This window comes from Drosophila takahashii, chromosome 3L (assembly GCF_030179915.1).
Source record: "Drosophila takahashii strain IR98-3 E-12201 chromosome 3L, DtakHiC1v2, whole genome shotgun sequence".
Lineage (NCBI taxonomy): Eukaryota > Metazoa > Arthropoda > Insecta > Diptera > Drosophilidae > Drosophila > Drosophila takahashii.
Window position 1 is genome coordinate 15,888,466 of NC_091680.1, and position 252,109 is coordinate 16,140,574.

At 38.6% G+C, this 252,109-nt stretch overlaps 35 protein-coding genes and 2 long non-coding RNA genes across 75 annotated transcripts; 20 read left to right on the forward strand and 17 right to left on the reverse strand.

Moving 5' to 3' along the window:
* Window positions 1-19,985: 19,985 nt before the first annotated feature.
* Window positions 19,986-21,200, forward strand: Lamtor1 (Late endosomal/lysosomal adaptor, MAPK and MTOR activator 1). The gene is made up of 5 exons (XM_017146665.3): window positions 19,986-20,145; window positions 20,208-20,371; window positions 20,634-20,767; window positions 20,829-20,899; window positions 20,963-21,200. The coding sequence occupies exons 1-5, from the start codon at window positions 20,065-20,067 to the stop codon at window positions 21,053-21,055; spliced, it is 543 nt and encodes a 180-aa protein (XP_017002154.2). The 5' UTR covers window positions 19,986-20,064; the 3' UTR covers window positions 21,056-21,200.
* Window positions 21,143-24,358, forward strand: LOC108060795 (dynein regulatory complex protein 11). Of its 2 annotated transcripts, XM_017146664.3 has the most exons (8): window positions 21,145-21,965; window positions 22,083-22,407; window positions 22,457-22,746; window positions 22,798-22,954; window positions 23,013-23,276; window positions 23,336-23,493; window positions 23,555-24,138; window positions 24,196-24,358. In XM_017146664.3, the coding sequence occupies exons 1-8, from the start codon at window positions 21,230-21,232 to the stop codon at window positions 24,298-24,300; spliced, it is 2,619 nt and encodes an 872-aa protein (XP_017002153.2). In that variant the 5' UTR covers window positions 21,145-21,229; the 3' UTR covers window positions 24,301-24,358. The 2 variants fall into 2 exon arrangements, with proteins under 2 accessions (XP_070071349.1, XP_017002153.2); XM_070215248.1 differs by lacking the exons at window positions 23,336-23,493; window positions 23,555-24,138; window positions 24,196-24,358 and having other exon boundaries at window positions 21,143-21,965; window positions 22,823-22,954; window positions 23,013-23,152.
* A 6-nt stretch (window positions 24,359-24,364) lies between these two features.
* Window positions 24,365-43,281, reverse strand: kug (FAT atypical cadherin kugelei). 3 transcript variants are annotated; one of them, XM_070215247.1, is made up of 21 exons: window positions 43,069-43,281; window positions 36,789-40,241; window positions 36,624-36,730; window positions 36,355-36,562; window positions 36,234-36,295; window positions 36,016-36,171; window positions 35,554-35,926; window positions 34,483-35,491; window positions 34,228-34,413; window positions 33,993-34,167; window positions 33,664-33,926; window positions 32,870-33,599; window positions 32,630-32,807; window positions 32,125-32,565; window positions 31,649-32,049; window positions 31,286-31,594; window positions 25,913-31,208; window positions 25,577-25,858; window positions 25,332-25,514; window positions 24,683-24,814; window positions 24,365-24,621 (listed from the first exon to the last, which is right to left on the reverse strand). In XM_070215247.1, exons 2-21 carry the CDS (start codon window positions 40,213-40,215, stop codon window positions 24,482-24,484), a joined length of 14,058 nt encoding a protein of 4,685 aa, XP_070071348.1. In that variant the 5' UTR covers window positions 40,216-40,241; window positions 43,069-43,281; the 3' UTR covers window positions 24,365-24,481. The 3 variants fall into 3 exon arrangements, with proteins under 3 accessions (XP_070071348.1, XP_070071346.1, XP_070071347.1); XM_070215245.1 differs by having other exon boundaries at window positions 25,332-25,520; XM_070215246.1 differs by lacking the exon at window positions 43,069-43,281 and adding an exon at window positions 42,499-42,518 and having other exon boundaries at window positions 25,332-25,520.
* A 2,059-nt stretch (window positions 43,282-45,340) lies between these two features.
* Window positions 45,341-47,033, reverse strand: LOC108060784 (uncharacterized). The gene is made up of 4 exons (XM_017146644.3): window positions 46,898-47,033; window positions 46,620-46,835; window positions 46,263-46,557; window positions 45,341-46,206 (listed from the first exon to the last, which is right to left on the reverse strand). The coding sequence occupies exons 2-4, from the start codon at window positions 46,791-46,793 to the stop codon at window positions 45,491-45,493; spliced, it is 1,185 nt and encodes a 394-aa protein (XP_017002133.2). The 5' UTR covers window positions 46,794-46,835; window positions 46,898-47,033; the 3' UTR covers window positions 45,341-45,490.
* A 145-nt stretch (window positions 47,034-47,178) lies between these two features.
* LOC138912919 (fibrinogen-like protein 1) lies at window positions 47,179-48,712 on the reverse strand. Its single transcript, XM_070214811.1, has 3 exons — window positions 48,549-48,712; window positions 47,524-48,488; window positions 47,179-47,453 (listed from the first exon to the last, which is right to left on the reverse strand). The coding sequence occupies exons 1-3, from the start codon at window positions 48,624-48,626 to the stop codon at window positions 47,321-47,323; spliced, it is 1,176 nt and encodes a 391-aa protein (XP_070070912.1). The 5' UTR covers window positions 48,627-48,712; the 3' UTR covers window positions 47,179-47,320.
* Window positions 48,713-48,981: 269 nt separating this feature from the next.
* On the reverse strand, window positions 48,982-50,549 carry LOC108060808 (fibrinogen-like protein 1). Its single transcript, XM_017146695.3, has 3 exons — window positions 50,388-50,549; window positions 49,252-50,333; window positions 48,982-49,158 (listed from the first exon to the last, which is right to left on the reverse strand). Exons 1-3 carry the CDS (start codon window positions 50,457-50,459, stop codon window positions 49,026-49,028), a joined length of 1,287 nt encoding a protein of 428 aa, XP_017002184.2. The 5' UTR covers window positions 50,460-50,549; the 3' UTR covers window positions 48,982-49,025.
* A 404-nt stretch (window positions 50,550-50,953) lies between these two features.
* Tom20 (translocase of outer membrane 20) lies at window positions 50,954-52,744 on the reverse strand. Its single transcript, XM_017146698.3, has 3 exons — window positions 52,545-52,744; window positions 52,408-52,483; window positions 50,954-51,488 (listed from the first exon to the last, which is right to left on the reverse strand). The coding sequence occupies exons 1-3, from the start codon at window positions 52,672-52,674 to the stop codon at window positions 51,179-51,181; spliced, it is 516 nt and encodes a 171-aa protein (XP_017002187.1). The 5' UTR covers window positions 52,675-52,744; the 3' UTR covers window positions 50,954-51,178.
* An 876-nt stretch (window positions 52,745-53,620) lies between these two features.
* Window positions 53,621-55,963, forward strand: Gabat (4-aminobutyrate aminotransferase). Of its 2 annotated transcripts, none has more exons than XM_017146697.3 (6): window positions 53,621-53,852; window positions 53,900-54,012; window positions 54,073-54,197; window positions 54,380-54,551; window positions 54,619-54,781; window positions 54,883-55,963. In XM_017146697.3, exons 2-6 carry the CDS (start codon window positions 53,976-53,978, stop codon window positions 55,844-55,846), a joined length of 1,461 nt encoding a protein of 486 aa, XP_017002186.2. In that variant the 5' UTR covers window positions 53,621-53,852; window positions 53,900-53,975; the 3' UTR covers window positions 55,847-55,963. The 2 variants fall into 2 exon arrangements, with proteins under 2 accessions (XP_017002186.2, XP_070070911.1); XM_070214810.1 differs by having other exon boundaries at window positions 53,914-54,012.
* A 1,640-nt stretch (window positions 55,964-57,603) lies between these two features.
* On the reverse strand, window positions 57,604-68,162 carry Nca (neurocalcin homolog). Its single transcript, XM_017146699.3, has 6 exons — window positions 68,079-68,162; window positions 66,709-66,766; window positions 58,528-58,627; window positions 58,335-58,453; window positions 58,024-58,212; window positions 57,604-57,930 (listed from the first exon to the last, which is right to left on the reverse strand). Exons 3-6 carry the CDS (start codon window positions 58,595-58,597, stop codon window positions 57,736-57,738), a joined length of 573 nt encoding a protein of 190 aa, XP_017002188.1. The 5' UTR covers window positions 58,598-58,627; window positions 66,709-66,766; window positions 68,079-68,162; the 3' UTR covers window positions 57,604-57,735.
* LOC108060812 (neuronal calcium sensor 2) lies at window positions 59,348-68,157 on the reverse strand. Of its 2 annotated transcripts, none has more exons than XM_017146701.3 (4): window positions 68,079-68,157; window positions 66,709-66,766; window positions 59,856-59,984; window positions 59,348-59,727 (listed from the first exon to the last, which is right to left on the reverse strand). In XM_017146701.3, the coding sequence occupies exons 3-4, from the start codon at window positions 59,913-59,915 to the stop codon at window positions 59,551-59,553; spliced, it is 237 nt and encodes a 78-aa protein (XP_017002190.1). In that variant the 5' UTR covers window positions 59,916-59,984; window positions 66,709-66,766; window positions 68,079-68,157; the 3' UTR covers window positions 59,348-59,550. The 2 variants fall into 2 exon arrangements, with proteins under 2 accessions (XP_017002190.1, XP_017002189.1); XM_017146700.3 differs by lacking the exons at window positions 66,709-66,766; window positions 68,079-68,157 and adding exons at window positions 60,521-60,664; window positions 60,734-61,166.
* On the forward strand, window positions 62,173-65,770 carry LOC138912909 (uncharacterized). The gene is made up of 2 exons (XR_011418469.1): window positions 62,173-64,803; window positions 64,862-65,770. It is a non-coding gene; the product is annotated as an uncharacterized lncRNA (long non-coding RNA).
* Window positions 68,163-69,305: 1,143 nt separating the features above from the next.
* On the forward strand, window positions 69,306-70,972 carry fln (flightin). The gene is made up of 4 exons (XM_017146649.3): window positions 69,306-69,371; window positions 69,886-70,164; window positions 70,228-70,383; window positions 70,444-70,972. Exons 2-4 carry the CDS (start codon window positions 69,890-69,892, stop codon window positions 70,574-70,576), a joined length of 564 nt encoding a protein of 187 aa, XP_017002138.1. The 5' UTR covers window positions 69,306-69,371; window positions 69,886-69,889; the 3' UTR covers window positions 70,577-70,972.
* A 582-nt stretch (window positions 70,973-71,554) lies between these two features.
* Csas (CMP-sialic acid synthase) lies at window positions 71,555-72,587 on the forward strand. The gene is made up of 5 exons (XM_017146654.3): window positions 71,555-71,662; window positions 71,715-71,905; window positions 71,959-72,163; window positions 72,220-72,387; window positions 72,445-72,587. Exons 1-5 carry the CDS (start codon window positions 71,589-71,591, stop codon window positions 72,551-72,553), a joined length of 747 nt encoding a protein of 248 aa, XP_017002143.2. The 5' UTR covers window positions 71,555-71,588; the 3' UTR covers window positions 72,554-72,587.
* A 915-nt stretch (window positions 72,588-73,502) lies between these two features.
* Window positions 73,503-75,437, reverse strand: schuy (schumacher-levy). The gene is made up of 2 exons (XM_044396012.2): window positions 74,819-75,437; window positions 73,503-74,732 (listed from the first exon to the last, which is right to left on the reverse strand). The coding sequence occupies exons 1-2, from the start codon at window positions 75,351-75,353 to the stop codon at window positions 73,549-73,551; spliced, it is 1,719 nt and encodes a 572-aa protein (XP_044251947.2). The 5' UTR covers window positions 75,354-75,437; the 3' UTR covers window positions 73,503-73,548.
* Window positions 75,438-75,658: 221 nt separating this feature from the next.
* Window positions 75,659-77,533, forward strand: hale (hale-bopp). Its single transcript, XM_017146650.3, has 2 exons — window positions 75,659-76,026; window positions 76,438-77,533. Exons 1-2 carry the CDS (start codon window positions 75,791-75,793, stop codon window positions 77,465-77,467), a joined length of 1,266 nt encoding a protein of 421 aa, XP_017002139.2. The 5' UTR covers window positions 75,659-75,790; the 3' UTR covers window positions 77,468-77,533.
* Window positions 77,534-78,233: 700 nt separating this feature from the next.
* LOC108060782 (interaptin) lies at window positions 78,234-82,465 on the reverse strand. Its single transcript, XM_017146642.3, has 6 exons — window positions 82,386-82,465; window positions 81,153-81,375; window positions 80,859-81,083; window positions 80,646-80,798; window positions 80,450-80,584; window positions 78,234-80,387 (listed from the first exon to the last, which is right to left on the reverse strand). The coding sequence occupies exons 2-6, from the start codon at window positions 81,233-81,235 to the stop codon at window positions 78,374-78,376; spliced, it is 2,610 nt and encodes an 869-aa protein (XP_017002131.2). The 5' UTR covers window positions 81,236-81,375; window positions 82,386-82,465; the 3' UTR covers window positions 78,234-78,373.
* A 1,107-nt stretch (window positions 82,466-83,572) lies between these two features.
* LOC108060785 (uncharacterized protein C16orf52 homolog A) lies at window positions 83,573-84,656 on the forward strand. Its single transcript, XM_017146645.3, has 2 exons — window positions 83,573-83,742; window positions 83,805-84,656. Exons 1-2 carry the CDS (start codon window positions 83,637-83,639, stop codon window positions 84,203-84,205), a joined length of 507 nt encoding a protein of 168 aa, XP_017002134.1. The 5' UTR covers window positions 83,573-83,636; the 3' UTR covers window positions 84,206-84,656.
* Window positions 84,657-85,923: 1,267 nt separating this feature from the next.
* On the reverse strand, window positions 85,924-130,427 carry Ac76E (adenylate cyclase type 2 Ac76E). Of its 2 annotated transcripts, XM_017146679.3 has the most exons (21): window positions 130,158-130,427; window positions 119,893-120,249; window positions 104,215-104,348; window positions 103,529-103,726; window positions 103,332-103,454; window positions 102,260-102,454; window positions 101,566-101,793; window positions 101,252-101,379; window positions 98,931-99,089; window positions 96,393-97,165; window positions 95,761-95,859; window positions 92,883-93,001; window positions 92,268-92,494; window positions 91,991-92,198; window positions 91,280-91,596; window positions 91,053-91,215; window positions 90,771-90,983; window positions 90,459-90,563; window positions 90,312-90,326; window positions 89,614-89,856; window positions 85,924-87,900 (listed from the first exon to the last, which is right to left on the reverse strand). In XM_017146679.3, exons 2-21 carry the CDS (start codon window positions 120,074-120,076, stop codon window positions 87,769-87,771), a joined length of 3,963 nt encoding a protein of 1,320 aa, XP_017002168.2. In that variant the 5' UTR covers window positions 120,077-120,249; window positions 130,158-130,427; the 3' UTR covers window positions 85,924-87,768. The 2 variants fall into 2 exon arrangements, with proteins under 2 accessions (XP_017002168.2, XP_070071800.1); XM_070215699.1 differs by lacking the exon at window positions 90,312-90,326.
* Window positions 93,485-94,605, forward strand: LOC138913147 (uncharacterized). Its single transcript, XR_011418771.1, has 3 exons — window positions 93,485-93,573; window positions 93,799-93,874; window positions 94,316-94,605. It is a non-coding gene; the product is annotated as an uncharacterized lncRNA (long non-coding RNA).
* LOC108060806 (uncharacterized) lies at window positions 112,468-113,603 on the forward strand. 2 transcript variants are annotated; one of them, XM_017146691.3, is made up of 4 exons: window positions 112,468-112,669; window positions 112,729-112,823; window positions 112,888-113,032; window positions 113,089-113,603. In XM_017146691.3, the coding sequence occupies exons 1-4, from the start codon at window positions 112,525-112,527 to the stop codon at window positions 113,178-113,180; spliced, it is 477 nt and encodes a 158-aa protein (XP_017002180.2). In that variant the 5' UTR covers window positions 112,468-112,524; the 3' UTR covers window positions 113,181-113,603. The 2 variants fall into 2 exon arrangements, with proteins under 2 accessions (XP_017002180.2, XP_017002178.2); XM_017146689.3 differs by having other exon boundaries at window positions 112,876-113,032; window positions 113,089-113,596.
* On the forward strand, window positions 113,823-115,498 carry LOC108060807 (potassium channel subfamily K member 10). 5 transcript variants are annotated; one of them, XM_070215704.1, is made up of 7 exons: window positions 113,823-113,961; window positions 114,054-114,089; window positions 114,153-114,238; window positions 114,291-114,453; window positions 114,519-114,597; window positions 114,904-114,989; window positions 115,054-115,194. In XM_070215704.1, exons 1-6 carry the CDS (start codon window positions 113,841-113,843, stop codon window positions 114,917-114,919), a joined length of 501 nt encoding a protein of 166 aa, XP_070071805.1. In that variant the 5' UTR covers window positions 113,823-113,840; the 3' UTR covers window positions 114,920-114,989; window positions 115,054-115,194. The 5 variants fall into 5 exon arrangements, with proteins under 5 accessions (XP_070071805.1, XP_017002182.3, XP_070071806.1 ...); XM_017146693.3 differs by having other exon boundaries at window positions 115,049-115,187; XM_070215705.1 differs by having other exon boundaries at window positions 113,835-113,978; window positions 115,049-115,187.
* LOC108060805 (uncharacterized) lies at window positions 115,590-119,257 on the forward strand. 16 transcript variants are annotated; one of them, XR_011418761.1, is made up of 7 exons: window positions 115,665-116,086; window positions 116,143-116,313; window positions 116,392-116,996; window positions 117,053-117,223; window positions 117,288-117,760; window positions 117,822-117,971; window positions 118,027-118,364. XR_011418761.1 is itself a non-coding variant. In XM_044395768.2 (7 exons), exons 5-7 carry the CDS (start codon window positions 118,435-118,437, stop codon window positions 119,067-119,069), a joined length of 510 nt encoding a protein of 169 aa, XP_044251703.1. In that variant the 5' UTR covers window positions 116,836-116,996; window positions 117,053-117,223; window positions 117,288-117,760; window positions 117,822-117,971; window positions 118,027-118,434; the 3' UTR covers window positions 119,070-119,257. The 16 variants fall into 16 exon arrangements, 6 of the variants coding, with proteins under 6 accessions (XP_044251704.2, XP_044251703.1, XP_070071802.1 ...); XR_011418762.1 differs by lacking the exon at window positions 116,143-116,313 and adding an exon at window positions 118,574-118,713 and having other exon boundaries at window positions 116,072-116,086; window positions 116,728-116,996; window positions 118,027-118,510; XR_011418767.1 differs by lacking the exons at window positions 115,665-116,086; window positions 116,143-116,313 and adding an exon at window positions 118,574-118,713 and having other exon boundaries at window positions 116,836-116,996; window positions 117,288-117,644; window positions 117,698-117,760; window positions 117,810-117,971; window positions 118,027-118,510.
* A 6,420-nt stretch (window positions 130,428-136,847) lies between the features above and the next one.
* Window positions 136,848-141,069, reverse strand: RhoGDI (rho GDP-dissociation inhibitor). Its single transcript, XM_017146714.3, has 5 exons — window positions 140,901-141,069; window positions 138,791-138,993; window positions 138,618-138,727; window positions 138,442-138,556; window positions 136,848-137,808 (listed from the first exon to the last, which is right to left on the reverse strand). The coding sequence occupies exons 2-5, from the start codon at window positions 138,972-138,974 to the stop codon at window positions 137,612-137,614; spliced, it is 606 nt and encodes a 201-aa protein (XP_017002203.1). The 5' UTR covers window positions 138,975-138,993; window positions 140,901-141,069; the 3' UTR covers window positions 136,848-137,611.
* LOC123003400 (uncharacterized) lies at window positions 137,815-138,398 on the reverse strand. The gene has a single exon (XM_044395816.2). It carries the CDS (start codon window positions 138,056-138,058, stop codon window positions 137,954-137,956), a length of 105 nt encoding a protein of 34 aa, XP_044251751.1. The 5' UTR covers window positions 138,059-138,398; the 3' UTR covers window positions 137,815-137,953.
* Window positions 141,070-141,446: 377 nt separating the features above from the next.
* LOC108060813 (angiopoietin-related protein 7) lies at window positions 141,447-143,145 on the forward strand. Its single transcript, XM_017146702.3, has 3 exons — window positions 141,447-141,607; window positions 141,669-142,723; window positions 142,792-143,145. The coding sequence occupies exons 1-3, from the start codon at window positions 141,530-141,532 to the stop codon at window positions 142,922-142,924; spliced, it is 1,266 nt and encodes a 421-aa protein (XP_017002191.3). The 5' UTR covers window positions 141,447-141,529; the 3' UTR covers window positions 142,925-143,145.
* Window positions 143,146-143,202: 57 nt separating this feature from the next.
* On the forward strand, window positions 143,203-144,741 carry LOC123002334 (metaxin-2). Of its 2 annotated transcripts, XR_011418526.1 has the most exons (3): window positions 143,203-143,377; window positions 143,451-144,230; window positions 144,652-144,741. XR_011418526.1 is itself a non-coding variant. In XM_044395863.2 (2 exons), exons 1-2 carry the CDS (start codon window positions 143,294-143,296, stop codon window positions 144,174-144,176), a joined length of 810 nt encoding a protein of 269 aa, XP_044251798.1. In that variant the 5' UTR covers window positions 143,204-143,293; the 3' UTR covers window positions 144,177-144,741. The 2 variants fall into 2 exon arrangements, 1 of the variants encoding a protein (XP_044251798.1); XM_044395863.2 differs by having other exon boundaries at window positions 143,204-143,377; window positions 143,451-144,741.
* Window positions 144,742-149,182: 4,441 nt separating this feature from the next.
* On the reverse strand, window positions 149,183-151,334 carry LOC108060786 (alpha-ketoglutarate-dependent dioxygenase alkB homolog 7, mitochondrial). Of its 3 annotated transcripts, none has more exons than XM_017146646.3 (4): window positions 151,178-151,333; window positions 150,911-151,104; window positions 150,681-150,848; window positions 149,183-149,676 (listed from the first exon to the last, which is right to left on the reverse strand). In XM_017146646.3, the coding sequence occupies exons 1-4, from the start codon at window positions 151,236-151,238 to the stop codon at window positions 149,332-149,334; spliced, it is 768 nt and encodes a 255-aa protein (XP_017002135.2). In that variant the 5' UTR covers window positions 151,239-151,333; the 3' UTR covers window positions 149,183-149,331. The 3 variants fall into 3 exon arrangements, with proteins under 3 accessions (XP_017002135.2, XP_070070954.1, XP_070070955.1); XM_070214854.1 differs by having other exon boundaries at window positions 149,536-149,676; window positions 150,907-151,104; window positions 151,178-151,334; XM_070214853.1 differs by lacking the exon at window positions 151,178-151,333 and having other exon boundaries at window positions 150,907-151,038.
* Window positions 151,335-154,029: 2,695 nt separating this feature from the next.
* On the forward strand, window positions 154,030-155,823 carry LOC138913146 (uncharacterized). Its single transcript, XM_070215700.1, has 3 exons — window positions 154,030-154,336; window positions 154,400-154,435; window positions 154,854-155,823. Exons 1-3 carry the CDS (start codon window positions 154,112-154,114, stop codon window positions 155,460-155,462), a joined length of 870 nt encoding a protein of 289 aa, XP_070071801.1. The 5' UTR covers window positions 154,030-154,111; the 3' UTR covers window positions 155,463-155,823.
* A 580-nt stretch (window positions 155,824-156,403) lies between these two features.
* Window positions 156,404-157,834, reverse strand: LOC108060816 (uncharacterized). 8 transcript variants are annotated; one of them, XM_017146709.3, is made up of 3 exons: window positions 157,739-157,824; window positions 156,944-157,030; window positions 156,404-156,887 (listed from the first exon to the last, which is right to left on the reverse strand). In XM_017146709.3, the coding sequence occupies exon 3, from the start codon at window positions 156,881-156,883 to the stop codon at window positions 156,404-156,406; it is 480 nt and encodes a 159-aa protein (XP_017002198.3). In that variant the 5' UTR covers window positions 156,884-156,887; window positions 156,944-157,030; window positions 157,739-157,824. The 8 variants fall into 8 exon arrangements, with proteins under 8 accessions (XP_017002198.3, XP_070071809.1, XP_070071810.1 ...); XM_070215708.1 differs by having other exon boundaries at window positions 156,944-157,172; window positions 157,739-157,802; XM_070215709.1 differs by having other exon boundaries at window positions 157,770-157,787.
* An 806-nt stretch (window positions 157,835-158,640) lies between these two features.
* On the forward strand, window positions 158,641-159,090 carry LOC108060793 (uncharacterized). The gene has a single exon (XM_017146657.3). The coding sequence runs from the start codon at window positions 158,754-158,756 to the stop codon at window positions 158,949-158,951; it is 198 nt and encodes a 65-aa protein (XP_017002146.2). The 5' UTR covers window positions 158,641-158,753; the 3' UTR covers window positions 158,952-159,090.
* A 1,395-nt stretch (window positions 159,091-160,485) lies between these two features.
* On the forward strand, window positions 160,486-161,893 carry LOC108060790 (uncharacterized). The gene is made up of 2 exons (XM_017146653.3): window positions 160,486-160,673; window positions 160,728-161,893. The coding sequence occupies exon 2, from the start codon at window positions 160,734-160,736 to the stop codon at window positions 161,727-161,729; it is 996 nt and encodes a 331-aa protein (XP_017002142.2). The 5' UTR covers window positions 160,486-160,673; window positions 160,728-160,733; the 3' UTR covers window positions 161,730-161,893.
* A 7,262-nt stretch (window positions 161,894-169,155) lies between these two features.
* On the forward strand, window positions 169,156-170,944 carry LOC108060789 (kelch repeat and BTB domain-containing protein 3-like). Of its 2 annotated transcripts, none has more exons than XM_070215639.1 (4): window positions 169,156-169,244; window positions 169,597-169,642; window positions 169,698-170,133; window positions 170,250-170,944. In XM_070215639.1, the coding sequence occupies exons 2-4, from the start codon at window positions 169,632-169,634 to the stop codon at window positions 170,790-170,792; spliced, it is 990 nt and encodes a 329-aa protein (XP_070071740.1). In that variant the 5' UTR covers window positions 169,156-169,244; window positions 169,597-169,631; the 3' UTR covers window positions 170,793-170,944. The 2 variants fall into 2 exon arrangements, with proteins under 2 accessions (XP_070071740.1, XP_017002140.2); XM_017146651.3 differs by having other exon boundaries at window positions 169,180-169,244; window positions 169,600-169,642.
* Window positions 170,945-175,105: 4,161 nt separating this feature from the next.
* On the reverse strand, window positions 175,106-188,527 carry LOC108060797 (uncharacterized). The gene is made up of 3 exons (XM_070214818.1): window positions 187,384-188,527; window positions 177,997-178,628; window positions 175,106-176,055 (listed from the first exon to the last, which is right to left on the reverse strand). Exons 1-3 carry the CDS (start codon window positions 188,269-188,271, stop codon window positions 175,158-175,160), a joined length of 2,418 nt encoding a protein of 805 aa, XP_070070919.1. The 5' UTR covers window positions 188,272-188,527; the 3' UTR covers window positions 175,106-175,157.
* Window positions 188,528-194,820: 6,293 nt separating this feature from the next.
* LOC108060803 (mpv17-like protein 2) lies at window positions 194,821-195,694 on the reverse strand. The gene has a single exon (XM_017146678.3). It carries the CDS (start codon window positions 195,566-195,568, stop codon window positions 194,981-194,983), a length of 588 nt encoding a protein of 195 aa, XP_017002167.3. The 5' UTR covers window positions 195,569-195,694; the 3' UTR covers window positions 194,821-194,980.
* An 8,856-nt stretch (window positions 195,695-204,550) lies between these two features.
* On the forward strand, window positions 204,551-206,720 carry Sprn (Spermitin). 2 transcript variants are annotated; one of them, XM_070215295.1, is made up of 3 exons: window positions 204,551-204,664; window positions 204,730-205,721; window positions 205,779-206,720. In XM_070215295.1, the coding sequence occupies exons 2-3, from the start codon at window positions 204,746-204,748 to the stop codon at window positions 206,573-206,575; spliced, it is 1,773 nt and encodes a 590-aa protein (XP_070071396.1). In that variant the 5' UTR covers window positions 204,551-204,664; window positions 204,730-204,745; the 3' UTR covers window positions 206,576-206,720. The 2 variants fall into 2 exon arrangements, with proteins under 2 accessions (XP_070071396.1, XP_070071397.1); XM_070215296.1 differs by lacking the exon at window positions 204,551-204,664 and having other exon boundaries at window positions 204,673-205,721; window positions 205,779-206,234; window positions 206,286-206,719.
* A 230-nt stretch (window positions 206,721-206,950) lies between these two features.
* On the forward strand, window positions 206,951-209,253 carry CCDC151 (Coiled-coil domain containing protein 151). Its single transcript, XM_017146673.3, has 6 exons — window positions 206,951-207,033; window positions 207,092-207,534; window positions 207,724-208,418; window positions 208,488-208,740; window positions 208,800-209,055; window positions 209,126-209,253. Exons 1-6 carry the CDS (start codon window positions 206,964-206,966, stop codon window positions 209,251-209,253), a joined length of 1,845 nt encoding a protein of 614 aa, XP_017002162.3. The 5' UTR covers window positions 206,951-206,963.
* A 4,408-nt stretch (window positions 209,254-213,661) lies between these two features.
* On the reverse strand, window positions 213,662-214,764 carry LOC108060802 (peritrophin-44). Its single transcript, XM_070215625.1, has one exon. It carries the CDS (start codon window positions 214,643-214,645, stop codon window positions 213,662-213,664), a length of 984 nt encoding a protein of 327 aa, XP_070071726.1. The 5' UTR covers window positions 214,646-214,764.
* Between the last annotated feature and the right edge of the window lie 37,345 nt (window positions 214,765-252,109).

Sequence of the window (252,109 nt, forward strand, 5' to 3'; positions counted from 1 at the left end):
AAAACGAAACAAGATTCCTTGAATATACAACAAAAATCGATATTTAAAAAATTATTCATACTTAGAAAATGTTTGGGGATTTTTTTAAGGGAGAAACAAATAGTAGAAAACATAGTCAAAAACATAAAAATATACAGCTGCGGTCAAAATAGTAGTAGTAGTAGTCTAATAGTACAATTATAACAATACAATACAATATTTCCAATGTGGCTATTTTCAAGGATACTCCCAACGAGGGTCCTGACTGGATGTTAATTCAGCGCCGATTCGACGGAAGTGTCGATTTCGGAGAACAGCCGCGTCACGAACTTCCTTTCGGCGACCTCAATGAAGAGTTCTTTCTGGGCATGTTCATACTCCATAGTGGTAAGTAGAAACTTATAACTTGTTTTCTTAATTTCACTTTGGAAATCATCAGCAAATTTCAAAATTAATTGTTTGTTATATTGTTGTTACTAAATTAAATCGCTATATTTATTTATTTATTTTCAGCGATTTAAATGGACCGTATAATAAGTCGAAAACTGAAGTGATTGAGGGTCTGGGACTTTTCTGGGGTAATTGGTACAATGGCAAAATACGATTAGAAACCAGAGGAGTGCACATAATAAATATTGTAACGCTATTTGCTGCTCTAAAAATTGTATGACATGTTTTTGTTGCGGATACTCCCATTTCCCCAAGGATCCTGGGAGTCAGATCCTGCCTGCCTGGTCGGCGATATCGCATGCGACATGCGTCAATATTAAATTAAAGCGATAACAAATTGTAATTACGCAGCATGTGGCGCAGCGCGGAGCTCTTGCCCCATTCTCGACCCGGATCCGTGGAGTCTGGGGGCTAATGGAGTTCCGCCAGGCGACCGCAGTGCGGCACATAAATATCCAAATTGACATAAATTAGTGGAGATTGAAAAAATTGCTGTGGAGCGCGGTGTGGGGATGTGCCATCGGCCAAGTGGCCATTGCCATTGCCTTTGTCTTTGTCCCGGTTATAAATGTCGACTACTTCGTGGCCCTGGCCCATTGGAGTCGTGTAAAGCTGTCGGCCAGCATTAAATACTCGTATCCTGGCGCTTACACACGTCCTGTCCTTTGTCCTGTGGCATAAATAAGAAGTCAAATAAGGTCAGCCGATAAATTTCAATTTGATTGCCCCGAGGCACGTCATTCGGCTGCAGAGCACAACCAGTTGCTTCTGAATCGTGGAATAGATTGGAAAAGGAGTTGGCAAACCTGAGCAGAAAAACGTGAACTTAGGGATGAGAGATCAGGTAAGATTAAGATGGACTGATTGGAGCACTTTTAAACTCTTCTTATAAAAAACTAAGATTATACCAATAAACCTACATATTTAGTTACCATTTATTTCCATTGATCGTTATAGAAATCCATGAATTAATCATACTTTGTCAGCACTCAGTTTGGGATTTTATTTCAGAGCCTGGCTAACTATATCGCCATCGCTCTACTAAAAATAAGTAACTTTTGTATCTTATATTTATATTTTGCCGACTTAAGCTGTTTGGTTCTTGAATTCTCGATTCTCAGCTCCTGACATGTGCTGTGGATTTATGGCTTAACGTTGAAATGGGGCGTGTGCTCATGAGTTTTGTAAGCTATGCAAATGAGTCTAGGGCCAGGAGCTGGGATCTGGGAAAGGAGAACGGGGAACTGGGTTCCTGACCGGGTCCTGACAAGTCGCTTAAGGCGTATTTAAATTGCAAACAAATATTTGCCCTCTAAGTGCTGTTTTTCGGCCGGGAGAAAGTGGCTTTGGCTTGGCCGTCAAAATGCTGATAACATTTTAACAAGCTCAAAATGTTTTGCCAATGTGAAATGAAATATTTTCCAGCCAAAAGAACTTAAATTAAAAACGTCTTTGTTCAACGCGCACAAAGTTCCAGGGTCCCGTGTGCCCACCCCCAAAAATAAAAGAACTGAAACATCAACAACAAATCGAATTTCATTTCCGTCCTGCCATTGCCAAGGTGTTTCCAATTATTTATGGCACTGAGTAAAGATTTTCAATGTCCTGGGAAAGGAAAAGGGCGGAAAAGTGTATGCCACATTAGGAAAAAAATATATATATATTAAGAAATATACGAAAATAGGGGTTCTAAAAATAGAATTATTATAACATCAATCATTTAACTTAAGTATATTGAAAATGGAACTATAAGAGTTTTAAAATAACTTTTTAATTAATTAACAATTACTTCTATCTAGTTTATAGTATAATTATTAAACATAAAAATAATGAAAATGGAACAATATATAATTATAATTACTTCTACCACTAATTTTAAATTTTTAAACCAAATCGATGAATGAGATTACAAAACCGATTCGTTGGTTCGTTTGTTTGTCCACATTCGGACATTCAGTGCAAAAACACACTTTCCTCGCTTTCCCTCTAACACTCCACCGCACGAGGAAATGACCAAATAATTTTTCCACTCTGTACACCAACACCGGCTGTTGATTAAGCACCTGTGCGTGTGTGTCTGTGTGCTTTGCATTTCGAATGATTGATTGCAATTTGATGCTAGATACTGCAAATTGCTTTTCAGCCGTGGAAAAGGGAGAAATGCAGAGCGAAACATGGCGGCAATCCAATCCCTATTCAAACAAATTTCAAAATCAAAATCAGGGCGCGGAATAGGCTTCCAAAAGGATAAGTATTTAACAATATGGTTGGCTGATGGTGATTGGGGTTTATTTTCCAATTGGCGACTGTAAATATTTATGCGTTTGAATTGTTAGTATTCGCAATAGTAGCTTAATTATTTTTTATAAATTAGTAAACCTAGGATGGAAACCGAATCTCTATCACAACAAAATAAATATGGGCCAAAAATATATATGGGCCATTAGCCCACGCATCCTGTCACTTTATTTAGAAAACAGGGTTCACACAGGACAAAGTCATTAGCCGCGAAAGAGAATTCCAATAAAAGGGTTGAGAAGACAAAGACATCACCTGACTAAAGTAATTTGTCAGCGAGATGCCAAAGAAAACAAGAGAGTAACTTCCTAATGAATAACACAGCAAGAGGGGAGTGAAGGATAATACAAAGGAAATATAACCCTTTTTATCCCAACCCTTTTATACAGACCGCTTTTCCTAAGCCCGAGGCTCTTTTTCTGACCAACAACTTTGTAGCCTCACCAATGCCCTGAATTAAAAATGCTTTAATTCCGAATCTGCTCCGCCCCATTTGTAAAAAAGTCGCATAAAATAAATTGCGTCCTTGGTTGCCAATAAAAACCCCGAAAAAAACAAAGTGTCATTAGCATGCCATGAAGCATTTTCTCTGTGAAAATTAAAATAAAAAACGGAGCTAAGAAAATAACGAAGCATGAAGAAGTAACTAATTGAATAGTTTTGATTACTTAAAAAAGTTAAATAAAGTGATGAATAAGTAACTTCAAAGTAAGAATTTAGTTTTATTACCGTAGACAACTTTTTTTTTTGGGCAGTTAAAAATGCATAAAATGGTTAGAAAAAACCGATATAAAGCATTTTAGGAAAGTGGAGCAGAATAGTAAAGCAAAAAGTAGACCCAAACAAACCGACACAAAGGGGAAAAACAAAAAGCTGATGCAGCAGAATAATAAGCCAAATGCTGGACAGGACATTACCGACAGGATGCTGAAAGTTTTGCATAGGACATCACAAAAACATGGCAAATTTATTGAGAGCAAGACCATTTTTTCTCCTCTCTTAAAGCATAGAACTCCAGCGCATTGGGAAAAAATTACACCAACAAAATACAGCAGTTGAACAATAAAATTTGCTTTTAAAATCAGCTCAATGACTCAGTCCCTGCGACTTAGCTCTTGTTCCCAAGGACCAGGAGGCAAAAACAACAGGATTTTGTAATTTTTTTAAGTCAGATACATAATAAGATACTTGGCCGCATCGAACATTTCTCAAGCCTAACTAGCCGTTGAAGTACCCACAAAAAAGGATATAATAATGAAAAACACTTGAATTATTTTGCACAACTTAGTCAACTTGACTTTGACATCAGTGTTTCTTTCCAAAATTTAAGAAATATTTTACGTAAAAATATAATAGAAAGTGTTTTAATAATTGTATATTATATTTCCTTTTAAACGACAAAAAAGGCTTACAGCGACCACTCAAAGTGGTTTAAATATTAATATTAATATCTCACTCAAAACAAATGCAATAAATTAATGTAGGCCTCTGAAAAAAACGTCATAGGAAAAGATAAAACGAATCTGCAAAAAAGGGAAGCATTTAATTAATTTAATGGGCAAACAATTAAGTGGGCAGTTATTAATGCGTATCAAACTGTGAGTTTCCAATGAAAACAGTAAATAATAAATATGTCAGTGAGTTTTTTAATAACTACATAAATTTACCATGCAAACGAAATTATTAGCTCGCGGCGTTTTCTCTTTAAATTTACTTTAAATTTTAGGTAAACGACAAATCAGGAAATCCCCAACTGGCTTAAAGTCCTCGGGCTAATCAGCTCGCAGAGTGTGAAAGAGCCGTGGCCGAACTCTTTTCGCATAAATCACGGCCGGGAATCTCCGCCGGAGGGGATAGCCGTCACCGGATACCCGCCACAAGAAATGTCAAATTAATTTAGCAGGCCTCTAACTTTGGCTCCGCCACTCGAGCCCGTCGCATTTGCCTTTTTCAATCAAGGTAGACGCTGTGGAATCATTTTGCATTTCTTGTCACGTTTTATGAATTTGCTGCGACACACAAACGCCGTGCCATCCTCAGAGAAAGTGGCTGAGGCCGAGCAAACACACCGATTACACTCAGGAAAAAACTTGGGAAATTCTTAAAAAAATATTATGTAAATTTGCGTTTAAAGATATTTAATATTTAAATCAATACATAAATATTTTCTGTAAATATTTCAAGATATTTGACACTATTTAGAAGTTATATCATTAAAATGAAAATATTTATTCCGAAAATCCTCTTCAAAGGCTTAGAAGTACCCATGGAAATACACCAACTTTAAGCTGATAATAAGGATTTCACACCCTTTTATGCTGTGTGTACACAATATCCAGCTGAATGGTGAAAATGTCGTCGGCATTCGGCATAGATAACGCGCTGGCGGGCTTAAATGGCTTTCGCAGGGGGTCTGTGTCAAGACGCCAAGGATCCAAGACTCCAAGCCAGCAATGCAAAGGGTCCTCGTCCTTGTGCTCACTTGGCTCCGGTGGCGGATGCGTAACGACAAACACGCATAAATTACTCAATTAGTAGGCGGGATGCGAAGCGATGCGAGGCGGCCTAACAAGACAGCCGGAAGTGGTGAGCCGTACGCCCCACTTGACTGCTCCTTCCACGACTCGCCTTCGCATTGAGTAATCAAATGTCGGGATATTAAACACGCGTTCCTCGTCCTGGCACAGCCATCCATAAATCAGGGCGGTCGGGCTCCCCGGCTGCAAAAGCCACGGATTTCTAATTACGGCGGCCGGACCAGATCAGATTGGAATCTCGAGAAGCGACCAGTAGAATTATCTTAAGTATGAGTGGTTAATTGGAATGGTCGTGCAGAATGTATTTGATGTTGAGTGTATTCAAGAACTTTAGGGAATCAAGTATATGGTATTTAAAGATTTTAAAATGTAAAGGAATTTTAAGAATCAAGTATTTAGTATTTAAGGAATCTTAAATACAACTTTTTTTAAAAATTAAATAAATTATGTAGTTTAAGTATTTTTTAATACAATATTATTTCCGGTGTCATTCTGCCTTTTAACAGCTTTTATTTGCATCAATTACTAATGCTTTCGTTTGCCGTCGAAAATAAATGTGTTTTCAATCGGTTTTATATTTGACATTTATTTATGATACATTTATATTTTATGCATTTAAATGTTTAGTTTGTTTTTGGAAAATATTCTGGGTATTTAGGATTTTTCTTTAGATTCCAAATGTCCGTTTAAATCGCGACTGAGGTTTCAGGATTTAATGGGAGGCATCATTTCTATTTTTGCTTGTCCCCTCTTGGCTTTCACTTCGGAGTTCGTGCTCTTGTTGATAATTAGCAACATAATTTGTTTGCTTGTGGCCTTTGACACATCCCACATCCCACTGGCCGTGTTGACGTGTCCGAATTGCGATAATGTGGCTATTTGCTTTGTTGGCATTGTCCTTAGCCAGTCCATCCTGTCCGTCTGTCCTGTCGTTTCAGCAAGCAATTAGAAAGTGCGCACAGTTATTATTAGAAACGTCGTAGCAATTTGCCCGGGGAAAGTGACCAAAGGCCCGGCCCACACACCTGATGATAGCTATCAGCTTACGAGGACTTATTAACTTGATGAAAGCGAGCAATACCTGCTGGACAAACACGTCGAGGTGTCCGAGAAGATGGGATTGGGATACTAAAAGGGCCCATCGCTCGCATCAATTATTCAGGCTCAAGTAAAACATTAATTAAAGCTAAGCATACAATTACTATGTTTGTGGTATGATGAATTCGGGACTTTCTTTGATGAAGAATTTTAATTGGAAGTGAAATATATATGGAAATTAGTCAATTAAATATTTTAAGAGATCTTTAATCCTTTAAGTTTTAAAAACGAGTTGAAATCATAATTTATATTCTAAATATATATTCACAAAATTGCCTCCGCATGAACATCGAATCACTTGGAGCAGAAAGAACTCCCATAACTTTGTCATATGTTCATCCAGAGAATAAGTAATTAATTGCACTTCTATACGGTGCGTGCGTTGGGCGTGGCTTCCTCCTTCGAAATCAAGGTCACTTCGGATGCCATTAATCAAAGTGTAAAAAAAAACAAAGTGGCAACAGGCAAATGGCCAGAATCCACGCCCCAAAGCAAACCCAACTAGGGTCCGCATCCAAATCCATCCAGATCCAGCCCTATCCCATCCCATCCCATTCCGCCGGGAAATGTCGGAGGTGCCCACAGCAAAGAGATTGGAGTGAAAGGCCCGCCTCAAGTCACGTCACTCGCAAGACGGGGACGCGAAGTGTACGAGGTGTACAACAGTGCGTATGATTGATGTTGTTCAATGCGCTTCTGACAGCACCATTATCTGAGGTGTGTGCGTTAGTGTATCCGTGTGTGTTTGGTTTTGGGCCTGTGTGTGTATGCAACTCGCACGTGACAAACAACATCAACAGCAGAAGCAAGCACCTTTAGTAGCGATGGGACTCTTGGCTATTTTTTAGACCTCTCTAACTATTGTCTTTCAAAATTATTTGATATCTAAATTGTTTCAGAACTTCGAAATAACTACAAGTTTGGACAAAATACTAACTATTAACACCTTAACCATTTTTTCCATTTTTTATAATCATAAAAATGTATATTTCTAGGTTTGAATGCCAATAGGTATAGAATTTTAAATGAGTCTAATGAGGTACGACATTCCATATTTCGACTCTACATTTTTTAAGGAAAATTTAATTTAAGAATATGGCAAAATTAGGTATTTTTTTTTAAAAGCCAATAACATAAGCAAAACTATTCTTTTCACTTTCGGGTGGAATTACAAAAATAGCTACAACATTTCAATTTAAAACACCATGTTTGGCTTTTTGATCACCTTTTGCTGTCACCACTGACTAGCAACACAAGGAGTCGCTGAGGGTCCTCAGTCTGGCAATGAAAACAAAGACGAGCCTGCAGGAGAGGAAACCGAAGGAACTTCTGCTCCAGACCCCTTCCACCTTCATCCTGGCGGCCATCTGGGTCCTTGTTTCAATTCCCCCTGACTTTGACAGGCGTCCGACAAAAGTTGAGCAGCGACCCAAACAGGAAAAAAGGAGAGCCAAAGGAAAAAGGTATAAAGGAAAGAAAACACCAGGACTGCAGGTCGCCATGCACCTCGGCTGCCAAGTTGGCTTAATTAAGCTGCCAAGCTGTTGCCAAAAGCCACGTCGAAAGTGTAATGCCCTTTAAAGGCTTTGGAATTTCGAATTTAATTTTTTTTGGCGTATTTAAATATAGAAAACATAATGTCTACACTGAATATCCTAAACTATTCTGTTGCGATAAGCAATACGTTTCAGCATTCAGTATTTTATTCATATATTTATTTTTCATTTGTTTATTTATTTGTAAGAATTTTTAATATTAAGAATTAACATTCAATTAAATTTTAAAGCTGTGTATTATATTTATTTTATTTGAATAATTACATAATTTTTGTTAAAGAAATAAAAGATAAACTTAATATTATTGATCATACCCCAACAGTCCACAATTTATTTATTTTAATTATTGTATAACAAGTTTTGAATAAATAAGTGGTAAACTGTATATAAAAGTAGTAATTTCAATGGTCAGTAATTTATCACTTACCCACTGTTATTTATTTAAAAGATTTCCGTATGCAACATCCAAATGGCGTAAAAATATCTCTCGGTCCTGGCGCCTTTTTGCAGAATGAAATGATCAAGAATTAATAATGTGTGGCACTGTGGGAAATTAATTACGTTTTCCCCATTATTATGCAACCATTGGGCTGACATAAGATGCCACCAGATTGGAACTCCGTTGGATGTGGAATGTTGAATCTGGATTCGGTCAGTTTATACACAGCCCCGACAATCCCATTTTAATCAGCCAAAGTTCGCGATAATTGCCGCCAGCGAGCACGTGCCGGCAGCCCGCAAATATAATTGCACCTATCGATGGCAAGGACCCATCGTCCAGGACGAACTGAAGGGTCCTCCACATGGTAATGCAATGCAAATTAAACGACTCGCTTTGTTCGTGCTGCCCTTTGCCCTTTGCCCCGCCTGAATTTCCACAATGGCCCCATCGTTTTCCACTTCATTACAAAAAGCATTCGATGGCAACAATTATTATGTATGGCGAAATAATAGTCCGTCGGACTATTGTGTTTGCCCTGGGTCTCTTTTAAGCTGATGCGCGTGCATATCCGTAAAAACAATTAAGGCAAACAAATTTGAATAAAAACTGGACCAAGGCAATGCCAATGGCTACGAAAGCGGGTCACAATTTGGTTAAATATTTTTATTTTGTCAAGTAAAAAATAGCAGTTATTCTTGCCATTTGCATTGAATATATAAAATGGCAATCTGACGTCCTTTAACCGAATGGAAATATTCATATTGGCCAATGAATCTGTTTTTTATATGGGACTATATTACTCTGAATTGATTTGCAAATACTCGGGCACTGATCAAACAGATTTTATTTTATCAACATGTGTATACAAAGGAATCTAATTTGTTGAATATTTTTAGAGTTATTTCAAAAATCAAATAAGATAGCTAAAATTAACATCATCAAAAATGTTAAACCTTTTAATTATTTTCTCCTGCTGACTTTAACTTTCTTCTCCGAGAACTTCCGACTCAGCTGCACTAAGATGACTTTCATTTCATGAAATAATTCCGTTTGCAGCTGCAGCTATGAATTATTGAATTAAAGCTATATTAGCCGCAAAGGCAGTGAACACAGAGGAAAGTCTGTGGCGAGAGAAGTGCAAAATAAATTGAGACGTGGCAGTCTCCTCTTTGAGCCGAGAGCTGATCAAAGCAACAAGTTGCAGGGCCCCCGGCAGCTTGCCACTTGAGCAGAGCGATTTCCCTGGAAAAGCCGAGGAAAAGGAAAAATAAATCCGCGTGGGCGGCCAGCATAAAATTCCAACTTGGTCCAGTTTGTGGCCCTCGGCAAGAGAGCTGATCAAACAAAATCCTTTGCGATTGTCCGGCCAAAGCCAAGGCAGAACAATTAGAAGCCGTATTCTTTTTACCGAGAACTGGAGATAAATAAAATATTAGGCGGTCGGAGGAGCTTATGCCGTCTGCCCTTTAAAATAAACCATATTCATATCTTGTGGCCAAAAAAGAACATGCAACAGGTTCGCCAGATAAGGAAAAATCTCAAAAATACCCAAGGATGTGTGTTCCCAAAAATAGAGTCAAAACTAACGCATGCGCTTTTAAACTCACTCAGCATCTGGAGACAAACTCCGTTGATGAGTGAGCTCAACATTTTGCTGCAATGTTGGCAGAGATACTGGTTTCCGCCCCATTAAAGAACCAAAATGGAGCCCAAAAATTGACCAAAGGATGAGAGTCCCTTGGCATGTTTCGTTTGATTTTGATTTCTTTTATATTTCCGCAAGAAATTAAATTAAATGTGGCTTGTAATATGATTGCAATAGAGTCGAACAATCGGATGCGACTGGCAAACTGCAGGAAGTGGGCAATAAAAGGACACCAGGCAATGGTTGCTCCTCTCCGCTTTTAGCTGCCCTCGGCGTCCAGGAAGCGGAAGCATTAGCCCAGGTCCTTCCTCCGCCGGATGGCAATGGACTCCTCCGACTACGATTCCTCCGACTTAACTTCCAATATATTCGCCATTGTCAAGACAACCAGGAGAGCTGCGAAACGATAGTTGGCGACACGACCAAGTGAAGATGACTACTTGTACGACTGCCTTCGCGCTTTCCATTGTAAGTGCTTTTCTTAACTGCTCATTCAATATAAAAGCTTTGATTATACACGTAGAAGAAGAATTAAACTAAATGCGCTTAAAAATTAAATACAAATAACTCAATATATTTTTGGAAGGATATTAAGATACTAAATTAAATGAAAATCTATTTAACTTTTTTTAAAAATTATTCAAAATATAAATAAGCAATTAATATTACATTTTTTTATCATTTTACATAAAAAGGAATTTAGAATATTAGGGATATTTAAATTAGATAAAATACTTTGCTTCGAGCTCCATTTAGGCAATTTATATGCCAAGATTTTAATGTTTGATTTATATTTAATTTCCACTTCTTTATAATTTTTAACGCTAGCTGCAACCATATATTTATTTGTTTCTTTTTTCATTTAGTAATTTTTTTGCTTTTCTTTAATTTAAACTTTGGTAATACTATACATTAGCGGGCTCACCCCCGAAATTCGCGAAAAAATTATCCTCGATGGACCGCGATTTCTTAAGAATTTACGTGCAAAAAGAATTTGGCGGTCGGCCATGGTTCTCTTGTAATTGAATTTCAAAGTTCCCGGGTTTGCTATAAAAAACAAGTATGCTTTTCTAACGTTTGCTATAAAAATCATATATGTATATATGTACCCTTTTCCTTTTTTGTCAAAATAAGACTAATTTAAAATTCCAAACATCTGAGTAATTGGTATTATAGGGAACTAGTCCTCACAACCGCGTAAAAAGGTCCTCGATGGACAGCGAGTTCTTAAGAACTCTCATAACCATGGATGACAACATGTGTATTTTTATTATGATAATCAGAAGAAATCGCGGTACAAGGAGGATTATATATTTTAACCTTTCTTTTAGTCTTTTCCACCCAAAACTAAACTTAAAGATTGAATTTGTATTTTCTGAGCGACACACCAACCCTAATTCAGCTAAAACTACTAGCTTGATATTGACCAAAAAAAACTGCGCCGCTGGCAAAAAAATTTAAGAAAAAATCGCGCAGTCTTTTTTTAAATTTCTTTTTTAAACGCACTTCTTTCAAATACTTCCTATTCGGGAATACTTCAGCAGAGAGATATCTAGGCCATAAAGGGTTATTAAAGAAAAAACCTGGAACTTTACCTCAATGGTGGTGCGGAAAAGTGTTCATTAAAACTTTTAATTTAAAAAAATTCTAAATTTTTTTTATAGGAACTCATTTAAACAATTAAATAATTTTATAGGAACTAATTTAAACAATATATTAATTTTATAGGAACTCATTAAAACTTAATTACTTTGATTGAAAATATGAGAAAAGCACCCTTGTTTTTTATAGCAAACCCGGAAACTTTAAAATTCAATTACAAGAGAACCATGGCCGACCGCCAAATTCTTTTTGCACGTAAATTCTTAAGAAATCGCGGTCCATCGAGGATAATTTTTTCGCGAATTTCGGGGGTGAGCCCGCTAATGTATAGTATTACCTAAACTTTTTCTTCAGTATACATTTCCTTGGTGCTTTTGCTTTTTCTTAGCCGTGTTGTTGTGTTGTTGCTGCCACTGGAAATGTGCATTGTTTGGTGATGTTTGCTTTCAATCCACCCCCTCAACCCCTCTTTCACCCCCTTACCCCCCGCAGGGTTATCGCTCGAGTGTCAAGCGATGTCGCGTCGACATTTGAAGCTCAAGCACCCGCAAGGCGAACAATAAAAGGTGAACCCATGTGCGCCGAGTGCCCGCTTCCTCAGAGATGCACTGCCAAGTCATTAATTAATGTTCGAATTTGTCGAGCTAGTCGTCGGTAACAGCAGCTTTTATTTCATTTGGATTCGAGATTAAATAGAAGAAATAGAATATTTCACCGAAATCAATGAGGAATTCCAATTTGAAAATACTTAGCACAGAGTGCTGAGCACAGCAATCATTCTAGAAACCTTTTTCGATTACAAATCAAGGAAATTTTCATTAAATAACTGTTCTTGGTTTCATATTACAGTAATTGCTAGCAATATAACATTTAAAAGTATGATTTTTTATACTTAATAAATATTTAAAAAAATTAAATATTTTTCTGTTCTTTTTACCGCGCGTGAGTTGTACTCTTGTCCGTCTCTATTGCAGCCCCAAGACCATATTTTCCAGGTGTGTAACCTCCGCCTCCCTAATTCAGAGTTGAAGAGGATGCCGACTTTACCACCCCAAAATGCTTCCTTCCCCCGGCAGTTAATTGCAAGACAAATTACTTCTGTACAAGTGGATGGAGCTTTCATATTTTTATAATTGCTTATTGCCATGTGAGGCGGCAAAGGGAATTTTCAGAATTATTTCTGTAAGTCTAAATTGTAAAGGCATATACACATGTCGGACTTCGCCTGTGGTTAAAGTTTGCCCCAAAGCCCAAAGGATTTAATCCCACAACAAATGCATTGCACAAGCTGATTTCCAGGTAAACTTGATATTCAGAGTAATTTTGCAAATTCGATTCCACAGAAATCAAAGGATTTGGGCGAAAGAGAAAACCAGAGAAATTGGGAATCCGAATAGGGGCCTAAACTCTGTTTACTCATCTTAGGTAAATGTGCATTGTGCACAGATTGGGTTGCACTTAATTAAGGCTTCATTCTTGGAATTCAAATTATCTGCCAATTATACTGCAAAAGGGATGTAAAGGTATCATTCCTGGAATTGGAATTTTCTCTAATTATTCCACAACAAGGCACATTCTCAATATTCCTTTAATAATAACTTATTATTAAAATATAAATGACTTAACTCATAAGAATGATTTAAAGTACTCGCACCTTATACTGTTTAAACCCATTGAACTGCATCCTCAGCTGCAATTCAATTTCTTGTTAAAGCAAATAAAACGATGGCGTCACATAAACGCTCATAAAATTATTATAAAACATATTCAGCACACAACAGAAAAGATTCAGAAGCCAACGGTCCATAAAAATAAATTCGCATAAAATGAGATCGCAAGGGCACGCAGCCATATGAAGCATCAATATACAGAAAGCAATAAAGTGAAATGGCCAGTGGCGGGGTGAAGGGTGGAGAAAGGGGGTCTGGAGGAGTCGACTCGAGGGGCGGATGGCGGAGGGCGCGTGGCTGAGTGCTGCAATAATGCTGCACTTGCCAGAAGTTAAGGGCACCATCAACGATTTCCGTATAAAAACGAAAAGACATCACAGAAATCACTTGCAAGTTTTATTAACCGATTATGATGCATTTGTTAAGAGTATCACAAAAATGTTTTAAAACTAAAACTATTAGACTTATTAAGGTACTTTTAATATATTTTAACAAGTTTTATTATACTTAAGAAACTTGGTACTTAAAATAAATATAAAAAAGTTAATTATACTTGAAAACAAAATCTGAGCTACTGAAATAAATAATTTCAAATATCATAATATGATCAAAAAATAATAAAAAATAATAATATCAAAAAATGAATTATATTTAAAAAAAATGATAACTGTTAAACTGAGTTGTATAAAATCTGAGAAATAAATCTTCTGCAAAATATAATTTAAAATATCAAGATTTTTTTTACAATCATCCTCAAAATAAATGGCATGACCTGCAAAATATTGTGTATTTGTTATATTGTTTGCTGGAAAGTTGAGACCTGCTGCTGGGTCAGTAAATAGTACATCAAGCATATAAGCGGGACTCCGCTTGATTTGAGCTCGCTTTATGAACACTGGGGCTGTCAGCCAGTCAGTCAGTGAGTCGGTGCATGTGCATCCGCCAGGTGGGAAGTCAGGTGGGTGGTGGGTACTGCACCTGGTTCGCACGAAATTCCGGTTGCACCAAACGGAAATTGCATTTACACGGTTGCCTACCAACGCCATGCCCATGTTTCTGGTCAGGACGCGGGGCTTCCATTGATTTCGGGGCGAACTTCGATTACAATACAACACCGCCCATTGCCCATCAGCCATCGCCCCTCGACCACCCACAGTCTTCAAATATAGATGAGCACTCTGCAAACAGAGCGGGGTTCAAAAAGGTGGCTTGTGGTTGCTCCAACAGAACTTTGGTCAGCCCGCCCCCAGGCGCTGATAGCCCTAATCACCTGGTCAGGAAGACGTGATATGAAAGCCAAACCGCTGAGGGGATATGATGGCGAAACCATTGCACAGATTTCACTGGAAGACAACCACGTTAGGGGAATTAAACGCCAATTTATCTACTTTTACTGAAAAGATTTTATTATACATAACAAATAAAAGTTGTATTTAAAAATTAAATTTCCCCTAATTAAAAGAATTCCCATCTCCGAATTTACTTTGTATTTATTTACCCACTCAAAAGCCTTTATTGATCCGATTTGTGTTGCAAATTCTGCACTTTAATGTTTACCCTTTGGAAAATAAACCACACATACCCTAACCTTGATTTGGCCACGGGGCTCAAAACTCAAATCGGAAAGTAAAGCAAACACAGGCTAAATCAGAAAATCCGGACACATTATCGTGGCCAAACTATAAAAGCTTGTAAGTGCCAGAATATCTATTTTCAAACTGAAAACAAACAAAGCGCCCAGGCAAAGACAGTCCCGAACTCAGATGCCCCTGAAGATTAATCGGCGGGAATTCAAGTGTATCGAGGGAGGTGAATTCAAATAATTTGCGGCCAACTGAACAAACAGACCAGACAAACCGCCGGCTAAGATAATGCAAGTGGGGCGAGGCAGTCCAGAAACTTTCTCCGAAAAAGTTTTACTCAAAAATTCCCCAAATAGTCGAGGTCAGGAAAACAGAAGGGGGGAGGGGGGCAATAAAACAAATCATAGCATACATCAAAGCGCAAACGAAGCGTGTGATGACACCGAGGGATCTCGGGATCGGATCAGATAGGATGGGGGTGGGAAAACAGAGGACGGAAAAACAGGACGACCGACAACAGCTGTCGGCTTGTTTGATGGCCAAAGTTTGGCAACAAGTTCAATTACTTTTCACCTGCCCCACAAAAAACAAACAGCTCGCAATTTGACTAAAACCTGACACGTGGTTTTTCCTGTGAATCCTTCGGCAGTTGTGGGCAAAGTTCTTTGTTACTTGGCTGCACACTTTTTAAGCGATTTGATCTGGTCCTTGTGCTTGGAACAAACAGTTTGGCTATCAAGTTTTACCTTAGGATTAGACTTGCGGTTTCTTTCCATTGATGTGAGAAAGTGTAATTTTATATTGAAAATTTTAAACATTTTTTAAATATACATAATACAATTTTAATTTGATACTAAATTGTCATAACAAAGTTTCTAAACATTGTTATAAAAATAATTATCCATCTTGTTGGTTTAAAAGTAATTTAAGTAAAAAAAATCATTTTAATTATTTAAATTAAATAAAAAGCGTAATAATTAATATAAAACATATGCATAATAAAATTTTAAAATATTTGAATCCAGTTAGAAAATATTAAACACAATGTTATTCATCTTTCTTTTAAATATTTTTTATAATTAAAAAAAAGAATTACATATTCAAATCAAAGTTTAATATTTTTAAATGTAGTTTTTTTATTGTTCAATTTATTATTTTCATATTCAAAATTTTCAAAACCAAATCTGTACTAGTTTGTTTATCAATGAATTAAAAATTTGATCGCTAAAAAATTATTGATGATTTATTTTGTGGCTTAAATGTTTCCATAGGAGTCTACTAATAATGGCTGGTTAGGGTACCATTCCTTTATTTGCATCGTATCTTCATTTGAATTAATTAAGCTTTTCTCTGCTCATTTTTTCCTCAACGAGTAATCCGATGCTGTAATTTCCCCGCTAGCTGTGTGTAAACAGAATTTAGCATATTTATTAATGGTCCGACAGGTGGAAAGCTGCAACCTCGACTCCGTTTTCCACCTCCCTGTGAAAGGAATCGATTTGCGAGCGAAATCGGGAATAGCTGCCACAGCGAAAATAATCCACCGGTGTCAATTGAAAATTAAGCCCAGCTAAGTGAAATGTCGAACAGAAATAGAGCAAATTGCTCGGCGAAACGTTTTTGGTAAATTAAGGCCAGCAATCCAACAGCGATAACAAAATCGAAAGCACTCGTAGCCACCGTCGAGGAAATTGAATTGCATTCCGAATGCATTTGTCGCACTCGCAGATGCCGTAGTTCACCTGCAGCTTAGACCCGATGTAACAGAAAGTTTATGGATTTTCCGGGGATTTATGACGGCTTAAATGGGAAGGGGGTGAAACATACGCGGATATATTTTTACCAACTGGTTGGGATCGATTTTTTTCATTTCCCCTAGAAAGGTTAGTAGAAGTTGGAATGGAAAACTTTCACAGTTCAATATTAGAGTTTAAGCATTTTGTAGAATTTCATTGAACAGGAATAAAGCTTTTAGTTGTTTTCCATAATTCAACTAAAAATAAATTAATTGCACAAATAAAACAAAAAATATTAATACAATTTTAAGGGCTCATTATTTGGTACAGACGATTTTCCTATTTAATTTAATGACGCGTACTTAATGACTTCAAGAACTCGTTTACTCCTTTTTTCTGGGCCATTCTTAGTTGATCGTTTACCTTAAATATAGCTGCATAATGAGGTTCGACTTTATCGCCTCTGTAGACGTTTATGACCAGATGCAAAAGGCTCGCCGTTGGGTCGAAGAGCTAAAGCCAAGTCAACACAAACAAAATAGAGCAAAAAAAATGTTACTGGAGTTGTAGGATGCAAAACTTACACAGAGAGAAATGGATACTTGGTATTAAAACAGCAATAAATCATGTGGAATGGGTGCTATACTTTTGGGTTTTTTTTTCTTTTTAAACTAAATTGATCAAAGATAATTTTTAAATTTTTTTATACATAAATAAAAGTTACCTCTTTATATCTTCAAAAGAGACCAACTTTTTCTGTGCATTATGCAGGCGCAGGCCAAGTGAAAAGGCAAAGTGTTGTGCATAAAAATGTTGTTCTTCCTGCTGTAAGTTTGCGGCTCCCTGTTTATCCGGAGAAGTGAAGAGTGGAGGGGCAAGATGGAGGACGATGTGGCATCCGGATGCTGTCCGCTTTGCATATTAAAAACGCTGCTGGCGCACTTTTGCGGCTGGACTGCGGGGCTCCGCCGGGGTGGTTGCTGCTCCGATAATCCCCCAGTTATTCTATGTAAATTGGGTTTTCTTTGTCGATGCAACAATGAGCCAGAGGATCCTGAACCTGGTCGGAGGGCGTGGCCCTATGGGCGTTGGGGCGTTGGGGCTGCAGGTCTGAGGCGTAGATAAAACACCAGCTGAACAGCTGAATCCAATCAGCCAGGACTTGAGCCAGCCCGCAGGCAATCAAGTGGCAAACTGCTTCGGCGGGGGTTCATTAAATCGTTAATGTGGCTGAGGTTTTTCGCCTAGAGTTCCGCCGAGGAAGCCCCTTCAGACCAATTGAGCTGGCAGAAATTGAACTGTGCAAAGCCATAAAATTAAATAAATATATGAGTTAGTGTGAAAGGAAGTGGAATTGCAAATGCTCTCTAAAAAACCCAAATAATTAAAGTAAGTATCTACTAGTCAAACTTATTTAAAAGCCATTTACTCATTCAGTTTAAGAGCTATTAAATAATGAGGGGTTTTTAAGATTAGTTTATTCCAATATACTCAAAGCATATCTCAAAAATTACCACGAAAATCATCGATTTGCAGATAACAAACCACCGACATATGCACGTCTTTAGATGTACTGATCGATATCCTTTGGGGGCCCTGTGCATGCGGAGGATAATTGAATTTGAAGTGAAGCTGCTCCTTGTGGCAGTTATGAAATTTCTGGCCCGGCTTCCGCTGCCTGGGAACGGAAACAAAAGCGAGGCAAAACGAAGTTACAAGTTACAAGCGAGTGTGAGAGTGCGTCTGCCGTAATGGATGGATATGGTGTGCTGGAGGTCTGGAGGTGGAGCATAGGATCGCTGGAAGCGATGATGGGGAACCACTGGGGCAGACACCAGTGCTGCCAGCAGCAAACTTCAAACACAGAACTTTTTCTCCTTAAAATAAAACAAATTCGTATTTATTTCTAAAATGTCAACTAAATCCTTCTACTTACATGATTAGAGCTTATCTAATAAAAAAAAATATATTAAATAAAGTTCTATTAGATATTGATTTGACCTGTTTTTTGCGTAAATGTGAGGATTTTTGCTAACTCGAGGTCATAGTTGGTTATATAAATAACTCAAAAATTTAGCATTTCAACACACTCTGGGAAGTGAACCTCGGACTTTAATTTAATTATATCCTAAAAAAAATAAAATTGTTTTAAAATGCTAATACTTATGATGGAATTTGTTAAAATAAGAACAAAGTTTTATAGACAGAATTTAAATCTACTTATTTTCCTTTTTCTTCAAAAAATCAGAGATAATTTACTTTAAAATCCTGAACTTTCCCTTTAGAAAGGACAAAATGACAGCACTGGCACACATGTTCCCATGTCTTGCAACCTCGGCAATGAATTTGCGTTTCCGCCTCGCTACTTTCGCCATCATGGTTAACCGCATCGTTGATTTAAGGGCGTTTCTTGCGAGGGGGCCGCCGTATTCCGCATCCTTCGTCCTTTTGACGCGAGCGACACAATTAAAAATGTGCAGCCCAATTCATTTGATTGGCACGAAGGAAGAGTCGAGATAAGCATCTTCCGTTGGCTGCAACTGTGACATCTTCATCAATCAATAATGTATATATTTTTATGTGCTTGTGCTCCGGGGAATATGGCCAAGACGAAATTAATAATGCCATTAAATGGCAGAGGAAGTATTGTGAGTAAAAACCCGAAAACAAATGAATTTTAAAATGTCCCCTTCATTTTTTATTGCTGCTATAAGAAATGAAGCAACTTACACAAAAAAAATCAAGTGTGTTTTACAACAATTGAATAAAATGAAAAATACATCATTAATAACCATTTTTAACAAAAATGTTTAAAATTAGTCTGTATATTCATAAAATTAATAAATTAATATCCGATTAGAAGTAGACATTCTAATGAAATTATACACTTGTCTGATTTATTAGCTACAGTTTTTAATGTTAAGGGTTAAGGCCGTTATGATTGACTATTTGATTTTTTATAAGTCTACATCAAGTATTTCCAACTATGTGGCAGCTCCGGTCTACAACACTTTAGCCAAATCTGGCAGTACCGATAGTATCGAATAAACATTGCTCTTTGATTTGTTTTATGGCACATTAGGGGCTTTCCAAAAGATTTAAATGTTTTTTTAAATATGTTATTTGTTTATTTGGACAAGCTTGGTTGTTTTAAGAGATTTTTTTAACAGTTTTAAGCCACAGTTTTTGCACTGAGTTATCTTTATAAGCTCGGAGAATTTTTAATAGTCAGTTGTTAGATGATAAAAAACCTTAATTTTTGCCCACTTTGTTTTTTGCTTTATACTACTTTAATATTTAAGATTTTTCACCCTTAACATGTTTAAAATTAAACGCAATTTTGAATTTGGCCGGGAAGTTTTAATATTTTTAGGGCTGGTGGAGAGCATTTTGCGTGAACGCCGTATTCCCATCTGGCCACACTGAAGCACTTGCATAAAATAAAAATAAAGAACAATTGCATTTAGAATGGATTATGTGCACTCTGTTTGGAGCTACTTCGCCTCGATCTGCAACTGCTGGCAATGCACCGAGGACACGGGTGCCCAGGTAAGCCATGGATCCACTTTTTCCCGGGAACTAACCACTAGTACTGCGCGTTTTATCTGCAGCCCAACGAGCCGAACGAGAGGACACACCTTTTGGTGGACCCCGTGAACCATAGTCCTGCCCTTCGGAGGAGCAATTCCGATGGCCTCAGCAACGACTACGCCCACTCCCTTCCCAAGAAGGACGACCAGAATGCCCTCTCCAGATTGGTCCAGAATACTGCGATGTACGTAGCCCTTTTCCTTTGATCAGATTACATGCGTTGTAGCACTAGCATATGGGTTTCGATAGGGGTTCTATTATCTTCATTGTAATGCTCTATTTATACTAGGAACTAGGTCGGATTACTTTATTACCGAAGTATAGAGCTATCAATAGTTCTATTCACAGAAATTAAGGCACTTTAAATACGTGTATAGACCATCTATAGGGTTCCGTCTTGATAACAAAGCCAATACTTATTTGATCTTCATTCTTTTGTTCTTCAGAAACATGATAAACGTCGGGGCCATGGACTGCCATAGTTTGGAGCACCAGGAGTACGCCGACAGAATCAGATTGTATTCGCAGCGCTTGCATCAGCAGTGGAACAACGTTCAGCACCCCAGTATCTCTCTAAAAGGTTTGTCTTAATATTATTTAATTGTAATTATATTGACAAACATTATGTTCTCAAACTTCAGGTCTTCTAAAAGATGTTCCAAGCCATCAGTTCTATCTGTCTAAGCCCATTTCGCCTGAGGACACTGCTCAAGTAAGTGCAAGCATATCACAATCGATTGTATAGCTTAAGTTATTTACAAATTTACCCTTTCAGATGAAGCTCTTTACTGAGAAGGCACACATCAGTGTTTCGCACATACAAATCGACCACAAAGAGGCAGTGGTTGTGCCCTTCCGGATTCCCTGATTGTCTTATCATAAGTGAAATAAAGTGATAAATTTATATAAAATCAAAATCTATATTGGTACTAAGTAACCCTTGAATAATCAGGTAATCGACTTATTTTTATTAAGTGTACAGAAACAGAAATAAATACAATCTATATTCTTAACACGGCCAGAATTATTTTATTTAGCAAAAATGTCTTTCGACTTAAATCATAAATTTTGGGTGTCCACTCGGAAGGAAATAGGACAACTTATCAAGAAACAAAGCCGCTTAAAGAAGATAGATCCTCCGCAGGAAAAGGCCGTGTCCTTTAAAATCTTCGCAGAACTGTACGTTTTATATGTGGAGCTGGTCGCTAAGTTGAGCTTTATTTACCACAATACTTTCCAAGTGCAAAAGCGGGAATTGGTTCGCGTTTTGGTGGAGAGTGCGACTCAGCAGCTGATGCAACTCAAGGAGGAGCTCAAGGAGTTGGAAATGAGCGAATACATTTATATAGACAAAGCTTTGATCGCCAGGAAGCTAACGCCACGAGATTTGGTTATATGGCGATCGCCACAGTTTCTGTACCGCCGCCCTTTGGATATTCAAAATATTCTAACCGACAACCGATTGTACATGGACGATGAGGAAAAGGAGGAGAAGGCGGCAAAGGACTGGGTTCCTATCAGTGAGGCCGTGAAGCTGATCCAAGCTCATGAGAGGGCGCGTAGGGCTCGGGTGTATAAGTCCAGCATAAAGTACGACAAGAAGAAATTCCTCAAGGTGTATCAGAGAAGGAAAATCAATTATAAATTCACCTTTAAGCCAGATCAGCCAATGAGTATACCCGTCAAGAGAACCATCTTTTCGGCTGATTTCTTGAAAGCCGACGAATCTTGTGAAAACTTACTGAAAAAGGATGATGTCGCGGAAACAGCAGTGGATGGTAAATAGTTCACTTATCTAAATAACTAATTGTATAAAAATATAGCGAAAAGTATTTATGGATTTAAAAATTCCATTTTTTTAATTTAGAAGCTTTTACCTTTAAATCCTCTTTTAGATGAAGAAGCCCTTAATAAAATAAGGAATGATGCTGCTTGTAAAATCCAAAGCTTGTGGCGGGGTTACAGGACAAGGAAAATCTTTAAGATTAGAAAGAGGTTCAAGGAAGAATTGTATGGTATGAAGAAAATAAGAAAACTGAAGAGACCCAACCAGAATAAAAACGCAATAATGGAAATGTACAAAAACGAGATGCTGAAAAGAAAGCTGGACGACGATTTCATTAACTTGATCAATGATGAACGCACAAGGCTTCTGCAAGTCCGAAGTCCGTGGATGATGGAAGATATATCCGATCATATTCGAGCGTGGTTCAAAGAATTGTAAGGTAACTTAATTCGAAGACGTACGACTAACATTAATTTTTTACAGTTACGAAAAGACTGGAAATTTTCATCCATATCCTGATCCTGTTAAAAAGGGAACAGTATTAGTTGTCATTGATGAGACAATGACTCCAATGGAATTTCAGCAAACCCTGGGTAAAAAACCATTGACGAAAGCCGAGAAAAAGAAAATTCGAGACAAAGAGAAGAAAGATAAAAGGAAGAAGAGGGAAAAGGAGAAATTATTAAAAATGAAGGAAGCGAAACGCAGAAAGAAACTAAGAGATGCTGGAATCATTGATATTGGCTATGAGTTAACCGCAAGCAAGGCCATAGGTAGGTTATTTGATTAAATAAATAAATGAATAAAAATCATAAAACTTTAAGAAAATATCGAGGAAACTATGAAAAGGTATGCTAAGGACTGGAGGAATGTCGATGAATATCTTAACAAAAATCATGACCCAATCAAAGATTGGGTTACAGAGGCAGAGCTGGCAAAGATACACCAGGAAGTGAGGGGATTGGTCGACGAATACATGAGGTATATAATAATATGTAACTTATTATATTGACCAATAAACAAATGGTTTATATTTTAGGGTCGAATATGAATTGCTTCGGGAGGCCTTGGCCAAGGATAACAATGAAAAGTACAAGGCCCTCAAAGTAAAGTATCCGAAAAAGAAGAAGAATAAGAAGAAGAGAAAGCCAAAGGATATGACAGGAGATAGAACCCTCGAGTCCTTGTACCACGAGTTAAAAGATGGCGGAATAATCGAAGAAGTAGCTCACAAAGACTTTGATGAATTTATTGCGGACTTTAACTTTGTGGCAGACGACACTCGAAATGAAGACGACTTGATGTATGTATTTATTAATTACAAAACGGAATTTAAAAGTAATTGTGTTTACTCTTACTCAGTACATTGGGTCCAGCAAAAGGTGACATTAAAATGGTTATCCAAGAGTCGATGCTAGGAATGGGAGAATTCGATATTCCGAAACCCAAGTCTCTTTTATTAATTGGTCCCCTGAATAGCGGAAAAAAATTACTGTGCCAAATCATTGCATCTGAATTAGGTAAATTAATGCTGCATTTCTAAGTGTATTTGATCAGTTTAAAAGAAAATTTATAATCCAGATGCAGTTTTTATGAATCTGAGTCCCGAGAAGACATACAAGTATGCCGATGACCTAAAGTACTTCATACATGTTATTTTAAAAGTGGCAAAGGCGTTTCAGCCTACCATTATGTATATCGAGGAAGCTCATCGATTATTTTGGAAAAAAATTCCGCCTGAGGCAGTTGAGATAAAACCCAGACTTCTTGGTACCTCCATAGCCATTAAAATTTTAAAGCCCCTGAAGAAAAATGACAAAATTGTAGTTGTCGGCACGAGCAACATGCCCTGGGCTGCCAAGGGGGGTATCAAAAGAGCGTTTCAAAAAGTCCTGCTAATACCAAAGTGCGATTATGGCACTAGCTTCCTACTTTGGCTGGAACTGATGACCGAAAACGCTCCCGATGACATGAAGGAGTACGCCTATTCGGCACTGGCAAGGGTCTTACAAGCCTATAACTCCGGGGACATCGACGCCAATGTAAAGCAGACTTTAAATATCGACCGAAAAATGCGTCTCATGAATGAGGCATTGGATCCCAACGAGTTTTTAGAATATTTCCTTAGCAAGAATGAGCCTCCTATTTTCCCGCCAGAGGAGAAGGTATTTAAGTATACATATAAGACATGTTTTAACAATATTAATATGCTCTTTTCTCAGCTTATGGAAAAGTTTAACAAATGGTTCGGCAACTCTAACAAACTGCAAAAAATGAGAAAAGTGTTTGATGCTCAAAAGTTGGCAAAAGACAAAAAAAAGAAATAGGTAGACACTTACCTTGAAAAAAAATTATCGTATTAAATTTTGAGAAAGTACCTAAACACTGGACTATATTTATGTATTTTTTATTGAAAATATATAACCAAAGTTTTTCCTATGGAAAATAGTATCTAACGAAATCAAATAATTTGTGTAAAATGTAGTTCTTATATATTTAGCATGTCATTTAATTGTTTGTTTGTTGTTGTTGTGGTAAAAACTCCTCCAACTCAGAATCTTCAATTTCACACAGTCGAACCGAAATATTGCTGTTGGAGCCAATTTCTCCGACAGCGCATGGAAATAGGTATGCCTCCTCTGAATTTTCTGCCAAAAAAATGTTGATTTACGTATTTGTAAAATGCGAAAATCTATTTCCTGTGCTTACCACTTATCGTCCTTCTGGTTTTCATTTCCTTCCTTGAAATCGGCCCCTCGGTCATGGAGCTTTCTCCGTCCGTCTCACTTGGAAAATGCATCGTGGGTAAATACGAATCAGGATGTCTTAAATATACTTTGCCTGTGGATTAAATCAAATGAGTTTCGTTAATCATTTTCTTATTAAATAAAGTTTTAAATTAATTATATTTATTATATTGTAAACTATAAACGAAGGAGCATTTTTAAAATAGTCCTATAGAAATATATTGTTTAATAAAAAAAGCGCTGGTTAATGTTTAAGTAATGAAGAACTCAAAATGTATCTTATCTTCAGAACATGTAAAAATTCGTCACTGAATCAAAAACTTACACGAATGACTAACTTTCGACGGTAAAGGCACTGATTGCGTGAAATAAAATAGTTAAATAGATTAGTATACATAGATATTAATATAGTGTTAGAAAGTTTAAAGCTGTTAAATAGATGTATGAAATAAATTATTAAATTAAAAAGAATTTTGTAACACCCAATAAGTAAAATCTGATCACTTTAAATTGAGAGTAATTACATAAACAAAAACAATTGTTTGGTAACATTTTTAAAGACAGAAATGGGCTTAAAAAATATACATATCCCTTAGAATAAATTTCTTTACCTGTATTTGATTTATAGTCTTCATTCTCGATATTATTAAAAGAACTCAGTCTTGAAAGTGGCTGATTACTTGATCTCGGCAACATAAACGGCTCCAAACAGCTCTCCGCCTCCGAATCCAAATACTCCGATCCGATATCCTCATTGAGTGCAGCTATATCCCTTGTGGGATCAACATCTCCGTCTTCTCCTATTGATTGTAGTTTAAATTATATTGAAATAAAATTCACAATGAGACACACTTACGGTGGACGAAGAACGCCTTCTTCGACTTGGACTCGTTGCTATCGTTGCTATGCAAGCTCGATGAGTCGGCTATTTCTGCTCCAGGAACTTCGGTTATATCTGGCAAGGGATTATGGCTTTTGCGAACCCAGTCGGAACAGTCCCAATGATATTGACCGTTGGCAAGAGCTGAATAATCAACAAAGTTCGCACTGGAAGAGTGGCACACATTTGGCATTTCAACTTGGATTAGCTTCCCGGTTGAAAAGCGACTCACAGACGGTCCGAAATCACGTTTAAGTTCTGAAAGGCAAATTTTTAATTTTTTTTCAACAATTAAATAAATAAACCCTATACCATTGTTCAGTTTGTTCTCGCTGAATGTTCTTAAATGCATTTGCTCGCACCACTCTTGTTTGTAGGCATTATCGGCATCGGCGGCATGGCAGGAGTTGATGTTCACGTGCTGTTTATTTCGATTCACCTTCTGGTACTCGAATGGCACATTCTCCAGTTCATCGCCAGCCGAACCGTAGCTCCGTAAAATGTCCAAATTATTTACGAAATTCCGATTGCTCAGGAACAGGTTATCATTTGGGGCGGCAGTGTAGCTAATGGGTCGCTGGTTCACCTCCAAGTTGCTCAACTTTACGTTCGGCTTGCAGTAATTGTCCTTGTCGACCAGCGAGTTCAGGTTCGCCTCCTTGTACGACGGCTTGTTCTTGTCCTTTTCCAGTCGGTTCCTTCGCTTCGAGGAGGTATTCCTTCGAATTACCACGCAGCACAGAACGCAACTGATGATCACCAGCACCACGGCTACGCCCGATATGATTCCGCTTATGTGCTCTAGGGAAAAGTTCTTCAGCTTTGTGGAAATCGAATTCGAGTACAGGGGATCTCCGCAGCTGGCTCCCGTGAGATACGAGGGACAGATGCACCTGAAGCTGCCGGGTTCGTTGATGCAGGTCGCTCCATTGCCGCACGGCTGGTTCTCGCACTCGTCCACATCGATCTCGCAAGTGGGTCCTGTGTAGCCGCGGCACATGCAGTGCGATATTCCGTCGCCCTCCTCGCAAATGCCTCCGTTCTTGCACGGATTCGGAGTGCAGAACTTGCCGTACTCACACCTCCGACCGGACAAGTGGATGGGGCACGTGCAGCTGTAGTTGTTGGGCCCGTGATAGTCGCACCTTCCGCCGAACAGGCAGGGTCCCGACGAGCAGGGATCCAGATCGATTTCGCAGTGTTTGCCCGAGTATCGCGGCTGGCAGGCGCATTCAAAGACATCCGAGTCGAGTTCCTTGCAGATTCCACTATTGGCACACGGCTGCGAACCGCAGATACCCAGACGCACCAGCACATTCGACGGATCGCACTTGAACTCGACGTTCGTGAACCTTTTCAGGGCCGCAATGGTACTGCCGCCGGAAATGTACAATGGCAGCGACTCCTTGGCTATTTTTATGTTGGCCATGCAGCCAATGAACCCGCGCTGAATGTCCTCGTAGCCGATTATCGACGGATGGGGACGCACTTCGGCGCCCACAAAGATGTCATTCGACTGGATGTTCAATATCCCATTGACACCGGGCGCACTGCCATGCGAAACGTGTTTGTTGTCCACCATCACCTTGGCACTGTTGAGGGATCGCTCCAGGCTGATGAGATGCCACTCGCCGTCGGAGATGTTGATGCTCGACACACTGATGACGCCCTCGCCCGAACCCAAATCGAATCTATACTGAACAGCTCCGTTTATGATCTCCAGGATATTGTAGTCCACCTTGCCACTGGCATACAGCAGGGTGCCAGTTTGCTGCACTGTTCTTATCTGCAGGGAGTAGGAAAATTCGTTTTCCAGCGTAAACTTGGCCTTGATTTTGTTGATCTTATAGTGGGCATAGCTCTTTCCGCCGAATGAAACTGCAGTAAATAACCCCATATCACAGGATTCATTGGTGCACTTCGAGGACTTCCGTTCGCAGTAGGTTCCCGAAAATCCCTTGGGGCAGACACATTGGTAGCCCAAAACCGATCCGGATGGCATGCAGATCCTCTGCGGGGAACACGGTTCCGTGGAGCAGGCATTCACCGTCTCATTGCAGTTCTTTCCATCGAAGCCTGGCCTGCAGACACACCTGTTCACCTGGTTAAACGAAGGAGCCGCAAAGCTTATCACATCCGTGAACGTGGTGGTCACGTTGTTCTTCAGGATCCTTAAAACCTGTTTGCATTCCCCGTGAACACAGGCATTTTCGTTGCTCTGACAGGCTGACGGCAGTACATCCTCCACAACCAAGTTGGTTTCGTTTTCGATCTCGTTCTTTTTGTCAATCAGCGTTTGTCGAATTTCGTCACTGGTGAAGAACTCATCGGAATCGGGTATTATTTGTTGCTTTCGCACTGCAAAGACTACGTTTAAATTAGACTCCAATGATCTTGCATGTCGAGTGGCTACTGAATGCTTTGGTTCCTCCGCTTGAAGGGTGATTAGAATTACATCCTTTTGGCGACATCGCATGATATTGCGAATGGAGCGCATGAAGGTCTTCCTGTGACTGAGCAGAAATTCAGAGGCCGTAATCCTGCTAAACTGAATAACAACCGATTCTTTGAGCATGTCATTGGTTACCAGCTCAACATTGATCTTGACAATCGAGAAGACGTGGAATTTTCCATCCGAAACCGAGACATTAAGCTTATATAGACCAATGTCAAGGTTGGATATCGCGTAGATCTTGCCAGTTTTGTTGGAAACGTTGAACAGCTTCGAGCTCTGATACATGTCTTCGGGTCCAGACACCAAACCGAAGGTCAGTTCATCGTACTTGTCCTGATCGGAGGCATGAACCTTTCCAATAAATGCTCCCGAGAAATCGTCCTCGAATGAATTGATTGTAACCTCCAGGGGAGTGACAATTGGCGGGTATTGACTTTCCTCAATTATTTTCACAATAACCCAGGCATCGGAGTATAATGGCGGTGTGCCATTGTCGAACACTCGAACCTGAATCACGAACTCATCCTGAAGGTTGTGATTAAATCGCGCGGCAGTGCTCAGAGAACCATCCTGCTCCAGCCGGAAGAGTCCGCCCTCGTTTCCAGACCTAATATCGAATGTATATGGCGTGGTGTTGGGCGATTCGTCTGCGTCTGATATTTTAAAGGTCAGGAATACATAGCCCAGAGGTCGGTTTTCCTGTAGAACAATGCTATAATTGGCGCTGGAAAAGATGGGCGCATTGTCGTTTGTGTCCAATATATTTATATTTATTGGAACACTGTTGCAACGCTGGGGAACTCCCTGATCGCAGGCTTGAATTTCCAGGTTATAGTGCGAAATAGTCTCACGATCCAAGGGCCTCGATACGCAGATCGTTCCGTTTTTCTGATCTATTGAGAACTGGCCTATGTTGTCACCCCTTTCAATGTTGTAAGTTACCAGCCCATTTATATCAGAGTCCTCATCTGTGGCCTTGACATCGAGAATCCTGGAGCCCACGAAAATATCCTCATTAACATTTATGCGGTACAAGTTTTGCAAAAACTTGGGGCTGTTGTCATTAATGTCCAAAATAGATACGTTCACATAGGCGTTGTTGCTGAGTGGCGGAGTGCCTCCGTCGATGGCTTGAATAGTCAGGAAGTAAAACTTGGACATTTCATAATCCAAGGTGGCATTCAACACCAAGTCGCCAGTCATGGAATCCATTTTGAATTTTCCCTGTTCGTTGCCACTCATTATGAAGTAGTGAATATCCGCATTTACGCCAATATCAATCGAAGCGGCATAGACCTTACAGACTTCGGTGCCGTAAGTGGCGTTTTCTAGAATTTTGCAGGAATATTGTCGCATACTAAATTCCGGCGGATTGTCATTGATGTCCAATATGTTTACTGCCACTGTGGCAATGGAATGCAATTTTGGAGCCCCGTAATCCTCCGCTTTGACCGTTAGGTTAAATAGCGAAATGGTTTCACGGTCGAGATTTTTCTCCAGTCTTATAATACCAGTCGACTTAGAGATTTTAAAATAGTCATGGTTTTCGCCCATTAAGGAGTACTTGATTTGCCTGTTGACCCCAAAATCTTTATCCATTGCATGTACTTTCGTGATCAAAGTATTTAATTGGGCATCCTCGGGTACGCTCACTCTGTATTGAGCCATTGAGAATACGGGAATATTGTCATTTATGTCGTTGACTGTGATGATGATTTCGGAGAAGCATTCTTGGGTAAAGTCCTTGCCATCCTGAACATGTGCCACCAACTTGTACTTTGGAGTGGTTTCCCGATCCAGTGCGTTCGCCACCTTCAAGATCCCACTCTCCTTTCCAATTGCAAAGTCGTCGGCACCTTTGCCAGATAGATAGAAGCGAAGTTTGCTTTGTAAATCGAAATCCACAGCCCTGACTTCGACTAGTGTGGTTCCAATAGAGATCGATTCGTTAGTAGAGATATGATAGCGGGGTTTTAGGCAGTAAGGCGTATTGTCGTTTATGTCTTTTACGTCTATTTCAACGTTGGCTTTGGCAGTGAATTTTCCATCGGTTGCAATTATGCTTAGGTTGTAGAACATGATTTGTTCGCGATCCAATGGCTTGGCGATAAACAGCTCTCCGCTTTTACCGACCTGGAACTGGGCTTGTTTGTCTCCCGAGACGATGAAGAAGTCCATTTCCTGTTTTTCGATGTCCGGATCAATTAGCAGTAAGTTGATTAAAACAGTACCAGGCAGTGCATTCTCGAACACGGAAATTCTTTCGATAGGTAACTTAAATGCTGGTGCGTTATCATTATAGTCTACAATTTTAATAGTTACAGGTACTTTTGCATCATGTTTTGGGTGGCCATTGTCGGCAGCAATTACTTTGAAATTATATTCAGATTGAACTTCTCTATCCAACGAGGTTAGCAAGGTGATCCAGCCGGAGTAAATGTCAATGTCAAAGATGTTTTGGATGTTTTCGGTATCACTCTCTAGATAGTATCGAATATCTCCATTTGGCCCTGTGTCAGCGTCGGTGGCTGAAACCTTTACCAACGAGATGACCTTTTCGCTGTTCTCCGCAACACTGGCACTGTAGAAGGTATTGTCGAACTTGGGATAGTTATCGTTTTCGTCCCTCACTTCAATTACAACATCAGCATAGGCGAAAAGAACCGGTACCGTAGAAGTTTCCGCCACAACAATCAGATTGTGCGACTCCTGCTGCTCCCTGTCCAACGTTTGCTGAAGGATCAGTTCGCCACTGTCGGATATCATGAAATGGTCCTGATCTGCTGCTATTGAGAACTTGAACGTAAAGTTTCCAATCATGTGCAGCTTTGTAAGCACGGTTCCCGGTGATGTTGACTCAATGATCTTGAGTAGTATTGAAGGTTTTTCAAAAACGGGAATGCTTGCATCTGTTTCAATGATTTTGATCGAAACTGGAACTTCCGAATGGAATTTAGGTTCGCCGCGATCAGAAGCACGTACAAAAAATTGATAGGAGCCCACGCCATAGGTTCCGGCATCTTGTTTGAGTACAATATCTCCAGTGATCTCGTTAATATCAATCACATCCTTTGATGCCTTCTCGTTAGACTTTTCAACAATTTGATAGTACACGGATCCGTTCTCATTAATATCGTCATCCTTGGCTTTGACCTACAAAACGTAAAGTTTATATTTGTTATTTTTAGTCTAAAGTTTTTAAGTGATAAACCTTAAATTTAAGCCCTTACCGTTAAAATAGTTATGTTCGCTTCTGTTGTTGAGCTTACAACAATCTTGTATTCTTTCAACAGGAAGTAAGGAACATTATCGTTCACGTCAACTACCAAAACTTTAAGGGATGCGAATCCGAATTTACCGCCACCATCGGACACCTTCAACAGCACCACGTACTCATCCTTTTTTTCGCGGTCAAAGGTTACTTTAGAGGTTATAACACCCGTCGATCGGTCGACGAGAAAGTACTTTTTCATTTCCTCGGAAACTATTTCATAATAAAGACTCGAGTATGTGCCAAAATCTCCATCCGTTGCTTTTACCTAGAATTACAAAGTCCTTTTAGCCAAGGCCTTTAGTTTTATACTTAAACATACCGTAATTATATTATGACCATGCAGCAAATTTTCTGGAATTTTAGCTTCATAGTTACTTTTATCGAACTGTGGACTGTAAACGTTTTCTGGGAGTAAGGATATTTTCAAACGGGCATATGCAGTATGCACTCCATCAGAAACAGAAATATTCAAAACTGTGCTACTTTTATCAGTGAAATTTAACATGTTTTGAAGGGATATCACTCCTGTTAGTTTATCAATGTTATAGGTTTGCAATTCATTTCCGTAAACAATTTTATACTCCAGCAAATCTGTATCAGAAATATCCTTATCGTAGGCCTTTGGTAGAGCAACGAACTGTCCACGAACAGCAGCGACTGACAATTTTGTGAAGTAGGAAGGCTCAACAAAGCATGGAGGGTTATCATTCAAGTCTTTAACTGAATAATAAAATTTAAGTACAGAGATAAATAAATTATTTGATTAGTGAAAGAAAAATCTTAAAAAAATATTACCTGTTATAAATACATTCGATCGGGAACTCAAAGATGGCGATCCATGGTCCTTTACATTAACAACAATATGATGGTATTTAATCTGCTCATAGTCTAAAGGGGTTTTTAAATACAGATTTCCATCTGTGACATCTATGTAAAAGAGTTCCGAATTGTTTTGCCCGTTTATGGACTCAATGTAATAGGACAGTTTGGCATTCGCCCCAGAGTCTTTATCAGTTGCATTAATCTTTAAAATTTGTGTGCCAAAAGAAGAATTTTCCGGAATGGTTATGTTGTAGATATCACTTTCAATCTCTGGATAGCAGTCATTGACATCGATAATGGAAACGGACAGAACGACTTCTGCATAAACTCCAGATAAACTATCTGTTGCTCGAATGGAAACATCATGGGAACTCATTTGCTCGTAGTCCAGTTCATTTACAACAAAAATTGATCCTGTAAAATGAATATTGTAAATTATTTTTATTCCATTGGGATAAACAAATAAAAATGAAAGCACCTGTGTTGTAATCAATTTCAAACGATTGACTGTCTGAAGATATTGTGTAAATTAAACTCCTGCCCAAGGGACTTTCGGCTTCAATGGATACCGAAAGAGCCGAGTACATTTCCACGTCTTCTTTGACGCTTACAGTGTAAAACTGTTTTTCGAAAACGGGCATCGAACGATCAATCACCTGAAAATAAGACATGCAACTTGTTATTAAACAGCTATTAATTAATTGCTATGAAAACCCACCTTAACTTGAAGAGGAGCCTCGGAAGAACAAGGAGTTATGGCGCCATCATAGGCAGCAACTGTTAGCTCATAGTGTCGGTTATGTCCTTCCACATGCTGCTTTATGGATAACTCTCCAGTTTTGCGGTCCAATTTAAACAACTCACCATTTCCCTTTTTTAGCTCGTACCGAACTTCACCATTTTCTCCACTATCCAAGTCAACGGCCTTTACTTGCATTATAATCGTTCCCCTGGGATCGTCAATTGAGACCGTCGCATAATAGGGCATATTGACAAACAAAGGGCAGTTATCGTTCACATCCAAGACAGATATATATACAGACGTAACTGCCCTGCGCACATTCGAATTCATTCCGTCGAATAATACTGACTTTGCTTCCACAAACAATCTGTACAAATCCTGTACCTCGCGATCGAAAATGACTCCTGTGGTTTTTAGGGCTCCCGAACTGATACCAATATCGAACAATTTGGTTGGATTTAAGATGCGATACTCAACATTTTCGTTCAGCGAGTTTCCAACCACATTTACCAGTCCAACGGTAGCAACCTTTGTGTTATTTTCAATTGCAGAAAATCTGTACGATTCCCGTTGGAATGCAAAATTTGAGTCGGTGGCTGACAGAACCTTAATCTTTACTATCAAAATTGCAGAGAATATTCCGTCGGAGGCACGGATGTGCAAGGTGTAGTCTTGGTCATTTTCATTATTTAATATTTCGAAATTCCTGTAAAAATATAACATGATTTATAATGGATTGTTTTGCAGGGTAATATAGAGGCTAACTTTACCTTGTTGTTATAATGCCGGAGTATTTATCAATTTGGAAACACTCGTTCGTGTTTCCATCCACAATGTCAAACCTTAGAGTATCGTTATCAGCATCCTTGGCATTAATTTGTGCAACAAACACGTTCTCAAAAGTGGGAAGGAACAATGTTACATTGAGTTCTCGTTCGTTAAATACTGGAGGACAATCGTTAACATTAATCACACGAATTGTCACGTGTGCTGTTGTAGTGGAATGTAGTTTGGGTTTTCCCATATCACTAACCTAGAGCCATAAAATAAATAATTAAATAACAAAATATTCAATTTCTTATATGTAATTCCTATTTACCGTAACGTCGAAAGTATAGCCAGCGTTTGTTTCATAGTCCAAGTGTCGTAACAGTTCAATAGCTCCAGTTGTCGAATCTATTTTAAAAACATTCTTAGCCAGATCATCGTTTATGTGGTATTCAACCATTCCGTTGACCCCAACATCAGCATCCTTTACTTGTAAAGTTAAATGACTAAAGCACAAAGTGACATAATATTATTAACATTATTTAAGTGCAAATACAGATACATACTCTTTGGATGAATCGTGTACTTCCAGTACGTACGATCCAATTGCAGCTGATTCAGATAATGCTCCAACATATTCATTTTGAACGAAATACGGAATATTATCGTTAGCATCTAGGATATGTATAATTATATTCTGGCAGGATGACTCGGCTGCCATATTGGTTCCTTTAACCGTAAGATTGAATACCCTAGAGAGAGGAATACAAATATTTTTTAGTACTTACATTTTACTAAATATTGTAACTTGTATAGCTCACTTGATTATTTCGTAATCGATATTTCCATTTATAACAATAACTCCAGTGGAGGGGTTTATGCGAAAGCTTTCGTTTAAGTTTCCGGAAATAATATTGAAGAATATAGATGACGAAGAACGCGCGGTGACTTGAGTGACAAACGTTCCAATGCCCAGGTTTTCGAATATTTCGATGGCAATGTTGTTCGTTGAGAACTTTGGTGGATCGTTTTCCGACATGGTAACAATGATGTGTACCGGAATCTGCGAGGACAGCGGAGGGTTGCCCAGGTCAACTGCCTTCACTTGAAGCATGTACTCTTGGATCTTGTTGATATTCAAGCTGCCAGCCAAAGTGATAATACCAAAAGTCGGGTCGATCTCAAACACACTACCCACGTTGCCCGTGATGATCGAGTACTGAATCTCGGCATTATGACCACTGTCTCGATCTATGGCCCGCACTTCGGCCAACTTAGAGCCAATAGCTGCGCTTTCGGGTACCTTACTTTGAATAATTTTCGCTGTAAATTCCGGATGATGGTCATTGTGGTCGTGCACATTTACAATGATCTTGGCATAGTTCCTTTTTCCAGGCGCTCCTTGATCCTTAACAAAAACTATTAGTATATGCTGCGCCGTCTTTTCGAAATCCAATCTCTGGGTTACAATAACATTTCCACTAATAGAATCGATTCGAAACAAAGCCAGGGACGACGGATCCTGAGTAGCGTGTAGATGATAGAATAGCTTCTTGTCCTCATCTCTGTCAGTGGCATGAAGTTGCATTATAACGGATTCCTCTTCAATATTCTCGGATATATTGACATGATAGACATCTTTGGGGAATTGCGGAGGGTTATCATTAATATCGATCACTTGAACCAAGAGATTGGTAAACGAGGTAAATGTGCCATCAGTTACGCTTATGGTCAGATTATGCGACTTTTTAATTTCGTAGTCCAAGTACTTTGAAAGCAAAATGTTTCCATTATCCTGGCCAATATAAAAGGTGTTTTCTTCATTGCCATCTAGAGAAATAAGTAGAATATGTTAAAAAATATGCAAAAATTTTCTTTTTTTATCAACTTACTGGAAATATTGTACCACAGCTGGTCGTTGTCATCATCGACGGCCAAAATTTGAGTGACCAAAAATCCTGGCTTGTCGTTCTCCGTCAGATCAACGACATTATCCGATGTCTTTTTCACTATCAACGGTGCACTGTGCGAATTGGGGTTAACAGGAACTACAACTATATTAACTCTAGCAGTTTGACTTTTCTTAGGAATCCCGTTGTCCTCAGCCTTGATGTGAATTTCAAATTCATTATCGGATTCCAACGGTTTTGCTATAAGTATGTGGCCCCTTTGACTATCAATGCGAAATTTGTTTTTACCCTTTCCGGACTTGATTGAATAGGTAATTCGACCATTTTCCCCACTGTCGCTGTCGATTGCATGAACCTGTAGGGTAATAAAAATAAAAAATAGTAGTTTATTTGAAAAAATATTATTTGTATTTGTAGTTTATGTATTTGAAAAATTTAACTTACCTGAAAAATAGATTGATTGACTGTGGCTGAAGACGGAACTTGCACTTTGTAAACCCGTTGGTCAAACTCTGGGCTATTATCGTTAATATCTAGGACCGACACGACAATTCGTGAAGTAGACGATAGCACTGGCGATCCATTATCTGATATAGCCACCTGAAAAAATCAGCTCGAGTTAATAAATAATATTTATTATTATTTATTTCATATTCCATTACCTCCAAAATATGTTCTGCTTGATTTTCTCTATCCAGTTTGCGTTCAGTGGTTGTGATTACTCCTTAGAATGCATAAATTATATTTAAAAGAAATGAAACTTTGAATTTATAAATGTAATACCTGTTTTTGAATCAATTTCAAAGTAGCCGACCAGATTTCCGGAAACGATATTATACGTAATAGACTGTGTGGGATCTATATCCGGATCTACTGCATTCAGGGTAATGATCTCAACGTTTTCAGCACTTGCTTCCGTAACATTAACATAGTACACCGGCTTGTCCGTCAGGGGAATGTTATCATTTTCGTTTTCGACTTCGATGTAAACCTAATAATTGAATGCATTTATTAATAATTTTTAAAAGGGGTTAGAATAAATATCTACTTACTTCCACACAGTTGCTGAGCGGAACTATGGCACAATCTTGAGCGCACAGGGTGAGCCAGTAAAAGTTTTTCGTCTCGGCGTCGAGTTGCGACAAGGAAGTTATTGAACCTGCGATACACATTGACATTAATCCATTCAAAGCTGGTCGGCCAAAGCCAATACAAACCTTGGTCGTTGACCGAAAAAATTCCAAGCCCATCGCCACCTGTGATGGAGTACGTGATTTTTGAGTTCAGGTCAACCGTGTCCATATCCCGGGCAGTGACATTCATAACAAACGTCCCCTTGGGCTTGTTCTCCCTTATTTTCCCCTCGTACACAAAGTCTTCGAACTCGGGAGCAAATCGGTTCTCGTTGACATCAATGATCATTATTACAATGGGCATATCCGATGTTAGCGAGGGATCTCCGCCATCGATGGCGCTGACAATAAGGTTATGCACTTGCTTGTTCTCGTAGTCCAGATAACCTTGCGTGCGTATTGCGCCAGTGTGCTTGTCGATCTTGAACAGCTCCTCATCCTGGGTCTCCTCCTTGAGGGAGAAAAGGATCTCTGCATTGGGGCCAATATCTTCGTCCACCGCTTCGATAACGGCCAAAACTGTTCCACGTGGCAGATCTTCGCGCACTTTAAATATGTACTCCTGAACTCCGAAAACCGGGGCATTGTCGTTGACATCGTCGACGAGTACGTAGACCAGAGCCTCCGAGGATAGCACAGGATTACCGCCATCCTTTGCCGATATGTGAAGAGCATAGTTATCCTGTTTCTCGCGATCCAGCGGTTTGTTTAGCCGAATGCAGCCCGTAGTCTCGTTAACCGTAAAGTCACTGCACTCAACCGATAAGGCGTAGGTAACCTGAGCATTGATTCCCGAATCCGCATCCGTGGCATGAACGCAGTGCACCACAGTTCCTATCCGGGCACTTTCGGTCAGTCGGAATGTGGCCAATGTCTTCTGGATAACAGGTCGATTGTCGTTCACATCGAGGATTGTTATGGGCAGCATTTTCGAAGTCGATTTGGTTGGGTTACCCAGATCGTAGACCGTAATATTCAAGACATACTCGCTTTGGCGTTCCCTATCCAAATACCCAATTATCTGCAGTTCGCCGCGGTCGGGATCAATTCGAAAAACCGAATCGTAGTCGCCGTCGGAAATGGCGAACACCAACTTTCCATTGTAGCCCAAATCCCTATCCTTGGCCTCTATCCACGCAACTGTTTCGCCCAATTGGACGCTCTCATTGATGAACAGCTCCTGTGGGAAGTTCAGGAACTCGGGTCTATGCACATTCTGGCCATATCGACTGGGCGTCAGGGATAAATCACTAAAAACGGATGGCGACACACTCTTTACGTTGTTCTTTTCGGCCAACGCCAATGTTTCCGCCAACCTCCTGGCGACTCCGGTTTCGCGGCACTCAAAAGATCCATAACCGTGCAGAATACCGGCATCTCCACCCAAGTCCTCGGGCATTAGATGTACATTGATGATCAAATCGTCCGAGAAATGGGTACCATCCGTGGCAGAAACCTTGAGAATTCGAGTTGTTAGAGAGGCCTTCTTCAGATCACAGGAAATAGACAGGGAACCGGATGTGGGGTCCAGGTTAAAGCAACCGTCCTCGTTGCCATCGCTCAACCGATACGAAATAATGTCGCCAGCATCGAAATCAATGGCTGAGGTAACGAAAACTTCAGTGCCCATCGGTGCGGATTTGGTCACCTTACCATAGCAGTTAACCCGTTCAAATTGCGGTCTGTTATCGTTAATATCCTTGACATCGATGGACAGTTTAATCTCTGTCTGCCTTCGGTACGGCAGTCCCCAATCCGAGGCACGTATTATGAGCTCATAGTTCCGCTTCATTGTCTCGTAGTCAATCAGAGATGTGGTCTTAACTATGCCGCTGAAGTGATCGATTTCGAAGGGTACCGTATTCAGATTGGCAATACTATACGATATGTAAGAATTCTCACCGGAATCCCTGTCTTTGGCTGTAAGTTTCACCACGAACGAGCCGGCCAAGTTGTTTTCGTTGATACTTATCATTTTGTTTACATTCTCGAAAATGGGATCATTGTCATTCATATCCTGCACGCTTATTTTCACCTTGGCCGAAGATTGTTTTCGGGATCCTACGTTTGCCTGATCAATGGCGGAAACTGTGAGGGTGTAACTAGATTTCTTTTCAGCATCGAGCTGCTTGGCTGTGTACAACATTCCGGAATCGGGATTAATGCGGAACTCGTCGCCCTCGTTGCCACCGACTATTTCCAAGTAGACCAGTGCATTTTTACCCAAATCTGGATCGCTCACTTTCAGCCTTATCACCGGCATGTTAATGGGAGCGGTCTCTGGAATGGAGACTTCGTAAATCTCCTGCGTGAATATGGGTACATTTTTGCTCTCCGGCTTTATTTGTATCGGAACGGATTTATAGGCGAATCTGCGGGGAGTTCCTAGGTCCTCTGCTCGTAGTGTTAAGTTGTAAATGAAATGTTGTTGATTTAGGTGAGCGAACTGATTCAATTCAATATAGTACTCGTCTTTGGTCTCTGCCGCCTTCAGAAGAAACGTGCCATCTGGATTGCCGTCGACTATTTCCAACCGTCCGATGTTACCATTGATACCAGTGTCCTTGTCGTTCACCCGCACAATTCCGTAGATCAAAGGATTTGAAGTTGGCGTCACGCTCGAAAAGGTTCTTGTGAAAATCTCCGGAGCGTAAAAGTTAACCTGTTTCACCGAAATGCTGACCTTGGCCTTGCTCGCCTGGTGGTTCTGGTGGTTCACCCAGGATCCCCGATCGTAGGCCAATACCGTGAGCTCAAAGTGCGAGTTCTCCGCATATTGAAGCTGCTGCAGCAGGGTTATTTCACCTGTGGTTGGGTGGATGGCAAAGTACTCGCTGTCCATCAGAAGACTGTAGTATATTTCCCCATTGATGCCAAGATCAGCATCGTCTGCTGTCACCTTTAGAATACTTTGATATTTTGGAGTGTCCTCCGGAATAACTACGGTGTACTGGGTCGGGTAAAATAGCGGACTCAAGTCGTTGCGATCCAGTACTTTAATGTGAATATTCGCCTCCGTTTCATAGCTTGATATATTTCTGTCGTGCAAATGTACATGTGCTTTTACTCTTATTACGTATTCCTCAGTTTTCTCTCTGTTTAGCACAACGTTATTCGTTCGAGTTCGAATGGCTAAGAAGGCAAAGTCTCCGACCAGTTTCTCCTCAGCTTTAAAGAGCTTCTCCTTATCGCCACTTATTATCCTATACTTAACTTCTGAGTTCAAGCCAACTCTCATGCCGGCCAGTCTTTCATGCAATACTCCCTTAGCGTAAGTCTTCCCCAGACTGTTTTCTGGTATGGTAACATTATATACATTATGGCTAAACCGATATAGATTCTCCAATTGGTTCTCTAGTCTATATTCGAGGGACGCTGTGTGCTTTTCATCGGGCTTGCTTTGTACAGTTGGGATTAGACATAGACTACACAGTAGTGAAATCCATTGGAATATGTTGAAAGCTTTTCTTTTTACAGGAGTTACATATTTTTTAATCTTCATAGTAAACATATACTGCACTTATTTCACATAATATCCTGCAAGGTAAACAAAAAATAATTAAAAATATGTTAATCAAAGGAATACTAATAAGAAATTACCAAATAATATTGTTTTATGATACGATTCAATCTAATAAAAGTTACGCATCAGTGTTGTTAATAGTTAGACTAGGTCCACTTAAAGGAATACTAAAGCCAATCCCATCAATTTTGTAATAACAGACGGATACTTATAAATTAAATCGTCTGGTTATGCTGGTCAAGACTACATAAAATTAATTCCGCAAGATTATTGTTATAAATGATATGAAATTTTGCGATTAATAAATAATTCTTACTCTGATGCCTGCTCTACCTATGTAAATGATTGGTGAAATTGCAATCTCTAATGCTCCGTAATTTTTTCAATCCATCAACAACAGTCGTCTTTAATATAAATAGTCTGTCTTTTTAATTTCCCAAAGCCTGAAGACCTCCGTTTTTTTATAAGCTGACTATAGTTTGCATGACCCCGATTCATTTCCGCCCGAAATTATAATACTGTCTTTCAAGTTACACAAAACAATTTGTTTAATTAATTAATAATCTACAATTGTGATTTTGTTAAATTGAATTTAGTTTCTAATTTTGCTTATCGTGAAATTATTTCTTAGAGTTCATATTTAACTATTTAAATTCGATTCAGAATTTTAAAATAATTTATGTTTTATGTTAAGGGTTGTGAGTGCAATTTTTAACCCTAGTCCGCCTATTAAAGAGGAGTATCGAGTTTATTTTTGATAGTCGAAATAATTGGATATTAGCAACGGCTTAAAGATGTTTAAAAATAATACACAAATTCACAGTCTCACATATATCACATTTAAAAAGTGATTTCATTCAGCTAATTACTCTTTTTCTGTCACTTTTATTTACTTATTATTTTTATTACACTGTACCGGGATGTTTCTTTTAATATTCACAAGTTTCATATGTGGCAAACATAAATATTTTAAAACACGACATTTTTAAAATGCTATCGAGGTAAAACCCATTTTCATAGAGAAGTAAAAACAAATATTTTATTGAACTTTCAATTGGTAAAAAACGAACCGATTAAAAAAATAATTTGTAAACCTATTTTGAAAACCGTTGAAAATATTTTCTATCAGATATTTTCTTCTTTTCTTTTCCATCTACAAAACGGTTGCTTTTCAGAATATGTGTACCTCAACAGTTATTAAAAAAACAAATATTAAATTACCAACATTTACATTTATACCTAAACAGAAATAATATATGCCTAGTTTCGCAAGTCTGAATATTTTATTTACATTTATTATATTATTAATATATTTATTTTTAAAACTATAAAAAGCGTTTAGTCGCCAAAATGTTGAAAATCTAAGGTACGCTTTTGTAAATCGATTTGGCCTAGATTCTACATTTGGGGGCACGACCACCTTATCAATACTCTGCTCATTTTAGTAATTTTTATGAATATTGTGTGTAACACATACATATACATACATGTATATTTGTTCAATTTAGCATTCAACCTCTAATATTAATTACAGCATTTAAAAAATTTAAGTTTGACTTGTTTGATGCGCATTTATAATAATTGGTATTGCTATTTGAGGATAAATAGAAACTAGTGGATGTTAAAAGAGAATGAAAATGTCCACATAGAACTATTTTAAAAGGCTGAGAATTATGACTTGAAGAAATTTTTTTTTTATTATGTTGAGCACTAACAAAATCCAAGTCAAATCAATTAAGAGTAGTAAAGAGTGACTAAAATTTAAAATAAATAATAACTAAAAGGGATGTATGAAGTTGTAAAATCTTGTTATATTTAAATTTTTAGTCCCATTCTATTTTGCAAAATCAGCTCAGATTATACTACCCCGAACTTTAACTATACATAATGAAAATATTTATAAAAGTAACTAGATTTATTAGTATGTAAGACCTGCCTTATCAACTGTAACCTAAAGTATCATAATGGATAATTTTTTATGAAAGACTTTTTAAGAATAAATGCTCATAAGAAACGGGAACTTCTCCATAACTTGAAATTCAACAGTTTAAGCTCATAACAAAGCCTTTAACTTGACACCTTGGGCAGATAAGGAAAACTAACAAACCAAAAGTGTGAAAAGTAGGGCTTCGCTTTCCTTATATAAAATCTATAAAAGAAGTTGTTAGAATATTTTCCGTAACTCTCTTTTTCTTATTGTTGATTAAAACCGGGAATGGCAATTTTAAATTATTTTCATTGCAAAGATTCATTAAAAACAATTATTGTCACCATAATCACTTGATTGAAGAACCACTTGTTGGAAGAAGAAATTTCGAAACGATTCATGAAAATGTGAAGGTTGCGAAATTGGTGCGGCGCGTAGGTAATTATGAGTAATACGACCAAGTACATACGAAAAAGAAGTCGAAAACGGGTTAGCCAGCACAGGAAATGTGAATCAGTAGGTGATTTTTACTAAGAAGAAAACTCTCACAATATTCAAAAAACCCTTTTTAACTTGTCTGGTTTCTCACTCTGAAAATCAGTCCACAAAGTCACAATTACGACCACAAACTCCAGTTTTTTCATATGGGAGTGCAGCATTTACATAGATATGTAATGCCTTCGTACATACATATGTACAACGGTGTACACAGATAACATGTGTCTCTTTTTCCGTGGGCCTAATTTTCCGATAAGGTAAATAAACACACACACTCGCAATCGCCGTGATAAACTCCGTGTAGGCAGCACTTTGGCTTTCGGTTGAATAAAATACAGAAATGCACAATCCACAGTTGAATCTTTTCAAAAATGTTTGGCCAACATACAAACAAACGTAGGTGTGTGTGTGTATACCTTTATAATTTAAAGTCGAGACCACTGCGCAAACAACTTTGCTGGAACGACTAATACTCGACGATTTCGTTGGTTGTTCGTTAATTCGGGGGATCACTCTCATCGGGCTGACTTTTCATTCATCACCGAATTCTGGAGCACTAAACGCGGATTCACATTAATTAAATTTCCAGCTGCATGTATGCACCATTAACTACGATCGTCGATAACACTCCGCCCGCTATTCTCTCCCCAAAAATGCCAACATCGATTAGATCGGTTCGAGAGATCGAGTAACAATCGACTTATCGGCCGGGCAGATTATCGAATAGTAACCGCCAGAGTTCAAATGAAATCTATCAGATCGTTTGGTGTAAATTCAAAATATCACCTAGTTACTATCTTAGCCCTAACAATTGTGTCCTATTATCCAAAACCGAAAATATCTAAAAGAAACCACTTTCTTGTTTCAAAAGAGGAGGTCCATAAGCTAACCACTAAATAGTCAGCATAATTTCTTTCAAATTATACAAACAACATCAAATCTCTTTAAAACTGGAGAAACTAAATTTAACCCCTCCTTTTAAATTATTTGACTGTAAACAGTTGGTCGCATTTTATTTATTCCTTCCTATTGTTTTGATGAAAACGACCCCGATGAAAGTTACAGAAAGTAAAGTAATTTGGGTTAAATAAATAAATAAATAAAGGTTCTAAGATATAGTTTTCCTGCGCCATTTTCTTTCTTCAAACCGTTTTCGGATAAAGAAAAACTTAAAGCAATTAAGGAAAAATCAATATGGCTTGCTATTATTCTTCGTCATTATATTTATAATTCCTATTAACTTTTGTAAACATAAATATTTTCTTAATATGGAACTTGTAAAAAACTGTGTTGGTGCGTAGGGCAACTACTTTAAAATAATTCGAAATTAAAAATATTTTAAATATGAAACCAAAATACAGAAACTGGTTCCTAGAAATATCAAAATCTTTGTTGAGAAAACAGTGACCTCTGGCGAGAAATACATTTTGGGATACATTTAGTTATATCTTCATAGCTCATAACAATAAATAAAGTAAATTCCCAAGAAATTCTGAAACCCATCGCAGGACACCAAACTTGGAACCCTGCGTTCCCCATAATCCGCATTGCAATGGTTTCGCAATTTAAGAAATGTAACCCGTTTGGGGGAGTTTCCTTTTTGAAGGTGTATCTTGTAGCTTATTCCACTGATGTTTGTTGTTATATTCCGTTTCTGATTCACCACATGGGGTTATGCAACCTTTAATCACTTTTACACTTATTCATAAAACAATATGATTATGGTAAGCCGTCGAACGTATTTGTGATAAACAATACGTACGTACATATTTTTGCATTTTTCGGATAAAAATCACTAGCACTGTAAATGCGTATTGGCGTGGAAACACTTATTGAATCGCATATCGTCGTTTATGCTCGCAGTCACATTAAAAGCACAGCGCGACTTCTGATTGAAACATACTTTTCCTTCATTCAATTGCAAGCCACCGACGCACAGTATGCCGCGATTTAAACCAATATAAACCGCAGTCAATGAGAACAGAAATTCAACTGATTCGAATTTTCGTCATCGCCGTTCTCTTGGTCCTTTCATGTTGTGTTATATCCTGTTGCAACCTCGAACTGGAACCCCGAGCACAAACACAAACCATTCAACCCCGTCGAGGTATGAAACACCCCCCATTTCCCCTCAATATTACAGACACACCCTCATGTTATTTGATCCGTTTTACATATCTCGTAAATATACCGATTTTTTGCAGATAATGTCCCTGGCTAACAAAATTCCCAATGCAAGGGGTAATGTTGTGTAAAATATGTTACATTTTACTATTTTCCCAACTTCACAAGAAGTCCCATTATTGCGCCTTCATAATGTTATCCTTTATTATGGTTAAATACATTATTCAAATTTTACTTTCTAGTGTTTTGTGTGTTACTTTTAATATTTGCCAACAATTTATATGGTGTCTCCAAAGTAAATATATTTTTTTTCCGACCCGTATCAGTTAAATGTTTGTTAGCTAAATAGATTTTTATCAAAGACCGTAAAAAGTCCTTGGGAGATTTTTATATTAGGTTTCGTAGAGTCATGGGTGGCGCCATCCGGTGGGATTTTCCTACAAAAAATCCTCGACTTTCCACCGCTGGAAAATATTGGGAATTTATTTATTGTTACGATACGGATTTTGGTTGGAAAAGATTTCTGTGCCACCCGTGAATAAACAAATGTAAAAGGACCAATACTATCTTTATTAAATTGTTGTATTTTTCAGATTTTCTGACCTCGTCTTATGATAACGAATCTATGTCTTATTTTATGCCACTTAGGTATCATAAGTGTCGGTTTTGTACATAAGGTCAGAAAGTTCAAAAAGATTATAAATATGCAGGACCTTAACTTTGTTCCGAGTCGTCTAAGGGAAAGTTTTTCATGGCCCTATTCCTGGCTTCATATTTATTCTTATATATTTTATTCTTGATTTTAGAGAAAGAACTACGGATGTCCGTTTGAAATTCTATTTGCGAATAGTTGTCCCTTTTCACGGCTTGGTACAGGGCGTGTATCAAGTTGTTGTATTTCCTCAGGCCCTTTTTGTTTTGTTTTCCAGAAAAATTCATTTCGAAAAGTATTTTTTCATCGATTATTCTTTGTAGGTTCATTGCAACTCCGCCAGGGACTAGCAATCCCTTGAAAATGGGAATATAGAAATTCAAATTGTTTTGAACTTTCTCTTCCAAGCTTTCCAATTCTTCGAAGGATTCAACAGGCAAATGTGGATTGGCCGGCCAGCTGTCATTGTTATCAAGCAATTTAGAGACTCCCGCTAAAATCTTGGGATTCGTGTCTTTCACAATTTTCTCAACTCTCCGAATAGCGTCGCTCAGTCGCCTGATTTCGTCAGCCACACCTTTGGAAGTTTCGGGTAAATCGATGAATGGATCCATTTCGGGAATTTTCTGTGGCCGAATATTTTGGTCAATGAGTTCATCATGGAATTTGTTCAGCTGGATGGGCATTTCATTTTCAAAGTCTTCACTGCCCATCTCGGACTTGGAATCCATTTGCAAGCCGGGGCTCGGTAGTTCTACATTTTCAATGACGGGACCATCTGCAATGAAGGGCAATGATCAGTTTCTATTGCACGAAATATGGAATACTTCTTACCATTTCTCGAGAGACGGCTGACTTTTTGGGGGCGAAGTGAGCGACGCTCCCCATCGCCGAACGAACCTTTTCGCTTGCCGGGTGTACGTTCTATCGGGTTATCCTCCTGGTTACTATCCTGCTGGAGCCCCTTGATCTGCAGCGATTCGGCGGCTTTGAGGAGATCGGCCAGCTGGCTCTGGGGAATGTGCACCTCCCCGCGGTACATGTAGATCATCAGGGCGCGCAGCTCCTGGTACTTGATGTCCTTCAACATAAAGATGGGGTGCTTGTCGTACTGTTCCTGCAGCAGGGCCTGTGTGGCATGGTTTTTATCAAAAGCAATTCTCTTCGATCCGGAGGGTGGGTTGCACTCACCGCAAAGTAGGGACTAAAGGCCGACAGCACCAGTTTGTGGGCCTTGTGATACTTTCCCTCGGCGGCGACTGTGCAATCGGCCAACGATTCGTTCTCCAGCAGATTTTCAAACACCCCGGCCAATGTCGACTGGTGGTGGCTCCAACTCAGGCAGAGCTGATGCTGATGATCCATTTTGAGGTATTCTCTTGGGAGGTTCCGCCAAAACTTTGAAAACTGCTCCAAATACATGGGGATTCAGTTGTACAGTTTGCAAATACAAGATGGGAAATGATTACCTTTTCCTGTGGTGTTGTGAATTTGGCGAAAAATGCGAATAGTTTTATAAAAACTCTTTAGCAAGTACTGTAATTCGAAACCAAAAAAAAATTGCTCTTTTCCTCAGTGTGACCAGAAAAATATTGCAGAATATTACCAAACTCAACCGAGGCGCCAATTCTGAAAATTAACATTTAGGGTATTCCCGTGGTAGATATTGATGAACCAAAATATAAATTAAATATTGCGTTCTTTTATTATTATTCAAAGTTTGAATTTTAAACACAAAACAGAAACGTAGTCCAAGGGAAAACATTTTTTTACCTAATTATTTATAACGTTGTTTTAAATATATGTGAAGTTCACATTGTGAACCTGTACAAAGAAATCTTTTAATAACTTGAAAAATAAAGTTTGCATTCGAATTTCCTTGGTAGTTTTTTTTACGGCTTTGGCCTGATTAGCATTTTACACGATTTGAGAGAATGTTGTTGGCCCATATTCCAGAGGCCCCAAAAAATTAAGTCGCAGTTCGTACCAATATTTTTAAATTTGTAGTATGTTCCGTTTAAATTGCTGAAAGTAAATTTAAAAGTAATGATATGTTTAATAAGACAAAGACAAGACTCTAAAATAGTACTCTTACCATATATAATTGTCCCACCATTTATCACGGAAAGAACAATTAACACAGTCCGCTAAAGCATTCCCAGCATTTCCTGAATATTCGCCAACGGACTTCAACTTATAGTTTTCCGTTGCGCTTCCGACAACAAAGTGATCATATCTTGCAAAAGCTTTAGCGCCGTCAAAATCGACAAGTTCAATATACAATTCATATCTACGACTTGTTGTTACCCTATGCAATCTATGAAGGCCTATCCAGAATTCCGTGCCAAGATCACCAAATCCAACTTCATAACAAACTCGATATCGGTCAAAAGAGACACTTCCATCGACACGACGCTGAATGACCATCCAATCAGAACCGGCTGAAGGAATACTCTCAAAAGCAGCTGCGAACGTTTTTCCATTATCAACATTTACAAATTTAATTAAAGGGACTTTTGTGCAGTTGAGGTATACAGGTTCATTTGCTTCATCTGATGTAATTTTCTGCTCTTCCTTCTCCTTCAGATTGTCTGCATATTTCATGACCTTCTCATTCAATTCAAAAATTTTAGCGTCCTTTTCTTGTACTGTACATTCAAGCTTAGCAATTTTGGTATTCAATTCTTCAATCTCTTTCTTATGCTGATCCTTAAAGTCTATAGGGACTGATGTTTTTTCATCTTCAACTTTTATAGAATGACCCTTGCTCAATTCGAGTGCATTTTTCAATTCCAAAACTTGGGCTTGCAATTGCTTTGCGCTTAAGTCTTTGCTTTGATTAACTAAATCAATCGACATGTGCAAGGACTTTATTAACTCGTCCTTAAAAATTGACTTTTCCTTTTCACTTGCTAAATGAATTTCCGCAATGGTCAACTTGGCAACCAGATCATTTATCTTTGTGTTATTCTTTCTAATGGTCTTCCTTAGTCCTTGTACGATCCTTTTTTGTTCGCTTGCCACACAGCTGAAATCTTCAACATCCGAATCGCTGCTGGGCTGGAAAAAAGATCGTATTGTTTATACTCACTGCATAAAGATGACTATAATGAAACTTACCGAATTGTTTTCAGTGGTTGAGCCTTCCACAGATCCTCGAGGGTTCTGCGAGAGATTATTTAAGTTGTCGGGTTTCATGGCGACCAATTTACAAATGCGCAATTATCAGATAACTTTTAAGTGCGCCAAGTGCATTATTATTCATTAACGAGTGTGGCCAGCTTTCAGCCGCCTAATATATTTTTAAAGCCATTCACAAATAACACTGGCCTACAAAATAATTAGGTTTGACGTATTTTTTTTTTATATTTTATAGTTGAAAATTTTAATTTTAATTTAGCAATAGAAACCTATTTAGTAATCATTCAAAGGTGACAAAAATAAATTCTTTGAAGTAAAGAACGCATTTTATAAGCATTAATAGTTATTAATATTATAAGCCTCTATTGTCAATAAAAGTAGTACTACCTAGTCAAGGCTATTATACAAAACATTTCATTCTGCTTATGACTTTATTTTCCTTTATTTTTTTTGTTCTTACGGTTTTGGTCTGATTAGCATTTTACACGATTTCAGAGAATATCTTTTCCCCATATTCCAAAGGCCCCACCAAATTCCATCCCAGCTATCCAAAAGAACTTTAGATCCGCAGTATTTTCCATTCAAATTACTGAAAAATAAAGAAATATTAATATTATATTTTATATTAATATTTTTCGAGTTTATGACACTTTTGAGAGACCCTCTAATAAATTATACATACCAGTTTCTATGGCCCCACCATTTGTAATTGGGATTATAACCAAATACATTTTCCTGAGTATATGCTTCGTTTATATGACTCCTCAAGGCATCTCCAGCATTTCCCGAATATTCACCAAGATTAACCAATTTGTAATTCTCCCTGGGGCCTCCGACAACAAAGTGGTCATATCTTGCAAAAGCAGTTACATCATCAAAGTCAACAAGGTGAATATATAATTCAAGTCTACGATTTGTTGTCATCCTATGAATTTTTTCGAGGCCAAGCCAGAATTCTCCATCTAAATCTCCGCAACCTTTTTCTATTTTGTTACCTATTTCTGAATCGAAACTTCCATCGATACGGCGTTGGATGACCATCCAACCTGTGCCGGCTGAAGGAATATCCTCAAAAACTGCTCCAAAGGGTTCGAAATCGGGAAGAGTTACTAATTTCATGGAAGGAATTTTTGACGAGTTGAGAAATACATGTGGGGATTCACTTGTGTCCTCAGTATTCGAGGAAAACTGGGCCAATTGTTTTTCCATTTTCATTAGCTTATCATCCTTCTCCAGAACCTTATTTTCCAATTTCATAATTTTAAGTTTCGATTCGTCAATTTTAAATTCCAGCCTGGCGATTTGCTCTTCTTTCTCTCTTAGGTTGCTTTCATATTTCTGAGTCGTGTCAACTGCATTGTTCTTCTTTTTCAATTTAGCAATTTCTGCATTTAACTCGTCAATTTTCTTTCTGTGTTGTTCATTTGAGTCCTCTGAACCAGAGGTTTCCCCAATAAAACAATTACTCCGGCTCAAATGTAGAGCACTTTGAAGATCGTCGATTTGAGTTTGCATTTTCTGTATGCTGAACTCTTTTGTTTGGTTAACTAAATCGATCGTCGTTTGTAAGGTCTTAATAAAATTGTCCTTATCCTTTATGCTGTTTTCAAGTAAATTGACCTTTTCCTTTTGGGCTTTAAAATTGATTTCAACTTCTGCCAACTTGCGCTCCAGATCAGAGATTTTTTGATTATGTTTTTCTCTAGTTTTCCGAAGTCCCTGGGCGCTTGTCCCAACAAATTCCATTTCGGAATCACTGCTGTGCTGAAATATAAACTCTTTTTACAATTGAATCGAATTAAGCACGATTGAGCTCACCGAATTGTTCTCAGTGCTGGAGTTTTGGGAAGATCGCTCTTTTGACAAGTTGTTCATGTTATCCGGTTTCATAGTTCCTCAATTTCTTAGCATTGGGAGCCCCCAAATAATATTAGTATTGCTCAAATTTAATATAACGTAATTGGTGAACAGCGATTGATTAACAATACAAAAACCATAAATATTAGCAATGAAAATACATATAAATCTTTATCTTCTGATGTGACCAGTTCTACACTATATCTTTAAGTATTTTTCTGACTGATATGGTACAACTAATAATAAGGGTATTCCATAAAACTTCATTTAGAAAATGTTGATTGGAAAAAACTTTTTGAAAATCATTCCTAAAAAAAAGTTTTCAAACCTCTCCTCATGATAGAGGTAAAAAATAAAATCGTATGTATTAGAAGATTATGAAATATTATCTAAGGACGTAAATGGTAGATGGTTCCGATTCCCAAGATGTAAAACACTTTAATATTTCCAACATTTTCATAATCTTTTATTGTTCTTATACTTTCACATACATTAACATGCCCGTTATATGAAAATGCTTGATAAAATATAGCTTCGTAGAGTTGATCTTTAATATTCGTTTAACGTCACTACCACACAAAACAAAAATCAGAGCACAATCGTTAAGTGTTAACAGTTTACGCATATTTATTTTTATGTATTGGGAACATCCAGAGAAATCAATATATAAAAAAAATATGATGTTTATATGTGAAGCCCTTAATTTCTACTGTTGAAATTTATATTTCAATTTCTGTAGCCATCTCCAAATATTATTCAAGGTCATCGATACTTGCGTTTCCAGATGAACACTCGATAATTTTGGCGCCGTCAAGCTGTTGCCCCGAACTTTGTCCCAGAGTGATTCCCCCTTCGTTGCCCTCGGCCGCCCGGTTCCCGAACTCCTGCATTTTGACGATCAGCATCGCGAATACTTGGGCTGGAAGGGAGGACTGCAGCACCTGCAGCAGACGAGCCGGCTGGCCACACACCACGATGGCATTCGCCAAGTGCTCCACGCCAGTCTCGAAGTCTCCGCGGGCGATCAGGGTCTCGCCCAGCTGGATTTCTTGTAGGAAATATCTGAAAAGATTGAGCATATTCATCAGAGGGAGTCGACATTCATGGACATGATAAGATGATGAAACTTATATGTTTTCAAGTCATTTAAATTTGTAATAATATTTGACGTATTATTAATCTTTGATTAGATATTAAGCTACTACTAATATATAAAATATTGACAAGAAAAAAAAGATAACTCAACTAAGGTTAGTTCCCTTGAAAGGAAGTCACAGATATCGTAGGAACATAAGAACCAAAACGGATTTGGTTGGAAAACATAAAACAAAAATAGTAAATAATACCATTTTAAGCTAACTAAGTATCTACTCATTATAAACAATAAGTAATCATTTGAAGAAGACTCTAATTTTGAAGAAATACTATTTACATACACTGGAATTATTCATTTACATTTCTTTTTATAATTTTCTGTTTGTTTAATATTTATGAATGAGTTATGAGTCATAAAAGAAAAACCTTGGACAAAGAAAACTGTGTGTTTACTTGTTGGAGATATGTGATACCCATTTGTTTTTGCAGATGGACAAAAAGGTTTGTAGTTTCAAGATTAGTTATAATTTAAAAATCAGACTTTTTCGTTAGAACTGACAATATTTAAAATTCAAGACTGTTTACCTAAAACCTCGCGTTTTCTTAGTCCTAAACTATTGGCACCTATGTCTATTAATGTTGATAAAATTCCCTTCTACTGAAATGGTTTTTTCTCCTAACGAAATGATTTTTCTTAATGATGACTATTAGTTTAGTTAGCCCAACCAAATGTATGTATGTACACATGGATGTACAATGCACATACATATACAAACATCCATTTCGTTGGGAAAACATGGACTTGCGTGTATGAATGGAGCTGTAGTGAATCGGCACAATCACACGTGCCGCATTATATAATGCGTATCCCATCGGAGTATCCTACCTTTCAATGGCTTCATGGTCGTTCAGGTTTGGAATTCCTGGCTTGGCAGTGCCGCTTTTCCTGTTGCGACGGCGACCTAAAACGTGATGAAACGTTCACTTTCTTTCATAATTAACTCGGGCCCCAACAATTCTTACGCTCGCGGACTTTCTTCTTGTACTCGGGATCATTGCGGCGCTTCTTGTCGAAGTAGATGCAGTATCCAATGAACAGAGTGCCAGCCACTCCCGCTGCAATGCCGATTGCAGTTTTGTTCATTTCAAGCATGTTATTACGAAAATTCTCAGCTTCAACAGGGTTTTATTTTACATTCCGCATGTGCCATTTACATAAAACAAAATCAATATCGGAATTCTGAACGTTCCATGCTCTGCGATAGTTATTGGGAAAATTGAAACATTGGAATTGGAACACAATTTTATTCTTTATTAAAATAACTTAAATATTTTTTAACTTTTAAAATACATTTTTTAAAGAGGCGTTCGTTTATTAAAGAACGTAATTATTGTTGTGAAATATTTATTTTTTCTGAAACAGATAGCAAAATTTGTTCTAAAAAAAATTAAATACCAACCGGCAAATCTCATGGTCCGTCAATCTATAAAAATTTAAATAATCCGATAAAAAAAGGCCAAAATGTAAAATTAATTCATTTTGCTTTTAAATAAATAATGCGTACTGGTGATATTAAAATGTTACAGAGTTGCCATGACTTTTAATAAAAAAGATGACAACTCTCGTTTTCAACGATTCAACAAAATTTACAACAGCCTTGAGGCTGTTGAATTACTGAAGTTTCTGAAACTTGATTTTGTATGGAACAGCTGATGAACAGCTGACCAAAATTCAACAATTCAGCAATTCGACGGTTTAGGGAATCCCCTGATTGTAAAGAAATTTAATTTGGTATTTTGTATTTAGATTATTACAACAATTTTAAAACTAAATGTTTAATAACCTTTTCCTCAACCAATGTGAGTTTAAAGTTTACTTAAAGGTTTTATAAAAATGCATAATTTTGTTGTAAGACCACACATTGTGGTTCTTTAATTCATTAAATTACTTACACATTTTAAATATATTTCATCATATCTTGGTAAATGTTTTTTATACTGCCACTCGAACCGTTACTTTTTTGTACTTTTAAAATTACCATTAATTTGACTTTGAATGTTGGAAAAGTAGACTTGCTGTTATCAATTGAAAGTAATACAATATTCAAAACTATCTACACCGTTTTAAGGCCATATTGTTTAATCCTTTGCTTTCAGTTTAAAAATTTTAATATGCGTAGTTTTGTGCATTACTTTCACCCAAGAATATGTAATTGACGCAGAACCATGATGAATTCCAAAAGCTAAATTGATAAGTTCCAAACTGAGAGTGTGTGGTTGTGCCCGAGCGCATGGATATGTGTATATACCCGCATACATAAGAGCCTATATGTTTGTATTCTGTAAATATACATTTCTCTTTAATAAATTAGTATTAGTGGCTCGTTGCTAGGTTTCCTATTGAACAATTCCTTCACTTAACCCCGGAGCACTCGATCGACAGTACCAGTAACCATGCGGAGCTTGTGGCTAAATACGTTGACCAAGCAGAGTAAGCAAAAAGAAAATTAAAACTTTTACTTCAACTGATAGGGTATCGGTATCGTCTTAGGTCTATATCGGCTGAGTACCAAGAGGTACTCCACCAAAAATGAGCCCAAGGAGCCCTTGGTAAAAACTAAATCGATACCTGGCCCCAAATCACTTGAGCTTAAAAAGCAGCTGGATTCTGTCCAGGTGAGTTTTATTTTTCGTTATCAAGAGCACAGGCATTAATGACTTTACAAGCACATAAATATTTTTTTAAACTGATTTCAACATCAGGCCATACGCCCACTTAAAGATAATTTTTTAGACAACCCAAAGTGTCTTATTCTTCTATACGAAATTTTTTATTAAAACGAATTGCGCTTTTATAGGCCACCGGATCCATCCAATTTTTTGCTGATTACGAAAATTCAATTGGAAATTATATCTCCGACGTTGATGGAAATGTTTTACTAGACGTCTACACTCAAATTTCCTCAGTTCCCTTGGGTTACAATCATCCAAGACTTTTCAATGTCTTTAAGAATGAGCAAAACGTGAAAAGTAAGTAGTAATCCATATCTGCTAGAGTTCTGTGAGTACATAATATAATTTTATCTTAACTTTTTAGCTTTGATTAATAGACCAGCACTTGGTGTCTTCCCTGGCAAAGAATGGCCGGAAAAACTAAATTCAGTTCTGTTGAACATTGCACCCAAAGGACTTAACAAAATCACAACGATGATGTGTGGTTCGTGTTCAAATGAAAATGCTTATAAGAGCATCTTTATCTGGTAAGATTGAAAAATAAATTCAAATATTTCCTATTTCAATTTGTAGACTATTTATAACATTTAATAACGGAAATTGTATTTTTGTTTTACTTTCTCTGTAGGTACCAAAGCAAACTTCGCGGTAATACACCCCTTACCGAGCAGGAGAAATGCTCTTGCATGGTTAACACTCCGCCAGGAGCTCCAAAACTCAGTATTCTGTCATTCAAGGGAGCTTTCCACGGCCGTACTTTGGGCGCCCTTGCTACGACACATTCGAAATATATTCACAAGCTCGATGTTCCCTCCTTCGATTGGCCCATTGCCTCGTTTCCCGATTACAAATATCCTTTGGACGAAAATGTAGCGCACAACAAGAAGGAGGACGAGAAGTGCCTTAGCGAAGTGCAGGATCTTATTCAGCAATACGCCAGCAAGAATCCCGTCGCCGGAATTGTGGTGGAGCCCATCCAGAGCGAGGGAGGCGACAACGAAGCCTCGCCCGAATTCTTCAGGAGTCTGCAGGCCATTTGCAAGAAGAACGGCATCGCGCTCTTGATCGATGAAGTCCAAACCGGCGGAGGCAGCACCGGAAAATTCTGGGCCCATGAGCACTTCGACTTGGAGAGTCCACCAGATGTTGTGACCTTCAGCAAGAAGCTGCAGTTGGGTGGCTACTTCCACAACGAAGACTTCATTCCAAAGGAACCGTACAGAATCTTCAACACCTGGATGGGTGATCCGGGAAAAATCCTTCTCTTGGAGGAAGTTGTCAAAGTGATCCAGGAAGAGAAGCTCTTGGCCAATGTCGCTGTGGCCGGAAAGGTTCTGAAGGATGGATTGCTCTGCCTGGAGAAGGAATTTCCGCATATCTTAAACTCCACTCGCGGTCGTGGAACATTTTTGGCCGTCAATTGCACCAACACCAAAGTGCGAGATCAAATAATTGGGGCGTTGAAGTTGCAAGGCATTCAAACCGGAGGCTGCGGGGAAATTTCCATTAGATTCCGCCCAGCTTTGATATTTAAGGACTATCATGCTAACATCGTCCTAGACCGCTTCCGCAAAGTGCTTCAAGCTATTTAAGAAAATGATAACGAAAACCAAGAATGATAGTGCTCTGAAAATTGCTAGTGCATGCAATATATCTATGTTACCAAAATAAATAATAAAATGAATTTATTTTATCCCTCTGTTAATAAAGGTGGTTTTTAATTGACTGGGTTGGATCACAAAAATATATAATTCTATAGCAATATGTAAAAACATTGATATGATATGTGGCGCCACTATTTGATTAATAATAAATAAAACAAAGTCTCCCTGCAATAAACATCAGATAAAATACAGTTATTAGTTTATTCAAAAGGCAGATCAGCAAAAGCAGATAGTGTAATCTTATCTCGGTGAGCTCCCCAAATCGCCTAAAGCCGAGCCTCCCCACAATAAATGTGAGATAAAGCCACTAAAATAGATTTATTAGCTTATTAAAAGGCCAGTTCCCCAATTGCCGATAGGGTAATCTAATCTAGGAGAGTTTTCCTTTTAACAAACCGAAAATGCGACATCTAGAAAGAAAGTTGTTCACTACTGAGTCAAAATCTGCCAAGTGGGCCACCCCTGTTCCGAAGGTCCGATTTTCATCGAACTTTTTTACTTTTCCGGTTCACAACGAAAATATAAGAACTTCATTTGAACGGTTTTGCGAAATTTTGAGTTTTACCGGAGTTATAGGGGTCAAAACATGGCATTTTTGACACTTTTTCGAAAAAGTTGCACTCAGTCATTAATTCATAACTTCGGAACGGTAAGAGATATCTTTATGATGTTTTCACTAATCGCTCAAGAATTATTATAGCTTTCCATAAAAAAATGTAAAAAAAAATTAAAATTTAGTTTTCTTAAAAATAAATCAACATTTTTTTTTAGTTTTTATTTTTTTCAGTGTTCTTCACCAGCTATAGAGTTTAAAACCATTTGAAAATGAAGTTTGATTCATTACGAAAAAGATCCAAAAAAAAAAAAGAGTGGCCCGGCCAAAGGTTTTTCGCAATATCGATTTGAAGAAGGGCGCACAGCGGTTTTCCATACAAAAACGGCTTGCTCATGAAAATTGGCTGGTCAACACATGCCGTTGCGCGCGTAGCGTCAGCCGACTGCAGCTGTCAATGAGGCACTTCTTGTCGTTTTGTATGGGAATCCGCTGTGCGCCCTTCTTGAAATCGATATTGCGAAAAACCTTTGGCCGGGCCACTCTTTTTTTTTTTTGGATCTTTTTCGTAATGAATCAAACTTCATTTTCAAATGGTTTTAAACTCTATAGCTGGTGAAGAACACTGAAAAAAATAAAAACTAAAAAAAAATGTTGATTTATTTTTAAGAAAACTAAATTTTAATTTTTTTTTACATTTTTTTATGGAAAGCTATAATAATTCTTGAGCGATTAGTGAAAACATCATAAAGATATCTCTTACCGTTCCGAAGTTATGAATTAATGAGTGAGTGCAACTTTTTCGAAAAAGTGTCAAAAATGCCATGTTTTGACCTCTATAACTCCGGTAAAACTCAAAATTTCGCAAAACCGTTCAAATGAAGTTCTTATATTTTCGTTGTGAACCGGAAAAGTAAAAAAGTTCGATGAAAATCGGACCTTCGGAACAGGGGTGGCCCACTTGGCAGATTTTGACTCTACTTTTTTTGGTTTTTTCGTATTACTTACCTTTTTACATTTCACAAATGATTTTACATAAAAGCTTCCTTTATGATCATTTTATTATGAAAAATTTAAAACCTCAACATGGGTGTTTTGGAACGGTCATAATAGATATTATTTAATATTATAATTTAATATTATAAGAATTGTTTATTATTAGAAAGAAATATACATAATGGCCATACTGAAACAAAACAATTTAATTCGCAATTACTCTATACACGTTTAAATGATTATTGCTTGCTTTTCAATAGTAATTAAGTTAATGAGACTGTGGATCACACTGTAATAATCGTACTATTGATGGATCACTTTTGGCTCCTTCTATGAACTCTTCCAAGCTTAACTTTCCATCTTTGTTTCGATCCATTTGCCGAAAGATCTTATCGGTTCGTTTTTCCGGAGTACTTTCGTCCTCTGGCATTTTCATCACCGATCCGACCATTTTATATATTGCCTAAATAAAGGAAAATAAACGTTTGCCAACATTATTAATTTTAATGACTGTAAGCAAAACCATTCATTATTAACTTGATTTTTATGGACTTACTGTAACAATTTCTAGCATTTCCTGCCGCGATATGTATCCGTTTCCATCTAGATCATACATTGAGAATGCCCATTTAAGTTTTTGCTCGAGTTTACCTCGAGATGTGACACTTAGTGCACATAAAAACTCTCTAAAGTCTATAGTGCCATCGCCGTTTGCGTCAAATGTTCGAAAAACGTGTTCTGCAAACTGAAAGAGGCATGGATAACAAAATATTAATGCAAGTAGGTAATAAAACTATCAGTAAGAAAATACAAATTTATTGATGTTAATAACAACTTTCAAAACAAGGACATCACATCTAGTTTTACCTTGCTGGCATCACCATATGGGAAGAAGTTCCCATAAATCTTCTTAAACTCCTCTACTGATAAATGCCCACTAGGGCAATCCTTAAGAAAGCCTTTATACCATTCTTGGATCTCAGCATCTACACAAAAAAACATATTTTGTAATAATTTGAATAATGCTTTACCTTTAAGATAATTTTAAATATCTACTTACCTGTGAACTCTGTGTTTTGTTTGAGATCCTCCAAAACTTCAGGTTTTAGTTTACTATTTTGCTTTCCCATTGTTGCAGAACAATTTCATTATACAGTTATCTTAAAATGCAATATAATATTTATCATTAACAACTGTATATTGGACAAACAAGGAATAGTTTCATCGGGTACCGAAGTTTAAATACCCTTGCAGACCGATTGATTACGGATAACCCAATTAAGCAGTTTGCCAATAGAGATTATTTTTCGAAATTACTGTAGTGTAAACCTTTATAAATAAGATATTTCGGAAGTCTATTGAAATGTTTATCCTAGACCCATGTAATAAATGTAAAGACCAAAAACACATTTTTAAGAACAAGTTTTAGTGGCAAATATACATAAATGCTTCTATTTAATTAAATAATTAACTATAACAGCAGTTGAAAAATATCGAAAATAACTTAATAAAGTTTCAATTACGTTATATCAAAATAAAGCGTGTCCTAAATCAAAAAAGTTTAAGCATTGAAATAAAGTTATCTATATCTAACAGATTAAAATAAGGCGCTGATAGCAAAATTACCTGAAATTACGTAAAAATATTGAAGTGGGCATTAAAGAAAAACGCACATTCATATTTATTTTAAATCTTTCTTACAATCCACTACTTAATATAGGAAAAGTGTTCCAAAAGGTTGTCATGTTTTCTCGTTGTTTCGAATGGTTAGAAGAGTATCCCATCGTTGGTGTGCCGCTATATATATACCCAGCTTTTGACCAAGCTGAGAGATATAACTACTAGAATGTCTGATTTATGTGAAATAAAAAAAATACAAATTATAAACGATACCATGACGTTGACATGATTTTTAATCTGATGATTCATTTTTTATGTATTAATTTGAATGATACACTGAAAATAGTATAATGATTTCATAGTTTTATAGTAGTTTAATTTTAGTATAAGAAATATAAATTAAATATTTATACATTTCATTACTGATTTCATCAAATACACACATATTGTAGGATATAATTGTTTATGGTGCCAACATTTTTGACAGCTCCTCATCTTGCAAGCATCCTTTCAAGAACTCATCTTGGGTTAATTGACCATCGTTATTTTCGTCCATTTTAGCAAAAATATTTTTTGCTCTTTCTTCTGCTGAATCAGCTGGACGATTAGATGAGCACGCTCCTAGCATGTCATAAATTGCCTGAGAATAAAAATATTACATTAATAGCAAAATCTTAGAAAAGCGTTCCAATAAATAGTAGTACTAAAATAGTTGGTGTATATTTTTTCTGTTACTAAAAATTCTTATAAGGTAAATTAGTTTAGTACCTGAACAATTTTGGTCATTTCTTGTATGTCTATAACACCGTTGCCGTCGACGTCGTACATTCGAAAAGCCCACTTTAACTTTTCTTCCGGTGTTCCGCTTGAAGTTACATCTATTGCGAGTAAAAATTCCTAAAAAACAAAATAATTTTTTTAAGAATTAAAACCAAAATACTACACTATAAACTAGTAAATGGCGCTTTGAAGAAATCGTTGACAAAATAAAGATGCATCAATTATTTTGGTTGATTTAATATTTAAAGTACCATGCGCGAGAGGGGCCCACAAAGTGACATAGCTATACAATAATAACACAATATGCATTCTCATCACATATACAATATACATACGATCATCCCGATTCACAAATGAGGGACATCCAAATATGTACAATCGATTTAAAAAATGCATTAAAACCACTCAAGTCAATAATCAAGTGAATGGACTCGTTCAGATCAAAGAAAAAAATAACCAATATTCTTAAATCCTGTTCAGAAATTTGTATAATATTTACCTCTGATAGGAAATATATTGTCCATAAATAAGTGATAATTGTCAACTTTTAAAACCAAACATTTGCTGTATTGAAACCAACATAATATCAAAGGAAAACTTCCATAGTAATTTCTGTACCGACAGCAACGAAAGAGTAATTGAGGCAAAATTACCTTAAAGTCAATATATCCATTTTTGTCCATATCGAATGTACGAAAAACATGGTCGCAAAACTCTTCCGCATTTCCGGATGGAAAAAACATTTTATACATATCGACAAATTTTGCTGGCGTCAATCGGCCGTTGGGGCAATCTTGCTATATTAAATAAGACGAATGTACATAATTTGAGACTTTTTTCTTTGGTGGGGTAATTGTTGTACTCACCTTAAATCCTTTGTACCACTCTTTAATTGTGGCTTCGTCATATCTCGTATGCGTTTTTAAAAACTCCATGTCTTCTTTGGTTAAGCGGTCTTTACTACTTAAGCACCCCATGTTTTCACTGCTTATAACTTTTTAGGAGCTAATTTGTTTCTATTTAGTTTTTTCTTTGTTTAAATTGCTTTGCCTGGTCTGTACATTTGACTTAATGTTTATTTCTGGACAGAAAAACTCCAAATCAATAATTGTGCTTGTATAGCATTACGTTAACGATATGTATGAATTGTGGCACGAACAAGTGATGATTGAACGAGCGACTCATTTATAAATTTTTCTTGATAATAATAAGCAAAAATGTACTTGACTATTAACTTGTATATTTCAAACCTGATGTGTACCGAAGGACTAATCAAATGGTTGAGGCGCATGCGCGGAAATTGTCTCTATACATCGATTTAGCGTCGCTTGTGAACGGTTGTGTTTACCTGTGCTCTGAGTTTTTGATTTATTTTTGTGATTTTTTTACGCAAGTGTTTTGTGTTTAGCATCTAACAAAGTTTGCCTAACAATCGCGTTAGTGTTTTAAATAGATCTCCCTGTTTAACGGGTATGTGGTTTTAGTTATTTTAACAATTTCCATTAGATTTGTTTAATATCTTGGCTTTGTTGGTGTTATTTTGCGCTCTCTAAATTTGCTCTTGTATTCTCTCTCTTTTTCTCTCTCTCTATTCCGCTCTATTTTAACTGTAATTTCGCTCTCTCGGAACCTGCCAAATATCTTGTAGACTCTTGGGTGCTTTTCTCATAGTCTCTCTCTCTCGCTTTACATTGTAACTGTTCGTTCGTTTTGTTGTTGGTGCCGCACAAGCCACGCTCAGTCGATTGAACACTTTTTCTCTCGCGCTCTCTTGCTCTCGACTTAATTCGCGATCTCGCGCTCTTATACTTTTGTGTTTTTTGCGGTTTTGGAATTTGATCCCAGTGCCAAATTTACTCGAGGTATATTTTCCACATTTTATTTTCTATTTCTTTGAATAATCTTTTTTTCCTATAAAATGGCCCTTATCTGTATGAAGAAAAGTTGTGCTCTTCCGATGTCAACCAAAGATTCTTTTATTATCTGCTGGCTCTGCGATTCGGTCATGCACGTCAAATGTGCAGGATTTACTGGCAGAGTTAAAGACTTCATTGAAATGCGTACCGGTCTCATGTGGGCATGTGAGTCCTGCAAGGAAATGACAGTCGAAATGAGCAGCTTTATGAGGCAGACTCGAGACGGACTATTAAACCTTTCACGAGTTTTCACACAGCTCAATGACGGGTTCAACTCAGTTTGCGACCAATTTAATAATAAGAAATTATTATTAACTGAGTCGCCTAAACGGAAAAAAGCCAGCTCAGGGGCGGTTAATAAGACCGTGAAACATAACAAAACTTTGAACTCGGTAGCTGCAGCAGTTCCGGTCGGTACAGGGGTAAGCGAGCCACCTGTGCCTATGGTAACAGCCAGTTCCGGAGGTGACCCTGTTTCTGGATGCCAACCTGAGCTACAGAAGTCGGTGCTGACCGTAGGTACAGTAGGAACCGCTTCTGGGTCCCAGCCGAGTGAGGTTCAGACTGCTGCTGGGGGGCGTAAGAAACTTTCAGTTGTTCCACATAGGAAGCAATTGTTTGTTTCTAGATTTACCCCGGATACCAAATCTGAGGATGTTATGGAATTCATACGTGAAAAATTCCCATCCGAGGACATTGAAGTTGAACAATTTCGATTTTCGTACGCCCGTAGGATATCTTCTTTTAAAATATTTGCTCCGCCTGATGTGTTTAATGTACTACTTTCTGAAAGCTTTTGGCTTAATGATGATTTGGTAATAAAAGAATTTGTTCCCAATAAACCGAGAACAAATAACAGGCCTCCCACTGTGCCTAATAATCGGCTTTCCACTGTGCCTAATAATAGGCCTTCCACTGTGCCAAAAAACTAACAGGTTTATTTTTGGCTTATCAAAATGTTAGAGGACTAAATATGAAGCTACCAAAGCTTTATGCTGACTCCTCTGCATTTACTGAAGATATTTTGGCTTTTACGGAGACTTGGCTGAAACCAGAGATATCTGACTCTGAAGTTTTGTCAATGAACTTTAACACCTACAGGACCGATCGCTCCCCGCGTAGGGGGGGTGGTGTTCTGATTGCCGTTACCTCTAGTTTAACATCGGAGAGGCTTAACATTCATATCCCTAACGATATTGAATTTGTTAGTGTCAAAGTTTCCATTCAATCCTTATCTATTTTTGTAACCTGCTCTTATATTCCTCCTGGCTCTGATTTAATAATTTATGAGTACCATCTGTCTGCTATAAAATCTGTTCTATCCTTTCTTTCCAACAGAGACCTTTTGATTGTTTTGGGTGACTTTAATCTCCCTAATATCTCTTGGTCTCTTCTCACTGACTCACTTGTCGCTACTCCTTTATCCGCCCATGATTTTGTGGATGGCCTTTTAGAATTATCGTTACAGCAAGTAAGCTTTATACGAAATTCATTAAATAGACAATTAGATCTAGTCTTTGTTTTAGATCCGCATGAAGTCACTGTAGCTAGAATTGACGCACTTGTTGTACCTGAAGACCAATATCATCCAACTTTGGAATTGACAATTGGCCTCCCCTGTACTGATACCCTTTCTCCTTTAGTTCCTCAAACTAAAAGGAGATGCTTTCGTAAATGTGACTATAATAAACTAAACTACATGATTTCTCAATATAATTGGACTGATTTGTACAATTGCATGGATATTGACAGTGCAACTGAACTTTTCTATAGAGTTTTAAACACTTTCTTTGACGAATGCGTACCTGACAGTCTTCCTCCGAAGCTAAACAGGCCTCCTTGGTTTAACAATGAGCTTCAAAGACTTAAAAATCTTAAATCCAACACTTATAAAAAGTATAAAAAAACGGGAAAGCCATCTGATTTTGCGAAATATGTTGTGGCTCGTTCAGATTTTAATGTTCTCAACAGTCATTGCTATTCCATGTATTTAAATCGATGTAAATTCGAGTTTTCAAATGATCCGAAGCAGTTTTATAACTTCGTTAATGCCAAGCGTAAGTCTTCGGCATTGCCTTCATCGGTACGTTTAAACTCAAAAGAGGCATCGTCGGATTCTGAAATTGCGGATTTATTTGCCGAGTTTTTCCAAACTACTTATAGTTCGGCTGCTTGGTCAAACCCTACCTACCCTAACCACTTAAATAGGGCTAATTGTATTTTTACCCCTGTAATTACCGAAAGTTCTCTTTTAAAGGATTTAGCAACAACAACGCCAACGTATTCTCCCGGTCCTGATGGACTCCCTGGGAGTGTGCTTAAGTTTTGTGCTTCAACCATTTGTAAACCGATTCTTAAACTTTTTCATTTGTCTATTTCATCATCAGTTTTTCCAACTATCTGGAAGGACTCTTTCATTATTCCACTCCACAAAAAGGGTGCGAAGGCGGATGCTCAGAATTATAGAGGCATTTCTAAATTGTCGGCAATTCCTAAAGCATTTGAATGTATTATTACTTCTCATTTGCAGCATTTATGTTCCTCGCTAATATCACCGTGTCAGCATGGTTTTGTTAAGCGAAGATCGACCACCACCAACCTTCTTGAACTATCATCTATTGTAATAAATGGATATAAGAATAACATGCAGACTGACGTTATATACACCGATTTTAGTAAGGCCTTTGACTCTGTTAACCACTCTCTCCTTTTATTCAAATTAGATCAGCTTGGGTTCCCATGTAATCTATTAACTTGGATTTCAAGTTACTTGAATGGTAGGACTCAGAGGGTTATATTTAAGAGCGCTGTTTCTAAAATGATCAACGTGACATCTGGAGTTCCTCAAGGTAGTCATTTAGGCCCTTTGCTGTTTACTTTGTTTATTAACGATCTTCCCTCTATCGTAGCTCATTCTCGTGTACTAATGTACGCTGACGATGTTAAGCTTTGTTTATCATATAAAGATGTAGGGTCCGGTTTCAACTTACAGTCAGATATTGATTGTTTTCAGGGATGGTGTGAGTACAACCTTTTAAATCTGAACTGCCTTAAATGCAACGTTATGACTTTTTACAGGGGCACTCCTACGTTTGTTAGTTATTCTCTTCAAAATACACCACTCGACCGTATATATTCAATTAACGATTTAGGTGTTCTTCTCGACCCAAAACTTAAATTTGATTGCCACATAATGGCCACTGTCAATAAAGCTATGAGTGTTTTCGGGTTTATAAAGCGTTGGTCAAAGGAATTTGATGACCCTTATACAACCAGATTATTATTTACCTCCCTTGTCCGTCCTATTTTGGAATATTGTTCTTCAGTTTGGAGCCCACAATATCAAGTGCACATCGACCGTATTGAGTCGGTGCAAAAAAAATTCCTTCTTTTTGCCCTTCGTAGTTTGAACTGGGATCAAAACGTAAGGCTACCTTCCTACCAGAGTAGATTACTATTGCTTAATTTACCTACACTTGAAAACCGTAGAATAATGCTTGGTACTATTTTTATGCAAAATCTTATAAGAGGTGATATTGATTCCGTAGAACTGGTAAACCGTTTAACTTTTAATGTTCCCGTTAGACTAACACGAAATTATTACCCTCTTAATTTGCCTCGATGTACATCAAATTTTACTCTGCATGAGCCTTTTCGTGTTCTATGTAAAAATTATAACAATCTTTATCATTTAATTTGCACTTCAACATCTATCCCCGTATTGAAAACTAAAATTTTATCTCATTTGCTTCAATCTTAGTTGTAGTATTTGTAGTATTTGGTTTCATGTCTTTTCCTCGCGAACTCGCATTTTTGCCCTAATTGATAAAGGGTCCCGCGCGTAACAAGCACGTGCTTGGTATCGTTGGGCCACTTGTTTGTACTGCTCGTAGTGCATCAACGTCCATCATTAAACATGACGATTATTGGTTAACCATATTTTCTGTACACGGTAGGACTTTTTTAAAAAAGGAAGCAGGGTTGCCACGTTCACCTACAACAATTATCAATTATTTCACTTTGTTTTCTACAATGACGTTATTATTAATTTAAAATGGCTAAATGCTAAAAAGTAAAATATTTTGAATAGAAAAATAAATTAATAGACTTTTAAAAGTTCCCCTAGTAAGGTTATTCCGCAGCGCGAAAGCTTTATATTTTAATGGCAAAATATGCTTATTGCTGTCCGCTTTTTAAGTTATTTATAAAATCAAACCAGAATTTAGAAATTTTTAATTTTTAAATCACTTTTTTATGTTATTGAGTATTATTTATAAAAATGTACAAAAAGCGATGCAGAGCTGCAAATTAAAAAGTTGTGTCAGTCAATTCCCACGTAGAACGGTTACCTCACCCTCAAAATAAACCGTTACACGAACTGCGATCCCCTCAGAAAAAGCAAAATGCCATTCTGGAGAAAGCAAAGATCAAAGATCTAATAGTGCAAACGATGAACCACGAAACAATTAAATTTCATTTAGAGCGACCGCAGTTTTAATACACTTTGTTCCATTTTTATTTAAACTTTATATTTTATACCGAAATAACAAAAAGATTGAGATACAGAAACACCGTATGACTCCATTTACATACGTTTTTTTGTGAATAAATGTTTTAATCAAAGAATAATGGGTTCTTTTGATCAATATTAAAATCATCTGCAAGGGTATTTGCATTTATTGTTTTTAATACATATTTTATTGGTGTTTTTTAAAAAATCCGAATGGGTATTTAACATGATCAGTTAGGATGATTGATTATTTTAAAGGTTTACACACACATTTGGAGAATAATTAGTACAAATCATATTTACTTAATTGGCTGCTTAAGTATTGGGTTAGTCATGCATTTTAGGCTATATTAAGCTAGGCACAAATATTATTGGTAGGATTTAATATTTGCTTATTATAAGACCGTTTACTTACATGAGATTATTTTCCGTCGACCAAGTCAAGACATTATTTACCTCTCGAGGCTAATACGCTGAAAGTAAAAAATGCACAGCTTATTAGTAAAAAGTGTTATAAAAAAACAAGTTTATAATGGTTGAAAAATAGTTTTCAACGCAAATAAATTAAATGGGGAAATTAATTGAAAGTTTGAATCGAAAAGTACCAAAATTGTAAATATAATTTTTAAAAATATTTCGAAATTGGTTTTTAATTTAGGTATTTACTACTACTTTTTGAAACCTAATTTAAGAAACGTTAGAAGGCGAAACCAGCAGAGTAATATCGATTTTGAACCCGTGATATATGGGAGCATTTTTATATACGACTTCTAATTTCGAAAATACTCCACTTAGAACTTTGCAAAAAGCTGAATGCTTGCCAAACTAAAACGAAATTAAATCTACCAATTCGGTAAGGTCAGGGTCAATGCAAAAGTAATAGGCTGATTTAAGATATTTTATTTCCTTATTGGACTTATTGAATATATTCCACTTTCGAGTGCGTATTTCAAAAGTGCGATTGAGAACAAGGCTAATATAGCATTTGGGTCACTTGCTGAGGCCTGTTTTTTCCATTGCTAGTTACTACTCTTTAAGGCGGAAAGTGCGAATGCGAAGCCAATGCAATTTTAAATCTCCCTTCATGATGAATACGCCGAACGAAATGGAATTTTTGGCACACGCATACGCCTGCGTGTCACGTGGGGAAAACACGGCCCGCGCCTATAATTTTTTTGCCTTCCCAGAGTTTGGTGTTATGGCCTTTTTTTTTGCATATAATATTCACACACTCAATCGGGTTAAGTTTCAGATAAAAGGAAAAAAAAAACTTGGCACTTCCGAACGAACTAGGCCGAACCGAATATTCCCCATAGTTAGTTCAAGCAGGGGTCTCCACTTTCCGATGGTTTGGGTGGTCCAAGCGACCACACGTTTTAACTCCCAACGGGGATTGGATTCTCGTTCTCGATACAACGCCGTCTTACATAAATTGACACTATTTTCGCTCGGGCATTTAAATGCATTAATATAACCGGCTCGAAATGGTGGGGCCTTTCAATTTAAATAAAGTAGTTTGTTGTTTGTCCATATGTATGTATCGAATTTGTTTGTCACATGCCACATGCCCTCAAAATATCCAGAATAAACGCCATCAACGCACACATATTTTTTATTTTCCATATAAATTCGTCCTAAATTGTTATTTTTGATATTTATATGTATGTATGTACTTCAGTGCACATATATACATATGTACACATACAGTATATGCACGCAAAATGTGTGTATAGCCCAGATCTCTCGGGTTTCGGGTGCCTCCATGGGCGTAGCAGCGTTTATTACCTGAACAAAACTGACACATTGATTGTGGGCACATTTCTGCCTCCCGCTAAATTAAACAGTACCACTTTTTGCAATAAACTTATTCGACCAAAACACAATCAATACAACAAATTTAGGGGTGGCCAGTGTGTCACTTTGGAAATATACTCTTAATACCATTTTAATCATTGGAAATGGTCACGCTGAAAACATCGATACTAATATCGATTCTTTTGATCTTGGGAAAATATCCATCGATGGTTTCACTCCGGTTTTGGCGCACTTTTTAAAAGTTATAAAGTTATTCCGGCCTGTTCCAGTTTTCACCCGGAAGTGAATTTGATTTCATGCTAGCGGATTTAAGTCCGCCTGTCAAATGCTTGGCGGAAAGTTACCATGTGAATTTATCGGAAGTTAACAGAGTAACATCGAGGGATATTTAAATCCTTGCAATTCTTTCGGAAGTGAGTCCTGGAACTGGTCTAAGAAATTCGATTCCGTGTGAATCTTTCGGAAGTGAAAACTAGAACAGGGCCGATTAACTTTACCACAATCAAAAAATACTTCTTGTATTGATGCCAGGATTTTTTTTAAGAGTTTAATAAAATAATAGAAACAATATTCGAATAAGTTATCAGGGAATTTTGAAAGTATAGAGCTTAAAAATATTAATTTAATGAGTAAAAAAATATAATAAGAGTCTATTTATAGAAACAAATATTTTGAATAAGAGTAAAAGATCCTTTAAATTTGTAAATAAAACAAAAACGTTTTTTTAGAAATCAAAAACTAAAAACAATGTTTTTTCTAAAATTGTATCATTCGTTTTTATTGTTTTTAGAAATATAAATATGACAAGACCACAAGAATATCCAATAAGTCAAAATTAACGGAAGTATAAAAAAAATTGTCACTAATTAATACCAACTATTTAAGTACAAGTTTACTATACTAAGAGCCCATTTGTTCGCATCCTTAATAAAATCTATTAAAATATATACAAAATATGTAATGGAATGCCACTTGAAATTGAAACCTGGGGCAAACGCTTTATCTATCCAAAAATAGACATGATCTTTCCGTTTTACATTTTCACTATAATTGTAGGACTCAGCTGATTGTTGCGGTATATACATAGGTGTTAATAGTGATTTGGCCAATTAAATTTAGTATGTGTGTATGTATGTCAACCTTTGTATATAGATTCTGCTTTTCGATATATTTAGATTAAGTTTTCTAAGTGCATTTGTTTCGAGCAGCAGTTCGATCATTTAGTCTTTTTTCTTTTATATCAGTATAAACACTATAGTAAAGGTATTATCGCTAAATTTTCTAGTGAATCCTGTGCTAGGTGATAGAAAATCAATGCGATACCCTTGCCCAAAACATATCAAGACGTCTTTGCTATTTAGTTAATCACAAGGATTAAAATATGTCTTGATGCTTTCAAAAAAAGTCCTTTAATATCTGTGATTTTAATTATTTAATATTACTTTCCTTCAAAGATCAAGTAATTTAATTCGATCAAAATAAAAATAGAATTTAAAATTATTCTGTTTAACGAATGATGTAACTGTTGGACTTAGATGCATTGAACCATTTAAATCGTCCTGAATTCGAAACATTTAACGAAAGGCAAACTATTTGGGTGTCCTAAATAAGAAATTGAATTTAATTGGGAAAACATTTTATTTTTAAACGAAGATGCAGTTGAGATTGTGCAATATTATGCAACTGTAAAAAGGTCACCGTGTAATGAAAATACAAAGAAAAATAAGTCTTGGTTCAATAGAATTTATTGACTTATAAACCCCATCGGTAATTCCAGTAATATGGCAGACGAAGAAGATCCATGGGGTTTCGACGACGGCGGCGAGGAGGAGAAGGCGGCTTCATCATCGAACCAGGCATCCAATGCGGGAACTCCGGCCCCACCCTCGAAGGCACCGAGTGTGGCATCCGATCATAAGGCTGATAGCGTGGTGGCTGGCACTCCGGCCGGCGAGGAGGCAGCTCCGGAGGAAATCGAAGAAATCAAAGCGCCTCCACCTCCGCCAGAAGATGATGGCTACAGGAAACCGGTGCAGTTGTACCGACACTGGGTCAGGTTGGTATTTCCCCAGTAATTAACCCATTAATCTTCCAATCTTATGCAATCGCGTACTTGCAGGCCAAAGTTTCTCCAATACAAATATATGTACAACTACAGAACCAATTATTATGATGATGTAATTGACTATATTGACAAAAAACAAACTGGAGTGGCACGGGAAATACCAAGACCTCAAACGTGGGCGGAACGTGTCCTGCGCACACGAAATATCAGGTATTAAATATTATCAAATAACGAAAAATAAAATATATTTTATTTATTCCTTATCTCTAGTGGCAGTGACATTGATTCCTATGCACCTGCTAAGAGGGACAAACAATTAATTCAAACACTGGCTGCCTCGATAAGAACTTATAATTACCACACCAAGGCATATATCAACCAGAGATATGCGAGTGTCCTTTAGTAAGCACACTTTACTGTAATAATAGAACCGTTATAAAAGATGAATACTCGTAGCTATAAAAAAAGTAATATCATTTTTAAAAGATCTATACACGTAGTCAGTCAGTAAGCGTTTGTATATCTGCGCACCTCCGAGTCCCGAATCGACCTTATATAATGACGATCGGGAAACACTTTTCAAGAAACGAAGAATCTATTTTGTATATTTTCTTACACGCGTAATTTCTGTTAATATATTTTTATATATATTAATATATATTAACACAACTTACCTCTCAATACATGGTATTTTTAAGGTTATTTACTTGAGTTTTAGCAAAGTAAATAAATTAAAAAACTTATTTATATTGTAAAGCCTAAAATAAAAAACTGTGCAATAAATAAAAATAAACAATCACTGTCGTTTTATTAGTATTAAAAAAAATATATATAATTTTTTTAATGGGGAATCTAATTAACCTTGAAACAATTTTGCTTCACTTAATATCATTACATCACCGATTTTCTTAAGAAATAGTAATAGTAATAGTAAAATCAATTTAAGATATCAAGATTTCTGTATTTTCTGCAGACAAAGATTAAGTAACATCCGCATGGGTGAACCGTCAAGTCAGTACTACTCTCCATGGCCGAGTAATAGAAGTTCGTAATAGTCCAAAGTCCACATATATAAGGTACAAATACAGAGTTTATTTATGCTCACCCTAATAACACACAATAAAGTAAATTAAGCTATTGTGTGCGTTTGAATTACATAGTAGAAAATTCAGAGTGGACAAGTAAAAAGCTTTTAAAAAAGGTTTTAAATTTCAAATTAAAAACTTTAAATACATAAAATCAAAAGCTAAAACATTTAGTTAATAAAAAGTAAACTCTTCAAATATTTTTTCGTTCTTATATTATTCTTTACTTTACAATTTAAACGCAGTGGCTCACCCTAACGATTACTTCCCTATGGGCAACATGTTTTCCTTTTCATTTTTATTCAAACCTGATCTACAAAGCGCAACGCAATGATAAAACTGAAATCCGTGATTTTTCTTATTTTTCTTGTTTTTGTTTTTGAAACCGACTGTACAGAGTTATGGTAAGTTAAATATGTACCCCATGATATATAAGTAATACTTAATTTTTTCCAGTTTGAAAAATGACATTCATGCATTAATTTTAGCCAGAGGAGGAAGCAAAGGCATTCATCTGAAAAACCTAGCTGAAGTTGGAGGATTGTCACTTTTGGCCCGCACAATTATAACGATTAAAAATTCATCATGCTTTAAACACATTTGGGTTTCCACAGACGACAAAAGAATTGCCATCGAAGCGCAAAAGTGTGAGTTTTGAATAGGTTACTTGGAATCAGTCTTCTTAAATTTTAATTTTCAGATGGTGCTATTGTTCATCGTCGACCTGAGAAATTCGCTAGAGACGATACTCCTTCCATTCATGCGATTACGGAATTTTTAGAAGTGCATAAGAATATTGAAGACTTTGCCCTGTTTCAGTGCACATCCGTGTTTCTAAAAACGAAATACATTCAAGAAGCTGTTAAAAAATTTGAGACTCATGACTGCGTATTTGCAGCTAAGAGGTAAATTTTATGTTTTTAATAACACCATCTTAAACCTAATAAATACTTGGTTTTAGATCACATTATCTCCGATGGAAAGAGGTGGATGATGAACTTATTCCAGCGGAATTTGATTTAAATGCCAGACCAAGACGTCAGGATTGGAAGGGAGATATAGTGGAAACGGGAATGTTTTATTTCTCAAGAAGGCAGCTGGTGAAGAGCGGATTGTTACAAAACAATAGGTAATAACTGTTTTGAAAAATATGTATTCAAAACTATTTATAATAATTCCTTTTCAGGTGCTCAATTGTAGAGATCGATGTCAAAGACGGTTTGGAAATAGACTCAAATCATGATCTTACATTGGCGAAATATATTTTAAGCAGTGAAACGAAAACGGATTTATAAATATACAAATTATTTTTATACCCTTGCAGAGGGTATTATGATTTCAGTCAGAAGTTTGCAACGCAGTGAAGGAGACGTTTCCGACCCCATAAAGTATATAGATTCTTGATCAGCATCACAAGACGAGTCGATCTAGCCATGTCCGTCTGTCCGTCTGTCTGTTTCTACGCAAACTAGTCTCTCAGTTTTTGAGCTATCGGGACAAAACTTTCGCAAAAGTCTTCTTTCAATCGCAGGTAGTATATATGTCGGAGCCGACCGGATCGGACAACTATATCTTATAGCTCCCATAGGAACAATCGGAAAAAAAAACTTAAAAAAATTCTAGCTTCGGTGTTTTTTGAAATATTACCTTCTACTTTTGGGGATGTTATTTTTTAAATATTTCTGAATTTCGAATTAATTATTTAAAAAATCGGACTACTATATCATATAGCTGCCATAGGAACGATCGGAAAATTAATGGAAAAGTAATAGGAAATAAATTCTAGCTTCTTTGGTTTTTATTGTATTATCTTCTACTCTAGGATATGACTCTTTTTAAATATTTCTGAATTTCAATTTTAATTTAATCAAAATCGGACGACTATATCATATAGCTGCCATAGGAACGATCGGAAAATTAATGGAAAAGTAATAGGAAATAAATTCTAGCTTCTTTGGTTTTTATTGTATTATCTTCTACTCTAGGATATGACTCTTTTTAAATATTTCCGAATTTCAATTTTAATTTGATCAAAATCGGACGACTATATCATATAGCTGCCATAGGAACGATCGGAAAATTAATGAGAAATATTAGAAAATTGAACATTTTTGCGATTTGTTAATTAATAGGAATGATCTGCAAGGGTATATAAGCTTCGGCTGGCCGAAGCTAGCTTCCTTTCTTGTTGTTTTTATCTTTAATATATTAAAATTTAAAGTCCCTTGGAAGATGTTTTGTATATTTGTTTATCGCTTAATTTATTATTATTTGTTTAAAAATATATAGTTTAATTAGTTCCAATATTTGATTTAATATTTTTTGCGGGCCAGGCTATCACCGAGGTATAGCGACTGATTCGCTTGGTCAAAAGTCGTGGCATTATAGCGGTTCTTATGGGTCTCAGCACCAAGCAAGTCTTTCCAAATCGAGCCACATACAATGAGGTGCAATTGGAATTGGTCATTGAAGTTGCAGCACCTCCAATCGATCGAGGTGCCTCATTGCTCGATTTATTTTTGTTTTCTTGATCAACTTGGTACTTAAACATCTCCTTTGTCTGTGTTTTTGGAATCTCACTTGGCTTCTTGCTAAATATATGCTTAACTCCATCACAATTGATCGGTTTTTCAGTGGCTTTCAATACCTTTACTCCTTTGGATGGCGGATTAGGTGGCTGATTTGGTTTTAGGGGGCAGCAAACACAAGGAGGTTGTTGCTGCTGCTGCTGCGATTGGTACATCTGTTCGTGGTTCAGGAACCCTGGACAATGGCAACAGGGATGATGGGGATATGGATGCATCCTGAAGGGGGAGCAATGGTTGCAGCCAAAACCCCCAGCAATCGGAATATTTGGTTGCTGCTGCTGCAGTGCGCAGTTCGAAGTTACCATTATGGGATGTATCGTGTGCTGACTGCATTGCCCGCCAAATCTCATCGAAGGATCCGATAAAGGACAACAGGATCCGCTATTTGGAAAGCTATCCGGTGGTTTCAACATGCAGCAGTTGCTGCCATAAACCGCATTTGGAAACTGACAGCAACCATTGGCCATCATCGGCATTTGACAGACTTGCGTTGCCCTTGGCGGACAGCAATTGCTGCAGCTGCAGCAGGAGCAACACGACATGTTGCTCGGCGCAGCACTCAGGAATTGCTGGCAAGGATACATCACAGGACTGTTGGACGTGGCTCTCGTCTGATTCAGAGGTAAGAAACTGATGGTCACATACGGAGAATTATTGCCGAGGGGCTGCTGATGTTGCTGCTGTGGCTGAAATTGCTGCTGTGTCGGGTAATGTTGCTGCTGTTTCTGCTGATATTGCTGCTGTTTCTGACCACGCAAACTGTTGTCAGCTTTTTTTCTTGTTTCAGAAACCAATTGCGTTTGCTTAGCGTTTAAGGCAGACAGTTTTTGTCGAACTTGAGCTGCCGTTCGCATGGATAACTTCCGAAGAGGTGGTACTGCATTATCTACGGATAATGTGAATGATAATTAGAAGTCCCTTACGAGGAAACATAATAAAATAAACTTAAAATAAATATTATAAATATTTTACCTTTAAGCTCGGTATTTGTGGATGCCATACTCTTATTGGGACAACTTTCTCCTGTCTCAGCTTCAACTTGGGTACTTTTCTGGTCTTGGTCTAACTTGGGTTGCTCCAGATCTTGTTTAATACGATCTCTGGCCAAAGCATCTTCGAGAACCACGAATGAAGGCCTATTTGCCAGATCTTTATTGCAGATCTTTACGAAACGGGGCAAAACTTCGGTTTTCGTCGTTTCTTCTGGCACTTCGACATTAGTGTTGATCTTCTCGGGAGTTTTAGATGGACTATCAACGGTTTCATTGGAATCCTCTTTAAGAACGGCTATGCTGAAGCGCTGCTTCTTAGACACCGAAGGCTCGTTCGTCGATGTGGAGTCATCACTGCCTATTCCATTTTGTTCAACTTTGGAGTCTGGATTGTGGGAACTAATTTCGATTAGTCCATCACTTCCCACGGTTATCACAAAACAGCACTTGGATGCGGGTTCCTCAGTAGGTTTGGTCTTTTGCCCCGAGGATTCACTGTTGTTTTGGGATTCCATTTTCGACAAATTTTGGTGTTCTATCCGGGAGGGTAAAAAGCTGGGGTGAACTTTTTCTACATGCTGTTTATGTTTTTAATGTCATTAAATTTAATTGTCAAAATAAAAAGAACTTCCAAACGAATATGTAATGCTAACTTGATTATTACATGCATCTAGCAATAATTTCTGGTTATAAGATTAGTTTGGATGATTAAATACACTGTTTATTAATTTTTATAGCATACCATAAAGAGCATTAAATCTTTTATTCCGATATTTCTAATAGATCAAACACTTACTATAAAATCCGGGATTAAACCCAGTCATCAGTATTGTTCAATCATACGTTTTTAAAAAGTTCTACACTTTTTGTGGCTTAGCATGTACAAAATTGTAATATTCTGGAGTTAGCCACTTTAAGTGGTGAGCACTGTAGCCAAATTGGAGAGTTCAAGATGTTTTGCACGGAGAGCTGTGAACATGGATGCAATGCAACGTCCTCGGGAAAGGTGATACCCAGTGGAAATGCAAATGGAAATGCCTTGCCGTCGCAAACGAATCCCCAGCAGCAGTTCAACATGTGCTATGCTCCACTGTCGATGCAGTCTAACAACGAGGTGGCTTTCAAGTCGGAGGTGGAGCCACCGCGGGTGGGAATGTGCTTAGTCACCGAATGTCCCGAGGGTCTAAGGTAGGCTGAAAACTTGAGTAAAATTAGTAAAGATATTTCTGCAATTATTTTAGAATTTTAATAGAAGTTAACATATTACATTTATTAAATGACAGTAAGAAAGTAAGAACTCCTAAATTAAAGAAAACTACATTTAAATAATTTATATTTACAAATTCAAAATAGACCAGTATGGCGATAGGATAGAATAATATAAGTATTCCAATATTTAATTATACTGCCGAGTTTTCATAACTCAGTAAATCAAATTCGTTTTAGTTGTATTGTAGTGTAACAGAGAGGCATTTAAATACTATTTAAGCTGGTAAAATAAATTGTAAATCGAAGTTTTCATGACTCGGAAATATTTCTAATTGGTACAATAGTATTTTTACTATACATCTTTATTTTCATATTTCTATAACTTTTCAGCATCGACTGCAACGTACCCCTGCCCAACTCCTTCAATTTGGATGAGTACAAGAATCAGATGATCTGCTCCAGCTGTTCGCAGTTCAATGGGGGCTACTTGGACAGTTTCTGCCCGCCACAAACAGGGACAACTAGTCCCATTCCCATTACCAATCCGAATCAGAATCAAAATACCAACTCTAATCCCGTCCAGTCGCCTGCTTGCAGCTTTCAGTGCCAGCAGTGTTGTCCCATTGGAGGAGCATGCTGTGGATACGATTCGCTATCTACTCCAAAAGCTCCAGTGCCAAAACCATCGGTGACTCATCGACAGGAAGGACCTCCGGTGATGACTCCACATTGCCATTCAGGACCCTCTTTGTGGCCGCCCATCTTTTGCTTGACTACACCCAATTCAGATCACACGCCCGTTTACTTTTGCAGCCTGATTCCAGTGCCCCAATCCTGGAACTTGTTACCAGTGGCGGTATCGCAGCCCTTGCCGCCGCAGCAGCTGATGACGAGTCCTGCACAGGACTCGCAGCTGCCGGCGCAGCAATTGTTGCGATACGACCTGCCCTTCAACCGCCTGCTGTCCGAATTGCGAAGGGAACGGGAACTCCAGATTCCAACCCAACCCCTGGCCTTCCAGCTCTATGCGCCCGCTGTTAAGTTTCTGGATCAGCCAGGAGCCAGGAGTCCGGCGAAGAAAGATTCTCCTGATCCTCTGGTACCAGCTCCTTGTGACCCAGAACCGCCATCGGGAGCACCATCTCCCCAATCACCGCCTGTAGGATCTCCCTCCTCTGTGGGTTTGCCCCGAGCCCGTTCAGCCAGTCCGAAGCGCAGTCGATCCTGCCTCCGGAACAAGGATTTGTGGCCCAGTGGTGGCGCCACCCCCAGCCACGCCCCCTATCCCTCGGCCGCCCAACACGGAGCTGGCAACGTGTGCATGAAGTGCGGAAACTGCTGGCACTGTCCGCGCTGCAGTTGCTCCAACTGCTTCTGGCATCCCGGCTTGGTGCGAACTCCTCCCAGGGACAGTAGATAGAAAGAAATATTATTTAAGTCTGTTTATTAACCTTGAGGAAAATAAAATGGGTATTTACTTTGGATAGCAGTGATACCTTTTTTAATAATTGTATTATAGTAGGTACAAACTAACATCCGTTAATTGTTATTTTACTTAGCTACAAAGCCATAATATTTAATACAATAGGTTGCAATATTCAGTTTAAAAATATTTAAAGGCAAGGTATCTCTTTAACCATTTATAAATTTAGTAAAAAAGAATTTAGTATTTAAAAAAACTCGAGTCCCGATAAAGTTCTCAATAGTAAACATAGGTCGATTAAATCACTAATAGATATTTAAAATAACTATAAAAATTGTATTTGTATTTTGAAAATACGTATTAATGAAAAATAAACTTTTTAAATGTAATATAAAATTAAGAAACTCAAGATTTTTTATACATTAAATCATATTAAATAGATTAAATCACTAAAGCTGTTTAACAAAACTATAAAAATTATATTTGTATTTTTAAAATACTCATTAATGGAAAAATAAACTATTTAAATTGAATATAAAATTAAGAAACTCAAGATTTTGTATACACTTACAGATAGTTCCTCGATTGGATGATCTAGTAATCCCAGTTTGCATAATAACTACGTAGAATATTATTATTATTTTTATCTGCCAGTAAAGCCAATCGAAGCTGATAGACTTTAACCTCTCTAAAAAGTGAATGAAAGTACGTTTAAAACAAGTTTAACTTTTTATTTGGTCTTAACTTATTTACAGTATTATATAATTATTTTAAAGTCATAAAAAAAGTAAGGACATAAATGAGCCATATTATTTGTTTTTTTTTTCTAACAATTAAGCTTGTACACTCTTAAAAAATTCCTACTTAAATCACAAGTAAGCACGTTTCGGCAATTAAACGTAATTATCTCTCAGCACGCATATTCATAAAGCTGGCGACATAATTCGTCATGACAGAGGTTATTCCAAAGTGTTCGTTTCTGGGCTGATGGGCTTGCGACTGCGACTGGGCAGCAGGTGGATGGGGATGTTGACTCATCTGCGGGTTCCTCTGGAGCTGCATGATCTCGGCAGCCGGTGGCAGAGTCATCGCTCTCAATTGGGCCAAGGGATAGGGATCGGCGTTTACCCGACGATGTCTGACTTTTCTGGAATTTGGACTGACTTCAGTGGAGGTCCTATTGGATTGGCAATATGCAGAAGGCGGTGGCAGGTGCAGTCTTCTCTGCAACTCGGTTGCATTGTAATTCTGATCCTGCTGATCGTGATAGGCTTGAATTCGCTGTTGAAAGACCATCGATTCCTGATGATAGGCTGGCATAGTTGGGTAAACATAGGCTGGTGGATCGTAGAGGAACGAAGGCTGCATATATGGCTCCTGATTGGGATGATGATGCGGCTCCTGGCTGTGCGGATGATGATGCATAAAGTGCTGCTGTTGCTGCTGCTGCTGTTGGGATTGCTGTTGCACCAGCAATTGTTGCTGCTGCTGCTGCCAGGACCAGGCCAAAGCCTGCTGGTCGGCAATCCTCAGCTCCAGAGTCCTAAGATCCGATCTCAGTTGGCGCTGCAGTTGCTCTCTGTCCGCCTTCAGTTTCTCCTCCAGCTTCTTCAGCTGCTCCATTTTGGCCAGAAACAGGCGCTTCTCCTCGGCATGCTGACGCTCGCAGGTGTGTCGTTCGTCCAGGAGCTTCTTCAGGGATCTGCCCAGCTGATGCAGTTGGTCCTCCTCCCGGCACTTGATCCTCTGGTACATGACCCTCATCTGCTGCAGCTTGTCCTCCGCCTCGTGCCGATGTTGCTGGTAAATAACCTCCTGTTGCTGTTGGCTCGACGACGATGGATGATGCAGTTGCTGCTGCATATATTGCTGCTGCAGGTGCAACTGTTGCTTGTGGAATGTTTGATTCGTTTGTGGATTCCACTGAAGACTCTGCTCTTGAGAAGGCTCAATAAACTGTTGTTGCCGGAGATTTTGATTTACCCGATCCACGGCGTTGTTATTGGACTGAATGGATTGACACAATTCCTGGCTGCACAAATTGGGCTGCACAATGTGATGCATTAGCTGCTGACGCAGTACGGAACTAGTTGATTGACTGGGATCTTCGGGGGTAAAGTTATGGGCAGGCACATCTTCTTCAACTGGCTCTTCTGTTGGAGTTTCATTGGTTAACTGGTTCTGGGGTTCAGGATAATTAATTATGACTGATGGCTCCTCTTGATGGTTCTCCACTTCTGGGGGCTGTTCAATCTCAGGATCAGGAAGTGCCAGCTCCTCCACTTCCTCATTATTCGCCTCACAAAAGCCCACTTGAATTTCTGGCTTCGTAAGCTCCATCTTAAAGTCCAGAACCTCTTGATCGGGACTGTGCCAGCACAAGTAGGGATAGTGTCGACGCTTGCTCGTTTTTATCACACTTTCCCGCTGGCTCTGCAGAATTCTTCGGTTCTCCTCCTCCAACGGATCGTTCGGGTCGACTTCCTTCTTCACCAAATCGAACAATATAATGCTGATTTCCTCGTCGTCGGGCAGTTGATTCTTCACCTCTTCACTTTCTGCCCCCAAATCGGGCATATTTAGGGGCAGCTCCTTGGGATTTTGGCATTCCTCGGATGGATCATCCATGAACTCTTCCACTTTGATGTCCGCCTGGCAGTCGTTGGTTTCGGATTCATTATGGGGTTGATTCAATGTCGGTTGGTAGTCCTCCCGAACCTTTTTCATTTGTTTGGCCACGTAGCGAGGTCGACCGGAACCCACGGGAAATTTCAACATTCGCAGGTGATATTCCCGGTTCTTGGCGTATCTACTCAGGCTCCTTGTGCGCTGCTGAAGTTCACTGCGCGCCAGTTCTTTGGGTATGAAGAGCAGCTCGTTGGAATACACACTTGCTCTCCGCTTTTTTGTCTCGGCTCTAGAAATAAATTATTTTTAAATAAACTTAAAATTGTAACCAACTTTTAAATTTATTCTTACATGGACAACGAGTGCCTTTCTTCTAGAACAAGGGGTCTTGTGGTATCTTCTTTCGCTGGACTAATTATTTCTGTTTGAATTTCTAGTGGCTCCTCGGGATTATCTTCTTTATCTATTTTATTTTCCTGCAGATCTCTAAAAATAAGTATTTTTAAAAATGATCTCCATATTATATCCGTATTTCCGTTAATCTTACATGAATAGCGAAAGCCCTTCCTCGCTTGTTGGACTACTTATTTCTGTTTGATTTTCCTGCGGTTCCTCTCGATTATCATCACTTTTTGAACTATCTATGTTTGTTTTAGTGTTCTGAATATCCTTGGCCTCTGTGATGTCTGGATCATCGTCTCTAAAAATGAAGAACTGTAAAGTTATTTCTAAATTATATCTATATTTCAGTTAATCTTACATTGAAAGCAAGAGCCTTTCCTCGCTCTTCGGATTATTTGAATCCTCTTGATTATCTTCCCTCGTAGGACTGCTGATATCTGTTTGATTTTCCGTCAGATCCTTGGGCTCTGCAATGTCTGTACTAACCGCTTTTTGGTTGATATCTTCTTGCTTCTCTATACTCTCAGGTTTGCAGTCAACTTCCCCTTCATGAGCTTGACTTATAGGCAAATTATCTTGAGTTCTTCAGATACAAGAAAGCAGATTAGTGAAAATACAGAGGTTATTATTTAATTTTTATTTTCAACCTTACCCGTCAATAGCCGCCTGGTGCTCACTCATAGGTTCAGGTTCAGACTCAGACAGAAACTCGGATTCTGATTCGGACACGACCATGTCGTGCCAAGAACTGCCAGTGGGCAGCTATCCGTTTCCTTATTATAAATGAAACTTGTATACAAAGGCCTAGTTATTGTTCGACTGTGGTATCGAATGGCTGGTTTAGGCTTTTAGATTTCGTGGGCAAAAGTGGAGAACTGTAAATAGAAAATTGGTAGAAAAATGCTGGGTAAATAAAGATTTTCCTTTCCTTGAAAGTAGAGTAAAAAAACAAGAAAGGAAGCTAGCTTCGGCCAGCCGAAGCTTATATACCCTTGCAGATCATTCCTATTAATTAACAAATCGCAAAAATGTTCAATTTTCTAATATTTCTCATTAATTTTCCGATCGTTCCTATGGCAGCTATATGATATAGTCGTCCGATTTTGATCCAATTAAAATTGAAATTCGGAAATATTTAAAAAGAGTCATATCCTAGAGTAGAAGATAATACAATAAAAACCTAAGAAGCTAGAATTTATTTCCTATTACTTTTCCATTAATTTTCCGATCGTTCCTATGGCAGCTATATGATATAGTAGTCCGATTTTTTAAATAATTAATTCGAAATTCATAAATATTTAAAAAATAACATCCCCAAAAGTAGAAGGTAATATTTCAAAAAACACCGAAGCTAGAATTTTTTAAAGTTTTTTTTTTCCGATCCTTCCTATGGGAGCTATAAGATATAGTTGTCCGATCCGGTCGGCTCCGACATATATACTACCTGCAATAGAAAGAAGACTTTTGGGAAAGTTTTATCCCGATAGCTCAAAAACTGAGAGACTAGTTTGCGTAGAAACAGACAGACGGACAGACGGACAGACGGACAGACGGACAGACGGACGGACAGACGGACAGACGGACAGACGGACATAGCTAGATCGACTCGTCTTGTGATGCTACTCAAGAATATATATACTTTATGGGGTCGGAAACGTCTCCTTCACTGCGTTGCAAACTTCTGACTGAAATCATAATACCCTCTGCAAGGGTATAATAATACCAAATTAATATTGTTATTGGCTCTACATTCCTAAAATAAATTAATTACTTTACTTTATAAAATTGTTAAAATTTTGCTACTAAACCTATATAAATATTTTAAAATTGAGTAGTTATAATATTTAATAACATAATAACATTTAATGAGATTGTATATGCTCACCGCCCCACTGTATTTGTCCAACCATTTGAAAATCAATCCAGCTTGTCGGATATCACAGCATAGCATAATTTAGATACATTTGTAAACAGGAATCGAACTAATCAACAAACAAATCTCCATTAGTCAATAACCCCATCCGCCAGGATTTCGCGGTGGTTTCGATTTCAATTTCAATTTCGTGTTTGGGCTCCTCGATGTCGCGACGAAAGCGAATGAGAATGCCGGTGGAGAACCGAACCGCGCAAGTGTTGGGTTGCACATCCGAAAAGTGAATGAATGCAAATGAAATTTGCTAATAATACGAGAATTACATGGCCCGCAGGGCGATAAAAAGCAAGCCCCACAAGCTCCTGACCGGCAATTATGGGGCATTGGAGGGGCCGAAAGACCGCCGACCGCCAACAGATATCACTGGGCAGATATAAGCACAGGCACCTCCTATCCTATCCTATTCTATCCTATCCACCCGAACTGAACCCACCCCGTTTATAACGCTGACCGGCCGCATAACCTGGGTCAACCTGGACGAACTAAGTAAACTAAGGACACGTCAGCGGCGGTCAAGTGACGTGGCCACATTCAATTCCCTCACCTATAATTGGAATTGTAACTTTATTTTTATACGCCGGTCAGACGGACTGCCTCAAATGCCAGTGCATATCACACGACTATATTGGTAACCAAGGGAGTCGTATGCAGTTCTGTCTGCGGTTTTAATTACCTTCATAGCTATAATTAACTTTATGCTTTATTGTTCTTTACCAGTTTCCCAGTCTTGTTTTTGATAAAAATGTTCACCCATGGGACATAGGATATTAACATGCTCTGCTTTAAATATTTATTTAACATAACCTATAGCAAAATGAATCTTATATCTTCTTTTTTGTTTACCTTGGATTTTACCATTTTCAATAGTATGTATAAAATATACTCAATCTAAATCTAAAAAGCTTAACACAAATAAATAAAAGAGATTGTTTAACCTTCTTTTATTCTAAAAAATGTTCACCATATATAATTTAATAAAAAAAATTGAAATGGATTTCTAAATCTTGTAATTACAAACAGAACTCTTCGAAATTCAAAAGTTGGCGCGCACTTTGCCAATATTGAACTGGTTCCAAGAACTGGTTCCTTCGATAAAAGCAGCCCATGCTATCGCAGTTAGGCCTTTTTTAGTGCATTACTGGCAGCTGAGAGACAAAATAAAAACAAGAACAAACTGAAAATAAACATAAATTCCTGATTAAAATGGATAAACTAACGACAATTAGTGCAACGCTCTTTATGGCGGCCGATGTGTTTGCGATCGTAAGTCTGGCGCTGCCCGATTGGATTATCACAGAGTCCGGAACGGGTAAATAGAGAGAGAAAACCAGGAAGTACCTTTTGCATTAATTAATTTTTGGATATTTCCAGGTGACATTCGACTGGGACTGATGTGGACCTGCATGACGCTATATAACCGACCCCAGGTGTGCTACACCCCCGACCTGCAGCCGGAATGGCTAATCGCCCTGATCTGCATCTTTGTGGGCTGCATCTGCGTGACCACCACGGTGATTCTGCTGGCCTCGTCCTCTTGCAACCGGAATGTGATTCCCTACGCCCGCTGGGTGGGCTTCACGGCCATGGTGCTCTTCTGCATGGCGGCCGTCGTCTTCCCGCTGGGATTCCACGTGGAGGAGATCGGCGGTCAGGCCTACCAGCTGCCCAACACCTTTAAGATCGGCATATCCTACATCATGTTCGTCCTGGCCCTCTGGATCACCGTCGTCTCCGAGCTATTCGCCGGCAAGGTCTGCCTGCCGCACTTCTAGAGACGCGACGACGGCATCGCTAGATTCCTGATTTCATTTGCCGTTTGCTGTGTGATTTGTTATACCTTTTGTTTCTCCCTGATTTATCTCGCCATCAATCGATTGGATTGAGTCCCGTCCTATATTCTAGTTTGTTTAAGTATTTCATCTCGTTTTCGAGCTGGAAACTCAAAAAATACCTGTATTTAGAGAATCTCTCTAGCGTCATCCTGCTAAACAATATTTTTAGAACCCACTTTTGTCTTGGTACTGATTTGTATTTCGAATATTCGTGCAGTATTCCAGCTCAAGAACCGAGAGCCTGTGTTTAGATGAATCTCCCGAAATAGGCGTAGTTTTAAGACCATTTAGTTAGTACGTCTTTGTTATACGAATATACATATGGTATTTCAACAAAAGAAACATGTATTTTTTGTGCTAGTTTCCTAAAATTATATCCAAAAATAGATTTTTCTCCCTTTTGAACTAGGAAATCGAGACTCAATGAGGAAATATTTAAGAGATTGTACATTTTTGCACTAATTTCTTAGTTTAATATTTATAAACCATATCTGTCGGTGTTAATATCTCTAGTTGGTTGTTGTAAACGAATTTATGTACAAATAACATATGTAAGCTCTTCAGAATCGTCTTGAAATTTCACTTTAGTTAAGGCATCAGGTAAGTTACAATATAAATTGTAGTTTTAGTAGTACAATATTGTATTTTAATATTTTATTTATTTAGAAACATTAAATTTCGATGTGTAAAATTCAACTGAACTTACAAATCTCACCCACTTATTAATATTCCAATATTCCTTTAAGTTGCTAAAGCTGCAGGAAACGGTGGATACACTTTAGATTGGAACTTAAAAAAAAAAAATTATCCGTGCGAGGAACTATAAGATCTTGATCTTGGAAGGCCGCGACGGCAACTGAATGTCAAGGCAGACTCGAGTTGGGATCTCGGCGGAGTCTCGTGGTCTGCGCATGCGTCGTGTTTATGTGCTTATGGTTATTCGAGATCCGAGAATGCTGACCAAGCACCCAGGCGAACCAATTCTAACAAAGGCTGCGACATACGAGGCGATGTGGTTGGAGAACACTGCTGACCCCAGCAGCATTTAAGATCGGCCGGGCACGTTATCGTTTCTGCATTGCTTACAAAATTTTGTTTGTAAACTGAGATCCCGAAGCACTTCAAAAATTCTTTCTCATCAGACTATCACATAAACAAACTCCTCTCCACTCAATTGAGCCTAAATAACCTTCCTAGATCAAATTGTTTGCAATATTATACCATTATGTCATAATAATTTTAGGTTTAAAAGTAATGTGTTATAAAATTAATAATATTCATTTGTTCGGAGTATCACTGTTTCTTCCATTTGCATTAACACTGTAAGTTTCCCTTAAAGTTTAAACACACAAAATTATAGTGCTATTTGTGGGAGCTCCCTTAAAATTTGTTACGCAAAGTAGTTGAGCTTTTAAGCCTATATTGAGTACTGATTATCTCTATATCCGTTGGGATCCTTTATATTTAACATACTCGTTGGGGGTGGGTTTTACGACGGCCTTAATCTGGTTTCAAAGTGCTAGAGTTATTTATAGATAAGGTTGAACTCCACTTGACTCTCTCGTTGCTCTTGAGATAAGGATTAGAAATACTTACACAAATGTAGATCACTTTTTAAAGATCTTCGTCTTTCTCATATAATTAAACACACACTTGACTTAAATACTTTGTAATATTTCATTGATTTCCTTTATTTATCATTTAATAAAAATCAATTAAATTGTTTAATAATATCAAATATTGTTCAATGACTCTACTTTAAGAACTACTGCAGCGTGTTTAGAGGGTTTTTACAAACAGTTTATTTAACAATTTTATTCCAGCGTAGATATTTCAAAATCAGTTTCCAAATCTCGGGAGTTCAGTTGAAATCCATTGGGAATACAATTTGCACATAGAAGCAGGTCAGTTTTTGTCGGAGGTATTGTGTAAATTGTTGGGATATGTTAGGTACACAAGATGCGGTTGTTGAGCTTAGATTTGTCTTAAAAAGTAGTTCGCTTTGGTGGCTTTTATCTTATTTAGTTATATACATAAATATATCAAAATATGATGTAGTGAATAGTTTAGTAACAGTAAAAAACCTTCGAGTAAAAAAATATATAGAGTTTTAATTGATTCTTTTTACAGAATTTAACTAGTGTCGTTTAAAAAAATAGTATAGTTGAAAAATATTAATTTATATAGTGCTCGAAAGGTAGAGAATAGCGACAGAACATATCTTGAGAGCCTCAGGTAAGAATTCAACAGAGCAGTTAGTAAATAGATATGTTGTTTTTTGGCTATATTTATTTGTTGGTTAATTTTGGGCTAGGGTGGGCTAATTTGCATTTCTTTGTCTATCATAATTTTAATTCGAATCGTATATAACACTATGCAGCATCAAAAATTAACCTCGATGAATGCTATATTTTTGGATTCGTTACGAATTCCCAAGTAAAATTGCGTTTTCCAAAGAGTTCCCCGACGCAAGGATTCTTAGCAAAAGGACCTCAAAGTTCGAAAAATGCTGAAATTGACCAACTTTGCGGAGCTCTCAGAGGCAAATGGATGCATGGCTGGGTTCGAAGTTAAAGTTTTTTAAAAGATACACCCTTTATCTTTCAAACCCCATACATAAAATAATTTTAGGATTTTTTTTAAGGCAGAAATAAATTCCAAAAAACATAGTCACAAAACTGAAAAACATACAGCTGCGGTCAAAATAGTAGCAGTGTTGCCGCCTTGTGTTTTTAAAAGTTTGATGTTATAATTTTTTCTTATCCAATTAGTCTAATAGTAAAATTATAATCAATACAATATTACCAGGAAAAGATCAATTACAACAACAAACTTTTAAATACACAGGGCGGCAACACTACTACCATTTTGACCGCAGCTGTATACTTTCATGTTTTTTGACTATGTTTTCTAGAATTTGTTTCTGCCTTAAAAAAAATCTTAAAAATTTTTTAAGTATGGGGTTTAAAAGATAAAGGGTGTATCTTTTAAAAAACTTTAACATCGATTCAAACAATGCATCCATTTGCCTCTGAGAGCTCCGCAAAGTTGGCCAATTTCAGCATTTTTCGAACTTTGAGGTCCTTTTGCTAAGAATCCTTGCGTCGGGGAACTTTTTGGAAAACGCAGTTTAACTTGGGAATTCGTAACGAATCCAAAAATATAGCATCCATCGAGGTAAATTTAAAAAGCACTAAAAATGCTGCACAGTGTAATTATTCGCTGTTTTAGTGATGGCTACGCATAAGATTAGCTAACAAATTGTACGAAATAGTCAATAACCGTTTAATTCTACTAACTAACTAAAAACAAATTGTTGCTAACAAATACTTAACATGTGCGTGTGATGAGCAACGTACTTTAAATGCTGGCAAATTCATTACAACTAAAATGAAAAGCTCAAAATAAATAAGAAGATGCTTTGAAGTGACTTTTGGCCTATGCTACGTGTACATGATCATAAATATCCATTAAATAGTAGGTATCAACAGCAAGTGGGTGATTTACAATTTCCCATCGAAAGGTGTCTTTACAAAGTAGGTGACTAGATTGCCCTTGCCCTTGACGTAGGTCAGGCCTCGGCACTCGCACTCGTATCCAGCGCTCATCAATATCTTTGCCGTGTTTTCGGTAGTCTGTGGAGGGAAAAATATGTGAATTTCAAATCTTCGTTTATTTTATGCGACTATACTATAGTATTAAATTGTATTGTAATTTTATTGAAATTTAATTCAGCAGAAGTTAAATTTTAGATGATTCGCTATCTGATTCTAAGAGTTCATACATAGAAAGTTAGGATAATAGCTGCCTAAGTTTTATGACTAGCTGTCTTTTTTATGTCCGCCTACCAAGAAATTGTTGTAAATTTTTTTATTTTTTTTAAGGGGTTACATCATTTATTTTTTGGGAACAATTATTAAAACTAAAGATTTTAGGTTTAAGAGCTAATCTGTTGAGAATATTATTACAAAGTCAAAGAGGTATACCCTTTGTACTTGGACAATTTTTTGACACATTTCGGGCAAAAAAGTAATATTTTTGGAGGAAAATTATGATAATAATAATTATGAGAAAAGCAGAAATTTGTTCTATAACACAGGTACACAGCCAAAAATTTCCACGAACCATTTCAAGTTTTCCATGATATTTGGGTGCTCCTGAGTAAAAGTCCCATACAAAATTATTTTCCATCACCTACAGGTTCCGCGGTATAGCTAAGAATACAAAAAACCGATGTTTGCCGACATTTTTAATTACGTGGCCTATATAATTGGACCAACCTTTATTATTTTCGGTAGGACCTACTCTCAATACATCAAGGCATTCCTAAAAAATAGTCCCCATTGTGAACCATTGCCCATGTCTTTGGAATTCGACGCCAAAGTTGAAAATCCCAAAATTGTAGAGATTTTTCTGATGGAAAAACAATTCTGAGGATTAAAACTTGAATGGAAGTAATTTTAACTATTCATTGTATCTATTGTTCATTGTATGCTTTAATTTCGGTTTAAAGCGTTTTCATGAGAACATTTTATTGGATTTCTTATACTAATAAAACCGATTTTTTTATTTCATTATCTACTCCTAAATGTTGTCAAATTTTGAATAAGTCATGGCAACCTCTAGAACTAAGAAACTAAAATACGTTCACTGAACATACACAGAGAAATGTAAATGTTTACTCCCATTCTGTAGGATGCCTTGACTTTTTTAAAATTTGACAACATTTAGGAGTAGATAATGAAATAAAAAAAACGGTTTTATTAGTATAATAAATCCAATAAAAAATATTCTCATGAAATCGCTTTAAAGCGAAATTAAAGCATACAATGAACAATAGATACAATGAAAAGTTAAAATTACTTCCATTCAAGATTTAATCCTCAGAATTGTTTTTCCATCAGAAAAATCTCTACAATTTTGGGATTTTCAACTTTGGCGTCGAATTCCAAAGACATGGGCAATGGTTCACAATGGGGACTATTTTTTAGGAATGCCTTGATGTATTGAGAGTAGGTCCTACCGAAAATAATAAAGGTTGGTCCAATTATATAGGCCACGTAATTAAAAATGTCGGCAAACATCGGTTTTTTGTATTCTTAGCTATACCGCGGAACCTGTAGGTGATGGAAAATAATTTTGTATGGGACTTTTACTCAGGAGCACCCAAATATCATGGAAAACTTGAAATGGTTCGTGGAAATTTCCCAAAGTTTAATTTTGTGTTCCTGTGTAATTTAGGTGTGTACCAAATTATTTAATCTAATAATAACAATCTCTACTAAAGATTGCTGATTTTAAAACGTTCAAACCGATTTTTGCCTAAATCACCACGATCCTTGACTCACCTGAAGTCTTCCCATTACGCCACACGAGTCCATGCGTGAGGCCACATTAACCGTATTACTCCAGATATCATATTGCGGTTTCTGGGCGCCAATCACACCGGCAATCACTGGGCCATGATTGAGTCCTATGCGGAGACGGAATCGCTGGAAGGACTCGCGATTAATCGAATCCAATATGGACATCAAAGCAATCGCAAACTCGACCAATATGACCACGTTGTGCTCCTCCGTTCGCTTCTCGTCCTTGATGGGGAAAACAAAAAGGATAAGTGCGTTAGTCCCGACTCGATTTAGTCGTCCTCATTGCCCTCTTCCTAGAAACCCTTCGGCCCTCCGGATTCAGCTAATCCCAATCCCCCCACCCACAGTTTGACCCTCATTTGGCGACCCTTTTTTTATTGGTCTCTCTTTGGCCTTTGTTGAGCCAATGCGATTTGATTTCCTCTTTGTTTGGTAGTTGTAAAAATTTAATTAAAGTGCTAAGCAGCGATTAAAAGCCATTTGAGCAGTAAATAACATTCGGTCGATTGGGATTTATTGGGGGAAAAGGGGCTAAAGGTTGGAATTTCAACTGAATACCGGCATTTTTTGTTGGGTTGAATTGGAAACATTTAATTTTGAAGCTGATGCTAGCCAATTTATCATCTTTTTGAGTAGAGAATTTGTCAACTTTAAAGAAGATCCCTTTAAAGACTTACCGCAAAGCTACGTGACTGGATTGGACAATCGAGTCAGGATGTTATTTACAGGATTAGTGAAAGCATTGAAGGGATGCAAGTAAGACAAGATAGACACAAACATTAAAGAAAAGGGGCCTTTAAGTTTTTTTTGTAAATTCGACTTACCGTAGCGCCGTCTTCTTTGCCGGGTCTTAAACCCGAAGCACACATGTAAGTGCTGGCTATAGTTTTAATCTTCTCGATGCCACTGAACTTTGGTTTTAGCAGAAGCTGAAAAATAAATTAAATAGACTTCTTAAGATTTTTTTTAATATATGATAATGAATGATTCTAATGATATTGTAAATGAGATATTTTTATCCTTTTGGAACTTACAAAATTTTAAATAAATTTTTAAAGTAAGTAGGTGAAGACAAAAAAAATCCTTAGAAATATCATATCATAAAACTAAAGATTAAATAAAATACATCCGCATACCTTATCGAAATCACAAATGATTTCGTTCAACAGGCGCAGGCACTCCAGGCCCTGCTTGTTGACATCCGTCTCGTCGTAGAACTCCTTGTAGTTGGGAATGGAGGCGAACATGACGGCCACGCAGGAGTAGCTCTCGTGGTAGAGCTCCGTGGAGCGTTCCAGGTGCAGGAAATGGGTGGCCACGTGGGCCGGCAGGATGTTCTCCAGCAGAATCTATAATCGAGCGTAAATTTTCAATTAGCATCGAATTGCTTTTGTGCATTTTAATATTGTTATTCGTACCTTGTTGATGCCACGCATGGTTTCCACCTCCTCCTGTTCGACCTTCAATTTGGCTTTCCACAGGAAATCGGTGCGGGCCACATATTCACCCTGGCGATCCAGAGTATGAAGCACCAGAATGATAACCAAAAGCAGCAGGAATCCCTTGATCTCCAGGGGTAAGCTGGAATATAAGAATTAAATACCATGTAATATAAATATAATAATAAAAAGAAGGATAACCTTACCCATATATAATGTTTGTCTCGTTGTACTTTTCGAAGAGATCACTGTATCCCAGAACTGTGACCTGAGCGATTAGAGCCACCAGCATGGCAATTAGCTTGAGGATAAAACCAGATCTTAGAAAGGCTGAGATTGCCGCCAAACTAATGGCACAGCAATATAGAAACACGGGGGCAATGGGTATGGCTCGGGCGATTTCCCACGGCTGCATATCCTCCTGGGTGGCGTTTAAGAACTCAATCGAAGAATTGCCCTCCAAGGTGCTTACATTAGATGGTGGTGGCTCACTGTTTATCCCATCAGGTACTGTGAAGTTGATCTAAAACAGTAAAAAAATAATACAAAAATAATAATAAGTAAAGTATTTATATGAAAATGTATATTGCAAATATAAAATAATAAACCTAAAATTTTATTCTGTTTAATATACAGATTTTTACTGATTTTTACTATGCAAATATTATTGTTTTTTTTGTAATAATTACAGCTATTATTTAGGCTTTTTAATATCCAATAGTTCATGTTTTAGTCACGTAAAATTTGTTTATAGTTCCTAACAGTGCGTATGAGTAATATGTTGGCCGTCTATTGGCTAAACAGTTTAGGTCAGTGTATAAACCAATTAAATTTGTAATTAAATATTTTTATAAGGAAAAAACAATACAAAATTCGCCATATCGTTGGTTGTTTAAAGGAGCTTTAGATGGACTTACCACACTGAACACCGCACAGGACGAGATGAGGATGTTGACCACGACGAACATGGCCAGTCTCAGGTAGCGACTGCTGGCCACCACCTGGCCAGGACCATTCCGATCCGTGGCCGACGCGTGGACATCCGGCACGGACATGTTGCTCAGGTAGAGGAACAGGGCCAGCGACACAAAGCTGGCCAAGAGGGATCCAAGGAGGGCCAGGTTCCTGCGAGGAAAGACACAAAAGACCAAGGATGAGTCGATGGGCTCCGTAATGCGAGTTGATCTCACCTACAATTCGATTACAATCAGCTGGACGACGGCCAGCGAGAGGAAGAGGACGAAGGCGCATATCAGGTCGAACCGGAAGTGCGTATCCGGCTGGGCGCGGTACATTCCCTCCCGGGGCGTATTGCGGTACCACATGGTGAACGGCTTTAGCTCCGTGGGCGGTCCGAAGAAATTAAAATTGAAACATTTACGCTCGGGCGGCAGTAAATTTGATTCAATCATGGCGATGCTCTGCGTACGGAAAAAGGGGGAAAAACGAGAAGGACACATGATAATAGAGTTGGCTCCTGGTGCTGCAATTTATTTACAGTAGATATAGTCTATAGGCCACCTATATTTAAACGTAAATTTTTTTCGAGTTTGTTAAAGATTTATTTAAAAAGGTTTTTTACCTTTAAAGTTTAAGTTGCATCACAGTAAATAAATAATAAATTTAAATGTATCTATCCCTTATCAAAAATATCTACTGTATTCAGTTTACGGCCCGAGCAATCTTAGAAAATTCTGTGCTTTGCCTTATCCAATTTGCTGATATTTCCTGGGCATTTAAATTTGATTCTCCATACTACAGTCAGTGGCCATAAAAACCCCATTTCACCCCATTTGGCTTTTAACTCACCGCCAGTCCAATGTTCTTCACCAGCTTGGATTCGGCAATATTGGCAAAGGGTCTATCGGCCCCCCAGCACTCCACATATTTGGTCATCTTCGATGAGGGACGATTGCGTGTGACATGACCTGAAAGGGTTCAACGTGAAATTAAAGTTTAGTGCAATGAACACGTTTTTTTTAAAGTAAGTTTCATATATAATATAATGGTTTCACATCACATTTATACACTCATAAAAATTAATTTCTAAATTTTGGAAATCTCGCCATTGAATCGGCCTACCTTTGAAAATAGAAAAAAAATTTCTTGTTATTAGAAAATTGTCCTTTGAATACAGAAAACCTTTCTTGATGGAACAAATTCAAGAAAGAATTTTTCTTAAAAATAGAAAAATGAAAATCTCATATGTTTGTTTTGCCGTCGCAGCCAAAACATTTTTGTACGTATTTAAGGACAAAATCACCTTTGAATATATGAATGAAATGACCCTAGAATATAGGAAAGTAGCCATTGACTTCCTTCGGCTGCCGACTGTTAACGACAAGAAAAACGAAGTGGGACGAAGGGCCTACACGGCCCGACTACTACCCGGCTACCGACTTCTCTGATCCCCCGAGCGTCAGTTGTGAAAAAAATTCGTGAGTGATGGACGTGATTTTCAAGCGGATAAGAGGTGAAGCCTTTTTCCGAATATTCAAAGGTATGTAAATATGTATATAATTTTTTGTATAGCGGGCGTACAATTGTGTGTATGTAATTAAAGGATACATTTCAAATCTCTTTACCAAGCGTATACCAATTTAGGTGAATTGTTTTTTAGCTAAGAGCTACGTACATACATACATTTGTACATAAATTTGTGGGTGTACACTGTACAGTTCTATAATAACTTTATCTTATTACTCGCATTTTATTTATTTTTCAGAGTGAAAATACCTGCAGTTGCATCAGCCAAATAATTTGTTTGTCGAAGCTGTAATTTTGTTTTAAAACCTTCTAAGGTAAGAAAAATATGTTGTATTTGTTTGACATACTTATGTATGCATGTAAATATCTATGCATGTACGCGGCTCACCCGATCTGAAACCCGATTTTCAACCCTTTCATATTCTGCTCCTCTCTCTCGCTCGCTTGACCTACGCGTCGCGACGTTTCTCTCTTCACCTTCTTAAAACTGACACGATCTGCCCTGCTTACATTCGGTCTCCCTTCGCGCAAAGGACTGTATGTAAATATATATGTATGTATGTACGCGTCTCTCCCGTGCCTCTCTCTCTCTGAAATTCGATTTTCAACCCTTCATTTTCTACCTGTCTTGCTCCTCTCTCTCGGTCGTCTGTCCAACGTGTTTGTATTTTGGCTATTATTAACATTACATTATTTCAAAAAAGTTGTTTATCTAAAAACAAATCATTGATATCCCAATAACTCTTTTTTTATAGATGAGGAAGGGCGAAGAAAATGGATCACCTTAGGTCATATGAAGTTCAACAGACCTTGGGTAATAATAATGTTTTCTTGAGTCAAAAATGTGTTATTTAAAAATGTTTAAATGTTAAGTGTTAAATGTTTTAAATGTAAATAAATATAATATGCAAAAGAAAAAACCAAGTTACATTTTATTTTTAGGGTTTCAGTGTTAATATAAAACTTCCTTTCAAGAAATATTATTTCTTAAATCAAGAAATAAAATTTCTTGAAAGGAAATTTAAACAAGAAAGAATTTTTCTTGTTTAAAAGGTGCCTTTCTAAAAAACGCTTTCTTGTTTTAAGAAATTTAATTTCTTGAAACAAGAAACAAACCACCTTTGAAACAAGAATCGCCTTTCTTGTTTTAAGAAATATTTTTTCTTGTTTTTATGGTGGCTTTCTAAAAAACCCTTTCTTGTTTTAAGAAATTTAATTTCTTAAAACAAGAAATATTTTTTCTTGTTTTAATGGTGCCTTTCAAAAAAACCATTTCTTGAAACAAAGGTGAGGTCGCCTTTGGCAAAAATTCAAGAAAGAATTTTCTAGATTTTAAGGAAATTCTTCGATTTTTTTTTATGAGTGTATAAATTACCTGAAATATAAACAAAATGATAATACAAAACTTTTATATGACTAACGCCGTAATTTATTAACTTCTTCGTGGATTAAAATTTTTAATTTAAAATGAATCAATTCAGTTCTATTTATTCCTAAAAACCCTGCAATCAATGCAAAAACTAGTCCTAAAACTGGTGTTAAATTAAACAACGCACAAAGTAAATTTGAGAAGCAGTTTAAGTGCCATTCAACATTGTGATAGTTTTTATATGAACGCAGCAGATATTCCAAATGTTTCCACGCTTTTACGACTACTTTTCGGTCCAGCAATATCCCATTAATAATGAAAAATCTCTCCCAAATCGCTGGGATTATTACACCTCAAAAGCTGCAGAGTTTTTGCAGTTGAGCTAGCCAGACAAGCTCATTAAAAGTCACCCATTCGCATTAAAAATGCCATCAAAGTGACTTTGCCACATGCCGTACTTGATGTCCTTGGCAAATTAAAACTCATAAACCAACACAAAACCTCGTGGCTTCACGTGCAGTGCCTGAAAACACCCCACACCCGCCATCCTATCCAAAATATATACCACTAAAAGGGCCAAGGCAGACCAGGTGGCTGTCAAAGGAGCTTAATTGCCCTGGTCCTCGGTCCATGGTCCATGGTTCATGGATAAAGTTTTCACAAAGGCCAATCCGCAAACAAATGCAAGCCTGCGATAAATTTACGATGCAAAAGTTGCCCTGCCAGCGATAAAATTATGCATAACCTGAGCTCATTTGTGAAAGTGATTTTCAACTGTTGCGTTTTACGAGGGGAGGTGGGTGATGGGTGGGTGGTTGGTGGCCAACTTACCCGCATGACTGCGGAAACTTTCTCCGCTGTGGATGGACAGCTTTCGTCCCTCGATAAAGGCTCCGGAGGAGCGGCGTCTGTCGGCGAAGGACATCAGGCCTGGCGGGAAGAAAAAGAGAAAAAAGGAGGTGGTCACATAAATAAGAGCTATCGGCGGCAACACCAAGGTGTTAATGCCCATTACGGGTAGTGATTGATGGCTTGAGAATGAATGCGATTCTGTAAAGGCGAGCTACCATTTAAAAAAGAGTATGGCAATTATAAGAAAGGTCAGGCATACAATGGAATAATTATGAATTTATTTTAAAGAGCTTTCTCAACTTATATATGTAAAATGTTTAACTTACAAAGTATTCAGTTTAAAATCGATTAAATTAATTTAATAAATCCATTTCAGGTTTATTTTGCGGCTATTTGATTCGAGAAAAATAAAATATAAATATTTTAAGTCAAATACTTTAAACATAAACACTTCAATTGCAATGGAAATTAATTGCCTGCCATATTTTATTTTTTTGGAATGATTACGATTTTGGATTTATATTTCATGATTAATAAAAGTCAAAAAAATGTATTTAAAATTTGATATAAATATTTAGGTATTTAATAATCATGTTAAAAATGTAGCTCACCTTGAACGGACAACTTCCGCCTGGATCTCTCGGGGGCCTCGGCCACAGTGAGGCTGTTGGTGCCGGAGGAGGCTCCTCCGGCAGGGGCGGCTGCGGTGGGCGTGACACTAGCAGGATTCGAGGATGCAGCCGGGGTTCCGCCGTTTGAGATCCCGCTCTCCGATCCGCTCATGCTGAGCAGGTCCTCGGCGGGCAGCGAAAGGGCAGTGGACTTGGCCGCCGACTCGGAGGCGGCTGAATCACCACTTCCGCGATGGCCACCATTGGGTTTGGCCGTTTCCTGGCCTTGGCCTTCTTTGCTCTCCTGATCCTTGAGCATCAGGGGTTCGGTGACTGCGGTGGCCTCGTCAGCCTCGTCCTCCTCCTCGGACATCTCCTTGATGGACATGGAGGCCGCGGAGGCGAGGGGAGCGTGTAGAGGAGCCTCCTGACTGTTCGTCGAGGTGGGTGACATCTTTTCATCGACGGCCAGAGGAAGGGGATCCGTAACCGTGACCGGGATGAGGCTATCGGTGACATCGGCTGACTCATTGGAGTGATCCACCACCACCGCCTCCTTGGTCCCCTTCTCCTCTGTGGGACTGGGATCATTCTGCTCAATGCACTCCACCACCCGCGGGACGCTGTAGGTGTAGGCCGGTTTTGGTGGCACTATGAGATACGATTCCACCTTGTGATCCGCCAGATACGCATCCCGGTTGCCACCCTCTCCTTGCTCAACCTCGAATTTGTCGCCCAGGAAGTCCAGAGTTTGTTTGGTGATGTGGACGCGCCTGCAGGAGAGAGGCACACATGAGAAATGATGATGAATGCCTTGGGCTGACATACAGGGCGTATGAGCAATCTACATTTATGTGATATTCAAAGGTTTTCACATCCACACAATTACACAGAAATAAATAATCTTGAAGAGAACATTTATTTATGGTAATTTTAATGGGTTGAATAATTATTTTTTTTCATATTTGTATTTTTGTGCTCTAACCTAACTATTTCAAAAAAATTTATTATTATTTTTTTTTTTATATTACTTACTTACGAAAACACTTTTATTTTAAATTTCTTTAATATTTCATAGCAAGAGATGAAATTTATTAATATTAAAATGTTCAATCTTATCCTAAGGATAAATTATTTTCTTTAGTGTACCCACGCCAGGCTTATGCAAAATAATTTAGGCTTCTACTGTCTTTGTCAATTTATCTAGATTCCAGATCCCGTGTAATTTTGTTTATATTTTTGCTACGGAAAGCGGAATTCGTGCGTGAAGCCCGAATAGAGGCGTCTGAGTGTTTTCCGGCTCATTGACTGTAGCATTTCAATTCAATTCGAAATAATTGAAGTCTTCGTATGTGACCGCAGGTAAGATAAAAGAAAAACATTTCGACATGTTCAGCTACCATTCATCTGAAAGACTCGAGCGTGGCTTAAGTACGCGAAATGAATAAACCAAAAGAAAAGTGTTTGCTTGTAAAAGTATACAAGTTAAACTGTTGATGGCGGCGGCAGAGTTTTAGACTTTGGTATTTGCAAAGCAAACAAGCGGAAATTCCTCGTAAAAAGCTGAAAAGCATTTTAAATTTATTTTTACGAAAAAGGTGGCCTAGATAAAGTTGCATAGATATAAATAGGATTTAAATGGGGACTGCTGAAGAAAGGTTCTTTGCTCTTAATCTTTTCACAAATTTATGAAACTACCACATTAATATGGAAATTTAGGAAGCAAAAGCAGCTCTCAATATTAATGTGAGCAATACAGCTTCACAATTGAAATTCTTCAACTTCAAATGCAAAGCAAAAATTTAATTAAAAGTAAACCTTGGGAATGCGTATAATTAGTATTAGCATATGTAGGAATTCTTTAATTGGCGAATTCCTTCTTGTACTTTGGGTTCCTTCTTGCACTGCAGCTCATCTCAACCTTTGCAGTCGAATGGTATGCTGACTTAAACTGAAACCCGTTTAATTGGCTCTACACCGAGGCTTATTTAAATTGCCATTACGTCTGCTTGACTCGCTTTGTGGTGCCACCGTTAGGGGCACCTCCTCAAACCCCGTTTTCACCACCCGCGGGTTTTGTTTATTTATTTATGTTCGCCTCGCTCGTCATCGTTGTCATTCGTACAAGCATAATGGCGAAATAAGGGAAAACACTTGCATACACTGCTAAAAAATTTAACGAATACGGGCTTTTATTTTAATTTGATTTCTAAATCAATATTCATTACGAAAATGTGTATACTTTAATTTTGAATTTATTTCTTGAATTGTCAAAAAAATGAATTCATTAAATTTAAAAACCAAATTTTATCAAGAGATTTCGCTCACATATTTCCTTATTCTGAAGTGTAAATTTAAACTTTTAAAAATGTTCAAAAACAATACAAAACAAAATATGAAAAATTGAATTTGGTTTGATTTAAAGATGTGAAAAATAGTAATTTTCTAACATGAAAGTAAGTCTTAATATTGTTTTAGGATTTTATTTAAATTAAAGTTTTTATGGGACAATTTTTCCCAGTGTAGGCACACACTTACCCGGCGACACCGCCGCTCTCCATGTGGTTGGCCAAAGTAACATCGTCGCTCCAAACATCAAATTGCCACTTGCGGAGGCCAAGGACGCCGCAGAGAACGTTGCCAGTGTGGATGCCAATTCGCATGTCAACGTTTATACCGGTCGCCTCACGCACGTGTCTGCCGGGGAAAACGAAGAATAAACGAAGGGCAAACAATGGCGGGCGCACAAAGCTCCAGATGTATTATTAAGGATATGTGTGCACAACTACAGGCTAGTTGGGGCCGTCGTATTAACAATTTTATGGGCCATAAAACACAAGCAGACCAGGTCGACTCCGAGCCTGATGTACGAGTATGATATGGGCGGGAACCGGCCAGCGAGTGGGGACAAAGCACTACTTACTTACTTAAAAAATAAAAATATCGGTATTGAATGTAGGGGAAGTATCATATATTTCGTATCATATATATCATATAAGTATTTTTAAAATTTTACTTAGCTTTAAAAAAAATGTAAACTTATAAGTGTTCTTAAAATCAATAAAATTCTATAAAATGAAAAGCAAAATATTAAAAAATGTACTAAATTAATAATAGTTATAAAATCAATTAAAAGTGGTATTCGAATTGATCTTTTGTCTGAGTGTTCTTCTAGTATTGCTGTTGCAGGAAGTTTAGTTCAAGAGAAAGTGGCTAGAAACCGAAGGGCAGCCACTGCCAACAACAAGTTCTTGAGTTATTAACGTTAACCAGCGTTTTCTTTGGCCTGAATGCCGTCGGGGTCAAATGAGCCGCATCGAAGGCCAAATCACTTGGGGGCCCTTCAGGGTTTTATTTGCTTTTGCCCTTCCTGGTCATTTTGGCTGGCAGGATATGGATATGGCCGCAAACAAGGCAAACAAGGAATTGGATTTTCGATACGGATTTAGAGATTGTGAATTTTCAAGTGCCAAAGTTTTCCGAAAACAACGAAAAGTTGGCAAATTCTGATTGAACTGCATAATTCATGTAAATATTTCCCAAAACTAAAAGAGATAAAGTCAACTGACTTAGCATCGAAATTCGTAGCATACATTTTTGGGCAACGCGGGTGCCATGTTAAAGTTTCGTATTATTTTGACTTTTCGAGGTAGAGGAAATGCAATTCATAATTAAATGATATTTCCTCTTGTGCTGAAAACTTTTGGCATTTTCCCCGGGCGGCTTGTTAAGCTCCCCGAAAGTCAACAGGACGAGTATCTTTTTGACCAAGTTTGCGGCAGGAACAAAGCCAGAGTGTCTGGGGCAACTTGAGGGGCATTGGCCGGGGCAAAGATTAAAAGGCCACGGCACCGAAAAAGCTACGGAATAAAGGAATAAGAAGGCCAGCCGGCAAAAATAAACAATAGAAATAAGCACAGAGTCCAATAAAAAGCACGGAAAAAGGCCAGCAAAAAGCCAAAATGAGAAGCTCCTTTTTTGTCCTGAGGCCACTTGTGCATAAATTCTCGCGTGTAATAAAATGGGCTTTGTGTCGATATTGTTTATTGTATTTTATGATGTTTCTCTTTGGCATTCGGCTTTTTCTGTTTCTCATCTCGTTCGTGTGCCTTTATTGCATAATACGTTTTTAATGGGCCTCCATAAAACAGGGAGCACAAGGGAGTGACTCCATCTGGAATATCAGAATATATCTGGCGGCAATTAAAGCCGAACACGCGGTCACAGTTACAAAAAACAGATCCAATGCGTTGTCACGCTTTTAATTGGAATAAAATTTGAGATAGTTCGTAATTTAAATTAACATTTTTGCTGGGTTTAATTTCCATTTTTTCACGTTAATACTTAAATTCTGTACGAAAAATATTTAAAAAATACAGGTACCTACATTTATATGGGGTTCAAGCAATATAACAATATGGCAAAGTTTTAATATAATATTTTACAGTTATAAAATTAACATAATTATTAAAATAATACATTTCTTTAAGTTTTAAAATCAAGTTCTAAGAATTGCCAATACTTCGTTGCATTAAACCTTTAGCCAAGACCGAAACAAACCAAACAATGGACGCTTTATGGCCCAGTTAACTGTGAATGCAGCAAAGATTTTCATTTCCAGCTAGCCGCAAAATCAACAATCACGGTGTCAAATGGCCCTGGCCAAAGGAGCTCGGACTAAAAGTCAAAGGCTGGCCAGGAGCGAAAGACAAACAAGTCGTACACCCGATGACGGGTCCAATGCAAATGTTTGCACAACCAACAGGACTGTTTGAAGGCCCAAACCAAGCCTGCATGGCAGTCGAAGCCCAGTTGAAGCCAAAGGGCCAAAAGCAACGGCCAACGCGAAACCCACTCACCTGATGGCATCGATCATCTGCAGGCCCATGTTGACACAATTGGTTGCATGTTGGGGCCGGGAAATGGGCAGGCCGGACACGCAGTAATAACAATCCCCCAGGATCTTGATGCGAAGGCATTGGTTCTCCTGCGGGAATAAAGCAATTAATTACTACTTAGACTGTACTGTTTATTATTGCAGAATGTTTTTCATGTTCATGTTAATGTTCACATATGAATAATTTTTTTTTGTACCCCGACTTTACAAATACTCATAATATTTCATAATATTTACTCGAAGCTTATAGATTTCTGATGAAAAAATGCACTTTACCTGAGCAATTTGATCGAAGCGTCCAAACAGATCGTTCAGGGTCTTGACCAAATCGCTGGCCGTCAGGGAACTTGACAGGGGCGTGAAGTTGACGATATCAGCGAAGAGAATGGTGACATTGGTGTGTCGCTGGACGTGGAGCTCGTGGAACCGAGTGGCCGAGGTGGACGCCTGTCCTCCGGCTCTCTGACAGGCATCCGCCATTTTCAACATGATGCTGCGCTTCACCTAAAGGGAAGAAACCATCAAGGGGATTTTTATTACACTTACAGATTACACTTCAACTATAAAAGCTACATATGTGCTAAAAAAATATTCAAGAAAATTTTCAATTAATATTATAGGACTACTTATTTGCAATTGAAAGCTGCAAATATTTTATTCTATTTAACAATTTTTGTAAAAAATGGATATGGAAATATAGAAAAAAGTTGAATTTAATTTTAATGAAACAAAAAATATTATTTTAGCAATTAAGTAGGTTTATCAGATAAAACTTATTATATCGTTTGTATGTTTTTAATTTCTTTTAAATTGAGTTGTTTTTGTTTTTCGTATTTTTCGATTTTTTTTTTTAATTTTCTTCTTTGTCGAAGATTTTTAAATTGATTAAATCCACTTATCGCATATTTATATTTTATAATTTTTTTTTAGTTTTGTTTGTAACTAAACTTTTTTGTTTTAGTGTACCCACCTCGGCGGCAATGTAGGCGGGAATGACGCTGAGCAGCAGCTGCTCCTGCTGCTCCCGCTCGCACTCGAGCTTCACGCGCTGCTCGATTCCCGTCCGAGTTCCATCCACGGTCCTATTGTGCGCCGCGTCCGACATGATGCGGTAGTAGAGCCCGGAAACGGAGGCACTGGCCAGCATCACAATCTCCCCAAAGAGCTAAGAAATACAAGCGGGTGGCGGGTTAAGCAAAGCGGGCAAAGCACGTTCCATAAATAATGAATGTCTAACCCGGGATGGCAATTACCAGCCGGCACATAGCGCATCGCAGTGTCCTTGCAGCGCGGCAAAAAACACGATGCAACCTAATTAACAAATCACGGAGCTGTGGGGTTTGCGGATTGGCAGGAAATGGGGGATCCGGGGCTATAACCGCAACCCATTAGGGGAGTTGGGGGAATTGAAACGAGCTGGGAAACAAATTATTTCTTACCCAGCCAGCGCAAAATAAACCAAACAGTTGCAGAAAACGGGGTTAAGCGAAAAACTGCATTTAAGAGATGAATTCTGTGCTTGGTTTTCACTGTTGTTTTCCAACTAAATTAATCTGCGCTTTTCTAAAGTCTTTGCCAACGAAAAATGAAGAGCGGGTAAATATGTATTTTTCTTTATTTCCATTTCGCGAATATTAAAGTGTGTTTATGAAAAAGAGCTTTAAATCGAACAATCCATCTGGAGAATTGAAAACCATGAAATGAGTCTTTAACTTTTAACTTGTCTGCAAAAATTTACGAACACGACAACAACTTTTAAATTTAATGAAGAAATTTTGAAGACATTAATCGTTTAATAATTTAAATGATTTTATAAGAGGAACTGCTTTAAATAATACGTTTTATTTTTAAAAGACAAAAGAGATTGCAACCGAGAGCACTCAAATTAATTGTGCATTGTGATCCGCGGTAATCCCCACTCTCGTCACAATTGTAATAGCCAATCGCATGAAAACTAATCCAACTGCTGGTGTGTGGCCCGCATTAATGGGGCTTTATGGCTCTATGGCCATGTGGAGAATGCAAATGAATGAGGGACTTACCATGGGTAAATTGGGCGCGTAGTCGGGACTTGTGCCGATCCGGTAAACGATGTGGATGGCGGTCATGAACAAGGCCAACACCACGGAAACGGGCCACGAAATGGGCAGCATGGAGTGGATGCACTGCAATGGACGCGGACACCCAAGTATTATAATACCCCGGAGGAGTGGGATTGCAGTGACACCACCGGACTTACCAGGAACAGGGCGTACATGGGCAGCGGGGCAAGCTCATCCCCGGTGATGGCCGCAATCGTGCCCAGCGAGAAGGTGGTGACGATGGCGAAGGCCAAGGCGGCAGCCGGGGAGCTCAGCACAGCCGGAAACTGCAGAGCCGTCAGAATGGATCCCGAGATTAGAGCCGCCAGCACCAGCAGCAGGGTTTGCACCAGGCTCTGGGGATGCCACACATAAACAGAGAGAAATATAATAGTTTGGGAACATTTTAAAATAAAATTTTTAATTTTTATTAACTATTAAGGTTTTTGACCTAAAAAAAAGAGTCAAATTATTAAAGATTTTAAATAAAATAAATAAACATTCCAGGGTATTTAGATATTATCAGGCAAGAAAATCATATTTTTAATCCTTTTCAAGAATTTTGAAAAATATATAACATTTAAATTAAGGAATTAATAAAACAGTTTTAAAGTCTCTTGAATTTTTAGTAAAAACTGTTGAGACATGTTGATGTTATTTCTTAAATATTTCAAATATCAAATTCAACAAAAATAAATGTAAAATTAATGCTGAAGCCAATTATATATTCTCTTTAATATTCTGATATTTAATCTGAACCTTATAATATAAAAATCTAAACAATATTATTTTTCTGTGTAGAAGCTCGGCTAACCACTCGCATCTAAGTGTGGTAAGTGCTCACCTGGTCGTAAACGATGCCAATTATTATGGACACAACACATGCCAGCAGTGAAGTTAGGAGGCCCGATCTGAAGAGCGACTTGCGGAGCCTCTGGCGGTAGCGGGTATATAAATCGTTTAGGTGGATGTCCTCAGCTGCAAGAGAGAACAGAAGTGGGGAGTATTAGCATCCATTAGGTAATCATATCCTTGAGAGGAAAATGGGGCGAACGAGGAGCTTTTAAACTATGTTGAGAGGATGTGCTTTACTGAGGGTTTTAAATTTAAGTTCCACTTTTTTTTTCATTTTTCAAACCTTAATTTTATTTTTTAGATTAGTCACTAGCCACCTCCTAATTAAAACCAATTTATTAACATAATTTACCCCTCAGCGTTTTCATAACTTTGTTAAGATTCGCATAAATCTGTAATCTTAATTGGTTTATGCTGAGCTAAAGTTCAGAGCAGCCTCCTGGCGATTCTTGGATTCGTACGTGATGGGCGACTTCTCGAAGCGAATTAATTGACCGCCCACTGAAATAATGCCGCTTGTCTGGCATTTAAATTTGACATTTAACAATGGCATACATTTCACTGGCGCTCACGCAAAGAAATTGTATACTTTCACTCCACTCCACCTCCATTCAATTTCACAGACAATTGTCTTTGAAAAGCAACTTAATTGAGCTGTCAGGGATCTGGATGTATGAGAACGCATACAAATGGAATCAAATATCACCTTTGGGTAAATGAAGGTTATTCAGAAATAACTTAATCAATAAAGAAATAATTTTACGGGTGGAAGTAAAAGTCAAACTTTAAAGGGATTATAAGTAGAGATTTAAAGGAGCTTTAAGTGCTGCCAGAAAGTAGAAATCGAGGCAGGCAAATAAACATTTGCATAGCTGCAATTAAGGGAAAATAGTATCAACACACACACACTCGCCGCATTCATAAATCAACAAGCAGACAAACACTCACAGTTACCCATAAAAGTGGTGTACACGCACTTAAATTACCCTGAACATCGAAATTAGCATATTGCGTTTGCCTTTCGCCCTTGTTGATTTTTCCCTGTTTATACCATTTGTAAATCGATACGCTCAGATTTATAGCTCGCTAATTGACTGGGGGCATTTAAAGTGTTTGATTTATTTATGGTCGCAGACACGACAGATAAGCCAAAAAGCCCAGTGGATATTTGGATGTAACTGATTAGCCTGTTTTTGTTGTGGTTACCCTATTTATAGATGCGTTCTAATAACTTCATTTTTTGTCTGCCAGCTAAATTGATTTTTTCCCCTTCGCACAGGCCTTTTTCCTTCGGTCAGCCCCAACAAGCCGATCCGATAAATCAATATCTGGCCAGTCTGAGAGTCCTTAATGAGCATAAATGAAGACAAGTCTGAGTGGTGAGGTCAAGTGGGTTTGTCTAGTGCACAAAAATATGTCTGCTTAATTAATGAGGGACAATCCCGCAAATTAAACGCACAATGAAATGTGTAAACATTTATCCACAAAAGGGGTGGCTAATTTTTCTTGGGATATAAACCATAAAAGAAGGAAAGAGCTATAAATTTTCTCGAAATGCATTTTTATTAAAAGGCAAAGGATGTTAAGGCATTATGGCTTTAGATAAGCTTGTTTTATCCTTCATGAAAGCTTAAAATCGTATTCTGAATTTTTAGCTCTGGGCATTATATTTATTGCAATAATTTTTTGTTACAAGAAATGTTAGCCATAAAGCAGGCATTATGAACCTTAAAAGCAAAAAAAAATGCCTAAAGTGCATTATTATTTATAAGTAGGGGTTAAGGTATAAAATATATATTACAATTGCTGGGCGGGTTATAAAAATGGAAACCGCATTTAACCGCCTTGTCGACATCGCATTAAGCTAAGGATTCTCCGATTGCTGCACAAGGTCTGAGTGAAAAATTCAGGAAAAGCCACAGGCAGGAGCAAAATAAGACGAGAAGCAAACACCAGAGGACAGCGACACATACTCGCACCATGTTACTTTATATGGGGAATGGAGCTGCCTTCACTTGTTTATTCTCTGCAATCAAACAGAAATTCTTTTGACACGAACCGAGATCCTGAAAGTGTAAGCGTGTGTGTCTGTGTTTTCATAAGCGCCAGCACAAACACCAGTGCAGAGTGACAGATGCTCTTGTGTGTGTGTAATAGGGTGGACCGGTTTTTCGAGAAAAAAAATAGAAAACTAAAGTACGACTATCTTAATTTATCCTTTAAGAATATTGATTTTATAAAACAAAAGAAACTATGTGGGTAAATAAGATTAAAAGGATTTATATTATATCCAAAGAGGCTGCTTAAAAGTCTAGATTTTTAAAAAATCCCTTAAAATGTGCTCAAAAATATGCCATCATATAATTTAATTCAAGTGTGCTTGGGAATAAATGATGAAAGAATACCTTCTTTAACAGCACACTTTACAAGTGGATTGCGAGCACTTGTATACAAAGTCAGCAATTTCGTCTAAGGCATATCTCCTGCTTTCCGTCCAATCAAACCGAATCACCCTACTGCAAGTATATGCGCGTTGGCTCATAAAAAATAAAGCGGCTAAAGTGAAACAGTTGCAGACAACCTAGACGAAGACACGACACAGCGACAGCAACGGCGACATTGCCGAGGCTTTTGGCATAGATTTTATTTCATCCCGGAGCTGAAACGCTGAGATCCGCAACGGCTCCTCCTCCTCCACCATGCGATTAAGTATGTGCGGACAGATTGTCAAGGCATCCTGGCAAGCCGTTGAGACGAGGGGCTGGCGATTAGGGAGATTGAGTTCGTTGCTAACGAATTTTCATGTGGGCTGCCATCGCATTAAAGATGCAGAGCACCAGCCCTGCGGAGAAGCAGCACAAGATGGCTTAAATCCATGCCTCGGGTTAAGCTATTGGGTAACCGGCTTAGTGGTGAAGCTGCTGTAAGAATGGCCCACATGAAACTGCATCCCATAACCACAGGGGCTACAAAATCCACTACGCAGCGAGCAAAATTGAAGTGAGTGTAGAAAAATCATAAATCAAGTTTCAGTAATTAAATCTAAACTTGTCCATAGGTTCTTTTATTATTTATCTGTCGAAATCATGTCACCAAGTTCTGTCAGTTAAATATTTTATCATTTAAACAGTTTGAAGAGTAATCTAAAATTCTGACTGCGTTTTCTCGTTATCTTTTTTTGATTTTCCTGCCATAATTAAATATTAAACAATTTATGGCTTTCAATTGCACATTTAAGTGATTTACGTTTTGCGGTTTTGACAGTTTTTCCATAACTATTAATTGGAATTGCATGCTGTTATCCGGACACACACAAATGCTTTGCTTAAACTTTAAATCTCTTCCGAAACATTTATTTTACCTCTGGCTCCTTTATCTCCTGCCAGTTTTCATTTCTTTAGCAAATGTATTGAAATTTTCAGAATGCCTGAAGTATGCAACACCATTCGCCCGTGGCAAAAGGAGATGCGGAAAATATTGCACATACGACCCGTCGGCCCAGGTCGACAACATAAAATGCTACAAAATGCAGGCTGCAAATGCCGCACATGCCTGACAGCCAACCGAAGAGCCAGAGCCACTCCGCTCCGAGTTGCAACCGCCACCTGCTGCAACATTGTAAATTACATCCTTCGGGCTGAGACAGGAATTACAAGCTTTTTGCGCTGAATCGTGGGCCGCATGGCAAGCAGATGGCTTGTGCCACCGAGGCACAAGACACGATGCACAGAACACACAGCACCAGGCACATGTCCTTGCGAAGGATTTGAAAGTTGGCGATTTAAGCGCGAAGCCTTGAAGTGGATTCCCGGTTGAAGCCCCAGTTTGTGTGAGGCTTAGTCAGGCGATCTACTCGATTGCCGGTTTGTATGCATTCACTCTGATTTTATAGTCCATTCAATACGAAAATATATATGTGAGGGGTTTTTACATTAATCTGAAACCACCATTCGCGCATGTTAAGAAGAGCTTTTATGCGGTGATTGGGGTCAAATGTTTTCAGTCTTTATCCACTTGTGAAACATGTTGTCAGCTGAATAAATAAATCCAGCTTAACAAGATTTTAGCGAGCGGGAGAACAAGACGTTTAATATATATAGAAAATTAATATTTTCTAAAGTAACTTTTTAAAATAAATTATAAAAATCCTAAAAATGTGAAATTATAGGGTTTGGTTTTGTTAACTTTAAGACCTTTATCACACTTAATTAAAATGAATCTTTTTTGTGTTCTGACTCAAAGGACCTGTTTTTCTCTTCATTCCAAAACAATGTTCCCTGCTGATGGAAACATTCTTTTATCTCATTTCCATCACCGTAAGCAGCAGATACATCAACTCCTCCGACACGAGCCATCAACACCTAGCTGAGATAAATAATAGTCCATCGGGCATAAGAAAAGAAGTCGCATCTGAACAAATTGGTGACAATACGACAAGGGAAGCGGAAACAATGGAAATGCTCGTGGCTACCGCATTTACTAATGGCGAAACTGAAAGGATGGAGCCCGGAATAGGGGGAAAAAAGAGCGCATTAATCAAGGTGCAGTCAATGGAGACTTTGGCCATGCGGTGGAAGCGAAAAAGGAAGCCAAATTGGCAACAGACGCTTAAGGTAATAGACGTGCCAACGAAGTCGACCCCGTGGGGCACGTATTCTGGGTCCTCCTAGTGCTCCTGGTTCTTCTTCTTGTGGCGGAGAAAGCAGAACGCAGCTGCCTATTTGGTTTTCCGTGCGTGTCGCTGGCACGATGCTCGTAAATAATGTGTTGGCTAAGACAAAAGCCGTAGCCAGTCAAGTCAACAGTCTGCCGTTGACATCGATAACTTATTTTGCAGCCAGCTCTTTTAGCCATCGTTTGCCCCATTCGCTTGGGTTGACACATTTTCTAGAGGGTAATCATAGGTATGTTGGATATATTGTTTTCCTTTATAGGTAGGAAGTCATTTATATAAGGAAATTAATCACTTCGATATATAAAGAAAATTGTAGTTCTTGTACTTTAAGGAAGAAAACACATTTTTAAATATTTAAATAATTAAAGGGTATCTTATAGTTGAATAACTTATAACTTATGTATTTTCCTCTTGCTTCGCCATGTGTGTGCTTTAGCTTTTTGCTACCTTTTGTTTCGTTTCTTCAGGCACGCAAGCCAATCAGCTATAAGACCCAAAACGCTTAAGCTTTCAATTTTTGTTATGTCCAACTATTGGGTGAAGTCCTTTTTTGGGTTCTCCATAAAAACAAAAGAGTGTGGGCCAAAAGGTTAACCTATTTTTAGCAAAAGGTGATAAATATTTTGTAAGATAAGAAATTGATCCACAATAAAATTTCTCCTGATATCTTAACTATTTGTATTTAAATCGCCTTATTCTCCAGCAAAAATCGTTTGGGTGTCAACACATTGATCCCATAAAAAGCACTTAACTTGCAAATCGATTAAGAAAAATCTCTTGCTGACATGAATATTGAATTTGCGGCAAGTCGCTATCAATTTCCTACTAAACGGCGATGTCTTTCAGCTATGCAAAGTGGGATGCCCCAGAGAGCAGGGCAATCAAAGGACAGATCCCACAAATCTGGATTCGTAATGTGCATATTTTAGCAATAAAACGCTGACACTGCTCCAGGCGCGTATTCACTGTCAAAGTAATTTGCATACATCTTTTTGTCGGTTGCTATTTTTGCTCGGCTTTATCTTTGGGGGCCAATTTCGCGAAATTCTCGTTTGGTTGTTGTTGCTGTCACCTTCAAACCTAGAATGCAAATTCAGGAGAAGGGGACTCACACACTTCGTCTTGTGTTGAATGGCATAAATCTCATATTGGCTGAGCCTCAGATACACTCGTACCCACATATGTCGGCACGATGATGAATGCAAACTCATAAACAGATGGCTTGGTCGAGAGGAGACACTGAGGAATGGTGGCCGCATAATAAGCCAGACTCAGACTGGCAGCAAAATGCAGATTCATCGTCAGATACAGATATCCAGATACAAATTCACCATTCAGATGCTGCTGTGCCATTTCTCAGAGGTGTGTGCACCGGAATTCTCATTTCGCATGCAAGTTGCATTCATTTGAATTTCTATTTGTCTGATTCGCTTCGGTGGTGACAGATTTTTTTTGCCACGGGTATTATGATGTGTGTCCCACATGTCTGCATTATTCTGGAATTTTTAATGTGAATATAAGGGCCAATGGTGGGTTTTAGGACAAAAAAAAGAATTTATTACCATGTCTCTGAATTCTGTGATTTCATTTTATACCCCTATTTACTTTTAAGCGAAGCTCATAAAACATCAAAACACAACCGACACCAATTATAATTGCTCACATAGTGCGAGGGCTTAACTTTTTGGTGCTTTATTGCTTAACCCACTAACCACCGAAATTGGTTTGTTTATCTTGCATTGGCCCACCACTCACTCACAGTCGAATCAATTTACAACTTTTCAGTCAATCACAAACCAATCAGAGTGCAAAATATGAGCGCAATCACATCAGGCCAATTGTGGGTCGTTTTAGTACACTTAGGTATGCACTTAGAGAAAATCAAATGCTGTTTAAAATTATGGAAAAACTTTGAAACTCCTACAAGAATCTTTGAAAAATATTTGAAAGTTTAGTTTGTATTAACTTGGGAAATTGGAATATAATACCAAAAAATGCCAAAAGTGGGTATTCAATAAATGTAATTTATTAAAATGTCTAATATTGGCTTCATTTCGGAACAGTAAGAAAATAAATAAAGGCTTTCTGTAGAATTTTTACAAAATTTATAATAATGGATTTTAATTAAGCTCCATAATTAAAGTAAAAGCGATTAGACTGATCATTATTTTCATCATTTAATTTTTTGGAAAATGCTTTTTTATTTGGTTGAATGATTTTTTTAAGATGGGGTTTCTTTCAGTGCTCTGTGACATGGGCTCACTGGGGACGCTTTGTGGCCTGGACGGCGCCATCAAGAGCCAGCCAGGCGGTGCTCAACTGGCAGCTGAATAAACAGCATCAACAACAACTGCAAGGGATCGGATGATTGGGATGGAATGGGAAACGGGGGATGGGACCAAGCTGAATACCGTTTCATCGACACTTTTTCATTGAATTCAATTAAAAGCGAAATTGAAAATTGAAATTCAATTAAGATGCTATAAATACGCCAGCTGGGGTGTTAGGGTGTCAAACGAGGGCATTGAGGATGCAGGATACAGTAAAAGCATTCCCGGATAGGAAGGACTCATGGCAATGATGATAGATGAGCTGTTGGAAGCACTGGCTGCTGGTGGTAGTGGGTGAAAGAGATTCGCATTGGTCCTCAAATCGATCGGTGTATTGACGAGGAAGGAGGAGGAAACTCGGCTTATGATATGTGACATAGCCTTTTTTTTATTTCAACTTACTCTCTGTCTGTTCTTCTCCTTCCTGACATTTAATGGGCCATCAACACGTTGCTTACCCAATTTGATATCGGGGTATTAATGGCAAATAAATTGATGCTGCAATCAATCAAAAATGGAACGACCATATGGTGCACAAAGATAATGAAGTCTGGGAAAACAATACACTAATCTGATTAGCCTCATTAGCAAGGCCACAACATTGTCTTATTTGGCTTCATTATTTCAAGGAAATGTTGTCTTTAGGGAAATTAATGAACTGGGTTTTTCTGGAAAGTGTTTTAAATGCAACTCATATATTTTAAATGTAAGATGACTTTTAATGGTTATACTGTAAATAAATTTTAAAAATGTAGTAATTTAACCTTAGGTATTTACTATTGAATTGATCTTTATCGGTAAACTTTTAAATGTCCCAGCCCCTTTTAAGTAAACTAATTAATTTTTAATACCCCATTCAGTTAAGTCTAGGATAGAACTTTTCTTAATTAATCTAGATCCCAAGCCCAACAAATCATCCTTTATTTGCCAGTCGATTGGAAGCATACTTTTTTAGACGGCTGCTGCTTTCAATTAACGCATTAAACGAGCAACACAAGAAAAAAGGCAGACGTTTGGCTTTACTCAGTGGAGGATGTGCAAAAAAGGCCAAGGGACTTTGTCTAACTTTCTGTGAAGCTAAAGTTTCTTTGGGGGAGGGTCGAGGTCGTTTGAAACTTTGTTGAAAAAGATGGACTGCAGTGACCTAAAACTAGAGGAGATGCAACGATTGAGTTTCGCCAGCTGATGGGTGAAAGATTGAAGGCTTAAATTTTAAGAAGCTTTCAAGTTTAAAGTGGTACGACTTATTTGTCAAGTATGAGGCTATTTTTTGGAATTTATTTGTGTTTTTTTGATGCCATTTATAAGGAAGCTAATCAGAAGAAAATTTTGCTTCTGTCTCTCTCTGACTTCTGGCTGCATAATAATTTCATTCTACACCTTGTTTTTCGGATTCCTCAACGCGGGCACCACAGTCGATGAAGTTATATACAGGGAAAGTAAGTTGGAAACAACAGTGAAAAAGAATTTGAGTAAATTTATGCTTCCAAAATGACAGCGTTCAAAACTGATGTATGGGCAAAATGGTTCAATGTGTTTCACATAGCTCTGATGATTGCAGCTGCAGTTGTCCTGCTGATTTCTGTCATGACGGTGAGCCAAAAGTCCCCAAGCCTAGGCCTATTGAACTCTTCACTCTTTTTAGAAATATATTAAGGTCGTTTTCATATGGATGGCAATGTTTATCATTCACATCATATCATACTACATCGTCTTCAATGCCCTGGTAAATGTTCGCAACCCGTTCTTCAGTAGTGCTCTAGCTGCATCGATATATGTCTTGGTAAATTTGGTGACGCTGGGTAATTTCCATACATAAATATCCTAAACTTCTGGGAATAATTGTCTAACCTTACAGGCATAGATATATTTTGCATAATCAAAATCTATTCATATTATTACGTGAAGCAGCATCCAGATGAATTCAGACCACCATGTGTTGACAAATGATAGGTCATAAGAAGGATTTTAAAACCTGATTTAATGCTCGATTGACAAATAGTAAAATTTATTTTTAAGGCAATAAAAAAAGTATATAACAAAAATATTATCTGCGCCTCTTACCACATGTTCGGAAAGTGTGGATAACGCTTTTGCTGTGCTAATATGGCAGACTCAATTTTCTTTATAATTTCATTAGCATCTTGATGAGAACTGAAAACGATTCCACGCGTGCCTGACACACACAAGCACACATCGGCCAGGAAATTCTAGGCTAATGCTAATGAGGCCATAATACAAATTGCTTAAATTGAAATTATGCAAAAAAGTTAATACCCGCATTGAAGAGGAGATGGCGGTAAATGAGATGAGATGGAGGCAATTTCGCTTGAGTTTGGCACCAACAGCTGGGAAAGCCATCCGACAATATTTGCCTAAAACTTTCGTCATGTAAATAAATAACGTATACGCCATGTGGTGCACAGCAAATCATTTTTTTACAAAATGATAAATAAGGATTTTGGTTTTAACTGTCCTGTACTATTTAATTTTGATATATTAATTTATTAGTCTTTTTAAATAAAGCAAGTAAGTATTTCTTAACATAGCTAAAATAAAATAATTTTTTGTTAAGTACATTTTGAATTTGCTGTCAAATCCTCTTAAATTATGAATCCGGCCAATAAATGTTGTTTCTGTTTATCTTTGCAAACGGGTTGTATAATGATTGCATTACTTGAGTTATTTTTGTCGGGCATGAACATTGATTATATAATGTATCTATTAAATAGTAAATAAATACCATTAGTCAGTTTATATTTTATAATTCTGTTAGAGTTATTTATTAATATTATTTGTGTACTAACTTTAAAAATTTGACAGGAACTTATTCCCGAGAAACCGAATATAAATTCCCAGGTAAAATATGAAGTATTCTATATTTAATTGATTTAATTTTTGGTTTGTATTACTTAAATTTAGATCAAGTACTCTACACTATCTTGCAACTGATTCCAGACTTATTGTCTGTCTTGGCCTCTTGTATGTTGCTAATTTCAATCATATCGGTTAGTATCACAAAATATAATATCCAGTAATTAACCAAATTTATATTTTTAGCAATACTTTTGTCTGTTTTGGACAACGCTTACCATTCAAGCCATTCAGGCTGTGTATCTAGTGTTGTTCAGTATAATTTCAGCAGCAATCACAGAAAATTTGATAATAAATGAGAGCCTCTGGCATAATATTACCTATTGGCTATACGTGGTAATTTGGCTGGGTAAGATAAATTTAAATAATTGTACATAGTAGTTAAATAATGGTACTATTTCTGCTCTATTTTAGCTTTGACATTATATTTTATGTACATAATCTATTCGTACTATCGACAACTGAAGCAGAGAGAAACTGAAAATCTTGCAGAGTAATTGCTAGTTGTATTTAATAAGTACTAGCTAATTGGACTGTATACCCCTTAATTTTCGTAATTTTCTCAGGAATTTAAATCAAAAATTAAATTAATTAAATTTTAAGTATTCGATAAATGAAATGTGGCAGGCGCAAAAGTTTTGCTATTGTATAAGCTTACAAATCGGCTGCATAATCATATCATTTTTTACCCTTTTTCTGTGTACGGGACACCTGGTTGAATACTTCCGTAAATAACGATTAAGAATTATTGCGCAAATAATTATTTTCCAGATATCTAATATTTAATTATATTTTACAGGATTGCAGGAGAATGACTGGGTAATGCTTCTGTGGGGATTATTGCATTTAGTTGCCTCTCTGTGTTTATCTTACTCTGTGCTAATGGTAAGTGCAAGGAAATAAGGTATTTAAAAAAAATATCTCTTAAATGATTGTTCATTTAGCATAGAGCTCTCGTCGCTATTTTAATTTACTTAATAATCGAGACAGTCTACTTGATATACGCGATTATTTATGCCTCGGTATCCTCTGCCTTGAAGACGAATACATATTCAAATTATGGTTTGACGTACAGTATTGTGTTCTGGAGTTTTGTAGTACTAATTTGTGGTAAGATCTGCAATAACACGGGGGAACAATGATATTAATCGTAATACTCTTTTACACAGTGATAACCACATACTTCCTATATATTATAACATCATATTATTGTTTGCGAAGGCAACAGCGCAATGCTGCAAATACACAAGCTTAATACAAGAAAAACTAAAAAAAAAATTTTTATTTTGGAACTCCAATAATTGGTTTTCATTCTTTAAAAACTATGAGGAATCGCAGACAAAAGGAACTTATTCAAGAATAGAGAAAAAACATTTTAAAAATTAAGCGAACTCAAAAAAATTTGTTTTTTTCTGTCATTACGTAGATCAGTGAAATATAGGTATGGAGTAAAATAAAAAAAATTACAGAATGCGTACCAGAGAAAATTTTTGGTAAATCGTGAGTACAATCACAAATGGAATATTCGCTAGTAACTCTAAAATCCAATAATAGGTCAAAAAGATAATTATTGCTGCTTTTGGAAAGGGGATGTTCAGAGCTAACCGGTGGATTCATTTTTAACACATAAAAACATCCCGGAAAATGGATATTTAATTTCAATGTTTTTTTCCGGACCGTGGATATCAAAAAAGGATATTTCAGTATTTTATTTTCCCTTACAAACTCGGGAAATTGCAAAATATACGTAAACGCATTACTATCTATATTGATTTTATTGATTCTGGAAAAAATTAATATTTAATATAAAGTTTATGTTTTTCAAGTAGGCAGAGAGCAACATTTTAAAAATGATTCGTTCAGTCTTGCAAAAATGTTTGAAGTTAAATTTCTTTTAGTGTTTCTATTCATTTCTTTAGTCAATAGTTCAATTTCTTTAAATCCAATAGATAATTTAAGCATAATAATTAATTATACTCTAGGTAAATTCATAAAATATTGTATATTCCGATTTAGATTATAAATTTTTTGGGCACAGCTAGCGCTCATAAAGATTTTCCAGTTTGTGGAAATTGTAAAAAAATTAAAAATGTGCAAAACAATACTGGTTTTTCTTGCCATTTTAAGGATGAGAAAGCAGTTGAACATATGTTCGAAGAAACAGCAAATAAATACCCGGCATGTGTACCCAAAAATTTCCTTATAAATCGTGAGTTTTCAATAAACAATAACAGATTAAATATTTGTATGATTTTTTAATTTTAATTTATTTAATTAATAATAAAAGGACAAGTTCTTTATTATTGTTGCTTTTGGTCCCCGGAATTGGGGTGCTCTGCACTCATCGGTAGGAAACTCTATGATAGAAGCAGAGACTACTGCGATATTTGCATACCTGTTTGCGCCGGACTAAAATATGACGATATACCGGAAGGAACTAATAAGATTTTGGAATATAGTTATTTAATAGCACTGGCTTTCATTAATTTGTGGATATGATAATAAGAATTACTATGAGTAGCTCTAGCATCTTATTGAAATTTTCCTATAACTTAGTTTAATTTCAATGTGATGTTAGACCTACTTCTTAGTAATTCAGAAAATGTAAAAAATAGTTCCTTAGTTTTTTCAAGAAAAATAAATCTGACCCTAAAAACTCACCCAGAAAAGGGCTAGAAACCATCTTTTCGATTTCAATGATAATTTACCTGGCCATTTTCAACCAAACTTCCTCAAGAAAGAATCTAGTAGGCAGCGACAATAGCTTTAAATTAAACTATCTGTTCCGTTTCTCAAAAAATTATCAAATGAAATTTATTGTAGTAATTCTACTGTACATTACTTTGGGTGTCGATGGGACTATACCGAAGGCATTGAAGCCTTATAAGACGGGTAAATTTATAAAATATTTTATATCATAATTCTGAATATTACATTTTGGTACAAAGCAAATGCGGTAGTCAATTTTCCCATGTGCGCGAACTGCTCATTTATACGGAACATTCGAACCAATGTTGGTTACTCTTGCCATTTCGAGGACGATCTTGCAGTTGAAGAGAATTATAAGAAAATAAAAAATGAGCATCCGAAATGCCTGCCAAATGAGTTCATTGTGACTCGTGAGTCTGCATACGATCAAAAATATAATATTGGTTTGCAGTTCCAATCGTCATTCAACTGTAGGCGATATAAGAAAGTATTGCTGCTTTTGGTCGCCAATGCTGGGATGTTCGGCTCTTATCGGAAGGCAGTTATACGAAAAAAGGCATAACTTCTGCAAAACCTGCGGGAAGTTTTGCTCCGAAACGAAGCGCCATTTAAATTCGGAAACAGACGGAAATAAAAGGGTTTCGACGTATGGATTCCTAAATGCACTGGCCTTGTTTGTACTCTGGATACGTTTATGAACCCAATGGAATGGTATTAATTGTCTTGGAATATCCATTAACTTGATCATTGTAATGCTATGTAATACTAACAACTAAACTTGCGTACTTTTTCTTAGGAAAATAAAATTTGAAAACCACCTTTGGGACCTAGGTACACAAAGTTATATCTCTCAAAATTTATGAAATCTATTTTCGAAATTTCAGTAAGAATGCTTATGCTGCTTTTATTTTCAGTTGCGGTAAAGGGAAGTAATCCTGGAAATAAAAGTAACCATTTTATCCTTTTTAATCATCTCTATATTATGATATTCCAAAGTTATTATTTCAGGTTGTGAAACCTGTTTGATTTTGGCAAATAACCACGGAAATAGAACAGGCTATCAATGCCATTATGAAGATGATTCAGCAGTTGCTGGCAAATTCGGATCAACTGAAAATGAGTACCCGAAATGTATTCCGAATGAATATGAGCTAATTCGTAAGTCTCCAGTGGGAAATACATCCTAGGTATTTATTGTAATCCCCAATTTTAGGAGATATAAATGAATACTGCTGCTTCTGGTCACCGGAATTAGGTTGTTCAGTACTTCTTGGAATAAAGTCCAATTATGAATATAACACAGCCTGCAATAAGTGTCTGGAACTTTGCAATTCGCCACAGGAAGATGATGATGATGTGGATGCCAATAACGCTATAGATATAAATTCAAAACATATCGCAGCCTTAGTTCTTGCCCTACTTCTTCTGCTTTAATGAAGACTTTTAAGGTCATACTGAAATTGAAATATCATATTTTCAAGTTCAAAATGACCTTCGAAATATTCATTCCTGCATTTTTCAATAAATAAATACAAGTTACCCAAGCTTAAATTGACTCATGTAGCTGTCAAAATAATACAACCACATTCTCTGAAAATTGGCTTATGTACTACGATTTTTAATGCTGCTTTTAGTTTTCTTCTTACTCCACATGGTAACTTTGCAGGCTCTTAAGCATCCACTTTTTAAAAATGGAAGTAAGTACATACCATTTAAGAATTTATAGATTATTTGTTGTATTTTTTCTTTGAATATGTTAGCACCTGATGACACATTCGGTTGTGGAGACTGCTCGGGAATAAATTACAATGCTGGCGATGGATACCGTTGTCATCAAGATGATCAGGAATCCGTTATAAGGGACAAATGTCTAAACGAAAGTGTGTACCCGGAATGCGTACCATGTTATTTCGATATAAAATGTAAGAGTGGTTATTATTATACCATACCATTCAGTGAATAACTTTTAACACTAAAATAACAGATCCCATTAAGGAATACTGCTGCTTCTGGTCGCCGAAAGTGGGATGTGGAATTCTAGTTAATGAAAAGTATTTCAATGACAAGAAAATATGCAATAAGTGCGAATCTTATTGCCATAGGAAGAAAGAAAGTGGAGCATGGCAAGAGAAAGTTGAACATAAATTCGTAATAGCAATTTCGCTGATTTTCGTCGCTTGCATACAATTTGAAAAGTATGCTTTCAATTCCATTATAAGGCTAGAATTATTTCACAGTCACCACCACAGACCATAAACTAGAAATACACATTCTAAGCAAAATGTTTGACTTTTGACTTTTCAACTTAAGCCACTCGACGGACTCGAGCTAATCAAAAATTAATAGTTAAAGCAACTGTTTTGACATCATTATTATGGTTATCATTATGAACTCAGCCCGGAGTGGGGTAAATTTAATTAAAACAACAAACGCGAAAGAAAGCAGCCGTCGGTGGAAATTGGAAGTGGAAATGAGGGGATAGCCTGATGTTATCGTGACAAGCCCAAATTAAGTAGCGCACGGAGTTACATCAGCCAGCCAGGGGATAAAATGGGTGGCGAGTGCTGAATGGCGAATGGTGAATCGGGGTTGGGCAATTCAATTTAAAGACCAAACCAAGGCAACCAGCGAATATGGCCCTGAGCTGGCCAAAAAGATGAATGGCAACCGAGCCCGAGGCTCATTTAATAGACCAACACCCTAGTCAAAAATTAAAACACAGTCGACAATCGGTAAGTGACACCATCAACTTTAAGTTTAAATAGGGAAAATAGGTAATGCCAAAATATAGGCAATGATTTTATAAGATATTTATTTTGTAAGAATTCAAAAAACCTTGTTTAAAAATGATTAGAATGAATACCTATTTAATCAATCACTTTATCGAATTAATCCATTAATTAAAACATTTTAGTTACAACAATTAATGTAATTTCCTTTAAAAGCCAAAATATTTATCCTGCGGCATTTCTTGTGTAGAAAGCCCCACAGTATACACAGAATGCTTCCTTTGTGAAGACTAATTTGATTTTGAAGATGCTTTTCCCATTCAAGGATTAACTGGAATTTTCACACTCACCCGTGGTTCCATTTTCCTGCTCGCTCAAATCGGCCAAAGATGCCGAAAGGGCCTCCGTCATCCTAGCCGCCGATGACGTCATCGTCTTGGGTTGGATTGTTGCATTTCCGCCGGCTTTAACAATCAGATTCGTTGCATTTGTGCCGTTTTCCGTTTTCGCAGACTCCGCATTGTGATTTACCATGGCGAAAATCGGTTGGCGGTTGCACGGGATTCGGGTGGGTGGCACTCCTTACAGCCGCCAGCTGCGCGTCCTGATTGCCCCACCACGTCCCAAAGTCCCACTGATTTCTGCTCCTGGGGATCCAACACTTGTTGCCGACTTGCTTCCTTCCTTGCGGAAATGGAGAAAATTAACTGAAGCGAAACGGAACGGAAAACGAGAGTAATGGTTTAGTTCGAGAGCTTTCCTTCCGATTAATAATTACATTTTATGAATGTAATGTTTAATAAGACTTTTACTAAAAGAGGTAATGAAATTAAAATATTTATTATTTATAATATTTTTTTTTAATGTACCTAATTATGATAGCAATAATGAGTAAAAATTAATTTTGGAAAAATATTCAAAGTTTTAAACATATGTTTTACGACCATTAAATTTTTTTTTAAGATTCAAAGACCCTTTTAAACCTAAACCCAAAAGGAAATTAAGATACAAGCAGTAGCTACAAGTGACAGCTTGGAACTTATTGTTCATTTTGTTTGATGTTGTTCAATGTTGTTTTCCAGACCCAGCATTTTCCAAACGTATTTCCATGTCGCTTTTCTTGGCAGTTGTTTGTTCAAAGAAAATGAATGTGGATCTGTATGTAAATATGTTTTGCTCTTGCGAGCTTCGCTTGAAAGTGTCTATGCAGCAATTAGAAAAGTTCTCAACCAACACTTGAGAACGCAACAAAAGTAACTTTTTCTTAGCACGGAGAAGATAATATTACACTTTAAAGAAAATAATATAAATAAAAAAAAGAAATTTTAAAAAAATATATATGAAAAATACTAATTAAATGATTGATTTAATATAGAAAAATTAAAAAAATGTAAACAAATGGTTAGCCAGGGAAACTTTTGGCATTGTATTGGCACTAATATTTTTTGGGTAAATATATTTTCGAATCCTGTGAGCACTGTGCCATAAATGTCAGTATGTCAAGCCGACTCGGTTGAAGCTCTCGCATATCCTTAAGGCATGCGACATGCGACACTGTCCTCCCTTCACGCCCCCTTTTCCCATTGAGTAAAAGTTCCATCTGCCTTTGTCAAGCTACCAAAGTAACTACACTTTGGAGCCACCGTTGTTCATTCAAGTTGGCAAAAGTTTCTGCTACTCAGAATTGCTCAACGTTTTTGCTTCTGCGTTTACGGTTGCATCTTTTGGCCAAGTTAAATTGTATCACTTTAATTTGAACTGGAGCGAACATAAATAAACTTCGGATTCAAAGAATCGACTACTGAAGTTAATGAAAATAAATTGAAGAAATTGAATATCCTTACTGGACTTACGCTTCAAAGAATATCTGTAATACCGTGTAATATCTGTTTTCTTTCAGAAGAAATCGCTTACAAATATAAAAGTGCAAGCACAGAATAATTGTAAACAAAAGTTGGATATTATTTATTATTATTGCGCTTTTAATCGTGTTTATGGAAACTAATGATTTATTTTCCAGCTGAAAGGAGATATAGTTTTAAAGAAAATAAAATTGTTGTTATAGTTTTCATCAAAAAAATAATATGAGAGTAAATAATAATTGTAATCCAATATGTATTTAAAAAATATATTTCAATTTTTTGTAATATTTTCCAAAGAGACTTATTTTTAAATTCCTTAGAAATTCCTATTTAATTTGGCCTTGCTCAAAGACCTTAGATGGAACATATAATAGCGACACTGATAAGCCTCAAGTCCAACTAAAATTCATTGTCATTTTCACCTCTCAGTCTCGTTTTTATTGTGGACACTTGTGGAATTTCGCATTTGTAAAGGCGACCACGCGTTTGACCCCTGCCCAGAACAAAAAGCAAACACAAAGTGGCGGGGGCACTCGCTGAAACTACTCATAAATAAATATACGGAGATCCATTGTTGTTCAGCCGCATTCTGCTGGGTTTCGGATTGGATGGGTTCAGTTCTTTTTGAATTGTTTTGTTTGGCTTTGCTCGCCGGTTCGTGTGTTCGCTTTTTGTTTTCCTCTTTTTTATAAAGGGGGGTTTGTTTACGCTCTGCCATCGCCGAGAGGGGTGCTTCAGTTTAACTGAGCTGCAGCGGTGAAAAAATAAAGCGAAATGGAAATAAATAAACAAAACGTTTTGCAGGCTGCTTAAATTCATATAAAGATTAGGTTCAAGTTTGTTTATGATTTTCGCAAATATTCAATTGCAGGTTTTTCACCTCGATACTTTAGAGGTTTGAAAGATTCGCTTATTGATTAGCCAACTTATTTCAGTGGTATTAACAAACCAAAACAAAAACAATTAAAATTCAATTAAAATTTAAACATGTTTTTTTAAAAATAAGAAAAAAAAATAGAAAAAGTGTTTAAAAGTTTGAATGATTTTGCATAATTTTTGTGAATTGTTACGTATTTTAATTTAAATTTTTTAAATATTCTTTCATTACTTTGTAAACAAACGTTTCTTTAATCCCTCTCCCGCAAGTCTTTAGCACGCTGCATGTAATTTGCCTCAGTAAACATTTTATAAATTATCTGCAGTTTAGCCAAATGCCATAAATATGGCTGTGTAATGTGCATTTCCTTGAAAATCTGCATTGCCATATTTTTATAGCTAGCCGGCGAACGTGGCGGATGAGCAATATCATTCGCACTTGCTAATACTTTGCTTTCGTTCTCTGGAGAATGCACTGAAAGCGAGGGCGTAGCTTTCTCGTCGACCAATTATCATAATTTTTGCACTTAACCCATTATCATAATTATCATCTTTTGAATTTGTGTAGCAACAGAAATGGGAGGAACGGAAACTCATAAATTTTTCCCCCTACTTTTGTTTTTATTTGTGCTTTTCGATTGGCACGTTTATTGCAGTTTTAAAGGAGAACAAATGTCTCGCGGTTTTTTCCGATGTTTAGAAAAATATAAAATGTGTGTTAATATTTCAAATTTGGCAAATGTGACGTCGTCTGTTTGCCAACCGCGGGCATTTATAACCCAACAAAAATTCCCCATTTTACCATAAAAGCCTGAAGCTATATTATTTTTTTCTTTCCTTAATAAACATTTATTTACAATATTATTCGCCCAAAAGAACCTTGTGTTCTGTGAACGATGAGCTTCCAAGTGTTCTGTGTTTGTTGTTTGAAATTGATTAAAGTAGCCCCCAGCCATCCATCCAGAAAAACGACGACTGTTCCCCAAACAATTGCACACAGAGAAATTTGATCGAATATTATTTTAAGTATTATTTTCATAAGTTAGAAATATCAAAGTATTTAACAAAAAGCTTTCATAATTTCAAATGTACTGCTGCCAATTTTGTAATTAAATTATTTTTAAATGTGAAATTTTATTTTCCATTTTTTCTTTAGGTGTACACTTGATTGAATAAGCGTGAGTGCAAATGTTAGTGTGTCAGTCGGTTTCTCAGTGTGTGTTTATACGTATGTGTATCTGTTTTTTGTATCTTTGACTTTGATCGCGCATGATTAATGATTACGCCTGTGTTTATTGCCATCGCCACTTCAAGGGATTCGGCGAGTTGGGGGTGATAAAAGTTTTCTTTCCGCCGCTTTCGGGGATTTTGATGCCCAGCGTGTCTCTCATATTTCAACTTGAGCACCTCCATTTGAGAAGGGGGGAAGTATTGTATTCGTGCGTTTGTCATCATTTATATATAATTGGACAAACTTGGCGTACAATATATATCACATTGAAGATGAAGGCATTAAAGATTAATGTATACAAAATATACGTTGGTTCGTGGCGTAGGGTTATAAATATGATTAACTTCATCGGGAGTATTCGAAGAATATGTTTAACCGTCTTATTTCATATCGTTTATTGTTTTCAAATCTCCCGATTTAATTTTGTTTTGATGTAGAACAAAATCCAATTAATTCCCAACACCATAAAAGTCTTTCACACTTGCTGTTTTATGTTCTTATCATCCCCGGGTCATTCCCAATTTTACTCTTGGTAAAATATTTGTTGGAATGGTCATAAAGATGAACATCTGTTTATGAGTAAAACAAAGTACTAAAAAAATGTGTGTTTTAGGGGTTCCAAACTTGGAATACCCCTTCAGATTATTAAGATTTATGACAACTAAAAGAAACTAAAATTCATTTTAATATGGTACATTCATTTCTAAATAATATTTTCTTTCAAGATTTTATCTAATAATTTCCCGGCATTTCCACGAAACTAATTTGGAGTTGTAAACTTCCAAAAGAGTATTAAAGGATTAGTAAGCTAAAAGCTCTACTAAATTTTATGGTAGGTTTGGCCTTGGTTTTATGTCAGTGGCCCGAAAACTGTTGCCCGAATAACAAGCTGAAAATTAAATTAACGTTTAAGAGAGGCCACGCGAAGGAAACAAAAGTGTGAATCAAAACTTGGGGCTCAGGGGAAACTTTCCTAATTGAATACCGAAAAGTAAAGGGGTTTTGGTTTCAATGCAATTAGATGGAGTGCAGGTCCTTGCATTCTTCATCTGCAATCAAGTTCCAAGTGCCCGGCCACAACGGCATCGAGTATACGCCACGTTGGACCGCAGCAGGGCAGAACTTTTCAATAGAAGGCTAATTTTTGTTTTCTAAGCTCAAATTGCTGGCCAAAAAAATAAATATAAATAAAATAAATGTGAAGCTGCCATTATATATGGATGTAAATTTTCTTTTTGCTCTTGGCCCATGAATGCTGATTCATTAGCCGAACCTGCTTGTCCACAGACAGAGGGCCATTTAAATGCGAATTAGGCTAACCGCCCTTCGGTTGCGTGTGTGTGTGTGCCTGTGTTTTTGGAATCGGTGTATATATAAGGGGTGTGGTGTGTAGGGGGTGTGGCTGTTGTGGTTTGGGCGGTTCTTGTGGATTCAAGACCCTAGTTCTGCGGTCTCGCCCTGGCACGTCCCATCTTTCCCTGAACTGCAATTGGTGGGTGGATGCGTGACTCTTCCCGCTTTGCTGGATGGTGTTTAATTTGATTTGGCAGAGAATGCATAAACTACTTATAGGGAAAACATCAATTAGGGTCTGGCATGTAGTTGTGCTAATTAAGAGGCGGGACGAGAGGATGCCAATTAAAACATACAGTGAAATTGGCAAAAGCATTCGTCGAAGCAAATTTAAGAAGAAAATCTTATGGCTTTGCTAATAAAAATATGGTGGATTTTATAATCTCTAATATCCCACATATCCAAAAAAATATTCGTATACACTACTATTTTTACTGCTGTGAAACAAGTACATTTTCCATTTTTATTGACTGCAATTTTGCCCTACATTAATTATTTTAGAGACGTATTCAAGTGTCTGGAGTCCCATTCTCATTAAACTCAAGTACCGAATGGCTGGCATATCCAAAACCAATTTGAACCGGCTATACCAGTTTTTACCGTTTTCGGGAGCGGATTTTCTAAACCTACCCGGCATTTCAAATATATGAGCAAAAAGACCTTGATAGGACAATTTAATTAAATGTCTCTCCAGCAGCCCCTTAACCATTGGCAGCTGCATTCCATTCCGTTTGCTGGGATGATCGTATTAGTATATGCTTTAATTGCTCATTTATGGATCCAAAAGAAATGTTTGAAACATGTGCTAAGCGATTTTATTAGCTACCGCCGGCCATTAAAGTCGCCGACATCAAAAGTCTAAAAATAATTTTGGCCAAAAAGGCAACAAAAAAATTAAAATGAAAATAAAAACCAAGAAAAAATAAAGGCAAGCGGCTGCCAAAGCAAAACAACAGGTAATTAAAAATACAAATAAACAATGGCAAACATTGTGAATTTGCGAATTGCAGAAAATCGCTTTCCATTCGCCTTTTGGATTCTTATTTTTGCTGAAATACTTTTGTGTCAAAATGAAAAATTTGTGCAATGTGCAAGACAAACTTGATTTGCCATAAAATTAAATTTCGCGCCCATTTGGTGAGGACCAGTGGAGCGGCCCAGCCCAAAGATTTGTGCAAATGCTCAAGTTGGACGGATAAAATCAATTTTTGGCTTCTGGCATCGCGAGGCTGCGGCCTCTGCATTATGGCCAAAAAGCCTGGGCAAATAAATCAATTTGCAATCTGTTGAAAAAATGCTGAAAAACGGGGCACGATCATTTGACATTCTCGAGTCGGACAAGTGTGAAAGGAAATGCCTACAAATCTATGTGTAAGAACTTTCGACAAATTTGCTGCGCTCGGAAATTGATTGCAATAATTTAAATGTGTATAGGCAATATTTCAACCAAGTTCAAGCTGCAAATTATTTACGTCAACGAGTTGCACCCGACGTAAGCAAACTGTTCCCTAACTGCAAATAGCTAAAAGGAAAAAAGCTTTAAAAAAATCATACGCAATAAAAATTAAAAAAACGTCACCAGTCTACATGAAAAGGGAAACAGATTATTTATTTTAAATTTAAATACTCAAAACAAATGTGTTGCCGATTTCAAAAGTTTCAATTTATAAATAAGTAGGTATTTCTTATTTTTCCCAATTATCATTAAACCTTTATATGTATTTTTCTATCTAAGCCAACAAGACAAAGGCCGCAAATGATATACGGCACCAATTAAATTTAGAGAAAGAACAATATAAATTTAATTTATGTTGCTTGGCTTTTCGTTATTGGAAAATGGTTTAAAATGAAACCATTTAAACCATCGAAAGCAATTTAGTTTGACAAATTAATGTCTCATACTTTCAGTATTTATCTCTATTAAATGTGAACGATCTACCGCGTTTTGTAATTTATCAATTACAACAGCTTACGATCGTTTCCTATCACAATTTAAAAACACTTTCTCACATTAGTCTTGTAGCGAGATATTGTTTCTTATAATTACACTTAATTAAAACGAAACAGGTTTTATTCTTCATTATTTTTATAGTCTGTTTACAAAGAAATTCCCTTGAGAATGTTTTAATAAATCCCCTTTATTTTCGTTACAGTTTTTAATTTTGTTTGTGTTTCTTTCAGTTTGTTTTACTCTGGTTCCCCATCATTACACATGTTCATTATACATTTTTTTCAAAAGCGGCCCTCTTCACACTGAGAAAAAATAATGTGGTAAATGGTTTTATAAAAAAGTCTATTATTAAGAACTGATAAAAAATAAGATATATATATTTTTTTAAAATTACTGATCGATGTATCTACTCTTAAAATGCAATATAAAATATAAGGGAATATATAATGATACTTTTCGTAGCTACTTTCTCTGAGTGTAGGGTTTGGAATTTGGCTGATATAGCTTTTGTTGTTGTTGTTTGATTAGGCGTCTAGGTTGACACATAGGGGGCACACAAACACAGACTGGCGGACATATAGACAGATCGGCCGACCCACAGAAAGTCCCTCATAGATAGACACCCATACTCGCACCGAAAACACGAGAGACGGACAGAGACACATGTGTTGAAAATTTAACACAAATGTGCAAATTTAATTAAATTCAAACGAGAAATAAATATAAATAAGCTTCGTTCACATATGTATGTATGTACGGGTAATACTATATAGTGGCGGAGATCTTGTGAAAATAAGAAGCTGTGTGACCTAAGGAAAAAACAACAAACACAGTTGCTGCTGCAATTGTGTACGTAAATAAAAACGCAATTTTCACAAATTTTTTTAAACTTGACAAAGTTAAGTCACAGGGGAAATGTGCAAAAAAAACAAACAAAACACTAGGCAACATAAACTAGCAGAATTCAAATATTAAATTTTTTTGAAAAATAAACTTTATAATAAACAATAAATATTAATTATTATTTTTCTGTTTTCTTATTAAATGGAATTTAAGAGTTTCTGTTTAATTTTTAATTTTCGGTTTTGTTGACTAGTGTATACCGACTAGAGGCCCGTGCAAAATGATGGTTCTGTAAATGCTGTAAATTAGCCAAAACCCCAAATAGATCATACATACTATAATAATTTATATTTATTCGCAAGAACGGAGATAAGGTCTTTGAAACGTAGAATGCAAAAAGGAACCGAGGCGATAAGAAATTTCCCAAAGAATCTTGCAGCGCCCCGGATAATGACTCATTTTGAATATATGTGCATATTAGGCAGCGGAATTACTCATTCCTAGTTAAACACACTTATGATAAGTCAGACATTTCATTGACTTTCAGGCATTTCTGTCAATCATTTTATAATTTGATGATACTCGATTAGGAAATATAAAATAGGTTTGGCAAAAGCAAATTTAAAATACAATTTGTCTCATTGGACTTAGTGCCGGCTTCAATAAAGTATTTTATCGGCGCTATCGCCATTTGATAATGGCCCTGCCCATGCCCAAAAACCCCGAAAATAAACCCGCCCTGGTCGCTTCTTCATTTCGTTATCGGGTGAGCAACATATGCCAAGTGGCTTTGATTTGGTTTTTATTTTTACTTATTTATATACAAAGCATGACACTTTTTTATAGAACGAATCTTAACTCTTCTTTGCCATAAAGATAAAATAAAAGCTGGAAAAAATGAGGAACGCTGAGTGGGGGCGTTAATTTATTAATGCGGAGCCGTGAGCCAAAACGAAATCTGCGGCAACACTTTTATAACTTGATTTATTTAAAGACAACAGCATTTGGCAAACGAATTGGATGAGTTGGTGTTGTTAAGTGTGTGGTTAGGATTTAAAAATAAATCGAAATTATGAAACATAAACAGAAGGACATTGGCAAAGGTCATTGTTGATACCAAGAAGCAAGATAAATGAATAAGTTTAATTAGAGTAATAAATTGTCTGGGAATATTCATTTTCTAATCTTGTTGTTGCTAGGAATTTTTAAGAAAGCAATATATCAAGCAAGGTATTTAATCTAAATCAGCCTATTTAAAAACAACAAATAAATTCCTACCTAAATCCTTTATTATTAAGAGATATGCAACTAAAAATACTAATAATGCCAAAGTCAACTTAAGGAAACCAAAAAAATAAACAGATATTTTCAAAATAATAGCACAACATAATACTATTATTATGTATTATATAAAATAGTCCACATAATTAAATCGTATTATTTTTTAATACTTTATTTTGATCAAAACCAACAAAATTGTATTTTTTTTAGGAATTTTTTTAAGCATTTTACAAGCGCCACCACATTTATTTGAACACCGCTGTTTGCGAGAATATATACACAAACGAACTCATATATGTTTTGTATCACTTCTTTCATCAGACATTCACACATAGGCGATCATCAACTCGTTCGGCCGTTGAAAAAATTGCAAATAAAAAGAAACCACTAAAAAAACACGAAAAAGCTACAATAAAGACCAGAACTGACGCAGATTTTCGCTGCCAGCTGCCAATTTGAAAGCAGCATTAATTTTTTATTTTAATTCGGGGACACTTGTTGTTGTTGCTGCTGCTGCCTTTATTTTTTTTAATTAATAAACAGCTAACCAAAATTCAAATGAAAATAAATATTTTATAAAAATCCAAAATCAGATGCGATTAGCACTATCAGCTACAAAAAAAGAAAGAGAGCGAGAGAGGGCCGTGAATATATAATATTTCGATCTGTCGCTAACCATTCAGATTCGTTTGCTCTCGGTCTCGCATAGCATTTTTGTATTTTTAGCTAATTTCAGTTGCTATTGAGCTTGGCAATTAGTTACACTTGATTATATGAAAGCAGATCGCGGGTAAACACTTTGCCGGTCCCGGTCCCCCAAGTTCGATGTTTATTTTGTCGAGTTGTATTCGTGCTCGTATTCCACTTTGTTGTTGAATTAGTTGTAGTTTTTGAAGTGGAAGGAAGGAAATCTTTAATAGTTTTTCATAACTTAACGATAAAATAAAAACACTTTAAATATGCAAATTTTAGGGTTTATAAATTCAGTCCCAATAAATTATTTGGCATGGTTTAATCACAATTTATAGTTCTAACTTGTTTTCATATTTAAATTAGTTTGGGTAAAACAAATTATGTTTAAAAAGTTTCCATTTGAGAGTGGAATTATTTTCTTTAGAATGGAAACTTTTTATAGCACTATCATTTGATTTATTTATTTTGTAGATTTTTTTCTTTATATTTTTTATTATTTTTTTAAGGGAAACTTTTGTACAATACCTAAATGCTGGGTGTTGGCTCCTTTGTTGCCGTTTATTTCCTAATCATTTGTATCAATAGATTTATTTATTTATATATTTGTGCATTTATTTGTGGAGACATTTCCCAATGGCACATTTTGTTTAAAAAATTCACATTAACACCGGCACTAACGCACACACAAACACGCGAACAGCCGCTTTTTCGGACGGCAAGGAAACGCGCGAAAATCGCGTCCGCCAGTAAACCGCTTGTGAACCGCTCTCAGAACGCCAACGAACCGCACCCGTGCACGTTCTAATCAGAACTAAGCAACCAAAAGTCCAACAGGCTGAACAAAAACCCCCATGTTGCCCCAACATGTTGCCGACCTTGCGAGAGAGAGAGTGCGAGAGAAACAAAAAAAGAGTAACTCGCGAGAGAAAAATGGATTTGGATTTCATGTTTTCATTTTGAAAATACAATAACAAATCGAATTCGAGGCGCCGGCACTCTTTAAATAATACCATTCGATCTTGATTAACCAACAGTGATGAAAATGGTAATATTTCTATATATGTATCAATTAAACTAGAAAGAAGGCTAAACTAGTTTCTCGAGCATTAAAATTTGTTTTAGTTATCAAATTGAATACCATTATTAAGTTATTAGACACAGTATACCTAATCGCAACAAGACTCATTGTGTTTAACGGGCTTCCATTTTTCAAGGCTATCGAAAATCCATAATTTACAGTACTCGCAACAGTGCATGTGCACTGAACTATGTCATAAGTTTTAATAATGCAGTATTTAATTCTATTACTAACAAAATATTTATAATTTTAATTTTTTATTATAACCAATGATATCAAATTTTATAATCTAAGAATAGAGAGTTTATTTTTTAGAGTTCAACATCAAGTGCAATGTTCTTAATCAATACAAAATATGGACTTCTCAATGAATCAATCATTATAAAATCTGACAAGCCATAAGCAAAAGAAAAAATGCCAATTTCAGGTTTTAATTCATTCTTTTTAATCTTTTCAAGTATGTTCTTGAAAGTGCAATAAAATTTGCAATTGTGGTGCTGTAATCAAGATAGTGTCTAATCTACAAAATACTTATGACGGTTAGCTAATAGAGTTATTCGTCTAACTGATTACGATTTAATTCGATTTTCGAATTTTCCCATAACTTATCATCCCATAACTTTAAAGCGAAATATATATATAAGAAAATAATTCAAAACACCTGCAGTAATTACATAAATACTTATACAAAACCTTGTTTTAATAATGATTATAATTTTCTAGCAACTTCACCTTTGAAATAAATCCAAGTGATTACCGTTTAAGACTTCCCATTTATTTGCAGGATCAAATGGTAGAACTTTGATTTGCACCTGGTGCAATTGACACCAACACCACTTCAACCTCAATTTCCTGAAATTAAATTACTTACTAGCAGCTCAGTTCGTTCCCTGTTAAATTCAGCTTAGCAGGATATTGTCAACACTCGTTTCCCAACCCCCAGGATCCTGTTGTCCGAGTGTGGGAAAATGTTTGAACTCTTTGTTGGCACACGAACACCTGCACAAAGTAAGTACTTTGGTTGCACTGTGTTTGCTGACTTGTGCAATTTCCGTCTGACAACACGGGGCGTATACGTAATGAACTTTGACAGGACCCAACAGATGTCTACAAAAGTTACCCATTATACGACCAGATCTGTGTAAAAAACGGGATGGTTTTTATTTCCCAATTTATTTAAAAACTAGTTAATTTAATCAATTTTTTATATTTTTGTTTAACCTTCAACACATTAAAAAAAAATATCATTACGCATTACTTCCATTAAAATGACTCTTAAATATTTACGCGTATTTCACGTGTATCACATTTCTTACAAATTATCTCATCAACATTAATTTCTGGCTTTTCACCGCAAATTCATTTGGAGCTCAATCAATTATTAACGACGAAAACACGCTAAATATATGTGACACACACCTTTGGAGGTGAGGTGTATAGCCCACAAAAATTCGCAGGCAAAATTTTCATGGAGCTGCTGGGGGATTTTGGATTTGCATAAATAATAATGAAATTTCAACTGGTGGATAAACAAAAGTAAAAGCAGCTTTAAGCATCAGCCACCATTAAAAGGCAATTTGAAATGTGTAAAGCCAGGGACCTAAGTACCCGGGGATCATGGCAAATTAACTAATTGAAGGCTCAAATGGACTTTGCATACATTTGTGGGCCGATAAAGGTGTCTCGCCAGCCGATAGATTAAAGATGGCCCAGGCAATGGCCAGTCCCCAAGGTCAGGGTGGGATTCGATGACTTTCCTGGTAGGTGGCATGCATAATACATTACCAGATCGAAATCAAAACATGTTTACCTTCGCACGCCGCTCGCCAAAGTTAGTCCTGGCTCGAGGATGGCCACTTCAGACAGGACAGCGACAGGTAGTCAAAAGGCCCCTTCTTCCCCACGGGAGTTTACTTGGCAGTTCCTTGGATTGGTATTTAGCCGGCTTGGTCTTGAATTTGTAATAAGTCTTATGAATATTTTCTACAAAAAGTGAGCACTTTAAGCTGACTTCTTAAATATAATGATTTTATATATTTAGTTAAAATAATTTTTTAATAATTCATTTTAATATATTAAAAAAGTCATAATTAAATATTTTAAAAATACACTTTCTATAAAAATCTAGATAAATGTTTTTTTTATACCGGAATATAATATGTTTTAGATATTTAATTTAAGTTAAGTCAGTTAAAGTTTGTTTATATTTTTTTAACAATAATAATAGCTTATAAGGAATAACCCTTCTCTGAATAAAATTATGTAACCGAATTTTATTTTAAGAAATTTGTCGTAATATATTTAAAATTAAAAAGATTATGGTACCCCCTTTTTCATTCCATAAATCATTTTCAAGGTTCAACTTTCTTCGGCATTGGTGTGCACCATGAAAGTAAAACAAGCAAATGATAATTTAATGAACGGCTATTAAATGTCAGTCAATGCCATTTGCTGGGGGTCATAGTCAATATAGCTACTAACGTTTTTTGCATTTTTAATGGCCTCCCTTGAGTTTTTCCTGTGCGGGAAAATCAATTTTAACAAAAGCAAGGTCAACGATTTTTTTAATTTATCACATACTCGGCTTAGACGTATGGCCAAGAAGTCGACAGTTGGCTAGGACGTAAAGCCTAATTACGAAATGTTCCTTAATTAGTGCGCTCGACTTAATTACAGAACTGCAAAGTCAACAAAAGCAGCGGCAGAATTCGCACAAAAATAATAAACCCCGGCTGCCTCGGGATCTGTGCCCTTTGGTAGACAATTAACTGGCGTTGGAAAGTATGTGTGTTTTTGTGTGTGGCGACAGCTTGTTGACATCGTCCTTTAAAGCGCCTGGAAATATGCTTCGTCCCTTGATATTCGACACATTCGCCTGCAAGTTTGAGCAGAACAGTCTAACAAGTTTGGAATTAGGGTTAAATTGCTTGAATTAATATTACATATTCCGGGTACACGCCATAAACCATAATGAACACTGGCTACAAAAATTATTTACTCCTTGTTGGGCAAGCTCCTTTTATTTTACTCAGTTCGAGAGTAGATTTATTAAAGGTTTATTTAAAGGAAAATATTATTACTTTTTTGTTTTAAACACTTTAAATGGCATAAATATAGAAACTAAATAAAATACACAATTTAAACATTAAAGCCACACACCTGTAGAGCAATCATCCCTTTTACACAGATCTTTCTTACGTAAAAGAAAACCGTATAATACGGACACAAACTTTGATTGCCAATAGCAAAAATCAATGCCGAAATGTAAATGAGGAGAGCACCGTTTGAATAAATATATTCACAAATCATGCAATTTCTTGCCAACTTCGGACTGAATCTCCAGCAGAAAACCTCCACAAAAAAAAACAAATTCAATATAAACGCAAATTATTTTTGCTGTCCGGTGGGGGCAAGCGCATAAAAAAGAAACAAAATAAAAAGCGTAGAGCTTTGAAAAAATGTATGCCAATTGTGGGTGTTTGTGCTCGGTTTTTATGTCCTGCCGGCCACGCATAAATCTGATGGCTAACGCCACCGTTTTTTGACGTGTTCAACACTCCCCGTTAAAGTTGCGTGTACTCACTTAAAGCCACAAAAGTATTAAAGTAATAAAAAGAGCGATTTACGAAATTTACGATTTATGGCAGAAGAAATGATGTAATTAAAAAATGGCTTGACTTTTATGATTTCAAGAACTCGGTGGGCTATTTTTATCCACAATTATACTTATAAATCTTTTTATTTTTATTCTAAAATTGTTTTCCTTTTTTAATTATATATTTTTTCAGACCTCTGACTTTAAGCATAATTTGGAACTTTTAAAAAACAACATTATCTTTAAGAAAATGTAATAATGAAAACAATAAGCTGCCACCTGTTGCTTTATACCTATTTTCCTCCGACATCCTCAGCGAATGTTAAATAAAATTCATCATACGCCACGTATGCGCCTCTGGCAAAAAATGGGGAGAAACTTTCTCACGTCGCTCCGTGTGCTGACCCGCATACTAAAATACAGACCAGCAGAAACCGAAAAGTTGCTCAAATCTTTGTTGGATTTAATTATGTTTAAATAGGCTTAGCAAAACTTGCCATAGTGGCAGAGGAAATCCAATAAAGGTGGTCCCATACACATACAAAAGGTCTAAAATGAAACTAATTAAATTTTGCACAAAGAAAATTTCATTTGGCCACATGACCAGTTTTAATTTGATTGTTAGCTATGGCATATTTTAAGGACAAAATGCTTTGTTTTCCGGCTTATTGTTATTTGATTTCAAATCCTCTGGGATATTTATCATATTAGGAAAATTGTCCAAGCCCATAAATAAAAAAAAATTGGATAAATATTTTTGTAAATGCAACAAATGTGTGAAATGATTTAAAATGGTTAAATATCTGTCCTAACTGTCTGTTGGATAAATGCAAACAACCAAAGCCCATTAGCAAGCATGCATGTATAACCATTTGTGGAGATTAAATATGCATTTTTGCAGAAATGCTTATGTGGCTTGACATCAGCTGCATTTCATGGCTTTTCCAACCATTTTTAATGCAACAGATGCCAATAAGCCTAGTGATAGCGATGGGGTAATAGATATCATGGAAAAAGTAAATTACCTGTTGAAGTAATTTAAAATAATTTATTAAAGAATAGTAAAATAAAATATATTTTTCAAAATCTTTGCAATAATAGTGATATTGATAGCCATTTTCCACAAAGTTTATAAATATATTAAATTCGACCAGTGCTTACTGTCATAAAAACAAGATGGTGGACAAAATGGCCGCCATTCGCATTTCCGGCCTCGCGTGTGCGTTAGTGTGAGTATTAGTGCACTTAGCCTGTTGCGTTTTCTGGTTTCCTTTTTGATTCCATTTCATTTCTACTTTATTATCCCCACTCTAGCAGCTTTTGTTTTCACCATTCGTTCGGCTTTTGTCCTGCAAATTTCATTGGACCATATCCCCGTATGCAATGGCCCATAAAGAAGGTGGCGGACAATTGCCAGCATCGGGTTAAAAGGCCACATAGGCACACAACGCGCTGTCGGGCTGAACAATACGGTCGAAGGTTAAAATTCGACGTCCCGTCCATCAATCGAATCATCCTCGATGGACAGAGATAGACATGAGTGTTGGATGCGAAAATATTGGCATTTCATAAAGCTGAAATTGGCAGGATTCGAATTGAATTCGCGTATTGGGAAGACGAATCGAATATGAATGGAACAATTTAAGTGCTCACATCAGTTGTTCGGTTGTCCATCAATAATGTCCTAAATCATTCTGATAAAATACATAAAATTTTTACCCATTCTGAAACGATTTTGATAAATCAGATCATTATTAAAAAAATTTAATATTTTAATCTCAAAATTAATTTAATAATATCTGTTCATTTTCACTAAGCGCTTCTATAACTTAAATTTCTTTTCCGTATACAAGATTCTGTTGAGGAAAACTGGATTTTTTAAAGTTCCAGTACTACCTTTGCCTGTAATTACTTTTACCTAATGAAAACAATCAACCAAATAAATAAGAATTGTTTTTTTTTCTTTTTTGTTATACCAAATGCTCCCCAAACAACATGAATGCCCCAAGCCATACCCCACATATTGTTTTTCTTAAATTACGCAATTTTCCTTCTGGCAACTGGAGCCATTTCTTATTCATGCCGGTTTTCGCGATTCTGAAGACAAATGAGCATTGAAATATAAAATGTGGTTATTATTTTCTGCATTTGCCGCAAATGTTGCCATGAATGTTGCCGCAATAAGTTGTCGCAACAAGTGCAACAGGCAAATGGAATATAAAGAGAGAAAATCGAGTGTAAACAGAGAACGTATCTCTCTCTTTGCTCTTCTCTCGTACACCTTGAGAAAATACTTAGTAATGGCTCACATGGCGTATGAGTAATTCTTGTTATGCCTTTGCCTTCTGGCCACAATTTATGACGTTTACCCCTGGGCAATGTGAACTGATAAGCACTCTAAGGTGTGAAATGCGTAAATAATCTTTGACTAAGGAAAAATCACAGCTAAGGACCGTCACTACGATTTATTCGACATTATTATTAGCAAATAAATTAGCCATCTATCTTAGGCTATAAAGAAAATAACAAGTGGAAGTAAAAGTTTCATTTTTAAAATATGTATACTTTATTCTTTATTGCTCTTCGGTTGCATTCAATCAGCATTCGCATATATCGTACACAAAAAATACACAGAGATAGTATATAGTTAGAATAATGTAGACTTCAGTGTTTGCATGCTCCGCAAACATCAAATGCATTATTAAGTATCAGCTTTAGTTACATTCAACAGTTCGAATTGCATGATTCTAGATGGATGCTTACGGGGAGTAAATCATCTTTGGGTATTGTTTCCGTTTAGTTGGGGGACTTGATCTTACATTTAGGACAAATCATTCCGTTCATTAATTTTAAATACATAGCGAAATGCAAACAACTTTCTTAAAGTTTATTACTCAATGTTAATCTGCTTGAAAATGTATGTTAAACATAGGCAATGGCATTTGGAACCAAACGACTGACTGACTGGCCTAGTGACTTGACTTGGTTTTGACTTGACTGATCGACTTGCCGTCTTGCTGAGGACTTGGGCGAAAAATGCTCTTCATCTGCACACATTCTATTAGGTATTCAATGGGTATCAAAAATACTTATCATGGTTTCTCATTACACTTTAGATACAAAAATATTTAAAATTTAATACCGTTAACAAAAATACTTGACGATCAATTACATTTTGGAAAATCTCGCTTACACTTTTGGAACAAAAACTAACTCATTTACAAGACATGTTGGGGGAAACAAAAAGCGTATGTCGTATGTGTGTGTGTGTGTGTTGGGTGTTGTGTGTGCTATTTGATGTCCTTCCTAGGCCCAGTCCTTTTTAATCTCAAAGGTCCAGTCCCACTCCAGGTGTATATGCTTGTCGTCATCCGTGAAGACCGAACTGACCGAGTAGGTGCCGCGGGAGAATGTGCCAGAGGGAGCCTCCTCGGCGGGCGTCAAATAAAATTGAATTTCCTTCTTCGGCGGATAGGAGCCAACCATATGCTTCATTTTGTCAACTACAGGATGATACGAACAAATTGGGTTTAGTAAATTATTACATTTTGGGGCATCCAGCACCAGCTTACCCACAACTTAAAAAATCAAACAATCCGAAAATAGGGTTTGGCATTGAAGATAATAGGATATTGATACAAGTTAATCTCAGCACATGACTAGAGTTATTATTGCAAATATGAAAAACGAAATATAAACACCACCGCAAAAACCCAACAATAGGTTCTCGCCATTAAACCAGCTTTTTCCCATTTCGAAGCAAAAAATACGACTAGTCCAATGAGAAGTCAATCAAGAACTGAGGTGTACTAGAGAAAACTATGCTACGGCCCCTAGCAAATTGAAGTCCCAAAAGTGCTTAAATCGTGTAAGGTATAATCGAATATCGATAGCAAATAATAGTGTTCGGGGTTACATTTGAATTGATTCTTTCTTAATATTAGGACTTTAATGTAATAACCAATTTCGTCAAGAGTTATAGAACTTCCAATAGATTAAATCAAATTAATCTTTATAGATAATATTTTAAATGATAGAATAAAACTCAAAATATATTCTAGAGCTATCATTCGTTTAAACCAAAACTAATACTGCCACAAAAGCTACGTAAATTAATGGGTAATAATAATACTTACCAGTAACACCCAAGCGAGAAGTCTTTTGCACATACTTAAGGCCATGGACGATTTCACGTTGCACAATAAAATCAATGCGCACCTTGTACTGAACACCTTCTTTGATCACAAAAAGCTGTAATACAATTTTAGATTAATGAAAATAATAAAATGGCTTCATAGCTTTAATTATTCACCTGCTTTTTGAGCTGAGTAAGGTCACCGGTAAGATCCAATTCCATATCATCGCGACCCTCGACGACGAGAGCCAGTTTCTTTACGATCACTTTTCGGGGATCATTGGGTTCTGGAAGTTGAAGTTAGGTCTTTATATATTCCTCGCATTTTGTTTCCTGAATTATTCCCTTACCAACAATAATTTTCTCGGTCTGGGCAGCACCCAGAAGTGCCTCCTTGTAGCGCCGCAAGCTCTCGTCCTCCTGATCGGCGGCCATTATCTCCTCGATGGTCTTTTCCGGCGGCGCCTGGTAGTTGGCATCGTGGACATCCTCATCGTGGTGCTCGGGATGGGGCTTCGTCTCTGTTTCGGCCATGGCTATGTAGAACCTAGAACTGTCCAAGCGGAATTGTTTATTTATCAATCAATTACATTTAAATGAGTAGCACCGGTCTTAATTTCGGTTGGTGCTATTGTTAAATGGCTGCTTCAGCTTTTGTTTAGTATTTCTCAGTTGCTCTGGGGGAAGCATGTGGGTCATAGGCATATTTTTAGTAGTGTGAGTAACATGTTGACGATAATGATATTCTCTTATATATATGCCTCTATTAAAAAGTATGTGAGAAGCTCTGCATCTGCTGTACATCCTATCGGAATAAAAGATAATATTCCTGGACCAAACGGTTGGGTTTGTGACCCCTATAAGATTTAAGCTAATCAGCTAAAACTATTGTAAATATAACAAAATTATATTATCTTTTGAAAGTAAGTAGCTAATAAATTACAAGATTTAATTGCCTTCAAGAGTTTAAGATTTATGTTAGTAAAAATTAATTATTAAAGGCAGTAATAAAAAAGCGATTAAATATCAAAAGCAAACATTTTAATGTTCCAAAACCGAAATCGAAAATGTATTATTACGTTATCGTTCAGTTAACAAAGAGCGGGCTTTTTCAATTTTTGGCAACACCAAATGCTAGCCACTTCATATGCCCGTTCAATAATATTGATTAAATTTCAATTATTAACGCATTGATGAACTGACGTGTTGATTGGCAGTGGGGTGGGCCAAGGGGGGCGGTCGACTTGCAGCTGGTCCGCTCGGAAAATGAAAAAAAAAGGTTCAACCAAATACGGAGTGTCAGATAAGGCGAGAGCATTCGGCAGACAGAGAGAGCGGATATCGGCATTGAATAATATTGACCAGAACGGGCGACAAAAACGGAGAACCCTCCGCCCCCGCCCATGCCTTTATTATTATCTTGCTTTGTTTTCCATTATCTAAATACACGTCGCTGGCTTTATGTCCATTTTCAACGAATGTTGGCCCAATAATAATTCTCCGTTCTCCAGATTTGGCTAAATATATACAGGCTAGAGCAAAAAAAGTACATCAAATTGAAATGTTATTACTTGACATCAAGTTGTTGTGAGATAATAAAAATGTATCTATACAAGCGATTTTAGCAGGCACATGTGTACACGGAAAATTAATAACAAAGATGATTTTAGAATTAGTTTTATACATTTTTTTTTAACTATTTTAGACATAATAAATATTATTTTCTAATGCGTAAAAATCGTACAAAATGCTTAATATTCAATAAAACCAATTACGATCCCGTAATTATTTTAAACCTAGAACAATAATTCTGAATTTTCAAAAACATTTTTTTTTTTTGAAAAAGTAAGTACTTTAAGATGTACATCATATTTTTTTTTCTGTGCATGTGTGGGAATAGCAAAAAAATAATAAACATTTTTCAGACTAACAACGAAAGTTTGGGCCAATAAATACAATCGGAATAATTAAGGTTGGGTGAGAAAAGGTAATTTCAAGAACAAATCTGACCAAACAGAATTTTCGAATTCCAAACAAAAAGGCGAGTGTCGAAGGCAGAGTGAGCGGGACAGGAAGTGAGCGAGGGAGAGAGAGATAGACGACCCCCCGCCAAAGTGTGGGGATAATTCAGGGAAAAGTACGAACCATGCCAGTTTTTTCTTTTTTTTTTTTGATAAAGAAATGTGCACGAAGAATGTTAAGACCCAGACGTATGAATCACACACACCAGCTCGCACACACACACGCTCGCACCAAGACCGGCACATGAATCGTCACTGATTTTCAAGCATTATTTTTTGGGAGTGGTTCCTGGCCAGCAGATAACCACAAGTATTTGCCAAAAACGCCAACTGATATTGAGCTACTATATTTAAATTCGAGTTTAGTACTAACAACATGCATTGGAACGCAGCACACACACACACACACTCTCGCAAATCAGCGACGACGCGCACTCACCTTTCTAATATGCAAAATTATTCAAAAACTGCGCTCTCCGCAAAACTATTTTATTTTCCAGATAGTATGGCTAATTTTTTGTGTTTTTTACAATGTGTGTTCTACTAACTTTTAAACAAAGCAAAATATAACGAAAAACACTCGGCGAAATAAGAATGGTAAGTGTGCACGCATACAGTTGCGCGCAAAATACCGAAAAGGCAGCTGTTCACACTGGCTGCCTGAAATTATCTTTCTCTACATGTTTTTCCATAGTACAAATTAAATTGTTTAATTGTTGAATGCAAACCCTATTTGTAATTAAAAAAAAGAAATTAGATGAATACATCTTCAAAATTGAATGTTTTTATTTATCATGAATACCCTTATTATTTGGTTTGCGCAACTGTTTAAATCTGTGTTTAAAAGCTGGTCACACTCCAAGCTGAGGAATTTGTATTTTTTTTTACATATCTTTTTTACAATTTACGGCTTTAGCCGGTTCACGTTGAATTTAGAGACCCCATTGGTTCTATCATATACATAATTCTCATTGGAGTACGTATCTCTTACAAATAGCAAACCTGTGAACTTAAAAAATTTAGTTGTAACTTTCAAACTAAAAATTGCGCATTGATATTTTGATCGCCATGAAACCCGACAACTTAAACAATCTCTCGCAAAAACCTCGTTTATCAGTGGAAGACTCAACCACTGAAAACAATTCGGTAAGTGATAATATACATAGTCATCCTGGAATTTTAATAGTAGATTCTATATTTTTTCCAGCTCAGCAGCGATTCGGATATTGAAGATATCGACTGTCCGGCCAGCGATCAAAAAAGGATCGTACAAGGACTAAGAAAGACCATTAGGAAGAATAACACAAAGATAAATGATCTGGTTGCCAAGTTGACCATTGCTGAAATGAATTTGGCAAGTGAAAAGGAAAAGTCCAAATATAAAGACGATTTAATGAAGCTGACTAATGAAAACAAAGACTTGAGCGTAAAGCAATTGCAAAGTAAAATTTTGGAACTAGAAAATGAACTTGCTTTGAGCAAGAGTCAGGGTTTAATTAAAGAAAAAGATAAGGAAACTTCCGGCCTTGCAGACTGGGACGATCAATGTAAGAAGAGGATTGCAGAATTTAATGCTTTAATAGATAAATTCGAATGTATTGTTCGGGAGAAGGACGATAAACTTATTGAATTGGATAAGAAGTTACAGATACATGAAGCCATCCTGAAAGAGAAAGATGAGAACATTAACCGGCTAGGATCGCAAATTGAAACCGATGGAGGCAAGATAAATAAAATGGTTCAAAAACTCTCTGAGGTCACCCTCGATACTGAATGTTGTCTAGATCCCTGCGAACCTCACGTTTTTCTCAACTGTACTAAAATTCCTTCAATGAAATTGATATCGCTCCCTGATTTCCAGCCCTTCGCAGCTGTTTTTGAGGATATTCCTTCTGCCGGCCCTGGTTGGATGGTCATCCAACGTCGATTTGATGGAAGTGTTGTCATGGAAAGTATGGAAGGATTTTTCAAAGGTTGTGGAGATTTGGGTGGCGAATTTTGGATTGGGAGTGAGAAATTGCACAAACTAACATCAAGTCGTCGACATGAATTAAATATTGAACTCGTGGATTTTGACGATGTCAGTGCCTTTGCAAGATATGATCACTTTGTTGTTGGAAGCATTGAAGAAAATTACATGTTAAAGTCCCTTGGTAAATACTCAGGAAATGCTGGCGATGCTTTACGGAGTCACACAAATGAACCTTTTTATAATAATGATTTAAATAAATTATATTTTGGATGGTGGAACTCAAACGATTGGTATGAATAATCCTTTAAAAGGGACCCAACAAATTTACAATAATATTTAATTGTTCTTACTTTTTCAGTAATTTGAACGGAACATATTACAAAACTAAGGTTGAATTGGATTCTTGGGTCGGAATATGGTGGGGTCGTTGGAATATGGGGAAAAAAATGTCTCTTAAGTCGTGCAAAATGCTGATCAGGCCAAAAAACTAGGAAACTCCTGCAAAGCGAAGTGGCTTGAAGATCTTGGAGAAGACAATGAATTTTTTTAGCCAACTGAAATTACCAATCTCCAAAGTGCTGAGAATAATTATCTTTAAATGTAACCAACATCGGATATTTTCTCTTAAGTATGACTGATAACAAGTCATTTTAAATGTTCTGAATTCAATTACCTTTTGTTTTTATAATTTAAAAAAGCCATGTATTGATTAAAAATAGCATTTAAGAAAATCGTAATTTCAAATTAAATATAAAAAGCCTGGCAGCACTGGCGGCACTGCTACATCTGGCAACGCCCACGCAAACAGCTGTTTATTACTTCATCGGCGAGTTTTGTGTGTGGAAATTTGGTAAATTAAAATGACGTCCCAGTACCTGAGCCAATTGCACACGGCGGACAAACTGGCCGCCGAGCCGTGGCCCGAGGACGCCACCCTCTACCAGGTGAGTGGTAGCACCAGAAACTCCAGTCCCTTGAGTTACATTATATCATTTCTATGCCATCCCCATCCGAAAGCCCTACGAAGCGGAGCAAATCCTGCTGCCGGAGAACGCCAGTTGCCTGGCGGTCAAGGCCTACCTGAAGATGTGCAACCTGCCCTTCGGCATCCGATCCTGCGCCAACGCGGAGCACATGTCGCCGGGCGGGAGGATGACCAAGCTGCCCTTCATCCGTGCCGGGGCATTCATCTTCGCCGAGTTCGAGCCGATTGTGAACTTTGTGGAGCAGAAGGACATGGCCATTGGCAGCTGGCAGGACGAGGACGAGAAGGCCGACATGCGCACCTACGTGTCGCTGGTGGAGAACATCTTCACCATGGCGGAGCTGTACATTAGCTTCAAGAACGAGCGCGTCTACAAGGAGGTCACAGCTCCCAGGAATGGCGTCGTCTTTCCCTGGCCCCTCAATCACATGCAGAACTACGGGAAGCGGCGGAACGCGCTGCGTTTGCTCAAGGTCTACCAGTGGGACGACCTGGACATCGACAGCGTCATCGAGAAGGTGGCCAAGTGCTGCGAGACCCTCGAGTACAAGCTGAAGGAGTCGCCGGAGACGCCCTTCTTCTACGGCGATCAGCCCTGCGAACTGGACGCCATCGCCTTCGGCCACCTCTTCAGCATCCTCACCACCACGCTGCCCAACATGGCGCTGGCCCAGACGGTGCAGAAGTTCAAGCATTTGGTCGAGTTCTGTCGCTTCGTGGACGAGAAATACTTTCAGACCAGGTTCCTGCAAAATTAGTTATACGTAGTCTCTCGCACTAAAATGCTGGCATAATAATGCCTAACTATAGACGTAATTATTATTTTCCTTTTGTGTGCTGCACAAGCGCTTTAATCTGCAAAATGAATTATGTTGCTGTTAGGAATATTCGTTCTAAACGATGTAAATCAACCTGCTTTTGTAAACGGCCTCCCGCATTTATTGATTTCCACGATGCAAAAGCCACTGCAATTTAATTTTGATTTTTAAAGGGGCATAATTACCTTTTATTTTTGAAACCTTGGATTGCACCTGATCGAATTATGCTGCTTTATTAGTGAGTTCTACGTTCAGATTTCTGCAAAACTACTTATTATTAAGCTGCTATCAATGTACAATTGTAAATATAAATATTATTTTTTATATTTTGCACAAGCGCTTCGATTGGCAACCAAAATAATATTAAAATCCATTAAAAACTAATAAAAATAATATTTTCACATTTTACTTTCAGCAAATAATTTGAAGTCTTAAATTTCACTGTCATTGGAAGTGTGTAAATATTATGTTAATTGTTTCAAAATAAATTGTTATTTGACCCTTGGTTAATTGTATAACATATTTGTATTTTTACCCTATAAAGTATATATATTCTTGACCAGCATCACTAGCCAAGTCGAGCCATTTGTGTCTTTCAAAATGAACGTTGAGATATAAAAGCTAAAAGACTGAAGACTCTACGCAGATTCAACTAAAAATTCCAAAAAGGTTACACACCATTGGAATACTTGATTTTTGAGCTTTAAAATAAAGCTGTTTAAAATAGTTTGTTATTTGTCGAATGTAAAAAAAAAATGTGCAAAAAATAAGATAAGATTAAAAAAAACAATATGGATTAATGCAAGTTTTTGGAGACACAATTGGGGAAAAGTTTCTATATCCATATTCTGCCAAACTCTTGATTGACATCTCATTTGATTTGGCCAATGTGAACAGCGAAACAGACTGCACCCAGTTGGTTTTGCGGTTAAACAAACCCAGTCAATAAGTATAAGAATAAGTTAACCGCAGAGCAGAAACTTCTTCTTGGCCAACTGTTTGTGGGCCGGTAGAAGTCAAGACCAGATACCGAAACTGAAGCAGACCACAGCAGAAAGTTTTAATCGTTAGGCAGAAAATAACTTTCTGGTGATTTAAGCCAGACTCCGGACTGCAAACCATCCCTTTAACAAGAATAATTTGAAAATTTTTGAAAAATTTGTTTGCAAAAAAAAAACGTTACGATAAAATCATTAGGATTTAAAACCATGTCCTTCAGAAAGAAAAATATTTATTTTTAATTTTGAACAAATTTTTAGTTTTTAATATGTACGTTTCAATTTTATTTTTAAAGATTTAAAAAATAGTTTTAAATTATATTGGTTTACCAAAAAAGGATCAACTTCCTAAACATTTGAAATTCATTTCTAAGAAAATGTCTAAAAATTATCTTTTTTCGAGGGTAAACTCTGTGCTAATTTTGGCATGAAGTGGCAATTCGAAACGATGAAATTGTGGAAGATAAACTAATTACTTGTTAATGTAAGTAATAGCGCCGAACCGTTGGGAAAATTACAAACAGGCTGTGGGCCGTCGATTTCAGTTCAAAATAATCGTGATTAATGGTCGTGAGTGCCGGCAGGTGACAGCAGTTAGCCGGCTTCGTCCATCAGAAAATCTCGGGAAGGGACCCTTTATAAGGGTAACAAAAAATGACTTAAAAGTCTATTAAACATTTCTCAAGGACACACTGGACTTTCAGTTTCCACCTCCCTCACGCAATTTCAACGAAGCGTAGGAAAAATGTATGCTCAATTAATCTCGGCAAGCAGAATTCTGGGGAAAGGGGCAACAAATCGATATTATAGCCCACCGGTCAATGATAATGATTGCCACGCCCCACTGGGCAGTGGACCATATTTGACAAAAATCTCTGAAAAATTAGTAGGAATTAATGGAGGGTAATTACATCAAGTCCTCGAAATTCTCTGACCGCGATGGTGACTTTAAAAGTCAAATTGAATAATTATGTTCAGAAGCAAACGTAAATTGTATATGCCAAAATCGTAATTTCTATTTCTTAGATTTTCCAATAACAAACCATTAATCAAAAAACTTAAATTAATTTATATACTTAAATTCTGGGAATAAAAGCAGCTTTACAGAAAATAGTAAACTTTAGATAGGATGAAATTAATTCCCCCATCAATTCCGCTTTACGCTGGCTAATCCACCGATGACATTTAATAGGTGTGCTTTATTTAGGGTATTAATTTCCGCTACCACTGTACTTGACTGAATCCATGGATTATGAAATTGTCAGGGTGCGAATTTGTGCATTAAGCTCCTTGTCCATCGCTGATGCACTTTCGCCTCTAGAAAAAGGCACAAAGAAATCGCTGGAAAAGCGGAAAGACAACAAAAAAGAACTTCACTTAATTGGATTTTTTTTGGACTCGCTGCCAAGGACTTGCTGAGCGGATCAGCGGCAAGGAGCATCAGTTGTCCTAACCAGCGCTGCCCGAACGAAAATATTTGGCAGCGAAAAGTCCGCGGAGAGGCGAGATTCCCTACGAGTCCTTCGACAGGCGACGCAGGACAAAAGCCCTGCCCGAAGCTCATTTTTCGCTATTTCTCACATTGCCTTTGAATTTCTGCCGGGAATTTCTTAAGGACAGCGGTATCATTTTAAAGAAGGAGTAAAGCTACAAGGAAACACTTCATTCTTAAAACACAACCAAAGTCCAGAAGAAGTGCTACAGTCAAGGGCCTCGACTATCAGATACCCATTACTCTGTTAATCAATTTAAGAGTAAGGTAAGGCATAAATTAGCCTGTGAATAGAGGTGAACAACTATCTAGTAAAAATAAAACTACCTGAAACTATTATGGAAATTAAAATGCAAATTATGTAAGAGCTCCCGAAGATATCTTAAATTGAAAAAAGAAATTGCATAAAATAAAGCTATAGCTTCTTTATAGAGTATGCAGATATGCTTAGGTACGACATAATTTTTAATTTAATGCCCATAGGCCGGTACCAAAATCTCACCCTTTAAATAAATATCTGTACTTTAGATAGTTATTTTTTTTACAAACCACCAGCAGTTCGTAATTTTGACCTATTTTCCTGGTGCCCAGTTTTGGACGGGATCAAAATCCTCGAGAGTGGAATTCGAGAAGTGTTTCAGCGAAATAAAAAACAATAAGTTTTGCTCAACTTTTGGGGAACTCCGGCACAGAAAGGGTGAAATTGTTACGAGTGGATGGCAGGGCAAGCAAATAATAATAATAATAGCAATAACCGAAATAAAGCTCTGAATAAAAGTTCCCTAGGGTTTTGTTCCCCTTTTTTGCGGGCTGGCCTCTTGAAATTGTCGCCGAGATTATTGTTGTTATTTGTGCTCTTTCTGTTACATATAGTTGATAATTTGTTCAAAGTTTGTTCGAGTTGCCATTTTGCTGGCCAGGACGAAATGGGAAAAGGGGAAAGTCCTTCCTACTCCCTTTGTCCTGCAGATTTTGAACTCGGTTCCAGTCTGTTTCTGGGCCAGAGCGAAATGTTGATGGCTTTTTTATCGACTCACCTGCAGACGTCGTATTTCTTCATCTGGCTTTCATTTCGAGTCACTCGAGTCTTGCTTGTTTCATTTTCTTATCCCTAACAGTCCTTTTGCTCCTTAGCTATTCCTGCACTTGAGTCCTGAACATTGTTCAGAAGTTCTTAAACCGTTGATGAACTGAACACCTGAGCTGGTAGCATGATGAGCTAGTGTTGCTACTAACCATAAAAGAACTTGAGATTTTTGCCTCTTCATTTTGTGCTGAAACTTTGTTAAGCAATTGAAAATGGCCCACTCGTCATAAAAACTATATCTATTTTATGTTATAATATGAACAAGATAAATTAAGATTATCCAGGTCCAAGATCATAAGATCTTAAAATATATACACGCATATCAAGTAATAATATGATTTCGTAATATATATTACCCTCATAGAACAAGATAAATCAAGATTATCTAGATCTAGGATCCTAAGATCCCTATATAATATTCCTTAAGTTTTAATGCCTCATAAAATAGTACAATCATGTAATGCCCATGTTAGTAATGCAGATTTATGCTGGGTAAAACTAACAGGTAGAACTTTAGATGGCTTAAACCTAACAGCCGTGTGGAAGGCGTTCTAACAGCGTAAGAGAAACTAACAGAGAGCTTTTTCACACACCCACCCACCCACAAGGAATCGCGTCAAAGTGCGAAGATGCTTTATAGCCGAATGATATCCGTTCGCCAGCCAGGATTTATAAAAACCCCAAAACATGTATACAACTGCCGTGTTGCTTGTAAATTTATGACATCATTTGCAAATCGTCATGTTTTGTTATCGGGCGCTAAAAATAACGCCCTCAGATTTATATTTGCGCAGGGATTTGCCGAAACGCCTTCAATCTCCTCCTCAAATAAGCCAAGCCAAGACCTCTAATAAACAAACAAATGGGCTAAAAGGCGTCGAGCGCTGTGCAAACGGATGCCACTAACTCTGATTTGTAGTTGTTTAAGCTCTTAACTTTTAATCAAAGATACACTTCTCCATCTCTCATTCGCTTTCTTTCTCCTTGGCTGGTAGCCTTTTCAATTCGTAATGGGAAAATCGCAGTCAGTCGATTCGAAAGTTTCACTGTTTGTACACAATTCTATTTAACTGCTCGATGCATTCGAAACTTTAACTCCCAAACTAGTTGGCAAACAAATACAATGTTAGGGCTCTTGAGGGGGTATAAATTCTTTCTGTAGTGATTTGCGGAAACTACCTGTTTGACTGTAATTACAGGACAGCAATTACTGCCAAACTTTGCAACTTTTAAAGAAGACTTGAGAGCTTATTAACGAAAATAAGTAGCTTTGATATAGCTTAATTTACAAGAAATTGAAAATAACTTCTTTCAATCGGTTTCTGTTTCCCTGCAGGTCGAATTTAAAATAATAATAATGTGAAATTAATTAAAGTGGATTTAGGGATAGCAACTAAAAACTTTATAGTACAATTTATATAAACTACAGACTACATAAATAAACTTTAGGTTGAATAACCGTATTTACAATTTCAGACTGCACCGCATAGCATTCCCAGCCAATAGTAAATGGCCCTCTTAGGGTTCGTTCCGACAAATGATGGAAATGCGACGTGTCTTCGGTACCGGCGTGCCTTGGAACTCGGAACGCTCCTTGGCCAGTATCTCGTGCGTGAAATTGTAGCGAGCCGTGTGGCTCATTATGTACAGGGAGCGTCGTGGCAGCAGGAGATCAGCGTAGAAGTTGTTCTCGAGTGACGCCTCCGGCTGATGGCGATAAGCTGCATCGGCTTCTGACCCCTTGAGTTCCGGTTCCGTTGCAGAGCCCGTGGATTGCTGATGGTACCGCTGGGCATCCGTGCGCACTAGTCGCATCACACTGTCGCTTAGCAAGCTAATCCCAGATATTGTGTTGCCGCAGTACTAATAGGGGGATAAATGTATATCAGTTTAAAGTTTATCGTTGGGAAGGAGGTGGAAATCTTATGAGTCTACGTAGGATTTTATGTGAAATATATTTTTTAAAGCCAAATTTTAGAGTTCTCTTTTTAATTCGATATTTTTTTTAATGTAAGTTAGATAAGATTTAAATTTAATTATAAAGCATAATGAATGCAAGCCTGTGACAACATTTTAAAAGCAATCAACAAACAATTTCCCATAAAATCCAGCTATTAATGAGTAAGTTGGTTTTTTAAATACGTAGAAATTAGAGGATATTCAAATATTTAAGATTTAAATTTAGTAATTTCATTTAAATTTAATAATAATGAATGCAAACCTATGACAACATTTTTAAAGCAATCAAAAAACAAGTTCACATAAATTCCGACTACTTATGAGTAAGTTGGTTGTTGAAATACATAGAAATTTGATGGTATTCAAATATTTAAGATATAAGATTTAAGTTTAATAATTTAATTTAAATTTAATAATACTGAATGCAAGCCTATGACAACATTTTTAAAGCAATCAAAAAACAAGTTCACATAAATTCCGACTACTTATGAGTAAGTTGGTTGTTGAAATACATAGAAATTTGATGGTATTCAAATATTTAAGATATAAGATTTAAGTTTAATAATTTAATTTAAATTTAATAATACTGAATGCAAGCCTATGACAACATTTTTAAAGCAATCAAAAAACAAGTTCACAAAAAATCCGACTACTTATGAGTAAGTTGATTTTTTATACATAGAAATTAGATGGTAATATATATATATAAAAATATTTAAGATATAAGATTTAAATTTAATTATAAAGCATAATAAATGCAAGCCTGTGACAATATTTTTAAAGAAATCAAAACAACAAAAAACATAAAATCCGACTACTTATGATACTCAAAGTTGGTTTTTTAAATACATAGAAATTAGAGGGAATCAAAATATTTTTTAGATCCGCCCCAATGATCCTTGACTTACGCGGGTGCTATCCACATGGGGCTTAATAACGCCATCGGGCGCTAGATCCAGGATGTGAACGTAGGGCATCACGGCCCCATCGAAGGCTACTTGGCGCACGCGCTCCAGGATTTCCCGATTTTTGGGGAACCACTTCTTGCGCTCTGTCTCCCGGAAACCGTGGATGGCCTGCAAGTTGGTAAACCTTAAATTGGGTGGTATTAATAGCCATTATCTGAACCCGAACCCACATCGTCCCAGTGATCGAACTCGTAGCGCAGGCGACTCATATAGGGTTCGATTTCCTCGTGAAGCTGCTGTTCCTCCGGATCGCTGATGAAGTCCGTGATAATCCGCATGTGATTCCGGAACTCCTGCTGCTCTAATTCGGGCCATTTTCCAAGATATGCGATTAAATTGATCTTATTACTGCTGTTTTCAACCGCTAAAAGGAGTTCAAATAAAAACTATAACAACACTATAACAACAAGTAATAGTTTATGGAGTTTTCAACCTACCCTGACGATGACAACGTCTGAGAATCTGCCTTATAGGCGAACATCTATTTAGAATAATCATTTTCCAGGTAATTTTATTGTTTTGAAAGTTACGTGCAATTGCAAAAAAAAAAAGAACCGGCGAACAGCTGTTTGATAATGGCCTGGCGTTGCCACCCTTTCGCCTGTCACCAGCTGTCACTGATATCTGCTATTGACCGTTAATTTCAAAAATTACCTTAAGCAATTAATAATTCTGCCACTCGGCAAATGCAATTACTTTCAACTGTCATTTAAAATCATCTTGTATCTAGATATTTTCCCACTCCGTCGGCAGGAGAAATATTTCCTTTTTTGCAAGCACTGCGCCATAGGCACTTTCCAATTTTTATTTTCTTTCGCTTTTAACGGTGGCCCGCACTCACACGCACACACACACACCGTTATGGCAACTGTGTAATGAAACCATCAACCATTTTTTTGCTTTTGTTTTAAACTTTTCCATCGTGTATTCATGCAGCTTTGTTGTTGTTTCAAAGCCTGTTGCAGACAGCATGGAAGTGGATTGAAAGTTTATACACCCAAAAATGGAACCAGTGAGCGTGCAAAATGATATTCAATTTCGACAGTTTTTTTTTTCATTCAAAGATGCATCTGAAATAACTTCGGATTTAAAAAAATAAAACATAGACTGGAGTTTTTTCTCCATTTCCTAAATGCATTGATTGGCTATGCCGTTAAAAAGTTACTTAAATTAACAGATGTATTTATATTTAATCAATAAATTTTACCTAAAAATATGTAATGTTCGAACGCTTTACTAAAATTTTCAAATATTTACTAATATTTACTAAAATTTTGAAATATTTAAAACCAATTTGAATAAGAAACAGAAGCGAAATTGCTGGAACAAAACACTGTTATTTCGCCTTGTTCTCCGGGGAATCAATTACATTTTCTCCTTTCCCCTTATCACGAGAAATTCCCGAAGCAAAACTCAAATTCCCTTCGGAGGGCTGGTGAAATTTATTGGAAATATGGGCATACAACGAGCCACCAAAAATGTATAGAAATTTTAGGGAAAAAAGTCAAATAAAAACAAAGGCAATTTGTGGGAAAGCAAGAGGAAAAAAAAGAAGAGAGAAGGCCGCCAGCAAAGTGCATAAAAATGGAGGCGAGCAACAATTGAGCGGAAAGTTGGTTGGGGATTTTTAAACCATTTGCCGAACCGACCGCAAAGTGATTTAATCAATGCAAATGACGGGGCCCGATGTGCCGCATGCGCCGACATAAAGCGTTAATGGAATTTCTACCGAGGATTTTCTATCCCAGGCAACGCAGCATCCCAGCAACCCAACAACAACCCATCATTTGGACTGTTTTCCCGTGCGTTGGTGTGTAAATGATAAATGAGGGACACAGTCGGTGGCTCCGCGTGCAACTGTTCCGGCCGGAACCACCCGGAGCACCACCACCAGACCCAAAAACATCCAACACCACCGACACCACAACGGACCATTAGGTGCTATTGTCCCATTTTTTGCTCGTCCTTTTACTTTCGCCCCGAAAAGTGCCTCCTTAACCGTCGCATCGCCAGGACAACATCGGCTATTGTTCTGTCCCGGGCCCATCTATTGTTGCCACGCCCATCCTTTGAAGTCGCAGGATGAATATTGCCCGGCATCCAGGAGCCATCAGTTATATAGACTCCCATTTCAACTGAAGTACGTGGAGTGCTTCGTTCACGACTATTATTATTAGCTTTGCGATATTTAAGACGACCCTTGAAGTGGACCAAAACAAAAAAGAAAACAATAAAAATAATTAATTTAGAGGGCATTTTATGGGAGCTTTAAACTTTTAAATGATCTATGAAACAATGAATAAAATTTTATTGGGAGAACCTTTAAAAGCAGTTGCCTGAGCTTTCAAATCTTACATTTCCAAGGACGACAAGGAAACAAAATCTCCTTGTGCTGAAAGCGAACTTTAGATTTGGCCAGGCAGAGCTTATGATGAGATTTTAGCTGCATCTGTTTTGGCCTTTACCCATTGCCGGCCAAGATTTGTTGCGTATTCTGGTTGCTTTGGCAATGCGAAAGCCTTTTGAGGATTATGGGGCTCCTACGGCAGACCCTTTTGCGGTCAAAAGTTTTCTTGCCGGGCCAAAGAGCTTTAAAGTTGCCGGAGGATATTGCAAAACAGAAGGAAAACAGAAGTTGGCAGTTGAGGAGCCTCGACTGCTGTGCAGAACAGATCTAGGAAAAGAAAGGCTGAACTTTTTCGTACGTTTTTGCGAAAAAATTTTTATAATTTTATTTTCAAAAATATCTGAAAATCGAAGGGGATTAACAATTAAAACGCCATAATTTCCGTTTCCTTCGTTTATTTGCTGCGAAGCTTAATTGAAATCGACGCTGTTTCGCATAAATTTGGCACGTTTCTACCGCCATGGCATCGAGTGATCAATATCTGAATAATTAAATAGTAATTAATTTATTTACGCACATGGGTGAACAGAACTCAGCCACAGCCGATACTATCAATCATATTTACTGCCGTAACATAGCACTGAGCCCGAATTGACAGCTGTGCCTGCTCGGGTCGTAAATTGGGGTTTCCCCATTAATTACCGGCCATCAGAGGTCGCACATGGTGGTGCGAAATGGCTGAATAGACGGAACTATTAAATAATGGGATTGATGCTAGGTATTTCTTAGTCAATAATCTCCAATTAATAAATATTAATAAAAACGACTTTTTAAATTCGATAAATAACTGATCTTCAATATTTTTATGGGAATCACAGTGCTGCCACTACGGAGTTGCCTTTTTTTGTGACTGTCAAATTTATCACCTTCGGCGAGTCTGGCCACTCTATTAGTGAAGAAGCGGCATTTCTGGCATCAAAACAAACAAAAAATAAATTAACTCAAAAAATAAGAAATACTCTTGATGGAGAACATCAACTTTAACGACTTCACTCCCAAAGAGCGCTATGAGATCATCAAAGATTTCCTGGTAAAGATGCGCAAGGCCGATTCCATGCCAAGCAAGAACGTACACGTTCAAAGATTCTTTGAACATTATTTGCGAAAATTCTACAAGCTACCGAATAAATTGGTCAATGATATTGCATACTGCCAACGGGCCATGAAAACGCATCTGGCGATCCATCAGGTATGTGGATATATATCATTCATAAGAAGCTATAACTTACATATATCATTTTGGCTCTTGCAGACAATCGTCAGTGTTTTCGGGTCTCAGGCGGATGCTGTAAGTACTTGGTTCTAATCATGTTCTCTATAAGTAATCGTCCCAGTAATGTGAAGAATTCTAAAAGAATACTAAGGATAGAAGCAATATTACATACTGAATGTATTAGATACTATTGATATTGAAGGTATAATGCATAGAGTATTATAGTTTTGGCCGGGTGATTGTAATTCTCAGAGAAGCACGAATTCAAATGCATTGATTCAAATCTTCAATAAATATCTCTAATTCATACATATAAGTCTACAGCCTCGGCCGACTTCCGCCTCATCCATTTTTAAATTAATATATCATTTAATCGCCAAATTCATTTATTTATATGCCATTTAGAAATATTTGCATAATTACTATACCTTTCTTGTACCACAGTTTTGATAAGAAGTCTCACAAACTCAATTAAATTTATTTACTCTTTCAGGATCCCGTGATCAAAAACCAATACATCAACGAACTGGAGGATTTGCTGTACGAATTAAATGCAGAATGCCACTATTTGGTGCTTCGCCTCCAGGACGACATAGATCGTTTCTGCTTGGCCTTCACGGAGCAGAAACTGAAGCCCAATGAGCAGGTGATCAAGGACATTGTGAGTGAAGCCATAGTGCCACTCATCGTTAACCAAGAAATTGCCATTAAACCCTATTTCGTATTGGAACGACCCACTGAGAGTCAACTGCTCAGAAAGTACTTCATAATAGAAGGTGGTCAACCCGCCGTAGAAAATCCCACTACTGTGGAACCACCAAAACCACCTACCACATCCCACCCCAACCTGGATGTGAAGAAGAGCCGTCTCAATCTGCAGGCGGCTCTAAATCGCGCTCGTTCCAATTCCCAGCCAGCGGAGAAGAACCAAGAGGAAAATACCAAAGCGGACAAGAACCAAGAAGATAAAAAGCCTGAGCCCGCCAAGGACTTCTTTATGAAATCCGTGGGTCTCTGCTCGCATGCGGAGTACAAGCGTCTCAAGACATCAATGGTTGTACCCCAGAAGCGCAAGCCCAGGCCAACTGAGAAAGCCAAATAACTCCACCACTACTCAAAAAATGGAAACATCTGTTTTTGTTCTGTTTCCAAGAAGTTTTTATAAGAATGTTTATGTTTATGTAGGCTTAAGGGACGGAAACACGGAATAACGTGAATAAACCAGTAGAATGATAAAGGTATTGAGCAGGCGATATGAAAGTTTTAATGATAATAGAATAATTGTATCTCAGAAATAATAATCCGATTTAACTTTCTTTGGCCCGTAATATTTTGAAAGTGTACTAAGAGGCTTTAAATTTGAATTCATGTATATTTTATAACTAATCTGAATAACTACAAAAATGTGTCATTTTAAAGAATCTATCAAAATGAAATACTCAACTTACATTGAACCGAAGAAAGCTGTATTTTATTGAATCGTGTTTTAAATGTTTACATAAGAGAAAGACATTGTGCAATGAATATTTGAATGAAACATAACAAGTATTCTCAATACATTTGATTGGTTCAATGTGCAGATAGATGGCTTTGCCAGTTCTTAAATCCGGGTTCATTGTGAATGAAACTTCCACAGTTGCTTCAAACATTTGCGGATCCAGATTTAGGCCATTGAAAGTTGGCCGCGCATTTCATTGGGCTTTTGGAGCTGCGCTTCTCCTGGAGCAAATCCTCCTTGCTGTTAAGCTGAAAGGCATGAAGAATTTGCTCAGTCAGCTTTTCGTAATCATCATCCCCAACGCTGTCACTTCGACGCTTGGCTGGAGTCGACTTCCTGAGGAATGTGCTCCAGATCTTGAACTTTTCCATGTCGAACTCCTTGCCGTGCAGCTTGTACATTTTGATGGTCTTCTTGACAATGGAGGCCCGCATCTTCAGATCCGAAACCGTCTTGATCAGGGCAACCAAGGCGATGTGGCAGCGACTGTGCTCCAGATAGTTCCATCTGTTTGGCAGCTGCTGATGATGGCCACTACGACTTCTTCAAGGGGGCTCGCCGAGGGCCTCGGCCAGCTTGGGAATCTCAAACTTGGAGAACACGGCTCCGGCCAGAGGAGTGAGCACCACCTCGCCGCGCTTCACCTGGTGGGGAACCAACTGGCAGTACTTCTCCACCGCCAGCAGACTGGCCTGCTTGAAGGACAACAGCAGGGAGGCCCCGCATGACGAAGGGCTGATTCTGCGGAGGTCCTGGATCCAGTGCGTCTCGATCTTTATCTCGCTGCGGATCGCTGCCCCCTTTGTATTGACCACATCCAGCCGCATCGACCAGGACACGTCCTTCTTTTGCGACTTGGCAGCCGCCGCCTCCTTGCTGAAGCTGAAGATCACCTGCTGGGCGAAGCGCCGACTGACTGTGGCCTCCTCATAGCTTGGCTCCTCCTTGAAATCCGGACAAAGTTCGATGAACGTCTGCTTCAGCTTCTCGAAGTCAAAGACGTATTTCGCCTTGGGTTCAGCCATGTTACTGAAATAAAAGTTTATGTTAAGGGTAAGTCATCATGGTTTCAGTAAACAACCTACCTTCTCTTACAGAAAAATGTGAATATATAGAAATCAAATAATTATTGGTTTTCAAATTAAAGTAAGTTTAAATTTAATCTCTTTAATCTGTTGTAATTTAAAATATTTTAATAATATATTATTAAAGGTTTCAGTATATTCTGTAGGGTATTCCAATTTCCGTTAATTTCAGCTGTGAAGATGATATATCCGCTTGCCTCAGTTAGCTTACTTGTTAGATATTGTTTTCCTTAAAAGCACGTTCGGAAATTGCAAATACAACAATGAAAAACATGATCAAGTTTCTTTTTTAAATTAATATCTCAAATCAATATTTTTTCAGTTTGTCTGAATATGCATGGTAGCTATAAGGAAAGCAAAAAGTACTTTTCTGAGAGTAAGCAATAAATATCTTGTTGTTTACACTCAAGTTTTTTTGTGTGAAACTAAGCAATATATTCTTGAAGTGGTCTTTGCAAAACTGGATATTTTAAAAAATTAATAAGAATTTGAATTGTTTTACAAAAGTACAATACAATTTTGACTTATGAGACTTTTAGTTGTTAAAGTTCATGTTTCAGAAGTTCTACTGTATATGTGTATACATATATTTCCTCCGTGTCGAAGGGCTTATCAACATTGTCAGTGTGTATATAATTTAACAAATAAAAGAAACACAAGCACTTCTTTTGTCGCGATATATTCATGTAAGTGACTAAGGAACTGTTTTTTTTATCACCTAAAACCTTTGTAAAATAAGCAATTCTTTTTTATTTAATAACTCCAGTTATTTTTTATAATTCCAGGCTAGCGTACTTTAATTTTACTTTGGAACAATATCACCCACTCAGAGCAAAATTATGATTTTTTATGCTCGCGATCCCCCGAAGTGTCGGAATCTTACTGACTTCTGGACAGAGAGTCGAACAAAGCGATAGGCGATCCCACAACCCGAGGAGCACATTCACAACACAACCGAAGTGCAATCACACATGAATACAGCCAATACAATACAGTCGTGAGTAAATTTGCAATTTATCTTCTTTGTGCAGGGCTGGAAAATTAAAAATAATATTCTATACCTATTTATTTTAAAAACTTTATCCGATTTCAAAAATACCATAATATATTATATTTATAATGTTCTATAAAATTATTTAAATGGGTCATTTTATTTCTCCGCACACATAATATAATAAATTACATTTTATTAGATTTAAACTAGTGGAAACTCCATAAATCAGGAAGACTAAGTCCACAATTCTTAGTGGTAATATCCAGATGAAATGAAATAAGCTGAAGATTGTGTCTCTGGTGTCTGAAAGTGGGCGGTGTGGGCGTGGCGCTATATCCACTGCTCATTTGCATATGTGTGGATTGCGGCGGATGGTCATCGTCTTTTTTTTTATTATTGACTTGACAGTCTCCGACTTGCGAGCAATTTGCATACGAAATGTATCTGCACATCCCCGCATCGCCATCGCCTTTCCTATTCCGGGCGTATTGATATATCGCAACCAAAAATGCACAGCATGGGTGGAGAAGACAACAACAGCAACAACAACAACTGAGGGCATAACACAATGGACTGTGACCAACTGACAAGTGACACTTTTTCAAATTGAATATCTGAACCGCACCGAACTCCACTCCCCTCCACTCCACTCGATGGCGAAGTGGAAACCCGAGAAAATACAGCTGAAGTAGCCCCTGCAGGGCCTGTCAGCCGGGATGTCATAAATTCACATGAGTACAGAGATCGAATATTCCAAATTGAGCTCTCGTGTTTTATTTTTTAAATTTCCAATACCGCCAGCGGAGGAAGCGCACAATGGACGGCTGCCACAACGACATCTTGGCCCCCCTCATCCTGGCCGTAATGGTGGCCAATGGGCATCCCCTCACGCTGGACGAGATCGTCGATGAAGTGACGGCGGTGATCAATTCCCAAGCCGAGCTGGCAGTTGTTCCGGAAAATATTGGAGACGGCAAGCATGGCCACAAGACATTTAACACTAGACGGAGGTAGTGGGGAGATGAGCAGAGCTCCCCATTCTCGATAATAGCAGATTTATTACGAAAAACCGTCTTTGGACTCGCGGGAATTTATTATAATAAATTATAGATTTTAAATCTAGATATTGTTTAAAAGGCTTAATTTTGTTGTTAAGGAATATGATTTTAAGCACAGACAAAAAATGACAGAGTAAAAATAAATATCAGCTTATTAAATTTAACGATTTCTATTACATTTTTAAATTAAATATTAATTAAAAAGATTTTAAATTAAACATACTTAATATCATGATTTTATTTGATAGGTCAAGGTGTAAAACATCAGATACAAAAAGAATTTCATAGTAAAATTAACTTTGTTGAATTAAATATTTAGAATTAACAAAAACAGCAATGCAAGAAAAACAATATGAAATCTTTGGATTTAAGTTACATTCGTTTATTTTATCATGTTAAAAATATTTTATTTATTTTAAATATTATTTTATAATAATATTTTCACTAATAGTTCGTTGATTGTACATAATATCATTTTTCAGATCACAATATAGAATATAATACTCCTGAACTGGAATTTTAGGTTATATGGGGAGCCCCTTCCTATTTTCAAATATTTACTACCTTTAAGCTTCTCACATTGCTCTAGGTAGTAAGGTGATTCTTGAGAGGGGATATGCTGTATATATTATCCCACCTTGATGGTACATATAAACACACTTGTGTGTTGGTGGAGGTAACCGAAGCAGAAACACGTGTGGAAAATGTACGAACGGAGCGAGTTAAAAGTTTTTCAGCGTCGCGAAAAATTGTTTATGTTTCGCCTTAAAAGGAGGAAGGTAAAAAATTTTGAATATGTGAAGACGGCGGCGGATGGCTGGGAAACTACGGAATTGCACACATGTGGCTACGGCGGTGCGCCAATGTGGATGAGGATGCGGTGTGGTTGAGTCGGCGAAGGAAGACGCCTTTCCTGGCGGCGTGGGTCCATGGAGCTGGGGCATTGACAGCACCTGTAACCAGCCGGGCTGGGAGTTTTTGGGCAAAGAATCCTACACGTACGCTCGTTCGCCTAATAATCACGTGCCGTGGAAGCTCATTAAATTCGAAGGTGAAAAGCGGCCTCGTCCTTTCTGTCGCCAAGTTATTCACACATGGCCACATAAATATAGCCGCAGGCAGGTTAAGTAAAAGCGGCAAAGCTCGATTATATTGTTACTTAACACAAATCTTGAAAAAACAGGAATTCGGTGGGGAGATCAAAATGTTTAAAACCTTAGTTTACTCTACACAGTTATTATAAAAGTAAATTATATTTTATGAATTTATATTTAAATATTTTATGTTATATACTTTTATAAAATTTTTTGCAAAAAAAAAATATTTAAATAAAAAATATATTTATTTTATTTTAATTAATAAAAAATAATGCAATTTAGTGGAATTGTAGGCTTTTTCGCTGTGCCCTCACAATTATCGATGCTCTCGATCAGTTTCCATAAGAATATCAAATTCGGTTGATTCGTTGAGTCCAGTCAGTTGCAATCACACTTTCCGCGAGAACAAACGTTTCAGAGGAGCAAATAAATAAAAATCGCGGAGCTGCGCAGTTTTGAATTGTTTACATAAAATCTAAACCGACTCTCTTTATAAACAAGAGAATCAAATTACAAATACAACAGATTTTTCTTGAGAATATCTGTATTTTAAATTTATTTTCAACAATCTTTTAAAATTGGTAATACATTTATTTACATATATATTTAATTTATAATGATTTAATTATTTCTAGATTACGATGGCTAGCGGAAACCAAGGGCGTGCCAAAGAATTCGACTTTCAGATGCTGTGTGAGACCTTTGCCGAGATCTGTCCAGACTTTCGAGATGCTTCCGGTTCGGATAAGATGGAGAGCCTGGACTTTGCCAACCGGGTGATATTCGAGTTGGGTCCCAAGATGCGACAGCTAAAGCAAAGTGGCCGTGATCAGATGTGGCGTCTGGTCTTCAATGGTGGTGGCAGTGTTTATATCTACACGTACACGTTCCAGAAACCGATCAACGGGCAGCCCCGCCTCGGTGGCGGAAAGCTTTATCTGACTTTAAAGCAGGCTGGCTTGCTGGCGGTTAAGAAGTTTTGTGCTTTGCTGCCCCAGTATCATGATCCGCGGGATAAAATTTTGCTGACTCCGCTAGCCAGAGCGGTATTCGATCCACCAAATATTCAGAAGATTGCCACTGGGCTAACGAATCTCCTTGGGCGCAGAGTGGACTGCAGTGATGTGGTTCGGTCTGTGATCAGCAGCTGCCAGAGCGATGGATTCCACCTGGAGCACAGCGAAAGCCACGTCGCCCTGGTGGCCGTGGGTGCCACTACCCGTGATTTTGCGGAACGCAAAAAGCTAAGGAGAAAAACCGTAAAGCAGTATGCCAACCACGGCAAGGTCTTTGACTTCGATCAGTACAAGATTTACTCTCGATTTTCCAAGATGAGTAATCAGATCGCTGGGGAGCCACCGCTTTCCGATCCAGAGCCACCCAATGAGAAACCCAACGTGCGTATACGCAATGTGAGTGGGGTATTACGATCCATTGCCAAGGCCACCGATGATCCACTGAGTGGCGGAACCATCGACATGAAGTTCAAGGCCCCACCGAATCAGGCAAAGCGAGCAGAAGTGGAGGCTATGCCCACTTCAATGGATGTCCGTCTGGAGGGCACAAGCATGGAGCAAATGAGATCTAAATTACTGGCACCAGGTCAGCACTCCGGATGGTCTGCTGGGGGATTGTAAAATTAATCTACTAAATTTTATATTGGGTTTTGAAATGGAATGGGATAGAAAAAATAATATTTCTGTAACGCAGTGCAGCGGAATGGACATTTCCGAACCAATAAAGTGTAGTGGGCATTCCGAAAAAATTATCATTGAAAGGTTATATTAGAAACCAACCTGTTGTTTGTTAACTATCAAATAAAGTAATGGTTAAATTATCACTTGTGTAAAGTAAACCATTCTATGGATTGGCACTTTCAACTATTTTGAGTGTATGTTTTTAACTACCCCCAAGAATAGGTAACAGTCAAGCCCATCAAGTGTTAAATTTTGTAATTTCCGCCGTGTTCTCGCTGCACTTAGATGGTGTCAATCGGGCATCAATTTCAAGTGTTCAACAATATATGGCACTCGACGGCATTGCCGCCCTGCAATCCTAAGGAGACCGTAAAAGTTTATGGTCACAGCCTCGTTTTTATCATCGCCTGGAAGCTCCTCAACATCCGTCGATGCCAAAATAAAGGCTGGTGCTGAAAAAGGGCGAAGGCGGAAGATAAGTTCGCAGTTCATAAAACGGCAGACGGGACTCTGAGACAACAAAGCAAATTGGTGGACAGCCAGGACATGGGACTCGAGCTCCGATGCAGGATGTCCTCGCCGCAAAGTCGCTGCTGCGGGCGCTCATTTTTATGGGCATCGGGTCACTAGTAAAAATAATCTTATGACCGCTTATCTGCCCTTCCGATTCCTTTGACTGCCATCTGCAGCTTCCTTTCAGCGCGAGTTTTCAAAATGCTTCTCCTAAAATCAATATATTATATGAAAAATATTTCAATATTTAAAAAATGTAATGGGTTTAACTAGTGTAGATATTATAGTCCTTAATTGTGTTAAACTTGTTCTTTGTAAAACGGGTTCAATTTGAAAAAAAAAACATTGAAAAACTCGATGATAAACATATGTATCTTGTTGTCTTCACAGTCACGAGAAAACTCAATAAAAATAAGACAAAATGCATCAAACGTCTTTATCGATATCGGTATCTATAGATTTTATTTGCATGCACCCAGCTTGTCAGTCTTTCTATACGTATGTTCAGGATGCAAAACTACCTCCTCCATTTTCTCATCAAATGTTTCACTTTGAATGTGCGCTGATAACGGTGGTGAAAGGCGGAATCCCATTTCGCCGACCAAGAACATAAAGTACTTTTGAAAAGACAAACCAAGTTTGCAATGTACATATGTACACAGGCGATTGGGTTTGATGTTGGGCCATTTTGAAGGTGAATGGGTCCCGTGGGCGTATTTTGGAGGACTCTCAGCGAAACCCACGGATATGCTGATATGGCCTTGGGCCTGCTAACGATACGATTTCTCAGATTTTAATTGATTCCTATTACCTTGTCTACCCGTTAATGAGCAAAGATACGAAGGACTTTTTCTACTGAGGCCAAAGGATATTTGGCTTTGCTATTTATTGCTAAAAGAGCCATTAAACGTGTGGCATAGTCATTTAGATAATTGAGGCATCAATACGGTTGGATAAACCTACGGTTTGATTAAAACACATAAATTTAAATGGGTGGAAAGGCGTTTTGGGATCCTCATCATATATTATTGGGTTTTCTTGAGGCTTCGGTGGATGATTATATGGATAAACACTGGATTTAAATCAGTAATTCTTGGCCTATTCAAATGTGGAGGTGTTCTCCTCCGGAAAAAAACGAAAATCTTTGCCTTCGCTTCTCAGTTGACCCACTCTCGCGTTTTCCCCATTTAACTTTATCTGTTTTCGGCATGCTGCCCGATTTCTTTTTTGTTTAAAGGAAGCAATATGCGAAGGGCAACACAAGAGTATACATACATATCCTATATACATATGTGTTCATTTATTGGCGTATCTGCATCTGTGTATCTCTACGATTTCAATGGCTTTTTTTTTGCTTTGTGTATCACTGATTTCAGCTTTTCATTTCAACTGTCTCGCCGTCTGCAATAAAAACACTGATACCAGTGAATGCCGAAGCAAGAATTTCATTGCCTAATTTCATTCCAGAAAATAAAAGAAAAACAAAGTATAAATAAGTTAAACTTTAATCTATGAGAAATAATTAGGATTGTTTAAATTCAGTAATTAAATAAATAAAAAAGATTTTTTAACGGAATAATATTTGGAAAATTTAAAATTTAGGTTTATACCAAAACTTTTGATTCTGTATTTATAAATGAGGGATCAATGAAAAAACTTCTAAACTAATAAACGACATTTGTGATTTATGACCGAAAAGCAAATAAAAACGTATTGTTATTCGCAAAATCGGGTTTTCTGAAGTGTAAGACAACGCCGTTTGCCATGCAAACCTCACTTACGGAAAATGCCGGTTCACGCTCGTAAATCGCCCAAAAACACGCTCCATGCATATCCAGACCAAGAGGTTCTTCCTCGATTCGGGGCCAAACACGAAAATCAATCGAAATGTAATTGAATTGCAGGCACTTGAGAGCGAAAACCGCCGAGGAAACGCGTGCATATTTTACGTGAGCGATTTGCTGAGGCGCTGTGCAAAATGTGTGCGCCGAACTAAAGGGAAAACGAAAGCCGCAATGTCGAGACGCCGTCGCAGAGTGTGGAAATCCTTTTACCCAAATTGCCCGCAAAATATGCAAAAGCGAAAAACAAATATCGCCCAGGGATCTAAAGGGGCTTGTTCTGGCGTTCTGCAAGTTCAAAATACATATATCGCGGACGTGGGAGCTGTGATGTCGGCTGAGTCCTACGATGCGTATGAGTAACGTCGGCGGCACGTACACAACGTATTCGTCATACGCCGACAGGACAGAGTCTCGGGCAATTGGCAAAAAATCGAATCGAAAATGTTGCTTTTTTCCGGACTCCAAGGACCCCCAAAGGCGACATCGAGTTGCCAAAGAAGGAAGCGGAAATGTAAGCGGTGCACAGTGGTTCAGAAGAACTTTATTTTTTGGTCAAAAGAAATGTTTTGTCTTGTTAAAAAATAAATTTAATAATTTTACCTGTTTATTTAAAATTTTAAGTTATATTAAATTAAATTAAATTACATTTTTTGTTTTTTGTATATTTACCTTTTTTACATAAATTCAGTTTACTAGATGTTAACCAAATTTTGGTTTAAACTTCTTGGAGATACAAGATTTAGGAAGATTTTAGCAAGGAACCAATTCCAGATCTTTGAAATCAAAAACTCACCGTTTTGCCCCAATGTGCGCAATGGGCATCTATGAAACCGAATGGGGAGCGAAAACACTGGCGTGGTCATGCATGAACGGCAAACGAAGGCACAAGGACTACGGCCGTACACGATTCCGCCGGATGCGCCGCGAGTGCACGAACGCGTCCAGAAGAAGATGAGCAAATTAAACGACTTCACGCGGATGGGTTTTTGAATTTGCGCCTGCCTGTGTCTTCGGCTGTGTGGGAAATCAGCGATGTTCGCCTAATTGAAAATTCAAAGCTTCTGGCAGAAAAAAAATCGGATTTCATTTGGGGCTATATTCCGAAAATGTGCATTAAAGTTTCCGATATTTTGAAATACCTTTAATTAATTGAAATACCTTTAATTATTTTTTACATACAATTTTAAGCCGCTGAATAAATTTCATTTTATTTATTTTGAATATTTTGTTTTATCACACTTTAGAAAAAGAAAAGAAAATACAGTATAAAATCTGGTGTTCAACCCTTTAAAGATAAACGCAAGGAAGGGTAAACTGTCAGTGAATTAGCTCCAAACAACTCTGGGTTTTTATTAAATATATATATGTATTTGTACCAGTGCTTGCGTATGGCACATAAAAATACAAAGTTTACCCTCATGCAGCATTTCTCGGTGGGATTTGATGGGAGGGTTTTGGGTAGCTCCCAACTTCGCGACGGGTTTCTCGAAGTTTGCGTTTGTTTACGTACGTCAGAGCTGGTAATTCATTTTTAATATTTTCCTTATGAATATTTGCATGAGCTTGTCTCTCACCTACGTATGTGCATATGTCTCTATCCTTTCACTGCTTCGTGGGTGTTATATTGCGCCCAACTCGATTTCGCCATTATGTTGTCCATAAACGTGCACACCTGAGTGCCGGAGTCCTCCAGCCCAACTTCCTTCCACCTACATTTTAACTTCGCCGTAGATTGTCATATTTCACGATGTAACGACCAAGCAGATGGACAAGTCGACAAGAAGACAGCTACACATACAAATATGTGTACAGGAAAAAATCTGTAAATTAATTATCAATTAAAAACATTTTTTTCGATTTTTTCTTAAGCAATGAGAGTATACATTTTTGGAATATGAGTATATATTTTTTTTAATACAATTATATTATTTACAAATACTTAACTACATTAATAGTGTAGTATTATCAGATTGTTCTTTTCTTTTAATTAGGGGTCACCCAGGAATTAAAATGAAACTTGTGTTATTTGTTTGCTTAACAAATATTAGACAATATTAATATTAGTTTAAGAGTTATTACCTTGCAATAAAAAAATGCCAAAGATATTTTTTTCTCTGTACTTACACCGTCGCTTAGATGTTGATGATGGGAGGCTCCTGTCGCATCTTTGTAACGTTTCCTTCGACGCGAAGCCGGAGTTTCCTTGGCGAATGCACTTTGCAGGCGGAAAAGCAACAAAAACTTGTTGATAGTGCAGTTTTTCCCAAACCAAACCTCCTTTTTCACCATGTCATCCCCTTCGGGCCCTCGAAATGAAAGTGTTTGAGTGCGTAGCTTTAAAGTCCTCATGTCGCAGGCAAATTACCACCACAACAAACAAGCTTAAATGGCAAAATTTCCAGAACTGAGAGTGGCGTGTGTCGCCCAGTTTGATTGCTGCTCTATTATGTCTACCTGCGATGTCAAAGCGACCAAAGGAATGGTTTGCAAACGATGTTGATGGGAAAGCCTTAAAATCAAAAAAGGCTATATCGAAAAAGACCTTTAAATTTTAAATTGAAAATGATAAATGTTGGCAGACATTAATGGTAAGAGAATCTTCCATTTTATGCACTAGCAGGCTAGAATATATTAATTAACAAAGACTAGTAGGCTAGAATATTTTAATAAACAAAGATGAACACATGAATTTTGTTATTTTGTAATTTATTAGGTATTTGTTTATTATTTTTATACATTTATTTTCGTATGTAGTATATTCAAATATTTTCTGCATGAAGATAGTTCTTTTTTATTGAATCAGAAAAATAAATGTTTGCAGTAAATATGCTTAAAAATAAAATATATTTTATTTTACTGAAATATCTATCTTACATTTGTTTCTTAAAAAACAAGTAAAATAAAATTGAAAATATTTTAAACATAAAAGCGTGAGTTATATAAAATTGTTTATCCAACAATTGAAAGTTCAAAGTTCGAAGATTGCGTGGGCAAAGTGTTTACCGAATTTAATGTGAAAAAGCCTTGGGCCAGTTGCTCTCAACCCACGGAACTCCTTTCACCTGACAAATGCAGCTTCCGGCCGTAAATAACCCAGTTCACAGACATCGGAACACAGGCAAAAGTCAAATTTATGGCACCACAACATTAACTACACTCCGGGGACACAGCAGCGCTTAATTACGAGCGTGTTGGCCAACTCTTACAAGCCAAGTCATGACCTGGCCAAATGAGCGTGCCAAATTGGCCTGCAGCAAAAGTAAATCAATTTCAAGTTGTACGCACACGCACGGCCAAAAGCATTGGGCATTCGAAGTACAACTGCCCATAAACTATTTGCAGTCACAGTTACTACCCTTTAATACTTTAAATAATGTCTGTGAAATAAGATTAAACCAAAGAAAAAAAGGATATTGATAATCGAGCATTTATTAAAGGGTGTTATATCTCAAAAAATAGTTTAAAAGAATATAACGTTTTTATACAAAAATAAGGAAAAATATAAGTTTTTCAGATTCTGTGTGATATGATACTCATATTTTTACACAACATAGTTTATTACAAAAAGAACATTTCTACAATGTGAACAAAAAAGTCGTGTTTTTCGACCAACATAAGTAACTCTTCTAGTAATTGAGCAAAATACTAGTCTACAGTAAAAAATAAATCCTTTAAAAATATCGGAACAAGTAGATTATATTTGTGAAAAGTCAAACGATTTTTTTATCGAAAAAGTCTAGGCGAGTAAAATCTATAAATCCCACAAAAATATGCATAATAGCTACTTACATAGCTGCCATTTATACAAATGTATATCATTTGTAATCCTACACCCAAAGGCTGTGGGTAAATATCGGAGTCCATGGGCAAATATCAATACCAAGTGTGCCATGGCTGACCAAGATGAATTATTATAAATGGATTAAGGACGAGTTGTGTAATAATTAACTGATATTTGTCTTGCAAACACAGTCTATGGCCAAGTGTTCGATGGCAAATGGCAAATGGGATTCGTTTGTGTGCATAATGCGGTTTCCAACGTTCGGATACGAGAATTGGCAGCAAGGACACGCCAGATTTGCAGATTCATGTCCGGCAAATGGAAAATTTCGCAAATTTCCTAATTACTTACGGGTGGGTGGGCGTTGACCGGCCATCAATGGAGTCGGTCAATTGTTCAGGACTCTAGTCCGGGGCGGGACCACAAAATTTACTGTAGGATTCGCCCGGACACACAACGAATTGATGTCTTTGACACACCACGGAGTGTGCAGTCCGAGTCCTGACCACCGAGTGGTCCATTGGAGCAAACAGATTTCGTGATAATTTATATTTGAGCTGACCAAACAGACACCACTAGTTAAGCATTTCACAGTTGTCATTGGGTGCAGTTTCATTGAATGTATTATTGCAGATAAATTCGGCAAAACGACTTAAGTCCAGCTTAACTTGGATATTGGATATAAAATGAATCTTGACTTCGAATGAAAACTTCAATAATAGGTAAATGATAGTTCTGAAAATATGTTGCAACTGCCATCAACATTTGTACATGCATATATTTATTATAAGTATATCACTCACCATTGTTTGTAAATAATACTTATCCAATGTGCCGACAACTGAATAAACAAACCATTCATGAAATTGATGAGTTTGCAAAAATAAAATGATTAAGTCTCGATCCAGAAATACCCATTTGTTCAATACTTTAAAGTTTAAACAGAACTAACTATATTTCTAATAAATGTTAATTTCTTATATGTATATTTGTTCTCAATTACAAAAAAATAAAAAAACTGCATTTAAAATTGCGCCATTACTTTTCATTCTAATGATACTAATATTAGTTAGCTGCAATAAAAAACGCAAATGTATAAACATATTTTCTGTTTTAAAAATATAAAAAAATAATCGAAAACTATCGTTCAAGCAGAACGCGATAGTCGTTAAACTATCGATGCCTCAAGAACCGATTACTGGATCATTTTTTATTCCATCTCCAGTTTGAACGCTTCGCGACAGTCAGTTTGAAATTTTCCAGTGAATCAGAGGGTCGTCTTTTTTAAAGTTTAATTCTCAAGTTTGCATAGATAAGGTAAGTTGGCATAAATGTGTTCAAGTACACACATTTGTAATTACATATATGAACATTCATTGTGTATGTGAGCTTTACATAGTTTTGATCAAACGAAAAAGGGAGTTCCCAGAAATAAGATTGCAAGCCCCTTGTGAAATAGGCATTTTTAGCGAAATACGATACTGAAAGTGTAGGAAAACATACAAGTAAAAGAATAAAAACATCTTCACTGAGAAATATGCGGATCTAAGCTTATCATTCAAAAAAGAAGAAAACATACTTATATGTATATATGTAGTACTTCCTTACATAAATTATTACACATATAACATCATTGAGAGCTTAGAAGTTTATTATCTCCTTTTTTCAGCAGTTCCAGAAAGACGCGCAAAAGAAAAAACTAAAATGGATGATTGGTGAGTATACACCACACAATGTTAAGATTGTTTCGAATTCCATCTGACTTTCCAGGCTAGAACCGGCTTTTGCTAATCTCTTGGAGAACAAGAAGTTCTCCGACTGTCAAATAATTGTCGGGAAGGAATCTTTCGATTCCCACAAGGTAATTTTGGCCAGTGCATCGGAGTTTTTTGAGCGCATGTTCCTGAGCGATTTCAAGGAATCCAAATCGGGCCAATTCCGCCTGAGCGAGGTGAAGCCGGAAACGTTCGCCAAGTTCCTCCATTATGTGTACACTTACAACAAGAAGAAGCTGGAGGAGAACACCAACTTGATGATAATGGAGCTACTCAGCTGCGGCTCCACCTGGCTTGTGCAGTCGATCACTTCCGACTGTGCGGCGATCCTTAAGGTCAGGGCACCCAATATGGTGATCAGCGATCTGGTCGAGCTCTTCCAGTACGCTCACAACACTAATAACAAGGAACTCATCGAGATTTCTGTAAAGGTGAGGTAATAAAGAATTTCGTATGCGATTTTCTTGCTTTTTTATTTGATTTTCTAGATGTAACCTATTATTATTACGTTTTTTACCTTAAATTTCCCATTCATTTATTTACCCAGTACTTGAGGAGCCGTTTTGGAACCACCATGAACTGCTACGACGCCCTGCTTCTGACCTCCGATGTCTTTGAGCAGTACACCATTATTAGCGAGGGATATTTGCCCGAGATCGAGCGCTTCAAGATGATAGAGTCTTACGTAACGGTGAATGGACTAATCGAACATGTTACAGAGGAGCCTTCGGAGGATGTTGTTGACGATAAGAAAGAAGGAACTGATAGTGGTGTCGGTGAAATGGTGATACCTAAATCAAGTTCGGAAGATAGCGAGGATGAAATCTCAGAACTCGATGGACAACCGGGTACTTCTAAGGCAATTTGCGATAGCAACCAGAAGAATCCAGATACTGTGCACAAAGGTGTTCATCGTCCAGATGAGCCAAAGGACAGCAAGATAAAGCTCATCCACCATAAATATGTAAAAACCCTACTGGGCTACATTAAATTTAGTAAGATGGCAAAAAACGAATTTTACAACATAATTGGCAAGTCCGCCTTGTTGAGCGACAAGGAAAAGTACGAAAATCTCTTCCTAACTTACTAACTTTGAAAAGTATTTTGAGAGGGCAGTATTAAATAATTTCTGCCAAAAGGTTTCATAAAAATGTATGGTATACATTTCAGAATCAGAACCGTTAATGTATAATTTTGATGCTAATAAGAATGTCCCACTTTATTTCCTATGTTGAAAATTTTTCCTAAATAAAGAGTATCACTATGTACTTTTTGATAAAAAAATATTGTGAAACTGTTTCCCTCTTTTCTTCTTAATTTTAGATTTTATAGTTTTGTTATACAGTTCCTTCGGTCCGTGATTCTCTGCCAGATATTTAATCTGCCACCCAAGCTTCGGTAATAATGCCTTTAAATAATAATAAAACTTTTTGTCCAGAAAAGATGGTGGTGGGGTAAGTGGAGTGCTCAGATTTATTATGCTATGAAGCGCAAATTTCGGCCACATGAAGCGAATTTCCACTTATCAGCAGCTACACAGAAACAACATGGGCGAAAAGCAACAACATTTTGCTCATTATAAATGTCATCAGGCATTATTTTGTCCATCAACTCTTCGCAGTTGTCGGAGCGCATTGTTTATGGCTTTTTGCCTCTTGGGTCTCCGGACTCCGGAGTTGCCAGCAGAATCCGCTGGCGCAGGCTTTACTGGCCATGCGGAGAGCCATTTATAATGAAAAGAAAAATTAAACGGGAAATTGAAACCGGACTGGCGTGTTAATGAGAATGCGATGCCATGCCACTCGTCTCGTTAACGACCAGTTCTTAATTTTCGCCCCGGGACCTTCGTTGTTCCTTAACGGCCGCCCAACTTCCAGTGGATTGTCGTGGCTGTTTACGTTGAGGTGTCCGTGAAATTGGGTAATTACTTTTAACGGCCAATGTAACCGTAAACGAAGTTATGATGATGTCCGCCAGTTCCGAATTCTCAACTTTACGCTGAATTGAGTCATCTGAATAGCTGTTATGCCTTCTCATTTGTATTGGTGCTCTACAAATTTTTAAATATTTATGTTTTTTAAAAAGGTTCAACTTTTCAAATGTGGTTTCTTAATTCGGATTTTAATTTTGTAAACTTTTACTTAAATTTTATTTAACTATTTGTCTCTGTTTCTTCCGCACTGTTGCGAACCATTTCCAATATGTAGTTCTCTGTGTTCTCCCTCTCAGCCTCCGGCACTCTCCGATAAAACCTGAGGTACGCCTCCAGAAAAGCTGGGAAGAGGGGTTCGTCGTAGAGGTCAGGTCCATCAGCGCTTCCAGGCGCAACATCCTCATTATTGAGTAGACTGCTGGAATAGTAAAAATATATTAATATTACATACATTAAATAAAGCCAAGTACTAGTTAGGACTGTTTCGACCACACATTTTTCTACAAATTGGATCACTTAATTATTATGCTGAAGGCTTGCAATCGTCACGATTTTTACAGTTTTTATAGTCGTTAATTTTTATAAAACCAAATCCGTAGTTATATAATCTTAAAAAATTACTGTACCTCGAGTTATCTGCGTTCATGTTGCGTGGGAAGAGGTAAAAATAATTAGGGGTGGTAATCAGTAGCTGATCGGGGCCGCAGAGATCATCAAAAGTCTCCACTGAAACGTCTTTCTTATCGATATTACAGGTAAACCAATAAAGAGGGATAACTGTTTTACAATCGCAAAAAATCGAGCTTTTGCTGACAGCTGATATCTCAAAAGGTTTAACATATGACTGGGATATTTGGGTATATCAATTTCTCGCGAAGTATTTAATTCGGTTTAAGAGTGTAATTTTCAAAGTTATTTGCTGTATTTTTTTAATTCTCTATTTTCGAAAATACTCAATGGGCGCCTTAAACAAGTGTGTTACTTTAAATTTTTTTTACAAATTCAGAGTCAATGGCAAGTTCTAAACAATATTCGCTGATTTCTGTGAGATTGTTCGGCAGGCAAAGCTTTGTACACAACAATTAGTGACTCTATTAAGTCGTCGCAAAATCAACAAAATTGAACAAAGCCCAGCGGAGTGCTCCACTCCGGAATCCCAAGTCGAGCAAAAGCAATCAAAACAGAGACTTGTAAACAAAGCAAAAAATTAAGAGAAAAAATGCTGATATTAAAACTTGATGGCGTCGCAGCCGGGCAAATAAAGGCGGGGGTGCTGATGTCTGGGCCCCGAAAATCGTTGGGATATGTTCTCGGATGGGAGGCGACCGCTTAGTTTCATTAAAATTTAAGCGAAACTCAATGGACTGCAAATGCACGAAATTGGATTGGCGTTGGCCCACAGCGAGGATGCTCCGCTCCAGCTGCTCCCGCCGCCAATTTCCGGAACTGCTGGTAGTTCCTTTCTGTTGGCCCGGGAGTATCTGGAAATAAATACCGGAGAGAGGACAATAAGACCGAATAGGCGAAGGGACTCCGTGTCCTCGCAAAGTAGTAAAGGAAGAACTTTGCGAACTTTCCCATTCTTGCACAATTTTGATTTACGACCACTTAACGTTTTTTATGGTCCCAGACTCGGCGATTGTATGGGAATTCGCGTGTGTATGTCAGATTTTTCTTATATCTAAGCTGTAGTCGGCATTCCGGCTCTTACTTACCATTTCAACATACATATACAACCTAAAGTCTCCAATGCCATTGATTGATTAAGCATAAAAATTAGTAATTCAGTCAGCAGAACTATAAGCCGAAAAGCCCTCCCTACAAATTATTTTTAAAATGTAATATTATCCTAATTAATTAACAAAATAGCCTAGTTTATCATAAGCCAATATTGTGTTAACTAATCAGTGCAAATAGTTCGATTTAAATTCAATGGAGGTCCTATAGGATTCTATAGAATCCCTTTCAAATTGGAAGATTGAACTATTATACCAAGCTTAATATATGTACGATTTAATTTATTCTGTTCCCAGATTTCAGAATGTGCCCAGAATACGAATGAAAAACAGACTGTAAATTTTTTTTTTATTCCGATTTATTTTTATGGAAATGCGTGCCTCTCTATTCGATTATACGCATTGCTTCTGCTGGAGTTTACGTTTAATTCAGTTTTTGTGTGGTATATATGTAGCTATGCATACACGAACAACATTTCGTTTTTGTTTTTGATTCTTTTTTGTATTTTTTTTTCGTATTTTGTATTTTGGCTTTAAACTAACCTAATACGGAAATTAAGATGGATTCACATGCAGTCGGGGTGAAAAATCACTTTTTAATTGCGTTCGCCTGAACTGGCGGTGCTTTCGACTGGTTATGCAGTGCATTTTGTTTGACTTTTGATCCTGGCATTAATGCCGACAACTGTGGGAAATCTGCGCAATTAATTCGTTCTGATGATTCATATTGGGGTGTCTGTGTGATGCTCGTGATTAAATATATTGCGCTTAATTGCGATAATTAGTGTGAATCATTGATGTGTGCCCTACATATATAATACAGTCACAGACAAGCCAAGGAAGATTTCGGTTTGCGGTTCGGTTTGCTGCTTTGCGTTGCGTGGCGTCGCGCATACGCCCCGTGGTACAGCAACATCAATAAGTATCCGCACTGTGCATAAATTATGCATGGCCACAACACCAATAAGTATAGCTGCAAACAATTATGGGCTAAATACTAGTACATTTATTAATATTATTTATTCATACGCCTATCAATGCATCCTATGGAAGTAATTTACGAGTACACACTAATTATTCACGAGGGTCGCCACGAGAGTATGTATTCCCTTTTGTTCGAACTGAGGGCGAGTAGGGGCAACGAAAAGCTTACTCTATAGTTGCAGAAAAAATTTCAAATATATATATGTACATTTTAAGATAGTTATTGAATATTAAAATGCCTTCCACAATGCTATTTCCTTTACTTGTATATCAGTTAAATCTATATTTTTCTCTTAAATACTAAACTTTTTTTTAATAACTGGGTGTTATGCAAATAAAACAAGTTAAAATACAAAATAGGTGAGGTGCAAATATTCTTTGCTCTTTAAATATTTATGTGTTTTAAAAATACCAAACCAAAATAATTAAAAAAAACTGTAAACCATCTAATTTATAATTCGAATTTAAATTGGTTAGGGATTTCAAGGGATCGTTGCAGGTTTTCAGTGCCCAATTACTCGCTCTCGTCCCCGAAAACCCAGCGAACCGAACCGCTAACCATAATCCCTTACTTTGATTTGCCATCCAAACCATTTTACTGGAGCAGTTCGCTGACCGTAAAACTCGTTGCCGTGGCCGCGATGACCGCAGGACTCGAGTGATTCGAGGCGGAGTCCTTGGACTCCTCCGGGCCGCGGCTCCAGAAGTGCTCCCCTCCCGCCAAGGTGGCGGTGGTGCGATTGGCCTTCTCCCTCTCCATGGGCGGCTCTTCGCGCCGCTGCCTGACCGCCTGCGCCTGCGGTCACGAGGACATGTAGGTGCACTGCGTCTTGGGCTGCGGCTCCGTCTGCTCGATCGGCTGGATGGCCGCCCGCTTCCAGTAGTCCCGCACCGTTTCCACCGTCTCCATGATGCGCAGGAAGTTCCTGCCCGCCAGCATGGCCACATCCTCCTCGCTCCAGTTGTGATCCTCCAGCAAAGCAGCGAGGAGTTCCGGATACTTGGATACATCCTCCAGTCCCAGCGGCGGCAGCTCGATGCCATCGTATCCGGCGCCCAGGCCAATGTGCTGGATGCCCGCGATGGCCCGCACATACTTGATGTGCTCGATGACATCTTGGAGGCGAGCCTGCCTTCCACACGCCACATCCTCGGAATCGAAGCTCAGCATGATCAGGCCGCCGTTTTCGGCCACCAGGCGCAGTATGTCATCCGGCACATTCCGCGTGGAGTTGCACAGCTGCCGGGCGGCGGAGTGGGAGAAGATGACCGGCGCCCGGGTCACCTGCAGGACATCCCGGGCGGTGGCGTCCGAGCTGTGCGACAGATCGATCATCATGCCCAGCCGGTTCATCTCCCGCACAATGGCCTTGCCAAAGGGCGTGAGTCCCTGCTCCGCCGGCGAGGCACTCGATCCTGCCCACGAGACGTCGCAGCGATGGGTCAAGCTGAGATAGCGAGCGCCCAGGGAGTAAAAGGATCGCAGGACCCCCAGCGAGGAGCCAATGGTGTGGCCCCCCTCCACGCCAATCAGCGAGGCCAGCAGCCCGCGGCGATGGGCCTCCACAATGTCCTGCGAGGACGTGGCCAGCACCGTTTCCCGGGCATACATGTCCGACAGGCGCCGCACTATGTCGATCTGCTCCAGAGCCAACTGGACGGCGTCCAAGCCTTGAGCCTCGCACGGCACATATGCCGACCTGCAAGAGGACAAGGAAAGTGTAAAGGTTAGGGGACAGTGCCAATAAATGATATACGTTGTTCTAAGATGCCTGGAAATATTTTATTATAAATTCTATTTTATTTTTTATTAATTTACCTCTTCTTCTTTTTACATAAATAATAATAATAATCGAAATAATTTTATGTATTCTAACAAGAACCCTTTAAAACCCTGCTAACGACCCACGTTTGCCGTTTAATTGGAAAATGCAAAAATGTAAATTGAAAGTGCCAAAGTGGTTAGTTGAACTTTGCATTTCTGTTGCCATTTGATAGGGCAATAAGCGAGCCGGGGGGCATCCAAAACTTCGCAGAGGGTATAGGGTAGAAACCAGAAGCCCCGCTGGTTTGGGCCAAACTCCAAAACGAAAGTTCAACAAGGCCGTCCTGCGAATTGAAATGCGAAATTGGCGAAAAGTTACGCTTGCGCCATCTGGCGGTCACTTTGGATGGGCGGAGTAGCTTCCAACCGAAATGAAGTCAAGTCGATTGCCCATCAGCGTTTTTCCCAAACTGCAGCTGTCTGCCGCCTGTCAGATTGTGCTCCTCCCCTAAGTCCCCTAACCAAATTCGAATATTTGGGCGTGGAATGGTGGGTGTAGCTTACACAGAAAAATAACAAATAAATATACAACCTTTTGCAAATTTCGTTGCATACCCAAAAGGCAAATCAACACTTTTTTCAGGTAGAGTGAAATATCTAGTTATTAAAATATCCAACAAATATTTTAAAAATTATATTAAAATTCTAATAGGTTCTTTCAAAAACTTTCTTATAGAATAAATAAAGAAATATAGAAAATATACGGTTTTTAGTTTGTCTCCAAAATTTTTTTTCTATCCAATATCCTATCCTTTGCTTTAATTAAAAATCATGTTAGAAAGTGTAATAAATGATTTAAAATCGGATACGCCAGGAGTATTTTTATATATATAGCTCATAGCCTATAGCTCATAAAATAATTCCTAGTGGACCAGTCTTAGTAGGCTTTTCTTTCAATGTAAGTTCTGTGTAGGGAAAGGCTGAGGAGGACCCAACAGCAGACAGGTTGGCTGCTTGCCCTGGGGCATCCAGCCGGTTGCCAAATTTTATTTTGCAGTCAAATTGTTGGCAGCTTTTTATTGCCGCGCGGGGGAAACTGTGGGCAGGTCACGAGTGGGCGGCTGTTTCTGTTCGGATGCCTCCGAGTGGGCGTGGCAGCTGGCTGTATGTTGCCATGTTTTGGCCAGCACTCGAATGCATGGTTCTGTGGAGGGGTCAGATCTCTGTGACCCGGGTGGATGTCGCAACGGCCTGATTGCAGTTTTATGTGACTTTCCCATTTTCATGACTTGGCCGCTGGTGGGCGAATTTTCATTGCGTATACGCCCCATTGAATGTTGTAATTTCATTTAAGTATCAATATGGGCTCAATTGGATTTAAATCATGACAATGATTGCAAAATGATTATAGGTACCTTTAGCCTAATTGATATGTTGTGCAATAATAATTGGATGTAAGCAGTCAATATAGCAGAAATAACAACATTTACTGGAGTATGAAAAATACATAAGAATCTAAAATCAAATCGATTTTTTATAAGTTCTTGAATGTAGATCAAAGTGGGTAATATACTCCTGCTAAAAGTAGACTTATAAATCTCCAAAAATAAGTAGATATTTTTTCCTAGTTAAATTACAACTGATATTTCCCCTTCCTCTTCAATGCACTATTCAAAATAAATACATTTTAACTATCAGAAGTTTTTACTAAAGGTTGCAAGTAAAATTAAATATTGTAAAGGATCTTCTCGAGCTCAAACATATATTATATTAAAAACATCTAGTAAAAATTTTCCCTCCGTAGCTCATCTTAGTTTTTTTTATAGACAGCTTTAAATAAATAGATATATAAATTCTAGGACTTTTCAGTACTCACCACACTTGGACGCTGACCAATCCCTGCTTGAGTCGCTCCATGTCCGTTTGCGCCCACGACGGCCGCGCCCACAGCGACTTGTGGTCGACGTCGTGGCTGAGGTGGAGCTCCAGGCTGCTGTGGGCGTACTTGCGGACGTTCCAGGCGTAATTGTTGTGCCCGTCGACCAGCGGCACCTCGCGCAGGATTCGGCGGACGATTCTCAGTCTTTGGGCGTGCGAATTGCGGCTGGGCGCCATGAGGAAGTGCTGGTAGGCCAGGGTGGCGGCGATGGCCAGCAGGCAGATGGCACTGACCAGGGTGAGGGCCACCAGCCAGGAGCCCCTCCTCCCCTTCTGTCCGCCAACGGCTCCGTCGTTCGCCTTCCTCGACGACGCCTTGCCCTTCGCCTTGCCCGCGGCCCCGCCCCCCGTCGCCGAGCTGAGCGATGTGGGCGACTTGGCGTCCAGACCCACTATATCGCCGCCCACCACCACGCCCCCGGCCAAGGGATTGCCAAAGTTCACCTTGGACTTCTGGATGCTGGCTATCTCGCCGCCGGAATCGCTGTTCGAGATCGAGTTCTGGCGGGACAGTGTGCGGCGGATGTTCGAGTGCTCGGTGACGTCGGGCAAGCCACCGAAACCAGTCGTCTGAAATGGGCAGAAATTAGAAAAATATTTGTTATAAAACTTAATATACATTTTTAGTTTAAATTATTAAGTTCCAGAATATAAAGTATATTTATTGTTAAAAAAATATTATTTTGATATATTATTATTATGGTTTTGTTATATGTAGGTATCTAAAGATACATACTTCAAGTATTCGACTTTTTTTTAATTTTAAGAATATATTTTGTTGCTTCTAAATTAATTTTTTTTACAATGCCTATTTATAATGAATGTAATATTGAAAGAAATATTCTTAGGTTATATGTATACTTCAAAGAATCGTATTTTTATTAATTTTAAGAGTATATTTCGTTACTTATGAATATATTATGCCTATCTACTAATGAATTAAATAATGAAAGAAATATACGTTTTTTCAGTTAGCGGTTCCCTTTAGCGATTCAGTGCGCCTTGCAGCCGTTTCCCATATCCAGAAAACACAATGCCCAACTTCGTTCGGGGTGGTGAGGCGTTGACTGCAGGGTGATACAACCGTTCGTCGAAAAGTTGCTTCATTAAAAGTGCGTCAAAGTTTCTTCGTTGATTTTGTGCCCTAATTAAAACTGCAGCCGAAGAAGCAAACTTCGAGCGCTCTGCTATATTCATAACTTGCATGAAACATCAACACGATGCGCAGGGAAACTTTTTAATGAACCGAATAACCATATCAGAATCAATATAATGGCCCGGCCACGTTCCATCCACCCGTTCACCTCTATATCCCGCACCTTGTTGCCATTCCGAGTGACGGAATCATGGCTGCCGGGGCTAATCTTGGCCCGACATAATTAAGCCCCAGTCATAATTCATGGACTTGGGCCCACATGTGTCCCCAGGTCCAAAAAGCTAACTTCTTCTTCGACCCATCTCGATCCCAAAGGGGGCGTGGCTATACGCCCACCCGGCAAGAGGACAAAAACGGGAAACTTTGTCGTGTGAAAGTTGTGACATAAAGTTTGCCAGGGGCAGGCAATGATTTGTTTATATTGCGACTGCCTGAGGAATTATGCCAAAACTGTGCAAAGTACAAATCAAATCTAAATGCGCACATTGTTGAGCACAAGCCAGGGAATTGCGAGATGGAGACATTGTGTAGCACAAAATTAGATTGAAAGCAAACTTGGAACATTGTCCTGAGATAAAACAAACTACTTTGTGGATGATTTATTCAATAAATAGAGCATACATGAAAGTCAGTTTCTGCCTGATATATTCTACTTATTGGGTAATTAGAAAAACTAAAATATTAATTTCCTGTTCCTTAAAGCTCTCTTAAGGCACTTGAAATTGAGTAGTAAAACTTATTAAACATTAATGCTACCAGCAGGTCAAAAAGTCACATTAATAAATAATTCATGATTTAACACCAAACATTGAAGTTTAAAATGCACATCACTTCCTGTTTGATTAGGCTTATAAAATATTTTAATTAATACTGTACATTTCTTAGTGAGCAACATTTTAACGATGAGTTTCTATTTCAGCTTGAAAGACTTTTAATTATATTCTTTCAATAACGTAAAGTTGTTTTTTTTTTTAAACAAAAAACTTGCCAGTTGTGCATTTTTGTGAAAGACAGTGTGTTGCAGAGTTTGCACCATGTTTTTCTGAAAGCTTTGACTCACCCAGACTGCGGCTAATTAGTTGGAAAATCGGCACCACACGGCGTATGAGCAACGAGCGTGATGAAAAGCACAGCTCTGTTTTTGCTGGCTTTTAATGCACGGAAATAATTAAAATAAATTAACTTAAAAAAATGCAGCCACGAAAGGGACGACGATGTGGGCTTTGACCACTCGCTACATTTTCAACTATTTTTAATTATGAATTTCAAACATCATAAAGCAGGCAGCGGCGAAATTAACTTTCATAAAAAGCAGCAAAAGTTTTGCGCGGCTCCGTGAAAGTAATAAAACGATAACAAGATGGCGGAGGAGCGAACTTTTGGCAGCGAAAGAAATATTCATCTCAATTTATTCAATTTTTAATAAAAATGCAAATATTTTACGTGCTTCCGCTATCGTACTGGCACCCTCGCACTTGCATCCTATACATTGCATAGCATAATTCTTTCCCCTAGATTTCGTGTTTAAAAAATCACGCTAAAAGTTAGGGAGCCACCGTTCGCTCGCTGCCTAAAAGGCGCTTCATTGTACAGGGCACTGCACTTTTCCGCTCGCTCGAAGGACGAGGCGGGGCTTTTCCGGGACAGCTTGGTGTAACGCGAAAAGTTTGTTTGCCAACGGAGGTCGCATCATCGTCATCGCGTTGGCGGCGTTGCGGGAGCTAAAGCTGTAATCCGGGCACCAGATTTGGCCACATTTTCCACAGACTTTGCTCGCATTTTGGCAGGCGTCAGGGCCGCCCGAAAAATGCATGACCATGAGGGCCCACAGCCACCGGATCTGTCCCACAGGTTTGCTGTAGTTCCGCCAAGTTTATAATTAGTTTAGTCCGGGCCATGCCCTCCATTGACATGCCAGCCAGAACCAAAAACAATCGCATTTATGGGGGCAACTATAGTTGGCAGTTGATGGGGCCACTAATTGCCACCTAAAACTTCACAGCTAAACAAGCATAAATTTTGCAATCTTCCTAAGTTATAAGGAATAAGTTAAGTAAAGTGAAGTAAACAAGTGACGGTTTATCACAATGTTATAAAAATATTATTATACATTTTTCCATATATTATAGGTTTTAAGATCGTATTTGTCTCATAAAAGGAAGGCTATTAATAATTTTAAAGTTTTTATAGATCTTAATAAAAAGCTGAATATAATGCCAGTGTAAATGAGAATCATATAGAGAGTAAAAGCAATGCCCATAATATATCATCCCTTGAATTCTGCATAGAAATATTTAATAATTTGCACATTTTTGTATATATACATCAGCACTATTATTATCTATTTTGGAGGAGATGCTATAAAACTCACTTAGCACTCTATTTCCACCCACATAAGGACGGGTCTCGCCTTAGAAGTGAGTGCGATACAAACGGATGGTGATGGCGTTTTGTGCGTCTGGCGGACTTTGTACAAATTGGCTCCATTGTTGTTGCCTGTTGTCTGATCCCAGACCCGGGGCAGAAATTCGTCCAATTGAGTTTTAAATAAAAATGAGCAGACGGTGCGGCAACAACAATGGCAGCGGCAGCAGCAACTCCGCAACAGCAGCAACCTGCAGCACGTCAGCAGCAGCAGCAACATCAGCAGCAGCAACATCAGAGTCATTCAGCTCGCACAAAAGGCGAAAGGAGGCGGCAACAGGACCAACGTCAACAAGGACAATAACAATGAAAACGGCAACGGCAAAAAATAGAAACGGGAGCAAGAAAAAACTGTTACGGAATGCTTTATAGTTTCCGCCATTATTTTCCCTTTTGCAGCTGCAGTTTTTAGTAGAACCTCTACCAAGCGATATATAGTTTTTTTCCCCCGTCGTAGTAGCAACACCCTGGCAACGAGAATTTAGTCCGAGACTAAAAACAACTAAAATCTGTGCCGCATGTGCAACAGCCAAAGGGGTTTAGGCACTGGGCGGTGGACAGGAAGCGCTCTTTGCTGTATGCTGAAAAGTATTTGTCATGCTGTATCTCATCCCCGCCATGTGCGCACATATATCATGTTATACGCGGCACTCGTGGGAAACAAAGCAAATCCATTCCATAAATAATCCCCCAGTGGTTCCATAGAGAATTCGGGGAAGCGAAATGTGGATGTGCACTAGGTGCTAGTGCCAAAATGTTCTCACATTCTGCGAAAAGTAAGAACCAAAGGTAAATTGGTTGTCTCACTTAAGCTCTTCCCCACGACTAGTTTGTTATGGCCAAAATCTTTTGATCTTTAATACTGATATTTTACTAAACGGTTAAAGCAATTTTTATACAATGCGAGTTTAAGAATATCTTCTAATTAATTGTCTAAATTCTTCAGTATTTACTTCTTTATTTAAGTTTATTTTTGTTAAAAAATCTTAATGGCTATTTTATTCTCTTGTTTCTGTCATGTTAGTAATTTGGGAAATTTCTTGCATCTGGCACAGGACAACTTTCGTTGAGGGGTAATAACTTTCGCAGACAATGCCATAAACTTCACCATATCAATTTATCGAGTGGCTCTTCGCCTTGATTATGATTGATTCGACCATGAAGGAAAAGTAATGTACAAAGAATTTGCGGTCAGCTTTCGCAATTCGCCCCCATTGTACGACGGATGCGATGGAGTTGTCCCCCGTTTCGAGTCCGGAACCCAAGGACCCCGGAGAGTGCGCAGCAGGCATGTCGACAGCCCGGAGTTGTCGACTGCGGTCCTTGCCAGCTGCCGTTCCTGCTGCTGTTTTTAGTTTTTCAAATGTCATTTGGCCATTTCACGCTGATGGACATCAGTCTCTGGCCCCCGCCCCTCGTTCTTCTGGCCCACAAATTGCCTTGTGGCTGCCACGTAATTTCTGCCTTCCGTACTGAGGTTGCTCCGGCAACAGCCACATTCAAATGTTGCAATCGTGGAAGGCAAAACCAAAACCGAACCCAAACACAGTCCGAAATTACACAGGAAAAAATTGATGGATAATAAAAATGTAATGCAAATATTATGGATTTTAATTTGTATTTAATGGTGCATTTAAAATTAAAATTTAACGACGACTAAAAGATTTGTTATGAGTTCAAAAAAAAGTTTACCTTAAAAATACATAACAAACAGTTAAAAAAAATACAAATCAATTTTAAAATTTTGTTTTAATATAAATATAATTAATTTTTTTTTGAAAAACCAACTGAATTAATTTTTTTTTGTGCAGGCCCAGGAGATTGGTCCGAAGGACACCAGACTGTTGGCCGTTGGCGTTAGCCACAATGGCTGTGTTAGAGCTTCGCATTTTGTTTGTTTATTTTGCCGTCCCATTGCGACTTATGTGGGCGATGACCGGCGAATGTCCGCACCCTCATCGCCCTGCCGCCCATTTTTTTGCCTACTGGCTGCCTTCTGTTTGTTTTGTGCCAACGGAATCGAAACGTTCTAAGTGTTCATTAAACAATTTAAAGTTGATTGGCCCTGAATGTCTGGGCCAGGAACGTGTGTGATGTATGTGTATGTCTCAATGGATTTGGCCTCAAATGTAATTTGGCTGCTGATTGCGTTAAGCGGCCGAGCACTTTCCTAATTGTAATGTCTTGTGGCTGAATGGCTGAATTAATGCCTTATCCGATAGAGATTGGTGTGTGTTATCATCAGACAAGTTTCTATGGAGAAATGTTCCGTATGTCAAAGGCAATCTAATAAAAGTTGTGCGGGCTTCTTGTGCAGAAGGGCGTGATTAAAGAAGCTATCCTTGGATGCATGGGGGAAAAATATTGCTAAAAGAAATTATTCTGAGTAAAGTTCCACTAGAACACACTAGCACATTTTATTAATTCAAGCCAAAAGAAAAGTAAATTAAATAAAAATATTATTCAATTTGTATTGGTTTAAAAGAAAATATTTTTTCTTTTACCAAAATTTGAGATCAAATCGTCGAACATATTTTGATTAGTTTATCTCACTACGCCAGTAGTTTGCTGATTGTGCAACAATATTCTCTGTAGTCACGTTCAGGCTCATAACAGAGTGTTTCATCAATTCCACATCGCATTCCTGGCTCCTGACAGCCCTCAACACCCGCGAACATGAACAGAAAGCCGGAGCCCGGGACAATGGATTTGGAGTGTCTGGTTCTGGCGAACTTGACACGCAGCCACCACGTCCATCAATCAAAACTCACTTGGAGTTGCGGTGGAACAGTGTCTGAAAAAAGTTCTCGAATGAATGGCAGCTCTTGGCCAGATACTATTTGCACACGAAACACAGGAAAACGCTGGGCGGAGTGGAAAGTTTGACTAGAGCCCAAAGTGCGGACTCGACATTTTTGGGCGGTGTCAATGGAAAGGGGGCGGGGTGTTGGGGATTTGGCAAACTATTGGCAAACTCAATGATGGGGAGCATCGGAGCGAAGCAACCGACACGGATAGGGCTTGCAAGGATCCACGGAGAAAAATGTTTGGAGTTTCTGTGTAATATTGATTTTATATTTCTTTCTAATAATAATAATAATATTGATTCAAACGCGTATAATAATGCGTTAAAAATAATATTCCTCTTTGTATACAATTTTTTAAAACTATTTATTTCTAAAAATGAAGGATTTGCTAACTCTTGAACACAATGATTTGATTCTTAACATTTATGAATAATATATTTTTCTGTATAATTATAATAGTTTTGATCTTAAACGTCATAAATGAATAAAAAGCACTTTTCCTGCATTTTTCGCCGTGTTTCAGTAGATCCAAAAAGTGGACAAGGCAACAAAGCGGGAAATGAAGACGGGAGGTATGAGGCCTGTGGGGGAGAGCTGGAGAATAATGGCGATTTTTATGGCTTTGGCGGAACGCATAAAAAACCCAAGCTCCGTGGAGCAGGAGCTCGAGCTGGACAAATGCCCGGGCTGGTGAAAGGCAACTGAAACTGAAAACTGAATCTGCAACTGCAACAGAACGACATTTGCAACATTTAATTTATTATTCAAATGTGAACAAATGGCGCCGGCGACCAAAGATGACAGCGCTCCCAGTGAGTAATGGTTTCGAAGGACAATTGCCCCGGTCCCAGACCTTTCACCCCTGAAGCCCCTGGAAACCCCTTTTAAAACCCCCCGATTCGCCCCCTTTTTTCGGGTTCTTGAGATTAAGTTTGCCAGTTTATTGTTGGTGGATTTGGCAGTCGGATAGGAATCATGTCCTGGATTTGATTCGCCCTAGTCGGTAGTCCAAACAAATTGAGTTACATGCAAATAATCGTTTGTCCGATTTGGTCACAGGATGTGTGTCCCACGCTAGGGTAAATAAAATCGTTGGTATTTATCATGTTTGGTCCCCACCATCGATTTGCTTTATCTGTCGAATTTCGACACCAAAAGGATACTATTGTGAATGGAAAGTAGGACAATTGAGACTTTTAAAATATATATTTTAATAGTGAGCTCTTGAGTAACTTTAACTGCAATTAAGCTTTAAGCTTTGCATATTTTACACCTGTTTTGTAAAGTGGCTAACCGCAGAATATGTTCATTTTTTTGGCCACAAATCCGGAGAACAGGAAAAATTGCTCTTTTTTCAATCTATATCAATGTAACCGCAAATAATTAAACATTCATCTGATTCGGGTGCGTTATATTCACTTCAGTTTACACAACTTTTTGGCTCCACACCTCAAATTCAAATGCAACATCTGACAGAGCCAATTTGCATATTTCAGCATGTGGGCACTCGTCTAACTAAATAAACCACTGCAAGAGCTCTTATCAATGTATGATAAACGTTGAATATATTTACATAAACTTCGGTTCTTATTTAATTTCCGTAGCTCACTTTGATTTAGTTTGGAATTATTTCCTGTTGGCCAAAAGTTTAATTTAATGCTCTTTTTTCGGTAATTTGACATAGAATCGTACAGAACATAAAGAGACAAATAATTTTATTTGCGCCAGACATTCTAAAATTTAATAATCCCGCTTGATTTAGCGATTGTTTGACCTCTCAAAGCCCCTTGTGTCGTCTTCAAATCAAATCAACTGCGGGGAATATCGTTTAATGGAGGGATACGGATATAGCGGATATGTGCGCCATAAAAGTATACGAGCTTCTTTATGGGGGAATCTGCATAACGGATCCTATCTGCTTGAAATAAAGGCGGCACATCTTCCATTCAAGGCCAGGTCGTTCGATTCGGTTGAGGCAGTCCTAGCACTGGGCCAAATAAATGATTATCGTTTTTAAAAATGAATTTAAGCTAAGGAAATTATTTAAATAGAACATTTCTTCAGTAATAAAAATAAGCGAATTATTCTACGCTCTCTGGATGACTTTAAAAACCATTTCCCAATTTTAAAATAACATTTTTTTCAGTGTTTTGTTTTGTGACAGGCGGTGTCGTCAGTGAAATCGCGGCACGAACACAAAGAGCCGGCAATAATCGTAAATGCTTCCCTCTCCTCATCCCATTTCGGTGGGATAAACGCCATGAATGCCAATTACAGGAGCGGCAACGGTCTTATCGTTATCAGAGTTCCACCCACCTTTGGATTGCACGATTTCTTTACCTTAGTTTTCTCTAATGGTTGGGTTGAATCTTTGTTTTTAATTTAATGAGGACACTAGAATATATGGCCTCTTTATATGTCGCTAAATGTGACTGCTCATGACTGCGGAAAATTCTAAAGCGACCAATAAGGAACTAATCAATACACAGGTACATAGAAATACAGCAAGGACTCTAAGAACTAAATGCGCAATTTATTTAGTAAGTAGCAAGTTAAGTCCTTTTATCTGTACTGGTAAAAATACTTAGTAAGATTTCATATTCAATTCAAATATATTTGAACATTTTTTTGTTATGTTTTTTTACATTATGTTTTTTATTTAATTTTATTTATATGAAAATATTACATTTAACAACTTTAGTTTATTTAAATATTTTAAACTTTGAATTGAATATGAACTTAATTTTGTTATCGACGTAAAGTATTTAAAGTAAATATTAAATATGTTTTTTTTTTAATATTACGTTTAAGTAATAAAATTTTTGAAATAAATTTGCAGTTATTTATTTGTACTACTCCATTTATTATTAGTGTAGATTTGTCTTCTCTTTTTGCCCCCCATTTTGTTCTATGTTTCACCCTTGACTCATCCACCCACCTGGTAGTCCATGTAGTTGTCGAAGTGCATGTAAGAGCAGCCGCCCGCATCGCCTGGCCCCGGAATGGGCAGCCCGTTCTCGTCCAGCTCGACGGCGGGCGGCGGCGGAGGCGACGGCGGCGGCAGGTTGTCGCCCTTGAAGGACACCCTCTTCGGCTTGCCCCCCAGTCCGCTGGCCAGTCGCCTTCCCCGGCCCAGGGTTCCTGAGCCCATCATGTAGGCCAGCGAGCCACAGCCCACCACTGCGTCCTGCTGCTGATGCTGCTGCTGCTGCTGCAGGGACTGAAGGCCGCAGGCTCCGAAGCGGAAGTGCGGCATGCAGGTGGTGGTCATCCCACCTGCTCCGCACTCGCTGCCCTCGAAATCCGACTCGACGTCCGCAACAAAGGCGGCCGGTTGGAAGCCGCGCGGCAGAGTAGACGCCACCGAGGGATTTGCGGGATTGAGATTGGGATTCAGATTGGGATTAGGCCCGCCAGCCGATGCCGGCATCCTTTGGCGTCCCAGCGTCCCGGTGCACAGGATGTTCATTTGCTGTGGATGCTGCTGCTGGATGGTGTGTGGAATCTGTTCGCCCTGCAGGAGAGCCAATTCGCCGGCATTGGCTGTTGTTGTTTGTGCTAAGGTGGCTGGGTCGGCTGGCAGGAGGTGGTGCGTGGGCTGCAGCTGATAGTAGTGCTCCACCATGGCACCCACCGGAACTCCTCCTCCTCCTCCTCCTCCGCCCACCGCCCCCTCGACGGGAGCCGGCAGAAGAGCTGTGGGTATCACCATGATGGGCATCATGGCCGGCGGAGCCGAGGAGCCCGACGATCCACCGGCGGCGGCGGCCTGCAGCAACTCCATTTGGCACATCTCCTCGTAGCTCATGGGACGCAAGTGCTCCATGTCTGTGTTTTTTTCTGGGCGTGGTTAATTCACAATTTTTATATTCACTTCACTGTTTTGTTTTTAAACAATTATGAAACTCTGGTTTTTCTGCGTTTTCCACCTGTGCACTGTACCCTGTGCCAATACATATATTTTCGGGGGTGGAGTGGAGAGTGGGTGGGAAGTTTTCGCGCGCGTTCCCTAGGTTTTGCTCACATCGCGGCAGACAAGAAACCCGTGCGCTTTCGTCCTTTCGGCAAACTTTATTCCGCGACAGTCCTGCAGCTACTGAGCCTGCCTGTCAATCTCTGGAGATTTTCCCACCGCCAATTCGCCGGAGTCTGTGCAGACGCAACGCATGCGCCGCCCGGAATTTGTTAGCCAGGCTCGGCTCTTCGCCGCAGACACTACCTCCTTTTTTACCCCCACTTGACGCGTTTTGTTTTGATTCCGTTTCGTACAGGGGGAAAAATAAATATGAAAAACTAGGCATTTAAAGGATTTGGCTTTTAATAACTTATGCCAATTTAAATTTCGAAATAAATAGAATCATTTTCTATTCCTTCAAATTGTATAAAATATTTTCCTGTATTGTATTTTAATGGGTTCTGATTGGTGGGTGATCTTGGATTTGGTTGTGTTGTGTTTTTCTATACAAATATTTTGATGCATACTTTTTGAATAGCAAATTTTCTTGCACTTTCACCTGAGTGGGCGGTGGGAATCTATTTCCCAAATCAATTTTCATAAAATTTTAAGATAGAATTATTTCGAAACTTCGATTTGTAAAATGACTTACTTAATGTAGCATTTAAGAATAAGAACTATATTTTATATATGTTATCACTTTTGAAAAACTAAAAAAAGTGGGTATTTTAAAAATTTAAGATTTAAACGTAGAATTTATATACTTTTTTCTCTCAGTGCAGGCTTAGCGTTGGAGTTGGCGGAGTTGATTGCTCCCATCGTCTGTTTTGAAGCCATGTTGATTTTCGTACGTCGTGGGAAATTAAAGCTCCTCCCAGCTGCTCCCGCAACTCGAATACAAGATTTTAATTGCCGCTTGCCGAGAAGTGCGGCGTCGGAGTCCCCGGAGAGTGGGCATTGCGGTGAGTCCCATCCTTTTGGTCGTTTTCGTCCTGCTGCAATGCGCAGATGTGCAACCAACTGTTGGGCTAGAAGTCCGGCCACCACCTACAACTATTTATGCGGGTGATGAGTGGTCGACTGGCCTCCCGACTCCGAGGGAATGACCTGGCTGAATGGCCGCTGATTGCACCGAGGTAGCCTGCAAATGACTTTCTGATATGCCCAGCAAAATATTGACTGTGCTGAGCTCACACAATCCCACCGCTTTTTCAAACTCATTGGGGAGTACGAATATAATATACTGCCGAGCACTGGGCGAAATCGAAATGTTACTGATATTGGAGAAAAAATTAAATCGCTCGACTGCAACGGGTTTTTAATGGGCTATTGTTTGGGCACCAGTGCGGATGAGTAATATTTGCTAGTTTTTCATAGCGCCATACTTGAAAAATCACTCATACGCAACGAGGACCGCCGAAAGTATGTGTAGCTTTATTGTACTTCAACATTTTTACGATGTCCTTGTTGTGTTTGAATTATTTGGTCGTCATACTTCAAAATTTCAAATAGCCCGGAATGTCAATAAAAAACAAAATCATTTTTATGGTAATCCTAGTGGTATTAAAAATATGATTTTTATTATTCTTGTAGTGTTGCTATTCAAAATAAATTTAAATATTAACAGTCTGGCTCTAAGTACCTTGCTCACTATTTTTTCAAATAGAATAATGTTTGACAAGGCTTAAAAAAATATACAACCTAAATACGATTGATAACGAATATTCTGTGTAGGCTGCCGGACAATTGTGGGGCCCAAAAAATTTGTATGTGCCAAAAGCATTTGTATCTTGACACTTTGGACGACCGGAGCCCGTAAATTTGTACAGCAAATAAGTGAATTCAGACAGCATCAAGATAGAGCTTAAAATATTTGTCATAGTCTGCGGAATCGCACATGGAAATCTAGACACGACGAACTTTTCACTATGTTCGGTAGTTCCCGGACCACCTCGAATGAATCCGCAGCCACGCGTCGCGATTTCAGTATTTTTTGTTTTCGGTTTTCCGGTTTTTCACGACACCTGCGGCGATGTCCCATTTGGGAGGCAGAGGCAAAGGAAAGAACACAGTTGGAGATGTCTTTAACAGATTTTTGAGTCAACGTTTTTGCGTTGTTGCGATTTGTTGTGCTGTATTGTGTTACTTGCCTCTTATTGTGTATTATTTTTATTTTTAACACACTTCCCAGTGCAACTGGCCTCCCTCCCCCTCCCCCTTCATTTACATTTGTTTCATCCTATTATCCTGGTTAACCGGCCCGTTCTCAGCACTCCACCGTTCCACAGTTCCAACGTCGTGCCATTTGTCAAGTTCTGCTCCCAACTTTAGCCCGCGGCTTTTTTGTAATTACACAACTCGGGGTGCGGGAAAGACAAAGGGGGAGGAGCAGGGGATTTAGCTGGGTAAATGAAAGCGGCTTAAAAAAGCAGAGCGTTGGGGTTTTGTGGTGCTCGTTAAAATTTGTTGCTCTCATTTCGATTGTTGCTGCGGTTGTTATTCTGTTGTTGTTGTTGCTGTTGTTGTTCTCTGGGTTCTGGGATTGTTGTTTGCGCCGCTGTTGCCGATTTTAGTGCGATTCCGTTGGCCCCAGCAGGCATAAAAGTTGGGCCGGGATTGAAGGTATTACGCTTGAATATGCGAACCGGATTGAAAAGCTCGCATGAAGTTGCCCGACCATGATTCATGATCCCCTTCTGGATGGCCACTTTAATGCTCATTCAATTTTCCAGATCCCAACAATTAAGAGTTTTTAATCATCGACTAGTCCGCAAAACGGCGGAGGCCCAAAAGAGCCCAGCTGGATGTTGGATGGCCTTTGTATGGCTCCATTATGCGGTTGATTTACTACCCAAACAGCTGTGAAATATCATGGCCCTACAGGAAGCCCCTCGACCGATGCCAAACGGAACGGAAACGGGTCAAAGGGATTTGCCCATATGCACATTCATAGTTCTCTTTAAAGTTGTTAGAAGTTCGGACACCAGGGGATTAGTAGGGATGGAATTTTAATGGGAAGTCAATGCCATGGGTGTTAAAATGAAATGGAAGCATAGGAAAATTTTTATTCAAAACGACAATTTAATCTTTGTCAACCACTCCCACAATTTAAGGTCATGAATTATTTTTTGTAAATAAAACAACAAAGTTAAAGTAAAATATGAATTCTGGTAAGCTCACAATAAAATTTTGTTTAATTAAAACATAACCTATGTATTGTTGTTTGTATTGTATTGTTTGATATTTTTTGTTTGATGGAACTTAATAAAAGGATATGTATGTTGAATTAAACAAAAATCGTAACGGTTGCTTACTATTCTTCCTAACCCTTTTCAATGCTATTGTGTTCGACTACCATAAAGATTTCAAAGTGCCCCAGTAATGAGTGCATTTATTATCCATTTGCTGTAGCGAGTTAATGCTCTGATCCCGGGCTTATCTTTGCTTGAACGCAGCAGCAGCTTGTTTACACCCATATTTATCAATGCTGTCCGCAATAAGACTTCGACAGAGCCACGAGATGCCCGTTCTTGCGCGAAAAGTTTTGAGCAACTCAGCTAGATAAATCAAGTGGCATTAGGGCAGGGGTCTGGCGATGCTGCTGCTGCGGCAAGATAAATAAATTAACTCGTTCAAGTTGGCTGACAGATGGACTTAGTGCCATCATGATGGGACAGGGCCTTCATACCCTCTCCTCGCCCAGCGAACAAACAAGTCGTTAAAAACGCGTGAATCCTGGCTAATTTATGGCTAATTAAGTTGACGCAACTTTTATGCAGGGTAAGAAGAAGAGCGGGGACTTCCCGCCATAAGCAACATATGCCACGTGCTTTGATGGCAGTTATGTCGTTTGTGTTTCGAAAAGCGGTTCGGGGCTTACGCACATATATATTCAGCTATATGTATGCACCCATTTCACCATTATATGGTCGTACACTCAGCGAAACAAAGGGCGGGTCCAGTACTCGACCTGCTCGTGAATACCTCGTTAATTAGGTAGCCTGTTAGGAGCAGCTTACCATCGTAATACATTTTTATGATCGCAAATGGAATTATAACTGCTGGGCATGTGACTACACAATGCTCAACCCACTTTTATTTTCATCCTTGTACCCATTCTGTTTGGAAGCTGCTATAGTACACTGAGGAAAATATTAAGACTTAAATTAAGGAATAGTAATTATGATTAAATTAAAAAATAAATTAGCGAGTTGATTATCTTAGAACTCTATGAAAAAATTCAATAAATATTTTGTCAGCAATGAAAGAAAATACTTACTATTAGAAAATATTTTTGCTCTCTGTATTTACACACAATGCCATTACTAGGGCATAGGTTATGGTCGGGTGGGTCAGTCGGAGCCCCGAGACAGACTCCGGAGTCCGGGAGAAGCCTCCACAATATACAGGACCTTGTAGGGACTGTGTAACATAACCATACATCCCGTCCCTTCTGTCGGGGTAATTTCGTAGACAAACATCATTGGCATTTCTGTTTGAAGGCTCTGAGTGCCAATTAACTGAACGTGGCTGGCCCACCTGAACCAGATGGACGGATGGGTGGATGGATGAGAGTACTCGACCCCCGATTGTACAGGAACCTGCACATATATAATGGATATCGATCACAACCGGAATACAAACTGCCAGGGGGTGCTAAGCTAATTGCCGACTGCAAGTGTGAACATTTTTATCATGTCATAAAGGCAACTTGAACATAATTATGTTTAATATACGAGTGCTGTCGGGGAAAAGTGATTTTTCAGGTTCTAAAAGGCAATGTAATTAAATAAAATTCCCATTTGCTTTAAATTAATTGCGTACAAATAAATTGGATATTATCTAATGGCAAACATCTCTATTTTGAAGTCCTGTTTCCCTAGCTGTCTTTGGTTAGCCGTCGGCGGTGACTTGGAAAAGTCGGTCATCAACACGTAGTCTCATTTGGGATACTTTAACCACACACAACTCATCAAAAACCCCAGCAGAGCTGGCTGGCCACGTGCCGAAAAGCCCCCAGATCCGCCCACTCCGCCAGCAAAGGATTCCACAGGGTGGGACTGGAACTGAGCTTTTAAATTAAATCACAAAATGAGGATAGAGCGACTAAGGCAACCGAGGCTGCCGCTAAGCCAAATAAATAAACCCTTTGGCCGCAGTCCTTGGTGTCCTTGCTCCTTGAAGGCGCATCCTCCTTGGGAGAGATAACTGTGAGGACAGGAAGTCAACTTGCCAGTGGGCCAAAGGAAGGGTAAGTGATGCACAGTGGACAAAATTTCGAAAATGTTTGGCTCTACGTTCTTTATTAAATTTTTATTGTTTTAAAATATTTTAGGTATTTAAAAAATATTTAAATTTTTCATCTTTATTTAATAGGTATTTTTCCATATTTAATTGCTGGCTAATCTTAATTTCTACCACTGTAAAGCGGGAGAAAGCGAAGTGGATGACTTCTCGTTGTGCCTGGCGATTCGGTTGCCAAAAGGACACACGGAGACCAAAAGGGATAATGGCATAAAATCCAACAAAATGAAAAGAAAGCGGCAAATCATGTTAAGAGATTTAAATTGGATTAGTTGACATGTGTGTGAGTGGGTGTCTCTCCTTGGTGGCGTCAACTGGCGGTGGCCGTGAAGTCCTTTTCTCGCCCCTGGACGTGAATGTGGATTTGGCTGGGGATGTGGATCTTCTGGCACGGCCGCCACTCGCTCATCTTGACATCAATTTTGTCACTTGATTTCCCTTTCTTTTTTGCATTTTTTCGTACTGGGCCCTGTGCTTTTATTTATTTTGTATGCTTGACACAATTCCTCGTCGAGGGCTTACGGCTCGAGTATCTCTCCGGTCCTCGATGCCATTCACTCGCCCGCAATCTGCTCTTTCGCAGTCCCCAACGGAGAATCCACCCAGGTTCTGCATTTGACAAGTAACCAGCCCCCCAGCCCACAATTCGGGCCGGAGGTCACCTTCCATCATCGTCTATCGCCGGGCAGAACAGTTTGGGACCAGAGAAATGGCGTCAGGTTTCTTCGGTGTTGGTACCCAATAAAATTGTGAGTCACTTTAAAAAAGCTTTAGACAATCACAATGATTTATTCCACAGTCGAATTGTAAAGCTCAATAGTTGGTGGTCAAGAACATAGGGCAATTAGGAGAGTGAATTATCAAAACAATGTATGTTGTCTACCCCCAATAACCATAATAAAGTAAATTTGGGATATTAGCAGGGACTGTAATAATGAGTTTAAACTTTTTATATGAAAAAGAATAATGTGAATAAAAAGAGGAAAAATAAATACCACAAAATTTACTTTTTATCACAAATTGACTATAAAATTGTTACCAATATAAATACAATTTTCTATAAGCATTTAAAAAAATAATTTAAAAAAATTTATTTTAATATCTAAGAAGGCTTTTTAAAAAATTGTTATGAGCTGCTATCAATTGTCTTCACAATTATTGACCTGTAATTTATTTTTGATTTGGGAGCGAATGACTTAATATCGAAAAGCAGATAAAAGTCTTAAAATACTTTGAATTTTTTGCTTCGCTAAAAATAAGTTCTAAAACATAAATATTACTCGTTCTTGGACTCCGGCTTTTTGCGATACTTGACTTGGGAAGTGAAAATGTCATAGCCCAGACTAATAGTATTATCGTAGAACACTCTGTACTGCGGCTTAATCAGCAGGAAGTTGATGAACTGTGCCAAAGGCCACACTGTCCATTCCGCAGCGTACAGGATCAAGGCCTTGTCCTTGATCTCCTGCTTCAGCTCCTCCCACGAATTGTCCTCCAGAACAGCCATGGTGAGGAAAAACACGGCGATGTAGAAGGGCGAGCAGATGAACTGGTCCAGCAGGATCTTGACTACGACCATCTTATAGGTGCGCTGGGGATATAGGTAGTCCAGGTATTGATACCAATAGTGGCACACCAGGCCCACCGTAAACCCGGAAATGCCCATCCGCAGTGTTCGTATCCGGTTCCATTCCTGAAGCTCCCCTATGAAGCGCTCGTAGCTCTGTTCCATGGTATCACCCACCATGCTCAAGCCCACGGAGATGCCGATGTTGGTAAGCAGGAGATACTTCGGACTGAAGGCAGCCTGGTGGAAACGATCCAAGGCCTGTGTTAAACGCTTCCATTGCACTCTTCTGGCCATCTGGGATACCTAGTAAACAATTCTGCATTTCCGGACTGGCGTTTCCATGTCAATTTATCCTAATGGCTCATTATTGGAAGTTGAAAGTTTTTTTGTGCTTGAACAAATATTTTCCAGCTTATAATGGCAGTTACGGCATGACGACACGGAAAAGATATCAGGGATAAAAATATTACACAAAAAAGGATCTGTTTAAATCTTGAAAGACTTATTGCAGAATTTTATTTTTTATTTGGCTTACCAATTTATCATATTTATTTACTTTATAACTTAACACTTTTTATACCCGTTACTCGTAGAGTAAAAGGGTATATTAGATTCGTGCAAAAGTATGTAACAGGTAGAAGGAAGCGTTTCCGACCCCATAAAGTATATATATTCTTGATCAGGATCACTAGCCGAGTCGATCTAGCCATGTCCGTCTGTCCGTCTGTCCGTCTGTCCGTCTGTCCGTCTGTCCGTCTGTCTGTCCGTCTGTCTGTCTGTATGAACGCTGAGATCTCGGAAACTATAAAAGCTAGAAGATTGACATTTTGCATGAAGATTCTAGGAGTTCCTACGCAGCGCAAGTTTGTTTCAAAAGGGTGCCACGCCCCCTCTAACGCCCACAATCGCTTATATACGATTTTAAAAATTTCATTATTTTGGAAAAGTAAAAATGCAGTTTTATTGTGTTTATCAATACCTATCGAAATGTAGAAGAAATTTTTTAAATCGGACCATTCGTTAAAAAGTTACGGCGGATCAAAGTTTTTCTCCATCTCCTTCGCACTCCCTTTAGCTGAGTAACGGGTATCTGATAGTCGGGGCACCCGACTATAGCGTTCTCTCTTGTTTTTTTATAATATGTTGGAAAAATAGTGTTAATTTCTTTTTTAAGAAAATAATATAAAGGCTCAAGTAACTTAATTTTTCGTCACTTTCTTTAAAGTTATATTCTTTTCAGGCCAATCATCTTTAAAAGTAATCCTTTTCGTATATTTTAAAAAAGTTCAGAATAGAGATAGAATTTACGACTCCAATTTTAATATTGATAACTTATTTGTTATCAAAAGAATTTCAAGCGGTTAACACGCCATGCAGGCAACACCGAATTCCAATCAAAATTTTAATCAAAATGCCGCAGGAATGCCCATATATATTTGTTAAAGATAAAGGCCGAACCGCAACTAGAAATCAGAACCAAAAAGGATAGAGGGAGTTTGGCATTTAGCTGGGAAACAAAGCACAAACAGGCAATGAAATCAATTTGGCGCCGGCAACACGAAATGAGTTTTCGGAGGATTTGTTGAGGTAGCCTAAGCAGGCTCCAACTTTTATCTAACGCCCTGGGCTAAGGACTCGCTCCGCCGTTGAAAGGATCAGAAAGGGTTGGCCACCCACACGCACCGAAAAAAAAGAAGGAAATCGCTTCGCTCGGCATTCAAATGAGGCTTTCTCCCCGCTCGATAATCCCCACCCCACATGTTGCTGCCGCCGAATCCCCAACCCTCCTATTATGGGCCATGTGTTTTGGGGCCTTGACGCCTCCGGGTGTCGGGGAGTTAATTCTGCCAAATCATTCGCACGCGATTCCCAACCGCAGAACCCCTTTGCACCCCTTGGGGAAATCATATGTGCGGGTGATGGTCCCCACCCAACTCATCCCCTTTCGGGGCCAGTGAATTGAAAAATATTTACGGCCTTCTACGATCCATGCTAAAATCCAATTTTATTTTTATATTTCGTCGAAATCCGCCATAAAACCGAGTTCCACCATCGTCCCTTCCCGGCTTTCAGCTGCCGGTTCCGGCTGTCGATTCAAAAGCGCCAACCGTAAATTCAGCTTTGCAGTTTGTTTGCCGGGCTCGCTGGGCCCCCCATATCAACTGATTCTGACAGAATCGGAGAGGTCGGGGTGTCGGCATTTGTTTCATTAGCCCCGCGACGCGCAGATGTATTTACTATTCTCCCAATTCGCTGCATTATTTGCAGGCGTTTAATATGCGAGTTCTAGCGAAATGACAGAGTGTCAGGGCAACAAAGGCGCAGAATCAAAAATAATAAACGTAAATACGAGTTGAAAAATAATCAACGAAAACGTTTGACATAATTAAAACGGTATATGTACAATTTCACCGAAATAATTGGAAAAGATAAACTGGAAACGCAAAATAACACAATGGAGCGAAGAACAAATGTTTATAGATGAAAACATTTTTCCGGATTATTTAACTAGTGTGATGAGCACAATTAATTAAAGAGCTAAGAATTTAATGAAAATAAATATAATGTTGTGACTTATTTTTAAATTATTTAATATTATTTACAATTATTTTACTCTATCATTTATTTCAAAGGTTTTCGTTTTAAATCTAGATTGTTAAATATATTTAAAACAAATTATACTCATGTTATTTTAAAACATATATTCTCTTATCCTGCTAAACAAACTGTACTTTTATTGTACCCAATTTCTGTTCTCGAAACCGTCCCCAAAATTTGTTACTTTAAAAGGGTCGACAACAATAAATGCTGATTCGGTTGGTTTCAGCGCAGGACCCCCGTCACAAAGGCCTTCTAGGTCTAATTCTTTGTGCAAATGAAATGTGCTTACAGCACTCGGCTATTTACATACTGGCACTTCCATCCGTAGCCCTTTTGGGAGCACCGGCGAGATATGGGGGCTACTATATTGTGTCGCCTGTCCCGAGGTCCATGGACACATGAGTACGTCTAGCTGGATGGTCGCCAGGTTCGTGGAGCGTGGCGAAAAACTGCCAAAAAAAAAAGGAAAACATAAAGAAAGAAAAGTGAAAGCGGCCATGCCGGGCGAATGCATTTTCATAGTTTTTCCCACTTTGTTATGCTGATTTTTCACATTTCGTTTCCTTTCGTTTTTCCTGCCAGCCAGCCATGTTCGTTCCGCTCTCAATTTTTTCCCTGGCACGGAATGTGGCCGGGTTTTAGGGTTGGGCCGTCGAGCTGTGGGGTTCCGAGATCCGAGTTCTGAGTTCCGAGCATGTGTGCATTTTAATTGAATTTTTCATTTCGCTCAATAAAAGCAAAAGCCGAATATGCGAGGCAGCGAGCCGCAAAAAGTGTCATAATCCTCCTCGTGTCCTTGGACCCGTTAAATTCATTGCACCGAGTTGGGTCGAGACTGCGGACTCCCGAAAAGTCCGGCGATTCGGTTGATTTACCCGTCTGCGACTAAGCATTTCGTTTAATATATATATTGCAAATCACTCTCTAATTGATTTCGAATCGATTTTGAATGGCGTTTTAGTTCATGTTTAGACTGCCGCTCGTTCGGCTTCATTTTCCGCTGGCTGCCTCGACTTCAATTTATGCAAATTAAATCGAAATGTGATTTTAATGGTATCTCAGCACGGCCAGGCCCAAATGATGATGAGCGTGTTTGCAAATAAATGGAAGTCAAAAAGTTTAGTTAGCTCTGTGTGCAGAAATCCGTGCAGCGGGGAATCCGCTCCACCGAGCCAAAGGAAGCCAACTATAACCGCATGTTCCGTTCCGGAAAACTAACTTATTCAATTAGTGGATGGGAAACTTTGGATGTTTGCACTGCACTCAGAGCAAAACTACATTTAATCTTTAATCATTTCGATTATTAAATAAACTAAGATTTTTTAGCAAACTGCGATTTTTTAGCAGAGTTTAAAGACTAAAATTTATTCATAGCCTTTTTACCTTTTGTTTAATATACCTAAAGGGATCAACATTTTTCGTTTTATTTTACTGAATCGAATGAATTAACCAATTTCTTTCATATGGAAGCAATAAATCACTCATATAAATGTAAATATCTTGTTGTTTCTTTTAGGAGACATATTTTCCGGCCAACATGAAAAACATCAGCCCTTTTTATATGAGTTCTCTATAAAAACCCATGAAAATCGGATTGTATTAAACTCGAAAAAACTGTAAATACTGCTGCAGATAAAAATTTCCAACAACCAATTTTTAAACGGAATAATCAGTCAATATACCAAATTATAGAATTAAGTAATTGAGCTCCAAAAATAAACGTATGTCAGTCTAGATAAATAACTGTTTGTAGCTTGAAGCAAACGGAATTTCAAGGGATCACAGTGAATGCCAAAGGTCAATTGACTTGACTCGTACAATTAACCGGTTGTGGGTAAAGGAACTCCCGGCATATTTGAATTGCACCGCCGAGGAAAATAAGTCAGCTCACCGTTAACGTAAACGAGCAAATAGCCAAACAGTCAACACGGCGGCGTCGCCACCCGCCAGTCGTGCCAATTTCGTTAAAGCAAGAGAAAACAAACAGCACAACAGTACCACCCCAGACCCCAAACCCAAAACAAACAGAGCCACCCCATTTTGCACAGGCTGTCTGGACGATGCACGAAAACAAAAGAGCAACAAGGTGGTGGGCGGGCAGGCGGATGGGGATGACAGGTGTCCCGGTTCGTCGTACAGGTGCACTTGGAAAAATATTTCTCTCTGATCAGAATATTTGAGTCGTGCTTAAAGTTTGTATAGGGGATTCCTGTTTTTGGTAGATTTTTTTATTATTATAATTTTATTATTAACCCAATTAATTTTGAATAATAAATTAATAATAGTAGGTACATAGATGTTTATATTGCATACCAATTTTAGAAAATATATGCTAAAAATATTGATTAGCCATTATTTTAATAATAATATTTATTTGTATCCTAGCGTCGGAAGGATAAGATTATATTTATTACCAAAGTCGCATTATAAATTTCATAGCAAAAGTTTTAAATGATAAAAATGTAATAACTATAAGTTTTAGTATAAATTGTAGTTGCAAACTTTATTAACCCATAGTTTTTTCCAAGTGGTGGTACCTTATTATCGTGGGCAGAACACAGCTGTTTATGAGGCGCAAAAGTGTCATACATCATGCGACACGCGATGTCAGGTTGGGAGGACACGGGAATCAGGACTCTGGCCTGGCCGCCTGCTCCATGTCGGAAGGGGAGTCCGTCCGTATGCCTGTCCGTTTGTCCGTTCATGACGCGGAACGAGATGATGATGAAATTGGCTTGGGTCGGCAAAGCGGAGCAAAACGGCGGGCATGCAGAAAAGAACGTCGCGGATTTGTAACTGAGTCGGATCCACTAACGACAGAAACGAAAAACGAGTGCGGCACGGGGATGGGAAGACCCTGGGAGACAGAGTGCATCATCACCTCCGTTGCCACCTCCTGCAGTACAGTACTTTGCCATTATTATCAGCAGCATTGGATGGAGGATAGGAGGAGGCTGGCTGCTGACTCCTCCGCAGGATAGGCATTCACGCCCAGCTAAGTGGCACACGAAGCGTTAAACTATTAAGCACATGTTGCCACTCGGCGGGTGATTCATGAACGGGTGGGGTGCTGGTGCCGGAGGATCTGCGTCACGCACAGGAAGTGTCTGCACCGCCTTTGTTATGCGGCTCAAGATAAATCATGCACATAAGTCCTGGGCAATGTCTCCGTGCCGTGAGATTACAACATAAATTCAGCTTGCCATCACATTTAAAAATTCCATTTTGTCACAGCTTCAGGGGCTGTCCAACTGACTGATATTTGGTAGCAATTTCGCTTTGCAGGTGGCATGTCTAAATGTCTTTCTTTATTTTTTAAAGTTAAGGTTAGGGAAATATTTTATTCCAAGAACATTTTCTTGGAAAACTCTTGTAACTGCTTTTACATTAATTCTAGTTTGTAGTCTGATACTCTAGTTCCATTTAAAATCAGAAAGGCAAATACATTTCACACGAAGCTTTCATCCACACACAGGCACACATTAGCTCTTTGAAAGGAGTGTAACTGCTGGTAAACTAAAGTGCTTAAAGCCAGAAAAATAACAGACAAATTAGAAACACACACAGACGTCTCTGTTCCACTACCCATCTAACTGGATAACTTTTCAAAGGACCTGTAAGGATATCACGGAACGGCGGGAGGCGGGGCACTCTAATTAGAATAATTTTGCGCTGCGTTGCGCTTGACAGCGTTGCAGAGGTAGCGCCATCTGGCGGACAGCGGCAGAAGGAAGGCAATGCCTGCAGGACCTACACACACACACACACACACACATGGATGCCAAGTCTAAAAGCAAACAAATGCACTGAGCAAAATTATTGTTAGTTTTAAATCAGTTGTACTTTTTTAACGGTGAAAAAGTGTCAGTCAGCGCAGGCTGTTTAATTATTTTAGAATTCCAAAGTTTATTTCGGTTTTCAAACGATATAAATAATATATAATTTTTATAAATGTGAAAATAAGTGTGTACAATTAAATAAATAAAATTAAATAAAACAATTTAACTGGTATTCATTTTATTATTAGTCTTGATTTTATTGATAATTTTTTCGCCAGTGGAAAAGGCGCATGGACCTGGCCTGCATTCCTTGTATGACGAGCAAATGTCAGGACGAAAGGTCAGCGAACCCAGGTGCCTGAGTGGGGTTATACTATATAATCATGATAAAAGCATCTCACTTATGTACGTATACGTACTGTGCAGCCGCAGGAGTCGGCGATGTCAACGGGGAGTTCCTTAAATTACAGAATTTAATTAATTTCGCAGAGATTTTTCATCGGTGGCCGCGCGCACTTGACTTTGTACTTTTGACTCAACTCCATTGCTCTTTCGCCTGCCACTAATTTCCCCATCATCTGCGGTTGAGTCATTTTCACGGGTATCAGCCAGGACTTGAGTTGAGTTGAGTTCCACGGAGCCCCATATTCATTTCAATTTCCATTTCCATTTGCACATCCCACTTTCCCATCCGCACACACAAAAAAATTTGCTTGGTAAAATAGACCAACAAAGATAGTCACGTAACTATTAAAATAGTTACGTGTATTTTGTTTTTGCTTTGGGTTTGTGTCTTTGCTAATTGTGTGTATTTTGTTGTTGTGAAATGACTATTTACTTATTGGAATTGACAATTTTGCTGGTTGGGGCCTGTTTAACAATTATTACAGTTGATTTTACCAAGTTTTTTTTTGTGTGCAAGCACTCCCATTTTAATTTTAATTAATTTCAATGTATATGTGGCAGCTGTGACTGTCGCTCGCCAAGAGTCATGGGATGGTTACCCGGAGGCAGTGGAGCAGTAGCCAAAATGATTATGAGTAATTAGTTTTAATGGGCTCGAAGCATGTCCTGGCAGCTGCAGAATGTCGCACCTGGGCCAGGTGCCACTCGGCAACTACCTAGTCTGCCTGACTTTCGGCCAGGCTGCCTTGCACACTCGAGAGATGAAAGTTAACTCGAGGACCTGGGTTACCATGAGCTAAATATTTAAGTTGGTTTTGGAAATTACAATATAATGTTACCATTAGAAGCCAGTATACCTTCTGGTTGGCTGACCAGCCAAATTAATGGCACTTCAACTAGATACTCTCGTTGAAGTAGTGATTATTAAATTACGTTAGTGCCACCCTTTTCAAACTATTTAAATCAGGAAATAAATAGAAGAGTTTTGGATGCTGCATTGCTATCATAACTTCATAAACAATCAAACATGAATACATAAAAAATAAAAACCAATTAAAAACCCCAATTAAAGACCATCAGGCTTAATTCATTTTTGGTTCTCCATGCTTACCATTGAATATTAAATCAAATAAAATGTCACATAATTTAAAAATGGTTTTATTTACAAACACACCAATTAATATTTAACAAATGCTAATTTATGACTGCCCCGAACCACAGCCAAATTCAAAAAACAAATATTGAATAATTTCATTTGTTTTTCATTTATGGTAGATTTAATTAGATGCAAGAGAGCTATTTAAAAATTACATAAACCACATATAATCTGCTCTGTCGATGGGTTCCGATCTGTATCGATACGACTAAAGCTGGATTTGCGAAAACAAAGTCATAAATCAAAACCTATTTGTGCTACGATTTAACTGACATTTCGCTGTCTCTGCGCTTTGATCGGTTTTGCAAACAGATAAGTGTCACCAAAATATTTACAAGGATGCCAGAAGCTTCAGCCAAAAAAGGAAAGAGGACGAAAATCCGGCGATTGACTGGGAAAAAGTCGAATCAAAAAATTCTAAGCTTTGAACATTGTGCAGAAAGTCAATTTGGAGCACATACAAACATGTGAGTATGCACAGTACGGGGAAAATGAGAAAATTGCGAAAAATCAAGAGAGAACTGGGGAAACTTTGGTGGAACGAGTACCATACAAAATTTAATGGTGCGCAAATTTTGATTGTTTTACTTTGAGAATGGAAGTTTCCTTCCTCCCTTTTTGTTTTCAGCATTTTTTTGTTCTGCTCTGTTCCATTTTGTTTGCATTCGCTATTTATTTATTTCGCCAAGCTTTGAATTCGTTTTCCCGCATTTTATGCATATTTCAGATTCAAATATTTTTCCTGCGCTATTTGCTTTCGACCGGTCCCCCGTGTATTTGTTTAGCTGCGGGCTCTCATCTATATATATATATTGCTTACATTCAGAGCATTTCGAGTCCTCATCGCACCAAGAAAATAATGTTTTGCTTTGGCCTTCAGGTGCTTTTGTTTCCATTCCCATTTCGCTCATTGAAAAGCCAGCGGAAAGTTGATGTCACTGTAATTTGATTCCCACTCCACGACGGACTGTTCCACATGCCAGCTTCCTTTTCCCGTCTCTGTGATTACGCATACGCTCCGTTGGGCAAAAAGCAAATTGTAATTAGACACAGGGGCCGAGCTGGCTCATGCGTGCGGACAACAATGAACGGAAGTTGTTCCCCGAATCAGTTGTATCTTGTTATGTCCAACTGAAGGCGGCCCAGAACTGACCTGGCAGTGAAACCAATGAATATATATGATGGCAATAAAAAAGGAACACGTGAAACTTCATAGCGCAAAAGATAAAAAAGAATTGTTGTGAATCATGAAATGTCATTTGCTAAATAAATTAATTCAAATAGTTAAAAAAAATTAACTAATAGTTTCTCGTAATGTTTCCAATTAAAAACTTAAAATAAATCAAACAACAAACCCTTCATTTTTAATAATAGCCCAAACTTAGTAACTCTGTATAAAGCAAAAACGTCAAAGAATTTTCTCCACATTGAATCAACACTCAATAAGCTGTAAGTCATTTGTAAAATCTTTAAAATACCAGTAAATTTTTATTCATTTTATTTTCATTCGGTAGATATTCGGCTTAGACAATGTTGGACAGTCAAGAGGATGGATTGAATGCAGAAATGCAAACTGAGCCCACTGCAGTTGGCGAAATGCAATCGGATTTGCAATCACAGCCACCTAAGGGAAGTCCTGGTTCGTCAGATCTTCAGGCCTCGGATATTGTCAATCAAATGGATGGAGAAAGTTCCCTTGAAACTAACTTGGAAGAGTCCTTTAAAGTAGACTGCAGCCTACCTATGGATAGCCTTTTGTCACCTTTTAATATCATAGATCAATTGCGTAAACATAGTGAGGTGAAGGACCTTTTAGACTTAGGGGATCATTCCTATTTTGGCAAATATGAACTACCTTTGTCCCTAAAGTCCGAGTGTTCTGAAGAAAGCCAAGTTACAATACCGTACTTTATTCCAGAACTGGAAATGGCTTGTGCTGGCGAAGAAATTGAACGTGAACTAGAAGTAGCATTAGCTGAAATTGAGAATCCAACTGAACCAGAGATCGAACGACTGGAAATAGAACCTATCAAGGAATTAAATATACCAGGGATAACGGAAACACATTTCACTGGGATTGAAGAACCAAAGTTAGAGGGATTAAATTTACCAGAAAGCGAAAAAATAAAATCACCTACAATTGAAGGACCTAATTTAAAAGGGAAAGAAGAAATAGAAAAACCGAAACCTGAAATCATTGAAAAACTATTATGTTCAGCAGAGCTAAAGCCAATATCAGTTGACATCCTTGCCCCAAAAACTCTTCAGATCGAAGAACTGATTGCTCCATTAGTTGAAAACCCGAAGCCTAAACTTGGTTTTATTAGTTCCTTGATAGGAAACAAGTTGGCTTGGACTCCCAGTGTCAGACATTCCTTTGGCGACAGAGTAATAAAAAGGACGAACAAGCGATCCAGGGAAATGATTCAACAGGAGGCATCTCGATCCCTAAAGTCCCTTATTTTAAGCTTAACAATGCTTAAAAAGTTGGAGGCTTCTTATAATGGTAAGGGGTTTTCAATAGGACCAGTATTCGTTTACTATCTAATCATTTTTTTTTCAGATAATTCCTATAAGAGCAGATTGAACCGATTTGAAAAAGTCAGGAGCTCGTTAACCTTTTCCCGAGTATTTAGGCAGAACATTTTTCAGCTCACTTCGGAGGTGGAGAGCAGCAAGAAGGCAATTGAAGAAAACTCGCTGGGCTGTGGTGAGCCCATGATTAGAAGTCCCAGCGAATATAGAGAACCACTTCCTATACTATACCGACTAGATGCTAGCGAAGGACTGACTTGCAACGGTTTGAGTGTGAGCAAGGATTCCGTTTTCAGTGAGGTTTCCGAAAGCGATGACTCGCAAGTCCAGAACAAGTTATGTGCAACGAAGTCCCTTCGAGAAGTCCATGGATTAACTAGACCAGTGGCCGATCTGGGGGACATTCTGAATAGTGGCAGGGTTTTGTTCAGTCAGTCCGTTAGGCTGTTCTGTTTCAACAAGTTGAAGGAGTGGAAACGGCAAGGTAAGGTACGCGGTACCCCCGAGACTCCTCACCGTTCCCCCTCCTTCTCAGGCGAGGGCAAAATCGAAATCCTGGAGCACCAGGGCTCGTACTACATAGTACTCCACGACAAGGTCACCGGGGAGCTGATCATCCACATGCGAGTGGACGAAAAATGGCGCATCGACTACATGACCAATAGCTCCTACAGCTGCCGCTGGACCAACATCAACTATGCCTCCAGTCGGGTGGGCATTCTGGAGAGGATTGCCTGCTCCTTCCGCGAGCCTAGCCACGCCGCCGAATTCGTCGCGAGGGTCCGGAACAGTGCGATACAATCCCGCTTAGATTGGAGTTCTTAACTTACAAATTAATTGCTTTCCAGTTGAATTCCCAGTGAATTCCTTGGTGTTTCTTGCGTTCGGCGGCGTGTTACAAGCTGACGAAAAATTATTGTGGAATCTTTAAATATATTTTGTAAATAAAGTGGTTGAGATATTAAAAATTCTAGGAAAATAGCCAGATGTTTTACTAATTTTAATTATGTAAAAGTTTTAAAAGTTACAAAAAAAGATATTCTATTTTATTTTTAAGAAACGAAAAGCTTTTCGATAGGGAGGGTAGATAGTTGCTAGCAACCAACAGTGCTCTTCGTTAACTCAAACGTTGCCACAACAATTTTAGTATCGATTAAACAAACGGCTTACTTTGTGAAACTAATTCGAAAAGGTAAACCGCACAGATGAAGCCATGGAATCGGACAAGTTAAACGAATTGAACCGACAAATAAATGAGATTAAAAAGCGCATTTTACTGGCAGGTGAGTACTGAAGCCCTTAATTCAATTCAAGTAATAATAGTAAAACAAATCCTTGCAGAGGGCCAAAAGACGGCAAATGCGGCCGAGTGGCAGAAGCAGAACCGCATCAACTGTGACACAATTGGCTCCTTGAAGAAGGACATCAAGGAGCTGACAGTTAAGGCAAGTCGACTGCGAAATCCCCTCCAGCGACCGGTGGTCATCAAGGAATCGACAGGGGAATCCCGGAGGGCGCAGAGCTGTACGCCCACATTGATTGTGGGCAAGGCCACCTATCCCGTGGGAGCCAAAAATGCCGATGATGCGATATTTCTAACTGATCTCAAGATTACCGAGAGTCGCAAGCAGATGGATCTGCTGCGGCATCGCTTCAAGTCGCGCCAACAGCACTTCAGTAAGCTGGTGGAGAAATACAGGGGATTGCTGGCCAACAAGGAGGCTCAGAACCAGAATCTGGGTGAAAAGCCACCCGAAACCCTTGAGGAGGATGCCAACAGGAAGGTGAGAGCAATGCAACTTCAATAAGTTAACAAAAGAAAAACTTAAATATTTGCATTTAATATTTAAACAATTATTTAAAGAGCGATGGATTTTAATAGGCAATGATAATTATCGAAAAGAACAGGAAGTCTTTATTTACTATTTATTTAATATTATTCTGATTCGTTATTTTTCCATAATTTTATTCAGCTTGTGTGCCAGCTGGAGAACGAGATCCACCGCACCAACGTGCAGTGGATGGAGGCGGAGCACATCCGCAAGAAGTACCGCTCCATCGAGGCGTCCCTGATGACGGATGCGGAGCGCTTCGAGCGGAGTCTGCGGGAGCTGGAGGCCTCGCTGAGTGACCAGAAGGCGGAGATTGAGCGACTGCAGCAGGTGCACAACGAGGCGGTCGAGATGAGGGACGCGGCCAAGGTGATTCTGCAGCGGCAGGAGCAGCAGGCCAATCTGTCGCAGAAGACGCGGGAGCGGCAGGCCCTCGACTTCCGCAAGCAGGTGGAGGCTCGCAAGCTGGAGCTGGAGCGGATTGGGCGCAAGCTCTTTGCCGAAACGAAGACACTGGTCCATCAGGACAGCGTGGGTTCCAGCTCGGGCGATCAGCATACAGCCAAGACGGAGAACGGCGAGGAGGAGCCGGTGTCCCAGCTGGAGAGCGTTACCAGCGACATGGAGTCCCTGTTCAAGCAGCTCATGGAGGCCTCCGGAGCCACCTCGCCCTTCGAGGTCTTCGAGAGATTCAGCGCCCAGAAGGAGTCCGCAGCCCGCTTGAATTACCTGCGCAAGGCGGCCGAAGCGGAAAAGGCCAATTTGGAGGCGGAACGGGAGGCTTTGACCAGCGAACTGGAAGCCTCCAAGTTCTCAGACGTCAAGGAGAGTGAAGTGTGGGTACTCCAATATAATTTCATTTAATATAACAATAAACTTATATTTAAAATCATATTTTTTCCCAGTAACCAAGAGGTTATCGAGCAGATCAAGAACAGCATCGCCGCCATGGAGCAAGATCGCCAACTGGACACTGACGAGGCGGGCAAATCTATGGGGGTGCTAAAGTATCTGAAAGAGCGCATCTGCGAGATGATCTTCAAGGTGCAGGAGGTGGACGAGAGCAATATCGAGATACCCGAAAGGAAACTCCATGTTAGCGTGGCAGAACTACCCAATTTTCTGGCCCATACTGCCGAGGATGAGGATATGATTGAGGTAGAAGATAACTATGGCTATATTAGGAATTTATATATTAAAATCCTGATCTTTATTAGATCCTTAAACTGAAGATCAAGCGCTGCCAAGAGCTGAGCAAATCGGAGGATGTGCCGCCGTTCGATATACCCAAGTTGGACATAGTTGATGAGGAGGAAGAGGACATGTACAAGGCGGAGCCGCCCAAGTCCCCATCCGCCCCCGAGGGCGAGAAGCCACAGCCCATGCCCGTTTGCTACTACAACCTGTTCGCAGGAAGAGCCCAGAGAGCTGCCGGCACCTCCTCATCTTCTCCAGAACAGGCTCCGGCGGCGGGTAAATTTTAATTTGATCTTAAGAACTTCAAACATAGCCCCTAACCATTTTGAAAACATTTCACCCACAGTGGCCACCACCGATGATGATAATGAAGTGCCCTCCCGCAACTTCCTGAAGCGACAATCCGTGCTTATTGTCGACTCAAAGTCCCGACGTAAACCATTTAGACCCACACCCGGAGGAAGGCGCAAATAAGTCCAATTCAAATCAATTTATATACCAAGTTAAATAAAACATTGGTTGCCAATCAATTTTTCGTTTGGCTAAAAATGATTTTAAAATTATTTTAAATAAACATTTGGGGATTTTTCTAGCTCTAACCTTTTTGCTTTCCTTACTAATTGCAGAACCTAGAAATAAACTAAATTTAATCTTTAAATCTAGTTGCCACAAAAAAGCCCAGAGGCAAATTCAAAATATATACGCAGTTTGCGGTCATTAAATAAAATAAGGAAAAATGTCTCTAACTAGCAGTAGATGCATCTTTTATAACAAATGGAGTTCCTAGAAAACCATTCGGACGTCCATTCTTGTACTTTATGCCCGCTATATTTTCAAGGCTAGAATATCCAAAGGAAATTCTCTGCAGTTACTTATTGCCAGGGGGCGATTTAATATCTGAGGCAGCATCCTCTGCATATTCATTCTGCTTACTGCAGTTTCTGGATAAATGTCAGCAGCTTCAGTCAAACGACATAACAAATAGCTGTCCTGGCGATGCATCCAGTGCAAAGACAACGACAACGGCGAGGGTAAACAGGATTTACTGCCCCGAGGAGGACGACTTGGACGAATGGACGCCTTGGACTAGGAGGACGGCTTTCGGGTTGGGTGGTCTGATGGTAAATGAAGTGCAAAACGGAACAAAAAGCGGGCCGCGGCTGTTTCAGACGAAATAACCTTTCAAAAATTGTTTACACCACTGGCGCACAGTGGGCCAAATAAGCCTTTTTTTGGTATTCACAATTTAAGCACAGAAATTGAAATGTTTTAACAGGCGAATAAGTAAGTAAATAAATAATTGAATAAATATTTAGGTAGATAAATAAATGAAATAAATAATAAAGTAAATAAAAAACACATAAACAAATAAATAAAAAAAAAATAAAAAAAAATAGATAAATATTTAAAAAACAATTACAAATAAATAAATAAAAGAAGTATTAAATTGATCGTGCTGGTATGACTTCCTTATAGACCCCTGCGATTAGAGGTATCTCCATTCCCGCCCACTGTAAGCCGAAGGACATTCTGTAAGGCAGAATGGACGTCCTAGCTTTTCTAGTTAGCAACAATAAAGCGCACCAGCTGACGATGAACAATCAGGAGGACTGCCGCAGAGGCAGCTGCAAACTTCAGTGGCGATGTGTAAACAAAGACGCCGATGATCCATTGCCAGGGCCTGTTGCCGGAAGTCCAGGACCAGGACGAGAAGGACGAGGCAGAGGCAGGGGGATCCGTGTTGTGTGTGTGTCAACTAAATGTCAACAACGAGGACATAAACCACAGCAGACGCATACAAACAGCCCGGCGGTAAGATGGAAACTGGTGGCCGAGGAGGAGGAGGCGGGAAGAGCGTTCGCTGGAAACTCCAGCAGTTCCCAAGAAGGTGGCCCGAGTCAACCAGTTGGAAAAACAAAAGCGTAGCCCTTCGCCTCCAGCGAAAGGCGAAGGATCTGCTGCTGGAATGGCAATGGCATTGGCCCTGGCTGCATTGAATAAACCCGGCCAAAATCGAGGGCAACTCGAGGGGAGGTGGGTTCGGCTTTTGTGCGGTTTTCACTGCCATCGGAAGAAAACGCTTGACACTGGAATGTCGCGGCCTGCGGTTGAAGCCAGTCCGCATTGAATTGCACTGCTTGGCGGGCCCCAGCCACATCGGTGGTTCGCCGGATTGCGCTTTGTCCTCCTCTGCGCCGTAATTTTCCCCCTTAAATGAATATGAATTATTTTTAAATGGGAAAATGCGCATGAATGCAAGGGTAAAACAAAGAAAATTCTTGGAAAATTGTTTTAAAAGCCGACAAGTTGGCGGGGAAAGGTTGATATTTAAACGAGGTTTAATCATCCAATGAAAAGAAATGAAATCAATTGAAATTGGCAACATTTTGTATAAAGAGGTCGATGATCCAGACATAATTTATTCATAGTTCAATAGAATATTATAATAGAACCAAATATTAGTTTCTATATCAAAGGTTTTGAAGAGCTGTTTTTAAGCTTTTTAAGACCAGAATAAAGGCTAACAAAAATCTTCTCGTTATTCTTCTTCATATAAACTTTTCATCTTTAAACTGGTAAAAAGTTTATGGGAATGACTTACAACATTTAATCTCTTCTATTAGAAAAGAAAACTCTTCAAGAAATGCACTCTTCTTCTGAACAAGGCAACGTAAGTACACCTCTGATATGGCTTTTAGTACCCCATCAAAAGTTCACTCTTATTGAAATTAATTTCCGAGATAAGCAGATAAATGTAAGTGCGGAGTTAGATGGCAGATAACATAAATACCGTCATTACATTTCTCAGCCTCTTTCAGCAATTTTTTCCTCTTTTTTTTTTCTATGCTCCGCAGCGGAGAAAGTTTTCGCGGCTTCGGAGCCTGGGCAACTTTCTTTTGCCATTCACCCGATGCCCTCCAGTTGGGCACAAAGCCGAAAAGTCCTCTACAGCAATTACTAAACTCTAATCCCCGGAGTGCGCCATCGGGTAATCCCCGAACCACAATTGAGGGCGAAGACCTTAAAGGGAATTAGCTAATTAAAGGTAAGTGATGGCGGAACCGAAACGGCTTACTTCCCTGAGCCTGGCTACATCGTGTGTAATTGGATAGTCACGACTTTTATCCTGCCATTAATTCCCCCTATCCTGCCCCCCTCTAGCAACAGCCACGCCTACTTTTAAGGCAATTAAGGCGATTCGATCTCCTGGCGCGACCGTTAATCAAACGCCCATCGATTCGCAAGACAACGCCACTAATTTTAAGCCCATCGACTAAAGGTGGGCGTGGCCGGGAGCCGGGCGACCGCAAACAATAAATTTGAATTTCTGCTGCCGCCGCGGAAAACTTTTTAACTGTGCACAAACTGCGGCGGGAAAAGCATCAATATTCGGTTGGGGGTGCACAGGGAAAAGTCTAAGAAAATATTATTTTAACTGACTTTTAAAAAATATCATCGGATTTATTTGAGTTTATAATTAAATATGGAATATCTTCTAAATATATTTTGAGTAAAAACCATTCTGAGTGAAGTATGAAGCTTTTAATGCCAGATATTTCTTTCTGTGCATCTGTGTGTGCGCTTGACAGTGTGGTAAATAAATGAGCGGATACGGAAACGGTTTGGGAGATGTCGGGCGCTCTCTTTCTGTCCCTTTTTTCCCCGAGAATGTGTCCCTGTCGCCCGGTCGCCACTCTCCGAATGATAAATAACGTAATTTCTTTACAACTTTTCATTCAAATTTTCGCTACTTTTAACCGCACTCCGGGCTGCGAACCCAGCCTGTTGTTAAGTAAAATAAATTGCGATTCCGTGTAATAAAAGTCAATCATAATAATTCAATGACGCGACGCATTGTTGTGCCTCGTCATTGGGCTGCCTGCAGCCATTGCCGGCGAAATATCCACCCACAAACCACCCATCCACCCATTCAAGGGCGTTTACCACCCATTCTCACCCACTGGGCTTTCATAAATACAGCCCTCCGAGGAATATTTGAATTTTTCGTTGATTCATTTGATTTTCTGGCAGGCAGACTTCAACTGAAAGATGTCGCTTGTTCAAGTTGATTCTTCACTTGTGCTCGACTGAATGGAAAAGCAGAAGCGCCACTTACCATAATTAGTTATCATTAGTCAACTGATCAATCACTTGTGACATGAATCAACATATTTTAAATACTATTTTTTAGTAAAAAGAAAGGAAATATTTTACATCGTCGCCATTCAAACTTTGGACGTTGATATCTAAAGTAAGTAGTTAAAATTAGTCAACTGATCAGTTACATCTGACATAAATCATCAAAATATTTAAAATACTATTATGTAGAAAAAAGAAAAAATATTAAAAATATTATTTAGTGTTGGTCGTTAAATCTTGATTTTGACGTTGATGGTAATTGAATTGGTTCCAAATTGAGCTGCCACTAAACAAATTGTTTCGTTTCCTTTCTCCCAAAAGCTTAATTTAAAGCCAAATTGACTGGAAAAGGAAAATCTAGAAATCAGTGAAAATTTCCTTATATTGTTTGATTTTTTTTCTGAAATTGTTGATTGCAAAAAATGCTGAGCATAAATATTTTGCCAGACTTACTCATTCTCTTTTATTTTCCCTTAAAAAACTTGTATGTATTTTTAGGAAAGTATCTGATTATTGAAAAGGGAAGAAAATGGGCGCAGAAAATGTGTATTTTTTTGCAGATAACTGAAGCATGAGCAATTAATTAAGGGTCTATCGATTGAAGTTAACAAAATGCATTTAAATTGCTTTTAGTTTTGGCAAAAATTAATTCATTAATTAAATTTAATACAACTGTAGAAAAATCACTTTAGTTCAGTTTTGTGTATTTAATTTCAATGCAGAAAAGACAAAACAAAATTCCTTAACCATCCATGAAGCACACCCTGTGATTGGGGAACTTATCTGTGCACTGTCTCGAAATCTCGTTGAAATAGGGAAGATCGTCGGGGCACTTTTCCGATCTCTGCGAGCGAAAGTCCTGGCAGACGGTGTACTCCCTGCAGCCCGTGTTGATGGTGGCCACCTGAAGTTGGTTCATATTGCCACAGCGATCGTAGGAGCAGCTGTTGTCCTTCGGCGAACCACACCGCTGACTCCACCACTCAAAATGCTGTTCCCAAGGACAGCTGCTCCATCTTCCCACGTCGAATGGCGAAGTGCAGGCGTAATACCCGTAGCATGTCATCAAATCCGGCAGGAGCTGCAGTCCGGTTCTATCTTTCGGATAGTATTTAAAGCAAACTTGAAAATTCGTGGTGGGGGGCATAGCCGGAGGCGTCTCCTCGTCCTTGGAGCAGTAATCTGGTAGCCAGGATTGACAATTACCCGATTTTCGATTGAAGTATCGACCGGCGGAGCAGTTTAACGGAATGCCGAATCCATTGTGGCATTTATAATAATTCTGACAGTTACTGGGATCGCCCACGAAGGAACCGTCTTTCATATGGGAGCACATGTTATCCTGTGGACAGCCGGAAGTTTCCTGCTGGCAGGTTTGCAGCTCGTTGCTGAACACGTGATCCTCGCCACAGTCGCCCCAAGTCGGTTCATCGATGTCCTCGCACTTGACGAATCTCCGGCAATTCGAAGGATCGGCGATATAGTCCCCTGGCTGAAGGCTGGCGCAAATCTCTGAGATCTGAGAATGACATATCACGTCCGATGCCTTATCGCAGGTTCCACGTCGAAAGTTGTACAGCAATCCCTCATTGCATCCACGTCGTTCGATTAGTTTATTGTCCTCGCAAAATCCCCAGCTTTGGCAATCACTAGGGTCTCCTATATAACCGCTTCCTGCCCACAGCTTGCATTTTGTCTCCATCGAAAATCCTTCGATTCTTGCCATGGAAGCCAGAAATATAACCAAGTGGAAAGCACTTTGCGGAACTACGGTGAGCTAACTTTAGTCTCCGAGCATTCATCACTTTGCCTTTAGTACCTCTCATTTTAGTCAGACCGCCACCTCTTCCGGAACTCAACGAACTGAACTCGTTTGTCAATCTATTGGCATGCTTAAGTAGAAAAACCTATCTTGACTATTTGTGTCGCGGTCTATTTGTAGATACCAAAACAAGCTGATAAGAGAAACCTTTTTCACAATGAAATTAGAAATGTTCTGTACAAGTGACATGCGGATAAGAAGGTGTCGATTACCAAAAACGTTCTCGTCAAAATCATATTGGGGAAACCCTTCTATAAGAGTTTGATAATTTATGAAATCACCGAGAATAAGAGGTTCTCAAGGTAAATAGTTATTGAATTCTACAATTTTTGTCAAGTATGTAACTTTAAAGCCAATTTTATTTCATTGGCTCACTTTAATTTTATTTTAAGAAAATACGTCTTTTTTTGCGCCAACAATTTTTAACAAGGTAGAAGATAACTTCCGGTAAAGAAAATTCTTTAGTATGTATGTATGGCAGAAATGCCAAATTCTTTAAAAATACTGATATAAACTTGCAAGTCAATAAAGAGGAAATACATAAAATACATGTGTACTGTAAGAAATAGAGGATGTGAACTACAAAATATTTTAATTTCAATGTTGAAGTTTAATGTTTTTGTCTTCTAATATTTAAGTGTTTCAACGAATTTTGTCCAAATTAAATCAACAAATTTTCCTCTTTTGTTTTGTTCCAGTCATATAATTGCAAAAATGTAACGATTTCTTGCTCAGTGTGATGCAAGCAAAAATTTGCTTATCCAAATACGTTTATCGGAAAATATGAGACGCATGCAGAAGGATAAGCTATAATGTGTGTGAGTGTGATTGTGCTTTTCCGTGTCCTTTGCATTGTTAGCGCAGTTCCTGCTGCAAAACGAGGATCTCCGAGGGAAAGGACAAAGAGACGGTGCCCCAGTGGCTTGTCGCAATGTAAACTGCTTAGCATCGATTGGGTGCACTTATTGACATTTTATGCTTAAGGACATGCTTAATATCTACAACGTGCTATCCCAACTGCTCTGCCTTCGCGCTTCTTAAGCTTTCAGCGACAGCACAGTGGGATATTTGTTACTTTCAACTGAGTTTAAATTCAAAGTGCAAATTTGGTTAGCTTCGTTATAAATGAGGACTTGTGAACTTAAGAACTTAAATTTACATTTTAAACTTATAAAGTAATTTCCTTCAATATACTGAAAAACTTAGTTGACCTTTATAAACTTTTATTATTTTGTACTGCATTTAATAAAAATCTGAAGGAAGCGTGCACATTATTATCCCTATTAGCTCTTTTTAATTGGTCAGAGAACCTTTTTAAGAAAAATTCTTTTAAGATCCACATCTACATCAGCTGGGAAGTTAAAGCAGAACATAAATTATTTACTTGAAAGGCGGAACAGAACCGAATTCCATTTTTCTATTTAGACCTTCAAAGACGTTTTTAAATTCCACAGTAAAAGTGGAGAAGAAACCTGCTCTGCGAAGCGTAATGAAACAGTTGCCATCGGCGGATGCTGTCTGAGGGCATAGACGTACATACATATCTATGTGTTCTTCTAAATGCAAATGGTTGGGAGACCTGTGCCCCTGGTCCCCTGGCTTTTACCACTTCCGGAATTCAAGGCCGGTGGTACCAGTACGGCGCCGCTGGCTTCCGCTTCCTTCAGCCCTCCCTCCGCAGGACATTTATGCTGCTCATCAGCAGTGCTATCGATGTGGAGACCATCTGGCGGCCACCCGGCCAACTACTTGCCCGTAATTTTCTTTTCAATCAGTGGCTGGCTGCCTATCCCCGGGGGCAAGGGTAAGGCCCCACATTCCCTCCATTCACCTACACTTACAATGGCAAATTGTGCGACTGAGACTTCTGAGCTTAAGGGGGTACACGAAAAAATATTACTGTGAACATTTTTCTTAATAAATAATGTTAAATTATATTTAAAATGCTAGAACTTAAGTTCAATCAGAATTCACCAATTGGCAAACCCGTTTGGAATTGGTTGTACTTCCATTATTCAGAAATTTGTTCACTTCATTATTTATAATGATATATTTTTTGGGTCCCTTATCCATTCTTATGAGCCAAATTTTAAAGAAAATTTAAATGTTTTAAATTAAAAACTCGAAGTCTTTTTTTTTCTGTAAGTTTGTGTGTAGTGCCATTTTAGGATTTCGTTTCAGTAGAGATTTCGCCTATATATCCATATAATTTCCACCACCCTGTTTTCCCTGTCTGCCTTGTGGATTTTTGAGCGTCTTTTCCGGGCGTTCTTTGTAATTTTCCCCACATGTTCACGGCTTGAATATTTTATGGGCTTAAGTACTTTCAGTTAGAGCCTTTGCCTGGCCTTGTGCGTTTTGCACCTTACACCTCGTACATAAATTCATTAGGTTAGTTTGCTCTTCGCTCCTGGTCAATGTTTGCTGCTTGTCGGACAAGGAGTTCCACTTGTTGAGACTTGGCTCCATTAACATACCTGCAATGATAGGAAGTAGGATAAAAGTCAGTTTGGGTAATGTCAGAGGTCTTAAGTGGCCTTTGTACATTTTCTTTTATTTTCATCTATGCTTTTATCGATATTTTCAGGCCTTGGCATTCAAGAAGCTTGGAATGAAAGCAATTTGATTTCACATGTTACGTTTTAATTGAAAAATATTTAAGATAGCTAACATATAACATTAAACATTTTGCTTTCGGCTTCAGGTTTCAATCGCTAGGCGTGGTTTTAAAAAAATTAATTATATTCTGTGGTTGTTTTGATGTGGATTTATGTTGCTTTAGAAAACATTAATAATACGTTGTACAATGTACATACAACCAGAAGAAGTTATGCTTCCAAGTGGGTTTTAATCTGTTATTATTAAAAAATAAATCTTTTAAATATTATTATGATGATTTGCGAATGCTTAAAATTAGTATCTAATCGCCGCTTGCATAAAACATTCCACACAGGACTGTACTTTACCTTAAACCTCAGAAAACGTTAAAAGCAAGCATTAAACAGTTTGTGATAGCGAAACATCTTCAGCTCAAGGCGCCACTTGGGCAGCAGGGAAAATGAGCTCCGGCAAAGTCAGCAGGTCAAGGATTAACACGCTCTCTCCACCTGTCTCATATAACTCATTTTAATTAGGTTAAATATGCAATGGAAAAATGAAAAGTGCTGGGCGAAGCAAAGCGAGGGAGAGCGGAAAACGGAAAAAGGCAAGACCGTTCAGGCAAGACACAAACACCGGGCTTTTGGCCCGTGTAACCCCCCGAGATTCCGGAAAAGCGTTGAGGGGGCGGTGGGCGACGTTCAAGAGCGGCAACCAGCTCAATGAGATGCAAAGGACGATAAACAAGTCCGCCAGCGACGAGGATGCTCCGCTGGCGAAATAAGGTTACGAATCCTCGACTCAAAGGCGAAGACACGGCGCTCGGCGGAAAAAGGCTGAAGGAAAAGGAAAAGTGCACGGCCAAAGGCAGCCACCAAGTCATATTTCTCTTGGCCAAAATGAAAACGCCAAACAAACACGAAGGAAAGACCCGGACCCGGTGGAGCAAAAAAAAGGAGAATTATGGTGCCTTCGCTCCGAGTCGAAGGCGGCGACGGGATGGGGATCCAAATGTGGTCTGGGCTGGGCCACGTACTTGGAGTATTTTGCCAAAATTAAAATTTATGAACAGATAAAAAAGCGTTAATGGCCACTCGCAAAGGTCACGACTGGACGGACACACAGTGGGACGAGTCCTTAAATTTTGTGATTAAAAATAATTTGTCTTTGTAAAGTGATACTTAAATTGAAAATCAGATGTTAATTTCGAAATGGCTTCAGGTATTTAAAATAACTAGAGAAAAATAAAACCCTACTGAAATACATAAATTAAAGAATCTATAAACTTAAAAAAAAATTTAGAATTAAAAATATTTTATGAATTATTTTTAAGTTGTTATAATACATAAATGCATTTTTAAGTAATATTTAGATGAGTACTATATTTGAGGTGAGTTGTATTTATTATATAGTATAGTTTAACCCACTGTGGCACTGTGGGGTGTTAGTGTGTAACAGTCTCCCCCCGAGAGTGGCAAATGGAGCCGAGTGGACGCAGCACGCGAAGTGGACGTGGCTGCGAGAAAACCACAGCGAGGCAACGACAGCGACCAGCTATAAACGTTGCATTTTTATTGCATAGTCTTACAAAATTCTAGGTACCTCTTCCAAGGTCCAGATGGGCACCAAAGTGCTCCGCCCCCATTTGCGTTGGTCTGGCATAAGGGGCGAAAAGGTGCGGGTGTGTAGGCACTTTGCCAGAAGCCACGTGTTGACTTAGTGTGGCGCCACCTGGGGAGAGGTTGAGGCAGTTCAGCCATAAGTTATCAGGGTCAAAGTGCATGGGTGGTCGCAAAATAAGACAATAAGATATATATAGTACGTTAAGGCCATACTTATATGCCAGTGAATTATATGGCAGGCCTGCTTTTGGGGGTAGATTTAAAAAGATTGGTTTAAATATACTAACAGCAAATAAAAGTTTTTCGATTTGACAAAGCGGACCTTAAATAATTCACTGATGAAGGGTCATTCCAATCGAATTTGAAAGTTGCTTGTTGTTTTGACAGAAGAATGTTTTAAAAATAAATAGTAATGGGGAAACAATTTAGAGCAGGGACCGTAAATAATCATTATTTGAGATTTTTATTTTAAAAGGCCTACTGAGGTTTTTACAAGTTTTAATCAACAATTTAACTGGTTTTTATGCACTTTATAGACATGAACAAATAACAGATAATTTGCTTTCCAGATTTGTTGAAATGCATATACTTTGTGGACAAGAGTAAAAAGAACGTTATTTTTGACGTTTAAAACAAATATCACAGTAGTCTTTTTAAAATAAAAATCTCAAATAATGATTATTTACGGTCCCTGATTTAAAGTTGTAATATGATTTCCAAAGAATATATCTTTAAGTGCAGTCTACATGTCAACATGTGTGAGGTTTTCCATTTGGGATATCATTCACTCGGATTGTGCCTCCATAACTCAAATTCAAAACCGTGGGACAGATGTCGAGCTGCCGTGCACACGGAGCATGTTGTCATTGCTCTTGCGATGGCTCGGCCTGCAAATGCGAATGCGAGTGCGAGTGCGGGTGCTCAAGGCTTCAAAGTCGCATTTCTCGCTCTTGAAACAATGTCGACTCGTTGACAACCTCCTGAAGTGCACCTTCGCACACTCCCCAGATGCTTTGTGCCAGGGCCACGCCAGCCAACTCAACGATGCTAATGGTATTCGCCAGTTGTTGCTGCTGCTGACATTACTGATGTTGCTGCTGTTACTTCTATTGCTGCACTCGGGAAAATAGATCGGTGAAAAAATAAAAAAATATATATTTAGGTACAACTATTACTGGTTCTTTTAAATTGCTAAGAAATGATATAATAATATTTTGTAGTTTAATGACAGTTGGTAAATAATTTTAGAAGCTTTGTGGGTATATTAATTTTCATAAACCAACTATTAATTTTATCAACAGATCATGTATACATTTTACTAATGTTTTACAGTTTAAAAAAATATGTAAAAATACTCCCAGTCTGCGGAGGTTTTTCTTCAAGTGTTCCAACCTATCCACGTGCCCAGCAGTTTTCCTTTTTCCCAGTCACGCGCGGGTGAAGGGCCAGGCCCGAAAGGAAAGCCATGGGCAGTGGCAGTGGCAGCCACTTTGGCCAGATGCAAATACGCGTGAGTGGCGCCTGGGTCAACTTTTCACTGGGAAGGAACCGAGGGGTCCCTGAGATGGGTCTTCGCCGGCTTCTCCGGGGTTCTCCAGGCGGTCGTGTTGTTTGTGGCGTTTAACGACCTTTTAAATGTGCGTCTAATTATGTTTACGTGCTGCCCCGTGCGACACCCGAAACCCAAGAATGGATGGCTAAATTGCCAAGCGAATGGCTGAAATGGGTTAGCTGGTTAGCTGGCTAGGTGGCATTGGCGGGTTGACTTTTTGCACAAATCCATTTGCTCACAACTTGTTAATAATGCGAGTTTACGGCCACTCGGGCCAACGTGACCTGTGCTCGGCGAAAGTATTGTTTTAATTTTTAATTGGATAACGCACCCAAGTGGGCAGAAACACAACCTTTATTGCCACCAATCTTTGGGCTTAAAAATTCAGGGTCTCTTTTCTTAGTGCCAGAAAGTTTACTTTTAAAATATTAATTGCTGTCCCTTTTTTGAGAAGTTTTCCTAAATCTCTTCTTTATTTCTTATGTATGCTATAAAGAAATGTTTTTAATTTTAGGTACGATTTCTGCCTTAATCTTTATTAATCAATTTAATTGAAGTCATTTCTTGAAATCATTTTTGGCAGTTTTCATTTTAGATATTTGTCGAAAAAGCGAACTTATATTCCTCAAGGACTGGCCTTCATTCTTGTCCAATGAACTAAACAAAGCGCTATCAAATTACGACGAGGGTCAGAAAATCCTTCACGTTTCGCCATATCCTTCCACCCACTTGCCCTTTCACCTTAGCCTCGTTACGGGGAGCTTGGGCTGACCTCTGACCTTCGTAGCAAATGCCCCGTGGCTGGATATTAATTTCTTATTTTTAAAAGCGGCCCTGCCATTTCGTACGGCCCGCCCTCGGGGACTTTTGCAACATCACGATGCATTTTAAAATAATTTCCCATATTGCCACGTTGTGTAAATTAATAATCTGCATATTGGGGGGTCTTCAGCCCCCTCGCAATGAGACGAAGTACACAAGTACAAAGGAAAGCCCGCCTGAATTATTCATAAATTGAGGACGGGCTGGGCGTAATATTGCCTTTTAATAACCAGCGAATTGGGCATCGGCAGACTGCCGTTGAAATCGAATCTTTTTCTTTATGCCTGCGCCGAAATGCATATATCTCGTGTCCTTGCCTCCACAATATCCGCCCACTTTTATGGTCTTTTGCCGAAAACTCAAGCGTGAATTGTGGGTCCGCCAATATGGGAATGAAACGATGCCACTGCGTTTATTGCATTGCCCGCAACAAAATGTTTTATTCGGCAGACAATAAACCATAAATGCAAACATGAAACGGGATCCGGCAAATCTGTGCTGGCGTAAAGTGTAAACAGCTGGAAGGATGCTGCCGGAATATATTTCATTCGTTCTCTCCGCGGGTAATTAGAGATTCACAGTTAATGGGGCGCATTAAGTTTATTGGCTCATTTGGTTAAGGTTTCTTCAGCTTCCGGACAAAGTCGAATGCAAATGCCAAAACATTTCATGTTTATGAGAGCAATTAACACAACGCTTCGAGTGCTTGCATTTTCCCCCAAGCTAATTTGAAGTTTACAAGCTTGTTTTACCAACCAAGAATTTTTGTCAACCGATGTTAAAGATATTTAAATTAAAAGCAAAGGCATTGTGATTTTAAAAGCGCTAGGAGCTATTAATAAATTCAATTTAGTTCAGACCAGGTAAATTGTAATTGAATTTAAACTAAATTTAAAATAGAACGTTTGTCAAAAACAAATCCCTTTAATAACAATTCGCAAAGAAAAACTAGGCAAAAATAAAGAAATACCTTTTGTTTATTTGGTTTTCAAATATTTTCACTTTTAATTAGATTTCTTGGTTAAAATTTCTGAGAAGTAATATACATATATACGCGCTCCTTTTGTAATAATACCATCAAACAGATGGCTGCAACAATCCGGAGTGGAAGTCCCCAAAGTAAGAGCGGTACTCTAATGAGGGAAACTCATTTGGGTAAAAGCACAAAGCAAAGCATTCCGCCCATTAAGAGGCATAATAATAAATACTTATCACCGGAGGAGCCTAGCCGGGAGTCAAGGGGGAAAAACGCAGCGAACATATTGTCGCCGCACCACCGCCCACAAGCCACCCGAACCACCCAACCACCCACTTTCACCCACATTTCTCACTTTTCTCCCGCCGAGCACAGATGTGTGGCAGCAAATGCCGTAAAACAAATGTAAAGTGAAATTGCTTTCGCTGTTGCCAGCAAACAGCGACCACGCCCACCGACCTGTTCGGTCTACGCCCTCAAAAAATGAATGAATTTCTGGCAGTGTGGCCGTATGCGTATTTATGCAGAGAAAAAATTTTACGTACTAAAATTGCAGTACAATAAATAATAATTTTCAAAAAATCTTTTTAGAAAATAAATAATAAAATAGGTATAATTTTTTGTAAAACAAAAATTGAAAGGACATTTTTATAAATAAATAAAATGTGTATGTTCAACTTACACAACATTTCTTTTCCTGTAACCCTGCATACATTTGTGTGCGTGTCGACAGACGGATGCGGAAACGGATGTGAAAAGTGCAGTCATAAATGTGCCGCCGCCCTTTTGGTAAGACGTTAATAATTGTCGGCCAAAGGCGCTGAGGTGGCTGGTGGGTGGTGGGTTTCGGTGGTTGGGTGTTTGCCCAAAAACATATTCGGTAGCTTTTTGGCCCTACAAAGCTGCCATGCCAACGAAAAGGAGATGAAATTTTCAAATTCGCGCATTTTCTTTCCACTTTATGGCATTTCTCCTTGCTCCTCGGCTTCCCACGGGCGTGGCTTTGTAATTATGACAAATGCTAAAATATGGCATGTGTGTGCGCACATATTTGACTCAGTGTGTGTCGTTGGGGGATTTGTGATTTTTTACTTTCCTTGTTTCTACGGCGGATCCGAGTTAAGCCCCACAGTAAACATAAAAGTCCCCAGGAAATCCGCGTGCACATAAACTACTAAATCAAAATTCAGAATCGCACGGGAGGTAAAAACTTATTTAAAAAAGAATTGGTATGTAACCTTTTTCTCAGGACTACAGAATATTTTTGTGATTTTTTCTTGTTGAAACTGGGTATTTGTGTTTAATTGCTTTGACCATGGTAATATTTGAGTTCCATGTTTGCAAATATGTTTATCCATTCAATAATGTTTATGGGCTCTGCCAAATAAAATAATATTTATTGATATTTATTTAAAATATTTAAAATTGTGTTTTTAACTTTTCAAAAATCATTGCTTTTCCCCTTAAGCTTCTTACAATAGGTCTTGAAATGTATAGCCAAATTTTCATATAAATGCAACATTTACTTCATCCTCTGGGCCTGTCAATCATACCGATTTCTATTTATATAAAAGACATTTGGATGTGAATGGCCGGATATCAATTGCCAGGGTTTTATCGAATGGATCTATGAATTTTGCATTCGCTTGCTTACTGTTTCTGACTTGGCTGCATTGAAACTTTACTCTCAGGCATAATAAATTTGCCGTGTCTGGATTCCTTGGCGTCGGAAGGGAAACTTGTTCACAGTTCAATATTTTCCAATTACATGCACGTATCCCTTGGCACTTGGCTCGATGTTCCAGCAACTCCCTGTTCCTTCCACGCAAACATATTGCTCGGCATTGAAATACAAACTTTAAATTGAATTTTTGCGGTTTGTCATTGTTCACATCCGGATTCTATATACGGGTACAAGCGTTGCTTGCATCTCCCATCAGAGCGTGGCCCACATATGAGCAGTTTTAGAGATGTACCAGATGGTTATCGGAATAAATATAAATAAAAATACATTTTGAAGAAACTTTAGCGAAAGTAGCATGACTAAATGGTAAAGGTAAATGTTGACTAACGAGCATTTATAGATTAAAATATTTTAATAGACAAGGTATCATCCAGTGTATTTTAAACATTAATATAAACAAACATATAATAGATTATTTATTTATTATTTGCCACTTAATCGGATATTTTTGGTTTATTTTTTCATGTCCAGCATTTTGCCATCGCTATTTCCCGTCTCCCATATAAGCGGTCACTTTTGTTCGTGAAAATGCGTTTCTAATTCAATTTGCTGTCAACGCGGTGGCCAAAAAAAAAGAACCGACAACGCCAGTTGCATTTTCAGCGGACAAAAATCGTGTGGGCGTGTCATGTTTGCTAGCCTGGCAATCCCGCCCCCGATGACTAACTTTTTGCGGTTTGGAAAATTATTTTGCTGTAAGTGATATCTTTTAATTTGCGGAAATTGCACCACGAATTGTTGCTGCTGTCACATGGGGCAGCCTTTAAAAGCCATCGACATGGACATTGCTGTTGGAATATGTTTGCATTAAGCGGATTGCGAACGCGAATCAAATAATGAATGGCTCCTCGTGGTCCTCGACCCCTTGTTTTAGTCATGTAATGCGATTGCCGCCATGTAAGCGAAACAATAGAAATTTAATTAGAATTTCAGGTTATCTAATTATCCTTCCGATTTACGGATAACGAGCCGCGACAGGGATGTATTACGGTTTTAATAAGGCTTTGTCGGGCAAAATTAAAAATTATTCTTTTGAATTATGTGCAATGTTTCCCCATAAAGTTGGAAGTTAGCTCTTCTTCGTGTAATTGCTACTTTTAGAAAAACAGGCCAATTAAAACGGATTAGCAGAACATTTTCAGAGGGAGTTCTCGACTCCAAACTTTAAATTGGATAATCGAGCTGAAGCTAAAGTTGCCTTTGTCAGTTGGCAAGCACTTGCCAAGTGCTTTGCACACATTATCCCTCGTTCATATCAGCCATCGCTCGGATGACGCTGCGTATGCGTAATTTTGCAGTCGACTCGGGTGTTTACAGAGCAATTTGCATATTAAGCCAACATTACCAGTCACAGACCAGCCATTTGTGAAACGGGGTTCCTATCTTAACGTCTTAACAACGGAATTACGTAAAAGGCCAAGATCTCGATAGTAAATAATCTCGAATAAAATGAAAATGAAATGTATGGAATATACTTAATATGATGCTGTCAAGGCAATCTGACTTTTTATGACTTAATGACCCATTTCTCACTTTCATTTTAATTTCCAGGCATCAAAATACACTCAATCGCACTTTAAGGATTTGTTAAAAGCACCGTGACTTATTTTAAGCACACTTAATTTATTCTCAATCGTTAAGAGGCTTTCGGGATTATCGAAATATTATTCTACAGTGGATTCACAAGGGGATATCTGATTGCTGTCTTTTAATGAGGTTAAACTTCTGTTTCGGGTCATTTGAAATTCAAATTTTAAATATTTAATAATTTGGTGGTGGTGGTTGCTTTGAAATCTCTAAAAAGAAACACAGCATTAATAGACCATTAACTAGAAACTCATCCTTTAATATTATATTAAATTACTAACTTATTTTTTCATCTAGGATTTTTCTTTATGAAAAATATAATTTTCAATTTACAACCTTTTTATTTTTTTCTCATCGAAATCCCATTGTTTTTCCTGTACTTTTTACTTGGGGGTCTTTGCTCACCTTTTCTGCGGACCTGAAAGAGTTCTTCATCAATATAAATTGCAGACATTCAAAATGCAAATGAAATTCGCGGATTTAAGGCGAGAGCTGCCAAGAAGACGGAGACTCCTTCGGACTTCCTTCCTTCCAATGATGCGGCGTCTGGAACGTGCCCGCAATTGTGAGTCCTGAATTTGAATTTCAATTATTTTCGGTTCGTCAATCGTCATTTGAATGCGATGCGAACGTCTGGCCCACGCGGCGAGTCGATGCCATGGCAATTAAGGAGCATAATTAAGTGTATGCCAACCAACAGCATCGGGGTTTATCACGGACGTATCGTCGGGCTGTTGTGGCCGAGTTGATGCCAATTTAAATGCAAAAAGGCCTTTTGAGCCACTGCGAATGGTTTGGCAGCCGAAATGTGCCAAACTGGCAGTTTCACTAATTGCGAGGTGAGGCAATGGTAGCTGAAAAGGACATGACTTCTGGACGAGTCAGCAGGACAAACAATGCTAAGCCACTAGATACACGCAAAGAAATAATTTCAATCGCCATGACATTTAACAAAAAGCAAGGAAATATTAATACTAAGTGTTTTAAGATAATGGTACAATTGGTGGGTAAGAAATACTAGTGATAGTTCCATGTTAAACAATAAAAATATCTAAGAATTGACTTTAAGTTTTATAAATATTTTCTGGTACTTCTTTTAAATGGTAATAATTTTTTTTAAATTTCTTTTCGTGCATTTTTTGAAGTACTGAGTAGTATGCTACGTTAGCTTTACGAGGCCTGTAGAAAAGTGAATTAAACGGGGATCTCAGCCTGTCTCTGATTCTGTGACTGGTCGCCTTTCCTCTCGGCCACTTCACGCTGCAGCTGGCGCTTAAATGGCCGAGGACCTTGTGGAATTTTGTAATTAAAACGACGGGGATTACATTAGCACGTACTCGCCAAGGGCGTCCACTCGGATTCGCACTCGCACACATGGGACAGCAACTAGTGGTCAGTGGTTAATTAAAGAAAGGCGGGAGGGACTGGGTGGGGCTAGGAACCTGGCCAAACAATTGGGATGCCTCGTGGACCACAGGGTCAAAGTTGTTTTCTATATGAAATATTCGCATTGACAGCCAGTTGGCCGCAGGACATGGCAAACATGTCCGGCACACACTGCGTCCGCACTTTCACAGGAAAACGAGGGTAGGCCCAGCGAGCAAACAAAAAAGCAGGAGCGGTGGGAGCTTTCACTTTGTGAATCTGCCAACGTTTACACATCGGAGCAGACAAGTTTTTGCAAAATGCCATTAACCTGGGGCCACAAAGTTTGCCAAAGAAATAAAAGCATTTTGAACAATTGTTTTGTAAAGAATTAAGCATTGTTTGTGGTTTTTTTTGGCAGAGTTTTTAAGTGGAAAATTTAATCAAGTTTGCAAATTGGATCGTTATGTACTGGACATGGATGACATATAATTTCATTTCTACTTTAACTGCAGTCTTTTTAATGATTTAAAAAATAGACAAAATAGACTACCAATTATACAGTTTTAATGTTTGCAAATTTTCAAACGAAAATTTTTAACAATTTTGTGGTATTGGGGTAAAGATTAGTAAAAATTTCAAATATGTTTGAAAAATTATTTCCCCTAAAAATGAAGAATAAAAATTGAATTTTTTAGCTTAAGGCCCCGTAGCTATAGCTAAGTTTAAGTTCGTCTGTAAATTTTACATTATAGTCGAAAACTTTATAATAATAATAATATTTCCCCTAAAAATTATATTTTAAAGAAATATTTTTAAGAACGACTATTAAGATAATTATCCAATAAAACCACTTGAATATTTCTGCTAAAAGCTAAGCGCATTATGGTCAATTAACATACAAAAGGTCGGTTACCACTCAATACTCCCAGAGCTGCCCTCGCCGTGGCCTTTGCCTTTGGGACAGGTGTTGTTTTTGCTTTGCCAACAGTTATGCGAGTGCAGGTGGGCGGAAGCCCCGCCCCCTGCTGCAAGGATGCACTCGACCAGGATCCCACACGAGTTTGATGGTGTGTATGTGTGTGTTCAAGTGCGTGCTAGTGCACATCCTTCCATGCTGCAGCTGCTGTCCATAAGTTTACCTTTCAGCAGAAGTAATCATCAGAAAGCTGGCATCGGACATGACATGCGATCTGCTGGAAATATACTGTACGAACTGCTCCTGTCGGCCAGCAGATAAAAACGTCACTGCCGATGGCGGGAAATTGAAAATGCTGCACATTCCCGCTCCTTTGATGACTCACCCAGTGCTGTATTGAATATCCAACAGCAGGCTTTTGAAAGGGATGCCTTCACAGATGTATTAATTCTATGCAATTTCAAAAAGTCATGTCAAGGCTTTTGAATGCAGTTGAATAATTTACTTCCCCGGCAAATATTATATTCGCAAAGCGCAATATTGTATTCTATGTGCGGCAGGAATAAACAAAAATATTTTCGAAAATAATCTCACCAATGTTTTTGTTGTCAGAAAAAATCGAATGGCTTTTGGCTTCTTCATTTCAAAATGACTGTTGTATAACCGTTAAACAAAGCTCCAAACATGAATTTCTTTGTATATGATTTTTGCAGGTACGATTAAAAAGTCCTTACTAATTGGATTTCGATTTTTTGTTTATCACATTATACCATTTTTTAAATTCTCAAAGACACTTGAGAATCTTGTCAGAAGCCTAAGAGAAACACTCTTGCCAGAGAAACACTCTTGCCAGAGAAACACTCACAGCTCCAACGACCTCTGACTTCGTATGCTAATCCCGCCTAACTAACCAAATAATCACATGTATCTACAAAGCACGTGGCCCCGTGGCAGAACAGTTATAGTGTTTGTCTTGTGCCGCAGATACATTGAAGGTCGTTGGCCCCACCGCAGATACTGTGGCAATTTAGCGCGGTGACAACCATAATTAATTCGAGGAACATATTTGGCCTGCGGTCCTCTTTGACTTCGCTGTTGACATTGAGGCAATGACAGGCAGCCAACACAAACAAAATCAGGTTGTTACAGCAAATGCTCGAAGAGAGCGGGAATGGGGGAATATAAATGTTTTCAAGATGACATCAAATATGGAAAACACATGATAACAAATATGTGGACCGCTAATAATGGGAAAACCTGGAAGCCTACAGGTCTAACCAGAATTTATACGTTCATAAAAGCCCAGGGAAGACAAACAAAAGAACTCTGTGACTGGTACTTTTATTTGTGCATAGAACACTTTGTTTTATTAGAAAAAGAGGCGGACCTTATGGGGATAATTAAAAATAGATAGTAGTTTAATAAAAAATATTCTACATTTGATGTTAACATTTAAAATTTCAACGAAACGAAAATTTTTGTACAAGAATGACAGGCGGAAAATTTCATAAACCAAATTTTTATTAAATTCATTCGAAATAGACCTGAAATATTTTATAATTTATGTTTACAGAGCTTGAAGAGCATAGAACAAAAATAATGTAAATTAATCAATTATTTCTGGAACCTTTAAAATAACTAGAAATAAAAGTATAATGAATCAAACAAATCATAGCTATGGATAGCTCAAGGTGTGTTTAGGTCTACGGCACTTTTTTCATTGACCTTTTTCAAAAAGGCAATTTTCTACAACGATTTTATTAATTATGTACGTATGAGTAATTATTGCTGTAAATTTAATGGCTCAACGATAAAATAAAAATGACATGGTTTTGCAAAATATTACCATTTTTATCAGTGAAAAAGAGAATATTTAATTGTACCTACTGTGAATATCCCCATTGCTTACTACGCCCATGTCCTTTGGTATAAAACGCGGACGTGAATTGTACTTGGCGATAAGTATGTTCATGTGACTGGCTGAAATGCCTGTTTTTTTTTTTTTTTGTATTCCTTTATTTAACAACAACAATGACTATCTAAACTAACAATATTGACTAAGCGTGATTAGGGGCGACTTCGCACGGTACCGCCGCAAGGCATTGCTTCGCGCGAAAAATGGCCACCTAAACCGCTGCTCCTCTCCTTTCCCTCTCCAGCGATCGCAGCGTCCGCAGAACGCTTGCTGCAAATGCTGCTGCTGCCTCCCACGTCCTTTGGTTCCCTATCATCAGGGGAACGAGGGTTTCCGGTTGGACTCTTGCCCCGGCTATCTCCTCCAGCACTTGGCGCTCGTGGTTGAACCGGTGGCACTCAAACAGGACGTGCTGAGCGTCCTCCGCAATCCCGCTACCGCACTCCGGGCACCCATCCTCCGTCTCGTGTCCGTACTGCTTTAGGTAGCTCCGGAAGCAGCCGTGACCGCTTAGCGCCTGCGTTAGGTAATAGTCCACCTGGCCGTGCTTGCGATTTACCCACGCCTCGATGCAAGGGATGAGCTTGTGGGTCCACCGTCCTTTGCTCGAGATATCCCACGCTTTCTGCCAGTTGCTGACGCTCTGCATTCTGGAGCGGGCCCTGGCCTCGGCTTTGGCCCTCGGATCATCCTGGATGAGACTCAGGGTGGTGCGGATATCCTTGGATTCCCGTACCAGTTCTCCCAGCGGGACTTGGCCAGCGATGACTAGAACCGCATCGTCAGAGATGGTTCTAAAGGCGCACGATATTCTGATAGCGCACAGACGATATGTCGAGTTGACCTCTCGCATGTAGCTATCCTTAGCCGTGGCCTCCGCCCATACCGGTGCCGCGTACAGCAATTGTGACCTGACCACGCTCGCGAGGAGTATCCTCCTGTCCTGTTTCGGCCCTCTCGTGTTCAGCAGGATCCTGCAGAGCGATCTTGTCGTCTCCCTCGCTTTCTTGTTCGCGTACTCGAGGTGCTCGCGGAACGACAGGCGTGTGTCTAGCATTACTCCCAGATACTTCAGGGCACGCTGTGACTGAACTGTGGTCCCACCGACCAGGATCTCCGCCGTCTCCACCACTCTCCTGCTCGTGATTAGGACAGCCTCTGTTTTATGTGCTGCCAGTTCCAAGCCCGCCACAGAAAGCCACGCCTCCACCGCTTTAATCGCCCTGTTGGCAGTCGCGACTATGGTTGGCACATGCTTGGAAACCACTACCAGCGCCACGTCATCGGCGAAGCCGACTATGCTGGTGTTGCTCGGCATTGGGAGCTTTAGGACACCGTCGTACATAGTGTTCCACAGCAAAGGCCCGAGCACCGAACCCTGTGGGACTCCGGCAGTGACCTCGTAGATCCTTGGTCCGGATGAGGTGTCGACGGACAGCTGCCTTTTGCTGAGGTAGCTGTGGACTACGTTCAGCAAGTACCCGGGGATGTTGAAGGACCTTAGTGACTCCAGCGTTCTTCCCCAATCCGCCGTGTTGAACGCATTCCGGATGTCGAGGGTCACTAAAAGGCAATACTCCTTCGTCCCTCCCTTCCATCTTGCGCCTGCGATGGCTTCAGCCGCAATCCTGGTTACTTTCCCGATCGCATCCAGGGTTGATTTTCCCTTTCGGAACCCATATTGGTTGGGAGAAAGTCCTCCTGCGCTCTCAAGGGCGGCGTTCAGCCTTGCTGCTATGACCCTCTCGAAGACCTTCCCGATGGTATCCAACAGACAGATGGGCCTGTACGACGAGGGTTCTCCCGCTGGCTTTCCCGGCTTCGAGAGTAGCAGAAGTTTTTGGCGCTTCCACCGGTCGGGAAAGGTCCCTTCCACTAGGCACTTGTTGAACAAATCTGCTACCGCCTTCGTCTGGAGAGAGAGCAGGGCCTTGACTGCTCCATTCGGGACTGAGTCCGGTCCAGGTGCCTTTTTATTGGGTAGGACCCTAGCAGTCGCCAGGAGTTCAGCCTCCGTGACAGGACATATGGAGTCACTGATTCCACTAGTGCAGCGGGGAATGGAGTGCCTACGTCCCGCTGGAAAAAGCGCTTGTACGATGGCTTCTAGGGCCGACGGGTCTGATGGCGATCTATTGCCAGCACTCATACGCTTCACAACCATCTTGTACGCTCTTCCCCAAGGGTCGTTCTCGAGTTCGTCGCAGAGCTTCCAGTAGCATTCCCTCTTGCTGTCCCTGATCGAAAGCTTAAGTGCCTTCTTCGCAGCCTTGTACGATTCGTTGAGGGATTCCAGGTTCGGTGTGCCCCTGGCACGCTGGACCAACCTTCTTGCCCGATGGCAGGTCCTCCGCAGCCTCGCGATTTCCTCCGTCCACCAGTACACAGGCGAATGGTCCTTGCGGAATGTCCTTCGTTGGTCCATGCTTTCATCGCAGGCTTCCTCTAGACGAGCTGCCAGCTTGTTTGCTGCATCGTCTGCAGTGTCCCCATCGGAGACCGACAAGCCTTCCAGCGCTCTGGCAAAGGCTTGGGTACTGAACGTGTCCTGTCGGTAGGCCTTCCTGAGTACAGCCGGCGGCAGTCTGTTGCTCGCTGTGACGCCAATGGTCAGAAGTATGGCTTCGTGATCACTGGCTGAGTACACATCGCCGATCCTCCAGGATGTTCGGCTGGCTAAGGAGCTGCTCACGAACGTGAGATCAATTATAGATCCACCACTGGCTCTGCTAAAGGTTTGCTGGGAGCCCTCGTTGAGCAGGACAACATCAAGCGAGGCCACGGTGTCTGTGACAGCGCGTCCCCTGGCGTTTGTGGATGGGCAACCCCACTCCTCGGCCCAGGCATTAAAGTCCCCTCCAACCACCACTTTGGTTTTCCCTCGGAGGTCGCTGCAGAGGTCGTCCATGATCCGTTCGAAGTCCTTCACGGATACGCTTGGGGCTAGGTAGCAGCTGTACACCCAGAAGTCTCCAATTTTTGCTCGGACGAACCCATCGCCCGCCCTGATGTTGGTCATCTCGAGCCCGTCTCCGCCGCAAAGCCATAGGGCTGCTGTGCCATTTATGTCAGCGGCCCATCGTCGATCGTTTCCGACCTTGTAAGGTTCGCTCAAAATTGCCACCTCCAAGCCCAGCTCTCGAACTGTCTGCATGAGCAGATCCTGGGCCGCCCTGCAGTGATTCATGTTTAGCTGAATCAGTTGCATGAAGTCGATGTTGTGCTAGCACCACTGCAACCGGAAGGGCATTTTTTGCTGCCTGTCTGGTGCGTCGTGTCCTTTATGCCCGCTGTGGCGCAGGTGAGGCACCGCGGTTCCTTGGAGCAGCCTGCGGCCATGTGGCCCGGCTCACCGCACTTGAAGCAGTTCCCGCTCCTGTCGATAGGGCTCTTGCATCTGATCGCGATGTGGCCTAGCTCCAGACACTTGAAGCACCGCGGTGGACCGCCCAACTCCCGGATCCGGCATAAGGACCAGCCGATCCTGATCTGCCTGTGACTCGTGACCATTTTCCCTTGAGGAACTGGCAGGCTGAACACGGCCGTCTGTGTACCAGAAAAGCTAGGGCGGATACTGCGAATCTTCACCTTTCTCGCATCTATTCCATACTGCTTAGCGATTGCAGCTGAAAGCTCCGTCTCCCTCACCAGCGCGTCGAGACCTCTGACCTCGAAGACCGTCACCTTGGAGTCCTCAGTTATAGCGCGGACCTCGGCGTTGCTGCCAAGTACTTGCGCTATGTTCTCCCTCATTTTGTCTGCGCTCTTCTCGCTTGCTTTGGCCACTTCCAGGAGGAGGTTGCCATTAGCCGTGCGCCGGACCTTGTTCACACAGCTGCCCAAGTCTGAGAGCTGGTTATCATCCCGTCTGGTGACCATCGCCAAAATTTCACTATATGTTTTCCCTTCCGCTTGGACAATGACGGCTTCCGGGCGCTCACGCTTGCCTTATTTGGTCTTGCCTCTCGCTCTCCTGGTCACAGTGCTCCATCCGTTTTCTGGCCCCATGCCGACGCTTGAAGCTGGTCTGCGTGGTTGTGCGCTGACCGTCTGCTGGACCTGTGGCACTCTCGAGGCCGGTACCTTGGTCGCCACGGGCGCCGACTTTGTGCGATCGCGCTGCTGCGGCCTGCTGCCCTCTATGGGTTTGGCTACCTCCTCGGGGAGACTCTGTTCGGTTTGAACTGTTCTCGCCCTAGTCCAGACCTTCATGGTTTGCTGGGCCTTTTCCGCGGTATCCAACTTGCGGTGCGAGCAGTTTGGGCATGCCATTTCAGCCTCAGTGGGCCCCTCCTTCTCGGCTACGTTCGGTGCGTTCAGCCACGCTCCGATGCTGGACTGCAGCTGCTTCATGCGCGCTAGCTTGGCCTTTGTAGCCATCGTGATGTGGCGCACCTTGCCATCGTTCACGCTGATCAGGACTTCATCCAGGATCCTCCCTAGCTCCGACAGGTTGTCAAGGACGGAAGGCTCCTCTGTTGCCTTGCTTTTTTTTGGCGGCGTGTTCCTCTGAGCGTTTGGGCTGGTCTCTTCCAGGGCTCTTTTGGGGGTGTTGTTGTCCCCATGCTCAGGGGCCATGTATGGCTCCAAGGTGCCGCCCGGCGTACGAACCGGGGTTCGCCTCTGCGTGTGTGTGTGTCTGTGTCATGTGCGGTCTTGAAGCTTTGTAAGTTTAAGTGGTAGATATTATTCAAAAGGAATTAAGACTGAAATGAAAAGCTTGTCGACGACGACAGCGACGAGGACAAGGGGGGAAGAGGGGGAAAGCGGGAAAGTGGATAAGCGGGGACTGCCAACCGCAGGACGAATGCTTTTAATAAATATGAATGCTGCGTGCATGTGTGAGTGTTTCGTGTGCGGCTGTCTATGTTTACCTTTTGTTTGTCTGTTGATTTTGTGTGGCTGCTTGTGATGCAAATGTCGAAGGAAATGAGCAACAGCTGCCTTGGGTGGCAAGTGGGGTGGTCGGGGGTCGAAGGATCAGCAGAGCGCAAGCTAGGTGACTAACTTGTGTACACACAGACTTAAAAGGCCCCCAAAAATTTCTTAAAACAAACTACGATTTTGGGTAGTTTTAGCTAAAATTAAAATACAGATTATAACAATACTCAAATTAATTAAAATAAAAAGTTTTTGCAAACCTATTATTTATTAAAAAAAATTATCAAGAAAACGCTTGAAAATAAACATTTTTTTTGACACCTTTAAAATTATATTCTTTCATTTGTAACTTGATAAGTACTATTCCGATCTGTATTTTTAATTTCAGTAGTCCAACTAATGTCATTTAAGTGATATTCCTAATTTAATGTTTTAATATAAATTAAATATAAATCTGTGTAATATAATTTTGTGTTTTTCTGGGTGTAATTGTGTGCTTATATGGGGAGGAGAACCGCCGAACCAGCGAACTACAAAGATGTGCGGTGCCAGTTGCGGTTCGCTTAAATAACGAAGCCAAGTGTCAACAGGATAAGTTCATTCCAGCGGGAGCGGAGCGGGGTCGCCAAGTGCCACCGAATGCGATTGTGGAGGATGTGGATGCACAGCCATCGGCACTTGCACTGCCACCAGCCGAAGCCAATTTAAGGACAAACAGCGCCAACTTTGCCTATTGCAGGACCGGAGGACCCCCGTGGGAATGGGGGTCACAGGATCGTGGTCAGAGGTTGGAGGACCCGGTCGGAGGTTGGGCTATGTGGCTCTAACCGGCAATGCGGCTCAGTGTCTGGCCACATATTCGCCTCGCTGCGTGCTAAATGAGTTTAGATTGCTGCACATAAATTACCATGGACTGGCGATGCGACAATCGCAGGCACAGCCATCGCAACAGACATGGACATGGACGACATGGCCAGATCCAGAGACCGAGACTCCGACAGAGACAGAGGGATGCCATTAAAAATGAAAGTGGAGGGAGGCGGAAGTGGACCAAGTGGCAGGTTGCCCAGGCAGATTAGTTCCTGTCGTACAATGGGCTGAGTTCTATTATTAGGGCTTTTTAATTAGTAAAGTCCTTTGGCATCATATCATCTTTCCAAGCTCCAAATCAGTTGCATAAATGTGTATAATCGAATAATAATTTATATTTTTGGTTTTACTCGGTCAATAATAAAATCATTAAAATTTTATTTTAATTTAAAACCTATTTGTATTGTAATTCTGATTCTTTATGTGCACATAAAGACATTAATGAAATTAAAAACCACTACATAATTAAAAGCTAAAATAAAATAAATGAAACTTCTGCCATTAATTTAGTAAATTGTTGCACGGACTGCTGATTTGTGTGTGTAATACACATTACAATTTATTTACAGTTCATAAAATCAATTTGATTGGATTATCAGAAATTAGATACATTACAAACCGAAACTAATAAAATTCATAGACTACTGCTTCATTTAAATTTAATTTAATTTGGTTTACGTTTCATTGGCCGGGCATTATTATTAGTATTTACAACTTTTGCAATTACATTACAAGACTGGGAAAGCAACAATCAGAATAGTAGCCATTCGAATCTGTGAATACGTCAGGCTTAATTGGTTGCCTAGCGTATAAATCAAGGCTAGAATGTGCGTGATTTTCACCCACCGAACCCCACCGTGCGGCCACAAGATGGTTTCCCTTCCTGGGATTTAAAGTTCCCCCCGAAACACAGGGAAAAGCTGCTCAAATGCCGAAAACTGGTAAGCAGGACAATACAAATAGTCACACACGCACACATCCATCCACAAACACTTACGCACACTAACAATTGGCACAAGGTTGCTCTTATTTACACAGTGGGCGGTGGGTTGTTGGAGGTGCAACTAACAAACTGCAATCCTGTCAGGAGCATAACCCACTCATCTCAATTCATTAGGAACCAAGATAAACTGCCGGTGTCCAAATGGGAGCTTCACACTCGGAGATAAATCGACTAAAACACAGGGCAAGGAAAGAAACTTTACTGACTTTAAGAGAAACTCAATAAGAGGCTTAAACAATTCCCTAAAAAGTTCTTACTTTTATAGTTATTTTTTAAAAAACAAAAAGTATCACATGGCAAACTATAAAGCGATTAACTTATTTATTACATTAAAACAAAATTTGTTCTCATCTCATAAATGTATAACAATTTCGATAAGAGAAGAAAATAAACAAAAGGCTTAAGGTATTTTTGCAAATATTTTTCTGAGTGAAGAGAATGAACTCAACCAACCACACCGAATATTTGTAATTCCATTGGTGCCACTGCGCGTGTTGTTCGTAATTTGTTTTTATGGCACCCGATGCTCATTAAAGTTTTACTATTTTTAATTATTTAGCATTGTGATATATATTTGCCTGTGCAAATGCCAGGGGAATCGTAAAGCCCTAACTCGGTATATTGGCGCCCGATTCTGACGTCGATGGTCGGAAGCCACTAAATTTCACAGTTTAGTTGGGAGTTTGGTCGGCCAACCGACTGGCAAAGTCGTTTACACGCCGCGCTCTTTAAAATTCGATCAACAGTGCGTATGCGCAATGTTAGTCTGTCAATTACACTCGGCTGTCAAATGTACGAGTCGCGGCAGTCACGAAAATCAATTCGCCCGCCCCTTGCGCCTCCGATGGCACTCAATCAATCATAATTAACTTTCGAGCACTTTCACTTGAATCGCTTTTTAAATTGCCTTCCAGCGCCCGAACTCCCAACCCCGAACTAAACCTTAAACTTGGGAGGTTCCGGCCTTTTAAAGGTCGCCGTCCTGAAAGGGTTGCCATATCATGCGCAAGGCAATAAATCTCCGTGTAATAAGATTAAATTAGAACAAATGAGTTCATTTGTTCCAGTTGCCAGCTGACGCAGCGCGAAAGTCGTTTGAACCGAAGGCTAATGGCCAAGGCCAAGCCTTCTGAGGGGCTTTTAACGGTTTGGCTCGTAGGCAAAACTGGAAATTGGCCCATGTCACAGGTCAGGGCTTAAGCTGCAGAACGCTTCAAGTCGCCATACCCGATATCAAAGGCAGAGAAACAGTCTGATTTTTAAAAGGCACATTTCCTAGACTTTTATTTGACAGATTCTAATTCAATTGATTTTTCTCGAGTACCAGGGAAAACCACACAACTTTTGAATTTATTGAAAAAGCAAATAATTGCGTCAATGCAAAAGGGGCTTAAGTGCCGTGTGGCTTTTTAAAACATACAAGAAAATGTGAATTTTACTAAAGATTTAAACTTCTTTTAATCGAAATCTCGACTCTTTAAGACATTTTATTTATGAAGTTTAAATGTTCGTCAGTTATGTGCCAAGTCTAAAGCTGTTCTGGCAACTGATGCCGCGGGGAAAAATCGGGGGATAAGTTCCTGAACGTGTCAGCTGCAATGTCGATAAATTCGCATAAAAATCACTTACAGATTCATAAACTGTCATGAATAAGCCAGTGGCTGTGGATCGACGACCCTTTCGCAATCTTATCCGAAGTATTATCCCCGGCAGACACATTCCAAGTTATTCGTCGATGGTCAGGTTGTGAAGGCTCTCGGTTATGAATAATACGTATGTGATGGCGAATTATTGACAACGAGGAAATTCATTGGCAACGCCTAATTTCATTAATTTCATGCGCATTCAACGGCATCTGCAAATTTCACAGATTGCCAACGTTTCGTATTCCCGGTGGGGCAACAAATGGAGGTTGATTTACCACAACCCCCACTTTCTGGGAGATTTATGCCTCGGTGGACTGGATGGTTAGGAGGCATTCAGAGCCATTTGACCGGAAGTGACAAGTCAGCAAAATTGGCCCTCTTACCTGGGGGGGTGGCATTTTTCTTGCCCCTCCACCGATTCACCGAGGGAGTTGGAGGGAAGCCAAGGCAATACATAATGTATGCGTTCGTGTGCCTGCCTAATCATCCATGGAGGCGAATGGCAAATGTCATACGAGTTATCGAACTGTCCTTCGTGGGTTCGAGGTCGGGGTCCTTGTTGTGCTTTGCCTGTCTCCCACTTCCGCATACATTAAGGAATCGATTCATTTCGGTTCGAGGCAATAAAAATTGAACATTAGGTCACCGTTTTCCCCCCATTTCCCTCTGTTTTCCGCCACAGAAGAACCTCCGTTTAGAGTGGGGCACGTTTATGATTTTGATTAATGTTCTCCGGTAGTCACCCAAATGTTTCTGTCCATCAGCATAATCATAATGTCGTGGCTAATGTTGATTTACATTTAATGTGTTGTGCTCAATTTTTTGTAACATTTTCGTTTACTCATGCACTCTAGTCTCACACCACAAAGTCACATGTGGATGGATGGATGGTTTTTTAAAGAGGTTTCCTTGCGGCTTGGGTAAGTGGACAGAATTCCTCGCTTACAGAGAAATGCTGGGTGAATTTTCTGCACTAGGGTACAATGTTTTATGCAAAAACAAGCACGGAAATTTTATAAAAATTCCTGTGCAAAAATTGTTTGCCCTAAGCCAACACACAACTCTTTAAACAGACGAAACTTTGGAAACTTTCTTACAAAAATAAAACCATATTTTTGCATTGATATATCATTAATTAATACCTTTATAAAAATATCAAAAATTAATGAGGAAAAAGTCTAGACGACAGGAACATCAATGACTTGCGATTACGTCGCTTAAAGTTTGCACAAGAAAGCTGAAATGTCACCGAGTATGATAATGTTTACAGTTCACTTCCGCTTTCCCCCAGAATTCAATGGGTGGTTTCGGGGGCGTGGTCATGCCCCCTTTCCTTTATTTCGCCTTCCGTTATGTTTGACACTTGTCCGACGTTGGGTAACTTTTTGTTTTGGCCTCTGCCGGAGTCGCCGAAACCCTTCTCCTTGCCCCCATCCTGCGGGCACGTCCTCGCGGACAAACACGGCCATTGTTGTGGCATGTCCTGTACGTCCTTGCTGCAAATTGCTGCCTCCGTTGTTTTTCATACTTCCCGCACTTTTTGCCTCGTTCCATTTTTCTTCGTTCCCTTTATTTCGCTGCTTTTCTTAGTCATTTTTTCCCTTGCTTCCATTTATCTTTGGGGGAACGACAGCGTCCGTAGATGGGGACTTTAATGGGCCACGGAGGCTGTACGTTCTTAAGGACTAGAATCTCGCTGTGGCTCGAGTGCTTTTAATCTCCTAGAAATAAATAAAACTGCATTTAGCAGTCGATTGTTCGCATAATTGGCCACCTCTTGTTCTGCCCATTAAAATGGGACCCCATAAATTGTTGTCAGTAAACCAGTGAAAAAAAAACTGGGAAAACTGTGAAAATATTTCTGGAAAATTTTTATTTCTAACAGAGCCTAAAATTAATATTTATGGATTTCTAAAGCTAAATCTCACCCACAAAAATCCCTAGAATAATACTTTTTAAAAACCGATTTTGTTTCTAGCTTTTTTTGCTGTGCAGGACCTGTCTGGCATCGGGAGGAACTCAGACAGCCTGCTGGCCAAACGACCCGACGATTAATCAAACAAATCAATAATTCATCAAATCAACGTCAAGGACGACAATCAAAGCGAGTCCTGGACGGACCTGGCTGGAGCGTCTGGACATGAAAAATCGAATCACTTGCATTTTTACATCAATTTGCTCACTTTATCCTGCCCAGATCCTTTGCACATGGGGTCGCCTCGACCAACATTTAGAATTCGTGCACACATCTCGAGAGCTCTAATTGTGAGGGGGAAGTCGGGTAGGTTTATGCATCCAGCAGATGCAATCCTTCTTCGTAGGACTTCCCCCATCCGAGATACAGTGATTGATGAGGCGGAGCCTTATCCTGTGACTGCGACAAGAAAACAAGTCGGAGCATTTACATTTGTTATTTATTTCGATTTTACTCCATCATCCGGCTAACATGGTTTTTCGATTTCATTGACTGCAGTGCTCTGTCGTAACAATCGAGTCACGTGGTCGGCAATTGAATTTCAAATCATATTTTCAATAACTCCGTTCTGTTCTGCGGTTCGTTGGCGGAAAATTCCGACGCCAGAAAGTAAAAGTCGTGGAGCGTATAAAAAACACGGATTTTTTATGGAAAACCCGTGACTTGACAGGGGGATACACTTTTTTTCATAACTTCGTTTCCACGTGAGTCACAGTGGGGAAAAAGTCAGCTTTTTAAATGCACTTTTACAGGTGTAAACATAAAATGTATACTATTTAACAAAAAGGTTTAAATTTAAATAAAATGTTTTTGACACAATTTTTATCGAGCGCTTTTTAAAAGCTTTTTCAAACCCACAAAGTCTTTCCACATTTTGTGTGTTTTTCCTTACCTAATCATAATCTTTTTGTTTTGCAACTTTCTGCGAAAGTAAAAAGTCAATTGTGACTTTCGCTTCTACAGAAAGTACAATATTATTTCTATTCTATTATTCCCATCACACAATTTTCCACTGTTTTTCATCTTACAAAACGGAACGTGAAAAATGACCTGCGATGTCTGCCAGGAGGCATTGTTGTTTCCCGTTGATGTTGCACATGCAGCTGCAACGGGGAAAGTTTCCCAAGGAAGGGGCTTTGTAAAGGGAAGTGAAGGGAATGTCGGGGGAGTGCAGGATACCCGGCACCGCGTAGCACATCGTTAAAGGGGAAAATCAATTCCACTGCAACCTGCGACTCTTGCGTTGTTTTCTGCCTTCCCCGCACTGCAACTGCTGCTGATGATGATGCTAAAGATGGTGATGCTGATGACTACGACTATGGCGCTGACTAAAGCTCTACAGGCAGTCCACTCATTTTAGGCAGTGGTGAATGCAGAATTTATTTAAAGGGGTTTTGATTCAAATTACTTGGACATTTTTTCCAAATTCCTGTTTTATTTTTAGCTCGTAAAATTGTTTTTCATTTTTAAATATTATTAAAAAGTTAATATTTTTCTATTGGTTTTTTTTCCATATTTTACAGAATGATAAATAAAGATAATGATTTACTTTTTAAATGGTATCACCCATTCTTATTAATTTAAATAGTCTAAAATAAATAAATAGGAAGGATGGGTAGGTTAAAAATTATTCCCCAGCGCCGAGCCGAACAAATGAAGTAAATATTTGCGAACCTCCTTAGTTGCGCCACAGCCGACAGATGGCAAGTTGATGCTGACTTGCAAAATGTTTGCAAATTTATGCAACACTCACCTGTTCTGAAGCTGTAAGCTGAATTACGGTAAATACACACACACATTTACCCCGTACACTCACACACACACGCACATCCAACATGATTACAGTGAAAACAGAATAAGGACGCGTGGTCCGCCGGGGGCGGAGTTCAATCCGCTTACATAGCGAAGCCAAAGGAAAGTGTTCTCGCACGGGAAAAAAAAGTTCGAGAAGTTGGAAACTTTTATGTACAAAAGGTCCCACTAATGACTTATAAGAGAAAGGGTACTGAATATCGAAATAATGATTGAAACTTTCAATTTGAAGGTACTAATGACACACTCGAAATTTCTGTGTCAGGGTTGGTATTCAACCTAACAAAAAGTCCTCCAAAACAAAAAACTTCATATGAAAAAAACATAAAGAAATAATATTTCAAATTATTAAGAAAAACTTATAAACTTTTTTTAAATTTAAGGCAAATAAAAAAATTAAGGGCTGGTATTCAACCTAACGAAAAGTGGTAAAATAGAAAACCTTAGGAAATAATAATTTATATGAAGCGGAAGTCTGAACTTTTTTTCTTGTGTGCCGCCATTTTCCACCCAACCTCTCATCGTGTGGGTGGCAATGCCTTTCAAGCAGCTGTAAAAACTATTATGCAAAGCTATGCAAACGTAAGGCATTGCCACACCGCACGCCTCTTAAATGCGGGAAAAAAGAAGCCACAGGAATGGAACAGCGGAAAGAGGGAAAGTGATGGCGGAAAGAAAGAGCAGGGTGGCAAAAATTTAAATTTCATTATCTCCCCTCGGCAACGCACTGCTGCAAAGCCCATTGAGGAAAGTCAATTCATAACGGTCAAAAAGTCAAGCAGCACAGTGGAATTTTGTAGGTAATAATCCAACAAATCCCCATTTTAGAAAAGTAGGGAATAATTTGTAAATTAGCTACAAAGCCCCCAATAAATTATTATAATAAGTGTATTAGAAGGAACAAATATTTGTGAAAAAATCGAATGGATTTATAAAGAAAATATTTTAAAAGATAATAAAAACGTAGAAGCTCAGAAAAAAAAATTATAAAAAAAACTTAATAGCCTGATTAAATATGATTCTCTTATTCACATCTTAATTCATCGAAACTGTTAATAAACACAGACCATAATGCATTTTAAGGCCTCATTAACCCGAAAACCGTGATATTTGAGTCATATGTATGTCACCACATTAAAGTAAATGAGGAAATACGTCATGAAAATGGACGAAATTGCACTGCATATTCGTTTACCACTTAAGTTTCCCTCCGTTCAAGGATTCTCCAGTCAAAGATTCCACTCGAGCGCTGAGCAGTTCGCTTGAATATCCTTCCATTGTGCCCCGTTGTCTGTGGAGAGCTGCGTCCGATACCGCAGTCATTCTTATTATCCTGCCATTCCAGCCGAACGGGCCGTTGTTGGTAAATATGCCGACCAATTGAAGGCGAACCCAGGAAAAGGCCTCGATGGCCACTTCAGAGCTGAGCGGCGATTTATGGGCAGCGCTTCAAGGGGTTGAAAGACCCCCAAAGGCAGGACATCTTGGATTCAGACTCGCAGTCTCTTCGCCCTCAGACTTCCTGGCATTGATTTTCAATTTGTATGGCGGCACGTGAAGTTCTTCCGCTTCATTTGCTGAGCTCAGACAAAGCGCCGGATCGAAGGAAGTTACCTAAGTGAGTAAACACGCGCTGCTCCCTTACATTACTCCTTATCCTGGTGGCAGTGCTGCCAAATTGGATTTTTCCTACAACTTTTGGTTTTATTCGTACAATTGTGCTTTATATTGTTCTACGACTATGGGTATAATTTAAAATATGTGCCTTTCTGAGGAACTTCATATTTAAGTTACAAGTTAAAGTTATTTTCAAGAACCTATTTAAAATTAATAGTTAAAACTTAAGAAAATAATTTTATTTTTTTAAATGTGTTAAAATGTGTTCCCTTCCCAAAACTTGGCACCACTGTCGGCAGACCGCAACTATCCTGCGATTACTGCCAACCAGTCGAGCGGTGATTCAAGTCCTAAACCAAATAGACGCCTATCATCCGGAATGCGGGGCACGGAGGATTCGGCTTCAGGTGAAATTGAATTAATTTGGGCGCATCCACTCAGTAGCTCTCCACAAAGGGGCCTGCTTTACCGGAAACGGAAACCTGCATACAAAGATCCCGAGTAAAATGGAAAAAAATGGAGGCCAGTGCGCTCCTAAAACTATGCAATGCATTTTCATTTTCATGCCTTTGGGCGTTTCATGCACATATACATACAGACAAGCGGTCACGGCTCTTGAAACTGCATTCATGCGAAAGTGTAAACAAAATGCCGAAAAACTCAGCCACTATCCCCACAAATTTCGACGTTACCTAATGAAGTGAAACATGGTTACAAGTAAATCCGAATTACGGCTTCATCCTTTTTGTTTGCTGCTAATTTAAGCCAATAAGGATACTTACCTCAAACTAAATATATTTAAAATCTTATAAATATTAAAATGCTTTATACAAATTTAAAATATGAAGCACATCACTGATATAAATGATCGAAAAATGTATCCTTATTTAAGTAGCTTAAAACAAATGGAGAACATTATACAAATTTTAAGTAAGAGGCGCTTCACTGATATAAATTACCGAACAATTTTAATGGCAAATGTAGATTCCATATAAATTGATAATTATATATTGGTCGAAGTGTTTTCCTGCCTGATCCGCTCGTCGAAAAGGGCATTTTCAATCAGCTTTCAGAATCGGCGCGGTGGAAAACCTTTTAGAGTTGCCGGGAATCCGGCAATTGTCTGTCACATTCATTCCGGTTTTAATTGGAAACCACATTTAATTTGCCCGCTTTCTTGTTGCTGCCGCCGTCGCAGTTACAGATGCGTTGGCATTGGTTATTGTTTCATAAAATATGGAATTTTCGCATTTAATATGTCGTTGATAAATGGATTTCATCGCATGCCCACACACAAAATAATTATGTAGTGGGCGAGTTTAAATTGAGTCTCCTCCATCTACAATTGCGTTTCATTTATAAGCTTTAACCACAGCGAAGGTTTTTGCACGTTTTTGAATGCATCTGTATATTGCTTATGGCTGCATTTAATTTTTAATTGAATTATTCGACCAAATGGGCGTCAACTTAATGCATCGGTGATCAGCAATTTGTATTAAACTGGAAGGGCCAATCAAAGTTGACTGTATATGTAATTATTAAATTTTTACTGCAGCCCAAATGATTAAGCCAACCCAAAACATTATAAAAGAATATTAAATGTCATGGAAAATATAATTATAGTTATTGGAAACTATGTTAAAACCAAGTGAAGTCGTTTTGAAATGTACCATTTTATTGTAAAGTTAGACATTAGTCTGCAAGTAAAATGTGTTGTGTTGTTACAAACCACATTTCTGATATCATTATGACATAGCAATACCTTTGAAATATTGCTTGACAAATTCCTCTCCATTTAGTTTTAGTTTGCCAACAGAATTCCCGTCACTAAATTCCAATTGAAGCACAAAATGGCAAACACAAAATACTTTCGCTTAATAATAGAGAAATACTCGGTTGGTCCTTCGGTTTTAGGATCCGCTTGGCTGCGAAATCAATTGACAATGAACTTTGTGCCCGAACGAATGTTTCAAATTATTTTCGATGCCAACGAAATTTATATACAGAATTTTTCATCTTTTCCCTTCACTTTTCGTTCATGCTGGAATGAGTTTTGCCCTGAAAAGGAAAAGGCAACGAGGAAAACAACAGCAACTTTTCGTCCCGATAGTTTTCCACTTTCTCATTTTTTTTCATTCTCCATTGTGGGTCAAGAGCAAAGTCCTTTTTCCCTGTCCCTGCCCCTCGCCAGCACCCCTTTTACAGTCTCAATTACGAAACTAAGCACAAATCATTAAACAAAATAATAATTTCCGCAACAGAGGACCGAGGACGAGCGAGGTCGAGTGGGAAACTGACAAATTGCACCAAGGGGGAAGGGGAAGGGGATGCCAAGGGCTGGTAAGGGGTGGTTCAGGGGCTCCGGACACACCTAAATCGGATGGGCAGGCCGGGTCCGGCCGAATGTCAAGAACAGGGCATTAAATTGTCGCAACGTGAAAGACACACTAAGCCAAATTCAACAAGTTCTGTTCTTATAAGGATTTAGTTTTATAAATACATTTTTTTTAATTTGTAAAAAAGGTTTCAACTGTCTTAGACAAGGTGGCAGTATTTCATTTTATACTGAGGGTAGGTATGATATTAATTATACATTTTTTTAATTTTACAGAATTAATTTGAAATATAAGCTTTATAAGATTTGTGCTTTTTATTTTTATTACGAATATTTTCTAGAATATTGAATAAAAATCAAAACGGTTGCTTATTAAATTATATTTTTTTCCAGTGCAGGACCAAACACAAGAAGGATGTGATGGGCAACCGGTCCCGGGACCTGACGTCTGCTGTTGGCCGGCCTGCCACTGCTTGCGTGTCCTGGGGCAGGAGGAAACGGCTAGTGGGGAACATTAATAATTTAGCCTACTTTTGTGAGCACTTTGGTCCTCTTTCTCTCTGTCGCTCAAGATGTGGCAACGAGGATTTGGAAATTGTCAAATGTGAGAAACGCAGTGCCAGCTAAAGAGCAGTGAAAAATGTGAAAAACTTTCCTAATAATTTGCATACTTTTCGACGCCGCGAGAAAACTTTGCCGCACGCACGATTTCTGCCATGCACCCTGAAGCAAAACCTTAAAGATGCACAGAATTTTTCCCTAGTATTACATGGGCAAAGAAATACAGTACAAACATATATTGTTAGATAATTGTTAAACAAAAGAATAAGAGTGGATTTATTATAAAATAAAATATCTTTTAGACAATCAGAAAGTTGAAAAAGATTTATAAACAAAAAGATGTATAAAAAAAAACACGAATGGTTTGATAACTTGCAAAAATAAGATGAATATTAATACAATTTATAAAATATAATAATTATTATTATTCAAATGTACACAAGCAGGTTCTTTGTAACTACATTTATAAGTAAACATCGGTAAAAAAGTTAAACGATAGATCCATTTCGTTTGACCCACTGTAACTTTCCCGCCGGCCACAGAAATTAGAGCGGGCGAGAGCTTACAATAAATTTTCACACTCTTCGCGAGTGCAAACAAAATTAACGGGCACGCAAACTTTAAGGCAGCCAGCTGACACGCCCCCCCATTCGCACCCCCTATCTCTGGTGTTGTTTCCCCCATAAAACGCAGTGCAGCACAAAAAGTTGCACGAATGCAAAAACCTTCTGCGAAAATGTCACAAAAAGTAGTAGCGGTAGGAACGGTAGTTCAAAGCAACAGAAACCCAGAAACCCCTAACCTCCACCCTCTCCGCTTTCCATTCTCCGGAGTCCGTAGTCCGGACAGCGACAGCATTTTTACGGCAAAGAGCGCAGCTTCCACCCCGCCGCTGGCGGGCGAACGCCGGCACTCTTTGTTGCCATTCCGCATCCACATCCAAAAAAGAAATAAGTAGAATACTCAAGATAAAACGCTTTAATCGGGTGAACCGACTATAAGATTCCTGGCACTGGCTTGCTAAATATTTAGATGACCCCAAGGCGTCTCCCTGGATAGTTTAGAAAAAAGGTAGCTTAAAACATTACACTTAATTTAATACAAATATATTTAATTTTACAAGTGGCATTTTTAGCTTGCTTGGGAAGCATTTAGCTTATATAAATTGTATTAGAACTAAAATTTTTCTTCCACCCCACAGCTTATATACTTATACTCAAATACGTCTGCCATCTACGAGTACTAGAAATAAAAACCCTACAAGAGTCTTCATACCCGGCACTACTTTGCCCACATTACAGCGGTAACTTGCCCAACTTTTCAGTGGTCAAGACTTGGTGGGTGGGTGGTTGGCTGGTTGGATGGGAGGTGGATTGAAGGCCGCTGGTCCGTAGACAGGCAGCTTGTTGCTTCTTCCCTGTGGACAAACTGCAATTAGCAATACTTTCCCTTGTCCAAGGCAGATGCGGAAATCTTGAGCACAGTTTTCTGGCTGTCCGGTTTTTGTCCCTCGAAAGTTTCTCATTTGAAAGTTGTTAGAAATAATGAACAAGGACGCAGTATTTGATGGTGCTTAAGAAGTTCCCCCAAATAACTTTTGTTCCGAGTTGAAATGTGAGCTCGAAACTGTTCGATCTTCTAGCATGGGGAATTAAAGTTTCATTGGAGTTGTTTTTAAAGAGATAAACAAATGGAAAAGAAAGGCTGCTTCGTAAAATGGTTTTAAACTAAATTAAATTCTTACTGAATTTATAATAAATTCCTATTCAAATAATTTTATCAAAAACAATGCACAACTGATGGTCGCATTTTCCTAATAAAGCACAAAATGTGTGTTTATAAATTAAAAAATACAATCAGAGGAAAGCGGAAAATATTTAATTTAAATTCCATCCCCCTCTTACGACCCAAGCTGATCCTTGTGCGACCTCCCAGGAGCATCCTAAAAATATTGTACGAATTCCCCGCCCAGCAAAGCCAAACAAATACCCAATTAATTAGTTGGAGCCCACAAACTTGGTCATCGTGTTTGGGGTTTCAACTTTTTCCAGCAGCCACACAAATATATTCGACGATAACTTGGAGAATGAATTTGCTTCGCGTCGCTGGTGCTCCCAAAAATTTCTAATGCGAACATTTTCCCCTCGGCTTTCTGTGAAAATTATACATACACCTAAGTACACATGCACACACCCGTATAGTTTTTTGCTTTTTGTTTTTCCTGCGGTTGAGCTGGGTAAATAAAACGGAAAACAAATGAATATAAATGTGAAACAAACCAAGTCCAGAGAAAACAGGGAAACCGTTGCAGGGCGAGCGAAATGAAATTGCAACGGAATTTAGTTGTCCACTGCACGGGAAATAATTGTAAGCTAAATGAGATTGTAAACTAAGGATTTTATTTTCAATACTTGTAGATATTTAATTAATTAAGATATCTTTATCTTAATCTCTTTTATCTATTAAGATAATTAAAGATATCTTTAAAGTTGTGAAAAATTTTTTAAGCTATGTAACTTAAAGAAATAATCTTTATTTTCTGTGCAGCTGCTGGGTCTGTGCTATCATTGTTTCCAGTTTTTCCTGCTCATATTTGCTGCCACCGAGCTGAAAACAAAGGAAAAGAGCAAGGCGAGTGACCATTAATGGAAATCTGCTCAACGGAATTCGCATTGCAGAGCGGGTGCTGTAATAAGGAAACTCCAGACGAAACAGGTCGGCAGACAACAGAGCAAAACTTCAATTTCAAAATCGAGTTCTGTGTGCACAATGTGCTCGCATTACTCATGCGCCCCGTTGGCCAGCACGTAATATTCGAAAGTACGCAAGAAAACAAAATGGCAGAGCGGAGGAACTGCTGCTGCCTTGTGCCTTATGCCTTGCCATAATAAAATGATAAATGAGTACGTGCACTCCAAGCTAAACGTATTTTAATTTGAAAAACGGAAGCAAACTCGGCTGCAGGAAGTACTTTCACAATGTGGGAAACAAAAAATAATCTGGAATGGCTGGCGAGGGCCTGCTCATTTTTCTTGTTTGCCTTAATTATGCATTCCCAGCCAGAGCACTGAGCTGATTCTTTTGCTCACGAGTCCAGGGAATATTATTCTGATACCTGGTACAATAATCTGTTGTACATTTGAGGATTTACGTAAAATCATTAATCTTTGAAATAATATATTTATATTTTAAATTTACTATTTGTGATAAGAAAATGAGGTTCCAAAAAGTTACTCATTTCTTTTGTTAAGGCAACTCCTGGTCGAGGCACTCAACTGTGGGTCCACCACTTGTTTTCTGAGCAGCAGGTGGCAAGGGACCGGTCGACCATGTTTGTTTATGCAAAACTCATTTGACTCCCGAGAGCATGGCAAACGCAATGTATTTCCAATAGTGTCAACTCGATGTGTGAGTGCAATCATCTGCACTTTCCCCATTTGCACAAGCAAAATGCTCTCAGACACACGGAAGACCCACACACAGGCAGGCCTATTCAAATTTTCTGCCTTCTCCCCAGAAATCCAGCCATCCTGTTGTTCGACTTCTGAACGTAGGAAACTGTCTGTCGTCCGTCACGAACGTCCGACCGAGTATCGACATTAAATTCCTGATTGACAGTCAATATAACGACTGGAATTCCCTGCAGCTATGAAATGGTTGAGACGTTCCTTTCTGCTTTCAGTTTGTGGTCACAAATAGTATGACATTTATAAACTAAGACATAGTTGGTAACTTTTATAAAGCAGGAAGGTAATTTTTGGTAGTGCTAAATATTGCAGTCAACATTTTTGTGGGTAAATTAAACTGTGGTTTTGATTGCCGAATCTAAAATGTCCATTGTTCACACACAAATGTGCTAAAGCAAATTAATATTATGTAACTCTACGCTTTTCTGTCGGATATTAATTAAGATATTTTATTATGACATTCCATTGTTCAAAGAGAAGGGAATTTAATTAAATTTTGTGAATTACTTTTTATAATCAATAATCCTATTTGTGTTTATTTTGTAAATTTCTAAATTGTAATGTAATTGTAAAAAAACATACCACATCATTTACGAAATAGTTCACGTCACAAACACTCACTGCACAAACTCCATTGCAGTTGCATACTTTTCCGCATGCGGCTCATGAAAAAAACATTGTTTTTCGACATCATGCTTTTGGGCTGGATTAAAAAATAAATATTTTCCATTTGCTTGTTTCACAAACAGGCACTCAAATCGTTTAGGATTAGAGCATCAATTTACCGAGAAGCAAATGTAAGTACCCAAAAACACACTGCCAATTCAATTTTCCGTACATTTTTAGTGCACCGGCCGGAACTCACCTGCAAGTAAATAAATGAAAATATAAATAAATTTTATTTTTGTGGAGAGCGTATAATTTATTAATAAATCAAATTTATGCGGCCGAAAGTTGTTGGGCTCGTGTTTGTGTGTTGGAAAACCAAAACATTTAGCCCAGAACCAAAACCAAACCCAGAAACCATTACCCAAAACAAAATCGAGCCAAAGCGAAACAAGAGAATAGATCGGAGCGAAATGCAGTTCGGCATGTCGGGAATAGTTGGCTGCCAAAGTGGTCAAACTGCCCGGACTCGTAGGCATTTAGGCTGGTGGCTGCCTTTGACTCGGTTTTCTCCCGGGGCAATTCTAATGGAAATTATGTAGCTCCTGCTGCCTCCAAACGAGCAGATGATTGAGTCAAAGGCACGAAGAGCAACATATAAATGATGGCCCACTCGAACGCCCCACGCCTGGTGCCACGAAACAGATATATTCTCCCACTCATGTCCCCGGAAAATCCTTCAAATGCCAAACCCAATAACGAGCTAGGGCGCAGTACAGCACACTCAGAAAAAATTATGGTGAAATATTAATCGAAAAAGATTTTTATAAGTAAAAGAAACAATAATATATATTTTGTAAGATTAGGAATTAAGAGGTTTTCCCAAAAATAAAATATATATTTTTTTAAACATTTTTCAACCCATTTTAAGGTATGTTCTTTTTATCTGAGTGCCTTGCACATTCAATTTTCGTACTCCATCTTCCTGCGGGGCAAGTGCACTGCACTCGTTCGCAAACTGAAGTGACTGGGTAAAAGCTTAAACTGAAACATTTTGTTTTGTTTTCCGATGAAGTGCAGAATCAACTTCGAGAGTTTCTACAAACTTGCTATCAGGCACTGCAACTAGTAGAAGCCAAAAAACGAGGGGCTAAAGAGCAGGACAGCAGAGTAAAGACATTGGAGTGCCACAAGATAGATGGCCCCAAGCAGTCGCTTCAAAATGGATTATTTAATATCAAATTAGAAATTAATAAATATTCCTCAGTGTACAGACCGATATCAGGACACCAACACTCAAGTTTTGATAAAGAAAGCGAGTTAGAAAATAAATAAAATCACTTTCTTATTAAAAACCACATGCCCCAAAAAGTTGCATCTTTTTATTGCACGCAAAAGTTAGTTTTCATGAGAGAAAAAGTTTGTTTTGAAATTGAATAAATATAAACTGCATATTTATTCAGATAAAAATATATTCCGAGACTATTTCCCTTCT

What these genes read in the sequence shown, in the direction of transcription:
- Lamtor1 (XM_017146665.3), top strand. Translation starts at nt 20,065, where the DNA reads ATGGATTATGTGCACTCTGTTTGGAGCTACTTCGCCTCGATCTGCAAC. An exon ending in TTGGTCCAGAATACTGCGAT is followed by an intron (nt 20,372 to 20,633) that starts GTACGTAGCCCT and finishes TTTGTTCTTCAG; the next exon opens with AAACATGATAAACGTCGGGG. An exon ending in CGCCTGAGGACACTGCTCAA is followed by an intron (nt 20,900 to 20,962) that starts GTAAGTGCAAGC and finishes TTACCCTTTCAG; the next exon opens with ATGAAGCTCTTTACTGAGAA.
- LOC108060795 (XM_017146664.3), top strand. Translation starts at nt 21,230, where the DNA reads ATGTCTTTCGACTTAAATCATAAATTTTGGGTGTCCACTCGGAAGGAA. An exon ending in CGAGCGTGGTTCAAAGAATT is followed by an intron (nt 22,408 to 22,456) that starts GTAAGGTAACTT and finishes AATTTTTTACAG; the next exon opens with TTACGAAAAGACTGGAAATT. An exon ending in TTTTCCCGCCAGAGGAGAAG is followed by an intron (nt 24,139 to 24,195) that starts GTATTTAAGTAT and finishes CTCTTTTCTCAG; the next exon opens with CTTATGGAAAAGTTTAACAA.
- kug (XM_070215245.1), bottom strand. Translation starts at nt 40,215, where the DNA reads ATGTTTACTATGAAGATTAAAAAATATGTAACTCCTGTAAAAAGAAAA. An exon ending in AGGCTCCTCTTCAAGTTAAG is followed by an intron (nt 32,808 to 32,869) that starts GTGGGTTTTCAT and finishes TCTTATTTTCAG; the next exon opens with GTGATTGATCGTTCGATGCC. An exon ending in AGACTATAAATCAAATACAG is followed by an intron (nt 24,815 to 25,331) that starts GTAAAGAAATTT and finishes TTTAATCCACAG; the next exon opens with GCAAAGTATATTTAAGACAT.
- LOC108060784 (XM_017146644.3), bottom strand. Translation starts at nt 46,793, where the DNA reads ATGGATCATCAGCATCAGCTCTGCCTGAGTTGGAGCCACCACCAGTCG. An exon ending in CCTTTAGTCCCTACTTTGCG is followed by an intron (nt 46,558 to 46,619) that starts GTGAGTGCAACC and finishes CATGCCACACAG; the next exon opens with GCCCTGCTGCAGGAACAGTA. An exon ending in CAGCCGTCTCTCGAGAAATG is followed by an intron (nt 46,207 to 46,262) that starts GTAAGAAGTATT and finishes CCTTCATTGCAG; the next exon opens with ATGGTCCCGTCATTGAAAAT.
- LOC138912919 (XM_070214811.1), bottom strand. Translation starts at nt 48,626, where the DNA reads ATGAAACCCGACAACTTAAATAATCTCTCGCAGAACCCTCGAGGATCT. An exon ending in CAACCACTGAAAACAATTCG is followed by an intron (nt 48,489 to 48,548) that starts GTAAGTTTCATT and finishes TCTTTTTTCCAG; the next exon opens with CCCAGCAGCGATTCGGATGT. An exon ending in TGGTGGGACAATTATATATG is followed by an intron (nt 47,454 to 47,523) that starts GTAAGAGTACTA and finishes ATTTACTTTCAG; the next exon opens with CAATTTAAACGGAACATACT.
- LOC108060808 (XM_017146695.3), bottom strand. Translation starts at nt 50,459, where the DNA reads ATGAAACCGGATAACATGAACAACTTGTCAAAAGAGCGATCTTCCCAA. An exon ending in CCAGCACTGAGAACAATTCG is followed by an intron (nt 50,334 to 50,387) that starts GTGAGCTCAATC and finishes TTTATATTTCAG; the next exon opens with CACAGCAGTGATTCCGAAAT. An exon ending in TGGTGGGGCCATAGAAACTG is followed by an intron (nt 49,159 to 49,251) that starts GTATGTATAATT and finishes TTTATTTTTCAG; the next exon opens with TAATTTGAATGGAAAATACT.
- Tom20 (XM_017146698.3), bottom strand. Translation starts at nt 52,674, where the DNA reads ATGCTTGAAATGAACAAAACTGCAATCGGCATTGCAGCGGGAGTGGCT. An exon ending in CAAGAAGAAAGTCCGCGAGC is followed by an intron (nt 52,484 to 52,544) that starts GTAAGAATTGTT and finishes ATCACGTTTTAG; the next exon opens with GTCGCCGTCGCAACAGGAAA. An exon ending in GACCATGAAGCCATTGAAAG is followed by an intron (nt 51,489 to 52,407) that starts GTAGGATACTCC and finishes CAATCTTTTCAG; the next exon opens with ATATTTCCTACAAGAAATCC.
- Gabat (XM_017146697.3), top strand. Translation starts at nt 53,976, where the DNA reads ATGCGGAGCTTGTGGCTAAATACGTTGACCAAGCAGA. An exon ending in AAATACGTTGACCAAGCAGA is followed by an intron (nt 54,013 to 54,072) that starts GTAAGCAAAAAG and finishes GTATCGTCTTAG; the next exon opens with GTCTATATCGGCTGAGTACC. An exon ending in AGCAGCTGGATTCTGTCCAG is followed by an intron (nt 54,198 to 54,379) that starts GTGAGTTTTATT and finishes GCGCTTTTATAG; the next exon opens with GCCACCGGATCCATCCAATT.
- Nca (XM_017146699.3), bottom strand. Translation starts at nt 58,597, where the DNA reads ATGGGAAAGCAAAATAGTAAACTAAAACCTGAAGTTTTGGAGGATCTC. An exon ending in CATATGGTGATGCCAGCAAG is followed by an intron (nt 58,213 to 58,334) that starts GTAAAACTAGAT and finishes TGCCTCTTTCAG; the next exon opens with TTTGCAGAACACGTTTTTCG. An exon ending in AAATGCTAGAAATTGTTACA is followed by an intron (nt 57,931 to 58,023) that starts GTAAGTCCATAA and finishes TCCTTTATTTAG; the next exon opens with GCAATATATAAAATGGTCGG.
- LOC108060812 (XM_017146700.3), bottom strand. Translation starts at nt 60,844, where the DNA reads ATGGGGTGCTTAAGTAGTAAAGACCGCTTAACCAAAGAAGACATGGAG. An exon ending in AGTGGTACAAAGGATTTAAG is followed by an intron (nt 60,665 to 60,733) that starts GTGAGTACAACA and finishes TATTTAATATAG; the next exon opens with CAAGATTGCCCCAACGGCCG. An exon ending in AAATGACCAAAATTGTTCAG is followed by an intron (nt 59,728 to 59,855) that starts GTACTAAACTAA and finishes TTTTATTCTCAG; the next exon opens with GCAATTTATGACATGCTAGG.
- fln (XM_017146649.3), top strand. Translation starts at nt 69,890, where the DNA reads ATGGCAGACGAAGAAGATCCATGGGGTTTCGACGACGGCGGCGAGGAG. An exon ending in TTGTACCGACACTGGGTCAG is followed by an intron (nt 70,165 to 70,227) that starts GTTGGTATTTCC and finishes GCGTACTTGCAG; the next exon opens with GCCAAAGTTTCTCCAATACA. An exon ending in CTGCGCACACGAAATATCAG is followed by an intron (nt 70,384 to 70,443) that starts GTATTAAATATT and finishes CCTTATCTCTAG; the next exon opens with TGGCAGTGACATTGATTCCT.
- Csas (XM_017146654.3), top strand. Translation starts at nt 71,589, where the DNA reads ATGATAAAACTGAAATCCGTGATTTTTCTTATTTTTCTTGTTTTTGTT. An exon ending in ACCGACTGTACAGAGTTATG is followed by an intron (nt 71,663 to 71,714) that starts GTAAGTTAAATA and finishes AATTTTTTCCAG; the next exon opens with TTTGAAAAATGACATTCATG. An exon ending in TGCGTATTTGCAGCTAAGAG is followed by an intron (nt 72,164 to 72,219) that starts GTAAATTTTATG and finishes ACTTGGTTTTAG; the next exon opens with ATCACATTATCTCCGATGGA.
- schuy (XM_044396012.2), bottom strand. Translation starts at nt 75,353, where the DNA reads ATGGAATCCCAAAACAACAGTGAATCCTCGGGGCAAAAGACCAAACCT. An exon ending in CACAAATACCGAGCTTAAAG is followed by an intron (nt 74,733 to 74,818) that starts GTAAAATATTTA and finishes CATTATCCGTAG; the next exon opens with ATAATGCAGTACCACCTCTT.
- hale (XM_017146650.3), top strand. Translation starts at nt 75,791, where the DNA reads ATGTTTTGCACGGAGAGCTGTGAACATGGATGCAATGCAACGTCCTCG. An exon ending in GAATGTCCCGAGGGTCTAAG is followed by an intron (nt 76,027 to 76,437) that starts GTAGGCTGAAAA and finishes ATAACTTTTCAG; the next exon opens with CATCGACTGCAACGTACCCC.
- LOC108060782 (XM_017146642.3), bottom strand. Translation starts at nt 81,235, where the DNA reads ATGGTCGTGTCCGAATCAGAATCCGAGTTTCTGTCTGAGTCTGAACCT. An exon ending in GAAAGGCTCTTGCTTTCAAT is followed by an intron (nt 80,799 to 80,858) that starts GTAAGATTAACT and finishes CTTCATTTTTAG; the next exon opens with AGACGATGATCCAGACATCA. An exon ending in GAAAGGCACTCGTTGTCCAT is followed by an intron (nt 80,388 to 80,449) that starts GTAAGAATAAAT and finishes ATTTATTTCTAG; the next exon opens with AGCCGAGACAAAAAAGCGGA.
- LOC108060785 (XM_017146645.3), top strand. Translation starts at nt 83,637, where the DNA reads ATGGATAAACTAACGACAATTAGTGCAACGCTCTTTATGGCGGCCGAT. An exon ending in TATCACAGAGTCCGGAACGG is followed by an intron (nt 83,743 to 83,804) that starts GTAAATAGAGAG and finishes GGATATTTCCAG; the next exon opens with GTGACATTCGACTGGGACTG.
- LOC108060806 (XM_017146689.3), top strand. Translation starts at nt 112,525, where the DNA reads ATGCCATTTATAAGGAAGCTAATCAGAAGAAAATTTTGCTTCTGTCTC. An exon ending in TGAAGTTATATACAGGGAAA is followed by an intron (nt 112,670 to 112,728) that starts GTAAGTTGGAAA and finishes CCAAAATGACAG; the next exon opens with CGTTCAAAACTGATGTATGG. An exon ending in TGCTGATTTCTGTCATGACG is followed by an intron (nt 112,824 to 112,875) that starts GTGAGCCAAAAG and finishes CACTCTTTTTAG; the next exon opens with AAATATATTAAGGTCGTTTT.
- LOC108060807 (XM_070215704.1), top strand. Translation starts at nt 113,841, where the DNA reads ATGAATCCGGCCAATAAATGTTGTTTCTGTTTATCTTTGCAAACGGGT. An exon ending in TATAATGTATCTATTAAATA is followed by an intron (nt 113,962 to 114,053) that starts GTAAATAAATAC and finishes AAAATTTGACAG; the next exon opens with GAACTTATTCCCGAGAAACC. An exon ending in TGCTAATTTCAATCATATCG is followed by an intron (nt 114,239 to 114,290) that starts GTTAGTATCACA and finishes TTATATTTTTAG; the next exon opens with CAATACTTTTGTCTGTTTTG.
- LOC108060805 (XM_044395768.2), top strand. Translation starts at nt 118,435, where the DNA reads ATGCTGCTTTTAGTTTTCTTCTTACTCCACATGGTAACTTTGCAGGCT. An exon ending in TCCACTTTTTAAAAATGGAA is followed by an intron (nt 118,511 to 118,573) that starts GTAAGTACATAC and finishes TGAATATGTTAG; the next exon opens with CACCTGATGACACATTCGGT. An exon ending in ATGTTATTTCGATATAAAAT is followed by an intron (nt 118,736 to 118,797) that starts GTAAGAGTGGTT and finishes CTAAAATAACAG; the next exon opens with ATCCCATTAAGGAATACTGC.
- Ac76E (XM_017146679.3), bottom strand. Translation starts at nt 120,076, where the DNA reads ATGGTAAATCACAATGCGGAGTCTGCGAAAACGGAAAACGGCACAAAT. An exon ending in GAGAGCGGCGGTGTCGCCGG is followed by an intron (nt 97,166 to 98,930) that starts GTAAGTGTGTGC and finishes TCTCTCCTGCAG; the next exon opens with GCGCGTCCACATCACCAAAC. An exon ending in CCATGCGTGGCATCAACAAG is followed by an intron (nt 90,984 to 91,052) that starts GTACGAATAACA and finishes GCTCGATTATAG; the next exon opens with ATTCTGCTGGAGAACATCCT.
- LOC123003400 (XM_044395816.2), bottom strand. Translation starts at nt 138,058, where the DNA reads ATGGGAAAAAGCTGGTTTAATGGCGAGAACCTATTGTTGGGTTTTTGC.
- RhoGDI (XM_017146714.3), bottom strand. Translation starts at nt 138,974, where the DNA reads ATGGCCGAAACAGAGACGAAGCCCCATCCCGAGCACCACGATGAGGAT. An exon ending in GACCGAGAAAATTATTGTTG is followed by an intron (nt 138,728 to 138,790) that starts GTAAGGGAATAA and finishes TTCAACTTCCAG; the next exon opens with AACCCAATGATCCCCGAAAA. An exon ending in TTCTCGCTTGGGTGTTACTG is followed by an intron (nt 137,809 to 138,441) that starts GTAAGTATTATT and finishes ATCATCCTGTAG; the next exon opens with TTGACAAAATGAAGCATATG.
- LOC108060813 (XM_017146702.3), top strand. Translation starts at nt 141,530, where the DNA reads ATGAAACCCGACAACTTAAACAATCTCTCGCAAAAACCTCGTTTATCA. An exon ending in CAACCACTGAAAACAATTCG is followed by an intron (nt 141,608 to 141,668) that starts GTAAGTGATAAT and finishes TATTTTTTCCAG; the next exon opens with CTCAGCAGCGATTCGGATAT. An exon ending in TGGTGGAACTCAAACGATTG is followed by an intron (nt 142,724 to 142,791) that starts GTATGAATAATC and finishes TTACTTTTTCAG; the next exon opens with TAATTTGAACGGAACATATT.
- LOC123002334 (XM_044395863.2), top strand. Translation starts at nt 143,294, where the DNA reads ATGACGTCCCAGTACCTGAGCCAATTGCACACGGCGGACAAACTGGCC. An exon ending in AGGACGCCACCCTCTACCAG is followed by an intron (nt 143,378 to 143,450) that starts GTGAGTGGTAGC and finishes CCCATCCGAAAG; the next exon opens with CCCTACGAAGCGGAGCAAAT.
- LOC108060786 (XM_017146646.3), bottom strand. Translation starts at nt 151,238, where the DNA reads ATGATTATTCTAAATAGATGTTCGCCTATAAGGCAGATTCTCAGACGT. An exon ending in AGTTCGATCACTGGGACGAT is followed by an intron (nt 150,849 to 150,910) that starts GTGGGTTCGGGT and finishes ACCAACTTGCAG; the next exon opens with GCCATCCACGGTTTCCGGGA. An exon ending in CCCATGTGGATAGCACCCGC is followed by an intron (nt 149,677 to 150,680) that starts GTAAGTCAAGGA and finishes TCCCCCTATTAG; the next exon opens with TACTGCGGCAACACAATATC.
- LOC138913146 (XM_070215700.1), top strand. Translation starts at nt 154,112, where the DNA reads ATGGAGAACATCAACTTTAACGACTTCACTCCCAAAGAGCGCTATGAG. An exon ending in CGCATCTGGCGATCCATCAG is followed by an intron (nt 154,337 to 154,399) that starts GTATGTGGATAT and finishes TGGCTCTTGCAG; the next exon opens with ACAATCGTCAGTGTTTTCGG. An exon ending in TCGGGTCTCAGGCGGATGCT is followed by an intron (nt 154,436 to 154,853) that starts GTAAGTACTTGG and finishes TTACTCTTTCAG; the next exon opens with GATCCCGTGATCAAAAACCA.
- LOC108060816 (XM_017146710.3), bottom strand. Translation starts at nt 156,883, where the DNA reads ATGGCTGAACCCAAGGCGAAATACGTCTTTGACTTCGAGAAGCTGAAG.
- LOC108060793 (XM_017146657.3), top strand. Translation starts at nt 158,754, where the DNA reads ATGGACGGCTGCCACAACGACATCTTGGCCCCCCTCATCCTGGCCGTA.
- LOC108060790 (XM_017146653.3), top strand. Translation starts at nt 160,734, where the DNA reads ATGGCTAGCGGAAACCAAGGGCGTGCCAAAGAATTCGACTTTCAGATG.
- LOC108060789 (XM_070215639.1), top strand. An exon ending in TCATCGAGATTTCTGTAAAG is followed by an intron (nt 170,134 to 170,249) that starts GTGAGGTAATAA and finishes TTATTTACCCAG; the next exon opens with TACTTGAGGAGCCGTTTTGG.
- LOC108060797 (XM_070214818.1), bottom strand. Translation starts at nt 188,271, where the DNA reads ATGGAGCACTTGCGTCCCATGAGCTACGAGGAGATGTGCCAAATGGAG. An exon ending in ACAACTACATGGACTACCAG is followed by an intron (nt 178,629 to 187,383) that starts GTGGGTGGATGA and finishes TGCCCATTTCAG; the next exon opens with ACGACTGGTTTCGGTGGCTT. An exon ending in TTGGTCAGCGTCCAAGTGTG is followed by an intron (nt 176,056 to 177,996) that starts GTGAGTACTGAA and finishes GTCCTCTTGCAG; the next exon opens with GTCGGCATATGTGCCGTGCG.
- LOC108060803 (XM_017146678.3), bottom strand. Translation starts at nt 195,568, where the DNA reads ATGGCCAGAAGAGTGCAATGGAAGCGTTTAACACAGGCCTTGGATCGT.
- Sprn (XM_070215295.1), top strand. Translation starts at nt 204,746, where the DNA reads ATGTTGGACAGTCAAGAGGATGGATTGAATGCAGAAATGCAAACTGAG. An exon ending in GTTGGAGGCTTCTTATAATG is followed by an intron (nt 205,722 to 205,778) that starts GTAAGGGGTTTT and finishes TTTTTTTTTCAG; the next exon opens with ATAATTCCTATAAGAGCAGA.
- CCDC151 (XM_017146673.3), top strand. Translation starts at nt 206,964, where the DNA reads ATGGAATCGGACAAGTTAAACGAATTGAACCGACAAATAAATGAGATT. An exon ending in GACGTCAAGGAGAGTGAAGT is followed by an intron (nt 208,419 to 208,487) that starts GTGGGTACTCCA and finishes ATTTTTTCCCAG; the next exon opens with TAACCAAGAGGTTATCGAGC. An exon ending in AGAACAGGCTCCGGCGGCGG is followed by an intron (nt 209,056 to 209,125) that starts GTAAATTTTAAT and finishes TTTCACCCACAG; the next exon opens with TGGCCACCACCGATGATGAT.
- LOC108060802 (XM_070215625.1), bottom strand. Translation starts at nt 214,645, where the DNA reads ATGGCAAGAATCGAAGGATTTTCGATGGAGACAAAATGCAAGCTGTGG.